Source organism: Podarcis melisellensis (assembly GCF_964234715.1).
Source record: "Podarcis melisellensis genome assembly, chromosome: 2".
NCBI classification, from domain to species: Eukaryota; Metazoa; Chordata; class Lepidosauria; order Squamata; family Lacertidae; genus Podarcis; species Podarcis melisellensis.
In genome coordinates, this window is record NC_138529.1 from 122,646,993 (window position 1) to 122,901,889 (window position 254,897).

At 45.5% G+C, this 254,897-nt stretch overlaps 11 protein-coding genes and 1 long non-coding RNA gene across 25 annotated transcripts; 2 read left to right on the forward strand and 10 right to left on the reverse strand.

Annotated features, from left to right (window-relative positions):
- Positions 1 to 718: 718 nt before the first annotated feature.
- LOC309364368 (uncharacterized protein) lies at positions 719 to 14,492 on the reverse strand. The gene is made up of 6 exons (XM_081901467.1): positions 14,381 to 14,492; positions 9,733 to 10,206; positions 8,709 to 8,832; positions 6,056 to 6,141; positions 5,757 to 5,883; positions 719 to 3,329 (listed from the first exon to the last, which is right to left on the reverse strand). Exons 2-6 carry the CDS (start codon positions 10,168 to 10,170, stop codon positions 994 to 996), a joined length of 3,111 nt encoding a protein of 1,036 aa, XP_081757593.1. The 5' UTR covers positions 10,171 to 10,206; positions 14,381 to 14,492; the 3' UTR covers positions 719 to 993.
- Positions 14,493 to 22,592: 8,100 nt separating this feature from the next.
- Positions 22,593 to 32,052, reverse strand: LOC309364538 (uncharacterized protein). Of its 2 annotated transcripts, XM_081902046.1 has the most exons (7): positions 30,974 to 32,052; positions 30,619 to 30,825; positions 28,473 to 29,170; positions 27,279 to 27,393; positions 26,969 to 27,048; positions 26,205 to 26,331; positions 22,593 to 24,639 (listed from the first exon to the last, which is right to left on the reverse strand). In XM_081902046.1, exons 3-7 carry the CDS (start codon positions 28,953 to 28,955, stop codon positions 23,435 to 23,437), a joined length of 2,010 nt encoding a protein of 669 aa, XP_081758172.1. In that variant the 5' UTR covers positions 28,956 to 29,170; positions 30,619 to 30,825; positions 30,974 to 32,052; the 3' UTR covers positions 22,593 to 23,434. The 2 variants fall into 2 exon arrangements, with proteins under 2 accessions (XP_081758172.1, XP_081758173.1); XM_081902047.1 differs by lacking the exons at positions 30,619 to 30,825; positions 30,974 to 32,052 and adding an exon at positions 30,139 to 30,601 and having other exon boundaries at positions 28,473 to 29,143.
- A 5,169-nt stretch (positions 32,053 to 37,221) lies between these two features.
- LOC309365245 (uncharacterized protein) lies at positions 37,222 to 41,708 on the reverse strand. The gene is made up of 3 exons (XM_081903479.1): positions 41,652 to 41,708; positions 41,031 to 41,115; positions 37,222 to 39,070 (listed from the first exon to the last, which is right to left on the reverse strand). Exon 3 carries the CDS (start codon positions 39,037 to 39,039, stop codon positions 38,296 to 38,298), a length of 744 nt encoding a protein of 247 aa, XP_081759605.1. The 5' UTR covers positions 39,040 to 39,070; positions 41,031 to 41,115; positions 41,652 to 41,708; the 3' UTR covers positions 37,222 to 38,295.
- A 7,329-nt stretch (positions 41,709 to 49,037) lies between these two features.
- Positions 49,038 to 49,683, forward strand: LOC309365312. Its single transcript, XR_014165996.1, has 2 exons — positions 49,038 to 49,551; positions 49,583 to 49,683. It is a non-coding gene; the product is annotated as an uncharacterized lncRNA (long non-coding RNA).
- Positions 49,684 to 59,992: 10,309 nt separating this feature from the next.
- On the reverse strand, positions 59,993 to 97,847 carry LOC309364491 (uncharacterized protein). 7 transcript variants are annotated; one of them, XM_081901900.1, is made up of 5 exons: positions 97,215 to 97,847; positions 96,394 to 96,574; positions 95,140 to 95,209; positions 62,641 to 62,760; positions 59,993 to 62,149 (listed from the first exon to the last, which is right to left on the reverse strand). In XM_081901900.1, the coding sequence occupies exons 4-5, from the start codon at positions 62,754 to 62,756 to the stop codon at positions 60,112 to 60,114; spliced, it is 2,154 nt and encodes a 717-aa protein (XP_081758026.1). In that variant the 5' UTR covers positions 62,757 to 62,760; positions 95,140 to 95,209; positions 96,394 to 96,574; positions 97,215 to 97,847; the 3' UTR covers positions 59,993 to 60,111. The 7 variants fall into 7 exon arrangements, with proteins under 7 accessions (XP_081758026.1, XP_081758025.1, XP_081758028.1 ...); XM_081901899.1 differs by lacking the exon at positions 96,394 to 96,574; XM_081901902.1 differs by lacking the exons at positions 62,641 to 62,760; positions 96,394 to 96,574 and adding an exon at positions 65,294 to 65,363 and having other exon boundaries at positions 97,215 to 97,846.
- LOC309361480 (uncharacterized protein) lies at positions 83,640 to 95,131 on the reverse strand. Its single transcript, XM_081896525.1, has 4 exons — positions 93,963 to 95,131; positions 87,543 to 87,826; positions 85,367 to 87,066; positions 83,640 to 85,198 (listed from the first exon to the last, which is right to left on the reverse strand). Exons 2-4 carry the CDS (start codon positions 87,566 to 87,568, stop codon positions 84,111 to 84,113), a joined length of 2,814 nt encoding a protein of 937 aa, XP_081752651.1. The 5' UTR covers positions 87,569 to 87,826; positions 93,963 to 95,131; the 3' UTR covers positions 83,640 to 84,110.
- A 15,113-nt stretch (positions 97,848 to 112,960) lies between the features above and the next one.
- Positions 112,961 to 129,132, reverse strand: LOC309364754 (uncharacterized protein). Its single transcript, XM_081902619.1, has 5 exons — positions 128,733 to 129,132; positions 127,115 to 127,268; positions 126,683 to 126,752; positions 117,829 to 119,037; positions 112,961 to 115,351 (listed from the first exon to the last, which is right to left on the reverse strand). Exons 2-5 carry the CDS (start codon positions 127,185 to 127,187, stop codon positions 115,117 to 115,119), a joined length of 1,587 nt encoding a protein of 528 aa, XP_081758745.1. The 5' UTR covers positions 127,188 to 127,268; positions 128,733 to 129,132; the 3' UTR covers positions 112,961 to 115,116.
- Positions 129,133 to 135,998: 6,866 nt separating this feature from the next.
- Positions 135,999 to 158,035, reverse strand: LOC309364570 (uncharacterized protein). Of its 2 annotated transcripts, XM_081902164.1 has the most exons (4): positions 157,871 to 157,919; positions 154,742 to 154,811; positions 152,326 to 152,563; positions 135,999 to 141,174 (listed from the first exon to the last, which is right to left on the reverse strand). In XM_081902164.1, exons 3-4 carry the CDS (start codon positions 152,349 to 152,351, stop codon positions 139,395 to 139,397), a joined length of 1,806 nt encoding a protein of 601 aa, XP_081758290.1. In that variant the 5' UTR covers positions 152,352 to 152,563; positions 154,742 to 154,811; positions 157,871 to 157,919; the 3' UTR covers positions 135,999 to 139,394. The 2 variants fall into 2 exon arrangements, with proteins under 2 accessions (XP_081758290.1, XP_081758289.1); XM_081902163.1 differs by lacking the exon at positions 152,326 to 152,563 and having other exon boundaries at positions 157,885 to 158,035.
- Positions 158,036 to 182,040: 24,005 nt separating this feature from the next.
- LOC309365015 (H-2 class II histocompatibility antigen, E-S beta chain-like) lies at positions 182,041 to 200,516 on the reverse strand. 2 transcript variants are annotated; one of them, XM_081903109.1, is made up of 6 exons: positions 200,150 to 200,516; positions 189,435 to 189,704; positions 183,903 to 184,184; positions 183,685 to 183,795; positions 182,910 to 182,933; positions 182,041 to 182,359 (listed from the first exon to the last, which is right to left on the reverse strand). In XM_081903109.1, exons 1-6 carry the CDS (start codon positions 200,499 to 200,501, stop codon positions 182,346 to 182,348), a joined length of 1,053 nt encoding a protein of 350 aa, XP_081759235.1. In that variant the 5' UTR covers positions 200,502 to 200,516; the 3' UTR covers positions 182,041 to 182,345. The 2 variants fall into 2 exon arrangements, with proteins under 2 accessions (XP_081759235.1, XP_081759236.1); XM_081903110.1 differs by lacking the exon at positions 182,910 to 182,933.
- A 650-nt stretch (positions 200,517 to 201,166) lies between these two features.
- On the forward strand, positions 201,167 to 205,731 carry LOC309363774 (HLA class II histocompatibility antigen, DR alpha chain-like). The gene is made up of 5 exons (XM_081900179.1): positions 201,167 to 201,457; positions 202,879 to 203,136; positions 203,911 to 204,195; positions 204,467 to 204,608; positions 204,761 to 205,731. The coding sequence occupies exons 1-5, from the start codon at positions 201,373 to 201,375 to the stop codon at positions 204,762 to 204,764; spliced, it is 774 nt and encodes a 257-aa protein (XP_081756305.1). The 5' UTR covers positions 201,167 to 201,372; the 3' UTR covers positions 204,765 to 205,731.
- A 7,784-nt stretch (positions 205,732 to 213,515) lies between these two features.
- LOC309364703 (uncharacterized protein) lies at positions 213,516 to 245,236 on the reverse strand. Of its 5 annotated transcripts, none has more exons than XM_081902487.1 (2): positions 245,059 to 245,236; positions 213,516 to 219,767 (listed from the first exon to the last, which is right to left on the reverse strand). In XM_081902487.1, the coding sequence occupies exons 1-2, from the start codon at positions 245,228 to 245,230 to the stop codon at positions 218,404 to 218,406; spliced, it is 1,536 nt and encodes a 511-aa protein (XP_081758613.1). In that variant the 5' UTR covers positions 245,231 to 245,236; the 3' UTR covers positions 213,516 to 218,403. The 5 variants fall into 5 exon arrangements, with proteins under 5 accessions (XP_081758613.1, XP_081758615.1, XP_081758612.1 ...); XM_081902489.1 differs by having other exon boundaries at positions 213,516 to 219,778; positions 245,059 to 245,235; XM_081902486.1 differs by lacking the exon at positions 245,059 to 245,236 and adding an exon at positions 230,166 to 230,968.
- On the reverse strand, positions 233,192 to 239,076 carry LOC309364544 (uncharacterized protein). The gene is made up of 2 exons (XM_081902100.1): positions 237,117 to 239,076; positions 233,192 to 236,873 (listed from the first exon to the last, which is right to left on the reverse strand). The coding sequence occupies exon 2, from the start codon at positions 236,720 to 236,722 to the stop codon at positions 234,719 to 234,721; it is 2,004 nt and encodes a 667-aa protein (XP_081758226.1). The 5' UTR covers positions 236,723 to 236,873; positions 237,117 to 239,076; the 3' UTR covers positions 233,192 to 234,718.
- Positions 245,237 to 254,897: the final 9,661 nt, after the last annotated feature.

The window sequence follows — 254,897 nt, forward strand, 5'->3', positions numbered from 1 at the left end:
ATTGAGGGCCACCATCTGAGTGACAGACTTGTTCATCTGACGGACCTCCTTTTGCTTGTTCTTTTCTTCCTTTTATCCCTATTTTCACTTTTAACTCTTGTATAGCTGTGGCCTGTTGGCTTTGCTAATAAAGTTTTGATTTGATTTGATTCTGGTCCCTGATTCACACAGAACTATTAGCGATACATAGAAACTTTGCTCCGGAACGTTCTTTTTTAACATCGTTTCAAGGTACAAATAAAGATTTAACGTCCAAACAATTTATCACCTTCTTAGTATTTGCAGCTTAGGTGAACTTTTGTACAGCACTGGAAGGAACTCGACAACTTGAATATATAAATGTGGTACAAGAATGCATAGAATATTGCAATGGGGGGGGGGATTTACATCAAATTTAAGACTAGTTCAATGTAAAGTACAGCCACAGGACTTCTTTTCAGAAATGTCTGGTTGTCATAAAAATCCTCTTAGGTTATTGTTTTGCTTAGCAAAAGGTTTGGTCCTTTTTCTCTCTTCTCTTTTCTTCTACCTTATTCCTACCCTCATTTTCCTCAACTTGGGTTTTTTAAGTAGTGTATGTTTTATCAGGTTACAGCAAACCTACAGCACACAATAGGAAACGACATACAATATATTTATCAGCATTGAAAAAATGTGCAGTTGTCTTTTGCATTTAGTTGGATATTTTGGAAAAATTATATGGGAAGCTAATTTTAAAAAAACCCCTTTTTTTTAAAGCACCCCTTTTGGCCCTACCTGTTTTCCTCCAGTGTAGATAAATGGGGTTATAGTCAGCTAACTTTTACTCAGAGTAGACCCATTAAAATTAATGGACCTAAGAAAGTTATGGTCATTAGTGTCTATGATTCTTCTTAGAGTAAAAGCTAGTTGAATACAACCAATGGTTTGTGCTAACTAAAACATTTTCTGCAGACAATGATTTGAAGTCCCGTAAGGTTCTCCTTATCCCAATCCTTAGCAAGATGATTGTATTCAAGGCGATGGTACAGGGCAAGACAAACTCAAAGAAATGGAAGATTGCGAATCAGTTCTGTCTGCAGGTTCAGTTTCCATTTCTTCCGCGTTCACCTCAATGACCACGATCTCTTCCTTGATGGCAACTGCCTTGTCGGGAGGAACGTAACCAGATGTGGAAGGCAGGGCTTCGAGATCAGAAGCGCTGTCTTTTGGTTCCCTGTGAAAAGGATCGTGGCCTGTGGGCTGCTTTGCCTCCCTCTGGTTTCTGTCATGGAGAAACGTATAGGGCTCCATTAATTCATCGAGCATCAATTTTGTGTTTAGAGCACATTCAAAGTTGTTGTCATATTCCCCCGTCACAGACAGCAAGCCACCTCGCAGCGCCAACATCTGAGTTAGCGTTTTCATGCCAATAACTTTCTGTTCCGCTTCCGTGCCCTCACCCTTTTCCCTCTTCCCGCCAAAGCACTGCTCATCGAGCTGAATCAGCTCCTCGTTTGTAAGGCGTTCCGTGCGAGACGCAAGCACCTCTCGCACGTCCTCCTCATCCACACCCTCAAAGCCAGCCTGTGCTGCCAGGTCCACAATAGTCTTATGTGCAGCGGGCAACTCCTTCGCCAGCGCTCTGTGATCACGAACATACTTGGGGCATAAGCTTTTCCAGGCAGCGTTCAGAGTCTCTTTTGTAACCATCGACCAAGCTGTAGCAATGAAATCCACAGCCTTCCTTATGTTGAATTCTTTCCAAATGTCCACGAGGCTTCTGTTGTTGTCTTCGGCACTCTTCGTGACCACGTGTTTCATGACAAGCTGGAGATAATAAGCCTTGAATTTGCCGGTCACTCCTTGGTCCATAGGCTGCAATGATGAAGTCGTGTTGGCAGGCAGAAACAGAACACGGACATTGTCGGAATAATCGTGGCTGCTGACAGGGTGGCCAGGGGCGTTGTCCAGCAGGAGAAGCACTTTGTTGTCCAGGTTGTTCTCCAGGCAATAGTCAGCTGCAAAAGGAGAAAAGTAGCTCCTGATATAGTCGCTGAAAACTTCGCGAGTGACCCATGCCTTTGTGTTGGAACGCCACAAAACGGGAAGAGTTGATTTGGGGATCCCCTTCAGTGCCCTGGGGTTCTCTGAGTGGTACACAAGGAGGGGTTTTAGCTTCACATCACCCTCGAGATTACCGCCCAGCAGCAGCGTCAGCCGATCCTTTGAAACCTTGGGCCCCGGCACCTTTGTCTCCTGGATGGAGATGCACGTCCGAGACGGCATGCGCTTCCAAAACAGCCCCGTTTCATCCATGTTGAAGATCTGCTTCGGGTGGTACCCGCCTTCCTCAATGATTTCCTGGAAATGTGTGGGGTAGGTTGATGCGACCGCAGTGTCGGCAGTAGCTACCTCTCCCCTTAGCTTAACGTTGTGAAGGTACGCCCTCCTCTTGAATCTGTCAAACCACCCCTTGCTCGCCTTGAACCCCATGCCTACAGCACTGGCATCCCCCTTCTCTGCCTTCTTCCTCTTCAGGTCCTCAAACAAGGACAGCGCTTTCTCCTGAATGAGGAGGAAGGACAATGGGGCGCCCCGATCGCCGTGACAGTCCATCCACTGAACCAGCAGCCTCTCCAGAGTTTCGTAAATTTCTGCTCGCCCTGTTGTCACCTTGGTTAACTTTTCGCTCTGCAGATTTTCAGCGCTTGCTTTTATCCTCTCGCGGTTGTTGAATATGGTACGGACTGTAGACTTTGACAAGCCCATGGCTAAAGAAATGTCTTTGTTTCGTTCACCGCGCTCTGCACGCTCCACCACCTCCAGCTTGACCTTCAGTGTGTGGGCTGTTCTAGCCCTCCTGCTCCTGGCCATGATGCCCAGTTTTTTCTCAGCTTTCTTCCTTTCTTTCGGGGACTTCCCAGTACACCTGAAGCACTTTCCACACATCGCACATTTATCTGGTTTCTCTTTCGCGTGAGTTCCTAGAGGTTTAGCAAGGGATCTGCTATCGCCAAGGCTCTTTCCGCACTCGGCACATACATATGGCTTCCACCCTGAATGTATTCTTTCATTACTAAAATTCCCACTGGTGCAGAAGGTCTTTCCACAAGCTACGCATTTATACAGTTTCTCCCCCTTGTGGATTATTTCATGGGTAGCAAGGTCTCCTCCATTGCTGAAGCTCTTTCCACACTCAACACATGTGTACGGTTTCTCCCCGGTCTGGATACTTATATTATTTTGACAATGTTGTTGCTGATTCTGACTGACGATTTCAGGTCCCCTTTGGTTTCCAAATGTCTCTTTCCACATTTCGTACTCTGCGGATGCTTGCAGGCAATTCTCGCTGGGCTGACCACCTTCTGCTTGGGAAACAAAAGGAAAAGGAAATCCTGTTAGGATGGCAAGGCAGAAACCAACGACCTCATCAGGGACAAGACCAATTAGCTGCTTCTCTTTTATGTGCATGCAAGGCCCACCCCCCAAACCCCCTTACAGGCACCAGCTCCCCTTCAGATCTTTCTGTGTGGGGACAGAAGGTCTCTGTAGGCATTCTGAGCCCTTTTCAAAAGGACACTGTTAGAATCGCGGAAGGAAGAAGAAGAAGAAGAGTTTGGATTTGATATCCCGCCTTTCACTCCCTTTAAGGAGTCTCAAAGCAGCTAACATTCTCCTTTCCCTTCCTCCCCGACAACAAACACTCTGTGAGGCGAGTGGGGCTGAGAGACTTCAAAGAAGTGTGACTGACCCAAGGTCACCCAGCAGCTGCATGTGGAGGAGCAGAGATGCGAACCCGGTTCCCCAGATTACGAGACTACCGCTCTTAACCACTACACCACGCTGGAAGAATGCATTCAATGCACAGATCCTGAAAATAGGAAGGTGTCTTATACTGAGTGAGCTCATTGGTCCACCACCAGCAGCTCTCCAGGGTTTCAGGCAGCAGACCCACCCAGCCTACCTGGAGATGCTGGGAACCAAATCTGGGATGTTCCATCTGGAAAGCAGAAGCTCTATCCTTGAGCTACAGCCCTTCCCCAGATTCTGTTGGTGCTAGCCCTGATGAGCTTCAGGCGCCTTCTGAAGGCACAGGAAGACAAAAAGCTGCCTCTGTCTCTTGGTCCACCTAGCTCAGACCAGGATTTCTCCCAGGTCTACCTAGGTCTCCTCCTGGTCGGTCATTCAGGAGCTTCAAAAGCTTTCTCCAGCCCGAACATCACAGCGACTGATACCGAAAGGCATTAGCACGCTTAGGGATCCTGCAGAGTGTTAGCAGTTCACGTAACAGACTCAATAGCTCAGCATTTTGGCTAATGTACTTTATTTACATATAATACACTTGGAGCATTCTGACTTAGCTCCTCCTTCTTTCTCATCAGACAGCAAACAGAAAAAGAACAAAGGACAATAGTCCCACATCACGGAACACAGTAACATGAAAGCATCCTGTTTCCGTCACTTCCCACTCTGTGGAATGAAAACATACACCGTCACGTGATAGAAAACAATCCCATGACTGCAAACACGGAGCAAGAATCCTAACAGGGTCATCTAGTCCAACCCCCTGTGTCAGGGAATGGTCTGAAGACAAGGACTGGGAAATGCGTTCACAGGCAGATCAGCTCCTCTCAGAAGAGGAGGGGGAAGATTGCCCCCCCTTGCCTCCAACGTTTTCAGAAGCAGAGACAGATACAGACACAGACACAGAACACATTCCCCAGGAGTTGCCTAGCTAGGAGATATTGAGAGACGAGCAGGAGCAGCTAGCAGATACTCTCTCATTGGAGAGTGTGTGGTGGACCCCCCCTCCCCAAAATCTAGGAGGTCCGATCATATCAGAGAAGGCAGAGAGGGGGAGGAACTTCCCGTTGGCACTCAGGATGTTACTGGGGAAGTGGAAGGGAGGAGTCAGGCTAGCCTTGCAGAGAGATGTGTGTTTTGTGCTTGAAACATGATGCTGTAATAAAAGGACTATAAGTCTATCAAGTGCTCATTAATTCTTATCTGTGAAGGAAGAGGAGTACTCTCCATGCCTGACACCCTGCAAGTTTGCGTTTGAGTTGGACGTGAAGCAAGACTAGTTCAGTACTGTAGGAGCAGCAGTACAGTAGCCATTCTTGTCATTGTAGTCATACCTCGTGTTACAGACGCTTCAGGTTGCGTTTTTTTTTCGGGTTACGGACGTGCTGAAACCCGGGAGTACCGGAATGGGTTACTTCCAGGTTTCAGCGGTCGCGCATGCGCAGAAGCGCTAAATCACGCTTTGCGCATGTGCAGAAGCGCCGAATCGCAACTCACGTGTGCGCAGATGTGGCGCTGTGGGTTGCGAATGCTGCGGGTTGCGAACATGCCTCCCACGTTCGCAACCTGAGCGTCCACTGTAATAAACAAACAAATAAACGAAGACTGAAGCTATACACTGTAGAGGGGCCCCAAAGGGCATGTTGCAAAACACCTTATTTACAACTAAAAAGCCCCTGAGAGGTGGACACCCAACCACTGTTTAAAAACCTCCAAAGAATGAGGGTCCACCACCTCATCTCCAAACATTCCTCTATGCTTGGCTATGCTAGGGCTGGAGAATTCCAAAAAATGTTATCTGTGGTGGCCGCAGAAATAAAGGGGGTTAGCGAAACACGCACTGAGAAACCCAGCTCATGGCTTCACAGGCGGTGAAGGGTTTTTTTGTGTAGTGCCATATCATCTCAGAGTGAGGGGGGTGGACCCTCCCCCACTATTACCCTACATAGGTTTGCCTCAAACACCAGAAAAAAGCAAAGAGTGATCCTTACCCAGAAAGCTCAGGTTCCCACAAATCTCCTCCATGACTTCTCGGTGCAGAGCTCTCTGGCCCAGATCCAACAGTACCCACTCCTCCTCCGTGAAAAACACAGCCACCTCCTCAAAGATCACTGGGCTCTGAAAGAAGAACGTATCAGCATTTTCATATCAGCATTTTCATATCAGCATTTTCATATCAGCATTTTCATGCAAAGGCTTCTTACTGGGCAGGTGTGGAAGGATCAAAAGGGGAACCCAGAGACACCCAGCCTGCCCCTGCCTCCAATCTCTCGAACCGTTCTCCTCTTACCTGATCCGGTGGCTTGGTAAGAACAGCTTCTGCTCCATCCCAAAGAGGAAAAGGGCCGGAAGGACGCTCCAGGGTCATTTTGCCGCCTGGGAGGGACACAAAAATGATGGGATGATGGGGCTGTCCTTGAGAAACTCCAACGGGTGCAGAATGCCGCAGCGAGATTCCTTCTGGGGTCATCGCCACGGGATCACATAAACCCAGTGCTCTACCAGCTGCACTGGCTCCCGGTGGAGTACAGGGTCAGGTTTAAGGTGCTGGTTTTAACCTTTCAAGCCCTATATGGCCTAGGACCTTCGTACCTACAGGACCACCTCTCCTGGTATGTGCCACGGAGGACCTTAAAGTCTTCAAACAAAAACATCTTGGAGGTCCCGGGCCACAGGGAAGTTAGACTGGCCTCGACTAGAGCCAGGGCTTTCTCGGCTGTGGCCCCAATCTGGTGGAATGCTCTGTCCCAAGAGACCAGGGCCCTGCGGGACTTGACATCTTGGCTTAACACCACCAACGAAACTTCCATCTTATTTAACTACCTTATCTGTGGTGATGCACAGGTACGCCTTTATAAAGGCTAGATTCAATGTTTTCCCATCAAATGTGTTGGGTAACAGACTCTCCAACGGACAGATCTCACTCCTCTGTGACTGTAAAAGTGGATCTATAGAATCGTTATATCATATAATCTTCTGTTGTCCTTTGCATTCGGCTTCACGGTCCAAGTTTCTGGCCCCATATTTATCGAGAATTGCTGACAGACCTCAGGAAGCCCAAATAATATACTTATTAAACGACGAAGACTCAAGTAGATCCCTTGCAGTCGCTAGATACCTGATTAATGTCTTATTTCATAGGAGGAGAAATGGATCACTGCATGACTCTGACAGCTTAGCCAAACTTAAGAACCATCAATAAGTGCCAGAACTAAGACGCATATCCCCCCAAATCTGAGGGATTTGAATTGCGGTTGACATAGAGGGAGCTTATTGTGTATAGTTTACTTAACTGAAGTAAAATTGGTTTTATAGGGGTGTTTTAACTTGGAACTGTTTAAATTGTATTGTTTATGGATAAATTTTGATGTATTGTTTTTAGATATGGGCCAATGGCCGTAATAATAAATCAATCAATCAAACATCTTTCCGCAGGGCCTGCAAGACAGAGATGTTCCACCAGGCCTTTGGTCAGGGCACAGTCTGACCCCCTCTCTCCTTCTGTAATCTTCATAGAACTCTAGCCCAATGGTTGCCATTAATTTCATTCTGAATTGATTTAAGAATGTGATGTGGTCCAAACAAAAGCAGAGCAAGACTTTGGGCACCAGCTTGGCTGCAGGAGGTGCTGGAAAGAGGAGTACAAAGCGCCAACCAACCACGCTAGGGGCTTCCCCCAGTAGGATCTGCTCTACGAGAAACCAAAGCCATGGAAGAAATACATTCTCATCCAGACACCTTTGACAGTTCAGCACCTGGTGAGAAAAACTTCAACAACAACCCTCCCTCCTCATATCACAGCTTTGCTTCCTTTCAAAGTGATGGATTGGAGCTAAATAAGTTGTTGTTGTTTTAAGCTCCAGTCCATCTCCTTGAGTGGAAGCAAAGCTTTTGTAGATGAGCACATCTTCATAAACCGTGGGAGGAGATGGAGTCAAATGTTTCTGCCCCGCCCATGGCTGCCAAGCTTCCCTTTTTTTGCGGGAAATTCCCTTATTCCAGCGCCGTTTCACACTGCTATCCTGGATTGTTAGATATCCCGTAGACTGTTCCCGGGACAGGTGAGGCTGCTGATCCCTTATTTTCGAGGAAGAAGAAGAAGAAGAAGAAGAAGAAGAAGAAGAAGAAGAAGAAGAAGAAGAAGAAGAAGAAGAAGAAGAATGCCTTATGAGATGCCTTATGAGGAACGACTAAGGGAGCTGGGCATGTTTAGCCTGGAGAAGAGGAGGTTAAGGGGTGATATGATAGCCATGTTCAAATGTATAAAAGGATGTCACATAGAGGAGGGAGAAAGGTTGTTTTCTGCTGCTCCAGAGAAGCGGACACGGAGCAATGGTTCCAAACTACAAGAAAGAAGATTCCACCTAAACATTAGGAAGAACTTCCTGACAGTAAGAGCTGTTCAACAGCGGAATTTGCTGCCAAGGAGTGTGGTGGAGTCTCCTTCTTTGGAGGTCTTTAAGCAGAGGCTTGACAACCATATGTCAGGAGTGCTCTGATGGTGTTTCCTGCTTGGCAGAGGCTTGGACTCGATAGCCCTTGTGGTCTCTTCCAACTCTATGATTCTATGATTCTATGAAGAAGAGTTTGGATTTGATATCCCGCCTTTCACTCCCTTTAAGGAGTCTCAAAGCGGCTCACATTCTCCTTTCCCTTCCTCCCCCACAACAAACACTTTGTGAGGTGAGTGGGGCTGAGAGACTTCAAAGAAGTGTGACTGGCCCAGGGTCACCCAGCAGCTGCAGGTGGAGGAGCGGAGACACTAACCCCAGATTACGAGTCCACCGCTCTTAACCACTACACCACACTGGCTCTCTGAGGCTGCTGATCCCTTATTTTCAAATCTGAAAGTTGACAGCTATGGCCCCGCCCCCCCAGCTCCAGGGGAACAGGGAGAGCAATTGGCACATCTGAGAGTTTCAAGATCAACCGTGGAGCCTCACCTGGCGAGGCAGCTCCTCCATCACCCTCCAGCACAATCCACCTGAACTGTGGCCTCTGCATGGGACCCAGGGTGTCCTCCTCTGCCTCGAGAGGACCTCTGGCCACTTCTCTCCACCCCTCCACCTGAAACAATCAATCAATCAATCAATCAATCAATCAATCAATAATAAATTTTATTTATACCCTGCCCTCCCCGGCCAGAGCCAGGCTCAGGGTGGCTAACAGCAGTAAAATTACAGTAAAAACATAATAGGCAGAAGAAGAAGAAAAACCATTTAAAATACAGGTTAAAATGCAATTTAAAATGCAGCTTCATCAAAACCATAAGGGGAGTGAAACATAAGGGTCAGACTGAGTCCAAACCAAAGGCCAGGTGGAACAGCTCTGCCTTGCAGGCCCTGCGGAAAGATGTCAAGTACCGCAGGGCCCTAGTCTCTTGTGACAGAGCGTTCCACCAAGTCGAGGCCAGTGCTGAAAAGGCCCTGGGCCCTAGTTGAGCCCATTAGTTGAGAGGCATTAGAAGAGGAAGGAGGCAGGGAAAGGGAGGGCAAAAGGTGTGGATATAAGAATCCGATGGATCATGCCACCCACCTGTCAGGGAATGGACTGAAGAGGAGGAGGAATGGGGTGGAGAGCATTGAGGAAGATCACAGCACAGAGGCAGATGAACAAACGAGCTGGGAGGTGATAGGAGAAGTGGGAGGGGAGGCAGAGCCAGCTGACATGTTGTCACTGGACAACATAGCAGATCCCCCCGTCCCCTAGAACTTGGCGTTCATTAAGAGCGCAAGAACAAAGGGCACAGAGACAGTTGACCACTGAAGACACTGAAGAAACAGGTGCTGTTGCTAGAAAGCAAGGGAAGGAGCTCTGTGTGAGCAACGCCCTTATTGAGGACTGACTGGATTTCTTTGTCTCTCACCATGATGACTGAATAAACTCCCTTGCTGCCATCGGGGGAGGGAGAGAATTCCTCAAGTCTGACCCCACCTTTTGGCCCTGCAAGGATTAAACAGCTCTCACCTGCTTCTCCTCTCCCTGCCTCTTCTCTTCCACCTGGCTCAGGAGGAAGCCTTCTGCCAGGGCCACCGCCTGGGAGCTGGTCTCCGCTCCGCATTCCCTGACCCAGTTCTCCATCTCCGGGGGGAGGATAGTCAGGAACTGCTCCAAGACCACCAGGTCCAGCATCTGGGCCTTGGTGTGCTTTTCCGGCTTCAGCCACTGGCGGCAAAGACTGTAGAGTCGGCTGCAAACCTCTCGGGGCCCCTCGGCCTCCTGGTAGCCAAACTCCCTGAAGTGCTGGCGCTGAGCATCTGGGCTGGCATTGTCCTCATCGAGGGTCTTCTGTTGTGCCCTTTTCCAGAAGTCCCCGCTGCTCCCAGCTTGGGTTAAATGGGGTCCTTTTCCTGCCTCGGGTCCAGCTAACCATCTTGGTTCTCTTCCATCTTTGTTCTCTTCCATCTTTGTTCTCTGCAGTAGCTGAGCTTCCAAGAAGACCTGAAGAACAAGAACACAATTAAAACATTGGAACCGTATTGACAAATGCATAAAGGCAATACAGGAATGAATCAACAAAGTTGTAAAATTCAACACCTATCCTCTGTGCTATTTAACATCTACGTGAAACCACTGAGAGGGGTCATCCAGAGGTTTGGGGTACACTGTCAGCAGTATGCTGATGACACTGAGGTCTTGCCTTGGTAATGGACTGGAAGAGAGCAAACAAATCAAACTTCATTCCAGAAAAGATTGAGGCATTGTTAGTGGGTGGTTACTTGAACCGGGTGGGTGGAAGGTGACCTGCTCTTGATGGGGTTACCCTTCCTCTGAAGGAGCGGGTTGGTAGCTTGGGGGTCCTCCTGGATCCTAAACGGCCTCGGTCCAGTATACCTGAAGGAGCATCTCCACCTTCCATCGTTCTGCCCAGACACTGAGGTCCAGCACCGAGGACCTTCTGGCGGTTCCCTCACTGTGGGAAGCCAAGTTACAGGGAACCAGGCAGAGGGCCTTCTCGGTAGTGGCACCTGTCCTGTGGAACACCCTCCCACCAGATGTCAAAGAGAAAAACAACTACCAGACTTCTAGAAGACATCTGAAGGCAGCCCTGTTTAGGGAAGCTTTTAATGTTTAATAGGTTATTGTATTTTAGTGTTTTGTTGGAAGACACCCAGAGTGGCTGGGGAAACCCAGCCAGATGGGCGGGGTATAAATAATAAATTATTATTATTATTATTATTATTATTATTATTATTATTATTATGCTGTTGCTCGAGGCTCAGGTGGCCTCAGTGGCCCAGAGTGCCTTCCATCATCTTCGGCTGGTGGCCCAGCTACTCCCCTATCTGGACAGGGATAGCCTAACTACTGTAGTCTATGCTCTGGTAACCTCAGGGTTAGATTACTGCAATGTGTTATACGTAGGGCTGCCTCTGAAGACTGTTTGGAAACTTCAGCTGGTGCAAAATTCAGCGGTCAGGTTGCTCACCAGAGCAAGACGGTTTGAGTATAGAATCATAGAATCATAGAATCATAGAGTTGGAAGAGACCACAAGGGCCATTGAGTCCAACCCCCTGCCAAGCAGGAAACACCATCAGAGCACTCCTGACATATGGTTGTCAAGCCTCTGCTTAAAGACCTCCAAAGAAGGAGACACCACCACACTCCTTGGCAGCAAATTCCACTGTCAAACAGCTCTTACTGTCAGGAAGTTCTTCCTAATGTTTAGGTGGAATCTTCTTTCTTGTAGTTTGGATCCATTGCTCCGTGTCCGCTTCTCTGGAGCAGCAGAAATCAACCTTTCTCCCTCCTCTATGTGACATCCTTTTATATATTTGAACATGGCTATCATATCACCCCTTAACCTCCTCTATAGCCTTGCACCGATCCTGGTCCGACTGCACTGGCTACCAGTTAGTTTCTGGACACAATTCCAAGTACAAGTTTTGACTTATAAAGTCTCTCTCCCTGTGAACTGGCCCGGACACTAATACAGTGGTGCCTCGCAAGACGAAATTAATTCGTTCCGCAAGTCTCTTCGTCTTGCGAGTTTTTCGTCTTGCGATGCACGGTTTTCCATAGGAATGCATTGAAAATCAATTAATGCGTTCCTATGGAAACCGCCTTCCCCCGACCTCTTCTGGCGGCCGGCATTTTAAAATCGCCCGGGACAGCGGAGGACTTCTCCGCTGTCCGGGGCGATTTAAAAGCCCCTGGGAAGGCAGGCAGGGGGGACAAAGACTTTTGCCCCCCCGCCTGCCTTCAGAAAAGGTCCAGGACAGGCGCGGACCTCTCCGCAAGCAGCGCGCTCCTTGCGGAGAGTTGCAAGCGCGCCCAGGCTTTCCCGCCCCGCCGCCGGGCTTCGGGACATGGTTCCGATGCCGGGCGGCGGGGGGAGGCTTTCTCGCCCCGTCGCCCGGCATCGGGACATGGTTCCGATGCCAGGCGGCGGGGGGAGGCTTTCTCGCCCCGTCGCCCGGCATCGGGACGATGCCCCGAAGCCGGGCGGCGGGGGGAGGCTTTCCCGCCCCGCCGCCCGGCATCGGGACATGGTTCCGATGCCGGGCGGCGGGGGGAGGCTTTCTCGCCCCGTCGCCCGGCATCGGGACATGGTTCCGATGCCAGGCGGCGGGGGGAGGCTTTCTCGCCCCGAAGCCGGGCGGCGGGGGGAGGCTTTCCCGCCCCGCCGCCCGGCATCGGGACATGGTTCCGATGCCAGGCGGCGGGGGGAGGCTTTCTCGCCCCGTCGCCCGGCATCGGGACGATGCCCCGAAGCCGGGCGGCGGGGGGAGGCTTTCCCGCCCCGCCGCCCGGCATCGGGACATGGTTCCGATGCCGGGCGGCGGGGGGAGGCTTTCTCGCCCCGAAGCCGGGCGGCGGGGGGAGGCGTTCCTGCCCGGCCGCCCGGCATCTGGACGATGCCCCGAAGCCGGGCGGCGGGGGGAGGCTTTCTCGCCCCGCCACCCAGCATCGGGACGATGCCCCGAAGCCGGGCGGCGGGGGGAGGCGTTCCTGCCCCGCTGCCGGGCGGCGGCGGGAGGCTTCAAAAGCCGTCCGGGGGCTTTTAAATCGCCCCGGACAGTCCCGGGGCGATTTAAAAGCCCCCGGTTAGGCAGGCAGGGGGGGCAAAGACTTTTGCCCCCCGCCCGCCTTGGGAAGAGGTCCAGGACCTCTTCCCAAGGCGGGCGGGGGGGCAAAAGTCTTTGCCCCCCCTGCCTGCCTTCAAAAGCCGTCCGGGATAGCGGGAAGCGCTTCCCTGCTATCCTGGACCGCTTTTAAAATGCTGGCGGTGGGGAGCAAAGCCTTTCGCCCCCGCCGGCCTTCCTGGACCTCTTCTGAAGTCCGGAGGGGGGAAAAAGGCTTTGCTCCCCACCGCAGCATTTAAAAAAAGGTCCCCGAGATTTCCCTATGGGCTTTCGTCTTGCGATGCAAGCCCATAGGGAAAATCGTCAACGAAGCGTCGCAAAACCCGAAAAACCCTTTCGTCTTGCGGGTTTTTCGTCTTGCGAGGCATTCGTCTTGCGGGGCACCACTGTATAACCATCTGAGGCCCTTCTTCATGTGCCTCCTCCTTGAGAGGTCCAGAGGGTGGCAACATGAGAAAGGGCCTTTTCTGCAGTGGCTCCTCATTTGTGGAATTCTCTCCTTGGGGAGGTTCAGCTGGTGCCTTCACTATACACATTTAGGTGCCAGGCAAAACGTTTCTCTACAGCCAGGCTTTGGGCTCATTAACACTCTGTTAATGGGCCTGTTTTGTTCTTATTATATATTTTGTGGGGGGGGGGGGGTGTTGTGTTTTATGCCTTGAGATCTTTGGATAAAGGGTGGTATACGATTGTTATTGTTATTGTTAACACCTGCAGACATCAGTAAACAGTTACCTGGAAAATGAAAGAGGCAGATGATTCAGAGCGGCTGGTGTTGTGAAGTATTTGGCTTTTTAAAGCAGAAATAAGGGAAGGCAGAATAGCAGGTTGGGGGGCGTGATTCAGTGGAGAAGACTGCAGGGGCTTCTGAGCACAGCATCGAGAGCGATAGGCAGAATTCTATCAGCAAAACTGACGCCATATAAAACTCTCATCTTGCAGAACATGCACCCATAACTCTCAAGGTGTGGGGGCATAGCTGTCAACTTTTCCCTTTTCTTGCAAGGAGTCCTATTCGGAATAAGGGAATTTCCCTTAAAACGGGGAAAACGTTGACAGCTAGGTGGGGGGAGGGGAGAGGTAACAACACATATCAATAAGGGAAAGAGAAAATGAGGGGAAAGAAAAATAGGTAAATCTGCTTAACCTTTGCCTTGGGCTCACATTGTTTTGTTTAAGGGAAAGAGCGAGCTCACATAAAAATTGAGATTTATAGTCAGGCCAAAAAAGAGATGAAAACAGATGAAAGGATGAAGCCGGCTTGGTCTTCTTAAACTGGTGTCCTTATGCAGGTCATATTGGAGACTATCGAAAAGACATGCTTTGAGTATCTGTATAAATGCTTTGAATATTTTTATATGCTTTTGACCTCCCTTGCCTTTCTTTCTTTTTGTTAAGCCTCCATTCACTGTTCAGATCTTTGCATCCAAATCCCGCCCCCCCTTTGCACACACCCCTCCCTGGCCCCGGGACGCCCCTCGAGCCCAAGTTGTGGGGAAGTGGGATTGGGGGGGCAGCTGTCACTCACCTCATCCAGGGATGCAACCCGTGGGAAGATCTTTTCTTTCTTTCCCACGTCCAAAGCGGAGAGAGGAGAGGAATCGAATCTTGCAAAGCTCAGCTGCTTCTCTCCTCGCCCCCCCCCCAGCTGCCTCTCTAGGCATCCGGCCGCCCCTTTCTCAGTGGCTTTCCCCCCACCCCGCCTTTATTTATTTTTTGCAAAGGAAATACACGCCCCCAAGGGTTAAAAAGCAATTGCTCGCAGCCCTAGAGAGGGCCCTGAGAATAGTCACTTCCTCCTCCCAAATCTTGGTGGGAAAGGGAGAGGTGTGGGTGGGTGCGATTTGCAGGAAATCCTGCAGGGCTGGTGGGGGGTTTTCAAGGCGGGGGGGGGGAGCAAAGGGGGACCATGGAATCAGTTGCATGGGACCCCGAGGGCTCATCTAGCCCAACCCCCTCTGATGCAGAGATCACAGCTAGATCATACATGACCCAACCTCTGCTTCAAAGTCTCCCGTGAAGGACAGGGCAGCCACGTCGGAGGCTGGAGCCTAGGAAGCTGCCTTATGCTGAGTCCTGTTGCCTGCACTGACTGGCAGCGGCAGCAGCTCTCCCAAGATTTCAGATGAGGGGCGCTTAAAGTCCTGAGCAGCCTCTGTCTGCCCAGGACGCAAGTGTAGCAGGTAGAAGGCGGTTCTGCCACCCTAAAATAAGTATACGGTGGTACCTCTGGTTACATACGCTTCAGGTTACATACGCTTCAGGTTACAGACTCCACTAACCCAGAAAAAGAACTTTGCTTCAGGATGAGAACAGAAATCGCACGGTGGCAGCAGCGGGAGGCCCCATTAACTAAAGTGGTGCTTCAGGTTAAGAACAGTTTCAGGTTAAGAACGGACCTCCGGAACGAATTAAGTACTTAACCCGAGGTACCACTGTACGGTGTGGACATGACCACAGTTAAAAAATAAAAGACAGGGAGAAAAAGTTCAGCCCTGGCAAGGGAGCAGAGAGGGAGGTGGAAGGAGGGCTCTTGCTTGTGAGTGGTAGAGTTGGAAGGGTCCCGAGGGTCATCTAGTCCAACCCCCTGGAGTGCAGGTGTCACAGTTAAAGAACCCCTGACAGATGGACAGCCAACTCTGCTTTTGGAACAATTTTGCCCTTCTGCCAAGTCGCAGGAATCAGGTGGCAGCCCACGGTGCAATTTTCATAGAATCAAATATTCGGGGAGTTAGAAGGGGACACAAAGCGGTCATCTAGTCCGAACCCCTGGCAGGGCCGGAATCACAGCTAATTTTGGATCCTGAACTGGACCGGCATTTCTATTCTCCCACCAACCAGCCTCTTCCAAAGCCATTTATTCCGTGCTTTGCTCCCTCACTCCTGTTAGGAGTGAATAAAAACAAACATTTAAGGATTTTCAGACCCCAATTAAGAAAAAGAGTGTGTGCGGCTGAACATTTTAAAAGCTCAAATTGCTATTATCATTATTTACGTTTTGAAAGTGGGGGAAATAAGCCTACTGCTGTCGCAGTTTGAGGTCGTGCTTTTACCTGTTTTAGGCCAGTTTAACAGTAGATGCTTAAATGCCAGGTTCTGGGACACACAAGCACACATAGCTTACTGCAAATATAGGAACTCTAACCCCTCTTAATTAGTGAGTATGTTTCCCTCAGGCAGAAGTATAAACTTCTGCTAAGATGGAAAAAACAGAATGCAGAAAAACATGCTTGGCATATCTCAATAAAGGCCACAGAAAAAACATTTTACAGCAGGTTTTTATCCTTTTTCCCAACCCCCCCCCCCTTTCCCTCTCCCCCTTCACAGATGAGGTGAGTGACAACTGCCCCCCCCACTTCCCCACAACTTGGGCTCGAGCGGCGTCCCGGGGCCAGGGAGGGGGGGGGGTGCCCTTCTGGCGTACAATATTAGGCCTGCTGGAGAATGCTTGCAATGTGTGTACTATCGGATTCAATGAATGGATGCAATATTCTCATTCTCTCTAGCATGGGCAGAATAGTGAGGTCAACCAAATAACAGAACCTTTGGGAAACTTTCCAGACTGGCCTCCAGTATCTAAAACCAAGGTCGAGAACCTTATTTCAGTTAAAAAATAATAAAGCACCCAGCATAGGCTATTTGCCCCCAGAAAAGTTGAAATCTAACATCGGCTGGTGGGCCTCCCTGCTGGCGGTAATATTCTCATTTATCGATTCATCCGGGTTATTTCCTGAAGTTTGGGCCACTGCTGTAGTCATCCCTTTATTCAAAAAGGGCCTTCCATCCGATCCGGCTAGTTATAGACCAATTAGTTTTCTGTCTGTGATTAGCAAATTATATGCAAAGCATCTTTACAATAAGCTAGTTGACTGGATAACTGATGGAGCTATTCTTGCCAAAGAGCAAGCAGGAATTAGATAAGGCAGATCCACCACAGATCATTGCTTTGTACTAGCCCATTTTATAGATAAGTATGTTAAGAAACCAGGTGGTATGCTAAATGTAGCTTTCATTGATCTGAAAGCTGCATTCGATTCAGTCTCTTGAGAAAGACTGTGGGATAAGTTGAACTCTTCAAGTATAGATAAAAGATTATTGTTATTGATTAAATGTTTATATAAAAACTGCTGAAAGTGCATTGCTCTACAAATGGGCAGCTCACAGGATCTGCACTGTAGCCTTTCTAGGCCTTTTTAACCATGGGTAGGAAAGCGTTGCACCCGGGCAGGGACGAAAAGAGTCAAAGGACACCAAGGGGTTAAATCCAGAGAAAGAGCTTTATTCTGCCATTCCTGGGGGTGGAGGGCAGAGGACCTGTGTGGTGGATTCACAAAAACAGGCCGCAGAAAAAACATTTTACAGCAGGTTTTTATCCTTTTTCCCAAACCCCCCTTTCCCCTCTCCCCCCTTCACAGAATTGCATAGAAAATGTTCCCTGGCTCTGCTCCCGGAAGAGTTTGCAACAATCTAAAGCTGCTTGGACAAGGTCAGCTAGCCTGAGAAGCAAAAGACATTGTGCTCTACCGTTGTTACATAGAAAGATGCTGAGCTAAAAGCTTTTAGCCTTAGAGGGGGGAAAAAACTTTGATAAGTGCAGTTTGAAAAGTGCTTGAGGCTTTGAGGCCTGGCTGGGGGGGGGGGGGATTCACAAAACTAACTAACTGTTCCCCTTCAGTACCAGCCACAAAGGGAGTTAAGCAAGGTTGTATCCTAGCTCCCACACTGTTTAGTTTATGTATAAATGATATTGTCCAGAGTTTAACATCCCTAGAGTATCATGCCTCGAAATTGGCCACAAAAGCCATCTCTGTATTACTATCGAATGGATTTCCCCTGAAATTGATTTTTGAATTCTGAATTTATTGTTATTCACGTTTTATACTGTATTTTATGCTGGGTTTTGTTGCATCAATTGTTTTAAATTTGTTGTTAGCAGCCCTGAGCCCGGTTTTCTGAACTGGGAAGGGTGGAGTAGAAATAAAAAATATTATTATTTATTATTATACACAGATGGTGTGGTACCTCTATCCCAAACAAAAGTAGACCTAAAAAGATGGATGAGGGCATTCTCAGGATACTGCCAAAGAGAACAGCTGGCTGTGAATTGCAAGAAAACTGAAGTTTCAAGAAATGATAGTCAGTCACGTTGAAGCTGATTGGTCTGGGACGGAATGCAACAAGACTCTGATTGGCCAGCAAAGAAAGGGGAGTTGACTGACAGCTGGCAGAAATAGTGACAGTTGGGAATGTCAGTTGGTGAGGGAAGGTGTGAGGCAAAGAGCGCTGAGAGGAAGCTGAGGGCTGGATATGAAGCTGCCATTAGGGCCAGGAAAGGGGAGCTGGCAGCTGTGCCAGGCCGAGGCTGCCCTGCTTTTAAAAAAAAAAGCCTTAACTTAAAGATTTCAAAAAAGCAGGTTTTTCAGAGATTGGCTAAGCTGGCCAAGCAGCCAGAAGTACAACTGGATGAGCTTTGGGGGGCGGTCAGAGGCAGGAGACCAGCTTGGCCTAGCGGCTGTGGGTGCCGGGGTCGCCATGAAATGTGCATGGCCCTGGCACCGAAATTTGTGGGTGCCCAGCCCCTTCATGGGGAATTGTGTGGGTACTCATGCACCTTGGGAGTTAGCACCTATGGCCAGAGGTAGATTGTCCCCAGTAGCTAAACCAGGTTGTGAGCATATATGGCCAAGGTGAAGGTTTAGGGTCTTTGGCCTGAGATAAATTTGCCTTTTAGAGGCTGCTGTCAGCAACTGCCATCGACTCGAAGTCCACAGAAACTGTCACTGAGCACATCAAAAGCCACCAAGTCAGTATCAATGTCCTCTCGATGGCATTAATGTGCCTTTAATAAAACAGACTTAGTTATGGGTTCGTTGTCTCCAGTGTTAGCTGGGTATACTGGATTTGGCCACCGTGAGAACAGGATGCTGGCCTGATCCAGCAGGGTTTATTAAAAGGTGGGACCGAAGGAAACCTTTTTGTGGTGATAGTTGAGGGAACAGTTTTCCACACAGAAGAAGAGGAGTTGTTTGGATTTGATATCCCGCTTTATCACTACCCGAAGGAGTCTCAAAGCGGCTAACAATCTCCTTTCCCTTCCTCTCCCACAACAAACACTCAGTGAGGTGAGTGAGGTGAGAAACCTAAGAGAAGTGTGACTGGCCCAAGGTCACCCAGCAGCTGCATGTGGAGGAGCGGAGATGCGAACCCGAGTCACCAGAGTACGAGTCCACCGCTCTTAACCACTAATAATAATAATAATAATAATTTTTTATTTATACCCCGCCCTCCCCAGCCAAGGCCGGGCTCAGAGCGGCTTACAAAGAATAATAAAAACAAGAAGAATGATTACAACTTAAAAACAAAAATAAAATACAGCATTAAAATAATGGAACATTAAAATATTAAAATGTAGCCTCATCGCAGGAGGAGAAGAAAAGAAAAGAGAGAGAGAGAGAGAGAGAGAGAGAGAGAGAGAGAGAGAGGGAATCAAATTGGCTCCAAGCCAAAGGCCAGGCGGAACAACTCTGTCTTACAGGCCCTGCGGAAAGAAATCAGATCCTGCAGGGCCCTGGTCTCATGAGGCAGAGCGTTCCACCAGGCCGGAGCCAGAGTTGAAAAGACACTAGGGTGTTGCTATTTATGGACCTTGAGGCTCTCTGTGGGGCATACTAGGAGAGGCGGTCCCGTAGGTACGAGGGTCCTAGGCCGTGAAGGGCTTTAAAGGTCAAAAGCAGCACCTTAAATCTGACCCTGTACTCCACCGGGAGCCAGTGCAGCTTGAAAAGCACTGGGTGAATATGCTCCCATGGCAGAGACCCCGTGAGGAGCCTCGCTGCAGCATTCTTTTTTTTAAAAAAAATATTTTTTTATTGATTTTATAGAATACAGAAATATAGAAAAAAAAGATAGATAAAAAAGAAAAAATACAAAAGTTTCAAATTTCCATAGACCTTTTGCCAATTCTGTTGGACTTCCCCGCATCTTCCAGACCCTGCATTATTTAAAATACAAACTTCAGCAATTTGTTATCTTGTTTCATAACTTATTGTATCTTTCAGTTTATCATGTTACCAGATTCAACATATTGTAACCCAATTCTTATGTATTTTAATTAAAACACAATAAAATTATTTCATGTTTCCACCTCTAACTTCCTGTGCCTTGGTTTTCATTTCACCTAATTGCAATTGCTGGGGCAAATATTTCCTAAAAAGTGCATTTTCTTAACATTCATACAACTTATAATGTTTTTGCAAATAGTCCTTAAATTTTTTCCAGTCCTCTTCCATTGCTTCTTCTCCCAAGTCTCGGATTCTGCCAGTCATTTCAGCCAGCTCCATGTAGTCCATCAACTGCGACTGCCATTCCTCCAGCGTGGGTAAATCTTGTGTCTTCCAACACTTTGCAATGAGAATTCTTGCTGCTGTTGTAGCATACATAAAAAAGGTTTTATCCTTCTTTAAGACCTTCTGGTCTACAATGCCCAGAAGGAAGGCCTCCGGTTTCTTGGGTAAGGTATATCTAAGTACCTTTTTTAACTCGTTATAAATCATCTCCCAGAAGGCCTTCACTTTCGGACATGTCCACCAGAGGTGAAAGAATGTCCCTTCCGCCTCTTTACACTTCCAACATTTATTATCAGACAGGTGATATATCTTAGCAAGCTTGACTGGGGTCATGTACCACCGGTATATCATTTTCATAATATTTTCCTTCAAGGCACTACATGCCGTGAATTTCATTCCGGTGTTCCATAACCTTTCCCAGTCTTCAAACATAATGTTGTGTCCAATATCCTGTGCCCACTTTATCATGGCGGATTTGACTATCTCATCCTGTGTGTTCCATTTAAGCAGCAAGTTGTACATTCTCGAAAGTAGTTTGTCTTTTGGTTCTAACAGTTCTGTCTCTAATTTCGATTTTTCCACCTGGAACCCCACCTTTTTATCCATTTTAAAAACTTCCTGAATTTGGGCATAATGCAACCAATCTCGCACCTTGTTTTTTAGTCTTTCAAAGCTCTGCAACTTCCAATTGTCTCCAATTTTTTCAATTAGTTCCCAATATTTTGGCCAGTAGGCCTCCATGTTAAGTCTCTTACGTGCCTTGGCCTCCACCGGTGAAAGCCACCTCGGTGTCTTACTCTCCAATAAGTCTTTATATTTTGTCCAGACCATAAAAATTGCTCTTCTAACAATATGGTTTTTAAACAATTTGTGAACTTTAACCTTGTCATACCACAAATACGCATGCCACCCAAAAGCATTGTCAAACCCTTCCAGATCTAGGACATCAGTGTTCTCTAACAAGATCCAATCTTTCATCCAGCAGAAGGCTGCAGATTCATAATATAGCCTCAAGTCTGGCAGGGCAAATCCCCCTCTTTCTTTCGCATCAGTTAATATTTTAAACTTAATTCGGGGCTTTTTGCCCTGCCAAACAAACTTAGAAATATCCTTCTGCCACTTTCCAAAACATTCCACCTTGCTGCAGCATTCTGTACCCGCTGGAGTTTCTGGGACAGCTTCAAGGGCAGCCCTGCATAGAGCGAATTACAGTAGTCAAGCCTGGAGATGACCGTCACATGGATCACTGTGGCCAGGTCGGGGCGGGAAAGGTAAGGGACCAACTGCTTGATGCGGCGAAGGTGGAAAAATGTCGCCTTGGCTGTTGCTGTAACCTGCGCCTCCATGGAAAGGGAGGCGTCAAGGATTACACCCAAACTCTTAACGGAAGGCAATGGCACTAATTGGGCCCCCGCAAGAGAAGGGAGTTGGTCCCTCATCCCCATGCCATCCCGACCTAGCCATAGGACCTCTGTCTTCGAAGGATTTAGTTTCAATCGGCTCCCACGAAACCATCCAGCCACAGCTTCCAAGCATCTGGTCAGTGTGTTCGGGGTCGAGTCAGTGTGGCCATCCATCAGCAGATAGAGCTGAGTGTCATCAGCATATTGGTGACAGCCCAGCCCAAAGCTCCGGATAATCTGGGCAAGGGGGCGCATAAAGATGTTAAAAAGCATCGGGGAGAGAATTGCGCCCTGCGGCACTCCACACACCAAGGAGTGGTGCGACGACATTTCCCTCCCTAGTGCCACCCTCTGTCCCCGACCAGAGATAAAAGATAAACTTCCCTGGGCTGTATGGGTGGTCATTTGAAGGCCTTGTGGGCTGTAGGCCCCTGAGGTTTGTCCCCATATGCCAGACCTGACTGCAACAAAGAGCCAGTGAAGTAATTCTTCCCCAGAATGTGGAGTTTGAGACCTTTCACATTAAGAAGGGCTCTTCTAGATAGATCCCCGCCCCCCCGGTGAGTGAGGGAGATAGTGTCAAGAAAACCACATCTCTTTACCCATTCTAGTCAGTTCTCACAAATAATTTCACCAAGACTTCCTGGGACTTTGGAAAGCTTGGATGACTCCCTCAGAAGGTGGGCTCTTCTTTCTCAAAGGTTTTAAAATGGAGGTTGCCTAGCCACCTGTCAAGAGATTCTATGGATTTTAGGCTACCACGTCTGGTGTAGCCTAGGCCAGGGTTGGATTTGCCTGGTGCCTCCCATTTTTGGCATTATTGATGGCTGTAGCATCAAAGCCACAAACTACAAGCTTCTGTATGATGTACATCTGTACTCAGGCACTGTTTCCAGATTCTGGAAAGCAGGAACGGTACACGGAACGACCAGACACCCCACAAGAATCCTGGGACTCCTCAAACACATACAAGAAAGCAGCGACTCTAAAATTAGCTAAACGTGTTTTAATGTGCGTTGACTACAAAAGGCAGGGCACAGTCAGAATTCCAGGCCAATGGAGAGAAATAGTTTCCATCAAATGTATATATATATATATTAATCATAATAATTTTTTAATAAAAAAACTAAGGCACAGGGGAAATAAAAGGAAGCTTCATGCAAACCAGTCAAGAAATAATAACAGGACCCAGTAAGGCATAAAAACATATATTATAGCAGCCTCCCTCAGAGGTTTTTGGACTGCAATGGCCGTACTAGTGTGCAGGTGATGGGTACTGTACTCCAAAGTCACCTGAAGGGTGCCATAGGCTATAATATACCCAAGTAAATAAATGTGGGGCCTACTCTTTTTTTTCCCCCAGAAGGGTGACAGCTACCAGCATCAGTCTGTGTCTGCAGTGATGTTTGGTTTGTTTAAAAAAGTCTGCATATTTATATAGTTTGCTCCTTTCAACACCCCAAATATTTATTTGGCGGAACTAGGAGGAGCCTCTTGAGAGTCCCATGGAAGAAGATCAAACCTCTCCATTCTGAAGGAAATCAGCCCTGAGTGCTCACTGGAAGGACAGATCGTGAAGCTGAGGCTCCAAGACTTTGGCCACCTCATGAGAAGAGAAGACTCCCTGGAAAAGACCCTGATGGTGGGAAAGATTGAGGGCACAAGGAGAAGGGGATGGCAGAGGACAAGATGGTTGGACAGTGTTCTCGAAGCTACAAACATGAGTCTGACCAAACTGCGGGAGGCAGTGGAAGACATGAGTGCCTGGCGTGCTCTGGTCCAGGGGGTCACGAAGAGGCGGACACGACTAAACAACAACAGGAGGAGCCTCTGCTATGTGGATTCCTCAATGACTAACAAGGGGTGATTCAGCAGCATCTCAGGGGTGACATACTGGCTCTCCTGGGCGAATTCTCTGATGGGACGCAAGACCGACACCCCCTCCGAAGGCATCTCAACGTTCCAGGAAATTATGGGGTTCCCCGCCCCGACATGAATCCTCTGGTGCCTGTTTAGATCGGCTTTCCTATAGAACCTCTTCCCGCATTCCAGGCACTGGTACGGCTTCTCCCCCGTGTGGATTCTCTGATGGGAAGTGAGGTCCGTGTGCTGGCGGAAGTACTTCCCGCACTCCAGGCACTGGTAAGGTTTCTCGCCGGTGTGGATGCTCTGGTGGCAAGTCAGGTTCTTCTTCTGGCTGAAGCTCTTCCCGCACTCCAGGCACTTATACCGCTTCTCCCCCGTGTGGATTCTTTGGTGGGTGAGAAGGTTGGACTTGTCGTAGAAGCTCTTCCCGCAGTGGGAGCACATGAAGGGCCTCTCCCCCGTGTGGATTCTCTGGTGGGACGTGTAGCTCGTGATCTGGCTGAAGCTCTTCCCGCACACCAAGCATTTGTACGGCTTCTCGCCGGTGTGGACCCTTTGGTGCCTGGTGAGGTGCGGCTTGTCGTAGAAGCCCTTCCCGCAGTACGAGCAGACGTAGGGCTTCTCCCCCGTGTGGATCCTCTGGTGAGAGGTGAGGCCGAAGCTCTGGTGGAAGCTCTTTCCACACACCAAGCACTGGTACGGCTTCTCCCCCGTGTGGATTCTTTGGTGGATAGCGAGGCTCGACTTGTCGTAGAAGCCCTTTCCGCACTCGGCGCATTTGTACGGCCTCTCCCCCGTGTGGATTCTCTGATGCGACGCAAGGTTTGCACGCTGGGTGAAGCTCTTGCCGCATTCCGGGCATTTGAACGGCTTCTCTCCCGTGTGGATTCGCCAGTGAACGTTAAGGTCCGATTTGTGACTGAACCCTTTCCCGCACACCGGGCAGACGTTCCTCTTTGCTCCTTTCTGCTTTTCTTGCTGAATAGGAACTTTGGGGAAGCTGCTGCCCTGCCAATTAACTGATTCGTTCATCCACACCTCCAGCTGATTCCGCTCCTGATTTTTTGGCCCTTCGTGATTCCTGATTTCCTCTTCTGTCTCTTGATACTTGCTCCTTTCCAACGACTCTCTGGATGGTCCCTCCTCATCCTTACTGGGCCACCCATCACCTTCTGGAAGAAAGGAGAGGAGCCTGGTTAGAAAGGGTGGAAAGCTGATATATAATGAATTGAAGAAAATGTTTAAAATGACATTTGTAAAAAAACCAGAAGCGTTTCTGTTAGGGACTGTAGGACAACACCTGCCAAGGAAAATAAAGAATTCGTTTATGTATGCTACAGCAGCGACGAGAGTCTTGAAAGCACAAGGATGGAAGAATGAAGAAACCCGACAAAAGAACAGTGGCAAGAGAAATTGATGAACTATGCAGAACTGGCTAAACTGACATACAAACTGCAAGATAAGGACAACTGTGACTTCAAAGAAGAATGGGAACTTTTTACAAATTATCTAGAAAGACAACAAAATGAACTGGACTCCTTGGCAGGTTTTGAATAAACATACACAAATTTATTGATGGTTAATATAGTAGATAGATAAATATAAGGATTTATACAATTTTACAGTATGCAGAGAACAATATGTGTTGAGAAATCAGAGAGAGGAGCTGAGGGACGTCTCTGGGGGGAGGGTATGTTGGGGAAGTGGGGGGAAAGGGGAAAAATAATGAATATGATATGTATTGAGATTTTGTTATGTTGAAATTGTTAATATTTTATATTTTTTTTAAAAAAGAAAGGGCAGAAAGCTTTTCATCAAACCAGATTCACTCCCATAGAGAAGAGGCTGCACATATGTGGTTTAGTCAAGGCACATCAGGTTTATCCAAACCAATGGATTCAAGGTACAGTGGTACCTCTGGATACGCTAGAAAGGAGATTCCGACTAAACCTCAGGTTGAGCTTTCTGACAGTAAGAGTTGTTTGACTGTGGAACTGTCTCCCTCAGGAGGTTGTGGCCTCTCTCCTTCCTTGGAGGTTTTTAAGTAGAAGTTGGATGGCCATCTGTCATGGATGCTTTGGCTGAGATTCCTGCACTGCTGGGGGTTGGACTAGAGAACCCTTGTGGTCCTTTCCAACATTCAAGCTTCCTCAAATGAATCCTGGGGACCGTAGCTGATCAAGGGTGCTGGCAACTGTAACTCTGTCAGAATGGAACGGCTGTTCTCAGGATTCGAGGGAAGTCCTGTGCTTTGAATGTGTGTTCTGAATGCCCCTTTTCAATGGATCTGCCCTTAGAGGTGTTGTGTATAATTCAACTGAAGCGGGTTCCTAGACTGTGCTCCCTTCTTTATCATTTAATAAAATTATATCTTTAAACTAAAATTATTGCTTTAATAAAATGAGAAGTAGATCTTCATGCAACACATAGTTGAACTATGGAGCTTGTTCCCACGGGAGGCAGTGATGCCCATCAATGTGGATGGCTTTATGGAGGTAAAGGCTATTAATGGCTACTTGCCATTATGCTGCTTCTTCTAAGTACTAGTTGCTGGAAACGGCAGAGGCTACCTAAACTCGGAGCAAAGATTGATCCTTTAAGTGAATTCTTAATTCACCATTTTAACTAATTATTTGAATCTTCCTTGAACTGCATTTCTTGTACATAGATTATAGACTTATGCACACAAGGCAATACAGAAACCGCTAAAGTAAAATAATAATATGAAATCCTTTACCCAGCAAGGCCACGTTCCGGGAATTCTCCAGCATGACTTCTCTGTACAATGTTCTTTGGCCTGGATCCAGCAGAGACCACTCCTCCTCGGTGAAGCACACAGCCACCTCCTCAAAGGACAGGGGACCCTGGAAGAAGAAGAGGAGGAGGAGGAGGAGGAGGAGGAAGAAGAAGTACATAGTGTTCCCCTGTTAACAGGCAGGTCAAAGGAGAACGGTTGACCTTCACTCCCAAATGCGGAGAGAGATGTTTGATGTGTGCAGGGGAAGGTAATTTCCCTACAGGGGTGATTTAATATAATATTTTTAAAAATTATTGTGCTTTCCCAACAATAAATGCTCGTGTCAAAGCAGTTCATTAATAATAATAATAATAAATTTATACCCCACCCATGTGGCTGGGTTTTCCCAGCCACTCTGGGTGGCTCCCAACAAATTAATAAAAACATGATAAAACATCAAACATCAAAACTGGGACATGAAGATACCAGGTAGCCTGACATCTGGCTGGTTGAGATTATAATGCACATCAATCTCTGACTTTTGCCTTCTGGGTTTCTGGGGTTTTTCCTGTTGTTATTCTGTCTCTCACAACTACAATAAACCTACCATTAAAATTATGGACTGGTCATTTCTTCGTCAGAGGGCAAATGGGCAAATTTAGCAGGGGATCAAATACTTTATCCCCCTCACTGTACACACACAGTTTTGATATCAATCAGTCTCTCCCTGCCTTGCAAATATTTTTCAATGATCCTTTCCTTACCTGAGGCGGCTGCACAGCAGCTGCTTCTGCTCCGCCGTTAAGAGACCTTTCAGGGGGTGGCGGTGATGTCATCCCGTTCCCTGTGAAGAGATGGTGGAGGCAAAATGTGGAAAGCAGTAGTACCTCAGCAAACTGTGGGTGAATTCCAGGCCCCCACAAGAGGAGAAGGGGAGCTGGACTTTCTCCTGGGAACTTTGCACCCATAAGTGTCAACTTTTCCCTTTTCTTGCTGGGATAAGGGAATTTCCCTTTAGAAAAGGGAAACATTGACAGCTATGTGCACTCCCACCAAGAAGGGATCCTCCCTTACCCGGTAACATGTTCCATGGATGATCCTCTTGGTTGATTACCCCAAATAACAGGGCCTGACAGGTACTGGGCAGGCCAAACTCTGTCTTGGGGGAATCGATGATCACTTCCAGCACCTGAAACAGAAGCAAGGGTCCCATGCAGGGAAATGGGGAGGAGTTGAGAGAAGCAATACTGACCAAGGGACGGATTCACGCCTCCCTCCCCATAGTCTCTGCAAAGCCCTGCTGAAATCAATGGGGCAGGGCGGAATGTCTGGGCCTCCCCACCCAGCGCATCGTGGTTAACTATCTGGCAATCCATGGTGGCCATGCCCTGCTCTCCACGGTTGCAGCCAGCAGGGCTTCTGAAAAACAGCTGTTGGAAACCTCAGGGGGTGAGAGGGCTCTTGTGCTGTCCTGTCCTGCTTGCAGGTTTGCCACAGGCAATGTCAGATGGCCTTGTCTGACCAGCAGAACAATGGGCCTCTAGAGGTAGTGAAATCTCTCCATTGAAAGGAACTGCATGTCAAAATACAACCCCTCCTTTTAATCTGGAAATCCGCCATGATGGAATAAGACTGAGCTACAGAGTTATAAATAGTCATAGGGGGAGGTGAGCCCCTAATATGTCATTATATTTGTATTTCAAGTTCGATTTGGTAAATCTCCCCTGGAAAGGCTAATGTTTGATGTAACCAGTCAGGGGAAATTCATGAGCAGACGCCTGGAATTGTTTCATCGGGACTGAGAAAATGGCAGCTGCCAGCAGCGAAAAGACTTTTGGATTGATTTGGCAGAAATACCAGCGTGTGGGGAGATGCTGCACGGACAGAGGGGTATCATACACATAAAACCCACACAGAAACACATCATTTTACTTCGACTCACTTGTGGAAACAACTCGGAGGCAGTGAAAGAAGGAAAACAACAGTAAGATTTAAAGGAACTACTAGAAATGACTATCAAAAGCAGCAGAGATATGAGATAATCAGAGCCCCCCCCCCGAACTCAAAGCATGGGAAGCCCCAACAAAATATTCGGCAGAATATTTGGATTATTTGATATGTATATGTATAATTTGGAATATTTAATGTGATTTGATTGGATTGTTAAAATGGAAAACTTAATAAAAAAATTTTTCAAAAACAAAATACAACCCCTCCTTGGGTACAAACCCAGCTTCCTAGAACTATCAGTGTGTTCAACTTTCTCACCTGATCCTCTTCCTGCTTTCTGTCTTCCTCCTGGCTCAGGAGGAAACCTTCGGCCAGGGCCACTGCTTGGGAACTGGTCTCCGGCCCACACTCCCTGACCCAGTTCTTCATCTCCGGGGGGAGGACAGCCAGGAACTGCTCCAGAATCACTAGGTCCAGCATCTGGGCCTTGGTGTGCCTTTCTGGCTTCAGCCACTGATGGCAGAGACGGTGGAGTCGAGTGCAGGTCACGCGGGGGCCCTCGTCCTCCTGGTAGCGGAAGTGCCTGAAGCGCCGGCAGAGAGTGTTTGAACTTACTGCTCCTTCATCCAGGATCTTCTGCCCTCTTCTCTTTTGGAATTCCCCAGAGTTCTCAGCCAAAAATGAGCCAGGGCCTTTTCCTGATGCCTCCCTTGCTGGGCCTGGAAGACCCATTTTACCTCCGAGATCCATCTCAGCTGCCTTCCAGACAAAAAAGTCTTTTTGCTGCAAAGTTCCTTCCATTCCCAGGACAAAGGTTGTGTGAAGAGGCCCCTGATTAGTCTCAAAAGACCTAAAAGGGTGCAATCCTATATGCGTTCACCTGGGAGCAGAGTCCTGTTGAAATCAGCGGGGCTTACTTCTGAGTAGACGCACGCAGGAAATGCACTGCTGGTCTACAGGCAAGCAGGTGAGTTTTAGGCAAAACGAGGCTTTCAGCAATCAGTTCAAGATTCTCCCTTTGGAAAAGAAAATAAGAATGAGAGATTGTTTCACATATCAATGTACTGTTGTATTCCCTCACTCATAAATATTCCCTTTGCATTGCTGGGGGTTGGAACAGATGACCATTGGGGTCCCTTCAAACTCTACAGTTCTATTATTAGAACGTGGCCACCATGGCTGGTAGCCATTGACAACTCTCTCTACAAATTTATCCAATTCTCTTTTAACTCTATGGAAGTTGGTGCCTACTTCTTCCTGTGGGAGAGAGTACCACAGTTAAACTCTGTGCTGTGTGAAAAAGGGCTTCCTTTTATCTGTCCCGGATCTCCCAACATTCACCTTCATTGGACGTCCACGAGTTCTAGTCTTATGAGAGAGGAAGAACTCGTTCTCTCCTTTCCCCCACTTTCTCACCCGTTTATAAGCTTCTATCCCGTCTCCTCCCACTCGCCTTTTCCCCAAACTAAAAAGTCCCAAAGGCTGCAACCTTTCCTTACGTCGCTCCATCCCCTTGAATATTTGAGCTGCCCTTTTCTGAACCTTTCCCAACTCTGCGATATCCTTTTGGAGGTGAGGCGTGACCAGAACCATACACAGGATTACAAACACGGTCGCACCATATATCTGTACAATGGCAAGTCCACTCAGAAGGAAGTGTCTTGCATAATCGCTTCTACACCACCCTGAGAGTTCTACCACCAATTTAACAGGTCAGCAACTCGATTTATTTTTTTAAAATTGCTATTAAATTTCTACCCCACCTTTTCTCCAAAGAGCTCAAGGGGATGTACACACTTTGCCCCCTCTCAATTTTTTTGTACGGAGCCCCCGGTCGTCTCACGGACTATTGACCCGTACACCACTAATCCGCTGCCACCAACCAGGTCTTCCCCGGTAAATCACTTAAGTCTCATTCAGGTTCTTAAGTTAACAAAGAAGAGTGTAGTTTATTGCAAAAACAAACTTTAACTGCATTCAAAACGTTGTTGCTCTTTACCTTCTTAGTCTTATTTTATCCTGTCGCTTCCATCTCTTCTACCTCCCCTCACACAAGAACCAACTGCACTAACTGTCTCTCTTATTTCCAACTGCCTGCCAACCGCTTTTCCAACTGCCTTTCCCAACCAACCCACTAAAACCAACCTGGGCTAAGCCCTTTTATAAACAGGTAGGCTCCGCCTCCAGCTTTCCTATTGGTCTACATATTAACCCTTTCTCCTCCCCCCCCCCCGTACAGACATTTTCAAATGAGCGGGCAAACGCCACATCTCACAACAACCTTGCAGGGTAGGTCAGCCTGACCGACCCAAAGTCACCCAGTGGGCTTCGTGGGTGAGCAGGGATTCGAATCCTGATCTCCCATGTCCTAGTCCAGAACACTAACCACTACTCTGCGCTGCCTCTCAGGCAGTGCGATGTGAGCACTACCCCAAGTCCAAGAAAATTATTTATACAGTGGTACCTTGGTTCTCAAATGACTTGGTTCCCAAACACCAAAAACCCAGAAGTAAGTGTTCCGGTTTTCGAACATTTTTCGGAAGCTGAACGTCCAATGAGGCTGTCGACTATTGTTTCCGGGGCGCATGCACCAGTTTTGAGGCTTTTCCGGTTAATTTGTTTTTGTGACTGCGTGGAACCCAGTTCAGCTACTGACTGATTGATTGTGTGACTGCGGAAATGGATAAAAGCGATCATCAGCTCAGGTAAGGAAAAAATAATAATTTTAATTTATTGTTTTGTATTGTAAAATTTGTATAAGGAAAATAATATTTTTTAAAAAATTACCTTTAAAAAAAAAAGAAGAAGAAGCCACGAACATGAGTTTGACCAAACTGCGGGAGCTTAGACCAAACTGGCGTGCTCTGGTCCATGGGGTCACGAAGAGTCAGACATGACTAAAACAGCAACAACAACAACAAGCAAGTAAGAACTGTTTGAGAGAGGAACGGGCTAACTCTCTTTCGCCCACATGCAAGGGATTCCTCGCCTGGGATTCATAGAATCATAGAGTTGGAAGAGACCCCAAGGGCCATCGAGTCCAACCCCCTGCCAAGCAGGAAACACCATCAGAGCACTCCTGACATATGGCTGTCAAGCCTCTGCTTAAAGACCTCCAAAGAAGGAGACTCCACCACACTCCCTGGCAGCAAATTCCACTGTCAAACAGCTCTTACTGTCAGGAAGTTCTTCCTAATGTTGAGGTGGAATCTTCTTTCTTGTAGTTTGGACCCATTGCTCCGTGTCCGCTTCTCTGGAGCAGCAGAAAACAACCTTTCTCCCTCCTCTATGTGACATCCTTTTATATATTTGAACATGGCTATCATATCACCCCTTAACCTCCTCTTCTCCAGGCTAAACATGCCCAGCTCCCTTAGCCGTTCCTCATAAGGCATCGTTTCCAGGCCTTTGACCATTTTGGTTGCCCTCCTCTGGACACGTTCCAGTTTGTCAGTGTCCTTCTTGAACTGTGGTGCCCAGAACTGGACACAGTACTCCAGGTGAGGTCTGACCAGAGCAGAATACAGTGGCACTATTACTTCCCTTGATCTAGATGCTATACTCCTATTGATGCAGCCCAGAATTGCATTGGCTTTTTTAGCTGCCGCGTCACACTCTTGGCTCATGTCAAGTTTGTGGTCAACCAAGACTCCTAGATCCTTTTCACATGTGCTGCTCTCAAGCCAGCTGTCACCCATCTTGTATCTGTGCCTCTCATTTTTTTTGCCCTGCGGGGGTTGGGCTGGATGGCCCCTGGGGGTCCCTTCCAGCTCTATGGGCGGTTTAAAACACGCATAGGAGGAGGCGCCCTGCAAAGCGTGTGCTCCCCCAAAAGGCTCGCCTGGCAGAGTGGCCTTGTCAAGGAGGGAGGGGGGCTTCGGCGAGACGGGGGCGGGTCTTTTCCCGGGAGGGGGGCAGGGAGAGCTGGGAAGACTTTCCCCTTCTCAACTTGCTTCCCAAAGAACCCTTCCCCCCCTCCCGCCTCAACCCGACAAACCCCCCCATCATTTCCACCCCCCTCCAAAAAAACCCCACATTGCAAACTCACCCGAGACCCCCACCTCTTCCTTCCTCTCTCTCTGCTTCTATTTCTCTCTCTGAGTTGGGGAGGGAGGGGGGCAGGGGAGTGAAGGCAGGAAGTGACGTAACCTTATCTCATTTCCTCCTCTTCCTCTCCCCCCCAAACCCTCTCTAGGACTTTGCAGCACGTGGCTTTAACCCTTGCAGGGGCGAGCAGCAAGTGGCGCCTCTGCAAATTGCCCTCATTTTGTGCTTTTGCTGGTAGCTTTTTTTGTGGGGGTGGGGAGGTGCAAGCCAAGGGTTACGCCGCCGTTTCCTAAAACTTTTCCACTGGCCTGGGTGCCCCGAAAGCGATTTGCAAGAGAATAGCACAAGGAAATTTAAGACCAGCAGCAGCAGCAGCAATTAATTGCACATTTGTCCGAAATCCAATTTAAATTATTTCGCTTAATTCAGCAAAAGTGATGAACTACCACTGTTCAGTAGTGGAAGACGACAATGTGATTTTATGTGAACTGTGTTGCTTTTATTGTTGTCCGCTCTGAGCCCGGCTTCGGCTGGGGAGGGCGGGATATAAATAAATTATTATTATTATTATTATTATTATTATTATTATTATTATTATTATTATTATTACTATTACAGGAGACTGATAGTGAGATATAGTGGGGTAAGGTCTGGGGTATGCCATGTACAGAAAAGGCTTCCAGGGCATGGAATTCTCTTGTCCGGTAGGACTCAGCCGGAAGCCTTTGAGAAGTTTTGGAGATATCTCATTTAATATAGTAACAGGGCACAGCTGCCACACACCTTGAAAGCAGCCTCGGTAGACGCATGGAATATGCGAAAACAGTGTCACTGATATTATTTATGCTTCCTGTTTTGCCATGGATGTAGCCGGGGGTGGGTGGGGAGGTACAGGGGCGTAGGAAGTGGGGGGCGGAGGGGGCGGTCCGCCCCGGGTGCCACTCTTGGGGGGGTGACAAGATGGCCCCTGCCTCCCCCCAGGTGTAGGGCGGCCAAGGATGTGCATCGTCCATACGGGCTACCACTCTCATGCGCTGTTCATACAGGCTGCCTCTCGCATGGCAGCCCGTATGGTCAGCGTGCGCGAGCGGCATCTTGTACAGAGTGCGCATGTGCAGCATCCCATACAGTTGCCACACATATGCAGTCCGTACAGGATGCCACACATGCACACTTTGTACAGGATGCCCCTCGCGCAGCCGCCTGTACGGTCACCGTGCGTGAGCGGCAGCCTGTACAGACTGCGCATGTGTGGCAGCCTGTACGGACTGCACATGCGCAATCTGTACGGGATGCCGCACATTCACACTCCGTATGGGCTGCCCTGCCCTGGGTGCAATAGAGGGTTCCTCCACCACTGGGGAGATAGCTCCCTCTCCTAAATCAAGTAAAAAGAAATAAAAATGCTCAACTAAAAGTAGAAAACGAAAAAATATTTTGACATATTTTTCTGAGCACTTAGGGTTAAAAGAAAGTAATATAAACAACTGTTGCTGAGACATTTCATTCTGAATCTGCTAGACAGAGCCAAAGAGGATGACAACAGGTGGGTGTCCTGCCCCGCCCCCACCCCAATATCCTGGCTATGCCTTTCCTGCTTTTTCTGTTCTCATTTCTTATGTTCCTAGCACCGGTGCTATTTTGCTATTTTGCACCCTAGGCGAGGCTAACTACTTGCACGCACGCACACACCCCACCCCCAAAATTTGCTAACTTCAGTTTTCAGAAACAGGTGTCTTGTAGCGAGTAAATGAAGAGCACAAAGCTTGAAACTGCCAAGTTTATTTTAAATTGCCAGAGTAAATAGCACAGCAAATACCAAAGAAAATGTTCCAGCGCGCAGATCATTTGGAATAACCTTGCAAACTGTGGTGTTGAAATTCAAGGCACTGAAAAAGTTTCCATTTCAGGCACATCAAAATCTCACTCAGCCTGCCTGTTCCTTTGCAGATTTTGTCACCAATTCCTTCAGATCCAGTGCTGATGCTGTGTGTGCGTGTTCAACAGATTAAATGGCCAAGCTGACTAATCTCTTTAGCAACAATGTTTTTAGAAGTTTGAGCTTTGAGAAACTTGAGTTCAAAATGCACAAGAAAAGTAAAACGTTGCCTGAAAATTGTAAGCTGTAACAAAAAACTAACCTGTAACTCAGCCCTCCCTCCCCAGCCTGGTGCCATCCAGATGTTTGGGACTACAACTCCCATCAGACCCTCTTCTTGGCTCCATCTCAGCATCTCTTCCTGGGATGAGGAACGGAGGAGCGCAAACAGGTGACCCAAGGAGGGCTTTCACTGCCCGCTCCTCTTGCCTGCCTGGCCTCAAAGTAGCTTGGGGACAGCGTCAGATTTAGGGTGGTGCAGATGATTCCCCAGCCACTCTTGGCGGCTCCTAACAGAATACAGTCATACCTTGGGTTACAGACACTTCAGGTTGTGCTTTTTTGGGTTACGGACCGCCAAAACCCGGAAGTACTGGAACGGGTTACTTCCGGGTTTCAGCGGCCGCGCATGTACAGAAGTGCTAAATTGCGCTTCGCGCATGCGCAGAAGAGCCGAATCGCAACCTGTATGTGTGCAGACGCGCCGTTGCAGGTTTCGAACACTGCGGGTTGCGAACGTGCATCCCACATGGATCACGTTCGCAACCCAAGCATCCACTGTATTAAAAGCACAATAAATACATCAAACATTTAAAACCTCCCTAAACAGAAAAAAACTATATATATAAAATATATACAGTGGTACCTCGGGTTAAGTACTTAATTCGTTCCGGAGGTCCGTTCTTAACCTGAAACTGTTCTTAACCTGAAGCACCACTTTAACTAATGGGGCCTCCCGCTGCTGCTGCGCCGCACGATTTCTGTTCTCATCCTGAAGCAAAGTTCTTAACCCGAGGTACTATTTCTGGGTTAGCGAAGTCTGTAACCTGAAGCGTATGTAACCTGAAGCGTATATATCCCGAGGTACCACTGTAAACCTATATTTATTTGGGCAGCCCAGGGCCTCCATACACACTGTCCAGGATTATGCTCCGGGGAGGCCACTTCAGGGCTGCCAACAGAGCGGTTGGGCTTCACCCCTGGAGGCGCACTCCATTGTCTCTTGAGACAGGTGGAGGCCAGCAACAACAATTTATTCGTGTGCCTACTCAAATTAAGCCCTGGGCAGACGGGTGGTTGAGTTGCCACAACCATGATATGGTGCACTTGAGAGCATGCGCAGAGTGAAATGGGGAGGAGATTGGTGCCTGTTGAGGAGATCTATTTAAAAAACAACTGTACCAAAAGGAATTATTGTGAAATAAGAAATATTTTTTTGGGGGGGTCAAAATTTGCCTCCCTTCAGGCTCCATATTGCCAAAGTCTGTTCCTGCTTGGGGTGCCATGGTGGGCAGCCGTGGCAGAGCAGAAAAATCCTTGCCAATGAAAAAGCACCCTGGTAAAATGGGCAAAGATCTATAAAAAAATATTCAGACCTTTGTTGGAGATGTAATGCGGAGGTGGGAACAATGTACCATACGTGGTGGGGGTGTAAGGCGATTGAACAGTTTTGGACCAAGATACATGAAGAGTTGAAAAGAATATTTAAGAGCACAATTCTCAAAAAGCCAGAAGCATATCTGTTAAGCTTAATAACCAACCATATTCCCAAAGATAAAAAGAATATATTCCTCTATGTGACAGCAGCGGCTAGATTACTAGTGGCCAAAAATTGGAAAACAGGAAAAAAATAACAGAATTATCAGAATGGTGAATTAAGATCTGTGAATTTATGGAGATGGCAAACTTAACGGCATCCTTTAGGGGCTGCCCCAAGCAAAAAAATTAAGAGAGAATGGGAGTGTGTTGAGATATTTATGAAAAAATATAGAGATGGAAATTGAGTTTAACATAAACATGAAAGGAAAGACTCGCAAGGATGCAAGATGATATTATAAAGGATATGACTATTAAGTATAAATAACTGCTAACACAACAAGAAACAATAATACAATTGCCAATAAGATCTCCCATGGGGGAGGGGAAGTCGGGAGTGGGGGAGGGACGTAGAGGGTGGTACTTGGAAAATTACTGGGGAGGGGGGGAGGGAGAAGGGAAAAATAGAAAAAGCACCCTGGCGAACAGACTGTTGTGGAGTGAAACAGGAACAGGATAGAAAGTTATTTTGGGCATTGTAGGGGTGGAGTGTGTGTGTGTGTGTGTGTGTGTGTGTGTGTGTGTGAGAGAGAGAGAGAGAGAGAGAGAGAGAGAACTAGAAGTGTCCTCTAACCCAAGAGGCTGCTAGGGTTTCCCCTCTCGCTTCCATGGGGGTCTCCTCAGTCCAGTGCCCAAGATGTGCAGAGGGAACAGAGTGCTGGTTAGAGAGCTGTCCCCTTTTTGCGGTGGCCTTCTTCCTAAGTCCCCAGGTTCAACCAAGATGTGTATTGGTGGGTGCAGGGATGACCCCCACCAGCTGTCGTTCTTCTGCTGTGGTGGGAAGGTAAATGGCGTTTCCGTCCGCTCTGGCTTCCGTCACGGTTTAGCCATGCTGGCTACATGACCCGGAAAGCTGCCTGTGGGCAAACGCCGGATCCCTCGGCCTGAAAGCAGAGAGCAGTTCTGTACCCCATAGTCAGATTCAACTGGACTTAACCACCCAGGGATCCTTTACCTTTACCTTTTACCTCCACTAAAAACCCATGAGGGGACTCACACTGCTTCTGGGGAAGAGCCCAGAGCTCTCAACTTTCCACCAGTCGAACATGATTATCATGAACCTGTTACAGTGGTACCTCTGGTTGCGAATGGGATCCATTCCGGAGGCCCGTTCGCAACATGAAAAGAGCGCAACCCACAGCGGCGCACCTGCGCACACGCGGGTTGTGATTCGCCGCTTCTGCGCATGCTGTCATTTTGCGCATCTGTGCATGCGGCGAAACCCGGAAGTGACCCTTTCCAGTACTTCTGGGTCGCCGTGGGACGTAACATGAAGTGGACGTAACATGAGGTATGACTGTATAACAGAGCGCTAGTGAGATGGACCCCTGCCCAATATTCTTGTTTTATTTATTAGACAATTAATTTGTGAAATATTAACAATATAAGAGGGCTTCAAGATTACTCTCTGCATATAAGATGCTCTGAGTCTTCCTTGTTCCTTTATTGCAATTACAATGGGAGTAATGCAGCTGTTCCTATCATACTAATCTCACCAGCCCTGCTTCCAACTCTCTCTACCAAAGACCAAAAACCATCTGACTCTCATCCCATCCCACCACCAGCACTCCAGATTCACTCTCCCCCTTCCTAACATTACATTGCATCTTATATTATACCTACTATTGTAAGATGTTATCTGCATGTTTTAAATATGCTGTAAGCTGCCCAGAGTAGTAGTAGTAGTAATAATAATAATAATAATAATAATAATAATTACATACAAGTTTATATACAAATGCCAGAACATCACATAGACTTCTATGCATTTAACATTTAAAGGTAAAGGGACCAGTCGCGGACGACTCTGGGGTTGCGGCGCTCATCTCGCTCTATAGGCCGAGGGAGCTGGCGTTTGTCCAAAGGCAGCTTCCGGGTCATGTGGCCAGCATGACTAAGCCGCTTCTGGTGAACCAGGGCAGCGCACAGAAATGCCGTTTACCTTCCCACCAGAGCGGTACCTACTTATCTTCTTGCACTTTGACGTGCTTTCGAACTGCAAGGTTGGCAGGAGCAGGGATCAAGCAACGGGAGCTCACCCCATCGCGGGGATTCGAACTGCGAACCTTCTGATCAGCAAGCCCTAGGTTCTGTGGTTTAGACCACAGCGCCACCTGTGTCCCACCATTAAATAAATAACATTTATTTCCCCCTAATTAGGTTCAATGATGTGAAGAAGAGTGAACTCTAAGGGAAACATGTTTTACACTCCAGACATCTAAATGATTTCGCGCCTCTGAGAGTCTGTTGATGTTTTCTAAGTGTCCCACTATAAGCGAAGCTCCTTCCGCATTCCATACATTTGAATGGTTTCCCCCCTCTGTGAGTCCATTGATATTTTCACAGTGCTCCACCAACAGTTAAGATTTGTCCACACTCTGTTTTTAAAGGGTTTTCTCCCTATGTGGATGGTTTCTTTCCCATGTGAGTTTGTTTATGTTGTCTAAGGTTTCTTTTTTGACTGAAGGTCTTTCCACATTCCATACATTTAAATGGTTTTCCCCCTGTGTGGGTTTGTTGATGTTCTCCAATATTTCCAGTATCAGGGAAGTTCTTCCCACATTTCAATGGTTTTTCCCTTGTGTGAGTCCGTTGGTGTTGTCTGAATGTTGAACTAAACGTGAAGCTTTTCCCACAATCCACGCATTTAAATGGTTTATCCCCGGTGTGAGTTCGTTGATGTTCTCTAAGGTTTCCCTTCTGACTGAAGCTCTTTCCACACTCTGTACATTTAAATGGTTTCTCCCCTGTGTGAGTCCGCTGGTGTTTTCTAAGTGTCCCACTTTCAATGAAGCTCTTCCCGCACTCCATACATTTAAATGGTTTCTCCCCTGTGTGGATCTGTTGATGTTTTCTAAGTGTCCCACTTTCACCGAAGCCCTTTCCACACTCCATGCATTTAAAGGGTTTCTCCCCTGTGTGAGTTCGTTGGTGTTGTCTTAGGTTTCCATTCTGACTGAAGCTCTTTCCGCACTCCAAACATTTAAATGGTTTAACCCCTGTGTGAATTCGTTTATGTTTTCTAAGATTTCCACTATAAGTGAACTGCTTTCCACACTCCATGCATTTAAATGGCTTCTTCCCTGTGTGAGTCTGTTGATCTGCAGTAAGGAAGCCCTGTGGAATTCTGACTTTCTTCTCCATCGCCTGCTTTAGAGTGCAGGAAAATAGAATCCTGTAGGTGTTTTAAGGAACAGAACAAAGGAATGTGACACAAATCAAGTGCAATTAGCATATTGTCTTATTTTAACATCTTATACATCCCCCCGCATCCTCCCTATGTCCCACATGTTTAGGAAATGAAAAGGAGATTAATGTTAAATAACAGTAATGCATCATCAACTTTTCATAATCCTTATGAAAACAGTATGATCTTAGAAAATGGTTTGCTGCGGAATAGCCTTTTTAAGGAAAGTAGTTCCTCACAGGTAAGTGAGCCGCTTTCTGCCCCCTATTTCTCAGCTTCAGCGTTCCTAATGCAATTTTTCATCCTCTGCCTTGCATGATAATCCTCCATCTCCTGGGCCACATTTTAACCCCTTTATCCCCTAGATGTTTATTAATCACCTGCACAGTCCCTTTCACCTCAGTACAGTGGCACCTCTCGTTGCGAACGGGATCCGTTCTGGAGCCCCGTTCGCAGCATGAGCAGAACGCAACCTGTGTCTGCATGGGTCGCGATTCACCGCTTCTGCGCATGTGTGTGGCGTCATTTCGAGCGCATGCACATGCGGTGAAACCCGGAAGTAACCCTTTCGGGTACTTCCGGGTCACCATGGGATGCCACCTGAAAAGATGTAACCTAAACCGAACGTGACAAGAGGTATGACTGTAGGTCCATAGTAACCATCTTGGGATACCCAGGTCTGAGTGACTTCTAGGGACTGTGGTATGGGTCTGTCAGTGAAATAGTGGTAAGGGTTGGTGCCTGGGGACGGCTAAATGAGTGCTCAGGAAGGAAAATGTTCTTGGATCTGAACCGCTCCTTGTCAGCCTTGCATTGCATGGGAATTGCTGGAGATGCAGAAGGAAAGCAGGTTTCAATTTAGGGAATCTGAAACTGAAACACCCACCCCAATTGTTGTTTATAATTATAATGTGGCACCTGATCTCATGTTCATCTTGTGACACTGGAATATCCCAGTGGAAATTCTCTGTGCAGGCCTCTCTCACATTCCTTTCTCCTTTGGAGTGGGTGGTCAAGGATTTCTGGATGTACCACCTATGCTTCAATGGGGAATATGTATGGCACTGAAAAACCTCGATATTAAATGTCAATATAAAGAGCCCCCGTGGAACATGTGTCCTCTGTATCCATGGGGCCTCTTTTAAAGGACTCACCCTGTATAACTGTACTTAATGGAAACTTCAACCTTGGATATATAGGATTGATTCATTCATGGGATGAAGCTGTTAACTGTTATTTCTGGAGGCACAAATTTATTCCTAATCTATTTTAAATACATTGATAGTATTATGTCACTGGGTGCTGGGGCAGGGGTAGTACCTCTCGTGGGGGACATATAGGGCTCCTTCGGTCCCCACCCTGCACTCAGCTCTCTCCGGTGGGCCCTAGAAGCTGGCAGCATGCAACAGCGGACACAACCCAGGGAATAGTTTTGACCGGCTGGCTAAACCTGTTGAGGATAGTCAATGGGTCTCAAACCCTTAGGGAGTTAGGGCCTTCCGCTGTATGTGAAGACAGGTTCTGGTGGATTTAGCGGATGACACCAAGCGTGGATCCAACAGTCAAGAAATTGGTTCTGCACATTATTCCAGGTACACTCCAACCAACAGCACACATTCCCTAACCCTGAAACCATTTAAGCCCTGAGGCTACTGCCTTGTGAACCACCCACCATTTCAGTAGGAGTCCTTCGGTTCTCCCACCTTCTGGCCATGTTACCCCTCCCCCTACGGAGGAATTATTCATCTGAATCCCAGGGGCTGGGAGTCCTGAGTGGGGAGACAGCTGTTGGCCCTGCTGGGGGGTTTCTCCTTGGCTGGTCCTTGTGAGAAAAGGATGCTGGACGAGGTGGGCCCTGATCCTAATCCAGCAGGACTTTTCTTATGCTCCCACAAACTGAAACGAGACCTACAAAGATACAGTCTCCCAGGCAAGAGGAAGGACATACCTCTCAATTGGTCCAGGAAAAAGATCTCTGTATTTTTCTGTTTCAAGCGAGGTGTTGATCGCAGACTTGCAGATCAGAGTCTCTCCTGTTCGGAATGAGTAAAACGGAAGTGCCATTTATGTCATTGTAAAAGTATTCTGTTGAAGAAAGTTATAACAAAGTAGCTGGTGTCCCGTTAAGAGCTAATAAAAGTATGATGGTCTCAGCATTTGTGGGCTGCAGGCTGAGGATGTGGACCAGGAAAGCTCACGCCACCATTAACCTGCAAGTCTCTTTGTAGATTTTGCATAGTTATTTTGGAATTCCTACTGCAATATCGGCTCATGAAAAGTTACGGATGGAGAAACTTACACGGTTGCTGTAAACTATCACCCCACATACAGTAGATAGTCTGTAATTTTGGCAAGTTCCCAACCCTTTCCTGTAATTCTGGCAATTCCAGGCCTGCATATGCACATCCATGGGTGTAGAGCCTCCAGCCACAGGCATTGTCTATCATGGAAATGCCCCAGACTGGGACGGATTGTGGATCTTTGTATGCTGATAGATTGTATGTCCGTTAGTAACCCACTCTGACATTGCCTACAAAAAATAAAACTAATGCTTTCAGGATATACTTACGGATAACCCCTGAAAACCTTTCTATAGCATCCTTCTCGCATATTCCTGGATTGGTATATATACATCATCAGCACCACCACCATCAATTAACCATGCAGAGGAAACACTTAAGATTGGGAGCCTGAGAGAGAGGAAAAAGACTCTGGCTACTTCCTGGGAGGGGCTTCCAGAAGCAAAGAGCCGCTTTGGAGAAGGCCTTCTCCTCCCTCCTCCCTCTCAGGACCTTCCAGCTTTTTCTCTCTTCTCCTCTCCAAGGTGGACCAAGGGTTTGACTATTTGGAAAACTCAGCAGTGATGTTTCCTTCCAATTTGCATTTTCTAAACATAGCATTTCAACAAGATTATCAATTTTTGCAGTTTGATGAACCAGAAAAGATCCATTTTTGCCCTTCTCAATTTGCATGGATAAGTAATTTTTAGCTATGCCTAATTCCACCACTGAGCCAAACATCCTGGAGACCCAGAGCCAGACATCCTGGAGAGTAAAGTCAAATGGGCCTTAGATAAGCATTGCAAATAACAAGGCCAATGGAAGTGATGCTATTCCAGCTGAACTATTTAAAATTTTTAAAGATGATGCTGTTAAGGTGCTACACTCAATATGCCAGCAAATTTGGAAAACTCAGCAGTGGCCAGAGGATTGGAGAAGATCAGTCTACATCCCAATCCCAAAGAAGGGCAGTGCCAAAGAATGCTCCAACTACCGCACAATTGCACTCATTTCACATGCTAGCAAGGATATGCTTAAAATTCTACAAGGCAGGCTCAATCAGTATGTGGATCGAGAACTCCCCAAAGTGCAAGCTGGATTTCGAAGGGGCAGAGGAACCAGAGACCAAACTGCAAACATGCAGTGGATTATGGAGAAAGCTAGAGAGTTCCAGAAAGACATCTACTTCTGCTTCATTGACCAAGCAAAAGCCTTTGACTGTGTCGACCACAGTAAACTATGGCAAGTTCTTAAAGAAATGGGAGTGCCTGATCACCTCATCTGTCTCCTGAGAAATCTCTACGTGGGACAAGAAGCTACAGTTAGAACTGGATATGGAACAAGTGATTGGTTCAAAATTGGGAAAGGAGTACGACAAGGCTGTATATTGTCTCCCTGCTTATTTAATTTATATGCAGAATTCATCATGCGAAAGGCTGGGCTGGATGAATCCCAAACCGGAATAAAGATTGCCGGAAGAAATATCAACAACCTCAGATATGCAGATGACACAACCTTGAGGGCAGAAAGTGAGGAGGAATTAAAGAACCTTTTAATGAGGGTGAGAGGAGAGCGCAAAATATGGTCTGAAGCTCAACATCAAAAAAACGAAGATCATGGCCACTGGTCCCATCACCTCCTGGCAAATAGAAGGGGAAGACATGGAGGCAGTGAGAGATTTTACTTTCTTGGGCTCCATGATCACTGCAGATGGTAACAGCAGTCATGAAATTAAAAGATGCCTGCTTCTTGGGAGAAAAGCAATGACAAACCTAGACAGCATCTTAAAAAGCAGAGACATCACCTTGCCAACAAAGGTCCGTATAGTTAAAGCCATGGTTTTCCCAGTAGTGATGTATGGAAGTGAGAGCTGGACCATAAGGAAGGCTGATCTCCGAAGAATGGATGCTTTTGAATTATGGTGCAGGAGGAGACTCTTGAGAGTCCCATGGACTGCAAGAAGATCAAACCTATCCATTCTTCAGGAAATCAGCCCTGAGTGCTCATTGGAAGGACAGATCCTGAAGCTGAGGCTCCAATACTTTGGCCACCTCATGAGAAGAGAAGACTCCCTGGAAAAGACACTGATGTTGGGAAAGATGGAGGGCACAAGGAGAAGGAGACGACAGAGGACGAGATGGTTGGACAGTGTTCTCGAAGCTACCAGCATGAGTTTGACCAAACTGCGGGAGGCAGTGGAAGACAGGAGTGCCTGGCATGCTCTGGTCCATGGGATCACGAAGAGTTGGACACGACTAAACACAACAATGCAGCTTCCAGGGAGGAAAGAATGGGGGAATCAGTAGACCCCCCCCCTTTATCAGGCATCTCCCTCTGGTCAATTTGAGCGAGTGGGCAGAAGGGAGAAGCCAAGACAGACCCACCACCAGAGATTCCTCCTCCAGCGCCCAAGGATGGAGACATCTCTCCAAAAGGAAGCGTCTCTCTCCTTTCCTCCCCCCCCCTTCTCTCTGCTCGGCTGGCCTCCTATCCCCCAGGGATGCTGCCATTCGTCCCTCAGCCCCCCAGTATCCTCTGCCCTCCTCCCTCCGTCCCACAGTCTCCCCTGCGCCCAGAATCCCCCTTGGCACCGCTCACCCCTCTCCTCGGCGCACCAACCCCTCCATCCGGAGGAGCCTCCCAAGACGGGCAGGGAGGCGGGAGAGGGGGGGGTCTCTATCCAGGCCTATTTCACTTCCTTTAACCCTTTCGTGGCCTCCATCTCTCCCTCAAGGCGCAGGAGCTTTTTTGCGGGCAGGGGTGAAACTAGGCTGGATTTCCCCCAGTCAAAGACCCGATTTGACACAAAGACATCCTCAAGGGCGCCCTGCTGGAGGCGTCACCTGGTGCGAAAAACCACACCCCCCGGCTAGCCCACCCCCCTAGCTATGGCTCTGTTTCCGGGAGGGGTCTCTGTCTTTTCCTCTTCCCCCTAAGTCGCCCCCTTTCCCCACGCAGCCTCCTTACCTCTTTGTCCTCTCTGGACCTCCGCCTCCCTTCCTCGCTGTTCCGGTTTCCTTCCCCGCAATATAAAGCGGAGTAGGGGGGGGTGAGGGGAATTAGTCAACCCACCCCCCTCCTCCCCTTCGGAAAACCTCCCACTTTTCACTTTGGGGCCCCTGGAAACTTCCGACCTATAGACACTTCGGGTTCCTTGTCGCAGGCGCGCGCCTCTAGAGCTACGTCCGCAGAGCAGCCCCTGCCTGTGTGGGGATGGGAACAGGAAGAGATGGCGCTGCCTTTGGCCTCCTGCTCTTGGGGCTCCCTCGGGAAATGGCCCCCTCCTCCCCCCAAGTCGCCTCTCTCCCCACAGCGGAGAGTGGAAATGGGGGCGGGAGCGGGTGGCTTACTGTTTGGGTATGAGCTGATGGATGTATGTTTCCCTCCACAGCAGGGTGGCAGCTGCACACTTATTCTTTCCTTATTTGCTTTTGTTATTGTATCATTTTAATAGAGTTAAGTTGAGGGTCTTACGGAGACTCTTCCTGGCTCCTCAAAAAGGCCAGAAGAAGAAGAAGGACATAATCCATGTCTGCTTAAGACTGGGCTAGGTAACAGGGAGGCAGTAATAAGACGAAGGGGCCGTGCTGATTTATTACAATTATTTGTATAGTTTAAATAATATACGTATATACATATGTGTGACTATTATTATTTATTTACATGATGAAACATCAACATAAAAATCTTCCCTAAGCTGGGTTGCATTCATAAACATATATCAGTATTTGTTTTCTAATGATTGTTTTCCTTATGTCTTTAGCAGTTGTCTTCAGGGGCACAGTTACCCCTTTCAGGACCAGGAATTCTCCAATCTTGCCTGCCCCATCCCCCAAAACAGTACATCTGTCTTGTCAGGATTCAACCTCAATCCGTTAGCCGCTATATATCCTGCAACTGCCTCCAGACACTCACACAGGACTTTCAGCACCTTCACTGGTTCCAATTTGAAAGAGAGGTAGAACTGGGTATCATCCACATATTGATGAACACCCATCCCACCCCCTTGAAGATCTCTCCCAGCAGCATGTGGAAGAGGATGGAACCCTGTGGCACCCCACAAGTGAGAGCCCAGGGGTCCAACACTCATCCCCCAACACCACCTTCTGGAGAAAGGAGCGGACCCACTGCACAACAGTGCCGCCAGCTCCCAGTTCCTCTACACGTTCCAGGAGGTTGTTGTGGTCAATGGTATTAAAGGCCTCTGAGAAATCCAGCAGAACTTTTTATTGAGGGTGAAAGAGGAGAGCGCAAAAATATGGTCTGAAGCTCAACATCAAAAAAACAAACATCATGGCCACTGGTCCCATCACCTCCTGGCAAATAGAAGGGGGAGAAACGGAGGCAGTGAGAGATTTTACTTTCTTGGGCTCCATGATCACTGCAGATGGTGACAGCAGCCACAAAATTAAAAGACGCCTGCTTCTTGGGAGAAAAGCAATGACAAACCTAGACAGCATCTTAAAAAGTAGAGACATCACCTTGCCAACAAAGGTCCTTATAGTTAAAGCCATGGTTTTCCCAGTAGTGATGTATGGAAGTGAGAGCTGGACCATAAAGAGGGCTGATGGCCGAAGAATTGATGCTTTTGAATTATGGTGCTGGAGGAGACTCTTGAGAGTAACATGGACTTCAAGAAGATCCAACCTCTGTATTCTGAAGGAAATCAGCCCTGAGTGCTCACTGGAAGGACAGATCCTGAAGCTAAGGCTCCAATACTTTCGCCACCTCATGAGAAGAGAAGACTCCCTGGAAAAGACCCTGATGTTGGGAAAGATGGAGGGCACAAGGAGAAGGGGACAACAGAGGGCAAGATGGTTGGACAGTGTTCTCAAAGCTACCAGCATGAGTTTGACCAAACTGCGGGAGGCAGTGGAAGACAGAAGTGCCTGGCGTGCTCTGGTCCAGGGGGTCACGAAGAGTTGGACACGACTAAACGACTAAACAACAACAACATTCCTGGCCTCTCTCCTTCTGTCTCTGAGCTAAGATTGGTATCTGCTGCTTGCTCTCTGTTCTCTGAAGCTATGCCACTCGGCTGCCCCTCCTCCCTCTCCCATTCCAATGTCCTTATCTCCCTTTGCCTGCTTTAGATTCCCAGCCTCTGTCAGCTCCGGAACGAAGATGACACCTAACAATGCTTAATGTTAATGCTTAATGTTAATGCTAAAGTAAAGCCGGCCTTTCAGGGATCAAACTGTGAACTGAAATGTGAGTAAATTTTTTGTTACTTCTTAAGGAAAGTCTCTTGTGTCTTTTAAGAGGGATAAAAGGGGACACGAGGAATAATCCACCTGGGCAAGCCAGATTGGATGACTTAACTAAAGAGATTCAAATGAATCTGCAAACTATCTTCCTGCTATATTGAGGGGAAACTGCTCTGCTACATCACTCACCAGCGTGAGTGAAGGAAGAATATCACTTATTCAACATATCCATTCCTACTATCCTTAACATTCCCACAGTTGTCCCTTAGCATTCCAAGTTTGGGACCTGCCTGAACATCTTTCCACATAATCATCATCCGTATGGTTTCTCCCCTGTGTCTGTTATTTGGGGGATAATGGGCTAGGAGCTTACAGTGAAGCATTTATCACACACCTGTGCCACCACCAGGCACATTGCTGCCAGAGGCTCAGGCGGTGCCCACTCTCTACTCTGTGTGAGGAATAAAACACTGGCTCCTAAAGCTGAAAGCCCTAGGAGCCTTTCCTATAAATTCTGAGCCCATTGGTGAAGTAGCAAAGTTTATTTAAAGAAAAGCATCTTTGCAAGCTTGGGGGAGCTATTCAGGCACACCCAGGTCAGAACAACACAAGCATTTATCCTCCCCCCGGGGGCAAATGTCCCTCCTCTGTCCTCCAATTGGATGGAGGGTGGCGTAGAGGTTACAGCCTATCAGACCGCCCAATTATACCCGATGCCCATCACGTATTGCCCTTATTTGGTCAAAGCCCACCCCCAGAATTTACCTATTGACAAAAGCAGCACACCCAGAGCTGTCCTAGTTTTGTGTGTTAACCAGTATGGGTTCCAATTGCAAGCATAAGCGAGTTTCATATCTTATAAAGCTAAAAAGGCAAACCACATTTAGACTACCACTTTGTTCCAATCACGGGTGCAAGCAGGCTTCGTATCTGGGTCCCAGCTACAAGCTATATGATGCCACCAGAGATCATGTTTTATTTCAACACTTCACCCTTGACGTAGCCAAAATGAGGAAGTGCAGTAACACATTTAATTCGTACAATATAAACTATATACAAGGGTTTCAAGACTACCGTCTGCATGTAGGAAGATGCTTTCAGATTTCTGTGTCTTAATTGTTCCTTTATTGCAATTATAACAATGGGAGTGATGCGACTCTTCGTATATTAAACAACTGTACATCCAAAGCAACACAAAAAGTCTCACACTCCACTTTTCACAACTCTCACATCCCAAATTCAAACATGAACATTTCCTCTTTTTAAAAATAATATTTATTAAAGTTTTAAACAATACAATAGAGAAAAGAGACAACAACAACAGAAAAACAGAAAAAATAAAAACAATTAGACAAAAAATACACACACACACACACACACAAAATACAACGAACCTTCCATAACTTAACTTTCATTTACTTGTTTCTTTGACCTCCTCACACCTCCCTTTTTTGTATTCTACTTCAATTAGCTATTTCAGCAAATCCTTTCCATCTTTCCCATATTTTTTTCCCATTAATTTATCTTAACATAATATAACTTTACCTTTCCTTCTTTCCTTCAACGATCTATTTTTACTTAAATCCTTTATAATATTCTGCTAAAGTCACATAACTTCATTCCAGCCTCCTTCTAACATTCCTTAATTTTACTATATTTCTGTAAATAAACTTTAAATTTCTTCCAATCTTCTTCCACCAACTCTTCTCCCTGGTCTCAGATTCTGCCAGTCATTTGCGCCATTTCCATGAGGTCCATCACCTTCATCTGCCATTCTTCCCGAGTGGGTAGATCTTGTGTCTTCCAATACTTTGCGATGTGTATTCTTGCTGCTGTTGTGGCATACATAAAGAAAGTTCTGTCCTTCTTTGGCACCAATTGGCCGACCATGCCCAGGAGGAAGGCCTCTGGTTTCTTCAGAAAAGTATATTTAAATACCTTTTTTATTTCATTATAGATCATTTCCCAGAAGGTCTTGATGCTTGGGCATGTCCACCAAAGGTGAAAGAATGTACCTTCAGTCTCTTTACATTTCCAACATATTATCAGGCAAGTGGTAAATTTTTGCAAGCTTGACTGGTGTCATGTACCATCTATAGATCATTTTCATTATATTCTCTCTTAAGGCATTACATGCCGTGAATTTGATACCTGTGGTACATAACTGTTCCCAGTCAGCCATCATAATATTATGTCCAACATCCTGTGCCCATTTAATCATAGCTGATTTCACCGTCTCATCCTGGGTGTTCCATTTCAACAGCAAGTTATACATTCTTGACAAATTCTTACTTTTGGGGTCTAACAGCTGTGTTTCCAATTTTGATTTTTCCACCTGAAAACCATTTTTTTTATCCAGATTATATGCCTCCATTATTTGATAATAATGGAGCCAATCAAACACTTTGTTTTTTAGTTTTTCAAAACTCTGTAGTTTCAATCTATCTCCCTCTTGTTCCAATATGAATTACAAGAGGATCTGTCCTGGAGTGTCAACACAAGGGGGCTTTTGAAGAAGGCGCAGCAGAGACTGTACTTTTTGAGAATTCTAAGGAAAAACCATCTTCCGCAGAAACTGCTGCTTGCCTTCTATCACTGTGCCATTGAGAGCGTGCTCACTTATGGCTTATGTGTGTGGTACGGAAGCTGTACTACCCAGGACAGGATGGGGTTGTGCAGAGTTGTTAAGGCAGCAGAGAGCATTGTTGGCTGCCCACTCTCCACCTTAGAGCAGATTTATGCCACAAGGTGCCATAGGAAGGCACTGGACATAGTAAAAGATCCATCGCATCCTGGTCACTGTCTCTTCGAGCTCCTGCCGTCGGGACGGAGATACAGGACGATGAAGACAAGAACAAGCCGTCTTAAGAACAGCTTCTTCTCCAGAGCGATCTCGGCCCTGAATGGGAAGCCTGGACTTTGAAAGTCATCTAATCTTCCTTGCTGTATTATACTGTATTGTTTTAATTAGTGTTTTTATAGTGTTTTTATAGTGTTTTATAGCGTTTTTATAGTGTTTTGATTTTGTGTGGAGTGCCCTACCTGGGTGGATGGAGCAGCCAAGTAATTTCGTTGTCCCCGAGAGGGGGCAATGACAATAAAGATATTATTATTATTATTATTATTATTATTATTATTATTATTATTATTATTATTATTATATTTCCCAATATTTCGGCCATTTGGCCTCCATATTGAGTTTTTTCTGAGCCTTCGCTTCCATTGGAGACAGCCACCTTGGAGTTTTATTTTCAAGCAAATCCTTATATCTTGTCCAAACATTAAACAAAGCTTTCCTGACAATATGATTTTTAAATGCTTTATGTGTTTTGACCTTATCATACCACAAATATGCATGCCATCCAAATACATTATTGAAACCTTCTAAGTCCAGCACGTCAGTGTTTTCAAGAAGCAACCATTCTCCCAGCCAGCAAAAAGCGGCTGATTCATAATAAAGTTTAAAGTCTGGCAGGGCAAATCCACCTCTTTCTTTAGCATCTGTTAATATCTTAAATTTTATTTGAGGTTTCTTGCCCTGCCAGACAAATCTAGAATTATCTCTCTGCCACTTCTTGAAACAATCCATTTTATCAATAATTTGCAATGCTTGAAACAAAAACAGCATTCTAGGCAATACATTCATTTTTATCGCAGCAATTCGGCCCAGCATTGATAACTTCAATTTGACCATATTTCTAAATCCTTTTTCACTTCCGTCCAACATTTTTCATAGTTATCCTTAAATTTACATTTTTAGCTGTCATATTAACCCCTAACTATTTCACTTTCTTAACCAATGTTAATCCTGTCTCTTTCTGGAACCTCTCTCTCTCAATCCCTGTTAGGTTTTTCTCTAGCACCTTAGTTTTCATTTTGTTCAGCTTAAAACCTGCTACCTGGCCAAATTCTTGAATTACTTCCAGTACTCTTTTAGTACTAGACTCTGGCTTCTGTAATGTCAATACCAAATCATCAGCCAATGCTTTCAACTTGTACTGTTTAGCTCCGACTTGTATACCTTTAACCAATTGGTCCCTTCTAATCATATTTAAAAGGACCTCCAGGACCGATATGAAAAGTAGGGAGGGAGCCAAATGGCGCCGAGGCAATTCCCTCCGGATGCCAATTTCTAACAAACGGAAAACATTTTAAAGACTCTGAGCACTTTTATAATTCCTGTTGGCTCTGCGAGCTTCAGCTTGCCCCAGCTTGTCTTCAGCTTGTCCCAGCCTGCTCCCTCCCTCCTTATCAGCTGCCCGGTCAAGGTTGCCAGAGAGGAGAGAACGCTGCTGCCTGAACTGAGAGCAGAGAGAGAAGAGGTCTGAAGACCGGACTGTGAACTGCTTATCCGACCAACGGTGCCTGGAGAAGGAGGGTAAGGAGAGACACGACTGTGAGCCCTGCTTTGAGACTGGCCCATAGACACCCAGCTCTGCTGAACACAGAGAAAGATAAAGCTTGGAGATTCGGGGGTTAACTGAACTGACCGACCCCCGCCCAGCTGGGGGGCTGTGTGAACTAGCTGGGGACAGCATTCCTGCTTCACAGCTGAAGAGGAAGTACAGTAGCTGGAAAGACTCTTCATTTTAACAAACCGTTCTGAGGAGACCAGCATTTATACTCTCAGAGACTCCTGGTGAAGGCATCCTGAGTTTTTTACAGGAAGTTTTTAATTTACACAACTCTACAACAGTGTATCAGATAGGACCCTTCTGGAGGTTTGGAAAACTGGCTTCAGCAAGATATCGTCCTGTGCCCTGCCTTATGTGGTAGGCCTCTGAAAGACTGCTTAGAAGGAATCAGTGAACCAGCCCACAGAAAGTTTCGCTTCTGGGGCTCTTGGATATCCTTTGTTCAGTATAGGGCGGTGGGAGATGGCCTCTAAAGACTAAGCTAGGGCCCGAAATACAAGGTTATCATAGCTGTACATGCTCTATAGCCCAACCCCACTATTATCCTTTCCCAGCTGCACATTAAGAGAGAATGTGCCACCCTTCAAGGAGAGCACTCCATCACCCCCCCGAAGGAGAAATATCCCTAAGGTGACCCCATCAGAGGTATGGGACAAAATGAGATACCTAGATGAAACAGAATTGGGCCAAAATCAGGCCGCAACAGACTATCCACAGAAGGAATTTATGCATAATAAAGATCCGGTGTTCACAAACGTGAGCACTTTGCATCCACCTATTGAAATCATAGAACGGCTGGATAGCCCACCATACAAAGACGATAGGCGACCGATACATAAAGCGACAAACCCTAAAGGTACGTTAGCTAATAATTGACAAAGACTCGACTGCGATAAAGCCAATCTTACATTTTTATCATGGAACATTGCTGGTTGGCTCAACAAGGCGACTGACCAATCATTTGTCAATTTTATTCAAGATCATGATATAGTCTTCCTGCAAGAGACACGGCTAACAGAGGGTTTAGATGTAAATGGCTTTGCCTCATTTTCGCTCGCAGGTTCACCAAGCAACAAAGGGGGACGAGTTAAGGGTGGGCTAGGCATTCTAATATCCACAAGGCTGAGAGCATCTTTCGTCGAGCTGGAGCCTCTGAGCAGTGTGGCCATGGCACTATTAATGAAATGCAGATATTGCACACTTCTATTGATTAATATATATGCCCCTCCCCAAAGAGGCAAGCAGCTTATCAAAAATATCTGGCATAGGCTAGAATCATACATCGATGAGCTAATGAATCCAACTCCTGCAGCGGCAGTGCTGCTGGCTGGGGATTTAAATGCCAGAATTGGCCAATCAGACGAAGCGTTATATGCTCATTTCCATGACGTACCTCCCATTTCTGAAGAAGCCCATTCTATTCCCCCAAGGCTCTCAAAAGACAAGGGCTGCAACTACGCAGGCCTATGCCTTCTACGTTTTTCCAACAATCTGGATCTGACTGTATTAAATGGTCATGTCGACAGAGAACCCAGTGGGGAATTTACATTTATATCCAACATGGGAGCCTCCACTATCGATTACGTCCTGGTGTCATCTAACCTTTTGAGCAGAGCACGGGAATGTAAAGTGGTGGAGAGGGTTGACAGCGACCATCTACCGCTTTGTTTAATACTGGATGTAAGAAAAGATTTATTTTGCTCTGATAAACTTGTAGCCCCATGTTTCGAAAACATGGAGCTAAGATACTCACGTATTAAATGGTCCAGCAAATTGAGTGATGAAATATCGGAAAGACTTCACTCAGATACTTTTCTTGCTAGAAAGGAGAACCTCGTTAATTCCCCAACTCCTGAGGCTAGATTAGACATGTTCCGGGAACTGATTTTGTCCCTACAACCTTATTTGACCAACAAAAAAACGCCACGGCAATCTCTACACTCTAATAAATCCAAACCTTGGTTTGACCAAGAATGCACGGCTATGAAACGCCTCCTGCTGGATAAGTACAGGAACTATAGATCAGCGAACTTACCTTCGCTTCCATTAGACTGGTTTGAGTTAAAACGCAGTTATAAAGCTTTGATTAACAAGAAAAAGCTCCAGGCACAAAGGGAGGAATGGCAGTGCCTAGTGGAGGCCTCCCAAAGGAAAGATTCTGCCACATTTTGGAAAATAATTGCAAAAAGCTGGAGAGACTCCCCGATTGAAATCGAATATTCTATACCCGCTGGAGCATGGGAGGCCTATTTCCTCTCATTATATTCATCAAATCAACTGGTCCCAGTTCTGCTTCCTGCTTCAAGTGAATTTGGCAAGGAATGGCCCCCTGTGACCACAGAAGAAATTACTGGCCTTATTCAATCTCTTAAATCAGGGAAAGCCCCGGGTGCTGACAATATCCCACCAGAAATTCTTAAGGCAAATGTCGAATGGTGGGCCCCCGTGCTAGCCGCCTTGTTCACTAGTATAAATCAAGCGGCTATTATCCCCGAGGACTGGGGTTTAGCCATCATCATTCCAATATTCAAGAAAGGAAACAGAACTGAGCCAGCTAACTATAGACCAATCAGTCTATTAAGTATTATTAGCAAACTGTACACTGCTCATTTATGTGATAAATTAGTGGAGTGGATGGAAAGAGAGCATATTCTATCAGAAGCTCAAGCTGGTTTTAGAGCAAAGCGTTCAACTATAGACCAGGCCCTTATCCTTCAACACCTGGCAGACAAATACTCTAGAAAAGGGGGGTCTTTATATGCAGCTTTTGTGGATTTTAAATCGGCTTTTGATCTAATACCAAGGGACAGACTCTGGGAAAAGCTTGGTGCTACAAACATAGATAAACGCTTATTACGCCTTATCCGTGGTCTATACGAAAACACCAGGGTGAGGGTAAGATGCGATCGGTCAGGCCATCTAACTAAAGAAATTCAAACGCACTATGGGGTTAAACAAGGATGTGTCCTCGCACCAACACTATTTAATTTCTACATCAACTCTCTAGCAGTAAATATGGCGAAAGAAAATGCCCACCCTCCCAAACTGGCAGGTATGCCCCTCCCAGTGCTTCTGTATGCGGACGACGCAGTCCTGCTCTCCTTTTCCTGCGTTGGCTTGAGGAAGCTTTTGAGATCACTTGCTGACTATTGTCAAGCGGAACAACTATCAATAAATTTCAGCAAATCTAAAATTATGGTGTTTTTTAAAAAAAGAAGGAAACACAAATGGAGAATTAATGGTCAACCTATTGACCAGGTAGCAACTTTCAAATACCTGGGAATAACTTTTCAGGAAAGGGTCTCGTGGCACCAACAGATGAAAAACGCCATTGCCAACGCAGGAAGGGCCAATAAAGCCCTTACAAGATTTTTTCACGGGAAAGGGGGTAAATACGTTCCGGCGGCCTCCCAGGTTTTCGCTGCAAAAATACTCCCACAACTCACTTATGGATCCCAGGTTTGCAGTTTTAAAAATTTTGCGACTATGGAGGCATTTCAAACAAAATTCTATCGGTGTTTATTGGGGATCCCCCCCGTGTTTCTAATATAGCTGTCCGCTTAGAAGTTGGACAACCACCCGTTAACGCGCGGTTGTGGATTCTAAAGATACACTACTGGTTAAAACTTATTTCCCCCCCGGCCGGTTTGGCTCCTTTAACACTCTTAGACACCTTTCATTCTACCTGGAAAGCTTCCCTGTTTGAAAAGATAAGAAGCCTGGGATTCTCCCCGCAGTTCTTGATGGCGGCAGGATATGAGAGAGCCAGAAGTCAAGTGCTCCAACGCATTAGGGACATAGAGCTGCAATGTCATATGGGCAAAATGGATAAACATGCCACAATTAGAGACTTTGGGAGAGGGTTCTCACCCGCAAATTATCTGGCTGACTTACAAATACCTAAGTACAGACACTCCTTTGCCCTGGCCAGATTTAACGTTTTGCCCTCTGCTCTGCTGCTAGGCAGATATGAGGGCAAACCATATGAGTCACGTGTTTGCCCATGTGGCTCATCAGAAGTGGAAACAAGTCTGCATGTATTGCTGCACTGTAGTTACTACGAGGACCTACGCCTGACCTTTATTGCCCCAGTTCTACAAAAGCTTAAAAATGAACCAGAACTCCAACGTATGAGAGCCTTGGTAGAAGATAAGGTTCCTGAAATTACGATCAATGTTGCCAAATTTTGTGTAGCCGCTATCAGGCGCAGGAAACAAGAGCTTTCCAATGTCAATATGCAGGCGAAGGCAAATACTTAATTTTATTTATGCTGTCTAATTTTAAATTGCTGTTATGGCCTAATCTGTATTGAAATTGTCCTTTGTTTTTTCCGGTGTTATGTTTCGCTGACTAGCTGTACGAGATAATCTGGTCTGTGACTGTTTAATAAAATTTGATTTGATATGAAAAGCAATGGAGAAATTGGGCAACCTTGTCATGTTCCTTTCTCTATCTTAAATTCTTCTGTCACTACATTGTTCACAATTAACTTAGCCTTTTGTTCTGAATAAATTGCACCTATACCATTTTCAAACCCTTGACCAACCCCCATCCCTTGTAGATTTTTCTTCATGAAGCTCCAAGAAATGTTGTCAAAGGCTTTCTCCGCGTCCACAAATATAAGAACTGCTTTAGTGTTGATATTCACTTGTAATTTCTCTTAAAATATTAATTATGTTCCTTGTATTGTCAGACAAATGTCTGCCCGGGAGAAAGCCCACTTGATCTTTATGAATTTCTTCTGCTAACACCTTTTTTAATCTTTTAGCCAAAATATCTGCAAAAAAATTATAATCCACATTGAGCAAAGATATGGGGCAGTAGTTCTTAAGTTGTGTCTTTTCAGATTCTATTTTCGGTATAAGTGTAATATAGGCTTCCTTCCACGACTCTGGTGCCCTTTTCCCTTCCAATATTTCATTACAGACTTCCTTTAAAGGTTGTACTAGCCATTCTTTCATGGATCTATAATATCTTGAAGTCAAACCATCCGGTCCTGGTGATTTACCTAATTGCATGTTCTGAATGGCCCCTTCTACCTCCTGATCCGTTATTTTGTAGTTCAACATTAACTTGTTTTCTTGAGAGATTTTTTGTAATCCATTTATTTTCAAAAAGCAATCAATGTCTATTTCTTTCTGCGTCTCCTGTGTATATAGTTGTTTAAAATACCTCTGGAAGCACTTTCTTATCTCCACTGGATTCTGTATATTCTTTCCTTCCACTTCCAAGTTTGTAATAGTATTGAGTTTTTGTCTTTTTTTTCATTTGCCAAGCCAGCAGTTTCCCGCATTTATTTGCCGATTCAAACGTCTTTTGTCTCGTCTGTTTAATTTTCCATTCTATTTCCTGATTCATCAATTTTGTATATTATACTTGGTATAGCTTTATCTCTTTCAGGATCTCCTGTGACTCTGGTTTCACTCTCAATTTCTTTTCTCCTTCCTTTATTTTCTCCAGAATTTTATCTTTTTTCTCATTTTGGAGTCTCTTCTTGATTGCATTCTGTTGTATCAAGAAACCTGTCATAACCGCTTTGCTTGCGTCCCAAATTACTCTTTTTTTCAACCATAGTGTTCATATTTATCTTGAAATAGTCTCTCAAGATTTTTTGGGCCTTCTTGGTCACTTCTTCATTTCTAAACAAAGTGTCATTCACCCTCCATCTAAAGGAACCAATTGGTGTTAGTTTCATTTCCATCTTCACAGCATTATGGTCGGAACAAGTTTTAGGGCAAATTTCCACTTTTCTGATCTTTGGAGCCAGCCCTCTAGTTGCCTAGATTTGGTCAATTCTTGTCCATGTCATTTTAGCCTCAGAGAAGAAAGTTCCCTCTCTTCCCAGAGGGTTCTTCAATCTCAAAGTGTCAATTAAGTCCAAATTGTCAGTCATGTCAAAGAAAGTTTTTGGTAATCTTCCATCCTTGGTGACTACCTGTCTCTGTGCCTTATCCATATTTGTAGAAACCACTCCATTCATGTCCCCCATCAAAATTATATTGTAATCCATATAGTCCAACAGAGTCTCATGCAGCTTCTTAAAGAATTACGATTTTCCCTCATTTGGTGCATAAATGCCTACAATTAGAAATTTCTCTCCTTGTGATTGAATTTCAATTGCCACAAGACTTCCTTGATCGTCTTTAAATATAAATTTCGGTGATAGGCTCTCCTTTGCATAGATTACTACTCCTCTTTTTTAAACTTTGTCTGATGAAATAAATTCTTGTCCCAATCTTTTATTACTCAGAATTTTCCTATGTAGCCTAGTCACATGTGTTTCTTGTAGGCAAATCAAGTCCAATTGTTCCTTTTTCAATAAATGAAAGACTCTGCGTCTTTTCTCGGGATAGTTACAACCATTAATGTTCCAGCTTAATATTTGCAGTGCCATGATGTGGTTACTTTGATTTTCCTCCAAGTGCACCCTGTAGTTGCTCTTCTTCTGTTGGTTTCACTAAATTGTCCAGTCCATAGGATAGGTTTGCTACATCCAGTATTGGTGATCTTTTTTCCAGCGCTTTTTGTTCTGGTCCTCTATCAAGTGGTCTTCTGTCCGATACTCCTGGCTTTTGCCCCAGCTCCTTCTGTAAATAGTCTCCGTGCTTGTCCAAAAATTTAGCTTTATCTTCCACTGATTTTATCTTTATCTTCTTTCCTCTGAAATTGAAGGATAGGCCTTGGGGGAATTCCCACCTGAAGTTGATTTTGTTCTTTCTCAATAAGCCAACCAGGTCACTGTAGTCCAACCTAAGATCCAAAAGATATTTCGGAATGTCCTTAAAGATCTCCACTCTTGACTGTAGTATTACCAGAGGGTTCTGATACTGCCAGCCCAAAATTTTGTCTCTCTCTTCTTTAGATCGGAGGATAATCAAACAGTCTCTTATTCTATTCTTCTCTTTCCTCCCTCCTCTTCCGAGTCTAAAGGCAGTCACAATTTTAAAATCATCTTGATCCAATTGCAAGTCCCAAAAATCAGCAAATTCCTGAGTAAGAAAGTCTATCAAACTGTCCTTCTCCACCTCCACATGAACATTTCCAATCTCTCCACCAAAGACCAAAAACCACGTGACACTCAGCCCACCATTATTCACCACCAGCTCTCCAGATGACACACCCCTCCCTAACATTACACTGCATCTTGTATTCTACTATTTTAAGATGTTACCCACATTACTTTCCGTACTCCTTACATTAAGTGTTTCACCCATGTGAATTTGTAGATGAATTTTATAGTGCCCACTTCGACTGAAGCTCTTTCCACACTCTGTACATTTAAATGGTTTCTCCCCTGTGTGAGTTTGATGATGTGTTCTAAGGTTTTCACTTCAACTGAAGCTCTTTCCACACTCTATGCAGTCAAATGGTTTTTCCTGTGTGTTCGTTGATGTCGTTTACAGTGTCCACTATGACTGAAGCTCTTTCCACACTCTATACATTCAAATGGTTTTTCCCCTGTGTGAGTTCGTTGATGTTGTCTTAAGTGTCCACTTTGACTGAAGCTCTTCCCACACTCTATACATTTAAATGGTTTCTCCCCTGTGTGAGTTCGCTGATGTTTTCTAAGGGTTTCACTTAGATTGAAGCTCTTTCCACACTCTATACATTTAAATGGTTTTTCCCCTGTGTGAGTTTGATGATGTAGTCGAAGTTTCCCACTATCAGCGAAGCTCTTTCCACACTCTATACATTCAAATGGTTTTTCCCCTGTATGAGTTCGCTGATGTACTTTATAGTGTCCACTTTTATTGAAACTTTTACCACACTGCATACATTTAAACGGTTTCTCCCCTGTGTGAGTTTGATGATGTTGTTGAAGTTTCTCACTTTGACTGAAGCTCTTTCCACACTCTATACATTTAAATGGTTTCTCCACTGTGTGAGTTTGTTGATGTATTCTAAGGTTTCCCCTTTGACTGAAGCTCTTTCCACACTCTATACATTCAAATGGTTTTTCCCCTGTATGAGTTCGCTGATGTACTTTATAGTGTCCACTTTTATTGAAACTTTTACCACACTGCATACATTTAAACGGTTTCTCCCCTGTGTGAGTTTGATGATGTTGTTGAAGTTTCTCACTTTGACTGAAGCTCTTTCCACACTCTATACATTTAAATGGTTTCTCCCCTGTGTGAGTTTGATGATGTAGTTGAAGTTTCCCACTATCACTGAAGCTCTTTCCACACTCCATGCATCTGAATGGTTTCTCCCCTGTGTGAGTTCGCTGATGTATTCTAAGGTTTCCCCTTTGACTGAAGCTCTTTCCACACTCTATACATTCAAATGGTTTCTCACCTGTGTGAGTTAGATGATGTCGTCGAAGTTTCCCACTGTGAGAGAAGCTCTTTCCACACTCCATGCATCTGAATGGTTTCTCCCCTGTGTGAGTTAGATCATGTCGTTGAAGTTTCCCACTATTAGAGAAGCTCTTTCCACACTCTATACATTTAAATGGTTTCTCCACTGTGTGAGTTTGTTGATGTAGTCTATAGTGTCCACTTTGACTGAAGCTCTTTCCACACTCTATACATTTAAATGGTTTTTCCCCTGTGTGAGTTCGCTGATGTTCTCTATAGTGTCCACTATCACTGAAGCTCTTTCCACACTCCATGCATCTGAATGGTTTCTCCCCTGTGTGAGTTAGATGATGCCGTTGAAGTTTCCAACTATCAGAGAAGCTCTTTCCACACTCTATACATCTGAATGGTTTCTCCCCTGTGTGAGTTCGATGATGTATTCTAAGGTTTCCCCTTAGACTGAAGCTCTTTCCACACTCTATACATGCAAATGGTTTTTCCCCTGTGTGAGTTTGTTGATGTTGTCTTAAGTGTCCCCTTTGACTGAAGCTCTTTCCACACTCTATACATTCAAATGGTTTCTCCCCTGTGTGAGTTAGATGATGTCGTCGAAGTTTCCCACTATCACTGAAGCTCTTTCCACACTCTATACATTCAAATGGTTTCTTCGTTATTCCTTTTGAATTTACAGATGGTCCCCCAGAATTTTATAGTGCCCACTTCGACTGAAGCTCTTTCCACACTCTGTACATTTAAATGGTTTCTCCCCTGTGTGAGTTTGATGATGTGTTCTAAGGTTTTCACTTCAACTGAAGCTCTTTCCACACTCTATGCAGTCAAATGGTTTTTCCTGTGTGTTCGTTGATGTCGTTTACAGTGTCCACTATGACTGAAGCTCTTTCCACACTCTATACATTCAAATGGTTTTTCCCCTGTGTGAGTTCGTTGATGTTGTCTTAAGTGTCCACTTTGACTGAAGCTCTTCCCACACTCTATACATTTAAATGGTTTCTCCCCTGTGTGAGTTCGCTGATGTTTTCTAAGGGTTTCACTTAGATTGAAGCTCTTTCCACACTCTATACATTTAAATGGTTTTTCCCCTGTGTGAGTTTGATGATGTAGTCGAAGTTTCCCACTATCAGCGAAGCTCTTTCCACACTCTATACATTCAAATGGTTTTTCCCCTGTATGAGTTCGCTGATGTACTTTATAGTGTCCACTTTTATTGAAACTTTTACCACACTGCATACATTTAAACGGTTTCTCCCCTGTGTGAGTTTGATGATGTTGTTGAAGTTTCTCACTTTGACTGAAGCTCTTTCCACACACTATACATTCAAATGCTTTCTCCATTGTGTGAGTTTGTTGATGTAGTCTATAGTGTCCACTTTGACTGAAGCTCTTTCCACACTCTATGCATTTAAATGGTTTTTCCCCTGTGTGAGTTTGTAGATGTACTCTATAGTGTCCACTTTGACTGAAGCTCTTTCCACACTCTATACATTCAAATGGTTTTTCCCCTGTATGAGTTCGCTGATGTACTTTATAGTGTCCACTTTTATTGAAACTTTTACCACACTGCATACATTTAAACGGTTTCTCCCCTGTGTGAGTTTGATGATGTTGTTGAAGTTTCTCACTTTGACTGAAGCTCTTTCCACACTCTATACATTTAAATGGTTTCTCCACTGTGTGAGTTTGTTGATGTATTCTAAGGTTTCCCCTTTGACTGAAGCTCTTTCCACACTCTATACATTCAAATGGTTTTTCCCCTGTATGAGTTCGCTGATGTACTTTATAGTGTCCACTTTTATTGAAACTTTTACCACACTGCATACATTTAAACGGTTTCTCCCCTGTGTGAGTTTGATGATGTTGTTGAAGTTTCTCACTTTGACTGAAGCTCTTTCCACACTCTATACATTTAAATGGTTTCTCCCCTGTGTGAGTTTGATGATGTAGTTGAAGTTTCCCACTATCACTGAAGCTCTTTCCACACTCCATGCATCTGAATGGTTTCTCCCCTGTGTGAGTTCGCTGATGTATTCTAAGGTTTCCCCTTTGACTGAAGCTCTTTCCACACTCTATACATTCAAATGGTTTCTCACCTGTGTGAGTTAGATGATGTCGTCGAAGTTTCCCACTGTGAGAGAAGCTCTTTCCACACTCCATGCATCTGAATGGTTTCTCCCCTGTGTGAGTTAGATCATGTCGTTGAAGTTTCCCACTATTAGAGAAGCTCTTTCCACACTCTATACATTTAAATGGTTTCTCCACTGTGTGAGTTTGTTGATGTAGTCTATAGTGTCCACTTTGACTGAAGCTCTTTCCACACTCTATACATTTAAATGGTTTTTCCCCTGTGTGAGTTCGCTGATGTTCTCTATAGTGTCCACTATCACTGAAGCTCTTTCCACACTCCATGCATCTGAATGGTTTCTCCCCTGTGTGAGTTAGATGATGCCGTTGAAGTTTCCAACTATCAGAGAAGCTCTTTCCACACTCTATACATCTGAATGGTTTCTCCCCTGTGTGAGTTCGATGATGTATTCTAAGGTTTCCCCTTAGACTGAAGCTCTTTCCACACTCTATACATGCAAATGGTTTTTCCCCTGTGTGAGTTTGTTGATGTTGTCTTAAGTGTCCCCTTTGACTGAAGCTCTTTCCACACTCTATACATTCAAATGGTTTCTCCCCTGTGTGAGTTAGATGATGTCGTCGAAGTTTCCCACTATCACTGAAGCTCTTTCCACACTCTATACATTCAAATGGTTTCTTCGTTATTCCTTTTGAATTTACAGATGGTCCCCCAGAATTCTTGCCTGTCTTCTCCATCGTCTGCTTCAGAGTGCAGGGAGACAAAATCCTGTTGGTGTTTCAAGGGAGAGAACAAAGGAATATGACACACATCAAGTTCAATTACCACTCATTCCAATTAATATTTATAATTATGATGTGCCACCTGACCTCGTTCCCGTTTTCTGACACTGTACTATCCTAGTGTAAATTCTCTGCCCAGGCCTCTCTCACTGTCCTTTCTCCATTTGCCTCACTCCTGGACATACCTCCTCTATTTCAATGCGGAATCTGTGTCACACTGAAGAAGCTCAATATTAAACATCAATATATAACTGTACTTCATGGAAACTTCAGCCTTCCATATTTAGCACTGATTCATTCATAGGATGAAGCTATTAGTTTTATTGCTGGAGACACAAATTTATTCCTGAGATATCAAATACATTAATAGTATTATGTCATGGGGTGTTGGGGCTGGGATAGTACCTCTTGTGGGAGACATATAGGGCTCCTTCTGGTGTGATTGGTCCACCATTAATCCCCAACCTGTACTCTCACCTGTGGGTCCTAGAAGCTGTTAGCATGCAACAGCACACACAACCCAGGAAAAGCTCAATAGTGACTCCAACAGTCAAGCAGGTGGTTAATGCTGTAGAGGGAACTGAGGGGCTCATCAACCTGGGAAGGGAGGGCAAGAAGCAGAAGAAAAACTCTGATCCTAAACCTCTGCAGCCTTGCATGAATATCTTCAGGAAAAGAAGAGGCTAAGCAGTAAACCCTACACGAATCGGGAGTGACGTCCTTAAGACAATTGTGTTGGAGTGTTGTGGGTATCAAGGAGTTAACACTATGATAAGTGGAAATGCTGACTCAGTTTCATGTGGTGAGTCGGCATCCCAAGAGATGGTGCGCTGCCTAATTGGTCTATAGCCAGCTAGTATACAGAGGTATGTTTGACTTCTCCACAATGGCTTCTCCCCTGTATGTAGGAAGGCTGATTTATGGTACTTTATGATGCTGCAGGACTGCAGCTGGAAAAAGCCCTCCTTGCAACACAGCTGGACTCCTGAGTGCTTTATATGGAGCTTCTATCGGTCCAAATACATTGCAAGATGTTGGATGGAGTCCTTGTACGCCTCCTTCCGGTAACTCCTGGGGCCAAAAATATTGCTCTTCTTCCCTTTGGACCATATCAAGAAGGTTGAGAAGGTAGGGCTGCCATAGGTCTGCTCCCCCCCCCCCGGGAATCGAGGAGGATTTTCACAAGATCGGCAAAAGGTCCACCCAGACGTATGGCAAGGCTGCCGTTTCTTGTGAGGAGAACCAGAACTTACAGGGTTAAACAGTTCTGTGTGACATCTCACATCCTGAGGCCTGGTTTTGTTCACATACAGGAATCTTTCTTTGCGTGTGAGTTACTTTTGCTTTTAGCTGTTGAGCCGGAGAGAATGTCCGCCCAATCTCCGGGGTGATTTATGATGATTTTTTCTGTACATAATAAAGCCTTCTTAGATTAAGCAAGAAGTCTGTGTACAGACTGGGATTTATCACCCACACAAGGCAAAACCGCTGCTGCAATACTCCATTACATTCCAAAGATTTCTATGGTGGGAAACATCAGGAAAGCTCAAAAGCTGCTTCTTTTGGGGAGAATTTGTATTTTTAAAAAGTTCAACAACTCTGTCTGGATTTTTGCATTTTTAAATGGGGCCACCCTGCTGGAGAAGATGGCCTTGTCGTGCAGGCAGCCCAGGACCCCCACACACACTGCCCAGGCTTGTATTCTGCGGGGGTCACGTCTGTGCTTCTAACACCCCAGTTTGACTTCAACCTCATGGAGACTCTACATTGTGTCTCGAGGCAGATGGATGTCAACAAAAGGGGGTGGAAGGAAAGAATGTGACTTTTGAGAGAGGAGGTACAATCAGAGATGCTTCCACCAGAAAAGAGCGTGAGGGGGGAAACCATCTTTAGATGACATTTAGGACCCCTGCCTCCATTTCTCAGCCTGAATTGTAACTCAGAATCTCGATTGTAACTCAGTTCAGAACCTTCAGATCTATCCTCTGGTTGGCCGTCTTCTGGAATATAAACCAGACCTCTTTGAGGGTATCATCCAGACCTTCATTTACTGTGGGCACCTTGGATTTGGAGTCTATGTATCAATCATAATCCCTGAAAACGTGTCTCAGTAACCCTTGGTATCTATACCCACCTGGACCTCCCAAGTGAGTCTGAGCTCCTAGAGGAACCATCTATGGTGAGGTGTGACACCTCTGGCCTTCCAGATGTGGTTGGACTCAAAGTACCATCAGCCCAAGCAAGGATGGCCAATGTCCAGGGATGATGGGAGTTCTACTGGAACAACATCTGGAGGGACACACTTTCTCCATCTTCCTCCTCCTCTGAAAAAGCTAAATATCTGTATTGTTTCCCCCTTCCTCCGTGATGTGTAACATCTTCCTGATACACTCCAACCAACTGCACACATTCCCTAATCCTGCACCATTTACTTCCTGAGGCGGCTCAATTGTGTCCACCTTCTCAGAACCACCCACCATTTCAGTAGCAGTCCTTCAGTTCCCAGCTATTACTTCCCCTCCCCTACGGAGGAATTATTCATCTGAATCCGAGGGGCTGGGAGTCCTGAGTGGGGAGACAGCTGTTGGCCCTGCTGGGGGGTTTCTCCTTGGCTGGTCCTTGTGAGAAGAAGATGCTGGACGATGTGGGCCCTGATCCTAATACAGCAGGACTTTTCTCATGTTCCCACAAACTGAAACAAGACCTACAAGATACAGTCTGCCAGGCAAGAGGAAGGACATATTGGCGTAATTAGGCGTGACGCTGCTAATTGCTTTACGATCCTAATTAGCCCTTTACAGCGGTCCGGTACGCTTCCTCAGGCTGCGGCAATCCGCTCCATTCCGTCACGCCTTGCAGAGTAAAACACAGCGGGAAAAACCGTTGCTGCTGCTGCTGCCTAGATCCAGACAACACATCAAGCACTTGTGTGTCCAATTATCAGTTCTTTATTGCGACATTTCTCAGAAATACACTCCAGGACTTCTCGCAGCCATAGCTACTGCTTCTTTCTCCCTCAAAGACAAAGGAACAGAGAAAGCTCCTCCCACCTTCGAAACCTGACGTCAGAATGTGAGGCATTACTCAGAACATCTTAACCTGTTAAGTTCTGAATCCCAACAGGACATACCTCTCAAAGTCTCTTTATTTTTCTGTTTCAAGGAAGAAGTTGAGCTCAGTCTTGCAGAGCAGATTCTCTCCTGTGCGGAATAAGTAAAACGGAAGTGCCATTTACATTAGATAGATAGATAGATTAGATAGATTCTTTATTGTCATTACATAAGTGCAACATTGCACAAGTGCAACGAAATTGGATGCCATCCCTTAAAAACAACAAAAGCAAAACAACAACAACAACCAAACAAACCACATTCCAGCCACACCCACACCCACACCCATCAAACTCCCAGGTCACACTATCGAGTTACTGCATTTAAGAAGGCCACAGCTCTTGGATAGAAACTATTTTTCAGTCTATTTGTCCTTGACTTGATGTTTCTGTATCTCCTGCCAGAAGGCAGTAGTACAAACAGACTGTGTCCCGGGTGAGATGCATCCTGCAGGATATTGTTTGCTTTCCTAAGACAACGGGAACCGTACAGTTCTTCCAAAGATGGGAGGGGATGACCAATAATCCTTTGGGCTGTGGTTATGACCTTCTGGAGCACCTTCCTCTTCCTAGCTGTACAGCTGGAGAACCAGGCACAAATACAGTATGTGAGAATGCTCTCTATGGAGCCTCGGTAGAAGGACACCAGCAGTCTCTCACTCAGATTGTTCTTCTTTAAAAGTCTGAGGAAATAAATTCTCTGCTGGGCCTTCTTCACCAGAGCAGTGGTGGAAAAGTATTCAAAAATATTCATGTGTTGAAGAAAGTATAACAAAGTAGCTGGTGTCCCATTAAGGGCTAATAAAAGTATTATGGCCTCAGCATTTGTGGGCTGCAGGCTGAGGGTGTGAACTGTGGACCAGGAAGATTCGCAATTATCCTGAGAGTCTCTTTGTAGATTTTGCGTAGTTATTTTGGAATTCCTACTGCAATATCGGTTCATGAAAAATTACGGATGGAGTAAATTACACGGTTGCTGTAAACTATCATCCCAAACACAAACTCTCACTCACATCCTGTCTGTAAATTTGGCAATCTCACACCCCTTCCCTATTATACTGGCAATTCCAGGCCTGCAGATGCACAGCCCTGGGTGTAGAGCCTCCAGCCACAGGTATTGTCTACCATGGAAATGCCCCAGACTGGGGCGGATTATGGATCTTTGTATGCTGATAGATTGTATCTCAGTTTGTAACCCACTCTGACATTGCCTACAAAAAATAAAAGTACAGTGGTACCCCGCTAGACGAATGCCCCGCTAAACGAAAAGCGTGCAAGATGAAAGGGCTTTCCGATTTTTTTCCCGCAACACGAATTTTTCTATGGGGTTGTCTCGCAAAACGATTTTTTTCCCGGGGTCTTGCTTTTTTTTGGCCTTTTCTGAATGCCGCTAAGCCACTTATCTGCAAATTCCCGCTTATCCGCTAAGCTCCGCAAGACGAAAAACCCTGCAAGACGAAGACAGCCACAGAACAGATTAATTTCATCTTGCGGGGCACCACTGTAATAGAAATGCCTTCTGGATATACTTGTATATAAACCCTGAAAGCCTTTCTATAGCATCCTTCTCCCATATTCCTAGATTGGTATATATACATCAGCAGCAGCACCATCGATTAACCATGCAGTGGAAACACTTAAGAATGGGAGCCTGAGAGAGAGGAAGAGGTCTCTGGATACTTTCTGGGAGGGGCTTCCAGAAGCAAAGGGCCGCTTTGGAGAAGGCCTTCTCCTCCCCCTCAGGACCTTCCAGCTTTTTCTCTCTTCTCTCCAAGGTGGACCTAGGGTTTGACTATATGGAAAACTCAGCGGTGGCCAGAGGATTGGGAAAGAACAGTCTACATCCCAATCCCAAAGAAGGGCAGTGCCTAACAATCCTCCAACTACCGCACAATTGCACTCATTTCACACGCTAGCAAGGTTATGTTTAAAATTCTACAAGGAAGGCTCAAGCAGTATGTGGACCGAGAACTCCCAGAAGTGCAAGCTGGATTTAGAAGAGGCAGAGGAACCAGAGACCAAATTGCAAACATGCGCTGGATTATGGAGAAAGCTAGAGAGTTCCAGAAAGACATCTACTTCTGCTTCATTGACTATGCAAAAGCCTTTGACTGTGTCGACCACAGCAAACTATGGCAAGCTCTTAAAGAAATGGGAGTGCCTGATCACCTCATCTGTCTCCTGAGAAATCTCTACGTGGGACAAGAAGCTACAGTTAGAACTGGATATGGAACAACTGATTGGTTCAAAATTGGGAAAGGAGTACAAGGCTGTTTATTGTCTCCCTGCTTATTTAACTTATATGCAGAATTCATCATACGAAAGGCTGGGCTGGATGAATCCCAAGCCGGAATTAAGATTGCCGGAAGAATTATCAACCACCTCAGATATGCAAATGACACAACCTTGATGGCAGAAAGTGAGGAGGAATTAAAGAACCTTTTAATGAGGGTGAAAGAGGAGAGCGCAAAATATGGTCTGAAGCTCAACATAGAAAAAAAAACACAAAAAAACGAAGATCATGGCCACTGATCCCATCACCTCCTGGCAAATAGAGTTGGACACGACTAAACAACAATAACAGCAATGCAGCCGAGGATCAGTGGGGAGAGGACTGAGCTTCCAGGGAGGAAAGGGTGAGGAAAATCAATGGACCCGCCCCCCTTATCAGGCAGAGTGGGCAGAAGGGAGAAGCCAAGGCAGACCCACCACCAGAAATTCCTCCTCCAGCGCCCAAGGATGGAGACATCTCTCCAAAAGGAAGAGTCTCCCTCCCTCCCTCTCTGCTCGGCTGGCCTTCTATCCCCCAGGGATGCTGCCATTCCTCCCTCAACCCCCCAACTTCCTCTGCCCTCCTCCCTCCGTCCCAAAGTCTCCCCTGCGCCCAGAAACCCCCTTGGCACCGCTCACCCCTCTCCCCGGCGCACCAACATCTCCATCCGGAGGGGCTTCCCAAGACGGGCAGGGAGGGGGGAGAGAGAGGGGAAGAGGGAGGGGGGTCTCTATCCAGGCCTATTTCACTTCCTTTAACCCTTTCGTGGACTCCGTCTCTCCATCAAGGCGCAGGAGCTTTTTTGCGGGCAGGGGTGAAACTAGGCTGGATTTCCCCCGAGTCAAAGAACCAACTGGAGACATTTGCGTCCCCACAAAGACATCCTCAACGGCGCCCTGCTGGAGGTGTCACCTGCTGCAAAAAACAACCACCACCCCCGTCTAGCCCACCCCCCTAGCTATGGCTCTGTTTCCGGGAGGGGTCTCTGTCTTTTCCTCTTTCCCTTCCCCCTAAATCGCCCCCTTTCCCCACGCAGCCTCCTTACCTCTTTGTCCTCTCTGGACCTCCGCCTCCCTTCCTCGCTGTTCCGGTGTCCTTCCCCCCAAAATAAAGCGGAGTAGGGGGGTGAGGGGAACGAGTCAACCCACCCCCCTCCTCCCCTTCGGGAAACCTCCCACTTTTCACTTTGGGCCCCCTGGAAACTTCCGACCTATAGACACTTCGGGTTCCTTGTCGCAGGCGCGCGCCTCTAGAGCTACGTTCGCAGAGCAGCCCCTGCCTGTGTTGGGATGGGAACAGGAAGAGATGGCGCTGCCTCTGGCCTCCTGCTCTTGGCCCCTCCTGCCCCCAAGTCGCCTCTCTCTCCCCCCCAGCGGAGAGTGGAAATGGGGGCGGGAGTGGGGGGCTTCCTAGTTGTGTATGAGCTGATGGATTTACGTTTCCCTCCACAGCAGGGTGGCAGCTGCACACTTATTTTTCCTTATTTACTTTTGTTATTGTATCATTTTAATAGAGTTAAGTTGAGGGTCTTACGGAGACCCTTCCTGGCTCCTCAAAAAGGCCAGAAGAAGAAGAAGGACATAATCCATGTCTGCTTAAGACTGGGCTAGGTAATATGGATGCAGTCATAAACGCAGGGGCCATGCTGATTTATTACAATTATTTGTGTAGTTTAAATAATATACATATATACGTATGTGTAACTATTATTATTTATTTACACAATGAAACATCAACATAAAAAACTTCCCTAAACTGGGTTGTCTTCATAAATATTTATTATTATTATTATTAATTTATATAAATAAATATATATATTTAATTGTTTTCCAATGAATGTTTTTCCTATGTCTTTAGCAGTTATCTTCCAAAAAGAGATGGAAACCCAGGTTTGTGAAACCCTTGTGTACGCAGTGGTCTGCTTGCAGGAAGACTCCCCAGAAGAATTAGTTCAAAATAATTATTATTATTATTATTATTATTATTAACCCCAGCCATTCTGGATAGCTTCCAACAGAATATTAAAAATCCATTAAAACACCAATCATTAAAACCTTCCTTAAACAGAGCTGCCTTCAGATGTCTTCTAAACATCAGGTAGTTGTTTATTTCTTTGATATATGATGGGAGGGCTTTCCACAGAGCAGGCGCCACTACTGAGACGGCCCTCTGCCTGGCTCCCTGTAACTTCGCTTCTCACAGTGAGGGAACCGCCAGAAGGCCCTCGGAGCTGGACCTCATTGTCCAGGCAAAACGATGGGGGTGGAGATGCTCCTTCAGGTCTACTGGGCTGAGGCCGCTTAGGGTTTAAAGGTCAGCACCAACACTTTGAATTGTGCTTGAAAACATACTGGGAGCCAGTGTAGGTCTTTCTTTCTTTCTTTCGTTCTTTCTTTCTTTTTAAAAATAATCTTTATTACTTTTCAAACTTACGGCAGACAAGAAAAAAGAACAAAAGAAGAAACCATACAATAAACAGTACAAAACACAACCTTAACACTAAATTAAACAAAACAACCACAATTTAAAAACATATAGCATACCATTTCATTAATCTATCTTTCATTCCCTTATTTCATTGACTTCCTCTCACCTCCCTTTTTGTATTCCACTTCTGTTACTTGTTTCAGCAAATCCTTTCCACCTTTCTCTATTTTTATCATTATGAATGTCTTAACATATTTTTAACCTTATTTTCCAATAATACTAAATTACTTATTTATACTTATCTCCTTATAGCATTTCTGCTAAAGCCATAAAGTTTCATTCCAACAATTTTCAAACACTCATTAATTTTACAATATTTCTATATACAAACATTAAGCTTTCCCAATCTTCTACCACCATCTCTTCTCCCTGGTCTCGGATTCTGCCAATCATTTCCGTCCATTCCATATAGTTCATCAACCTGGAGATCTTCTGTCCGAGGCTCTTAAATCTTTTCCAAGTCCCTTCTGCAATTCTTCTTCGTATTCATTGATGATAAAAATGCTGAAGAGCAAATCTTGGGGAGGCCCCAACCCAGCCATGCCCCCATTCCCTCTCGACAGGCCAACCAACTCTCTACAGCTAGAACCAAGGTCCACACAATATCTCAAATCATGTTTTAAAACACCTCCAGATCCAAAGACCCCCACAACCCCAATCCCCTCCTGACCCAGATTCAGGACCCAAAAGTCAATAAATCCCTGCATGAAAGAGTCTATCCAACCTTCCTTCTCCAGTCTAGGCGGGGCTCCAATCTTCAAATTCCAATCCCCTCCTGACCCAGATTCAGGACCCAAAAGTCAATAAATCCCTGCATGAAAGAGTCTATCCAACCTTCCTTCTCCAGTCTAGGCGGGGCTCCAATCTTCAAATTCCAATCCCCTCCTGACCCAGATTCAGGACCCAAAAGTCAATAAATCCCTGCATGAAAGAGTCTATCCAACCTTCCTTCTCCAGTCTAGGCGGGGCTCCAATCTTCAAATTCTGACTTTTACTATATTCATTCATAAGAGGCCTCCACTTATAGTCCTCGATTTGCCTCTGAGAGGCTGGGTCTTCCACTTGTATTAGTTTAGGTTCAACAACCACAACTTTTTCCTTCTTCTCCCCAGTTTGTCCTGTCAAAGTAATTTCCTGTATCAGATCCTAAACAATTTCTGTATTGATGGTCACTTTTTGTCCCAAATTTATCACTTTTTGTTCCAAGTTCAGAAGGGTGGTGGGATTGGGTGATTGGCAGATAGCTCACCCAATCCCACCACCCTTCTGAGTAATACCCCTCCCCACCTTCTCACTATATAGAAGGGTCTGGTGACTTGTTTCAGTGTATCTGAAGAAGTGTGCATGCACACGAAAGCTCATACCAAGAACTAACTTAGTTGGTCTTTAAGGTGCTACTGGAAGGAATTTTTTTATTTTGTTTTTACATAAAACAGTCACTAAAGCTCCTTCTGTCAACATTCTTAAAGTCCAAGGTTCTCACAGCTCTTATCTTGCAGCTGGAAAAAACCCAGCTCCACTCTTGTAACAGTTTCAAAAGCTCCCTCTAGAGGGAAACAGTCTCCACTTGTATCGATCCTTTCATGCGCATTTTAAAATATAAAGTTAGTTTCAATTTTCAATTACTTTTCCTCCTTTGTGAACGCAGAAGAGGACAATGGAAACAATATATTTCTCTTATTTAGCCATCTGTCAACATGCTATCCGTTCAGTCAATGAACTCTCCCAAAACATTAATTCTGCTGGCAGCCCTTTTCCAGGTTCAGAGCAGTGGTAATTTAATTTTTCACTCTCTCCTGCAGGCTCACTAAGTCCAAAATTTCCCCCCTCTTCTCCTGCTTCCAAGGGGGGGGGGTTAACAGTTTTAACCGATGGAGATTTAATCCTTTACAAAATACTTTCCAAGGCTTTAACTTGCAACGTCTTTGCTTCAATCTATTTACAAAAAAGGAAGGCGGACTTCCTGTTTGAAACCTTCCCGCTTCGATGCCAAATAAATGAATTTAAAGATCCAATTTTCCGTTCTACTCACAGGTAGTTGTTTAAAGTCAGATTGTCCACAGGAAAAAGTCAGCGCTCTCCAGCAACCCTTCTTAAATACAAGGTACAGAGCTTAGGTGCAGATTTCTTAGGTACAAGGTACAAGATACAAGATACAGAGAATATTGAGAGAAACCCTTCTCATCCCATGCATGTATGTCTTGCATTTCTAAAACATTTCTAAAACAGGTAGCACAAAACAGGAAACAGCTCCCAGTCTGCAGAGCTGAAAACAGGAAGCAGCTTCTGGCCTACAGAGCTGACGCATTTGAGGTTTCTGCTAGCTGCCTAACCACATCTGCAGCCCTTTTTCTTTTATAATATTCTAGTTAACCCTTCCTTCTCCCTTCACACTCCCATCCTCTCTGTCTTTTCCTCTTTCCCTTCCCCCTAAATCGCCCCCTTTCCCCACGCAGCCTCCTTACCTCTTTGTCCTCTCTGGACCTCCGCCTCCCGTGCTCGCTGTTCCGGTGTCCTTCCCCCCAAAATAAAGTGGAGTAGGGGTGTTATGTAGGGGGGTGAGGGGAACGAGTCAACCCACACCCCTCCTCCCCTTCGGAATACCTCCCACTTTCCCAGGGGTCCTTTGCGCCCCCTGGAAACTTCCGACCTATAGACACTTCAGGTTCCTTGTCGAAGGCGCGCGCCTCTAGAGCTACGTTCGCAGAGCAGCCCTTGCCTGTGTTGGGATGGAAACAGGAAGAGATGGCGCTGCCTCTGGCTCCTGCTCTTGGCCCCTCCTGCCCCCAAGTCGCCTCTCTCTCCCCCCCAGCGGAGAGTGGAAATGGGGGCGGGAGTGAGGGGCTTCCTAGTTGTGTATGAGCTGATGGATTTACGTTTCCCTCCACAGCAGGGTGGCAGCTGCACACTTATTTTTCCTTATTTACTTTTGTTATTGTATCATTTTAATAGAGTTAAGTTGAGGGTCTTACGGAGACTCTTCCTGGCTCCTCAAAAAGGCCAGAAGAAGAAGAAGGACATAATCCATGTCTGCTTAAGACTGGGCTAGGTAATATGGATGCAGTCATAAACGCAGGGGCCATGCTGATTTATTACAATTATTTGTGTAGTTTAAATAATATACATATATACGTATGTGTGACTATTATTATTTATTTACACAATGAAACATCAACATAAAAAACTTCCCTAAACTGGGTTGTCTTCATAAATATTTATTATTATTATTATTTATTTATATAAATAAATATATATATTTAGTTGTTTTCCAATGATTGTTTTTCCTATGTCTTTAGCAGTTGTCTTCAAAAAAGAGATGGAAACCCAGGTTTGTGAAACCCTTGTGTACACAGTGGTCTGCTTGCAGGAAGACTCCCCAGAAACATGACTGAAGAATTAGTTCAAAATTATTATTATTATTATTATTATTATTATTATTATTAACCCCAGCCATTCTGGGTGGCTTCCAACAGAATATTAAAAAATACATAACATCAATCATTAAAACCTTCCTTAAACAGAGCTGCCTTCAGATGTCTTCTAAACATCAGGTAGTTGTTTATTTCTTTGATATATGATGAGAGGGCTTTCCACAGAGCAGGCGCCACTACTGAGACGGCCCTCTGCCTGGCTCCCTGTAACTTCACTTCTCACAGTGAGGGAACCGCCAGAAGCCCCTTGGTGCTGGACCTCATTGTCCAGGCAAAACGATGGGGGTGGAGATGCTCCTTCAGGTCTACTGGGCCGAGGCCGCTTAGGGTTTAAAGGTCAGCACCAACACTTTGAATTGTGCTCGGAAACATACTGGGAGCTGGGAGCCAGTGTAGGTTTTTCAAGACTGGTGTTGTTATGTGTTCTTGGCCGTGATACGGAAGGGGGGGGCATGTCTTCTTTACCTTCTTCTTCGCTACAATATATCCATTCATTCCCAATTGTCAATGTCAAAAGGGACTAAAATCTATAAAATTCATAGAAACTAATCCTGTCAAATCGCTCTGATCAGCCTTTCCTCCAGGCAATGTCAGGTGGCAGATTATGCATATTTGGGACCATTGTCTTCTCAGGAAGTGTTCATCTGTGCATATCTCCAACTCTGCATATTCCCCCCTCCCTCCTCCATATGTTAATGTGTGTAACCCAACCTCCCTTTAATATATTCATGATGTAATCCGTGTAACCAAACCTCTCTTTAATGTATTCATGACATGTTTTGCACTGTATTCTGGGACATGGAGGGAGTTTCAAAAACTCATGTCACCCCTTTCTCGCTGTTCAATCTCATCTTGAACCTGTTGCGCAATAAACCTTGGATCTCTGCATTTTGCTCCTGTCCGGCCGAGCTCATTTTCTTCCGCAGGGACCGCGGAAGACTTTTCCGCTGTCCGTGGCGATCTTAAAATGCTGGCGGGCGGCAGCGCTGCCGCCCGCCAGCATTTTAAAATCGCCCCGGAACAGCGGAGGAATTCTCAGCTGTCCCGGGGCGATTTAAAAGCCCCCGGGAAGGCAGGCAGGGGGACAAAGACTTTGCTCCCCCCGCCTGCCTTCAAAAGCCGTCCGGGATAGTGGAAAGCGCTTCCCTGCTATCCCGGACCGCTTTTAAAATGCTGGCGGTGGGGAGCAAAGCCTTTCGCCCCCGCCGGCCTTCCTGGACCTCTTCTGAAGTCCGGGGGGGGGGAAGGCTTTGCTCCCCACCGCCAGCCTTTAAAAAAAGGTCCCCGAGATTTCCCTATGGGCTTTCGTCTTGCGATGCAAGCCCATAGGGAAAATCGTCTAGCGAAGCGTCGCAAAAACCGAAAAACCCTTTCGTTTTGCGGGTTTTTCATCTTGCGAGGCATTCGTCTTGCGGGGCACCACTGTAATTCTTAAATTCTGGTGTGGTGATGGAGTTGAAATTCAGCCTAGGTTTGCTCTTTAGTTTTAAAAACGTGAGAGGTGAAGCCATGATGTTTTGAAGCACAACTGGTAATATCAAGCATTTGAGTGATTACAGTGTTTATCATTTCGTCTATTATTTACAAAAATCAGGCTTAAAGGTCTACTCAAAGTTTAAGCACACAAATTCATATACAGTAATCAAGTAGAATGAGCCTTGACATATAATTGAGTAGCCTTGACCATCCTGTAAATAAAGGGCAGGAAAATTTTGTCTGCAAATGGTAAGGCTGAAATGACTGAGAATATTAAGATCTTATGAATTCTGACTCTCTGGCCATTTTTTCCCATATATACGGGCGTGGCAGATTGTTCCGCAAATGGCCAGAGGGATATTAGCCCTTTCCTGTACATAAAGGAAGCAGTCCCTTTTGCTTGGGCTACAATTGCTAATTTTATTGAATACTTTAATTGCTCAGTTTCTCTTTTTTGTTTAAAAATCTAACCCTATTTTTAAAATCTACTCCATACCCTTCCCTTCCCTTATTCAAATGGTAATTTACCCAAAGGATACAACATTTTCAATAGTATAAAAGGTTTGCTGAGACATGAACTCTGCACATACACAGAGGTTAGATCAGTCAAAAAGAGAGAGAGAGAGAGAGAGAGAGAGAGAGAGAGAGAGAGAGAGAGAGGAAGGAGGGGGAACTGTAGGGTGGAGAGAGGAGGTTTCCAGAACTTGGGCTGCAGGGAGAAAATTGTCCAAATTTCCTTATGTAAAAAACTTGGAACCATTGAGGGAAATCACCCTTAATGTGTCTTTTGCTCCAGGGGCTACGTAAGACAAAAATGTTTTTTAAAAAAAAAACAACAAAAACTAGCCCATCAAAAGTCAAGAGTTTTCCAGGTTCCAAATCTTAACATGCCAAATTCTTTTCACAGGTAAATATCAAAGCGCTCCCACTGTGAGTTCCACTCTTGACTAGTCCTCCCCCCCCAATGAGATTTAACTTTTATAACAGGCTTTGTGTGCATTTTACGAACAGCATTTCCTGACAGACTTCTCACATGCAGTAATTTTCCCTTTTAACAGGATATGTGAACCCCGATAAAAAAAGTTTTGTCCCTTTTTCTCCCACAGCAACTTTCTTTCTGTTCTGTGAAACAAGTCTGAATCCCTGCTATATTAGTGACTTCCATCTCTTTGTGGCTTTGACACTTTTTAAGTTACAAATAATCTGTTTTCATCTATTTAATCCGTCTTTCCATGATGTCTATGAAATTAATCGAAGCACAACCAAACATTGTTTGTGGAATGGTATTTGTTTACCTTTTGCCTGATCATTTCTTATTAATTCTGTCATTTTGGCTAGTTCCAGGTACTTGCACAACTTTAAATTGCCATTCATTTTTCTTGGTATTAAGTCATTTCCCAGTATTTTGCTATTAACATTCTAATTGATGTTGTCACATAAAGAAACACTCTTTTATTTTCATTTGGGATATTAGAATGCCAAAACAGGTTACTTCAGTTTTCTTAAAAATTGGGTGTCTTAGCATTTACTTATTTTTGGTTCCTCATAGGTCATTGTGTGTGTGTGTGTGTTTTACTTTGGGGACATGTCCATCACATGTTGAAAGTCATTTTCATCAAGTTCTACTTATCAGATAGCACATGCTGAATTTTAAGCTTTTTTCCATTATTTTTCCATTTTTTTTAGTCCAGTAGTAATCTGTGTGGTTTTGATAATATCTTTGTATTATTTAATAATAATTATTTTCTGAATCTGATGTCTTTGTGTCAAGTCTGTTTTCATCTGAATGGTAATCTAATTTTTTGCTTTCTTTTTTATTTTTTTAACCTTTGTTGTATTTTTTACAGTTCTTTTCTATACATGTGGAGTAATTTTTTATTTAATAATATGAAAAAACAACAACAAAAACTAACTGAAGGAAAGCAAACAAACTTAGCAGATAATAACAGTAATTATATGAAAATGTGATAATAATATTAAAATGAGTAAAATGCTTAACATGCTAAGATTTTATTATTTGCAGCTAATAACTCAAGGAGATTTTCATGGGGAGGGGGTTTTTGCTCCTCCTTTTTCTAACTGTCTTTTAAGTCCCTAAAAAACCCTAACCCCTTACAGGATATCACTTCTACAGATGTGCAATGATGAAAAAGCAGCAACAACCCCTCAACTCAGTTCTTCGCCATCACAAGACCTGCAACAACAGACACCAGAGTTTTCAAAATGCCCACAGCTATCTCTTTCAAAGGATATAGACTGCTGGGGGAGTGGGGCTGACAAAGGGGGGAAGAGTTGAATTGCAAGGACATTTTCTCACTTTTGATACATGCGTAAAAATATCACAATTGTCTCAAGATATGCAACTGATACTTAGTTTGTTTTGTATTATGTGTTATTATGTAGGAATGTTGAAATGTGTCTGACAGTGTGTTATTTCCACAAATGGGGGGGGCTATTTTGTGGCTCTTTTTGTGTGTAATTGTTTTTATGTTTAATGTCTTATTCCTTACACCCCAGTGGAGGATCCTCATACATTTTATGCCTTTTAATAGATCAGGCTATTATGTAGTCCAATGTTTAGAATTAGATAAATTTATAACCACATTTAGTTGTTTCACCTGGCACTCTGCCAACTTCCCTACCCATTTTAAAATGTGCTAAAACTCACTTTACCAAGGAGAAGCTTCAGGAAGGGGTATATGCTTTCGTTTAGCAGGAATGATCCCTTATAGAGTTAAATTGACTTATTTGGACAAGTGCCCCTTTAGAATGGTTTTGCTTTAACAGATTGGTTTGAAAAGTTGAGAACCATAGGGCAAGATAAATTCAAATTGGTCTCAGTTTGAATTGGGCAAGTGTATCCAGGCTGCTATTAGCTTTTGGTCCTTAAAGTGCAAGTGAGCAACTTCCCATGACTGCAAGACCAGAGCCTATAATAATAAAATCCCATGGAATGGCCAAGGCAAAGATATTTCCCTCATGACGTATCCAAACCTGTGCCAGCTGTGGTGGGTGCCAGGCAACATGGTTAATATGAAAGCCCTAAGTGGATTCACCAGAGATTGCCACTACTGTGACACCATGCCAGTGGGAGACCACAGAAGAGCTACCTTCGCACCTGAGAACACAAAAACGGTGGGAGGGACGACTGTATTTTCTTTTCCAGTCAGTAGTGGACCTTCCTGCTAAATGTAAAGCATAGACCACTATTGAACAAAATACAACAGGTGTTCTTTTATGTGATATCCTATATCCAGCTATCTGCACTACTATACTTGCAAATGACCTTAAGAGGCATGGCTTGCAAGTCCCTTTTAGGTTTGCACAAACCCACACATCTGGTACGGTAGATATAAAGTTATTATTTAGTGCATATCTATATAACATACACGTACATTGTATTGGTCCGTGTTGCTCCCTCCTTTGCCGCCCTGCTCAACCCACCTCCTTTTCCATTATGGCCTATTCCCACTCACAGGGCACCCATACCTTCACCGAGATTTAGGGTGCAGAGAAAAGATTTGCAAGTTATTACAGAACTTTAATGCAAATCTATTTCCGAATGGGGGACTGATACGGACGGGGGGGCATGTCTTCTTTACCTTCTTCTTCGCTACAATATATCCATTCATTCCCAATTGCCAATGTCAAAAGGGACTAAAATCTATAAAATTCATAGAAACTAATCCTGTCAAATCGCAAATCCTTTCCTCCAGGCAATGTCAGGTGGCAGATTATGCATATTTAGGACCATTGTCTTCTCAGGAAGTGTTTATCTGTGCATATCTCCAACTCTGCATATTCCCCCCTCCCTCCTCCATATGTTAATGTGTGTAATCCAACCTCCCTTTAATATATTCATGATGTAATCCGTGTAACCAAACCTCTCTTTAATGTATTCATGACATGTTTTGCACTGTATTCTGGGACATGGAGGGAGTTTCAAAAACTCATGTCACCCCTTTCTCGCTGTTCAATCTCGTCTTGAACCTGTTGCGCAATAAACCTTGGATCTCCGCATTTTGCTCCTGTCCGGCTGAGCTCATTTTCTTCCGCAGGGACCCGCGGACACTTAGTCCGACGAGCTGGGTGGCAGTGTAGCCCCGCACCCAGATTTTAGCCGTAACAGCCGCTACCAGTCACCTGTCTAGCTGCCGCATTCTGGATTAGTTGTCGTTTCCAGGTCACCTTCAAAGGTAGCCCCACGTAGAACGCATTGCAGTAGTCCAAGCGGGAGATAACTAGAGCATGCACCACTCTGGCGAGACAGTCCACGGGCAGGTAGGGTCTCAGCCTGCATACCAGAGGCAGCTGGTAGACACTGCCATGGACACAGAATTGACCTGTGCCTCTATGCACAGCTGTGAGTCCAAAATGACTCCCAGGCTGCACACCTGGTCCCTCAGGGGCACAGTTACCCCTCTCAGAACCAGGAATTCTACAATCTTGCCTGCCCCGTCCCCCAAAACAGTACATCTGTCTTGTCAGGATTCAACCTCAATCCGTTAGCCGCTATATATCCTGCAACTGCCTCCAGACACTCACACAGGACTTTCACCACCTTCACCAGTTCAGATTTGAAAGAGAGGTAGAACTGGGTATCATCCACATATCAATGGTATTAAAGGCCTCTGAGAAATCCAGCAGAACTTTTTATTGAGGGTGAAAGAGGAGAGCGCAAAATATGGTCTGAAGCTCAACACCAAAAAAACAAAGATCATGGCCACTGGTCCCATCACCTCCTGGCAAATAGAAGGGGAAGAATTGGGGGCAGTGAGAGATTTTACTTTCTTGGGCTCCATGATCACTGCAGATGGTGACAGCAGCCACGAAATTAATATATGCCTGCTTCTTGGGAGAAAAGCAATGACAAACCTAGACAGCATCTTAAAAAGTAAAGGCATCTCCTTGCCAACAAAGGTCCATATAGTTAAAGCTATGGATTTCCCAGTAGTGATGTATGGAAGTGAGAGCTGGACCATAAAGAAGGCTGATCGCCGAAGAATTGATGCTTTTGAATTATAGTGCTGAAGGAGACTCATGGACTATAGAAGATCAAACCTATTCATTCTGAAGGAAATCAGCCCTGAGTGCTCACTGGAAGGACAGATCCTGAAGCTGAGGCTCCAAGACTTTGGCCACCTCATGAGAAGAGAAGACTCCCTGGAAAAGACCCTGATGTTGGGGAAGATGGAGGGCAGAAGGAGAAGGGGAGCACAGAGGACGAGATGGTTGGACAGTGTTCTCGAAGTAACAGCATGAGTTTGACCAAACTGCGGGAGGTAGTGGAAGACAGGAGGGCCTGGCGTGCTCTGGTCCATGGGGTCACGGAGAGTCGGACACGACTAAACAACAACAAGGAAAGACTCTTGTGTCTTTTAGGAGGGATAAAAGGGGACACGAGGAATAATCCATCTGGGCAAGCCAGATTTGATGACTTAACTAAAGAGATTCAAACGAATCTGCAAACTATCTTCCTGCTATATTGAGGGGAAACTGTTCTGCTGCATCACTCACCAGCGTGAGTGAAGGAAGGATATCACTTATTCAACATATCCTTTCCTACTATCCTTAACATTCCCACAGTTGTCCCTTAGCATTCCAAGTTTGGGACCTGCCTGAACATCTTTCCACATTATAATCATCCGTATGGTTTCTCCCCTTGTGTCTCTTATTTGGGGGATAATTGGCTAGGAGCTTACAGTGAAGCATTTATCACACACCTGTGCCACCGCCGGGCACATTGCTGCCAGAGGCTCTGGCGGTGCCCACTCTCTGCTATATGTGAGGAATAAATTCTGAGCCCTGGGGTGAAGTAGTAAAAATTATTTAAAGAAAAGCATCGTTGCAAGCATGGGGGAGCTATTCAGGCACACCCAGGTCAGAACAACACAGGCGTTTATCCTCCCCCCGGGGGCAAATGTCCCTCTTCTGTCCTCCAATTGGCTGGAGGGCGGCGCAGAGGTTACAGCCTATGAGACCGCCCGATCATACCTGATGCCCATCCCTTATTGCCCTTATTTGGTCAAAGCCCCACCCCCAGAATTTACCTATTGACAAAAGCAGCACACCGAAAGCTGCCCTAGGTTTGTGTGTTAACCACTATGGGTTCCAATTGCAAGCATAAGCGAGTTTCATATCTTATAAAACTAAAAAGGCAAACCACATTTAGAATACCACTTTGTTCCAGTCACGGGTGCAAGCAGGCTTCGTATCTGGGTCCCAGCTACAAGCTATATGATGCCACCAGAGATCATGTTTTATTTCAACACTTCACCCTTGACGTAGCCAAAAATGAGAGAGGGCAGTAACACATTTAATTCGTACAATATAAACTATATACAAGGGTTTCAAGACTACCATCTGCATGTAGGAAGATGCTTTCAGATTTCTGTGTCTTAATTGATCCTTTATTGCAATTATAAGAATGGGAGTGATGCGACTCTTCGTATATTAAACAACTGTACATCCAAAGTAACACAAAAAGTCTCACACTCCACTTTTCACAACTCTTGCATCCCAAATTTAAACATGAGCATTTCCAATCTCTCCACCAAAGACCAAAAACCACGTGACACTCAGCCCACCATTATTCACCACCAGCTCTTCAGATGACACACCCCTCCCTAACATTACACTGCATCTTGTATTCTACTATTTTAAGATGTTACTACAACCCAGACATTATAATTAAAGAAGCGGACAAAGGTGGAGCTGTCATCATCATGAACAAAACTGACTACATTCAGGAGGCTCACAGACAACTTTCCAGTACCGCCTTTTACATAAAATTGGACTCAGACCCCACACAAGAATACAAAAAAGAACTGAACAAGATTGTTACATCCAAGAACAGATCCTCACAAACACACCAACAGAACCTTCGACCAGGAACTTTCTATCTTCTACCTAAAATACACAAACCAGGAAATCCAGGACGCCCCATCATTTCAGGTATTGACACTATTACAGTGGGTGTCTCCGGTTATATGGACTCTGTTCTGAAACCATATGCCATCAGTGCTCCCAGCTATGTACGTGACACCACAGATTTTCTGAGGAAAATACAATCTTTAAATAATCTTCCTAACAATACTATACTAGCTACTATGGATGTGGAATCTCTGTATACCAACATCCCACACAACGATGGTTTACAAGCTATAAGGAACACCATTTCAGATAAAACCACAGCGGACTTTGCTACCAAACTCTGCCAATTTGTCCTTACCCACAACAACTTCAAATTCGGTGATGACCTGTTCCTTCAGATCAGCGGCACAGCAATGGGCACCCGCATGGCCCCACAGTATGCCAACATCTTCATGGCAGATTTAGAACAACGTTTCCTAAACTCCTACCCACTCAAACCTCTCTTGTACCTGCGATACATTGACGATATTTTTATCATCTGGACACATGGTCAACAGACCCTGGACACCTTCCACCAGAAATTCAATGATTTTCACCCCACAATCAACCTAACAATGAATCTATGCAAGAAATACATTTTTTGGACACTACTATAAAAATACAGGATGGGCGCATAGACACCACCTTATACCGTAAACCAACTGGCCGACAAACATATCTACATGCCTCTAGCTACCATCCCAAACATACCAAACAGTCCATTGTATATAGCCAGGCACTACGTTACAGCCGCATCTGCTCCAATTCTACAGACAGAGACTCTCACCTAAGAGATCTACAGCAAACCTTTTTAGAACTAAAATACCCAGCAGATGAAGTTAGACAACAGATCAACAGAGCCAGACTGATACCCAGAGAGAACTTGCTGCAAAACAGACCCAAAAAAGAAAATAACAGAACACCTCTAGTCATCACATACAGCTCCCAAGGTAAAACAGTACAACGCATCATCAGAGATCTACAACCTCTCCTGGACAATGACAGTTCTCTTTCTCAAGCTCTGGGAGGAAGACCTTTCATTGCCTACAGACAGCCACTCAATCTTAAACAACTCCTAACCCAAAATAATACTACAAACAGTATTATTTCGGACACTGGCACCAGAGCCTGCAATAAACCCAGATGCCAACTTTGCTGCCACATACACCCGGACAACACCATTACTGGCCCCAACAACATCACACATACCATCTCGGGACTATTTAATTGCTCATCGTCTAACATTCTGTATGCCATCAAATGCCAACAGTGTCCTTCAGCTCTCTATATTGGACAAACAGGCCAAACCTTACGCCAAAGGATAAACGGACATAAATCTGACATCAGGAATCACAAGACAGAGAAACCAATAGGAGAACACTTCAATCTCCCAGGACATTCTATACAAGATCTCAAAGTAGCCGTTCTATTACAAAGGAATTTCAGAAACAGACTGGAAAGAGAAGCTGCTGAATTGCAACTTATTACCAAACTTAAAACCATGGAGAGACCTGGTCTGAACAAAGACATTGGATTCTTATCTCATTATACATGACAAAGCCATTTTTCACCTTCTCACCCCTTGCTTTTTCCTGTAAGACCTATTGCAGTCGTTAAGAGTCGTCAACAGGCTCATCACAGCTATCTGCCAATCACCCATTCCCACCACCCTTCTGAGTAATACCCCTCCCCACCTTCTCACTATATAGAAGGGTCTGGTGGCTTCTGTTTCAGTGTATCTGAAGAAGTGTCTTAGTTGGTCTTTAAGGTACTATGGGAAGGAATTTTTTTTTTGACTATAGCAGACCAACATGGCTACCTATCTGTAACTGATACATTTAAATGGTTTCTCCCCTGTATGAGTTCGATGATGTTGTTGAAGTTTCTCACTTTGACTGAAGCTCTTTCCACACTCTACACATTTAAATGGTTTTTCCCCAGTGTGAGTTCGTTGATGTTGTCTTCAGTGTCCCCTTTGACTGAAGGTTTTCCCACACTGCATATATTTAAATGGTTTCTCCTCTGTATGAGTTCGATGTTGTAGGCGAAGTTTCCGACTTTCACTGAAGCTCTTTCCACACTCTATACATTTAAATGGTTTCCCCCCCCCGTGTGAGTTCGCTGATGTATTCTAAGGCTTCCTCTTCGACTGAAGCTCTTTCCACACTCTATACATTTAAATGGTTTCTCCCCTGTGTGAGTTCGCTGATGTATTCTAAGGCTTGAACTGCGACTGAAGCTTTTTCCACACTCCAAACATTTAAATGGTTTTTCCCGTGTGAGTTTGATGATGTTGTTGAAGTTTCTCACTTTGACTGAAGCTCTTTCCACACTCTATACATTTAAATGGTTTCTCCACTGTGTGAGTTTGTTGATGTAGTCTATATTGTCCACTTTGATTGAAGCTCTTTCCACACTCTATACATTTAAATGGTTTCTCCCCTGTGTGTGTTCGATGATGTAGGCGAAGTTTCCCACGTTCACTGAAGCTTTTTCCACACTCTATACATTTAAATGGTTTCTCCCCTGTGTGAGTTTGATGATGTTGTTGAAGTTTCTCACTTTGACTGAAGCTCTTTCCACACTCTATACATTTAAATGGTTTTTCCCCTGTGTGTGTTCGATGATGTTGTTGAAGTTTCTCACTTTGACTGAAGCTTTTTCCACACTCTATACATTTAAATGGTTTCTCCCCTGTGTGAGTTTGATGATGTTGTTGAAGTTTCCCACTTTCACTGAAGCTCTTTCCATACTCTATACATTTAAATGGTTTCTCCCCTGTGTGTGTTCGATGATGTAGGCGAAGTTTCCCACTTTCACTAAAGCTCTTTCCACACTCTATACATTTAAATGGTTTCTCCCCTGTGTGAGTTCGCTGATGTATTCTAAGGCTTCCTCTTCGACTGAAGCTCTTTCCACACTCTATACATTTAAATGGTTTTTCCCCTGTGTGAGTTTGATGATGTTGTTGAAGTTTCCCACTTTCACTGAAGCTCTTTCCACACTCTATACATTCAAATGGTTTTTCCCCTGTGTGAGTTCGTTGATGTAGTCTTAACTGTCCGCTTTGACTGAAGCTTTTTCCACACTCTATACATTTAAATGGTTTCTCCCCTGTGTGAGTTCGCTGATGTATTCTAAGGCTTCCTCTTCGACTGAAGCTCTTTCCACACTCTATACATTTAAATGGTTTTTCCCCTGTGTGAGTTCGCTGATGTATTCTAAGGCTTGAACTGTGACTGAAGCTTTTTCCACACTCCAAACATTTAAATGGTTTTTCCCCTGTGTGAGTTTGATGATGTTGTTGAAGTTTCCCACTTTCACTGAAGCTCTTTCCACACTCTATACCTTTAAATGGTTTCTCCCCTATGTGTGTTCGATGATGTAGGCGAAGTTTCCCACTTTCACTAAAGCTCTTTCCACACTCTATACATTTAAATGGTTTCTCCCCTGTGTGAGTTCGCAGATGTATTCTAAGGCTTCCTCTTCGACTGAAGCTCTTTCCACACTCTATACATTTAAATGGTTTCTCCCCTGTGTGAGTTCGCTGATGTATTCTAAGGCTTGAACTGTGACTGAAGCTTTTTCCACACTCCAAACATTTAAATGGTTTTTCCCCTGTGTGAGTTTGATGATGTTGTTGAAGTTTCTCACTTTGACTGAAGCTCTTTCCACACTCTATACATTTAAATGGTTTTTCCCCTGTGTGTGTTCGATGATGTTGTTGAAGTTTCTCACTTTGACTGAAGCTTTTTCCACACTCTATACATTTAAATGGTTTCTCCCCTGTGTGAGTTTGACGATGTTGTTGAAGTTTCCCACTTTCACTGAAGCTCTTTCCATACTCTATACATTTAAATGGTTTCTCCCCTGTGTGTGTTCGATGATGTAGGCGAAGTTTCCCACTTTCACTAAAGCTCTTTCCACACTCTATACATTTAAATGGTTTCTCCCCTGTGTGAGTTCGCTGATGTATTCTAAGGCTTCCTCTTCGACTGAAGCTCTTTCCACACTCTATACATTTAAATGGTTTTTCCCCTGTGTGAGTTCGTTGATGTAGTCTTAACTGTCCGCTTTGACTGAAGCTTTTTCCACACTCTATACATTTAAATGGTTTCTCCCCTGTGTGAGTTCGCTGATGTATTCTAAGGCTTCCTCTTCGACTGAAGCTCTTTCCACACTCTATACATTTAAATGGTTTTTCCCCTGTGTGAGTTCGCTGATGTATTCTAAGGCTTGAACTGTGACTGAAGCTTTTTCCACACTCCAAACATTTAAATGGTTTTTCCCCTGTGTGAGTTTGATGATGTTGTTGAAGTTTCCCACTTTCACTGAAGCTCTTTCCACACTCTATACATTTAAATGGTTTCTCCCCTATGTGTGTTTGATGATGTAGGCGAAGTTTCCCACTTTCACTGAAGCTCTTTCCACACTCTATACATTTAAATGGTTTCTCCCCTGTGTGAGTTCGCTGATGTATTCTAAGGCTTCCTCTTCGACTGAAGCTCTTTCCACACTCTATACATTTAAATGGTTTTTCCCCTGTGTGAGTTCGCTGATGTATTCTAAGGCTTGAACTGTGACTGAAGCTTTTTCCACACTCTATACATTTAAATGGTTTCTCCCCTATGTGTGTTCGATGATGTAGGCGAAGTTTCCCACTTTCACTGAAGCTCTTTCCACACTCTATACATTTAAATGGTTTCTCCCCTGTGTGAGTTCGCTGATGTATTCTAAGGCTTCCTCTTCGACTGAAGCTCTTTCCACACTCTATACATTTAAATGGTTTTTTCCCTGTGTGAGTACGTTGATGTAGTCTTAAGTGTCCGCTTTGACTGAAGGTTTTCCCACACTGCATACATTTAAATGGTTTCTCCCCTGTGTGAGTTCGCTGATGTATTCTAAGTCTTGAACTGTGACTGAAGGTTTTCCCACACTGCATACATTTAAATGGTTTCTCCCCTGTGTGAGTTCGCTGATGTATTCTAAGGCTTGAACTGTGACTGAAGCTTTTTCCACACTCTATACATTTAAATGGTTTCTCCCCTGTGTGAGTTCGCTGATGTATTCTAAGGTTTCCCCTTAGACTGAAGCTCTTTCCACACTCTATACATTCAAATGGTTTCTTCGTTATTCCTTTTGAATTTACAGATGGCCCCCCAGAACTCTTGCCTGTCTTCTCCATCGTCTGCTTCAGAGTGCAGGGAGACAAAATCCTGTTGGGGTTTCAAGGGAGAGAACAGAGGAATATGACACACATCAAGTTCAATTGGCACTCATCCCAATTATGATGTGCCACCTGACCTCGTGCCCGTTTTCTGACACAGGACTATCCTAGTGTAAATTCTCTGCCCAGGCCTCTCTCACTGTCCTTTCTCCATTTGCCTCACTCCTGGACATACCTCCTCTATTTCAATGCGGAATCTGTGTCACACTGAAGAAGCTCCATATTAAACATCAATATATAACTGTACTTAATGGAAACTTGGATATTTAGCACTGATTCATTCATGGGATGAAGCTGTTAGTTTTATTGCTGGATACACAAATTTATTCCTGAGACATCAAATACATTAATAGTATTATGTCATGGGGTGTTGGGGCTGTGGTAGTACCTCTCGTGGGGGACATATAGGGCTCCTTCTGGAGTAATTGGTCCACCATTAATCCCCAGCCTGTACTTAGCTCTCACCTGTGGGTCCTAGAAGCTGGCAGCATGCAACAGCACACACAACCCAGGAAAAACTTTGACAGGCCAACTAAACCAGTTGAGGATATTTGATGGGTCTCAATCCCTTGGTGAGACGGGGACTTTCACTGCATGTGATGACAGGCTCTGGCACATTGAGCAGACAAGACCAATAGTGAGTCCAATGGTCAAGCAAGTGATTTATGCAAGTGCCGTAGAGGGAAGTGAGGGGCTCATCAAACTGGGAAGGGAGGCCAAGCAGTAGAAGGAAAACTCTGATCCTAAACCTCCAGCTGTGCTGTTTCAAGCTTCAGATGAAATTAGCAAACATCCAAAGGAATAAGAAAAGAATTTAAAACGCTTACAGTATATATTTATCCTGGGAAAATTGCAATACAAGTAAATAAATTTTACTTGTATTGCAATTTTCCCAGGATAAATATATACTGTAATATACCGAGGGTGACACCTAGAGGCATAGAGTGAAATTGCAAGCAAGGATTATATTTTATACTGCTTATCTTTACTCTGTTGGCTCTTTTGGACCACATCACAGGTTGAATCATCTACCCCACCGGTGGACAGAATATTTTACTGCAGTAATTAATCTAAAATGGCAGGGGGAAATGGGGGGGAAATGGGGGGGAACCAGGAGAAAGGAAAATTTCCAGACAGGAAGAGATTTGGATAGTTTGTGGTTAAAAATAAAGGAATAATTTAAACAAAATGAACAACATATGGAGAAAAAATTAGGAGAAGTGCAGGAAACGTTGGATAAGAAAATAGAGGCAGTGGTAGGAGAACTTTCAAATAAAATTAAAGATTTGACAGTTGGATCCAAGACCATTGAGGAATCAATGAAAAGGATTCAAAAAGAAGTCAAAGAAAATAAGAGAGAGATGGAGAAAATCAAGGATGAAGTAGTAGATTTAAATAAAACACAGGAGCAGGTCTGGGACAGTAAGCTCTATTGGAGATGCGTCAGAAACAACTTAATTTGAAATTTAGAGGCGTAAGTGAGAAACTGAATGAAAATATAAAGATAAAAATGATCAAGGAATTGGCAGGATGGATGGATATGAAAGAAGAAGAAATTGAATACACGGTTGAGAACGTATTTAGAATAAAAGTAAGATCTTTAAAGGCTAAATCAAAAAAACTACCAGGCGACTGTCTAATGATTTTTAATTCATTAGATATGAGAAACGCAATCTTGAGAATGAGTTACCAAAATAAATTGGTAATCGATGGTAGGCCAATTATCATCTTTAAAGAAATTCCCCCTAGATTTTTAGTAAAGAGGGACGGATACAATCCATTAGTGAGTTTGTTGAAGAGAAATGGAATACAACATAGGTGGGAATTCCCCAAGGGTATTTCTTTTTATTATAAAGATAAAAGATTTAGGCTAACTGATATTCAAGAGGTAAATAAATTCTCAAGGAGATATGAGAGAGAGTTGGGAAAGTTGGAAGGAGATAGAGCTGTTCACAGACCTGGGGGAAAGGAGATTGACTCGGAGGAAGAAAGAAGGAAGAAGAAAAAAAGAGAGGAAGAGGAAGAAGAGGAAAAAGAGGAAGGAGAAGAGGAGGAAGTAGAGGACGAAGAGGAAGAGGAAGAGGAGGAGGAAGTGAACCTTGGGGACAAAACCACCCGAATTTGAATTTAATTCATAGCTGAGAACTAAATACGTAAAAATGACTTTGAAACTATTAACGTGGAATGTGAATGGATTAAATGAGAAATCTAAAGAAATAAAGTTGAAAACGTTTTGAAGGAAATAATCTTGATGTAATTTGTTTACAAGAAACCCATGTAGCTAAAAAACATAAACATATTCTGAAAAACAAAAGGTTGGGTACGGAATTTATTAATTCAAATGTTAACACGAAAAGAGGTGTGGTGTTATATATTAAAGTGAAATGGGAGCCTAAATTAATTTTTAAGGATGAAGAAGGGAGAATAATTGTAGTCCAAATTAATTACCAGGGGGAGAAAATCAGTGTGGTTGGGATTTATGTGCCAAAAATAAATAAAGGGGAATTTTACAGGAAACTGGAAGAAAGACTGATAGAAACTGTTGATCAAAAGATAATACTAATGGGAGATTGCAATGGTGTGGTGATGCCAGAAGTAGATAGATCAAGAAAAAAGAAAAAGTTTAAGCAAGGCAAGATACCAAGGACTTTCTTTGATCTTGTCGATAATCTTGACCTAATAGACATTTGGAGACTTAAGCACCCAACCACAAAACAATTTACTTTCTTCTCTGAGCCACATCAAAGCTGGGGAAAAACATAATCTGGATTTCAAGGGATTTAGCTCCAAGAATAGCGAAAAGTGAGATACTACTATGAACATTATCAGATCATAACCCTATGATTTTAGAACTAAGAAGTAAAGAACAAAATTCATTCAGATGGAGGATGAATGAAAATCTTTTTGAGAATCAAGAAGTGATTGAAAAAGCAAAAGAGACTTTAAAAGAAGATTTTAAATGGAATTCATATAAAGAAACAAGTTTGGACATAGTTTGGGATGCAAGTAAAGCTGTCATGAGAGGCTTCTTGATACAGCAAAATAGTTATAGGAAAAAGTTGAGAGAAAAGAAAAAAGAAGAAATTTTGGCTCAGTTGGTAGAGTGTGAAAGGAAACTAACAATAAAACCTAAAGATGAACAGATAAAGCAAACAATTAAAATGCTACAAACGCAATTTTTTAAAAAAATAATTTTTATTAAGGTTTTCCAAACTAAAACAAATTAAATCCAATTTATACACTTCTTCCAATAACCAGGACTTCCCCTCCCCACCCCCTCTTGTGTTCCAAATCTTCCAAATAAGCAATTAAATTCAACAAGTTCTTATCCCCAATTTACACTCATCGTCAATAACCCACTTTTTTCCAATTCCCCTTCCCTAAGATCGATCTTTTCCCTTCCTTGTCTTTTCCCATGGCTTTTGAGGGTCCCCGCGTCGCCGGCGCGGTAGAACCCAACCCCTGCCGAGCCGGCTCCCTCCGGAGCACGGAGGGAGCCCGCCATTCGGCGATGGCGCCAACCCGGAAGTCTACAAACGCAATTTTCAATATTGGTAAATCAAGAAGTCGAATGGAAAACAAAATTTATGAAACAGAAATTTTTTGAATCAGCTAATAATGCAGGGAAACTCCTCACATGGCAACTAAGAAAAAAACAAAACCAGACTACGATAAATAAAATAAAAGGAGGAGAACATCAAATAGAAGATCCGAGAGAAATAAAGAAGATCTTCCAGGAATTTTACAAAGAATTATATAAGAAAGAGAATGAAGAAGCAAGAAAAATAGGAAAGTATTTAAAAGATCATAAAGGGAAACAAATAACAGCTGAAGAAAGAGAGCAATGAAATAAATCAACAACAACAGAAGAGATTCAAATTGCGAAAAGATGAAAGTAGGTAAAGCTCCAGGTCCGGATGGGCTTTCTACTAAATATTATAAAACTCTGAATGAACAATTAATTCCAGTACTTTGTGAGGTTATGAATAATATCTAACAAGGAGGAAATATTCCAAACACATGGAAGGAGGCATACATAACCCTAATTCCCAAACTAGAAACTGATAGGTTAAACATCAAGAACTAGAGGCCGATATCATTGTTGAATAACGATTATAAGCTGTTCACAGAAATACTGGCAAGTAGATTGAAAAGAAGCTTGAAAGAGTTTATTCACAAAGATCAAGCGGGCTTTCTTCCTGGCCGACAACTTAAAGACAATGTAAGACACCTTGTAAATGTAATAGAATATTTGGAAATTAGAAATGAAGTACCAGCGGCGTTAATATTTATTGACGCAGAAAAAGCATTCGACAATGTGTCGTGGCAATTTTTATTGAAAAGTATGGAAGCAATGGAGGTGGAAGGTTCATTTATGAAGGGCAGAGAAGCAATCTATTCTAATCAGACTGCCAAATTAATTGTAAATAATACTCTGACAGAGTCTTTTGACATTATGAAAGGCACGAGACAGGGATGCCCTTTAATCTCTGTTGCTGTTCATAATGGTCTTAGAGGTATTAGCAGATAAGTTATGAAAATCACCAGAAATACGAGGAATAAAAATTGGAACAAAGGAATTTAAACTGAAGGCCTGTACCGATGATCTTGTATTATCTTTAGAGGAACCACGAATAGGTCTTGGGAAAGCATTGGAGGAATTAGAGGAATTTGGTAAGCTATCAGGATTTAAACTAAACAAAACAAAGACAAAAATGATGCTTAAGAACATGGATAGAAAAGAGACTGAACAGCTGGAACAAAAGTGTGGAATTAATGTGGTGAAAAAAGTAAAATATTTAGGGATTTGGCTAACGACAAAAAACATCAACTTATTTAGTGACAATTATACCCCAGTATGGAAAGGAATTAAAAGAGATTTGGATATTTGGAATAGATTAAAGTTATCCTGGAGCGGAAGAATGGCAGCGATTAAAATTAACATTCTACCGAAGATGCTGTTTCTCTTTCAAACGATTCCTGTTATTAAAGGGTCGTCTCAGTTTCGGGATTGGCAAGAAGTCTTATCAAGATTCATATGGCAAGGGAAGAGACCCAGGATAAAATTTCAACCATTGACTGACAGGAAGGAGAGAGGAGGATTTTCACTACCAAATTTGAAATTATATTATGAGACGTCTTGCTTGTGCTGGATAAAAGAATGGATAATTTTGAAAAATACTGATTTGTTGGATCTTGAAGGGTATAATAATAGATACGGGTGGCACTCCTATCTATGGTATAATGTGAAAATACATAAAGGTTTTACAAACCATATTTTTAGGGGTGCCCTGTATGATGTATGGGACAAGAACAAACACCTACTAGAAAGAACCACACCCTGGTGGTTATCCCCGATAGATGTGTTAACAATAAAAAAATTATATATGGAGGGAAAGAGAGTAACCTATGAAGATATATTAGTGAAAACGGAGAATGGGTGGAAATTAAGACCATATGAAAATATAACAGATGGCTTTACAGAATGGCTACAGTATCACCAGGTGAAATGGTTTGTTAAAAGAGGATGAAAAAATGGGATTCTGTGAGAAAAAGTCCAAATACCAGATAGAAATTTTGGAGGGCAGAACAAAACTCTTGTCTAAATGTATCATTACTTGCTGGAATGGGACACTAAGGATGAGTTTGTTCAGTTTCTGTTAATTGATTCTCATGAAAACTTACAGATTCTGGCTTCACACAATTAACTCAAGGCAGTGTCAATTTACTCTTGGCAGAAAGCCAAGGTCTGCTTGATCTAGAAACTACTTACTCTGATTGGTTAACGACCAGCACTGAACTCTGTTATCTAGGAATGCTAGCACAGTTTGTGTTAGGTGGGTGTGTTAGGAGTTGGAGTGCTGTGTATGGTTAAGAGAGAGAGAGAAAGAAAGGATTTATTTTGTTTTGTTTTGTATGCAGAAACTCTGCTGGTTTTGTTTTTCCTTTTAATAAATCCTGTAAATAGTTATTCTGAGTCTAGCTGACTAGTCATTTCCACCTCAACTAGCTTCTTCGCTGTGCAGGAAAACTCTGCTACGCAAGGGCTAAAGCCATTAGAGCTATGCCTGGCACTTCAAAGTTTCCAAGAGAGTTAACAAAAGAAGTCATGATAAAGTGTGCGGTCTTTACGATAAATGGGTAAGATTATGGAACGAAGGTATGAAGTTTACAGCGTGCTCCAACCTAAGAGAAAATTTAGGAAAATGATGTACCGGTGGTATATCACCCCAGTTAAATTGGCAAAAATGTACAAATAGAGCAATAAAGCCTATTGGAAATGTAAACTAAAGGATGGGGATCTCTACCACATGTGGTGGGCATGTGATAAGATGAAAAAGTTTTGGGATCTAATATATAATGAACTGAAGAAACTTTTAAAGTATATATTCCCTAAAAAAACCAGAGGCTTTCCTATTAGGGATAATAGGGGAGGAGGTGAAAAAGGAGGATCGTAAACTATTTCAATATGCTACGGCTGCAGCTAGGATCCTCGTGGCTCAAAAGTGGAAATTACAGGAGACCCCAACAGTAATGGAGTGGCAGACTAATTTTTTTGAGTATACAGAATTAGCTAAAATGACTTATAAAATTCGAGACCAAAAAAGGGACAAAGTTTGAAGAAGAGTGGGGTATATTTCTTGCATATATAAGAATTAACTGTAGAAGTCTAAATACTGTAGGAAGTTTAACATAAATCCTGTGATGTGTATAGAAGGTAAATAAGAATCTGCAAGAGAAGATATAAACTAAGAAAACCGAAGCAGGGAAGGAAGGAAGTCTGGGTGTGAACTTGTGCAGTGTAAAAAAGATGACATAAAAAGATGACTGTAAAAGATTAAGTTGTATTTATGTTTGTGAAAAATCAATTAAAAGATCCTAAACCTCTGCTGCCTTGCGTGAATATCTTCAGGAAAAGAAGAGGCTAAGCAGTAAACCCTACACGAATCGGGAGTGACGTCCTTAAGACGATTGTGTTGGAGTGTTGTGGGTATCAAGGAGTTAACACTATGAAAAGTGGAAATGCTGACTCAGTTTCATGTGGTGAGTCAGCATCCCAAGAGATGGTCTATAGCCAGCTAGTATACAGAGGTATGCTTGACTTCTCCACACTGGCTTCTCCCCTATATGTAGGAAGGCTGATTTATGGTACTTTATGATGCTGCAGGACTGCAGCTGGAATAAAGCCCTCCTTGCAGCACAGCTGGACTTCTGAGTGCTTTATATGGAGCGTCTATCAGTCCTAATACATTGCAACATGTTGGGTGGAGTCCTTGTACGCCTCCTTCCGGTAACTCCTGGGGCCAAGCTGGGGCCAAAAATATTGCTCTGCTTCCCTTTGGACCATATCAAGAAGGCTGAGAAGGTAGGGCTGCCATAGGTCTGTTCCCCCCCGGGAATCGAGGAGGATTTTCACAAGATCGGCAAAAGGTCCACCCAGATGTATGGCAAGGCTGCCGTTTCTTGTGAGGAGAATCAGAACTTACAGGGTTCTATGGTGAGGTGGGGCACTTCTGGCCCTCCAGATGTGGCTGGACTCAAAGCACCATCAGCCCAAGCAAGGGTGGCCAACGACCAGGGATGATGGGAGATCTACTGGAACAACACCTGGAGGGACACACTTTCTCCATCTTCCTCCTCCTCTGAAAAAGCTAAATATCTGTATTGTTCCCTCCTTCCTCCGTGATGTGTAACATCTTCCTGATACACTCCAAGCAACTGCACACATTCCCTAATCCTGCACCATTTACTTCCTGAGGCAGCTCCATTGTGTCCACCTTCTCAGAACCACCTACCATTTCAGTAGCAGTCCTTCAGTTCCCAGCTATTAGTCCCCCTCCCATACGGAGGAATTATTCATCTGAATCCCAGGGGCTGGGAATCCTGAGTGGGGAGACGGCTGTTGGCCCTGCTGGGGGGTTTCTCCTTGGCTGGTCCTTGTGAGAAGAGGATGATGGACGAGGTGGGCCCTGATCCTAATACAGCAGGACTTTTCTCATGTTCCCACAAACTGAAACAAGACCTACAAGATACAGTCTCCCGGGCAAGAGGAAGGACTTACCTCTCAAAGTTTCTGTATTTTTCTGTTTCAAAGAAGGAGTTGAGCTCAGACTTGCAGATCAAATTCTCTCCTGTGTGGAATGAATAAAATGGAAGTGCTATTTACGTCACTGGAAAAGTATTCAAAAATATTCATGTGTTGAAGAAAGTATAACAAAGTAGCTGGTGTCCCATTAAGGGCTAATGAAAGTATTATGGTCTCAGCATTTGTGGGCTGCAGGCTGAGGATGTGGACTGTGGAGCAGGAAGACTCTTTGTAGATTTTGCATAGTTATTTTGGAATTCCTACCGCAATATCGGTTCATGAAAAGTTACGGATGGAGAAACTTACACGGTTGCTGTAAACTATCACCTCACACACAAACTCTCACTCACATACAGCCTGTAAATTTGGCAAGTTCCCAAACCTTTCCTGTAATACTGGCAATTCCAGGCCTGCAGACGCACACCCGTGGGTGTAGAGCCTCCAGCCACAGGCATTGTGTATCATGGAAATGCCCCAGACTGGGATGGATTATGGATCTTTGTATGCAGATAGATGGTATCTCACTCTGACATTGCCTACAATAAATAAAAGTAATAGAAATGACTTCTGGATATACTTATATATAAACCCTGAAAGCCTTTCTATAGCATCCTTCTCCCACATTGTTGAATTGGTATATATACATCATCAGCACCAGCACCACTGATTAACCATGCAGTGGAAACACTTAAGAATGGGAGCCTGAGAGAGAGGAAGAGGTATCTGGCTACTTCCTGGGCGGGGCTTCCAGAAGCAAAGAGCTGCTTTGGAGAAGACCTCCCCCCTCCCTCTCAGGACCTTCCACCTTTTTCTCTCTTCTGCTCTCCAAGGTGGACCAAGGGTTTGACTTGGTATAAGGCAGCCCACAGCCAGCCAGGCAGTAGCTTGAGAGGATCAGTGGGGAGAGGATGGAGCTTCCATGGGGGAAAAGGTGGGGGAATCGGTGGGAAAAACCCCACCATCAGGGACAACTCTCTCTCTCTCTGGTTGACTTGAAGGAGTGGCAGATTCCTGGGCAGGAAGGAGAAGCCAAGGCAGACCCACCACCGGAGATTCCTCCTCCAGCGCCCAAAGATGGAGACATATCTCCAAAAGGAAGAGTCTCCCTCCCTCCCTCCCTCCCTCTCTGCTCGGCTGGGCTTCTATCTCCCAGGGATGCTCCCCAAGTTCCCCTGCCCCCTCCGTCCCACAGTCTCTCCTGCGGCCAGAGACCCCCTTGGCACCGCTCACCCCTCGCCCTCTGCGCCGAATCTCTCCCGGGCGTGCCAACCTCTCCATCCGGAGGAGCCTCCCAAGACGGGCAGGGAGGCGGGAGAGGGAGGGGGGTCTCTATCCAGGCCTATTTCACTTCCTTTAACCCTTTCGTGGACTCCGTCTCTCCCTCAAGGCGCAGGAGTACTTCGAGGGATTCCTGCCAGGGGGGAACGGCAGAGGGCGTCATGTTTGGGCCCTGGGTTCAAATCCATCCCTGCTTGGGGATAGGAGGTCCTCGTGGAGACCCCCTTGGTGGGCATCACGTTTCAGTTCAGGCAAGAGAGCCCAGGGGGTGCGGGGCAGTTCAGCATCGCTTGAGCCCCCGGGGAAAAGAGACTCGTGTGGAGGGGAGGGCGCTGCAAAGGAGATGGCAGCTGGAGTGCATGGATCGGGGGCCTTGAGCACCTCCCGGACCCCCAGGAAAAAGAAACATGAGTTGGGGGGCTGCAAAGGAGATCCTGCCACGCAATCCCTGCAGGTGTTGGGCCCCCGCTTGGCAGCAGGATTGCGGGGATCGGAGCCCCTGCTTATGAGTCCCAGGAGAGGGGCTTTTTTGCGGGCAGGGGTGAAACTAGGCTGGATTTCCCGCGAGTCAAAGACCAAATTGGGGATATTTGCGTCCCCGCAAAGACATCCTCAACGGCGCCCTGCTTGGAGGCGTCACCTGGTGCAAAACACCAACCCCCCCCCCGTCTAGCCCACCCCCCTAGCTATGGCTCTGTTCCCGGGAGGGGTCTCTGTCTTTTCCTCTTTCCCTTCCCCCTAAATCGCCCCCTTTCCCCACGCAGCCTCCTTACCTCTTTGTCCTCTCTGGACCTCCGCCTCCCTTGCTCGCTGTTCCGGTGTCCTTCCCCGCAAAATAATGCGGAGTAGGGGGGTGAGGGGAATTAGTCAACCCACCCCCCTCCTCCCCTTCGGGAAACCTCCCACTTTTCACTTTGGGCCCCCTGGAAACTTCCGACCTATAGACACTTCGGGTTCCTTGTCGAAGGCGCGCGCCTCTAGAGCTACGTTCGCAGAGCAGCCCCTGCCTGTGTTGGGATGGAAACAGGAAGAGATGGCGCTGCCTCTGGCCTCCTGCTCTTGGGGCTCCGTCGGGAAATGGCCCCCTCCTCCCCCCAAGTCGCCTCTCTCCCCACAGCGGAGAGTGGAAATGGGGGCGGGAGCGGGGGGCTTCCTAGTTGTGTATGAGCTGATGGATTTACGTTTCCCTCCACAGCAGGGTGGCAGCTGCACACTTATTCTTTCCTTATTTACTTTTGTTATTGCAACATTTCAATAGAGTTAAGTTGAGGGTCTTACGGAGACTCTTCCTGGGTCCTCAAAAAGGCCAGAAGAACAGGAAAGGCATAATCCATGTCTGCTTAAGACTGGGCTAGGTAACAGGGAGGCAGTAATAAGACGCAGGGGCCATACTGATTTATTACAATTATTTGTATATATATATATGTATGTGTGACTATTATTATATATTTATCTATTTATTATTTATACCCTGCCAATCTGCCTGGGTTTCCCCAGCCACTTTGGGTGGCTCCCAACCGAATATTAAAAACACGATAAAACATCTTCCCTAAACTGGGCTGCCTTCATAAATATATATCAATATTTATTTGTTTTCCAATTATTGTTTTTCCTATGTCTTTAGCAGTTGTCTTCCAAAAAGAGTGGAAACCCATGTTTGTGAAACCCTTGTGTACACAGTGGTCTGCTTGCAGGAAGACTCCCCAGAAGCATGACTGAAGAATTAGTTCAATATTATTGTGTGTGTGTTTTGTTTTGTTTTATTAAACCCAGCCATTCTGGATGGCTTCCAACAGAATATTAAAAATACATGAAAGCATCAATCATTAAAACCTTCCTTAAACAGAGCTGCCTTCAGATGTCTTCTAAACATCAGGTAGTTGTTTATTTCTTTGATATATGATGGGAGGGCTTTCCACAGAGCGGGCACCACTACTGAGACGGCCCTCTGCCTTGTTGCCTGTAACTTCGCTTCTTGCAGTGAGGGAACCGCCACAAGGCCCTCAGAGCTGGACCTCATTGTTCGGGCAAAATGATGGGGGTGGAGATGCTCCTTCAGGTCTACTGCGCCCAGGGCCGTTTAGGGTTTAAAGGTCAGCACCAACACTTTGAATTGTGCTCGAAAACATACTGGGAGCCAATGCAGGTCTTTCAAGACTGGTGTTGTTATGTGGTCTTGGCCGCTTCCAGTCAACTGTCTAGCTGCCGCATTCTGGATTAGTTGTCGTTTCCAGGTCACCTTCAAAGGTAGCCCCACGGAGAGCGCATTGCAGTAGTCCAAGCGGGAGATAACTAGAGCATGCACCACTCTGGAGAGACAGTCTGCAGGCAGGTAGGGTCTCAGCCTGCATACCAGAGGCAGCTGGTAGACACTGCCCTGGACACATAAAAAGGTAGACACTGCCCTGGACACATAAAAAGGTAGAGGAAGAAATAATCCGAATAGAAAAATACTTAGAAGACTGCAGCGGGAAGATTATAACAGAGGAAGAAAGAACCCAATTAAATAAACCCATAAAAGTAGAAGAGGTCCAGGATGCGATAAGAAAGATGAAATTAAGAAAAGCCCCGGGACCAGATGGATTGTCAGCTAAATATTATAAAGTATTAGAAAATCAATTAACACCAGTGCTATGTGACATTATGAATAATATATTGAGAGGAGGAAGGATACCAGAAACATGGAAAGAGGCCTACATCACGACGATCCCTAAACCCGATCATTATTAAATAACGATTACAAAATCTTCGCAGAGGTAATGGCAAGTAGACTCAAAAGATATTGAGGCATCTAATCATAAGCCTGCATTTTATCAAAGCTTATATATATTTCGATCAGGTTTCTAAATTAAATGGGCTTAGATTTTCAAATGTTTCATGCCAGGCAGAAGACCAGCTGCCTAAAAGGCCTTGGCAATTCCTCCTAGACAAGGGGCCCCCTTGATTTATAGCAGAAAAAACAATTCTCAAAGTCATAAAAAGGGGGAATTACATACACTGCCCTCGCAGGCTGAGAAAACTAAATTAAGGGTGGATAAATAGTAAAATGATACCATGTGCCTCTCAGTAAAATGAGCCATATCTTCTTCCTAAGGTTGAAAGGCCAAGAGCAGTGAAAATAAAGCAACTGACTTGGCTGGAAGAATGAGAGTATTTTTGGGAAATCTTTTAAAACATTTAGCTGGCAGAAAAGAGAGCATTTTTGAAAAGTCTTTTCTAAAGCTGTTTCTGAGAGAGTTAAAGGGCAATAAATGTTGAGAAGCTTTAGCTAATGGGAGAAGCATCTAGCTGGCTGGGAAAGGAGGGGTGAAAGGAGGGGTGTGAACAGAAGAGGATTCTTTTAAAAGCTGTTTTTTACTGAGTTCCTTCCTTGAGAAGCTTTATTCTTTTAAAAGGCAACCTATGATAATGTATTAGCTTAAATATATTGGCTTAAATGTAATTATGCAAAGGATTTAAGAAATGCTAGATTCTTATTTCATATAGTTGTAAGAGTTGTATTTATCCTGAAATTAAGTCAGCCACCAGCCTAGCCCCCCTTGCCAGACAAGAAGACGCCATCCAAGCTGTCTTGATATATAGTTGTCAGGCATTTGTTTATAAACCTTCAATGAAGGAGATCTTTCAATGTTGATGTGAAACTCAAGATCCTTGACATCTGTTGAAGATAAAAATTTAAGATTAACCATTTGTTTTAGAAGGCAAGGAGGGCAAGAGGTGAGCTGGTAATTAAGATTCCATGTAAGATATATTATTACTTATTTGTCATTTATATATAGCTCTTTGTTTCCCTTATAAGGGCAAGGAAGTGGGTGTACCTTTTGTGGGTGTATCTGTTGTGATTGGTTCTAGCAGGCAGCCAATAGGAATTCCAACCAGGCTGATTGGACAGAGGCAGCCACAGGAGGAGCAAAGGGGGCTGGATTAAGGGAATATAAGTGCTGGCCAGGATGGCAGGAGGGCAGGCCAGAGCTTGGTAACCATATACCACTGTGCCTCTCATTTATTTGTCTGACAAATAAATTATTATTTTAATTTCTCTATTGCTGCGTTGAATATTTCATTCCAGCTAAGCGTTAACCACAAGCAGGGTGCTACATTTTATGGTGCCCTGTGACTCGGATAAGTGGTCTGCTGGAATGCAGCCCCTTCGCCCTACTGGGCAGGGTACAAGAGAGAGGACAACTGCTTACCCAAAGCGCGCACTGGTAAATTTTTCCAGGGGGAACGCAGAAGACTCGTCTGTCTGGTACCCTGCTCACTGGCGGCGACGGACCGGGGGGAAACGGAATCAACCAAGGGTAAGTGCACAAAGGGATTTTTGGCCCTCCAATTAATTGGGAGGAAGAGAAGTCTTGATCAAACTTCTGCGTCTCAGTAAGGGGGAACTGAGTACGCTAGGTGGTTGGGTACATCAGATGGTGATCTGGTGTAGGGAAAGGGGAAATTGGGAGGTAGAGTGTGGTGAAGTATCTTGCGCATTGTATGTGTGGAAAGTACAATTTGTAGCTGACCTGAGTGTGGAGTGGGTAGTACTTCGGTTCCCAGTGAGCGTGTGTGTGAGTGACTGAGTGGATACTTCACAGGGCCATACAATGGGAGTTGGGGGTTCAAAGGGGGAAAATACACCTCTTGAATGTATGTTAAATAATTTTAAGAAAGCCTTCTCAGGGGCATATGGAGTCAAAATGACGCCAGAGCACTTGAGAACGTTATGTGAACTAGAATGGCCAAAACAAAATACTGAATGGCCATCTCAGGGAACCTTTGATATAAATTTAGTAAACAAACTTTGGACTGATATCGCCAAAGAAACTGGAGGGTGCCCAGAACAATTTCCATATATAGATTCCTGGCTGAGCACATTAAATAAAAATCCTCCATGGATAAGGGAATGCAAAGTCAAACGATGCAAATTATTGGCTGTAAAAGCTGAAGCTAGGAAAGGAATCTTGCCAAATAAACTCAAACCCATTTTTGAGGGACCAGAGGAAGAGGTGCTTCCACCTCCACCCTATGCTCCACATCGAAGGGAGCTTAATCCAAACACTCCACCAGTTGTAACCCCAAGGCAAGAAACTGGAATGAATAATGGGGCTGGAGTCACCGAACTTGATTCCTTGATAGATTATGATAAATATCTTCAGGAGGCATTGGAGTCCTATAATAAAGCCCAAGCAGAAGTGGTTATTCCATCTGTGAGTCCCAGTAGAACTCCATCTACAGTCTCTTTTAGTGGAACAACTGATTGCCTACCCCAAACCCCTGTACATCCAAGTCCTAGAGAATTATTACAGAAGTTACAGGGAGACCTTAATCGGTCAGCAAGCAATACAGCCAGGCGTATAAAGCTGCTAAAAGAACGCCTTGGAACAGATACCATCCCCTATGATTTGAGGCCCCTAGAGCAGAGTGAAGACAAAGGTTACGTAGTAGCCCCTCTTAGAAGAGTATTTGATGCGCTTGAGGAGCCTGTGCTGGTTAATGGGCAACCCGGACCAAGGCCACCTCGAACTTCGACCCTGCAGTACATTCCATTCACAACTACGGATCTGATGAATTGGAAAACACACACCCCATCTTTCGCAGAAAAACCTCAGGCTATGATGGACTTGGTGACTTCAATAATAAATACTCATAGTCCTACTTGGACAGATTGTCGCCAGCTCCTAAATACTCTTTTCACCACTGAGGAAAGGAGAGACATAATTGAAAAGGCACAGATATATTTGCGTGAGCAGGCCAGAGCGGGAAATATTTTTAATATTGACCGTCATCTCCAAGATAACTTTCCCTTGGAAGATCCTAATTGGGATCCAAACAATGCAATTCATCTGACCAGACTTACCACCTACCGCCAGGCGCTTGTGCAAGGTATCCGCAGGGCATGCCAGAAGCCCACTAATATGTCTAAAGTCTCAGAAGTAGAACAGAAACCAAATGAGAGTCCAGGAGACTTTTTAGAGAGGCTGCAAGAAGCCTATCGTATATGGACTCCTTTTGACCCTGAAGCCCCTGAAAACAGCAGAATGATTACTGCTACATTTGTGGCCCAGTGCGCTTCTGACATTCGTAAGAAAATTCAGAAATCAGAAGGATGGGAAGGGATGCTGATGAGCCAAATTATGGCCATTGCACGCCGAGTTTATCGGAATAGGGATGAGGCTGAGAAGCAAGAGAAGAAGAAGTGGCAGAAGGAAAAGATGGTAATGCTAGCCACAGCAGTGAAGCAAGACTACCGCCCCTTAAATGGAGGAAGAGGGCGGGGAAGGAATCCACCACTGGGAAGGAATCAATGTGCGAATTGCAAGAAGGAGGGTCATTGGAAGCGGGAGTGTCCTGAACCCCTGAGGTTGGAAGAAGTACGCCCAGGTCCAGGCCCAGGCCCAGGCTCCGGCCCAAGAAACCAGGGACGGGGACGGGGAATGATCCGAGATGGAAGATATCAGAGACCAGGACAGGGACGGAGTAGAGACAATTTCATTGGACTGGCAGAGGAGGATTTTACCCAAGACTAGGAACGACCGGACTCCATAAAGTTAGGCTTCCAGGAGCCCACGGTCACGATTCAATTAGGGAGCCATTTAATAGACTTTATGATTGATACTGGGGCTGAATACTCAGTACTCCCAGAATTATTGCAGAAAAAGGCATCTAAAAGTGTAGTCATTAAAAGTGCCACTGGTCAGTCAGCCAAGAGGTCTTTCCTCCAACCTTTGGAATGCCAGATTGGGGGACATCGTTTAACCCATCAGTTTTTGTATATACCTGAGTGTCCAATACCTCTCTTAGGTAGAGATATGCTGTCCAAACTGCAGGCCCAAATCACCTTCACTCCTCGAGGTCCAGAAATGAAACTGCCATCAAAAGCAGCAGGAATAATTACCCTCTCAGTACCTAAGGAACAATCATGGCGCCTAATGTCAGCCTTGCAAGTCCAACCCACATTGGATACAGAATTAAACAAGCTTCTCCGAACCCTACAGGTGCCACCAGGAGTATGGGCCGAAAATAGCCCACCAGGAATGGCCAAGAATATAGCTCCAATTGTAGTAACCTTAAAACCTATGGCTACCCCTGTATCTGTAAAGCAATATCCTTTACCCCGGCGAGCAGCAGAGGGCATCCAGAAACATTTGGACCGCCTATTAAAATATGGTCTGCTTAAGCCCTGCCAATCAGAATGGAACACACCTCTTTTGCCTGTTCGAAAACCTGGGACAGATGAATACAGGCCAGTACAGGACTTGAGGCTCGTAAACCAGGCTATCGAGACCTTGCACCCAAATGTACCAAACCCATATACCCTGCTGAGTTTGATCCCACCAGAAGCAACATTTTTTACTGTATTGGACTTGAAAGATGCATTCTTCTGTTGCCGGCTGGCACCACAGAGCCAACCTATATTTGCCTTCCAGTGGGAAGACCCTTTGACAGGAACAAAAGGCCAGCTAACCTGGACAAGATTGCCCCAGGGATTCAAAAATTCCCCAACTTTATTTGGCACTGCCTTGGCGAGGGATCTAACAAGTTACCCCTCAATACCGGGCAAAAAGGTGGTTCTGCAATATGTAGATGACCTTATATTAGCAGCAAAGGATTTTGATACCTGTAAAGAAGGGACAGAGGAACTGCTCCACTTGCTCTGGGAAGCTGGCTACCGAGTTTCCCAGAAAAAGGCACAGATATGTTTAGAAAAGGTCAAATATTTGGGCTTTGACATCTCACACCAACAACGAGCATTGAGACCAGAGAGGAAAGAAGCTATTTGCCTTATCAAGGAACCTACCACAAGGAAACAACTTAGAGGATTCCTGGGAACAGCAGGGTTTTGTAGACTATGGATACCTGATTTCAGCAGTCTGGCCAAGCCCTTACATGAAAGCACTCGAGGTGCAGAAAAGGACCCATTCGTATGGGGACCTGAGCAGAAACAAGCCTTTTTAGTTATCAAACAACGACTTATGGAGGCCCCAGCCCTTGGACTGCCTAATTCGGAAAAACCCTTTCAGCTGTATGTACATGAACAGAATGGGATTGCAGCGGCAGTCCTGACCCAGAGATTAGGAAGTTGGAACCGTCCAGTAGCTTATTTGTCAAAACAATTGGACTCAGTAGCAAAAGGATGGCCTCCATGCCTAAGGGCAGTAGCGGCCACTGCAAGCCTTGTCAAAGAAGCTGATAAATTTACCTTCGGCCAAACGATGTATGTGAATGTACCTCATGCTGTTCTGACACTCATGGAATATAAGGGTAGTTATTGGCTAACGAACCCAAGGATGGCTAGATACCAAGGTCTATTGTGTGAAAATCCCAGGATTCATCTACGAGTAGTGAATATGCTCAATCCAGCAACTTTGCTGCCCCTACCAGAGGTAGATGATGAAGAATCACATGATTGTCTCCAAATAATGGATGAAGTTTATTCCAGTAGACCTGATCTGAAAGATGAACCATTGAAAAATCCAGATGTTGTATATTATACTGATGGTAGCAGTTACCTGCATGAAGGTGCCAGACGAGCAGGGTATGCTGTGGTCACCAATGAGGAAGTTGTGGAAGCTGAAGCTTTGCCTGCTGGCACCTCAGCACAAAAAGCTGAACTTATAGGCTTAACTAGAGCTCTGCAATTGGCAGCTGGATGTAAGGCAAACATCTATACTGATTCTAAATATGCCTTCTTAACCCTGCATGCACATGGAGCTCTATGGAAAGAAAGAGGTCTAATAGGAGCCCACGGGAAGGCCTTGAAATATGGACCTGAAGTAGAAATCCTGTTGGAAGCAGTATGGGCTCCAGAACAGATTGCTGTAATGCACTGCAAAGGTCATGGACGAGGAAGGGATCCAATAACCAGAGGAAATCATGCTGCTGACAAAGCAGCCCGAGAGGCAGCCCAAAGGCCTGTGGGAGGATTTATAGCAGCCCTCATACCAGAGGTAGTTCCAGAAGAAGTTAAACCTCACTATACCCCAGAAGAGAGGAAGTGGGCTGAACAGGAAGGAGCGGTTGTGAAGGACGGTTGGATGATCCTGCCGGACAATAGGATTTATGTACCTCATCATCTAGCAGGCACAATTGTAAGAAATTATCATGAATCTACTCACCTTGGCGGTACTGCAACCAGAGAGAGTCTCAGTCGGAAGTTGTATATTATTAATCTATCACAATTAGCAACTTGCATTTCACAGAAATGTGTTCTTTGTGCTAAAAACAATCCCAGGCAGGGACCGGTACAACCTCCTGGAATTCAGCATGTGGGATACGTCCCCATGGAAAGCCTAATTGTGGACTTCACAGAGCTGGTCCCTTCTAAGGGATTCAAGTATCTCCTTGTGTTTGTAGATACTCTTACCGGATGGGTTGAAGCTTTTCCCACCCGAACTGAAAAGGCACGAGAGGTAACTAAGAGACTCCTCACTGAATTGATCCCGAGGTTTGGATTACCTAGATGCATTGGAAGTGATAATGGGCCAGCGTTCGTTGATCAAGTAGTACAAGAAGTATGTCGAGTCCTACAAGTGAAATGGAGACTGCATGCAGCCTATAGGCCTCAGAGTTCAGGGAAAACTGAAAGAATGAATCGGACTCTGAAAACCCAATTGGCAAAATTAACCCAGGAAACGGGATTGGGATGGGTAGATGTGTTACCCATAACACTGTTTCGTGTTCGGTGTGTACCCACAAAAAGACTTAAGTTGTCACCTTTTGAGCTCCTGTATGGGAGACCGCCCTCCTTTGTTCAGGATATTCCAGCTGACCTTAAACAAATAGGAGACTATGTGACACAGGGACAAGTGCAATCTCTCTCCCGTGTTTTTGTTTCTCTTAACAGGTGGGCCCTCGAACGCACGCCGTGCAGCATTGCCGAGCCGATTCATCAGTTCCAGGCTGGCGATAGCGTATGGGTGAAAGAGTGGAAACGTGATCCACTTGCACCTAAGTGGCGTGGACCTTACACCGTTTTGCTCTCTACTCCAACAGCGGTGAAGGTAGCTGAGGTGACCCCTTGGATTCATCACTCTCGTTTGAAGAAGTCCGAAGGCAGTTGGACGTGCAAAGGTGACCCCTCTAATCCTTTAAAACTAACTCTCTCCAAAAACCCCTGTATCTAGCCCTACCGGGAACGGGCTAGGTCACGGGCAACATTTGACGACCGGCCTGCTGCAGCCACATCCTGGAAGCTGGCTGACCTGCGCACGCCTGAAGCTTGAGGAGCGTCTGAACCAGCGACTGTGAACGGAAAGATTCTCTAATACAATTGATTGACTGCCCCCCCCCTTGTGGAACAATTATCAGAGATATTACTCATTGGGGATCCTCGGGATATATGTTTTGGTCTTGGTGGTTCCCCATTTCTGTCACTGGGGGAATTATATTGGGGCTAATAATTATTTGCTATCACAATAAGGTAATCTTTTGTGGAAGGAATGCATATACTAGACATCAACATGATTTTATTATTAATCCTGATCCCTTGGGAAGGGGAAGGGTCCTTGAATCTGACCAAATTTGCTAAATATGGATTCAGCCATGACCACAATATGTGGGTAGGTTTAGCTGAAATGGTAGCCAATGTTGCAAATAGGACCAATTGCCTTGTTTGCTCTCTTGGGCCAGATGATTCAGAGGGAGGTATGCCCTTATTACCGATACCATTAGATGCCATTGGTATGGTAAGCGAAATGCCACACCAAACAGAAATACAGAATTTCCCCGGATGGAACTCAACTAAACCATTACGAGTTATACCTGTACAAGGGGAATTCTGTGTACATAAATCATCAGGGGCAGCTGATTCTACCAGGATAGGCTCTTCTCATTGCCACTATACTTGGGATTATATTAAGAATAGTCAAACCTGGGCAAACGGTACTACTACCTATCGAACTCGGAACACCTTGCCCTGTGCACCTCCTTTTATTCACGCATGGAAAGTGGTATGGAACATAACTGTGACAGAAAAAGGCAATCTAACATACTGCACTGTGAACTCTCTACCTCTTTTGATATTTCACCTTCTGTACTCCACATACCAAAAACCTCAGACCCGATGGTTGTGGTGGATATGTGGAGAATGGGCATACAAGAAACTTCCTTCCAAATGGAGTGGGACTTGTTTCCTGGGATGGGTATTACCACCAATGTGGATTATGCCCACTAGTTCGGCCAAGCGAACACGAAGGAATGCTGATATTTCTCGTATAGCAGGAGGAAGTACCCAAAGTTGGAGCGGTACTGATGATTGGCCGCCAGAGCGCATTATAGCCTATTATGATCCTGCCTCCTGGAATCCTGGTGAGCTCATACAAGGGGCACGGGATCCTATTTATAATCTAAATAGAATAATTCGATTGCAAGCAGTAGTGGAACTTGTAACCAATGCAACGGCCCAGAGTTTGAGACTTATTGCACAACAGTTGGATGAAAGTAGAGCCGCCATTTTGCAGCTGAAAATGGGAATGGATTATGTACTTGCCAGGCAGGGAGGCCTATGTGGAGTCTTGAACTTGACAGGGAATGCCTGTTGCTTTAACATTTCTGATAATGGTGAGGCAATCCGTGTGTTGGCTACAAAGATGGAGAATATAGCACATGTCCCAGTACAAACATGGGAAGGATGGGATATGGGATGGCTCACCAATTGGTTACCCAATGTTGCGGGACTCAAAGGGATATTATTGTCTTGCTTGTTTTTCTTGACAGTAGTGGTAATGGTTTTATGTATGATGCCATGTATCATTTCATGTTTTAGAAGTACAATTAGCAAGATGGTTTCAAATGAAACTCTACCTCATATCATGGCCCTATACAGAGCTTTACCTCAGGAATATGATGAAGGTCAAGCTATCAAGGACACTTGGGATGAAGGTCCTTGAGCTTGAAAAGGGGGAATGAGGCATCTAATCATAAGCCTGCATTTTATCAAAGCTTATATATATTTCGATCAGGTTTCTAAATTAAATGGGCTTAGATTTTCAAATGTTTCATGCCAGGCAGAAGACCAGCTGCCTAAAAGGCCTTGGCAATTCCTCCTAGACAAGGGGCCCCCTTGATTTATAGCAGGAAAAACAATTCTCAAAGTCATAAAAAGGGGGAATTACATACACTGCCCTCGCAGGCTGAGAAAACTAAATTAAGGGTGGATAAATAGTAAAATGATACCATGTGCCTCTCAGTAAAATGAGCCATATCTTCTTCCTAAGGTTGAAAGGCCAAGAGCAGTGAAAATAAAGCAACTGACTTGGCTGGAAGAATGAGAGTATTTTTGGGAAATCTTTTAAAACATTTAGCTGGCAGAAAAGAGAGCATTTTTGAAAAGTCTTTTCTAAAGCTGTTTCTGAGAGAGTTAAAGGGCAATAAATGTTGAGAAGCTTTAGCTAATGGGAGAAGCATCTAGCTGGCTGGGAAAGGAGGGGTGAAAGGAGGGGTGTGAACAGAAGAGGATTCTTTTAAAAGCTGTTTTTTACTGAGTTCCTTCCTTGAGAAGCTTTATTCTTTTAAAAGGCAACCTATGATAATGTATTAGCTTAAATATATTGGCTTAAATGTAATTATGCAAAGGATTTAAGAAATGCTAGATTCTTATTTCATATAGTTGTAAGAGTTGTATTTATCCTGAAATTAAGTCAGCCACCAGCCTAGCCCCCCTTGCCAGACAAGAAGACGCCATCCAAGCTGTCTTGATATATAGTTGTCAGGCATTTGTTTATAAACCTTCAATGAAGGAGATCTTTCAATGTTGATGTGAAACTCAAGATCCTTGACATCTGTTGAAGATAAAAATTTAAGATTAACCATTTGTTTTAGAAGGCAAGGAGGGCAAGAGGTGAGCTGGTAATTAAGATTCCATGTAAGATATATTATTACTTATTTGTCATTTATATATAGCTCTTTGTTTCCCTTATAAGGGCAAGGAAGTGGGTGTACCTTTTGTGGGTGTATCTGTTGTGATTGGTTCTAGCAGGCAGCCAATAGGAATTCCAACCAGGCTGATTGGACAGAGGCAGCCACAGGAGGAGCAAAGGGGGCTGGATTAAGGGAATATAAATGCTGGCCAGGATGGCAGGAGGGCAGGCCAGAGCTTGGTAACCATATACCACTGTGCCTCTCATTTATTTGTCTGACAAATAAATTATTATTTTAATTTCTCTATTGCTGCGTTGAATATTTCATTCCAGCTAAGCGTTAACCACAAGCAGGGTGCTACAATATCTAGCAAATCTAATTCATAAGGATCAAGCAGGATTCCTTCCAAATAGGTTACTCAAAGACAATGTAAGGCATACCATAAATATCATTGAATATTTGGAGTGTAAGAATGAAGTACCTGCGGCGCTGATTTTTATTGATGCGGAGAAGGCATTCGACAATGTCTTATGGCCGTTCCTACTAAAAAGCATGGAGAAAGCAGGGCTAGAGGGTGAATTTATGGAAGGAATAAAAGCAATCTATACGAATCAATCTGCCAAATTGATTATAAACAACAATTTAACAAATTCATTTAAAATTGAAAAAGGAACAAGACAAGGTTGCCCTCTATCCCCGCTTTTATTCATTATGGTATTAGAGGTAATTACGAACAAAATAAGAGCAACACCAGAGATTCGAGGGATCAAAGTAGGAACAAAACAACACAAACTAAAAGCGTATGCAGACGATTTGATGTTATCCCTAGAAGAGCCGCAAAAAAAGCGTCAGTAAGGCCCTGGAAATATTAGAAGAATATGGCAAACTATCCGGTTTTAAATTGAATAAATCAAAGACAAAAATGCTGACTAAAAATCTGGGAAAAGATGAAAGAGAAAAATTAGAGATACAGAATGGAATCAAGGTGGCTAAAAAAATAAAATATCTAGGAATTTGGCTAACTACAAAAAATATAAACTTAATTCAGGATAATTACTTGACAACATGGAAGGAAATTAAAAAAGATCTAGATACATGGAACGAAACGAAAATACTTCGAATCAGCTAACAAAACAGGTAAATTATTAGCTTGGCAATTGCGAAGAAGGCAAAAACAAAATGTGATAAATAAGATAAAAATGGAGGAGCAATTGATAGAAGACCCAAAAGAAATACAGGAAATTTTCCTCAAATTTTATGAGAAATTGTATAAAAAGGTAGAGGAAGAAATAATCCGAATAGAAAAATACTTAGAAGACTGCAGCGGGAAGATTATAACAGAGGAAGAAAGAACCCAATTAAATAAACCCATAAAAGTAGAAGAGGTCCAGGATGCGATAAGAAAGAAGAAATTAAGAAAAGCCCCGGGACCAGATGGATTGTCAGCTAAATATTATAAAGTATTAGAAAATCAATTAACACCAGTGCTATGTGACATTATGAATAATATATTGAGAGGAGGAAGGATACCAGAAACATGGAAAGAGGCCTACATCACGATGATCCCTAAACCCGATACGGACAAACTTAATATTAAAAACTATAGGCCCATATCATTATTAAATAACGATTACAAAATCTTCGCAGAGGTAATGGCAAGTAGACTCAAAAGATATCTAGCAAATCTAATTCATAAGGATCAAGCAGGATTCCTTCCAAATAGGTTACTCAAAGACAATGTAAGGCATACCATAAATATCATTGAATATTTGAAGTACCTGCGGCGCTGATTTTTATCGATGCGGAGAAGGCATTCGACAATGTCTTATGGCCGTACCTACTAAAAAGCATGGAGAAAGCAGGGCTAGAGGGTGAATTTATGGAAGGAATAAAAGCAATCTATACGAATCAATCTGCCAAATTGATTATAAACAACAATTTAACAAATTCATTTAAAATTGAAAAAGGAACAAGACAAGGTTGCCCTCTATCCCCGCTTTTATTCATTATGGTATTAGAGGTAATTACGAACAAAAGAAGAGCAACACCAGAGATTCGAGGGATCAAAGTAGGAACGAAAGAGCACAAACTAAAAGCGTATGCAGACGATTTGATGTTATCCCTAGAAGAGCCGCAAAAAAGTGTCAGTAAGGCCCTGGAAATATTAGAAGAATATGGCAAACTATCCGGTTTTAAACTGAATAAATCAAAGACAAAAATGCTGACTAAAAATCTGGGAAAAGATGAAAGAGAAAAATTAGAGATACAGAATGGAATCAAGGTGGCTAAAAAAATAAAATATCTAGGAATTTGGCTAACTACAAAAAATATAAACTTAATTCAGGATAATTAATTGACAACATGGAAGGAAATTAAAAAAGATCTAGATACATGGAACAGAGTGAAACTTTCATGGTTGGGAAGGATGGCGGCAATAAAAATGAACATACTCCCAAGAATGTTATTCTTGTTCCAAAACATCCCTGTGATTAGAGGTTCCACAATGTTTAAGGATTGGCAGAAAACTCTTTCGAAATTTATATGGCAAGGGAAAAGACCGAGAATTAGATTCAAATTACTCACAGATCGAAAAGAAAGAGGGGGATTCTCGGTGCCAAATTTGAAATTATACTTCGAGGCCTCCTGCCTTTGTTGGATCAAAGATTGGATTAATTTGGAAAACACCGACCTGTTAGACCTACAAGGTTTCTACAATAGGTTCGGTTGGCACGCCTACTTGTGGCTAAATAAAGAAAAGGTACATAAAGGGTTTTCAAGTCATATTATTAGAGGACCACTATATGAAGTTTGGGAGAAAAATAAAAAACTTTTAGAATGGAAGACGCCCTGGTGGTTATCACCAATTGACATTTTAACAACCAAAAAAGCAAATATGGAAGGAGAAAGATTGACCTACGAAGACCTACTGATAAGATCAGAAAGTGGCTGGAAATTGAGAACATATGAAGAGCTGAAAGACAAATTAACAGGCTGGCAGCAGTATCATCAAATAAACGCAATATGGATGGAAGACAAAAAAGTAGGGATAAGTGAGAAAAAATATAAATTTCAGATAGAAATAATTGAAGGCAAAACCAAGTTATTATCCAAAATGTATGATATATTATTGGAATGGGACACTAAATATGAAGAAATAAAGGAGGTTATGACAAAATGGGCAATGGATTTGGGATACAATATAGAATATGAAAAGTGGTCAAAATTATGGAGTTATGGAATGAAATTCACGGCATGTGTCACGCTTAGAGAAAATTTAGAAAAAAAAGATGTATAGGTGGTACATCACACCAGCAAAATTAGGAAAAATGTACAAAACAGGAAATAAAGCCTGCTGGAAGTGTAAAATTAAAGAAGGCAATTTCTACCATATGTGGTGGACTTGCGAGGAAATGAAGAAATTTTGGGACCTGATTTATAAAGAGTTAAAAAAAATATTTAAATACACTTTCCCTAAAAGACCAGAGGCCTTCCTATTAGGAATAATTGGGGATGAAATTAAAAAAGAAGATAAAACACTATTCCAATATTCGACAGTAGCGGCTATAATATTAATTGCACAAAATTGGAAAAGTTCAAATACCCCAACGGTCAGAGATTGGCAAACAAAATTATTTGAATATGTTGAATTAGCAAAAATGACGCAAAAAAATAGAAACCAAAAAAATACAAAGTTTATTAGCGATTGGAATAAATTTATGGTATATATTGAAGGAAACTATAGAAACTTAAAAACTACAGCAGGTCTGATATAAATCTTATGATGCGCAAACCATTAACAACTCTTAGCTGCAGAAAAGAGAATTTTTATCAAGAAGCTCAAAATCGGGAGGGAAGGAGGTCAATAAGTGTGTAGAGGAAAGATCTAAATATCTAAAGATATAAAGATTCAAGGAGTAAGACAAGGAACCGTAACGGAAATTGATGCTATTTTTGTGTTATGTATGGATATTTTTTCTTTTTTTTCCTTTCTTTTTTCTGTAACTGTTGTTTTGTTTTTTGTTTTGGTTATTTAAGTGAAATTCAATAAAAATAAATTTAAAAAAAACAAAAGCTTTTGCATATTCAATGAAGCAGAATTAGATGTCTTTCTGGAACTCTCTAGCTTTCTCCATAATCCAGAGCATGTTTGCAATTTGGTTTCTGGTTCCTCTGCCTCTTCTAAATCCAGCTTGCACTTCTGGGAGTTCTCGGTCCACATACTGCTTAAGCCTGCATTGTAGAATTTTAAGCATAACCTTGCTAGCGTATGAAATGAGTGCAATTGTGCGGTAGTTGGAGCATTCTTTGGGATTGGGATGTAGAGTGTTCTCCAATCCTCAGGCCACTGCTGAGTTTTCCAAACTTGCTGCCATATTGAGTGTAGCACCTTAACAGCATCATCTTTTAAAATTTTAAATAGTTCAGCTGGAATAGCATCACTTCCACTGGCCTTGTTATTTGCAGTGCTTTCTAAGGCCCATTTGACTTCACTCTACAGGATGTCTGGCTCAGGGTCTCCAGGATGTCTGGCTCAAGTGGTGGAATTAGGCATAGCTAAAAATTACTTATCCATGCAAATTGAGAAGGGCAAAAATGGATCTTTCTTGGTTCATCAAACTGCAAAAATTGATGATCTTGTTGAAATGCTATGTTTAGAAAATGCAAATGGGAAGGAAACACCTATGGTGTATGGTTTCGCCTTTACAGGTGAAGATAAGTCATTTCCTAACAAAACCTTGTATTGTTCAGCTATAGGCAAGCTAAATTTCATTCAAAGAATCTCAAGACCAGATATAACTTATGCTTTTCACTTTCTGGCAAAATTTGTGGAAAAGCCCACAACGGAATGTTTCTCTGCTCTTAAGAGAGTGGTAATGTACCTTAAACATACCAAACATTATAGGTTGCAGTTTACAAGTATTGACAAAGGTTTTGAAATTTTCTGTGATGCATCTCATGCAGTGGCACAAAATAATTGCAGGGGTGTGTCTGGTATGGTGTTTTGTTATAATGGTTGTCCATTTGAATGGAAGTCCCAGACACAAACCATTATTTGTCTCTCCACAACAGAGAGTGAATTATGTGCATGCGTTCAGGCCACTCGTGATATAGAATAGTATCTGCAAGTATTTGCCGACCTACAGATGCAAGTAACACTACCAGTAAAAGTTTACCTTGATTCCCAGAGTGGACTCGCTATCCTGTGTTCAGAGACCAATACGCAGCGCACTAGAGTCTTAAGGTTACGTTTACAGTTTGTAAAGAAACTAATTGCTGACGAAATGATTGTATTTCAGTATGTTCCAGGTGACAATCAAATTGCAGACATTTTTACTAAAGCTCTTCCAAAGGTTACACATGAAAGACATGTACAAAATATGCTTTATGTTTTTGTTCCACAATAATGAACCGCAGGAGAAATGTTGAATGGTCACTTTAAAATGTAAAGGTTCATTATTGTTTCACAAGTTGTGTATGTCTTGAAGGGCCAGGGCCAGGGCAAATAACGAGACCCAGTCTTACAGCTGTGAAACATAGCAGGTGCTGCTGAGGTGTGTTAATCAAGCTGTGTCAGCATTTGAGCATAGTATATAAGGAGCAGCACCTAGCTCCCTCATTACCCTGGGGGATGGGTTGGTGGTTGGGTCTGGTTTGTTGTTGATGTATTTAGTGTACAAGGAGTTTTTGTTATTAAAACCTTGTTTAAGTTATTTTTGAGTCCCTTTTTAATGCATGGTCTCCCCAGCAAGCTCTCTGCAGCGCTACTAAACAGCAAATAGCAAAGAGTTTTCCCTTCAACTGAAGCTCCGTCCACACTCTATACATTCAAATGGTTTTTCCCATGTGTGTTCGTTGATGTCGTTTACAGTGTCCACTTTGACTGAAGCTCTTTCCACACTCTATACATTCAAATGGTTTTTCCCCTGTGTGAGTTCGTTGATGTTCTCTTAAGTGTCCCCTTTGACTGAAGGTTTTCCCACACTGCATACAATTAAATGGTTTCTCCCCTGTGTGAGTTCGCTGATGTTTTCTAAGGGTTTCACTTAGACTGAAGCTCTTTCCACACTCTATACATTTATTTATTTTTTAAATTTTTTTATTGCGTTTCTTTCCATAGTTTATACATTCCAAACACATACAATAAATACAAGAAACAATTTTTCTTTTTCAACCACACCCACCCCTAATTGGACTTCCCCACCCCTTCCGGATCTGCGTTCTTTATATTGACAATGTCAGCAATTTGTTACCTTGTTTCCTACCTCACTGTAACCTTCAGTTGTTATGTATCCACTTTCAATGTATTGAATCTTAATTTTAACCTTTAAAATAAACATAACATATTCAATTCAATTTGTATCTTTTTTCCTTTTAACACTCATTTTATCATTTACTTAATCATAATTGCTGAAGCATAGTATTTCCTGATCGTGCATTTATCTTAAGATTCGTACAGTTTGTAATATTTTTGCAAATAGTCTTTAAATTTTCTCCAGTCTCCCTCGATTGTTTCTTGATCCAAATCTCGGATTCTGCCGGTCAATTCTGCTATCTCCATGTAGTCCATCAACTGCGTCTGCCATTCCTCCAGCGTGGGCAAATCTTGTGTCTTCCAATTCTTTGCGAGAAGTATTCTTGCTGCTGTACTAGCATACATAAACAAAGTTCTATCCTTCTTTGACATTTTCTGGTCCACCATACCCAGCAGGAAGGCCTCTGGTTTCTTAGGAAAGGTATACCTAAATACCTTTTTCAATTCGTTGTATATCATTTCCCAGAAGGCCCTCACTTTTGGGCAGGTCCACCAGAGATGGAAGAAGGTCCCCTCTGCCTCCTTACATTTCCAACATTTATTATCAGACAGATGATGTATTTTAGCTAACTTGACTGGGGTCATGTACCACCGGTATATCATTTTCATAATGTTTTCCTTCAAGGCACTACATGCCGTGAATTTCATTCCGGTGTTCCATAACCTTTCCCAGTCTTCAAACATAATATTATGTCCAACATCCTGTGCCCATTTTATCATGGCAGATTTGACTGTTTCATCCTGTGTATTCCATTTAAGCAGCAAGTTATACATTTTCGAAAGTGTCTTAGTTTTCGATTCTAACAATTCTGTCTCTAATTTCGATTTTTCCACCTGGAAACCAACTTTTTTATCCATTTTAAAGACCTCTTGAATTTGAGCATAGTGTAGCCAATCTCGCACCTTATTTTTTAATTTGTCCTGGCTCTGCAGCTTCCAATTGTCTCCAATTTTTTCAATTATTTCCCAATATTTCGGCCAGTAGGCCTCCATATTGAGTCTTTTTCGGGCCTTGGCCTCCACCGGTGATAGCCACCTCGGGGTTTTACTCTCTAATAAGTCTTTGTATTTCATCCAGACTGCAAAGATTGCTTTTCTGACAATGTGGTTTTTGAACAATTTATGTACCTTAACCTTGTCATACCATAAGTATGCATGCCAACCAAAAGCATTATCAAAACCCTCCAGATCTAGGACATCAGTGTTTTCTAACAAAAACCAATCTTTCATCCAGCAGAAGGCTGCAGATTCATAGTATAACCTCAAATCCGGCAGGGCAAACCCCCCTCTTTCTTTCGAATCAGTTAAGATTTTAAACTTTATTCGGGGCTTTTTGCCCTGCCAGACAAACTTAGATACATCCCTCTGCCACTTCCCAAAACATTCCACTCTGTCCACGATCTGTAGGGTTTGAAACAAAAATAACATTTTCGGCAATACATTCATTTTTATAGCTGCAATTCTCCCCAACAAGGAAAGTTTCAATCTTGACCAAATTTCTAAGTCCTTTTTAACTTCCAACCAACATTTCTCATAATTGTCTTTAAATAAATTCAAATTCTTGGAAGACAAATAAATCCCTAAGTATTTCACTTTTTTGACCACGCTTAATTCTGTTTCTCTCTGAAACCTCTCTGTTTCTGTAGATGTCAAATTCTTGGTCAGAACCTTAGTTTTTTGTTTGTTCAGTTTAAATCCCGCCACCCGACCAAACTCAGATATAAGTTCAAGAACTCTTTTTGTACTGGATTCTGGCTCTTGCAATGTCAACACTAGATCATCTGCAAAAGCTTTCAGTTTATATTGCTTCACTCCGACCTCTATCCCTTGTACCAACCGGTCCTCCCTTATCATGTTCAGTAGCACCTCCAAGACTGAAATGAATAAAAGAGGGGATAGAGGGCACCCTTGTCGTGTCCCTTTTTCAATTTTAAATTCCTCCGTCACCACATTGTTTACTATCAATTTAGCTTTCTGTTCTGAATAAATTGCTTGTATTCCATTTTCAAACCCCCGTCCCACTCCCATCCCTTCCAAGTTTTTCTTCATAAACATCCAAGATATATTATCAAATGCTTTCTCCGCATCAATGAAAATTAACACCGCCCTCGTGTTTCTATTCGTTTGTAAAAGCTCCAAAATGTCAATGATGTTTCTGGTATTCTCATATAAATGTCTACCAGGGAGAAAGCCAGCTTGGTCCTTATGAATTACTTCATTCAAAACCACACTCTATACATTTAAATGGTTTTTCCCCTGTGTGAGTTCGTTGATGTTGTCTATATTGTCCACTTTGACTGAAGCTCTTTCCACACTCTATACATTTGAATGGTTTCTCCCCTGTGTGAGTTCGCTGATGTTTTCTAAGGGTTTCACTTAGACTGAAGCTCTTTCCACACTCTATACATTTAAATGGTTTTTCCCCTGTATGAGTTCGCTGATGTTCTCTATAGTGTCCACTTTTATTGAAACTTTTCCCACACTCTATACATTTAAATGGTTTCTCCCCTGTATGAGTTCGATGATGTTGTTGAAGTTTCTCACTTTGACTGAAGCTCTTTCCACACTCTATACATTTAAATGCTTTCTCCACTGTGTGAGTTCGTTGATGTAGTCTATAGTGTCCACTTTGTCTGAAGCTCTTTCCACACTCTATACATTTAAATGGTTTCTCCCCTGTGTGAGTTTGATGATGTAGTTGAAGTTTCCCACTATCACTGAAGCTCTTTCCACACTCCATGCATCTGAATGGTTTCTCCCCTGTGTGAGTTCGCTGATGTATTCTAAGGTTTCCCCTTTGACTGAAGCTCTTTCCACACTCTATACATTCAAATGGTTTCTCACCTGTGTGAGTTAGATGATGTCGTCGAAGTTTCCCACTGTGAGAGAAGCTCTTTCCACACTCCATGCATCTGAATGGTTTCTCCCCTGTGTGAGTTAGATGATGTCGTTGAAGTTTCCCACTATTAGAGAAGCTCTTTCCACACTCTATACATTTAAATGGTTTCTCCCCTGTGTGAGTTCGATGATGTAGTCGAAGTTTCCCACTATCACTGAAGCTCTTTCCACACTCCATGCATCTGAATGGTTTCTCCCCTGTGTGAGTTCGCTGATGTATTCTAAGGTTTCCCCTTTGACTGAAGCTCTTTCCACACTCTATACATTCAAATGGTTTCTCACCTGTGTGAGTTCGTTGATGTCGTCTTAAGTGTCCGCTTTGACTGAAGGTTTTCCGACACTGCATACATTTAAATGGTTTCTCCCCTGTGTGAGTTCGATGATGTATTGTAAGGGTTTCACTTCGATTGAAGCGCTTTCCACACTCTATACATTCAAATGGTTTCGTCGTTATTCCTTTTGAATTTACAGATGCCCCCCCAGAATTCTTGCCTGTCTTCTCCATCGTCTGCTTCAGAGTGCAGGGAGACAAAATCCTGTTGGTGTTTCAAGGGAGAGAACAAAGGAAGATGATACACATCAAGTTCAATTGGCAGTCATCCCAATTAGTATTTATAATTATGATGTGCCACCAGATCTCGTGCCCGTTTTCTGACACAAGACTGTCCTAGTGTAAATTCTCTGCCTAGGCCTCTCTCACTGTCCTTTCTCCATTTGCATCACTCCTGGACGTACCTCCTCTATTTCAAAGCGGAATCTGTGTCACACTGAAGAAGCTCGATATTAAACATCAATTTATAACTGTACTTAATGGAAACTTCAGCCTTGGATATTTAGCAGTGATTCATTCATGGGATGAAGCTGTTAGTTTTATTGCTGGAGACACAAATTTATTTCTGATCTATCAAATACATTAATAGTATTATGTCATGGGGTGTTGGGGCTGGGATAGTACCTCTCGTGGGGGACATATAGGGCTCCTTCTGGGGTGATTGGTCCACCATTAATCCCCAATCTGTACTCAGCTCTCACCTGTGGGTCCTAGACGCTGTCAGTATGCAAAAGCAGACACAAGCCAGGAAAAGCTTCGACAGGCCATCTAAACCAGTTGAGGATAATTGATGGGTCTCAATCCCTTGATGAGTCAGGGACTTTCACTGCATGCGATGAGAGGCTCTGGCACATTGAGCAGACGAGACCAATAGTGACTCCAACAGTCAAGCAGGTGGTTTATGCAAGTGCCGTAGAGGGAAGTGAGGGGCTCATCAACCTGGGAAGGGAGGCCAAGCAGCAGAAGGAAAACTCTGATCCTAAACCTCTGCTGCCTTGCGTGAATATCTTCAGGAAAATAAGAGGCCAAGAAGTAAACGCTACACTAATCGGGAGTAGAGTCCTTAAGATGATTGTGTTGGAGTGTTGTGGGTATCAAGGAGTGAACACTAAGCTAAGTGGAAATGCTGACTCAGTTTCATGTGGTGAGTCAGCATCCCAAGAGATGGGGCGCTGCCTAATTGGTCTACAGCCAGCTAGTATACGGAGGTATGCTTGACTTCTCCACACTGGCTTCTCCCCTGTATGTAGGAAGGCTGATTTATGGTACTTTATGATGCTGCAGGACTGCAGCTGGAATAAAGCCCTCCTTGAATCATAGAATCATAGAGTTGGAACAGACCACAAGGGCCATCGAGTCCAACCTCCTGCCAAGCAGGAAACGAAATACAGCTGGACTCCTGAGTGCTTTATATGGAGCTTCTATTGGTCCAAATACATTGCAACATGTTGGGTGGAGTTTTGTACGCCTCCTTCCGGTAACTCCTGGGACCAAGCTGGGGCCAAAAATATTGCTCTGCTTCCCTTTGGACCATATCAAGAAGGTTGAGAAGGTAGGGCTGCCATAGGTCTGTCCCCCCCCCCGGGAATCGAGGAGGATTTTCACAAGATCGGCAAAAGGTCCACCCAGACGTATGGCAAGGCTGCCGTTTCTTGTGAGGAGAACCAGAACTTACAGGGTTAAACAGTTCTGTATGACGTCTCACATCCTGAGGCCTGGTTTTGTTCACATACGTGAGTTATTTCCGCTTTTAGTTGTTGAGCCGGAGAGAATGTCCGCCCGATCTCTGGGGTGCTTTATGATTTTCTGTACATAATAAAGCCTTCTTAGATTAAGCAAGAAGCCTGTGTACAGACTGGGATTTATCACCCACACAAGGCAAAACCGCTGCTGCGATACTCTGCTTGGAGCCAGGAAGAGAGCTTGAGGGTCAAGCCGGCACAGGGAAGCGTGCCAGACTCCATTACATTCCGAAGATTTCTATGGTGGGAAACATCAGGAAAGCTCAAAAACTGCTTCTTTTGGGGAGAATTTGTATTTTTAGAAAGCTCGACAACTCTGTCCGGATTTGTGCATTTTTAAATGGGGCCACCCTGCTGGAGAAGATGGCCTTGTCGTGTAGGGAGCCCAGAACCTCCATACACACTGCCCTGTATTCTGCGGGGGTCACGTCTGTGCTTCTAACACCCCTGTTTGACTTCAACCTCATGGAGACTCTACATTGTGTCTCGAGGCAGATGGATGTCAACAAAAGGGGGTGGAAGGAAAGAATCTGATTTTTGAGAGAGGAGGTGCAGTCAGAGATGCTTCCACCAGAAGAGATTGTGAGGGGGGGAAACCATCTTTAGATGACATTTAGGATCCCTGCCTCCTATTGGAGAAGTCCACCACGGGACTTTAGGTTCCATCAGGTCTTTATATTTTTCCCATACAGCAAAGAGTGATTTTATTATTATATGGTTGGTAAAATTTTTATGAATTTTCGCTTTTCCATATATCAGGTAGGCGTGCCATCCCCAACGGTTGTCAAAACCTTCCAGGTCCAAGAGGTCCGGATCCTGCAACGTGCACCAATCTTTTAGCCAGGTGAAACAGGCTGCCTCGTAGTAAAGTTTTAAGTCGGGTAGGGAAAAGCCTCCTTTCTCTTTTATGTCTATTAAGATCAGGTGTTTAATCCTAGGTTTCTTCCCTTCCCACAGGAATTTGGAAATTTCTCTTTGCCATATCCTAAGACAACTTGCTTCGCCCAGTATTGGAATCATTTGAAATAAAAAGATTAATTTTGGAAGCACATTCATCTTTATAATGGAAATCCTACCCAGAAATGTTAATTTTAGTTTACTCCAGGTTACAAAGTTTTTTCTAATCTCTAACCAAGTTTTGGTGTAATTATCCTGAAATAAGTTTATGTTCTTGGGGGTGATCCAAACACCCAAGTATTTCGCTTTTGAGGAGATTTTCAGGCCCAATATTTTTTCTAAGTCGTCCTTTTCTTCTGTGGTTACATTTTTAACAAGCATTTTTGTTTTTGTTGTATTCAGCTTAAAGCCTGCCACTTCTCCAAATTCTATAATCAGTTCCAGCACTCTTTTCAGACTTTCTTTAGGGTTTTCAGTCATAACAAGTAAATCCGCAAAAGCTTTAATTTTATATGTTTTGTTTCCCAGAGTGATGCCTTTAACAAGCTGATCCCTTCTTATCTGATTGTTCAAGACTTCCATCACCAAGATAAATATCAGTGGAGACAGTGGGCAGCCCTGTCTGGTTCCCTTGTTTATTTTGCACTCCTCAGTAATTCTTCCGTCGATGATCAATTTTGCATATTGTTCCGAATAGATGGCATTTATTCCTTTACAAATATTTTCTCCCAGTCCGATTTCTTCCATTAATTTTTTCATAAATTTCCAGGACACGTCAAAAGCTTTTCCAGCGTCCACCAACATAATAGCTGCTGGTTTATCAATTTTAATATCCAAATATTCTAATACATTAATCACACATCTCATGTTGGATTGCATAAATCATCCGGGAAGAAATCCGGTTTGATCTTTATGAATTATCTCTTTCAGCACCATTTTTAATCTATTTGCAAGAATGTCTGCAAATATCTTGTAATCGTTATTTAGCAGTGCAATGGGTCTGTAATTGGCCATGTTTGAGGCATCTGTTCCCTGTTTGTGGATAAGAGTAATAAAGCTGTCCTTCCAGGTTTTCGGTAGCTTTCCAGTTGCCAGATTATTCATTAGGTCTTTCATGGGAAGAAATAATGCCTGTTCTAACTTTTTATAGTAATTAGCTGGGAGACCATCTGGGCCCAGTGTATTTCCTAATTTTGATCTGTGTATAGCTTGTTGCACCTCCATAGCTGTTATTGGTGAGTTCAAGATTTCAGTATTATTGGTAGTTTATTTTTGCCCAAATAATCAATTATTTTTTCTAGAGTCTCTGGACCTTCTTTATATAGTTTTCCGAAAAAACTAGCAAAAGTTTTACTAATTTCCTTCGGTTCTTGAATCCATTTGTCTTCAATTTTAATTTTATTGATAATTCTATCTTCCTTTTTCTTCTTTAATTGCCAGGCCAGAAGTTTGCCAGGTTTATTTGCAAACTCAAAATTTCTATGTCGCAACCATTTTATCTTCCATTCTGTCTCTCCGTTTATTATCATGGAGAATTGCGTCTGTAAAATTTTTATATTTTGCTTAATTAGTTCATCGTCTGGTTTTTGGAAAATGATCCTTTCCTTTTTTCTAATTTCCTCCCAAATCTCCATTTTCTTCTCCTTTATTTTCCTTTGGAATGCGTTTTGTTGGATAAAGAAGTCTCTTATGACGGCTTTACCCGTGTCCCAAACCGTCTCTAGATCTACTCCTTGATTTAAATTAAACTTAAAATATTCTTCTAAGATTTGCTTGGCCTTCTGTACAGTTTTTTCATCATTTAACATACTCTCATTAAGTTGCCACCTTTTATTCTTTTCTTCTTTTCCTTTAAAGTTAACCCAGACTGCGCTATGATCTGAAATTGTCCTTGGATGGATTTCTGCTTTTGTAATATTATTTAATAAATCCTTTGTTGTCGATTTCATAAGTCGATTTCTCCCGCCGATTTATGTGGCTCTGAATAGTGTGTAAATTCTTTCTCTGTTGGATTCTTAAACCTCCAAGCGTCAAACAAATTCAGGAGTTCTATTAATTGGAAAAATGTAGTTGGGAGTTTGTTCTGCCTCTTTTCTTTCTTCTTTATTGTTCTGTCCATGTTTGGATTGACTACTCCATTAAAATCTCCTAATAATATAATTTCCCCCCCCTAGATATTCTATGACTTTTTCTTCCAAGAATGGATAGAATTCGGATTTTCTTTCATTTGGTGCATAAACTCCAATAACTATCACTTTTTCATTATTGATCTTAACTTCTATAATCACTGTTCGATCTTTTTCATCATTGTAAAGCAGTTTTGGCTCCAGCTGAGGTTTTACATAGATTTCCGCCCCTCTCTTTTTTTCTTTACTTGATGCAATAAACTCAAGCCCCAATCTTTTTTTTATTAATACTCTTTTATGTTTTTCCGCTACATGGGTTTCTTGCAGACAGATTAGATCATATTTTTGCTTTACCAGAATATGTTCCACCTTGTTCCTTTTTGATTTTTCATTTAAACCATTTACGTTCCAAGTAATAAATTTATAATCCATACTTTATTTCTTATGATACGTGAACGGATTAATAAAAAATAATAAATAAATAAATTTACACATTCAAGGTCTCAGTATACGTTTAATAAATTCCCTTCTTAGATCTGTCTCCTAACTCTCAACTGTTTGTTCAATTTCCTCTGATTCTCCCAACAATTGCCTTTTCCCTCCGAGCTCTTTCCGGTACTTTCTCCAGAACTTGTCCGCATCTAATGCCAACAAGCACTTTAAAGAAAAGGGAGATGCCTTCAGGGTACTCCCATGTATAGTCCACTGCCTTTGCCTTTAGTGCCTCGGCTAGAGGTTTGTAAGCTTCTCTCTTTTTTATCAATTGATTTGGAATAATCTTGTGGACAATAATATCATTTCCTTCCGACTTGAATTTCTTCTTGTTGCTAGCTTGTAAAATTCGATTTCTGAAATCCATAGAGACCAAACAGTCAGCCGGCCAGTTATTTGCTTTTGCTGCATTAGATTTGACTCTAAATGCTTTTTCTATTTTTTGTGTTACTTCTGCTTCTTCTAGGTCTAACCAAGCTGCTAGCTCTTTTGAGATTTTTTTCTCAATTATTTCCTCTGCGCCCTCTGTTATTCCTCTGAATCTTAGGGTATTCTCCCTTCTCTGAATTTGCAACATCGCAATAGAGTCCAAAGTTGAATCTTGCTGCTTCTGCAATAGAAGCCGTAGCAGTAAAACGGAAAAATACTCAGGAAAGCTGGCCAACATATAAAACACTTCTCAAAAATGAAGATAACCAAATAAAAACTTTGAGGAAATAAGAGAACACATCTCAAACTGGTTCCAATACCATCAGTTATTTGAAAAATTTAAATCTGACAAACAAAAGGGGTTCTCAACAGAAATTTCCCGATTCGAATCTGATCTTGTAAATTCTAAAAGAAAAACTCTTTCCAAAACTTATCGACTCCTTCTTGACTGGACAGTCAAGGAGGAGGAGGTAACAGTGGCAATGGTGAGGTGGTCCCAGGATTTTGGCCATTCAATAACCATGGCCCAATGGGAAAATTTATGGAAGATCAATTGGAAATTCACAAATTGTTACACGATTAGAGAGAACTTTCAAAAAATGCAACATCGATGGTATCTAACAACATGGAAACTTTCAAAAATGTATAAAAATGTGTCAAGTAATTGTTGGAGATGCGGTGAATCAGGAACATTCTACCATATGTGGTGGACATGTAGGAAAATACAGGTATTCTGGGAGAGTATCCATGTAGAACTGCAAGAAATGCTAAAGATCTCTTTCAATAAAAAACCAGAGGCCTAACAGATTTGGATATTCCACAAAAGAGGAAGGGTATCTTTTTATATGCAACGGTGGTAGCAAGAGTTTTGATCGCAGCAAAATGGAAGAGTAATGAAATCCCCTCTATACAAGATTGGATCCAAAAGCTGACAGAATATGCTGAATTAGATGGTTTATCAGAAAAAAATAAAGAATAAATCAAAACAGGAATTTGTTTCAAAATGGGAGGTTTTCAAAGATTATCTGAAAAATAAATACAGTAGTTTAAATTCTGTTGCAGCATTCGAGGAACTTCAGTAATAATTGCAAGGTAGATATAAGAAATTAGATTTATTGAGAATAAGTTTAATTATGATAAAAGTGTGTACTGGCAAAAAGTAATATGAATTTGAAATATGGAATAGACGGGAGGTTGGGTCTTTAGTGATAAAACCATTAGATGTTTTATTGTTTGCTAAGAAAATTATGTGTATATGGTTATTTTTGTAATTTGTGTGTAATATGGTATTTGTGTGTGTGTTTTTTTCTTGTTGTATAAATAAAAAACTTTTTTTAAAAAAGGATCCCTGACTCCATTTTTCAGCCTGAATTGTAACTCAGAATCTCGATTGTAACTCAGTTCAGAACCTTCAGATCTATTCCCTGGTTGGCCGTCTTCTGGAATATAAGCCAGACTTCATTGAGGGTATCATCCAGACCTTCATTTAGTGGGGGCACCTTGGATTTGGAGTATAGGTATCAATCATAATCCCTGAAAACATGTCTCACACCCACCTGGACCTCCCAAGTGAGTCTGAGCCTCTAGAGGAATCCTCTATGCTGAGGTAGGCACCTCTGGGCCTCCAGATGTGGTTGGACTCAAAGTACCATCAGCCCAAGCAAGGATGGCCAATGGCCAGGGATGATGGGAGTTCTACTGGAACAACATCTGGAGGGACACACTTTCTCCATCTTCCTCCTCCTCTGAAAAAGCTAAATATCTGTATTGTTCCCTCCTTCCTCCATGATGTGTAACATCTTCCTGATACACTCCAAGCAACTACACACATTCCCTAATCCTGCACCATTTACTTCCTGAGGCGGCTCCATTGTGTCCACCTTCTCAGAACCACCCACCATTTCAGTAGCAGTCCTTCAGTTCCCAGCTATTAGTCCCCCTCCCCTACGGAGGAATTATTCATCTGAATCCCAGGGGCTGGGAGTCCTGAGTGGGGAGACAGCTGTTGGCCCTGCTGGGGGGTTTCTCCTTGGCTGGTCCTTGTGAGAAGAGGATGCTGGACGAGGTGGGCCCTGATCCTAATCCAGCAGGACTTTTCTCATGTTCCCGCAAACTGAAACGAGACCTACAAGATACAGTCTCAAAGGCAAGAGGAAGGACATACCTCTCAAAGTCTCTGTATTTTTCTGTTTCAAGAAAGGAGTTGAGCTCAGACTTGCAGATCAGATTCTCTCCTGTGCGGAATAAGTAAAACGGAAGTGCTATTTACGTCACTGGAAAAGTATTCAAAAATATTCATGTGTTGAAGAAAGTATAACAAAGTAGCTGATGTCCCATTAAGGGCTAATGAAAGTATTATGGTCTCAGCATTTGTGGGCTGCAGGCTGAGGATGTGAACTGTGGACCAGGAAGACTCGCAATCTCCATTATCCTGAGAGTCTCTTTGTAGATTTTGCATAGTTATTTTGGAATTCCTACCGCAATATCGGTTCATGAAAAGTTACGGATGGAGAAACTTACACGGTTGCTGTAAACTATCACCCCACACACAAACTCTCACTCACATACAGCCTGTAAATTTGGCAAGTTCCCAAACCTTTCCTGTAATACTGGCAATTCCAGGCCTGCAGATGCACACCCGTGGGTGTAGAGCCTCCAGCCACAGGCATTGTGTATCATGGAAATGCCCCAGACTGGGACGGATTATGGATCTTTGTATGCAGATAGATGGTATCTCACTCTGACATTGCCTACAATAAATAAAAGTAATAGAAATGACTTCTGGATATACTTGTATATAAACCCTGAATGCCTTTCTATAGCATCCTTCTCCCACATTGTTGAATTGGTATATATACATCATCAGCACCAGCACCACTGATTAACCATGCAGTGGAAACACTTAAGAATGGGAGCCTGAGAGAGAGGAAGAGGTCTCTGGCTACTTCCTGGGCGGGGCTTCCAGAACCAAAGAGCTGCTTTGGAGAAGGCCTCCCCCCTCCCCCCTCCCTCCCAGGACCTTTTTCACTCTTCTGCTCTCCAAGGTGGACCAAGGGTTGACTTGGTAAAATGCAGCCCACAGCCACCATGCAGTAGCTTGAGAGGATCAGTGCGGAGAGGATGTTGCTTCCATGGGGGAAATGTGGGGGAATCGGTGGGAAAAACCCCACCATCAGGGACAACTCTCTCTCTCCGGTTGACTTGAAGAAGTGGCAGATTCCTGGGCAGGAGGGAGAAGCCAAGGCAGACCCACCACCGGAGAAGCGCCCAAGGATGGAGACATCTCTCCAAAAGGAAGAGTCCCCTCCCTCCCTCCCTCCCTCTCTGCTCGGCTGGGCTTCTATCTCCCAGGGATGCTCCCCAAGTTCCCCTGCCCCCTCCGTCCCACAGTCTCTCCTGCGGCCAGAGACCCCCTTGGCACCGCTCACCCCTCGCCCTCTGCGCCGAATCTCTCCCGGGCGTGCCAACCTCTCCATCCGTAGGAGCCTCCCAGGACGGGCAGGGAGGCGGGAGAGGGAGGGGGGTCTCTATCCAGCCCTATTTCACTTCCTTTAACCCTTTCGTGGACTCCGCTCCTGCGCCTTGAGGGATTCCGGCCAGGCGGGGAACGGCAGGGAGCGGGGCGCCTCATGTTTGGGTCCTGGGATCAAATCCAGGGGGGGGACCCCGTTGGTGGGCATCACGTTTTCCTTCTCGCAAAGGCTCCCAAGGGGTGCAGGGCTGCCGAGAATCGCTTGAGCCCCCGGGGAAAAGAGACTCGTGCGGAGGGGAGGGCGCTGCAAAGGAGATGGCAGCTGGAGTGCATGGATCGGGGGCCGTGAGCACCTCCTGGACCCCCAGGAAAAAGAAACATGGGTGGGGGGGCTGCAAAGGAGATCCTGCCACGCAATCCCTGCAGGTGTTGGGCCCCCGCTTGGCAGCAGGATTGCGGGGATCGGAGCCCCTGCCTATGAGTCCCAGGAGAGGGGCTTTTTTGCGGGCAGGGGTGAAACAAGGCTGGATTTCCCCCGAGTCAAAGACCCGATTGGGGACATTTGCATCCCCACAAAGACATCCTCAACGGCGCCCTGCTGGAGGCGTCACCTGGTGCACAAAACACCACCCCCCCGTCTAGCCCACCCCCCTAGCTATGGCTCTGTTCCCGGGAGGGGTCTCTGTCTTTCCCTCTTTCCCTCCCCCCTAAATCGCCCCCTTTCCCCACGCAGCCTCCTTACCTCTTTGTCCTCTCTGGACCTCCGCCTCCCTTGCTCGCTGTTCCGGTGTCCTTCCCCCCAAAATAAAGCGGAGTAGGGGGGTGAGGGGAACGAGTCAACCCACACCCCTCCTCCCCTTCGGGAAACCTCCCACTTTTCACTTTGGGCCCCCTGGAAACTTCCGACCTATAGACACTTCGGGTTCCTTGTCGCAGGCGCGCGCCTCTGGAGCTACGTCCGCAGAGCAGCCCTTGCCTGTGTTGGGATGGAAACAGGAAGAGATGGCGCTGCCTTTGGCCTCCTGCTCTTGGGGCTCCGTCGGGAAATGGCCCCCTCCTCCCCCCAAGTCGCCTCTCTCCCCACAGCGGAGAGTGGAAATGGGGGCGGGAGCGGGGGGCTTCCTAGTTGTGTATGAGCTGATGGATTTACGTTTCCCTCCACAGCAGGGTGGCAGCTGCACACTTATTCTTTCCTTATTTACTTTTGTTATTGCAACATTTCAATAGAGTTAAGTTGAGGGTCTTACGGAGACTCTTCCTGGGTCCTCAAAAAGGCCAGAAGAACAGGAAAGGCATAATCCATGTCTGCTTAAGACTGGGCTAGGTAACAGGGAGGCAGTAATAAGACGCAGGGGCCATACTGATTTATTACAATTATTTGTATATATATATGTATGTGTGACTATTATTATATATTTATCTATTTATTATTTATACCCTGCCAATCTGCCTGGGTTTCCCCAGCCACTTTGGGTGGCTCCCAACCGAATATTAAAAACACGATAAAACATCTTCCCTAAACTGGGCTGCCTTCATAAATATATATCAATATTTATTTGTTTTCCAATGATTGTTTTTCCTATGTCTTTAGCAGTTGTCTTCCAAAAAGAGATGGAAACCCAGGTTTGTGAAACCCTTGTGTACACAGTGGTCTGCTTGCAGGAAGACTCCCCTGAAGCATGACTGAAGAATTAGTTCAATATTATTGTTTTGTTTTGTTTTCTTATTAAACCCAGCCATTCTGGGTGGCTTCCAACAGAATATTAAAAATACATGAAAACATCAATCATTAAAACCTTCCTTAAACAGAGCTGCCTTCAGATGTCTTCTAAACATCAGGTAGTTGTTTATTTCTTTGATATATGATGAGAGGGCTTTCCACAGAGCGGGCGCCACTACTGAGACGGCCCTCTGCCTGGTTGCCTGTAACTTCGCTTCTCGCAGTGAGGGAACCGCCACAAGGCCCTCAGAGCTGGACCTCATTGTCCGGGCAAAACGATGGGGGTGGAGATGCTCCTTCAGGTCTACTGGGCTGAGGCCGTTTAGGGTTTAAAGGTCAGCACCAACACTTTGAATTGTGCTCGAAAACATACTGGGAGCCAATGCAGGTCTTTCAAGACTGGTGTTGTTATGTGGTCTTGGCCGCTTCCAGTCAACTGTCTAGCTGCCGCATTCTGGATTAGTTGTCGTTTCCAGGTCACCTTCAAAGCTAGCCCCACGTAGAGCGCATTGCAGTAGTCCAAGCGGGAGATAACTAGAGCATGCACCACTCTGGAGAGACAGTCTGCAGGCAGGTAGGGTCTCAGCCTGCATACCAGAGGCAGCTGGTAGACACTGCCCTGGACACAGAATTGACCTGTGCCTCCATGCACAGCTGTGAGTCCAAAATGACTCCTAGGCTGCACACCAGGTCCTTCAGGGGCAGTTACCCCTTTCAGGACCAGGAATTCTCCAATCTTGCCTGCCCTGTCCCCCCAAAACAGTGCATCTGTCTTGTCAGGATTCAACCTCAATCCAGGTGTGCCTGGAGTTCTTCCACAACCACCCACTCACTCACCTTGTCCAAGAATGGAAGATTTGAGCGGGATCTTCCCCTAAACCCAAAGGAAGCAGAAGCCCTGGGGCTGCCACATGGTGCCTCTGAGCGAAAATAGGCTCACGAGGAGACTTCTCTGGTACCTGCAGCCCCTCCTTCCCCGTCTCAGAAGTAGAATTAGAAAAAGTCTTTTCATTATTCAATCGCAGTATGAAGAAAGCACTGTGGGTGTTAAGTTGTGGGTGAACATATCAGACGACCCAGTGATTCTTCAAACAGCTCTTGTTTATTCACAGGCCAGAACAGAACTGAACTGAAGGGTTCAGCCAGCCTGCTTATATAGAGCTCCAGTACAACGCAACTGTGGGCACAGGCAGGGGGACGTTACTCCAGTCAGTGTAAATTCCTGTTCCACTGGTCTGGAGCATCCTCCCCTTGGGAGATGGGCGTGGCCCTGGCTGACTCCATAAAAGAGCCAAATCGCGCAGCCATTTTCTCTCTCTTGCTGCCATGCTCCTCTACTGCAGCCATTTTCTTATCTTAATGTAATTTGGCTAGAATTAAGATTGGCGGAAAAAATATCAACAACCTCAGATATGCAGATGACACAACCTTGATGGTAGAAAGTGAGGAGGAATTAAAGAACCTTTTAATGTGGGTGAAAGAGGAGAGCACAAAATATGGTCTGAAGCTCAACATCAAAAAGCTAAGATCATGGCCACTGGGCCCATCACCTCCTGGCAAATAGAAGGGGGAGAAATGGAGGCAGTGAGAGATTTTACTTTCTTGGGCTCCATGATCACTGCAGATGGTGACAGCAGCCACGAAATTAAAAGACGCCTGCTCCTTGGGAGAAAAGCAAGAGATTGCATATACGATAGAAAACGCTTTTAGAATAAAAATAAGGTCCAAACAAGTAAAATCAAAAAAGGTTCCAGGAGATTGTTTAGTCATATTCAACTTGATAGAGATGACAAATACAATATTGAGAGTAATTTACCAAAAGAAATTAATAATTGAAGGAAGACCAATTATCATCTTTAAAAAAATACCAACCAGACTCCTACGCAAAAGAGAAGGATATAAACAGCTAGTAAGTGTTCTAAAAAAGAACGGCATACAACATAGATGGGAGTTCCCACAAGGGATCTCCTTTTTCTATAAAGATAAAAGATTTAAGATCACTGAGATTCAAGAAGTGAGCAAATTTCTGCACAGATATGAGAAAGATCTTGGAAAAGTAGAGGAGAGATATGGAGGAAGAAATGGAGACCTAGAGGAGAGAAGAAGAAGAAGAAGAGAGAAAGGAAAAGAACAGGAAGATAAGGGAAGGAAGGAAGAAGTGGATGAAGAAGAAGAGGAAGAGGGAGTAGTGGAAGAAAAAGAAGAGGAGGAGGAGGATACAGAAAACAAAACCACTCAAATTTAAATTATTAGTTGCTTGTAGATTGGAAAGTAAACATAGCAATGAATCTGAAAATTTTGTCATGGAATGTGAATGGTGTGAATGAAAAAACCAAAAGGAATAAAATTGTGAATGCCCTGAAAAGAAAGAATCTGGATTTAATCTGTATACAGGAGACACACATGACCAAAAAGCACAAACATATTTTGATAAACAAAAAACTTGGGGTTGAGTTTATAAATTCTATTGCGGAGGAGAAAAGAGGGGTAGCGATATACGTCAAAGAAAAATGGGAACCCAAATTGATTTGTAAAGATGATGAAGGTAGGATTTTGGGGGTACAAATTAATTTCCAGGGTGAAAAACTTAACGTGATAAACATATATGCCCCGAACCTGAATAAACTGGATTTTTTTAAGGAACTGGAACAAATATTACTAGAGTTAGAGTGTAACAAGATGGTATTATTGGGAGATTTTAATGGAGTGCCGGCACCAGAAATTGACAGACAAACAGAAAGGAAAAAAACATAACCAAGGGAAACTGCCAAGATCCTTTAATAACTTGGAGGAAAATTTGAATTTAGTAGACATCTGGAGACACAAACACCCAATAGAGAAGCAATTCACCTTTTTTTCAGAACCACATAAGAGCTGGGGCAGAATTGATCAAATCTGGGGCTCAAGAGAGCTTACATTAAGAACTCTAAAATGTGAAATTCAACTAAGAACCCTCTCTGATCATAATTCGATAATGTTGGAAATAAAAGGTGTATCACAGAGCGGGTTCAGATGGAGAATGAATTAATATTTATTGGAGAATGAAGAAGTCATTGTAAAGGCCAAAGCCACTTTAAAAGATTATTTCAATTTGAATCTTAATAAAGAAACAAGTATAGATGTAGTCTGGGATGCTAGTAAAGCGGTCCTAAGAGGTTTTTTTATTCAGCAAAATAGCTATAAGAGGAAAGTAAGAGAACAAAAGAAAGAGGAAATTCTTAGTCAGTTAAGAGAATGCGAGAAAAAATTAATAGCAAATCTGAAAGACGAACAAAATATACAAATAACAAAAATATTACAAACACAGTATTCAATGCTAACAAGTCAAGAAATTGAATGGAAAATTAAGTTAACGAAACGAAAATACTTCGAATCAGCTAACAAAACAGGTAAATTATTAGCTTGGCAATTGCGAAGAAGGCAAAAACAAAATGTGATAAATAAGATAAAAATGGAGGAGCAATTGATAGAAGACCCAAAAGAAATACAGGAAATTTTCCTCAAATTTTATGAGAAATTGTATAAAAAGGTAGAGGAAGAAATAATCCGAATAGAAAAATACTTAGAAGACTGCAGCGGGAAGATTATAACAGAGGAAGAAAGAACCCAATTAAATAAACCCATAAAAGTAGAAGAGGTCCAGGATGCGATAAGAAAGAAGAAATTAAGAAAAGCCCCGGGACCAGATGGATTGTCAGCTAAATATTATAAAGTATTAGAAAATCAATTAACACCAGTGCTATGTGACATTATGAATAATATATTGAGAGGAGGAAGGATACCAGAAACATGGAAAGAGGCCTACATCACGATGATCCCTAAACCCGATACGGACAAACTTAATATTAAAAACTATAGGCCCATATCATTATTAAATAACGATTACAAAATCTTCGCAGAGGTAATGGCAAGTAGACTCAAAAGATATCTAGCAAATCTAATTCATAAGGATCAAGCAGGATTCCTTCCAAATAGGTTACTCAAAGACAATGTAAGGCATACCATAAATATCATTGAATATTTGAAGTACCTGCGGCGCTGATTTTTATCGATGCGGAGAAGGCATTCGACAATGTCTTATGGCCGTACCTACTAAAAAGCATGGAGAAAGCAGGGCTAGAGGGTGAATTTATGGAAGGAATAAAAGCAATCTATACGAATCAATCTGCCAAATTGATTATAAACAACAATTTAACAAATTCATTTAAAATTGAAAAAGGAACAAGACAAGGTTGCCCTCTATCCCCGCTTTTATTCATTATGGTATTAGAGGTAATTACGAACAAAATAAGAGCAACACCAGAGATTCAAGGGATCAAAGTAGGAACGAAAGAACACAAACTAAAAGCGTATGCAGACGATTTGATGTTATCCCTAGAAGAGCCGCAAAAAAGTGTCAGTAAGGCCCTGGAAATATTAGAAGAATATGGCAAACTATCCGGTTTTAAACTGAATAAATCAAAGACAAAAATGCTGACTAAAAATCTGGGAAAAGATGAAAGAGAAAAATTAGAGATACAGAATGGAATCAAGGTGGCTAAAAAAATAAAATATCTAGGAATTTGGCTAACTACAAAAAATATAAACTTAATTCAGGATAATTAATTGACAACATGGAAGGAAATTAAAAAAGATCTAGATACATGGAACAGAGTGAAACTTTCATGGTTGGGAAGGATGGCGGCAATAAAAATGAACATACTCCCAAGAATGTTATTCTTGTTCCAAAACATCCCTGTGATTAGAGGTTCCACAATGTTTAAGGATTGGCAGAAAACTCTTTCGAAATTTATATGGCAAGGGAAAAGACCGAGAATTAGATTCAAATTACTCACAGATCGAAAAGAAAGAGGGGGATTCTCGGTGCCAAATTTGAAATTATACTTCGAGGCCTCCTGCCTTTGTTGGATCAAAGATTGGATTAATTTGGAAAACACCGACCTGTTAGACCTACAAGGTTTCTACAATAGGTTCGGTTGGCACGCCTACTTGTGGCTAAATAAAGAAAAGGTACATAAAGGGTTTTCAAGTCATATTATTAGAGGACCACTATATGAAGTTTCTGACGCAGGTGGCGCTGTGGGTTAAAGCCTCAGCGCCTAGGACTTGCCGATCGAAAGGTTGGCGGTTCGAATCCCTGCGGTGGGGTGCGCTCCCGCTGCTCGGTCCCAGCGCCTGCCAACCTAGCAGTTCGAAAGCACCTCCGGGTGCAAGTAGATAAATAGGGACCGCTTATCAGCGGGAAGGTAAACCGCGTTTCCGTGTGCAGCTCTGGCTCGCCAGAGCAGCGATGTCACACTGGCCACGTGACCCGGAAGTGTCTTCGGACAGCGCTGGCCCCTGGCCTCTTAAGTGAGATGGGCGCACAACCCCAGAGTCTGTCAAGACTGGCCTGTACGGGCAGGGGTACCTTTACCTTTACCTTATATGAAGTTTGGGAGAAAAATAAAAAACTTTTAGAATGGAAGACGCCCTGGTGGTTATCACCAATTGACATTTTAACAACCAAAAAAGCAAATATGGAAGGAGAAAGATTGACCTACGAAGACCTACTGATAAGATCAGAAAGTGGCTGGAAATTGAGAACATATGAAGAGCTGAAAGACAAATTAACAGGCTGGCTGCAGTATCATCAAATAAACGCAATATGGATGGAAGACAAAAAAGTAGGGATAAGTGAGAAAAAATCTAAATTTCAGATAGAAATAATTGAAGGCAAAACCAATTTATTATCCAAAATGTATGATATATTATTGGAATGGGACACTAAAGATGAAGAAATAAAGGAGGTTATGACAAAATGGGCAATGGATTTGGGATACAATATAGAATATGAAAAGTGGTCGAAATTATGGAGTTATGGAATGAAATTCACGGCATGCGTCACGCTTAGAGAAAATTTAGAAAAAAAGATGTATAGGTGGTACATCACACCAGCAAAATTAGGAAAAATGTACAAAACAGGAAATAAAGCCTGCTGGAAGTGTAAAATTAAAGAAGTCAATTTCTACCATATGTGGTGGACTTGCGAGGAAATGAAGAAATTTTGGGTCCTGATTTATAACGAGTTAAAAAAAATATTTAAATACACTTTCCCTAAAAGACCAGAGGCCTTCCTATTAGGAATAATTGGGGATGAAATTAAAAAAGAAGACTATTCCAATATTCGACAGTAGCGGCTAGAATATTAATTGCACAAAATTGGAAAAGTTCAAATACCCCAACGGTCAGAGATTGGCAAACAAAATTATTTGAATATGTTGAATTAGCAAAAATGACGCAAAAAAATAGAAACCAAAAAAATACAAAGTTTATTAGCGATTGGAATAAATTTATGGTATATATTGAAGGAAACTATAGAAACTTAAAAACTACAGCAGGTCTGATATAAATCTTATGATGCGCAAACCATTAACAACTCTTAGCTGCAGAAAAAAGAGAATTTTTATCAAGAAGCTCAAAATCGGGAGGGAAGGAGGTCAATACGTGTGTAGAGGAAAGATCTAAATATCTAAAGATATAAAGATTCAAGGAGTAAGACAAGGAACCATAACGGAAATTGATGCTATTTTTGTGTTATGTATGGATATTTTTTCTTTTTTTTCCTTTCTTTTTTCTGTAACTGTTGTTTTGTTTTTTGTTTTGGTTATTTAAGTGAAATTCAATAAAAAGAAATTTAAAAAAAACAAAAGCTTTTGCATATTCAATGAAGCAGAATTAGATGTCTTTCTGGAACTCTCTAGCTTTCTCCATAATCCAGTGCATGTTTGCAATTTGGTCTCTGGTTCCTCTGCCTCTTCTAAATGCAGCTTGCACTTCTGGGAGTTCTCGGTCCACATACTGCTTAAGCCTGCATTGTAGAATTTTAAGCATAACCTTGCTAGAGTGTGAAATGAGTGCAATTGTGCAGTAGTTGGAACATTCTTTGGGATTGGGATGTAGAGTGTTCTCCAATCCTCAGGCCACTGCTGAGTTTTCCAAACTTGCTGCCATATTGAGTGTAGCACCTTAACAGCATCATCTTTTAAAATTTTAAATAGTTCAGCTGGAATAGCATCACTTCCATTGGCCTTGTTATTTGCAGTGCTTTCTAAGGCCCATTTGACTTCACTCTACAGGATGTCTGGCTCAGGGTCTCCAGGATGTCTGGCTCAAGTGGTGGAATTAGGCATAGCTAAAAATTACTTATCCATGCAAATTGAGAAGGGCAAAAATGGATCTTTCTTGGTTCATCAAACTGCAAAAATTGATGATCTTGTTGAAATGCTATGTTTAGAAAATGCAAATGGGAAGGAAACACCTATGGTGTGTGGTTTTGCCTTTACAGGTGAAGATAAGTCATTTCCTAACAAAACTTTGTATTGTTCAGCTATAGGCAAGCTAAATTTCATTCAAAGAATCTCAAGACCAGATATAACTTATGCTTTTCACTTTCTGGCAAAATTTGTGGAAAAGCCCACAACGGAATGTTTCTCTGCTCTTAAGAGAGTGGTAATGTACCTTAAACATACCAAACATTATAGGTTGCAGTTTACAAGTATTGACAAAGGTTTTGAAATTTTCTGTGATGCATCTCATGCAGTGGCACAAAATAATTGCAGGGGTGTGTCTGGTATGGTGTTTTGTTATAATGGTTGTCCATTTGAATGGAAGTCCCAGACACAAACCATTATTTGTCTCTCCACAACAAGATAGGATTCCAGGTGGAAAAATCGAAGCTAGAAACAGAACTGCTAGAACCTAAGGTAAAGGTTTTATCCAAAATGTACAACTTGCTGCTAAAATGGAATACACAAGATGAAACGGTTAAATCAGCCATGATAAAATGGGCACAAGACATTGGGTATAATATTATGTTTGCTGACTGGGAAAAGTTATGGACCACTGGTGTGAAGTTCACGGCAGGTAATGCCTTAAAAGAAAATATTATGAAAATGATATACAGGTGGTACATGACCCCAGTCAAGCTCGCAAAGATATACCATTTGCCTGATAATAAATGTTGGAAATGTAAAGAAACTGAAGGAACGTTCTTTCACCTTTGGTGGACATGCCCCAGGGTTAAAGCCTTCTGGGAAATGATATATAACGAGTTGAAAAAGGTATTTAAGTATACCTTCCCCAAGAAACCAGAGGCCTTGCTTTTGGGCATTGCCGGCCAAAGGGTGTTAAAGAAGGATTATACTTTTTTTATGTATGCAACAACGGCAGCAAGGATATTGATTGCTAAACATTGGAAAACACAAGATTTGCCCACGCTAGAAGAATGGCAGACGCAACTGATAGACTACATGGAACTGGCAGAAATGACAGGCAGAATCCGCAACCTGGGAGAAGAAGCAGTGGAAGAGGATTGGAAAAAATTCAAGGACTATCTACAAAAATACTGTAAACTGTATGAATGTTAAGAAAGTGAAAGAGTAAAAATAAGTGTGGCGTCAGTAAATCAGTTAAAAAGAATGTGAGATTATAGGGAAATTTAAGCTAAAGTTAATCTTTGAATAATATTATGTTTAAATTAAGATTTTAAATTTTGGGGAGGTAAATTTAAAATGGGAAACATAATAATTGAAAATACAAATAAGTATCTGAAATAAGGTGATAAATTGCTGTTTAGAATTTTTAAATTTGGAAAGCAGGAACGAAAGATGTGAGGAAGTCCAAATAGTAAAGAAAGTAAGATTCGGATTAGGATGTTATATTTTTGTTTTGTTTTACATTTTCTGTATGCTTTTTTCTTTGTTTGTCTTTTCTTGTTCTTTTTCTTTCTCTATGTATGTTGAAAATTTTGAATAAAAATCTTTTTTTAAAAAAAAAATAAATTTGTCTCTCCACAACAGAGAGTGAATTATGTGCATGCATTCAGGCCACTCGTGATATAGAATGGTATCTGCAAGTATTTGCCGACCTACAGATGCAAGTAACACTACCAGTAAAAGTTTACCTTGATTCCCAGAGTGGACTCGCTATCCTGTGTTCAGAGACCAATACGCAGCGCACTAGAGTCTTAAGGTTACGTTTACAGTTTGTAAAGAAACTAATTGCTGATGAAATGATTGTATTTCAGTATGTTCCAGATGACAATCAAATTGCAGACATTTTTACTAAAGCTCTTCCAAAGGTTACACATGAAAGACATGTACAAAATATGCTTTATGTTTTTGTTCCACAATAATGAACCGCAGGAGAAATGTTGAATGGTCACTTTAAAATGTGAAGGTTCATTATTGTTTCACAAGTTGTGTATGTCTTGAGGGGCCAGGGCCAGGGCAAATAACGAGACCCAGTCTTACAGCTGTGAAACATAGCAGGTGCTGCTGAGGTGTGTTAATCAAGCTGTGTCAGCATTTGAGCATAGTATATAAGGAGCAGCACCTAGCTCCCTCATTACCCTGGGGGATGGGTTGGTGGTTGGGTCTGGTTTGTTGTTGATGTATTTAGTGTACAAGGAGTTTTTGTTTTTGTTATTAAAACCTTGTTTAAGTTATTTTTGAGTCCCTTTTTAATGCATGGTCTCCCCAGCAAGCTCTCTGCAGTGCTACTAAACAGCAAATAGCAAAGAGTTTTCACTTCAACTGAAGCTCCTTCCACACTCTATACATTCAAATGGTTTTTCCCATGTGTGTTCGTTGATGTCGTTTACAGTGTCCACTTTGACTGAAGCTCTTTCCATACTCTATACATTCAAATGGTTTTCCCCATGTGTGTTCGTTGATGTCGTTTACATTGTCCACTTTGACTGAAGCTCTTTCCACACTCTATACATTCAAATGGTTTTTCCCCTGTGTGAGTTCGTTGATGTTCTCTTAAGTGTCCCCTTTGACTGAAGGTTTTCCCACACTGCATACAATTAAATGGTTTCTCCCCTGTGTGAGTTCGCTGATGTTTTCTAAGGTCTGCACTCTGACTGAAGCTCTTTCCACACTCTATACATTTAAATGGTTTTTCCCCTGTGTGAGTTCGTTGATGTTGTCTATATTGTCCACTTCGACTGAAGCTCTTTCCACACTCTATACATTTGAATGGTTTTTCCCCTGTGTGAGTTCGCTGATGTTCTCTATAGTGTCCACTGGTATTGAAACTTTTCCCACACTCTATACATTTAAATGGTTTCTCCCCTGTGTGAGTTTGCTGATGTTTTCTAAGGGTTTCACTTAGACTGAAGCTCTTTCCACACTCTATACATTTAAATGGTTTTTCCCCTGTGTGAGTTCGCTGATGTTCTCTATAGTGTCCACTTTGACTGAAGCTCTTTCCACACTCTATACATTTGAATGGTTTTTCCCCTGTGTGAGTTCGCTGATGTTCTCTATAGTGTCCACTTTTATTGAAACTTTTCCCACACTCTATACATTTAAATGGTTTCTCCCCTGTATGAGTTCGATGATGTTGTTGAAGTTTCTCACTTTGACTGAAGCTCTTTCCACACTCTATACATTTAAATGCTTTCTCCACTGTGTGAGTTCGTTGATGTAGTCTATAGTGTCCACTTTGACTGAAGCTCTTTCCACACTCTATACATTTAAATGGTTTTTCCCCTGTGTGAGTTCGTTGATGTAGTCTAAGTTTCCCACTATGAGCGAAGCTCTTTCCACACTCTATACATTCAAATGGTTTCTCCCCTGTGTGAGTTAGATGATGTCGTCGAAGTTTCCCACTATTAGAGAAGCTCTTTCCACACTCTATACATCTGAATGGTTTCTCCCCTGTGTGAGTTCGCTGATGTATTCTAAGGTTTGCCCTTAGACTGAAGCTCTTTCCACACTCTATACATTCAAATGGTTTTTCCCCTGTGTGAGTTCGTTGATGTCGTCTTAAGTTTTCCCTTTGACTGAAGCTCTTTCCACACTCTATACATTCAAATGGTTTCTCACCTGTGTGAGTCCGTTGATGTAGTCGAAGTTTCCCACTATGAGCGAAGCTCTTTCCACACTCTATACATTCAAATGGTTTCTCCCCTGTGTGAGTTCGATGATGTTGTTGAAGTTTCTCACTTTGACTGAAGCTCTTTCCACACTCTATACATTCAAATGGTTTCTCACCTGTGTGAGTTCGATGATGGATTCTAAGGGTTTGACTTCGACTGAAGCTCTTTCCACACTCTATACATTTAAATGGTTTCTCCCCTGTGTGAGTTCGATGATGTTGTTGAAGATTCTCACTTTGACTGAAGCTCTTTCCACACTCTATACATTCAAATGGTTTCTCCCCTGTGTGAGTTCGATGATGTTGTTGAAGTTTCTCACTTTGACTGAAGCTCTTTCCACACTCTATACATTCAAATGGTTTCTCCCCTGTGTGAGTTCGATGATGTATTCTAAGGGTTTGACTTCGACTGAAGCTCTTTCCACACTCTATACATTCAAATGGTTTCTTCATTATTCCTTTTGAATTTACAGATGGCCCCCCAGAACTCTTGCCTGTCTTCTCCATCGTCTGCTTCAGAGTGCAGGGAGACAAAATCCTGTTGAGGTTTCAAGGGAGAGAACAAAGGAATATGACACACATCAAGTTCAATTGGCAGTCATCCCAATTAGTATCTATAATTATGATGTGCCACCAGATCTCGTGCCCGTTTTCTGACACAGGACTATCCTAGTGTAAATTCTCTGCCCAGGCCTCTCTCACTGTCCTTTCTCCATTTGCCTCACTCCTGGACGTACCTCCTCTATTTCAAGGCGGAATCTGTGTCACACTGAAGAATCTCGATATTAAACATCAATATATAACTGCACTTAATGGAAACTTCAGCCTTGGATATTTAGCACTGATTCATTCATAGGATGAAGCTGTTAGTTTTATTGCTGGAGACACAAATTTATTTCTGATCTATCAAATACATTAATAGTATTATGTCATGGGGTGTTGGGGCTGTGGAGTTTGGAACTGACAGGGTTAAAACTCCATGGTGTCCTGTATCTGGGAGGAGCTTGACGCAGAGAAGCACGTCACAGTCTGTGTCACTCTCCAGACTTTCTTTCGAATCTGGCTGAGACGCAGCTCAGCTTGGAGGCTGTGTGTGTGTTCTTTTGGAGCACAGTGAGAAATGTCGGAAGTTTCTGATGGATTTACTGCTTTGTAAATAAACGCTTCTAGAGATAAGAACCGAACTGTCTTTGGACTTGATTTATCCCTCATCTCACACGGACGCAGGACCGCTGCTACTCTGCTCTCCTGCCAGGTCAGCTCCCTAACAGAGACGCACAGGGAAGCCTGACTGGACGCAGGATTTATTTACGCAAAAGCATAGGTTATGGAAGTTCCGCGTTTCCTGACAAGTGTGAGAAGGGAGGAAGACTGCCAGTGTTACGTCGCTGAAAGCTCCTGCCAGGAAGGGCAGTGAGGAATGCTGGAGAGCGGAGCCAAAACCAGGAAAGACGGCTGCTTCAGAGGTCCAGCTTGCTGGCAAACGTGTGAGTACGCTTAAAGCCCTGGTGGGTGGAAGATGGCTGCTGCTGACTTCTGGGGGCAGCGCGAACGGCAATGGCGGTCCTCTTTACTTTGTGAAGAGGAAGCTCCTGCAGAAACGGGTCATCTGCTACGGCGAAGCGGAGACCCAGCTCGGAAAACCACAGGCAGCGTTAGCCTGTGGCCGTGGGACTTGGCGGGCACCGGGAGCGCCCCCTGAAACGTCAAAGGAACCCCGTAAGGGGCTCTGGAGCGTGAAAGGGCTGGCGCGGTGCTGTGAGTCGATCGCTCTTTCTGAGGAGTGAAGCCGCTAAGCTGCTGTCGGTGAGCGCTGACCCTTTTCCTGGGACCATTCGGCTCTAAAGGAAACTTCCCGTGAGTAAGTGAAGCTTAATTATCGGGTCCAAATTTGAAATTCGGCACTGCGGGAGACGCAACCAGGAAGTCCGTCTCCCGGCTCTGCTTAAAGATCAAAGCAAAGACAGAAACTTCTAATGCCTTTGAATTTGAGATCTTTAAAAGGAAATAATCTTGGCAACAATTGAACTGTTTTACACCTTTTATGTTTGCGGACTTTACCTTATACTGGTGGATATTCCTTTTAACCTTTTTTCCTCTTCCTCTATGGATTTATAAAACTTTATTTTTCAAGAAACCCAGGCAGCCGGGCTGCCAGACTATTGGAATTTTGGACTGACTGTCTTTGTTACATTGGACTGTTACATTGCATTGCAGCTGATTTGTTATATTGAAACTGGCACTTTCTAGAGACATTGTGACTAACCTGAGACCAACTCTGCTAAGGCTAAAAAAACTGGAGGACTTTTTGAGACTTTGAAGCTGTCTGATACTGTCACTAACTTGTAAGGGCATGTGGATTAATTTGGAATCTTTGCATGAACAACAACTTTTTTCTTTGTAGGATATATTTAAACTCCTCCTAGAGGAGCTTTGAAAGTCTACAACTACTGGGGGTTGTTTTTCTCTTATTTGGGGACTTGTGGATTCCCACGGGAATTGCAATTTGACTGACTTTGAATCATAGACAGAAGTGGAATGAGTGGGACTGGGAGAACAAGATCAGCTAAAACTAAATCACAACTAACTACCCTAATCTCACAATTGCGCAGATCATCTGTTCCCACTATTTCTGCGGCACAGGAGGAAGAGACAGAGCAAGCTAGGCTGGAGGGAATGGCCGCAGGTGGGGACATAACTTCATTATTGGAAAAAATCTATGAAAAATTGGAAGGCCTGAGTAACCAAGTGACTGAACAATCTTCTAAAATTGACCAAAATACAGTTAGTATTAATAATCTGACTCAACAAGTTGCTTTAAATGCACAATCAATTGGGAAACTTTTGGAAGCCACTACAGAAAATCGTAAACTAGCCGAGAAGGCAAAACAGAAAGCAGAGGCCGTGCATGAGGAAGTAAAACCTATGCGCAAACAGATTGATGAGCACCAAGCATACCTGTCTATGATAGATTTAAAAAGCAAGGAGAATAATCTGAGACTGAGATCAGTTCCAGAACTTGAAAAAGGAGATTTAACTGAATATTTGACAAAAGAATTCACTGAATATTGGTCTTTGGAAGAAGATAAGGACTTTAAAATTGTAAGTGCATTCAGACTTGGAAAAGGAGGGAGGAAAGGCAAGTTCAGAGACTGCCTGATCTCTCTCAGAACAAAGGCAGAGAGAGACAAAATACTGAGTGCACATTTTCAAAAGACACTTGAAATTCAGGATTTGAAAGTGGACATTTACAAGGATATCCCTAAACACTTACTGGATCTCAGATCTAGCTACGGAGATCTGGCGAAATTATTGAGAAGCAACGGAATTGCATTCAGGTGGGAGTTCCCCCAAGGACTTTCCTTCACCTTTAAGGGTAAGAAAGGTAAAATCAAGACAGTGGATGACAAATAAAAATTCTTGAACGACCACGGAGAAGACCTTCAGAAAGGGATCGGAGGGGAACTTGGAGCCTTAGGACCTGAACTATCAAGTTTGACACCTACACCTCAGGGTACTGACGAATTGGAAGTGATACCACCCCAGGTGAAAGAATAAATAGCCCAACATGCCTCTGCAACTTCTAAGTTGGAACATTCATGGTTTCAACTCTCCAGAGAAAAGAAGGAAGATTTTTCATTTATTAAAAAAGGAACAATTGGACATTATCTGTTTACAGGAAACACACGTGATTAGGCTGCACAGGAAGGTGCTAATCAACAAGAGACTAGGCCAAGAATTTATATAATCTGACTAGAGTGAAAAAGAGAGGAGTTGTGATTTATGCAAAAGAAGGCCTATCACCTAAATTTCTTTTTAAAGATGAGCAAGGAAGAATTTTGGCTATTGAAATTCAAACACAAGGAGAAATTTTTTTGATTTTGGGGATTTATGCACCAAATGAGGGGAAATCGGAATTCTACAAGAAGCTGCATGATATAATGTTGGACTACATGGACTATAACAACATCATTATGATGGGCGATATGAATGGGGTGGTATCTACGAACATGGATAAAGCACAAAGCCAAAGTATGACAAAAGAAGGCAGACTACCAAAGACTTTCTTTGAATTAACTGACAATATGGATCTAATTGACATCTGGAGAACAAAGAACCCCTTAGGAAGAGAGGGGACATTCTTTTCTGAAGCCAAAATGACATGGACAAGAATTGACCAAATATGGATAACTAGAGGTCTGGCACCCAAGATTAGAAAGGTGGAAATCTGCCCAAAAACCTGCTCTGACCACAATGCAGTAAAGATGGAAATGAGACTAATTTCAACTGGTTCCTTCAGATGGAAGATGACTGACACCTTATTAAGAGACCAGGAGATAGTTAAGAAGACCCAAAAGAATTTGCGTGATTATTTCGAAATAAATTTGAAAACTACAGTTGAAAAAAGAGTAATCTGGGATGCAAGCAAGGCGGTCATGAAGGGGTTTCTGATACAACAGAATGCGGTAAAGAAAAGAGCTTTGAATGAGAAAAAAGATAAGATTTTGGAAAAAATAAAAGGAGAGAAAAAACTAAGATCGAAACCAAAGTCACAGGAGATCTTGAGAGAAATTAAACTCTATCAAGCACAATATACAAAACTGATAAACCAGGAAGTTGAATGGAAAATTAAACAAATGAGACAAAGGACTTTTGAATCGGCAAATAAATGTGGAAAACTGCTAGCATGGCAGTTGAAAAAAAGACAGAAATTGAATACAGTTACTAACTTAGAGATTGAAGGGAGAAACATTCAGAACCCTGTGGAGATCAGAAAATGCTTCCAGAGATATTTTAAACAACTTTATACCCAAGGGCCGCAAAAGGAGATTGAGATAGATCAATTTTTAAGAAACAACGGATTATCAGAACTATCCCAAGAAAACAAGACAATATTGAATTACAAAATAACAGAACAAGAGATTGAAGGTGCCATTCAGAACATGCAATTGGGTAAATCTCCAGGGCCGGATGGGTTAACCTCCAAGTATTATAAGACTTTGAAGGACTATTTGATTCAACCACTGAAGGAGGTTTGTAACAAGATTATGGAGGGGAAGAAGGCACCGAAGTCGTGGAAAGAAGCTTTCATCACACTTATACCTAAATCTGAAACTGAAAAGACACAACTTAAGAACTACCGCCCCATTTCCCTTTTAAATGTGGATTACAAAATTTTTGCAGATATTTTAGCTAACAGACTAAAGAAAGTGTTAAATGAAGTGATTCATAAAGACCAGGCAGGCTTTCTCCCTGGCAGACATTTGTCTGATAACACAAGGAACATTATTGACATTTTGGAACTATTACAAATGAACACTAATACAAAAGCAGTACTGATCTTTATTGATGCAGAGAAAGCCTTTGACAATATTTCTTGGATTTTTATGAAGAAAAATCTTAAAGGGATGGGAGTGGGACGGGGGTTCGAAAATGGTATAGATGCAATTTATTCAGAACGAAAAGCAAAATTGATAGTTAACAATGTGGTGACAGAAGAGTTTAAAATTGAGAAAGGAACACGACAGGGTTGCCCTATCTCTCCACTGCTATTTATTTCGGTCCTGGAGGTGCTCTTGAACATGATCAGAAGGGACAGGTTGATTGAAGGAATTCAGGTCGGAGCTAAACAATATAAATTAAAGGCTTTTGCAGATGACCTGGTTTTGACACTACAGGAGCCAGAATCTAGTACAAAAAGAGTTTTAGAATTGATTCAAGAATTTGGTCGGGTGGCGGGATTTAAATTAAATAAACAAAAAACTAAGGTTTCGGAGAAAAACTTGACAACTACGGAAAAAGAAAGGTTTCAGAAGGAGACAGAGTTAAATGTGGTTAAAAAGGTGAAATATCTAGGGGTGAACATGACGGCTAAAAATTTGAACTTATTTAAAGATAACTATGAAAAATGCTGGTCAGAAATCAAAAAAGATTTAGAAATTTGGTCAAAATTGAAGCTTTCCTTGTTGGGTCGAATTGCCGCTATAAAAATGAATGTATTGCCAAAAATGTTTTTGTTCCAGACTCTACAGATTGTGGACAAGATGGATTGTTTCAAGAGGTGGCAGAGAGACATCTCTAAGCTTGTCTGGCAGGGCAAAAAGCCCAGAATAAAATTTAAAATACTCACTGATGCTAAAGAAAGAGGGGGGTTTGCCCTGCCAGACCTGAAACTGTATTATGAAGCAGCAGCCTTCTGCTGGTTGAAAGATTGGCTACTTCTAGAGAACACTGACACTTTGGATTTGGAAGGGTTTAACAATGTGTTTGGATGGCATGCATATTTGTGGTACGACAAGGTTAAAGCTCATAAAGCATTTAAGAACCATATTGTCAGGAAAGCAATATTTAATGTCTGGACAAGATATAAAGATTTATTGGGAAAAAAGACCCCAAGGTGGTTGTCACCAATGGAAGCTAAGGCTCAGAAAAGACTCAATATGGAGGCCAACTGGCCAAAATATTGGGAGATATTAGAAAATGATGGAGACACTTGGAGATTGCAGAGTTTTGATAAACTAAAAGATAAAGTGCGAGATTGGTTACACTACTGCCAGATCAGGGAGGTCTTTAATGAGGACAAAAAAACAGGTTTCCAGGTGGAAAAATTGAAACTGGAAACAGAAGTGTTAGAACCTAAAACTAAGGTACTATCAAGAATGTATAACTTGCTGTTAAAATGGAACACTCAGGATGAAACGGTTAAATCAGCTATGATAAAGTGGGCTCAAGATATTGGTTATAACATTATATTTGCTGACTGGGAACGGTTATGGACCACCGGAGTAAGGTTCACGGCATGTAATGCCTTGAAAGAAAACATTATGAAAATGATATATAGGTGGTACATGACCCCAGTCAAGCTTGCAAAAATATACCATTTGCCAGACAATAAGTGTTGGAAATGTAAAGAAACTGAGGGAACATTCTTCCACCTTTGGTGGACATGCCCTAGGGTTAAGGCTTTCTGGGAAATGATATATAATGAATTGAAAAGGGTATTTAAATATACCTTTCCTAAGAAACCAGAGGCCTTCCTTTTGGGCATTGTTGGCCAAATGGTGTTAAAAAAGGATAGAAATTTTTTCATGTATGCAGTAACAGCAGCAAGAATACTTATTGCAAAGCACTGGAAGACTCAAGATTTACCCACCCTGGAAGAATGGCAGATGCAAATGATAGACTATATGGAACTGGCAGAGATGACTGGCAGAATCCGAGACCTGGGAGAAGAGCTGGTGGAAGAGGACTGGAAGAAATTTAAAGACTATCTGCAAAAGTACTGCAAACTGTATGAATGTTAGAATGTTGCGGGGTATAAAGACAATGGGGTATTAGTGATTCAGTTGAATGTAAAAAAGGTTATCAGAACAGAGGTGAAGTCAGAACAACATTATGTCAAACAAAATGAAAAATGGGGAAAAATTGGAGACATAATAGTGGAAAGGTATAATATGAAATAAGATTTTTTTAAAAAAGGTGAGGTATTGCTGAACAAAACCTTGTAAAAGGGGAATGCAGAAAAGGGAGATGTGAGGGAGTCTGGAAAGAAGATTATGAGAATAACATCTGAGAAAATGGTTTTTCTTTTTTATGTCTTTTTATGTACTTTTTCTCTTTGGTTTTTTTGTTTTTTTCTGATTTTTGAGGGGTGTTTTTTCTTTTTTCTTACTGTGTATTGTGAAGTCTGTTTTATTATTCGAAACTTTAATAAATATCTTTTTTAAAAAAAAGGAAGATGGCTGTTGCTCAGCCACAGCAAGGCCAAGACAGCTACCCCAGTGAAAGACTGAATGGGGCCAATTGGGAGGCCTGGAGCAAGCGCATGTATTATTGGCTGGAGGGAAATCAGCTGTGGGAATGCACCCAGGCCGATTCAGTCCTTGCCCAGCCCAGTGAGAAGTCTGCAGGAGCAGTTTAGGCTTGTGAAGCAGACATGGCTGATGCTCTGGAGAAAGAGCAAAGGGTGCTAGCCATTTTAAGGGCCAGCGTTGAGGCTTGGCTGTTGCCAAAGCTCCAAGGGAGGAAGCCCTGGGTCGCATGGCAGGCACTGAAGACGGCATGTCAGGCCACAGTGGGAGCCTGACCAGAGGGGGCTAGAAGATGCCCAGAGAGAGCACTAAGCCCAGAGGGGGTTGGGACTGTTCCTGGAAGCTGTTGCAATGCTTCAACACGTCTGTGTGATGGTCCGGGAGAGAGGCTAAGAGCTGGGAAGAGGAAGGCAGTTGCAGTCCGTTCCTCAGGAAGCTATGCACCCAGGAGTGGGGGTGCAGGCCGTTCCAAGAGCTCTGGGAAAGCCAAAGTCTCCAAGAGTTGTTTGTGCTCTGAGGCAAAGTCCAACAGCAAAGGGCATTGTTCTGCAGAGGCGATGGAATGCAAGGTCAGCCACCTGCTAAAGCAGATCAGCAACAGTTATCAGACGACGGAGCCGCAGAGAACACCATTGGGTGTAGGTTCAAGGCATGTGACAGATACCTAGATTGTCAAGCCTGTAAGCAATCGAAGGTCACAACATGCACATACCCCAGGTCAGAGAGGAGAACCAGCAAACCCTTTGAACTTGTGCATGCAGATTTATCAGGGCCCATGCCAACACCTTCTTTAGCTGGGTTGAAATGGGTTTTGGTTCTGATTGACGATTTTTCAAAGCATTCTTGGGTTTTCTCGCTTAAACAGAAATCAGAGGCAGCTGCACTGATCAGAGATTGGATCACAGCGGTAGAGCTACGGTTCTCTACCAGGGTGGTTTCCTTTCAATCTGATCGCGGGGGGGAGTTCACAGGTTCTGCGCTGCAATCGTTTTTCAGGCAGAAGGGTATCAGTCATCGACTGACGGCCCCCCACTCTCCGCAACAGAATGGGGTTGCAGAGAGAAAGTTTTGCATGCTACAGGAAGCGGCAAACGCTATGTTGGCAGACTCGGGTTTGCCACAGTGCTTTTGGGCTGAGAGTTATAAGACAGCCTGTTTTCTGCAGAACAGGGTGTACAATTCCAGTGTAGGCAACACACCATATTTCTTACTGCATGGGAAGAAACCGAAAGTGCACTTTCTGCACGTTTTCGGCTGCCAGGCTTGGGTTCTCATTCCAAAGGCCATGCGCAGAAAGGGTGAGCCAAGATCTAGGAAGATGATCTTTGTAGGCTATGAGCTGGGTTCAAAAGCGTGGCGTTTTGCATACCCTACTGGCAACCAGTCTAAGCTGCTCATTAGCGGCAGTGCTGAGTTTTGCGAGCAGAGTGGGTGGAAACGTCTTCACGGGAACCTGGATGTTCTTTTAGACTCAGATGAGGAAGAGGAGGAGGACGAGGCTGAACCTGTTGCTGAGGTGCATCGTCCACAGCCACAGAGTCCTGAGCCGGGATCTCCAAGGGAGAGGCTCCGTGTCTCTCCAAAAGGGAGTCCCAGGACCCCTCCACAGGTCTCTGTCAAGTCTGAGCCAAGGAGTGAGCCATCCTCGCCTGCAGAGCCAGTTGTGAGGCCTAAAAGGCGCAGCAAGTCAGAGGGGGAGGTTTCTGACACAGGGGATGGTGTGGCTGATCCAGGTGAATCAGGTGCAGTTCCAGAATTCACGCTGAGGAGGTCAGCAAGATCAACGAAAGGAAAGCCACCTGAAAGTTATGAAGCCAGTAGTGTTTGGGTTGGTGTGGCTAGGTGTGAACCTGAATCCTTTGAGGATGTTCAGAAGTTGCCTCAGGAAGAAGCTAGCAAATGGTGTGAGGCAATGCAGAAGGAGATGAACTCAATGGAGTCTCTTGGTGTGTTCTCACTCACTCAGCTGCCGGCTAAAAAGCAAGCTGTCAGCTGCAGATGGGTTTATCGACTTAAACCCACAGAAATGGGAGAACTCCAGTATAAAGTGAGTTTGGTGGCCCGAGGATTCACACAGAAGAAGGGTGTCCACTTCACGGAGGTCTATTTGCCGACCTCGAGAGAGGAGACTTTGAGAACGCTTTTGGCGATAGTAGCACAGAGAGGTTGGAAGGTGAACCATTTTGATGTAGATGTCGCCTACCTGAACTCAGATCTCCAGGAGGAGTTGTACATGCTTCCTCCTCCAGGGTTTGAAGTCAGTGAGCCAGGAGTAGTGTGGCGGTTGCACAAATCCATCTATGGATTACGCCAATCTGCCAGGAATTGGAATATGTGTCTACATGAAGCCTTAGAAGAGCTAGGTTTTACGAGATCTCTTGCAGACAGTTGTCTTTACATTAGAGATTCAGGCTTGAAACAGCAAGTGGTTCAGGTGTTTGTTGATGATATCTTGATCATGGCACAGACAGGTGAACAGGTGGAGAAGTTTGCTAAAGAGCTTGGAAAGTGGTTCAAGCTAAAGCAGCTTGGAGATGTCAAGTCCTATTTAGGCGTAGAGATCACAAGAGCAAGTGATGGAAGCTTTTTGCTTCGCCAGAAAGGTAAGATTGAACAGTTGCTTGAGAAGTTCAGGATGTCTGATTGTGCAGGTGCCAGATCACCCTGGAGGCTGGATACGTGAAGGAGTGTCAGCAAGTAGAACGCGTGGTGTTCGAAAATACTGAACTCTTTCAGTCAGCTCTGGGTAGTCTGTTGTATCTGTCACAGTGGAGCAGACCAGACATAGCATTTGCTGTCAATCTGCTCAGTAGAGAGGCTTCAAGTCCTAGTGTGCAGGCCTGGAATGGTATTAAGCGGGTGCTACATTACCTGCAAGATACCAAAGACTTTTGCCTCAAGATGTCAGCTGAGGGTGGTGTCAAGCTGACCGCGTGGGTGGATTCGAGTTGGGCTAACCTTGAGGACCGCAAATCAGTGTCAGGCCTAGTGGTGAAGTTTGGGGACTCAGTAGTTGGGTGGAGGTCCCGGAAGCAAAGTCTCATAGCGCTTTCATCTACTGAAGCTGAGTTCAGTGCGCTATCAGAGGTTTGCAGAGAGCTGGAGTTCTATGTGTGTTTGGTCGAAGAAATCTGTGGAGAGAATTGTCTGCCCGTTGTGGTGCATGAAGACAATCAACCATGCCTCAAATTGGCCGAGACGGGGCAGTTCAAGGCGAGGACCAAACATTTGGACATACGTTTCCGGAATGTATGTCAGAGCGTTCATGAGGGGCTAGTTGCTCTGAAATACTGTCCCTCAACCAAGAACCCTGCTGATGGTTTCACAAAACCATTAACCTTCCAGAAGCACGAGGAGTTCTGTGAGGGTCTGTGTATGGGGAAAGCATTGTTGGCTATTGTCCCCAGATGCAGGACAAGAGGGGGTGTGGAGTTTGGAACTGACAGGGTTAAAACTCTGTGGTGTCCTGTATCTGGGAGGAGCTTGACGCAGAGAAGCACGTCACAGTCTGTGTCACTCTCCAGACTTGCTTTCGATTCTGGCTGAGACGCAGCTCAGCTTGGAGGCTGTGTGTGTGTCCTTTTGGAGCACAGTGAGAAATGTCGGAAGTTTCTGATGGATTTACTGCTTTGTAAATAAACGCTTCTAGAGATAAGAACCGAACTGTCTTTGGACTTGATTTATCCCTCATCTCACACGGACGCAGGACCGCTGCTACTCTGCTCTCCTGCCAGGTCAGCTCCCTAACAGAGACGCACAGGGAAGCCTGACTGGACGCAGGATTTATTTACGCAAAAGCATAGTACCTCTCGTGGAAGACATATAGGGCTCCTTCTGGGGTGATTGATCCACCATTAATCCCCAACCTGTACTCTCACCTGTGGGTCCTAGGCGCTGTCAGCATGCAACAGCAGACACAACCCAGGAAAAGCTTCGACAGGCCAACTAAACCAGTTGAGGATAATTGATGGGTCTTAATCCCTTGGTGAGTCGGGGACTTTCACTGCATGCGATGACAGGCTCTGGCACATTGAGCAGACGAGACCAATAGTGACTCCAACAGCCAAGCAGGTGATTTATGCAAGTGCCGTAGAGGGAACTGAGGGGCTCATCAACCTGGGAAGGGAGGGCAAGAAGCAGAAGAAAAACTCTGATCCTAAACCTCTGCAGCCTTGCATGAATATCTTCAGGAAAAGAAGAGGCTAAGCAGTAAACCCTACAAGAATCAGGAGTGACGTCCTTAAGACGATTGTGTTGGAGTGTTGTGGGTATCAAGGAGTTAACACTATGATAAGTAGAAATGCTGACTCAGTTTCATGTGGGGAGTCAGCATCCCAAGAGATGGTCTATAGCCAGCTTGTATACAGAGGTATGCTTGACTTCTCCACACTGGATTCTCCCCTGTATGTAGGAAGCCTGATTTATGGTACTTTATGATGCTGCAGGACTGCAGCTGGAATAAAGCCCTCCTTGCAACACAGCTGGACTCCTGAGTGCTTTATATGGAGCTTCTATTGGTCCAAATACATTGCAACATGTTGGGTGGAGTCCTTGTACGCCTCCTTCCGGTAACTGCTGGGGCCAAAAGTATTGCTCTGCTTCCCTTTGGACCATATCAAGAAGGTTGAGAAGGTAGGGCTGCCATAGGTCTGTCCCCCTCCCCTGGGAATCGAGCAGGATTTTCACAAGATCGGCAAAAGGTCCACCTAGACGTCTGGCAAGGCTGCTGTTTCTTGTGAGGAGAACCAGAACTTACAGGGTTAAACAGTTCTGGGTGACGTCTCACATCCTGGTTTTGTTCACATACAGGAATCTTTCTTTGCGTGTGAGTTACTTTCGCTTTTAGCTGTTGAGCCGGAGAGAATGTCCGCCCGATCTCTGGGGTGATTTATGATGTTTTTTCTGTACATAATAAAGCCTTCTTAGATTAAGCAAGAGGCCTGTGTACAGACTGGGATTTATGACCCACACAAGGCAAAACCGCTGGTGCGATACTCTGCTTGGAGCCAGGAAGAGAGCGTGAGGCTCAAGTCAGCACAGGGAAGCTGTGCCCGACTCCATTACATTCCGAAGATTTCTATGGTGGGAAACATCAGGAAAGCTCAAAAACTGCTTCTTTTGGGGAGAATTTGTATTTTTAAAAAGCTCAACAACTCTGTCTGGATTTTTGCATTTTTAAACGGGGGCACCCTTCTGGAGAAGATGTCCTTGTCGTGCAGGCAGCCCAGGACCTCCACACACACTGCCCAGACTTGTATTCTGCAGGGGTCACGTCTGTGCTTCTAACACCCCTGTTTGACTTCAACCTCATGGAGACTCTACATTGTGTCTCGAGGCAGATGGATGTCAACAAAAGGGGGTGGAAGGACAGAATCTGACTTTTGAGAGAGGAGGTGCAGTCTGAGATGCTTCCGCCAGAAGAGAGCGTGAGGGGGGAAACCACCTTTAGAAGACATTTAGGATCCCTGGCTCCATTTCTCAGCCTGAACTGTAACTCAGAATCTCGATTGTAACTCAGTTCAGAACCTTCACATCTATTCCCTGGTTGGCCGTCTTCTGGAATATAAACCAGACCTCTTTGAGGGTATCATCCAGACCTTCATTTAGTGTGGGCACCTTGGATTTGGAGTCTAGGTATCATTCATAATCCCTGAAAACATGTCTCAGTAACCCTTGGTATCTATACCCACCTGGACCTCCCAAGTGAGTCTGAGCCCCTAGAGGAATCCTCTAGGCTGAGGTGGGGCACCTCTGGCCCTCCAGATGTGGCTGGACACAAAGTACCATCAGCCCAAGCAAGGATGGCCAACGACCAGGGATGATGGGAGTTCTACTGGAACAACACCAGGAGGGACACACTTTCTCCATCTTCTAAAAAAGCTAAATATCTGTATTGTTCCCTCCTTCCTCCGTGATGTGTAACATCTTCCTGATACACTCCAAGCAACTGCACACATTCCCTAATCCTGCACCATTTATTTCCTGAGGCGGCTCCATTGTGTCCACCTTCTCAGAACCACCTACCATTTCAGTAGCAGTCCTTCAGTTCCCAGCTATTAGTCCCCCCCCCCCTCCTACGGAGGAATTATTCATCTGAATCCCAGGGGCTGGGAATCCTGAGTGGGGAGACGGCTGTTGGCCCTGCTAGGGGGTTTCTCCTTGGCTGGTCCTTGTGAGAAGAGGATGATGGACGAGGTGGGCCCTGATCCTATTCCAGCAGGACATTTCTCATGTTCCCACAAACTGAAATGAGACCTACAAGATACAGTCTCCCGGGCAAGAGGAAGGACTTACCTCTCAAAGTTTCTGTATTTTTCTGTTTCAAAGAAGGAGTTGAGCTCAGACTTGCAGATCAGATTCTCTCCTGTGTGGAATGAGTAAAACGGAAGTGCTATTTACGTCACTGGAAACGTATTCCAAAATATTCATCTTTTGAAGAAAGTATAACAAGGCATCTGGTGCCCCTTTAATAATAATTATACTAATATTAATCATTTATCTCTTATACCCTGCCCATCTGATTGGGCCTCCGCAGCCACTGTGGGCAGCTCCCAATAGAGTATTAAAAATACATTAAAACAGCAATCATTAAAAACTTCCCTAAACTGCCTTCAGATGTCTTCTAAATGTCAGATAGTTGTTTATTTCCTTGACATCTGATGGGAGGGCTTTCCACAGAGCGGGCACCCCTACCGAGAAGGCCCTCTGCCTGGTTCCCTGTAACTTCACTTCTTGTAGTGAGGGAACCGCCAGAAGGCCCTCAGTGCTGGGCCTCAGAGTCCGGGCTGAATGATGGGGGTGGAGACGCTCCTTCAGGTATACTGGGCCGTTTAGGGCTTTAAAGATCAGCACCAACACTTTGAATTATGCTCAGAAACATCCTGGGAGCCAATATAGGTCTTTCAGGTGTTATGTTGTCTCGGTGGCCACTCCCAGTCACCAGTCCAGCTGCTGCATTCTGGATTAGTTGTAGTTTCTGGGTAATCTTTAAAGGTAGCCCCACGTAGAGTGCATGGCAGTAGTCTGAGCGGAAAATAACCAGTTGAGAAAGTCTGCAGGCAGGTAGGGTCTCATCCTGCGTACCAGATGGAGCTGGTAGAGAGCTGCCCTGGACCCAGAATTGACCTGCGCCTCCATGGACAGCTGTGAGTCCAAAATGACTCCCAGGCTGTGCACCTGGTCCTTCAGGGGCACAGTTACCCCATTCAGGACCAGGGAGTCTTCTATACCTACCCGCCCCCTGTCCCCCAAAAACAGTAGTTCTGTCTTGTCAGGATTCAACCTCAATCTGTTAGCCACAATCTTCCAACTGCCTCCAGGCACTCACACAGGACCTTCACCGCCTTATCTGGTTCTGATTTGAAAGAGTGGTAGAGCGTGAGAGGAATAGGTCTCTGGCTACTTCCTGGGAGGGGATTCCAGAAGCAAAGAGCCGCTTTGGAGAAGGCCTCCTCCTCCCTCTCAGGACCTTCCACCTTTTTCTCTCTTCTCCTCTCCAAGGTGGACCAAGGGTTTGACTTGGTATAAGGCAGCCCACCCATAAAAAAGGCTGATCGCCAAAGAATTGGTGCTTTTGAATTCTGGTGCTGGAGGAGACTCTTGAGAGTCCCATGGACTGCAAGAAGATCAAATCTCTCCATTCTTAAGGAAATCAGCCCTGAGTGCTCACTGGAAGGACAGATCATGAAGATAAGGCTCCAATACTTTGGCCACCTCATGAGAAGACTCCCTGGAGAAGACACTGATGCTGGGAAAGATGGAGGGCACAAGGAGAAGGGGGCGACAGAGGACGAGATGGTTGGATAGTGTTTTCGAGGTTACCAGCATGAGTCTGACCAAACTGTGGGAGGCAGTGGAAGACAGGAGGGCCTGGTGTGCTCTGGTCCATGGGTCACAAAGAGTCGGACAAGACTAAAGCTAAACAACAAAAGGCGGCCCACAGCCAGCCATGCAGTAGCTTGCGAGGATCAACGGGGAGAAGATGGAGCTTCCTGAAAGAAGTGGGGAAATCAGTGGGAACCCCCCGCCTTTAATCAGGCATCTCTCTCTGGTCAACTTGAAAGAGTGGCAGATTCCTGGGCAGGAGGGAGAAGCCAAGGCAGACCCACCAGACAGTCCTCCTCCAGTGCCCAAGGATGGAGACATCTCTCCAAAAGGAAGAGTCTCTCTCTCTCTCTCTTCAGCAGGGCTCTCCCGCAGTGGCGTAGCGTGGGGGGTGCCAGGGTTGCCGGCCGCAACGGGCGCAACATCTGGGGGGCACGAGTCCAGAGGGAAGGGACAAGTTCCTTCCTCCGCAGGGCTCCCCGCCGCCACCGCCAGCCTTGCGCCCTAGCGCGCGCACGCCCCCGCCGCTGCGGCTGCGCTCCACTCACTGCTCGCAGGAGGAGCAGCCACTCCGGCTCTCAGCGCAAGTCTCAGCCGCGGGGGGGGGGCGAGGACGGAGCGCTCGCCAAGCCCGGATCTGCAGCGCCTTGGAGCGCGGGCTCCACCTACAGCCCAAGGAGAGGAGGGGGCGGGGAGGCGCCCGAGGGGAGGGGGCTTCGGCTGCCTCAGCCCGCGGGGGCTCCGCAAATAATAAATTTAATAAATTCCTGCTGAGCCTTTGGGGGGGTCCTTGGCTCCTTCGCTCGCCCCCAGCCCCAGTGGCGTAGCATGGGGGTGCAGGGGGGCCGGGCGTAACATCTGGGGGGGCGCTCACACTCAGTGCTAAAATCCACGGGTTAGGGGGCACAAATTATTTGCCTTGCCCCGGGTGCTGACAACCCACGCTACGCCACTGCTCTCCCCCCCCCAAGGGCTGCTGCTATCCCTCCCTCAGCCCCCCCAATTTCCTCTGCCCTCCTCCCTCCACCCCACAGTCTCCCCTACGACCAGCTCACTCCTTGCCCTCTGCACAGAATCAAATCTCTCCCAGGCGCACCAACCTCTCCATCCAGAGGAGCCTCCCAAGACGGGCAGGGAGGGGGGGGTCTTTTATCCCGGCCTATTTCACTTCCTTTAACCCTTTCATGGACACCCTCTCTCCATCCAGGCGCAGGAGCGCCTTGAGGGATTCCGGCCAGGCGGGGAAAGGCAGAGAGCGGGGCGCCTCATGTTTCGGTCTTGGGATCAAATCCAGGGCTGCTTGGGGGTAGGGGTCCTCGTCGGGACCCCCTTGGTGGGCATCACATTCCAGTTCCTGCAAAGGTGCCCCAGGGGTCCAGGGCAGTTGAGCATCGCTTGCCCTCAAGCGGTGGGGCCGCTGCAAAGGAGATCGTGCAATGCAATCCCTGTAGGTGTTGGGTCCCCACTTCGCAGCTGGGTCGCGCGGATCGGAGCCCCTGCCGATGGGGCCCCAGAAAGGCGCTTGCATTGCGGGGGGGGTGTCTCTCTGTCCTTTTCTCCCCGCCCGCTCCAATCTCCCTCCTCCCGCCGCACCTTTACCTCTTTGTCCTTACTTTGACAGTAAGAGCTGTTCGACAGTGGAATTTGCTGCCAAGGAGTGGGGTGGAGTCTCCTTCTTTGGAGGTCTCTAAGCAGAGGCTTGACAACCATATGTCAGGAGTGCTCTGAGGGTGTTTCCTGCTTGGCAGGGGGTTGGACTCGATGGCCCTTGTAGTCTATTCCAACTCTAGGATTCCTCTCTGGTGATCCGCGTGCTTTGCTCGCGAAACCGTTTTCTTCCCGGAAATACGGGGGCGGAGGCGTGTTATTCCACCGACACCCTTCCTCCCTTTTGTAAAACCTCCCACTTCTCGGGGGGCGGGGACCTTCCTTTGGGCCACCAGGAATCTCCCGACACTTCGCGGTTCTTTTCGAACGCTGGAGCCCATAGAGCTACGGTACAGAGCAGCCCATGTGTGTGTGTTAGGATGGGGACCAGCCGTGAAGGCGCAGCCTTTTGCATCCTGCCCCCCCCCATGTTGCCTCTCCTCCCCACAGCGGAGTCTCCAAATAGGGGTGGGAGCGGGTGACTCCAGAGGGGAGGTCTGTAAAGTTGTGCAAGCTTCATCCACCTGGGGTTTTTTTGGGGGGGCTCTTCTTCAGTGGTGGGGACTGAATCGGGGGCCTCCTTCTGCATGCAAAGCAGCTGCTCCACCACAGAGCTATGCCCCCCCCCCGCAATAAGCAAAGCTCAGCCCTAAACACCAGCCGCGCTACCCACAATAAGGACACTGGATTCCCCGCCGTGGTAAAAGCGGTGTAATAAAGACGGACCTTCCAAACCAGTGGGAACAACAGAGATGAAGCGGGGAAAGTAAAACTGCCACCTTCATTCCCCGAAGGACTTTTTTGGGGGGGGGTGTCTCATTCCTTGCTGCTGCTGGGACCTTTTCATGAAAGAAATGGAATTATAGTATAGAGCTCGTTTGGAGGGAAGAAGATATTTGCTTTCTGGGAGGGGGGGAGGAATCCCCCGGAAGGAAAATTAACCACGAACCCCAAAATTTGGGATTCCCTCCAAACCAGCGCCAAACTTTTGCATTGTTTTGCTACTCAAAGCTAGGGTCGCAGCTATCACAGGGAAATATACACGTATAGGGAAAGCTCGCCCTCTCGTGGCCAGTGGAGGAATGAGGTGAGGTTGGTTGTCCGGAGCTTTCCTTGAGTGTTGCCTTGTCGACTACGTACAACAACACAGCAGGTCTGCGGAAGGAAGTTGTGTTTTTGTGTGTGCATTTCTGCAGGCTGGTGCCCATCTAGCTGCCCACACCGGGCATTTCTCATTTCCTAGTCTGGGCCGCCTAGATGGGTGAAGGCTTTGATTTTGTGATTTGGTAAATTACTTCGTAATAATTTGGGGGGGGGTGTTCCCCCCTTCTCTGCAGGGCCTCATTCTCTCCATGGACTTGGAATCTCCAAATCCAGGGCCCTCCGCCTTCCTCTCTCGCTGCCCCCCCCCCACTGCTGACCCCTGTCCCTTTAAAGCCAGGTATACCTGAAGGAGCATCTCCACCCCCATCGTTCTGCTCGGAGCTGAGGTCCAGCGCCGAGGGCCTTCTGGCGGTTCCCTCCCTGTGTCACAGGAACCCCCCCCCCCCCATCATTCAGTTTGTACAAACTCGACACACACGACATACGCTACGCTTCTGTTATAAATTCATAGAAAATAAACCATACATCGGATCTGCACCGTTCCACTTTTATTTTACTCCATGAAGGAAGGACTACAAAATGGGGAAGGTTTGATACAGGCCAGCCATAATCCCTTGAGCATACCAGCACGTACACAGGAGCCCTGCCCAGTTGCTATGCCAACCCTGATGGTCATAGACAGAAGACCATCAAGATCACAAAGAACTTGCATATGGGAGTGGATTCAGCACGGACTGGATCAAAGGACAATAATCAGCTCTTCCCTTTGGGGGCAGGAAACTGCAAAGTCCCCTCTGTCACCTGGAAAGTACTCATGGGGAGGGGGAAAGGAGGAGCCAGCCAGGTGACAGGACACTCAGGTTACCTCCACAACTCCTCCCTCAACCCCTCCTTTTTGTGATGTATCAATGGTGTAGTTGTGATGTAGTCTTAGGGGTGTAGTTTGGGGGATTAGTAACTAATAAAAGTTGGGGTCTTGTTTTGTTCTGGACTTCCATCTTGCTTCATCTTGTTGTGGGTGGGAGTCCTGTCGCAACAGTTTTCAATAAAGGCCAAGCCTACAGGCTGCTGTTTTGCTCCAAATTGTCCTGGTTGGTGTCTTTATTTTTTGCCCAAGGGAGCCCTCAGATTCCTCCGTTAACACCTGCAGGAAGGAAAGCTACAGGGAACCAGGCAGAGGGTCTTCTTGGTGGTGGCACCCGCCCTGTGGAACACCCTCCCATCATATGTCAAACAACTACCTGACATTTAGAAGACATCTGAAGGCAGCTCTGTTCAGGGAAGCTTTTAATGTGTGACATTTTAATGTATTTTTAATCTTTGTTGGAAGCCGCCCAGAGTGGCTGGGGAAGCCCAGCCAGGTGGGCGGGGTACAAATAAATTATTATTATTATTATTATTATTATTATTATTATTATTATTATTATTATTATTATTATTATTGCAAGTTGCACCTGAGGTCTCTGTCCTCATCCTCCCCTAAGTGGTGGATCTGTGGCAGGTCTGGATCTGTCCCGCCTCAGACTGCAAAGGAGGCAACTCAGAGGATGGACTGCTCTTCAGTGCGCCCCTAATGACCCCAGGAGAGGAGGGTCTGGCTGGAAATCCTTGCTTTCCTATGTGGTGGAATCAATGTGTGTGTCCCACAACAGGAGCCCTTCCTTGCAAGCTGAAGTGGTGCAGTCCAGATACAGGCTAAACCCCTGGGGGTGAGGAGGTGGCAGAGACTTTGGGACACTGCCCACCAAATCAGGCAGAAGCTTTCCTTTTGGGAATTATAGGTGCAGAACTACCTAAACTGTATAGAAAATCATTTATGTATGTGACTACAGTGGCAAGAATGTCACTTGCCCAAAAATGGAGAGAAGAAGAAGTCCCAGCAAAGCAAGAATAGATACAAAAACTTATGGAATATGCAGAAATGGTGAAGCTTACCAGAAAAATGGGACACGGGTGGCGCTCTGGGTTAAACCACAGAGTCTAGGACTTGCCGATCAGAAGGTCGGTGGTTTGAATCCCCGCGACAGGGTGAGCTCCCGTTGCTCAGTCCCTGCTCCTGCCAACCTAGCAGTTTGAAAGCACATCAATTGCAAGTAGATAAATAGGTACTGCTCCAGCGGGAAGATAAACGGTGTTTCCGTGCGCTGCTCTGGTTCGCCAGAAGCGGCTTAGTCGTGCTGGCCACATGACCCGGAAGCTGTCTGCGGACAAATGCCGGCTCCCTCGGCCAGTAAAGCGAGATGAGCACGCAACCCCAGAGTCGGTCACAACTAGACCTAATAGTCAGGAGTCCCTTTACCAGAAAAATAAAAAATCAAGATAAAAAACTTTTTTTTATAAAAGAATGGAAATGGTTTATTATTTACAAACAAATTGTAGACAGATAAGAACATTGGCAGGATTTTATTGTAATAACCTGCAGTTTTATAAGAGTATATATTGAAAGAAGATGAAATAAATGACCAAATTAAGTTAATTTGGATATGCAGAAAATATAAAAAATACCATATTTTTCTATGTATAACATGCCCCCGTGTATAAGGCGGCCCCTATTTTTAAACGTAATTTTAAAATAAAAATTCATTGTCTTATACATGGAAAAAAAATATATTTCTGCTGCGACTGGGGAGGGGGAGCTGAAGCAGCTTCTCTTTGAGTAGGTTTTGCTTTGCTGTCTGCTGACCTCAATCTCCTGGATCGTGGCCAGCTTCCCTCTTCCATTTCCCTGAATGCTGAGAGGTGCTTAGGCATGGGGAAGTGAAACTCCCCCAGCACCTCTCTACACTGTCCCTCCCCCCCCCACTGCCAATGGGGCAGAGAGAAGCGGGGGTGGGGCACACAAGCTCTGGGCTCGGAGGGGCCAGAGGAGCGGAGTTTCTCCCCTTGCCAGGATGGTAGTTGAAGATACAGAGTTTGAGCATATTGAATATACGAAACTAGAGAGGGAGTTGCTCTCTCCTGCTCAAGAGGAATCATCTCCCCTCTTCTGGCACCCTGATGGAAATGTGTTCTGAATCTGGCTTGGCATGACCAAGGTGGAATCAGAGCCAACAGCTGCATCAGCCCTGGATTTCAGCCTGGTGGCAAGCAGAAACCTCCTTCTTCTTATTTCCCAGGCCCAACTGTTCTTGCTATTATCAGATGCCAGCTTTGGAATCCGATTCGTGCTTCCAGCTGGATGGGAGAGCGTGCCTCTGGGCACATGCAGAGTATGCTCATGCCTTTGGGGTTAGGGCGAGATACCAGCTCAGGCCTTGGGATTTCATCCACCCCAATGCCTTTGCTTTTATGAATTGCGAACAGCATTGCAGGGGGTTGGACTAGATGGCCCTTGGATCCCTTCTGTGATAAGAATTTTAAGGTCTTAGATATATATTAAATGTTCAGAAATGTACCAACCAAGCACGTACATAGATCAGCACAGGAAGACCGACCTGAAACCATTTTTGATTCCCAAACTGACCAAATGTTTTCTCTGCAAGGTCAAAGGAAAATGGAAAAGCCTCCCCATTGTCTTTTCCTTCACAAATCCTGTCCTAAGGGTATGTCTGTCTGTGTTTGAATAGGGTGAGCCTGTGACCTGGCTCAGGAACTAAGTATTTATCATTACAAAAGACTGGCCAGGCTCCCCAGGGTATCCAATCAAGTGAGCATTAACAGGTAACCAGTCAGGCGAGATAAACAACGCATTCAGATTTCTGCTGTAGACCGCCTTTTCTGTGATGTACGTATGATGTTTGTGGGGGATGGTGGTCTTGGGCTACACCCCTTCTATGATGTAGGTATGATGTTAGTGGGGGTGGTCTTGAGCTCCAGGGCAGGGAATTTAAAATATCTATATAAAGGCAGGCACACCTTTGTTCTGGGCCCTCCTCCTTTCCTACGTGTGAGGGGAGCACCCTGTTGCAACAGATCAATAAAGATCAGGCTTACTAGCTGCTTTGCTTCTCAATATTCTCTGGTTGGCCTCTGTTATCTTCTCCTACCAATAGGGAACCTACGTAAGGACTCTATATGGGCTCTTGGATACCCCATAAGGGGAAAAGGGCACATTTTGTTTACAACACTTCCAACTCTACGATTCTGTGATTCCTGAGCCTGAGTCCTCCTGCCTTGCTGCGCTCAGGCAGAGTTTGCCGGCAACTGGTGATGCTGGCCTCGCTCCGTTAGCGGACTGGGCAGGAATTTATTTGAAGGTGGGGAAGGTTGTTGTTCTCAGAAAAGCAGTGCTGTTCCTGGAAATGGCTGGTGGTGGCTGGGAGGGAGCCCAGCGCTAATTCTGCGAAGAGGAAAAAGGAGCTTGCTTGTTTGCTCAGAGAACTTCCACTTTCACCCAAAGGAGGTCTAGCTGACATCGATTAAAACACACACACAACTCTGCTGTTTCCTCGCCCCCCCTGCTAGATTTGTGCATTATCTGTTGGTGAACAGCCTAACGATAGATATAGCGCAAGAAAAACAATCACTGAGCGGAATCCAATTTTTGTTGATTTGTTTTTAATTCCAGTACCTTAACCTGGTCTCCCTGTCCACATTGCCTGCAACTGAGTAGTGTCCCTGAGCATGCACAAACTGAATTTACTTCGCTGTAAATAGAGCCACACAAGGCTTTCAGGCTGCGGAGACTTCTTTCTTCCTTCCTTCCTTCCTTCCTTCCTTCCTTCCTTCCTTCCTTCCTTCCTTCCTTCCTTCCTTCCTTTCTTTCTTTCTTTCTTTCTTTCTTTCTTTCTTTCTTTCTTTCTTTCTTTCTTTCTTTCTTTCTTTCTTTCTTTCTTTCTTTGAAAGGTAGCAGGGCCAGGCTGATCATGCATGCAGGATACGGCCTCGTGTTGAACCCGATTCAGTTATAAAAATGTGACGTAAGTTAATTTCTAAAATGTATAAACTTTCGTTAGCTTGGCAAACTGTCATAAGAAAATCAGGGTCAGAGAGGGGAATAAAAGAAAATGATCCTAATGATCATCCTACCCCAAAGTCCCACAACAATAATAAACTGTGCCTTAAAGAATGCATTGTTGGGAATATGCCATCTTACTGTGTCTTTTCACGTATCATTGAATGTAATATAATGTGTGCCTTTTAATACATCATCCTGTGAACCTCTTTCTCTATGAAGATATCCTTTTAAAATGTATTTGTGGATGTATCTTTAATGAAATGCCGTACTATGCTGTACTTTTCTGAATGTATCCAAAATGTAGTTTTTAAGGAATGTAACAATCTAAATATTTCAAAATGTATATACTTGACTCAATATTGTATCCAAAAGGCTGCCAAAACTCAATCCACCACACTGCCTCCTACTGGGTCTGCAAACCATACCATGAATACACACAAATAGGAGCTCAAAATAAAGCAGTCCTATTTTTCCAAAAAGTATGCAAACATCAGGCTATCACAACCGAATTGATAGCAATGCAGAATAGGATTTCACATTAACATTTAAGTCATTTCCTGAGCATCTTCTCAAACATCCAGCCTCACATCTGCATGCTGATTATCAGCAGTTGTGGAGGTTTTCCTGTAGATAAAGGAAAAGCCATTTTTAAGCAGATCCAAAATTTAATAACACAAAGATCAACACATATCACCTGAGCCCTTCAGCAAATTGACACCTCCAGAAAGTCTTTCAACATCCTGCTTACCTTATGTTAATCCACTCTTCACACCCCTCATATCGCTTCCCCCCACCTCCTTGCTATTGATCTGAATGAGAATCAAAAGGTATAAGAATCAAGGCAGTCCTTTTGATCGGGGTCTCTGACTCCGTGTCATTGCGTGAGCGGGGACCCTGTTGCAACAGTTTTTTGTGTTGTTGTTTTTTTTCTGTTCTTTCAATAAAGATCAGGCTTTGCTTTTTCCAAATCCTGGTGTGGTCTCTGTCTTTTCCCGACCGGTACAGAGCCTTCGTTTGCGCTCCTTCCAAGGTCCTGGTCCTCCTTCTGAGGCAGGGGCCCCTTGGGGAGGCAATTAAATATTTATTTCAAAACGAAAGATGAACAGGTCAAATTGGTTATGGGCGAAGGATTTTGGTTATGATATTGAATTGGCAACATGGGAGAGACTACGGACAACAGGGTTAAAATGTACAGCTTGTTACACTTTGAAGGAGAACTATATGAAAATGATGTATCACTGCTTTTCACTCCTAGTAAATTAGTTAAAATGTATAAATCAAAGTCTAAAACTGGGAATGTAAATAGAAGAGGGTACTTTTTATCACATGTGGTGGTCATGTAAGGTGATAAAAGACTTCTGAGAAATGATAGATAATAAATTGAAAAAATATTGAAAATAACTTTTCCTAAGAAACCAGAGGGACGCAGGTGGCGCTGTGGGTTAAACCAGAGGGACGCAGGTGGCGCTGTGGGTTAAACCACAGAGCCCAGGACTTGCTGATAAGAAGGTTGGCAGTTCGAATCCCCGTGACAGGGTGAGCTCCCATCCTGCCAACCTAGCAGTTCGAAAGCACATCAAAGTGCAAGTAGATAAATAGGTACCACTCTGGCGGGAAGGTAAACCACATTTCCATGCGCTGCTCTGGTTCGCCAGAAGTGGCTTAGTCCTGCTGGCCACATGACCCAGAAGCTGTACGCAGGCTCCCTTGGCCAATAAAGGGGGATGAGCGCCGCAACCCTAGAGTCGGCCATGACTGGACCTAATGGTCAGGTGTCCCTTTACCTTTAAGAAACCAGAAGCATTTCTTTTAGGTATAATAGGCCCAGAGATCCTGAAGGACCAGATGAAACTATTCATGTACGCGACCACAGCTGCACAGATTCTGTTAGCCCAGAAATGGAAAGATGGTACAACTCCAGCCAACGAAGAGTGGCAGATAAAATTGTTGGACTATGCTAAAATGGCAAAACTTACAGGAAGAATTAGAAACCAGGAAGAGGCGGTCTGTAATAAAGACTGAGGAAAGTTTATAATCTATTTTTTTTGGGGGGGGGAACTATTGCAAGCAATTACACACATTGGTAGAATTGACAGAAAACTTGTAGCAAAAAAATGAACTATGAAATGAAAAAGGATTTATAAGAATAGAGTTATGAAAGCGCTGCAGAGGGGAAAATCATTATATTAAGATCCACAGTGGGGGAGGGGGAGTCAGAGGGGATTGTATGTTTATGTTTTTATTTCGCTTGTATATGCAAAACAGAAAATGCAAATAATAAGAATAAGAATAAGGAAAATGGCATCATGGCAAATTAATCTGCTCTTTTTATGATGATCAGTAAATGTGCAGAGGAATCATGGTTCTTGGGCTGGTGGCAAAGCAGGTCTGTTGCTGGTGGCCTGGCCTGGCCTTTCTGCCCTCCCCCTTTCCCCCCCTCCCCTCCCCTCCCCCCCCCGCACCCCCCTGCTGTGTTCTCCTCTGAATTGGGTAGCAGCAGGGCTGGAGACTTTCCTGGAGCTGAGCTTTGATCTGAGCCAATGACAGGCTCCGAAGTTGGCTGGTCATCAGTTGCTAGGCAGGGGAGGTTCAGCTTTTGCAAACACCAACACTCTGTTTTCCTCTCTGACCATATCCCAGGCAGCTGAAGGGTAGAGAGAGCCAGTGGGGCAAGAAAAGGCTTCAAGACAGCCTTGCTAGGGCAACCAGGCTAATGGGCATCATGTGAATAATAAAAATATTGTTTTAATTATTGATAAGGAAGGGGGGGCATGTCTTCTTCACCTTCTTCTTCGCTACAATATATCCATTTATTTCCAATTGTCAATGTCAAAAGGGACTAAAATCTATAAAATTCATAGAAAATCAACGTGCCAATTTGCTCAATTTCTCTATGACTCCATGACACCTCCCCTGTCCTCCATAATCCCTCAAGCAAGGTGTCAAGACCCTAATCCTGTCAAATCACTCTGCCAAGCCTTTCCTCCGGGCAATGCCAGGTGGCAGACTATGCGTACATGGACCATTGTCTTCTCATCACCAGTACTCAGGATGTGCTTATCTGTGCATATCTCCAGCTCTGCATATTCCCCCCTCCCTCCTCCATATGTTAATCATGTGTAACCCAACCTCTCCTTAATGTATTCATGATGTAACTGTGATGTATCTTGCACTGTATTCTGGGACATGGAGGGAAGTTTCAAAAGTTCATGTCACCCCTCTCTCGGGGTTCAATCTCGCCTTGAACCTGTTGTGCAATAAACTTGGATCTTCTGCACCTTGCTCCTGTCTCCGGCTGAGCTCATTTTCCTCCGCAGGGACCCGCGGACTTGGTCCGATGAGCTGGGTGGCAGAGCAGCCTCACACCCAGGTTTTACCGTAACAAATATTATTGCACAGATTAGGCCAACCAGCCCACCAGCCCACTCTTTCTGCTGAGTTGGGACCTTGGCCTTCTGCCCCAAATTATTGCTCTGCTGCCCCCCCCTGCCCCCATTAACAGGTTCTCCATTGTCTCTCTGCATTCGTTAACTCTCACCAGTTTGGTTCCTGTCCATTTGAGATCTAGAAGAATGTTTGTTCTTTCGGTGAAAGGTAACCTGCAATAAGATGACAATTCCCCTGCATTCTGCTAACTTTGCAATTTTGCTGCTTGAATGTTCATGCTCAAGCCTTGGCTCCGGAAAGGACGCCTCTCGCAAATGCCGCTGGGAGCTCTTAACCAAAACCCAAATATTTGATCTTAGGCGAAAGGCCAAGATTTTGCAGGGGGAAGAGGGGTTCTGAATCCTGAAGGACGACGAACAACTCTTTCAACTTGCAGTATATTTTTTGAAAATGAAGCATTTCCCATATTTCATGCCCCACCCCTCAATCTCTGAGTGATGCAAGATTCCCGGGGTTCCATGTACTTACCCAGAGTTTGTGATTGCTTTTGGGAATGAGGCACAGGGGAGACTGAAGTGTCTTTATGATATATGGTTTATTTACACACACACACACACACACACACACACAACCTGAGCCTGCGATGGAGGAGTTAATAACATTAACAAAAAAGGGTTTTGTTTCTCCCGTAGCTGGAGCCTTGGATTCAAACAGAAATCAAACCTTGATCTTTCTCTCAAGCTCGCTGCTTTCCCCTCTGGCTCACATCACTGCAACTCAACTCTAAACTCTGGCTTTTGTCCTTCTCACTATCTGCAAGTTGAGGGAGTGGGGAGGGTACCACTTGCTATCTCACAGAGAGCCCCTTTCCTTTGTTCCCTCAATGGCCCATCACCCAGGGGATCGTCTCATTCAGAAGCTAGCCTGGCTTTCAGTTTAACACTTGCTGGATCCAGCTATTAGAAGGGTCTAACATGCCCAACACATAGCACCCCACAAGGCACACACAAAACATAGTGGCAGAATAACACATAAAAAAATAGTGGCAAAATAGGGAGAAGATGGAGTGCTGGTCAAATCTCGGAAGCTGGAAGGTATAAGATTGCACAGCAGGCTGGGCCTTGTCTGTTGGCCACCGTAATCTCCCTGAACAAGCCTTGGCACCAGAAAGGACGCTTCTCAAAAACTCCACTCTCAGGTATCATTTAACATCTGGAGACTTACAGGTCAGGAGGAAGAGCTGAACAACTTTTTTTCAACTAACATTGATTCTTTTTTTTAACGAGGTGCACAAAAAATAGGGGCAAAGTAGTGAGAAGAGGGAAAACACTAGATGTTGTTTTTGTCTCCCAGATGCGTGTGTCACTTTGAAAAAACCAAACAAGTCAGGAAGCTATACTGAATCAAAATATTGGTCCAACCAACTCAGTGATGTCTGCATTGACTGGCAGTGACTCTCCAGGGTTAATAATAATAATAATAATAATAATAATAATAATTTATTTTTAGCCCGCCCATCTGGCTGGGTTTCCCCAGCCACTCTGGGCAGCTCCCAACATAATATTAAAAACACGATAAAACATCAAACATTAAAAATTTCCCTAAACAGGGCTACATTCAGATGTCTTCTAAATGTCAGATACTTATTTATTTCCTTGACATCTTCTGGGACAGTGTTCCACAGGGCGGGCGCCACTACCAAGAAGGCCCTCTGCCTGGTTCCCTGTAACTTGGCTTCTCGCAGGGAGGGAATCACCAGAAGGCCCTCGGAGCTGGACCTCAGAGTCCGTGCTGAACGATGGAGGTGGAGACGCTCCTTCAGGTCTTCAGAGCCAAGGCTGTTTAGGGCTTTTAAGGTCAGCACCAACACTATGAATTGTGCTCTGAAACATACTGGGAGCCAATGCAGATCTCTCAGGACCGGTGTTATGTAGTCCTGGCAGCCACTCCCAGTCACCAGTCTTGCTGCCGCATTCTGGATTTGCAGTTTTCGGCTCACCTTCAAAGGTAGCCCCATGTAGAGCGCATTGCAGTAGTCCAAGCGGGAGATAACTAGAGCATGCACCACTCTGGCAATAGCTGCGTATTTCCTTGACATCAGGTGGGAGGGCATTCCACAGGTCGGGCGCCACCACCGAGAAGGCCCTCTGTCTGGTTCCCTATTAACCTCACTTCTCGAAGGGAGGGAACTGCCAGAAGGCCCTCGGTGCTGGGCCTTCAGGGATTCCTCCACCTGGAATTGCCATCCGGGAATGAACCTGGGACCTTCTGAATGCCAAGCAGATGTTCTGCACCTGCAATCCTTTGTGCTAATCCTTTCTGCTTGGGTTGGGGTGGGGGCCCTTCCCAGCAGGAAGCAGAAATGGCTCCTCTGTGAGGAGGTTTTGCTGCGCTCAGAGTTGACCTGGATCGTGGCCAGCTTCCCTCTTTCATTTCCCTGAATGCTGAGCTGTGCTTGACGCATGGGGAAGCGTCCCCTCGGCTGCCAGCGGGGGCTGAAGGAAGGAGGGGGTGGGGGACACACAAACTCTGCGCCTAGAGGTCCTGCTTCTGTTGTCAGGGACTGTGACCAGTGGAGGGGGGAGGGGGGAGGGGAAGGAGGAGAAGTTTCTCCTCTTGCCAAGATAGGAGTTTAAGAGAGTCTCCTGTCCAGAGCCCCCCCCCTTTGCACCCACACACCCCTCCCTCTGTTTACCCAACAAGAGTCCTCCTTCCCAGCCTCAGGCAGGGTCTGCATTTCCACCAAAATTACATTGGCACTCCCTGCAGTGAGAAATCTTGCACTTCAGGGAGAAATGCATGCCAATCTGTTGCCAGGACACTTTTTTCTTCTCCTTCACATGGGGGGGGCATTAAAAATGTGACGCAGCAGCTGCACTGTTCTCCCATTTCAGGTCTCTGCCTCCTCATCCATCCCTGTGAATGCCAGGGGAGTTGAGTGGGAATTCAGTTTGGAAACTCAAGCAGACTCAGTAGGAAACTGGGGTATGTGACAATTGGCCCAAAGCACAGATTGAGAAGGGTCTCAGCACCCGGGATGTGTGTGAGGAGAGAGGGGGAGTTGATCTCTCCTGCTAAAGAGGAACCGTAGCCTCCCTCCCAGTCTCTTCTGGCACCTCAACGAAAACATCGTCCTGCTTTTTATTCTGGCTTGGCATGGCCGAAAAACAAAACTGCCACCTGTCCTGGTTTTCAGCCCAGACTGGGGGGACTCCATCGCTCCAAAGTGCAGGAATGTTTATTCAAGAGGACCCCTTTTTAAAATTTCCCAGACCTTATTTCCAGTTTCTTGCTATTATCAAAACCTTGTGGTTGATGTCTGTCTTGGGAGACAACGGAGGAGGGCACCTTTGCAGGTGAAGTCAAACCCTTGGGGAGTTAATAATAATAATAATAATAATAATAATAATAATAATAATAATAGTAATAATAGTAATAATAATAATAATAATAAAATTATTTATACCCTGCCCTCCCTGGCCGAAGCCGGGCTCAGGGCAGCTAACACCAATAAAATTTCAGTAAAAACATAATAAGAAAAAAAGAAAAAGAAAAAAAACCAATTTAAAATAAAGGTTAAAATGCAATTTAAAATGCAGCCTCATTTTCAAAGTCAAAACCATAAGAGGAGGGAAATGTAAGGGTCAGACCAAGTCCAAACCAAAGGCCAGGTGGAACAGCTCTGACTTGCAGGCCCTGTGGAAAGATGTCAAGTCCCACAGGGCTTGTGACAGAGCATTCCACCAAGTCGGGGCCAGTACTGAAAAGGCCCTGGCCCTAGTTGAGACCAACCTAACCACCTTGTGACTTGGGACCTCCAAAATGTTGTAGTTTGTGGACCTTAAGGTCCTCCGTGGTGCATCTCAGGAGAGGCAGTCCTGTAGGTACAGCACCTGCTTTCCCACCTTTGGGCTGGTTGGACAGGACAGTGCCTCTGAGCACATGCAGAGTATGCTTACGCCTTTGGGCTTAAGGACAGAAACCAATATGTAGCCCAGGCGTCAGGCTTTCCCTCCCCTTTAGAAGGATGAACAGCCAGCCTTCGCCTAAGTCCTCAGATCTTGCCGTGCTCAGGCAGAGCCGACTGGTCACCCTGATAGTGGATTTGGCAATAATGCTTCTGGGAGGCAAGAGGGGGAGGATTACTGACTACAAGCCCCAAAATGTGGGTTTCCCTCCAAACCTGTGCCAAAGTTTTGCCGTTGTTTTGCAGCAAGAGAGAAAAAGCAGGGCTCTTCCTGGAACGGGGTGGTAGGTGGCTGAGAGCGGAAGCAAAAAAAATTCTGCAAAGAGTTAAAATGGAGGTTGTTTGTTTAGAAGAAGAAGAGAAGAATTTGGATTTGATATCCTGCCTTTCACTCCCTTTAAGGAGTCTCAAAGCGGCTAACATTCTCCTTTCCCTTCCTCCCCCACAACAAACACTCTGTGAGGTGAGTGGGGCTGAGAGATTTCAAAGAAGTGTGACTGGCCCAAGGTCACCCAGCAGCTGCAGGTGGAGGAGCGGAGACGCGAACCCAGTTCCCCAGATTACGAGACTGCTGCTCTTAAGCACTACACCACACTGGCTTAGGGAACTTTCACTTCCACCTGAAGGTTCAGAGGGAGTCTGGCCACCGGGATTAAAAAAACCAAAAAAACTCCCCCGCCTCCCCCTCCCCACACCCATGCCGTGCATTGCCTGCTGTATAAGGATAGCTACAGCACAGGCTCCCTCAGCCTCGGCCCTCCAGATGTTTTGAGACTACAATTCCCATCATCCCTGACCAGTGGTCCTGCTAGCTAGGGATCATGGGAGTTGTAGTCCCAAAACATCTGGAGGGCCAAGGCTAAGGAAGCCTGCTATAGCACGATCCACATGATCAAACCTTGAGCACGATATTGCCATTCTGTGTTTAAGAGATAAACAACTGACATTTAGAATACATCTTCAGGGAAGTTTTTAATGTGTGACATTTTAAATGTATTTTTAATCTTTGTTGGAAGCCACCCAGAGTGGCTGGGGAGACGCAGCCAGATGGGCAGACAGGGTACAAATTATTATTATTATTATTATTATTATTATTATTATTATTATTATTATTATTATTCCAGTGCCATAATCTGGCGTTCCCACCTCGTCCTGATGCCCTAAACCTGGATCAGGACAAAGGGGGACTCCCCCCCCCCAAGTACAGCATAGTCTATTTTCACAATGGCTGTTCAGGTGCCCCAAATTGGAAGACACCCCTTAGCAGGAGGAGCTGAGCAGAACAGCAGCATCAACTCTCCCCACTTGAAACTCCCAGGAAGTGGTATTCTTGAGAGGCGTTTATTGCCTCAGACAGCGGTGGGGTAAGGAGGGGTAGAAATGTAATATAAATGTGGAAAGGAATAGAAATTTTATTTATTTATTCATTCATTCCATTTATACACTACCCTTTCAAGATCTTGGGTGGGGGAACGAGTCATGACATACACGGTGGAATAGGAATGTATGTGGAAAGGAGTAAATACATGAAAACATGCGCCAATAAAGGCTGATCGCCGAAGAATGGATGCTTTTGAATTCTGGTGCTGGAGGAGACTCTTGAGAGTCCCATGGACTGCAAGAAGATCAAACGTATCCATTCTTAAGGAAATCAGCCCTGAGTGCTCACTGGAAGGACTGATCCTGAAGCTGAGGCTCCAATACTTTGGCCACCTCATGAGAAGAGCAGACTCCCTGGAAAAGACCCTGATGTGGGGAAAGATGGAGGGCACAAGGAGAAGGGGACGACAGAGGATGAGATGGTTGGACAGTGTTCTCGAAGCTACCAGCATGAGTCTGACCAAACTGCGGGAGGCAGTGGAAGACAGGAGGGCCTGGCGTGCTCTGGTCCATGGGGTCACGAAGAGTCAGACACAACTGAACAACAGCACTTAGTTGAGACAGGCACCCCGAGGCACTGGGCACCACAATTAGTTGTCTGTTCTTTTCACCTATGTGGTTGGACCGACCAGCCTAGGATTCAGGAAGCTAAACTGCTGATTTTTTTTCTTCTTTTTTATATACCACAGAAATAAATAAGGCATCTGACCCAACTGCAAAACTGTGTGAAACTATAATTAATTATATGAAAGCAACAGAAAGCCTAATTTAATTTACGCAGTTGCTGTGGTCTGCTCTGTTTGTTCGAGCTCTCAACCAGCTGCCGTGAGTGTGTGGGCAGCAGGAGTGGGGGGTGGAGTTGGGCACCCACAGCAAGAATTTTGTGGGACCCCAGGACCCCCTGGAAATGACGCCAATGCTTGCAGGTGGACCTGATTCAATTACTGAAATAAGAAGGGAGAATAAGGATAATGGCGTCCTGGTAAATTAATCCGCTCTGGTTATACAGCTCAGCACATTCCAAAATGCGTGTGTGCATGCGAAGTTTGTTTTTTCCTACTGAAGCCAAAACTCTTGGTTGGGCAAGTGGCCAAGGAAGTCTGTTGCTGCTGCTGTTGTTGCTGTTGCTGCTCGCTACGCCTTGCTTGCTTTCTGCCCCCCCCCCCACTTATGCTGAACCCCGTGCTGGGGATTTCCAGACCTGCACTTGTTGAGCCTTGAGTTGTTTGGCTGGGGACTTTCCCTGCAGCTGAGCTTTGATCCCTGCCAATCACAGGCTCCGAGGCTGCCTGGTCATCAGTTGCTAGGTAGGGAAGGTGTCACTTTTGCAAAAACCCAACACTTGTCACCATCCTCGCTGAACAGCCCAGGCTGCTGTGAGAGCGGGTGCAAAGCAGGCAGAGAGAGAGAGAGAGAGAGAGAGAGAGAGAGAGAGAGAGAGAGAGAGAGAGAGAGAGAGAGAGAGAGAGAGAGAGAGAGAGAGCTTTCCCTCAACTCTGTTTTTCTGGATCAGTCCTTGTCAAACTTCTGACTTTGGGGGATTAACCTTTCTGCTGCTGTGCACCTTCTCAGGTGAATCTCAGGTGTTCTCCATCCAGCCTTTCCACAGATGGGAACAGGGAGATTTTGCCATGCTCTTCCCAAGGATCACGGCGCAAGGGCCCCTTCTCGCTCACTGCCTTAATGCCCCTATCGGTCCCTGCTCCTTCAAATGGGAATGTGGTACTATTTCGCTTACTTCCAAATGTGGCAAGCCAGCCCTGCAGTCTTCAGGGGTGCCCCTTGCTCATCCTGCCCCAAGGTAAAGGTTAAGGTACCCCTGACCTTTAGGTCCACTCGCATATAACTCTGGGGTTGTGCGCTCATCTCGCTCTATAGGCTGAGAGAGCTGGCATTTGTCCACAGACAGCTTCTGGGTCATGTGGCCAGCATGACTAAGCAATGCACGGAAACGCCATTTACCTTCCCGCTGGAGCAGTACCTATTTATCTACTTGCACTTTGACGTGCTTTCGAACTACTAGGTTGGCAGGAGCAGGGACCGAACAACGGGAGCTCACCCTGTCGCAGGGATTCGAACTGCCGACCTTCTGATTGGCAAGCCCTAGGCTCTGTGGTTTAGACCACAGCGCCACCCGTGTCCCTATCCCGCCCCAAAGCCCTGCCCTAATAACACTCCCTTCCTCATCCCCATTATACTTTGCTGAAGGTTCCCCTTGGTTCTCCTGTCTTGTTGTATTAAGTTACTCCTGCCCATTTAGATCCCACCTGTTTGAGATCCAGAGGGATGCTAGCCCTTTTGGTGCAATAGATTCTGTCTTCTCACCAGAAGCTCCCTGGATTCACCTCCTGACATTCTGCATTTGCTGCTCCCCCACCCCAAACTCAGAGATTTGGGCTGCTTATCTCTCCCCCTCGCTTAATGCCCATTATGGGCCTCATTGTACCACTTTATACCGTTATATCATTTTAGCAAGGGACGTGGGTGGCGCTGTGGTCTAAACCCCTGAGCCTCGAGTCTTGGGCGGAAGGTCAGCAGTTCGAATCCATACGATGGAGTGAGCTCCCGTTGCTCTGTCCCAGCTCCTGCCAACCTAGCAGTTCAAAAGCACACCAGATATACAGTGGTACCTTGGGTTACATACGCTTCAGGTTACAGACTCCGCAAACCCAGAAATAGTACCTCGGGTTAAGAACTTTGCTTCAGGATGAGAAATAATTAAAGGTGTGATGATATTTAAAGAATGGCAAAGAGCATTATCAGGATATGTCTGGCAGGACAAGAAGCCTAGAATAAAATTTAAGATTTTAATGGATGCAAAAGAAAGAGGAGGCTTTGCCCTGCCAGACCTAAAGTTATATTTCGAAGCTGCATGTCTTTGCTGGGTGAAAGAATGGATAAAGTTGGAAAATTTAGAACTTTTGGACTTAGAAGGTTATGATAATAGATTTGGTTGGCATGCTTATTTATGGTATGAGGAAAAAAGAGTGCATAAAGGTTTTGAAAATCACATTTTCCGAGGTCCGCTGATTGATGTATGGAATAGGTACAAAAATATATTAGAATTTAAAACTCCATTCTGGCTGTTGCCATTGGAGGTAATGAGTGTCAAGAAGATCAATATGACTGGGAGTTGGATCACATATGAGAACTTAATTATAAAAGAAGGAAATAAATGGAAATTGAAACCATATGATGAAGTTAAAGATGATGTGTTATGATTGGTTACATTACTTCCAAGTGAATGCGATGTTTAAAAAAGAGATGCTGGAAAGAGGTTTTCAAGATGAAAAATCTAGATTTCAAAAAGAACTTGTGAATAATGATGTTAAAATTTTATCTAAAATGTATAAATTATTACTTGAGTGGCATACTAAGGATGAAGAGGTTAAAGTTGCAATGATTCAGTGGGCCAAAGATTTTGGTTATAATATTCAATTTGATGATTGGATAAGATGGTGGAAAGAAGGAATGAAATTTACTGCATGTACTACAATAAAAGAAAATGTTATGAAAATGTTATATAGATGGTATGTTACACCAGTAAAACTTGGAAAGATGTATAAAGTTAGCAATAAATGTTGGAAATGTCAGGAGAGGGACTTCCGGGTTGGCGCCATCGCCGAATGGCGGACTCCCTCCGAGCTCCGGAGGGAGCCTGCTCAGCAGGGGCTGGGTCTCACCGCGCCGGCGACGCGGGGACCCTCAAAAACCATGGGCGCTGAAACCCATGGACATGGTGACTCGGCTGGCACCTTTTGCGCCCCCCGACCCGCGAAGGAGCCTTTTTAAAGGCTACGGAACGGGTGACGGGGGGGTGCTTTGAGTCCTCTGCTTCCCCTGCCGAGCGAAGCCGCATGCCATTCGACGGAGAGCGCTGACTTCTTCTATTGAAAATCTGGACTTAAAAGAATAACCCGTGAGTAATTGGAACCTGGACTAAAAAGGGGGATAAATTTTTTTTAAAAATTGGAGCGAGCGGGGGAGGCATAAAAAGGAAGTCAGCCCCCCCCTGCTGTAGAGGAGTTAAAGCAAAGGTTTTGACAACTAAGATCGAGCGCAACCCTATTTTGACAAAGTTATTAATTTCGCGATGGAAAATTATAAGACTGAGCTGGAGGAGAGAAGTGGAACTGAACTAAAAAGCAATCCCCCCCCCCGGAACCCTGGGAGCGTTTTGTGAGAGCGCCGGGAGAAGAGAAAGAGAGACTTTGACAGCTGTCAAAGAGCTGTCAAAGTGGAAGAATAAAAATGAGAACTTTGTTACGAGGACTTTGCCGGTTACATTTGTTACAAATTGGATATAAATTGTTTAAAACAAGGAACAACAAGTTGTTTTGACTGGTGGGCGTGATCTGGAAGGGAACTGAGTTACTGCAATCCACCTAGAGGAGTTGAGGGATATTACAAGCATTGTTGGCATGGAATTTGAATAGAACTTTCTATCTCCTGGGAAACTGCAGAAATGGAACATTGTTTTGTCTACAGAGGTCTACACACTAAAGGAAACAATGGATTTATCTATTGAAGAATGGAAGGGACTTGGCATAATGTTTTGTTCCTGAATAATAGAGCCTCTGTAGAGGAATTAGAAGCTTTTGGAATTAGAACATTTGTGCAGGAGAGCAGGAGGAAGACAAAAAAAGGAGGAGAGAGATCAACAAGAACAACAAGAATAACAAGAATTGGATAAAGTCGAAAGTGGGAACATTTGGGACATCCAGATTTGAAAGGCTTAAAGAAATAAAATTGGAGTTTCTACTCCTAAATATAAAAATCTGGATGGAAGAAATGGGCCTATTTGAGATGGACTCCTTCCAGGATTGGACATTCGAAATTGAAGACGACTGGTAAAGGACTATGGCTTAGATAGATGTGGGAGCTCCAGGAAGACATCAGACGTTGGTGAACATTGGGAACGCAACCGGGAAAGGGGGGAGGGAAATTTGGAATCCAAAGGGTGTAAAACTATATGTTATTTTTCTTTATTTTAATCTGCATTCTATATTAAAGGAGGGAACGCGCGGAAGGGAACAGGTCGATTTTAGGGGAAGGGAAAACATTTTTAAAATTGGGCCAATGATAGTAAGTTTAAAATTTGGGATAAGAACTTGTTGAAATTATTTTTAAGAATTGGGATACAAGAGGGGGAGGGGAGGGGAAGTCCTGGAAAGATGACAGTGAAAATAAGATTTTAAATTTGGATGTTTTGTTCTTTTTTTATTTTGTTGTAATTGGAAACTCTTAATAAATATTATTTTTTTAAAAAAGGAAATGTCAGGAGAAAGAAGGAACATTCTACCATATGTGGTGGGAATGTAAAAAAATGAAAGGTTTCTGGGAAATGATTTACAATGAATTGAAAAAAATGTTGAAATATACTTTTGTTAAGAAACCAGAAGCTTTTCTGTTAGGAATAATAAGAAATGACATAAAAAGGAAGGATGAGAAATTGTTTTTATATGCAGTAACAGCGGCAAGAATTTTGGTGGCACAAAAATGGAAACAGGAAGAAACCCCGACGAAAGAAGAATGGAGAATGAAGTTGATGGAATACGCAGAACTAGATAAACTAACGGGGAGAATTCGGAACCGGCGAGACCAGAGATTTACCGAAGACTGGAATAATTTTACAGAGTATATCAAAAATATATGTGAAGGACAATTAATATTTGTAGGCTCTGTGATAATAATTTGTAGCTCTGTGATAATAATTTAAAGAAATATTGTTTTATAATAATTGTTAAGATTAATTTGTTTAAAACAAAAAACAATATAGATGGAAGAAATGTGAATAATTGTGATAACATGGAAAATTTCCAGATAGACTGAAGGAAGTCGGAAGGTGGGAAGATTAGAATTCGATGTATATTTTGAATTGAATATTTTTCCTTTATTGTTTTATTTGAAAAATTTATAAATACAAAATTATATATAAAAAAAGAGAACAGAAATCGTGCTCCGGCAGCGCGGCAGCAGCAGGAGGCCCCATTAGCTAAAGTGGTGCTTCAAGTTAAGAACAGTTTCAGGTTAAGAACGGAGCTCCGGAATGAATTAAATACTTAACCCGAGGTACCACTGGATAGGTACTGCAGTGGCGGGAAGGTAAACGGCGTTTCCATGCACTCTGGTTTCCATCATGGTGTTCTGTTGCTCCAGAAGCGGTTTAGTCCTGCTGGCCACATGACCCGGAAAGCTGCCTGCGGACAAACACTGACTCCCTTGGTCTGAAAGTGAGATGAGCGCCACAACCCCATAGTCACCTTTGACTGGACTTAACTGTCCAGGGGTCCTTTACCTTTTACCACTTTAGCAAGGCCTTTTTGGCTTGGTTGCTGTGAAATCCCTTCCCATTTTAAGTCGCTTGTTTTCCTGAAATATAAAGAAAATGTCGAACAACAGCAGACCTAGAACCCAACCCCTGTGAAGAATTATCCTCATGACACATAAGTCATTTGATACCAGGGAAGTCTACTTTGATTTCTGGCACCTGTTTGAATGGCCCTCCTGCCATTCAAAGTGGCCCCAAACTCACTGCTTTGTTGTGTATTTATATGGGAATGGCCTAGAAACATCTGCTTAGCTCAGAACCTTCCAAGGTTGGCAAAGCTGCATTTTCCCTGACCTGTTTGCCTTGATGCTGAGGAATTCTATAACCTATTCAGAGCTGAAAGGGGGAATAAAAAGCACAGGAAACACATATCCAAAATTTGAATTGTATTAATTATTTTTGGAAACAGGGGAGCATGTAAGTAAGAAGCTGAATTTGGATTGTACAGGTGCTCCTTACAACATTATGCAGGGGAAAAAAGATCTTCCCTTTCAGACAGGAATGATGGGGTGAGGGGACTATACGTGGAATAATATGGTTTTGAGAAACATAGACAGTGTAACGATCTCAAGCAGGCAAGCAAGCCCTGATAAGAATTAACGAGTCTCTGGCAGTTTTATGATACGTTTATTTACAATTCACATCCAGAGCGTGCCTTTGAGGCTACCACTCTTGGCTACAAGTTGATCACTCTGAGTCTCTGCCCCTTTTGCAGCATGAAGGGTGCCAAAGTCCAGTCCTTCCTCTCTTGCACTTCTGTTGCATTTTAACCCTTTCAGCTCTTGTGGTTGGGGGAGAAGGTGGGTGAACCCCCCCCCCCCGTTATGAAACGAAGATCCTTCTAAATGCTGTCTCCCTCCTAGTTGCATAGCAACCCCCTCAATGTCATCTATCTCCTCCCCTCCCTCTGCCTGTGAGCTTTCCAGGTCTGCTGCTCTATCTAACTCTGGGAACTCTTGATGGGGAGGCGAACTAACTCACTCCTGCTCTGTCTGTGGCTGCATTCCCTTGCCTCCAGACACTGGCTCCCTCTGTACTGGCATTCCTTCATCTCCAGAGTCAGACTCTTCCCAGGCGTTCAGTTCAGCCACATCTCTGACAGACAGTGATGTGTCGAATACCCGAGAGCTTTATCAGTACGGTGCAATGCGAATAACTGAGCAAAGCACTCTGCAAAAATGGGAGGGAGATTCTTCTTATGGGGCGGGGGATGAACAGTCAGTCTTTGTTGCAACTCTGGCTGTTGGTGGTTTGGTGTGGGTGAGGGTGAGGATGTTCTTCTTGACCCCTGAAAGCAGGGCAGAAACAGCCTGGCATCTCTGGAATGTAAACAGAGTCCTGTGACTCCAAGAGCACTGCACAGTGGTAACACACAGAAACCAACAAAAACCACCGTTTCACAGGTGAAGTTGTGTGGAAATGGGCAGATATCCCCCCTCAAGGATGGACAAGTGACGCACTCTGTGAATATTGACCTTTAATTGAAGGAAACAGTTCAAAGACAACAGAGGGAGGTTGAGGACAATCTTTATTGGTGCAGCTCAGAGCAGATCATCCCAAGGCTTAACATGGTTATCACCACAAATAGCTGAATCTTTACAGAGCAATTAAGAAATCACCAGCTCAGTGGAGATAAAAGCATCAGGGTAAAAGGAGGAGATGGGCTATCCCTGGAAATGGACTCATGTTGCGAGGGAGGGGGGAAAGAGAGATTGAGGAGGAATAATAGGGGTGTGCACATTTAATTTATTGTTATATTGGGGGGGTGGCACCCCTGAATTCCTGGAACCAGTAATGGGTTGAATCAAGGTCTCTGAATCTCCAGATCTAGCAGGGATTCAAAAGCTGGAATACTGATAATGTCTGCTAAGAATGAGCCATGGAGAAAGTGGGTGGAGCCCCACCCTGAGATCCAAATTAGTGAGCAGGGACAAGAGTTTTGAGGATTTCAGTTGCTGTGGCCTGATTGGGGGGGGGGGGTTCAGTCTGTCTGCAGCAAGCTGGAAGGAGAGTCTCGGAACATGGCTGAGTCCAAAGCTGCTTTGGCTAGGAACCTCTTGGGGTTTTGATGCTGTGAGCCCATCATAGACTCAGGATGTATATATGTGTGTGTGTCAATAAACCATATAACCTAAAGACACCAGACTTTTCGCTGCTCCTCATTTCCTGGACCCCTGGAACCTCACACCACTCAAACATTGGGGTGGAGTGTATCAATAGTTGGGAATGCCCACTTTGATCAAGAGGAAGTTGTTAGGACTAATTTGCAACAAGGGGAAACGGGTCTTTGACTCCTATTTTCTCCAGAAGGCAGGTCCTTCCGAGAAGGGGCTTGCTGAAAGTGAGTCAAAGTTTACGAGGAGGAAAACTTACGGGGAAATTCTGTGAGCTCCAGATCCTATCACGTGCCTTTCCAGGAAAGCATGCATTGCTGGTTTGGCTGCACTTTAAGTATCGTACACGGAAGGGCAGCTGCTTGGAGTGTAGAAGGTTCAGTCCTGAAACATCAGTTGAGCCACTGCCAGTCAGTGTGGGCATATGGGACCAGAAATGCTGTTGAGCCAGATGGACTCGGTCTAAGGCAGTTTCCAGTGACCCTGTGTTCCCAGGTCACCCAAGGGGCAGCTGGGGGGGGGGAGCCATCTTAGTCCACAGCAAGATGAGCAACAGAGGAAGTGGGTGTGGTGACCCTTCTCCAGCTCAAGGGCCACGTTCTCTTCTGGGGAACCTTCTGGGGGCCACACACCAACGGTGGGCAGGAGCAGAGCATCAAAGGCCAGTGTGAAGTTTTCACAGGAGACCAATCTCTGCACAAGCTCACCCTCCCCTCTCCATCCTCCGTCAAGGCAAGCAAGAAACATGATTGGAGTAGGAGGACAAATCCCAGCCAGGCAAAGACTCTGAAGGAAGGGGCAACGCAAGGCTGGTGAGAGTCCCAGGGGCCACATGGAGAGGTGTGGGAGGCCACATGGGACCCTTCCCCAATTCAGTTGTGAGGCTCCCCATCAGGGCTTGAAGGACCAGTCCTGGCAGTCTGACCAGATTCATGGCTGTTTTCAGGGACAGCTCAGGCTCCTCCAGGGAGATTCAAGGCACAAATTCTCTAGCAGAGAGGTGCAAAGACCTAATCAGGTTGCCATAACTTGCAATCAACAAGCAGAAAGGGAAACAGTAAAAGAAACTTTCCCCAGATGACAAGCAAGCAACAGAGGTGGGGGAGGGGTGGACACTGTCGTTCTTGATCTGTGATTCCTTCCATCCACCTTCCAAGGAGGTTTCCACCTCTGAGCATGGACAGAGGGCAACTGGCAGGAAGAACAGAGCTTCTCCACATCCCAGGATCTTGATGGAGCAGCGAAGTCTAACTGATGAGTCCTGCAGGCAGAGGAGAGAGAGACAAGCCCATCACTGGGGGGGGGGGGGATGGGGAGAAAGGGGCAGAAGAATCCCTGGCAAGACTGGGGGGACACTCCATAGATTGACCATCAGATATTGTGAACTACAATTCCCATCGCCGCCAGTTATGGGCCTGGCAGGGGGGGCTCTGAGGAGGGAAGGAGGCAGAGGGAGGGAGACTTGGCTGGCTTTGGCAGTGGAGAAGAGGAGCTTCAGAAGAGACCACGGAGATCTGTCTAGATCAGAAATGGGGAACCATGGACCCTGGACCAAATGTGGCCCCAAGGGCCAAACGCCAGCCCTGGTCTCCTCACTTTCCTTGACTGTCTGCCAGGTGGGACATTCCCCTGGAGACCCCCTTCCAGGACATGATATTGGAGTGTGTGCATCAGGGGAAGGATTTGTCCATAGGAAGCCCCTCCCCTCTATTCTAAAAGGAAGCCATGGGGGGGGGGGCACAGCAAGCAGCCAGGAGAAGGGGGCTGGGGGAGGAGGAGGAGGAGGATGGAAGAGCAGAGAGGAAAATTACCTGCAGGCTGAGGAACAGCTTGTCCTGGGAGAGAAAAAAAGAATAGAAAGATTCAGTCAGCACCAGATGTCCCCTGAAATAGCTTCTCTGGGAACATGGCAACCCCCAAGACCAAGATGACACACTCCAGGCACAGCTAGGAATTCCCCTCCCCCTCATTCTGTCCTAAGGAGTATGAGGGGGTGAAAGAAGAGTCTTTGCAGGACATAAATATTTCCTTCCCAATACAGAAAGGACCCTGGAGAAGATCTTCCCAACTAATCTCTTTCCCATTACCCAATGCCCCCACCCCACAAACTCTCCTATATTCCCTTAGCTGCCTCCTTTGGGGCTCTGCCTTGCCCAGTTGTTGATTTATTTCAGAGACACAAACAGCAAAAAAGACCCAAGGGAGATGAATTCCGCCTCCTGACTGCAAGTGTCTCAAAGGCCCTTCGCTCAGCAGGGAGAGAGAGCCTTTGACTTACTGCTGGGACCAGGAAGCTGCAAAAAAAATCTGTGTCCTTACTCTGCCCAAAGGCTTCAGAGCCAGAGATGTTTTTGAATTTCTCACTCATATGTTGGATAAGAGGTTTAGGTCTTCATCTACGGATTTAAACCCCAGACCATCTCCATAAGAGCTGAGGCTCCATTTGAGACACCAAGAGGGACCTCCTAGGAGTGGAGAAGGAACAAATCCCTCTCCAGAACCTCTGCCTAAGAAGAGGAGGGGAGCCTGGAGCCCAGTCCAGCCCCACACCCAACCCTCCCTCTCCCCCTGGCACCCCACCCTCACCTTTCTTGTTCTTCAGGTAAAGGGTGAGTCCAGTGGCCCCAAAGACCAGGCCCAGCACAATCCCCACAATCCCCGTCCACATCTTGCTCCTGGCAGAGTCCGACTGTGGCTCTGAAAAAAGAAAAAGCCATGAGTGGGGGAGCAACCCATCTAGCCCCCCAGGAATGCCCCCCACTTCCTTGGGCAGTACATGGGTCAGGGCTGGCAAGGCGTCCTACCCCATTTCACCGTGACGGGGCCTTCGAAGCTGGCGTGCTCCACCTGGCAGGTGTAGACGTCTCCACGTTCTGGATTTGTCTCCAGTATCACCTCAATCTGGAAGGTCCAATCCCCATTCTCAAGAAAATCTGTGGTCCACACTTTGGGTTCCTCCTTCCCGTTCTTGAACCACTTGATCTCGATCTCCACAGGGAAGAAGCGGTTCACCTTGCAGATCAGCTGAGTGTTGTGTGGTGAAGATGCATAGTTGTCTGAGCGGGTGATCTTAACCTTGGGCTGGACTGTGGGAGGGAGGCAAGGAAGGTCAGAGATTTAGGGAGGGAGGGACCTAGAGGCTTCAAGGGAGGGAGGAGAGGGGAAGGAGGGATCATCTCCCACCATCCCAATGGACAGTCCAGTTAACGGGAGTGGCCAGGGTCTCAGCCCTGCGTGAAGCCTCTAGAGGGGTGCCACTGAGACTCCAGCATCTGCTGAGGACCAGAGTGATGCTAATCTGCAAGGGGAAGCAGGAAAACCTGGAAAACGATCCCCTTTCCCTCCCAAGCTGGTTTGGAACTGTGTGTGAAAGAGAAATCCTGGAGAAGGTTGTTCTCCAAGAAAAGTTGAAAAGGGAAAGTTTTCTTTCTTTCTTTCTTTCTTTCTTTCTTTCTTTCTTTCTTTCTTTCTTTCTTTCTTTCTTTCTTTCTTTCTTTCTTTCTTTCTTTCTTTCTCTTTCTCTCTCTCTCTCTCTTGCTTTCCTCAACATAAATTAAATCAAAAGTGGTGCTTGTGTGTTCTCTCTCTCTTTGTGTGTTTGAATCAAGAGGACAACATACATGTTTACAACCATGTGAACACATAGAGAGGGCACGGCTGCCTACAAACAGCTACAAAAACTGAGTCTTCTTTATACTAAAAATAAAATTCCTGCAATGAAAGAAATGTGATGCTGACATACGAAGCTCTTTGTATTTATCCCTTCCTGTAATTTGGGAGGAAAATGTAGCCAATCCATTTTAAATTCTTTAATTGCAATGGTTCAGCAGCCAGCAGTTTTTGAAGGAATCTTGTGGAGTATTTATTCTTTTATTTTATTTTTTAGAGCCTTAAACTGCAAGTCTTTACTACTCAGAAGTCCCACTGAATTCTATGGAGCTTACTCCTAGGTAACTGTGTAAAGCTTCTGCAGTCTTATACTACAATCTCTGGCATTTTTACTCAGAAGTAAGTCCCACTCAGTTCAATAGGACTTACTCTCTGGTATGTGCCTGATCATTATCACAGTTTCCATTATTTTATTTTTATTTCTATTACATACAGTCATGATATTTCTACTACACTCTGATGAGATCTACTTAAGATTGAGTGAAAGCCAGATACACACACAGATAATTTTACCATTTGGAGAGACTATCTCTTCTCCAGCCTATTTCAAACTACTTTTTATGCCCTTTATGAACAAATGTGTCAAGCTGTGTGGGGTGTGTGTGTGGGTGTGTAAAAACTGGGTCTTTGCCTCAGGTGACAGAAAGCCTAGTTTCAGCCTTGGGGCAGTCAGTCAATCCTATGTTCCCAGCCCCCAACCTCCCACTCTCACCAGTGGGATTTCTGACCTGCCCCCCCTGCTCAAAGTCAGCCCAGTTTCCTCAGCGGTCATGCTGGGCATTCCACAAACAGGGAACTGCTACTCCCTGGGGGTCCTTGGGATGCCCCTCCCTTTCCTAGGACACTTTCCATCCTTCTGTCTCATTTCTTAGTTCTGGGAATCTCAGGAGTTTGTCCTTCCTTTGTTTCCTACCAAACAAGGTTCTCTCCTTGTCGTGGCAAAGGGGCTTGAATAACTCAGAGAAGCTATGCCGTGCAGGGCCACCAAGGATGGACAGGTCATAGTGGAGAGTTTTGACTAAACGTGATCCACCTGGAGGAGGAACCGGCAAGCTACTCCAGTATCCCTGCCAAGAAAACTCCATGGACAAAGACAACAGGCATATAAAAGTTATGACGCTGGAAGATGAGCCCCTCAGGTCGGAAGGCGTCCAACATGCTACTGAGGAAGAGCGGAGGACAAGGACAAGTAGATTCAGAGCTGATGAAGCGGCTGGGCCAAAGCTGAAAGGTCGCTCAGTTGCGGATATGCCTAGAATCGAAAGGAAAGTCCAATGCTGTAAAGAAAAATATTGCATAGGAACCTGGAATGTAAGAACTATGAACCTTGGTAAGCTGGATGTGGTCAAAAATGAGATGGCAAGAATAAATATTGACATCCTGGGCATTGTTGAACTAAAGTGGACGGGAATGGGCGAATTCAGTTTGGCTGACCATCATATCTACTACTGCAGGCAAGAATCCTGTAAAAGACATGGAGTGGCCCTCATAGTCAACAAAAGAGTGGCGAACGCTGTACTGGGGTGCAATCTCAAAAATGATAGAATGATCTTGATACGAATCCAAGGCAGACCTTTTAAAATCACAGTAGTCCAAGTTTATGCACCAACCACTGGTGCTGAAGAAACTGAAATTGACCAATTCTATGAAGACTTACAACACCTTATTGAAATGACACCAAAGAAGGATGTTCTTCTCATTATAGGGGATTGGAATGCTAACATAGGGAGTCAAGAGATGAAAGGAACAACTGGCAAGTTTGGCCTCGGAGTTCAAAACGAAGCAGGGCAAAGGCTAATAGAATTCTGTCAAGAGAACAAGCTGGTCATCACAAACACGCTTTTCCAACAACACAAAAGACGACTCTACACATGGACATCACCAGATGGGCAGCATCGAAATCAGATTGATTATATTCTCTGCAGCCAAAGATGGAGAAGCTCTATACAGTCAGCAAAAACAAGACCTGGAGCTGACTGTGGCTCAGATCATCAGCTTCTTATAGCAAAATTCAAGCTTAAACTGAAGAAAGTAGGAAAAACCACTGGGCCGGTAAGATACAATCTAAGTCAAATCCCTTATGAATACACAGTGGAAGTGAGGAACAGGTTTAAGGATTTAGATTTGGTGGACAGAGTGCCTGAAGAACTATGGATGGAGGCTCGTAACATTATACAGGAGGCAGCAACGAAAACCATCCCAATGAAAAGGAAATGCAAGAAAGCAAAGTGGTTGTCCAACGAGGCCTTACAAAGAGCGGGGGAGAGAAGGCAAGCAAAATGCGAGGGAGATAGTGAAAGATACAGGAAATTGAATGCAAATTTCCAAAAAATAGCAAGGAGAGACAAGAGGGCCTTCTTAAACGAGCTATGCAAAGAAATAGAGGCAAACAGTAGAATGGGAAAAACCAGAGATCTGTTCAAGAAAATTGGAGATATGAAAGGAACTTTTTGTACAAAGATTACCATAATAAAGGACAAAAGTGGAAAGGACCTAACAGAAGCAGAAGACATCAAGAGGTGGCAAGAATACACAGAGGAATTATACCAGAAAGATATGGATGTCTCGTATACCCCAGGTAGTGTGGTTGCTGACCTTGAGCCAGATATCCTGGAGAGTGAAGTCAAATGGGCCTTAGAAAGCACTGCTAATAACCAGTGAAAGTGATGGTATTCCAGTTGAACTATTTAAAATTTTAAAAGATGATGCTGTTAAGGTGCTACACTCAATATGTCAGCAAGTTTGGAAAACTCAGAAGTGGCCAGAGGATTGGAGAAGATCAGTCTACATCCCAATCCCAAAGAAGGGCAGTGCCAAAGAATGCTCCAACTACCGCACAATTGCACTCATTTCACACGCTAGCAAGGTTATGCTTAAAATTCTACAAGGCAGGCTTAAGCAGTATGTGGACCAAGAATTCCCCGAAGTGCAAGTGGGATTTCGAAGGGGTAGAGGAACCAGAGACCAAATTGCAAACATGCGCTGGATTATGGAGAAAGCTAGAGAGTTCCAGAAAAACATCTACTTCTGCTTCATTGACAATGTGAAAGCCTTTGACTGTGTCAACCACAGCAAACTATGGCAAATTCTTAAAGAAATGTGAGTGCCTGATCACCTCATCTGTCTCCTGAAAAATCTCCATGTGGGACAAGAAGCTACAGTTAGAACTGGATACGGAACAACTGATTGATTCAAAATTGGGAAAGGAGTACGACAAGGCTGTATATTGTCTCCCTGGTTATTTAACTTATATGCAGAAATCATCATGCGAAAGGCTGGGCTGGATGAATCCCAAGCTGGAATTAAGATTTCCAGAAGAAATATCAACAGCCTCAGATATGCAGATGACACAACCTTGATGGCAGAAAGTGAGGAGGAATTAAAGAACCTTTTAATGAGGGTGAAAGAGGAGAGCACAAAATATGGTCTGAAGCTCAACATCAAAAAAACGGTCCGTATAGTAAAAGCTATGGTATTCCCAGTAGTGATGTATGGAAGTGAGAGCTGGACCATAAGAAGGCTGATGGCTGAAGAATTGATTATTTGAATTCTGGTGCTGGAGGAAACTTAAGAGTCCCATGGACTGCAAGAAGACCAAACCTATCCATTCTTAAGGAAATCAGCCCTGAGTCCTCACTGGAAGGACAGATCGTGAAGCTGAGGCTCCAAGACTTTGGCCACCTCATGAGAAGAGAAGACTCCCTGGAAAAGACCCTGATGTTGGGAAAGATGGAGGGCACAAGGAGAAGGGGATGACAGAGGACAAGATGGTTGGACAGTGTTCTCAAAACTACCAGGATGAGTCTGACCAAACTGCGGGAGGCAGTGGAAGACGGGAGTGCCTGGCGTGCTCTGGTCCATGGGGTCAGAAGAGTCAGACACGACTAAACGACTAAACAACAACAAAACAAGAAAAAACACGATGCTATTCAGAATTCACTATACAGCATTCTTAACTTACAGTACATTACAATGGTCTACTCAGTTATTCCCAAACTGGGCCTTGAAGCTCTCTGGGCCTCCCTGGGCAGCCCCTGCCCCTCAGCACAGCCTCCCTTACAGGGGTGTTGTGAGGATGGAATGAGGAGAGGGAGAAGCATAGACAGAACACCATCTTGAGCTCCTGGGGGGGGGGGACGGTGGGAATGAATGTACAGTAAATGAAGTTTAGGGAAGTTTTTAATGTTTGTTGTTCTATTGCGCTTTTAATTCTGTTGGGTGCTGCCCAGAGTGGCTTGGGAAATCTTATTTATATTTATAAATATTTATAAATATTATTTATTATGATTATGGTTATGGTTATTAATAATAATACTGCAATTTTGTGTTACAAACTGCCCTGAGACCTATGGGTATAGGGTGGGATCCAAATGTAAATAATAATAAATAAACTAAGACAAACACCCTCCACATTTCAATACACGAAATAGTTTATGATGCTTCCAGCGACCTCAGAAACTCCTCCTGCCTCTGCCTTTGGAGTGAGGCGCCAGGAAAGGCCCCTTTTCCTCTCTGAAAAGCGGGAGGGTGGGGGGCCGGGGAGGGGCAGCAGCGACAGGGGCCGGGAGGGGAGAAAGTCACGTGTACACCCGCCCCCCCCATTTTGGGTTCTTCCAGGGGATCCGTTTCCCATGACGCCCCCCCCACCCCCCCGATTCCGGACTCACCGCGCCGGGCCTGGGCGAAGGGCTCGGTGAGCTCGTAGTTGTGCCGGCAGAAGGAATCCACCTCGGCCTTCTTGATGCGCAGGAAGTCCTTGTCCTGGTTCCATGCCTTGACTATGGGCTCCCCCAGTTCAGCCACAGCCACGAACTTCCCTCGGTCGCTGTCGAAGTAGGAGAGCTCCTGCCGGCCGAAGAAGTACCTATCTAGGTAGCGGACCCGCTGCGTCCCGTTGGAGAAGTGGCACTCGGCCTTCTGCTGGAACAGGAAATGCTCTGGGGGGGGAGGGGGGGAGGAAATTGGGGGTATCAAGGAGGGTCAGCTGGAGGCAGGAGCGAGAATTTCTGGGTGCGGGCGGCAGAGACATATTCTCTCTCTCGTGTCTCATGGGAGGCTGAGCAGGGGGGAGGGAGGAGCAGGAAAGGGAGAGAGCGGCTGTAAGGCCGTGGGGGGGGGAGGCCCCAGACCCCATGGGCATAGCCAGGATTTAGGGGGGGGGAGAGAACCGAGTTATCTGCTTTATTTATATACTTTATGGGGGGGCAGCTCTGCTGGCTACGCCCATGCTTAACTCCATTTTAAAAATCACAAAAACGTTGATAGGGGGGGCATGTTTGTCCACCCCTTCCCAGCAACCTTCAGAGGGTTCGAGGCGATGACCTCAAGGGCACCCGGCCCTACAAGAACCCCCCCTCCGTCCCCTCACTGTTGCACAAGCACCACACATAAACCCCAAGCCCAGAAATAAGCTCCGGCTGTGCTCCTTTGTTCTGCAGGGACCCGCGGACTCAGAGCAGAGCAGCCTCGCACCTAGATTTTACTGTAACAACGTAAACCCCCTTTCCCCATTTTCTCACCCCACAGCTGAAGGAGGAAATGCTGGGGGTGGGAGAGAGATCAGGAAAAGGGTGAGGGCTGAGGAGAGTGGGTGTTATGTACTGAGTTGAATAGGATCCAAAATCCAGCAGTCTGATTGGTCTTAGAACAATAAGATTCAGAATGCAGCAGTTTGATTGGTCCTAGAACAATAGGATCCAGTATGCAGCAATCTGATTGGTCCGCAGGAGCCACCCAATCCAGTTCCAGGTGGAAGTGAATCCACAACCTGATTGGCCTACAGGAGAATCCAGGAATTAGCCAATCACGTGGGGCCCATTGTGTAAATAATGTATATAAAGCAGACATTTTGGGGGAACTCCCATTCCTCGCTACTATTAGCTGAATAGAGAGCATGAAATTCACACTCGACTCCGAGTATATTTCAGTGGGAAATTCTGCTCTGAACGGGACTTCGCTGCCCCCTCCCCCACAAGACCCTCCCACTGAGGGAGACCCAGTTTCACTTTCGCTTTCCTTGCCAGAGTGCAGGATGCGACGCCTGTCTATGCAGGAGCCCATTTCAGCACCCAGAGGACCCCAAGGCAGGGTGGGCGGGGATTGGGAGAGGGGACCTGCCGAAAGGAGGGGGGAGTTGAGGTTCCCCTAAGCAGGGAGGCATTTCCGCCAGTTTTGCTGCTGGTTTCAAGTGTGTAACCCAAGGGGGGCAGGGAGGGGCAGCTGCCCCCCAAAATCAATAAACATCAATAAAAATACATAGCAAACTGAGGTTTTACCCCCCCCCCAACAAAAGGCCTACCCCCCAAAAAAATCCTGGCTACGCCCATGCCTGGGTTTTTTACTTTTAATAATAAGATTATAATAATTTGTTATTTATACCCCGCCTATTTGGCTGGGTTTCCCCAGGCACTCTGGGCGGCTTCCAATAAAGATTAAAATGTCAGATAGTTGTTTTCTCTTTGACATCTGATGGGAGCGTGTTCCACAGGGCGGGTGCCACTACCAAAAATGCCCTCTGCCTGGTTCCCTGTAGTTTGACTTCTCACAGTGAGGGAACCACCAGAAGGCCCTCGGAGCTGGACCTCAGTGTCTGGGCAGAGGGATGGAGGTGGAGACGCTCCTTCAGGTATACTGGGCCGAGGCTGTTTAGGGCTTTAAAGGTCAACACCAACACTTTGAATTGTGCTCAGAATTGTGCTCAGAAATGTACTGGGAGCCAATGTAGGTCTTTCAAGACCGGTGTTATGTGGTCTCAGTGGCCGCTCCCAGTCACCAGTCTGGCTGCCGCATTCTGGATTCGTTGTAGTTTCCAAGTCACCTTCAAAGGTAGCCCCACGTAGAGCACGTTGCAGTAGTCCAAGCAGGAGATAACTAGAGCATGCACCACTCTAGTGAGACAGTCTCCGGGCAGGTAGGGTCTCAGCCTGCATACCAGATGGAGCTGGTAGACAGCTGCCCTGGATACAGAATTGACCTGCACCTCCATGGACAGCTGTGAGTCCAAAATGACTCCCAGGCTGTGCACCTACAATAGAATCATAGAATCATAGAGTTGGAAGAGACCACAAGGGCCATCGAGTCCAACCACCTGCCAAGCAGGAAACACCATCAGAGCACTCCTGACATATGGTTGTCAAGCCTCTGCTTAAAGACCTCCAAAGAAGGAGACACACCACCACACCACTGTCGAACAGCTCTTACTGTCACGAAGTTCTTCCTAATGTTTAGGTGGAATCTTCTTTCTTGTAGTTTGGATCCATTGCTCCGTGTCCGCTTCTCTGGAGCAGCAGAAAACAACCTTTCTCCCTCCTCTATGTGACATCCTTTTATATATTTGAACATGGCTACCATATCACCCCTTAACCTCCTCTTCTCCAGGCTAAAAATGCCCAGCTCCCTTAGCCATTCCTCATAAGGCATCGTTTCCAGTCCTTTGACCATTTTGGTTGCCCTCCTCTGGACACGTTCCAGTTTGTCAGTGTCCTTCTTGAACTGTGGTGCCCAGAACTGGACACAGTACTCCAGATGAGGTCTGACCAGAGCAGAATACAGTGGCACTATTACTTCCCTTGATCTAGATGCTATACTCCTATTGATGCAGCCCAGAATTGCATTGGCTTTTTTAGCTGCCGCGTCATACTGTGGGCTCATGTCAAGTTTGTGGTCAACCAAGACTCCTAGATCCTTTTCACATGTACTGCTCTCAAGCCAGGTGTCACCCATCTTGTATTTGTGCCTCTCATTTTTTTTGCCCAAGTGCAATACTTTACATTTCTCCCTGTTAAAATTCATCTTGTTTGTTTTGGCCCAGTTCTCTAATCTGTCAAGGTCGTTTTGAAGTGTGATCCTGTCCTCTGGGGTGTTAGCCACCCCTCCCAGTTTGGTGTCATCTGCAAATTTGATCAGGATGCCCTTGAGTCCATGATCCAAGTCGTTGATAAAGATGTTGAATAAGACCGGGCCCAAGACAGAACCCTGTGGCACCCCACTAGTCACTCTTCTCCAGGATGAAGAGGAACCATTGATGAGCACCATTTGGGTTCGGTCAGTCAGCCAGTTACAAATCCACTGAGTGGTAGCATAGTCAAGACCGCATTCTACCAGCTTCTTTACAAGAATATCATGGGGCACCTTGTCAAATGCCTTGCTGAAATCCAGGTAGGCTACATCCACTGCGTTCCCTTCATCTACCAGGCTTGTAATTCTGTCAAAAAACGAGATCAGGTTAGTCTGACATGACTTATTTTTCAGAAATCCATGCTGACTATTGGTGATCACAGCATTCCTTTCTAGGTGCTCACAGACTGTTTGCTTAATGATCTGCTCCAGAATCTTCCCTGGTATTGATGTCAGACTGACTGGGCGGTAATTATTTGGGTCCTCTCTTTCCCCCTTTTTGAAAATAGGGATAACATTTGCCCTCCTCCAGTCTGCCGGGACTTCGCCTGTTCTCCAGGAATTCTCAAAGATGACTGCCAGTGGTTCTGAGATCACATCTGCCAGTTCTTTTAATACTCTTGGATGCAGTTCATCTGTCCCTGGAGACTTGAATACATCTAAACTAGCCAAGTATTCTTGTACTATCTCCTTAGTTATTCTGGGCTGTTTCCTCTGCTGAATCATTTGCTCCAAATTCTTCAGGTCGGGCATTGTTTTCTTTATCGGAGAAGACTGAGGCAAAGAAGGCATTCAGGAGTTCAGCCCTTTCTGTGTCCCCTGTTTGCATTTCACCATCTTCTCCTCTGAGTGACCCCACTGTTTCTTTGTTCTTCCTTTTGCTACAAACATACCCATAAACGCCTTTTTTGTTGCTTTTAACCTCTCTAGCAAGCCTGAGTTCATTCTGTGCTTTAGCTTTTCTGACTTTGTGTCTACACGTGCTGGCTATTTGTTTGAATTCCTCTTTGGTGGTTTCCCCCCTTTTCCATTTTTTGTACACATCCTTTTTTAATCTTAACTCAGTTAAAATTAAATCTTTAGGCACCTTCCATGTTTCCGTCTCATTGGTATTGCCTGAAGTTGTGCTTTTACTATCTCCCTCTTAAGAAACTCCCAGCCATCATGAACTCCCTTTCCTTTTAGTATTACTGTCCATGGGATCTCACCCAGCACTTCCCTAAGTTTTATGAAGTCGGCTTTCTTAAAGTCAAGAAATTGAGTCCTAGTATGCTTGGCTGCTCCTTTCCGCTGTATAGTAAACTTCAGAAGAGCATGATCACTCGCGCCTAATGATCCTTCCACTTCTACCCCACTAACCAGGTCATCAACATTGGTTAGGACCAGATCTAAAATGGCTGTTCCTCTTGTTGCTTCTCCCACTTTCTGGACAATGAAGTTGTCTGCAAGGCCAGTGAGGAATCTGTTTGACCTTATGCTCTTGGCTGAGTTTGACATCCAACAAATATCCAGGTAATTGAAGTCCCCCATTACTACTATCTCCCTTCCTTTTGCATGCTTGGCCATCTGTTCCAGGAAGGCATCATCTATGTCCTCCGTTTGGCTTGGGGATCTATAGTAAACTCCCACAATGAGGTCACTGTTATTCTTCTCTCCCTTAATTTTGACCCAAATGCTCTCACTTTGGCTTTGAGTTTCTAAATCTTGGATCTCTTCACAGGTATACACATCCCTGACATATAACACCACTCCACCTCCTTTCTTGTCTGGTCTGTTTCTCTGAAATAGATCGTATCCCTCCATTATTACATTCCAATCGTGGGACTTATCCCACCAAGTTTCAGTGATGCCTGTTATGTCATATTTAGTTTGCTGTACCAAGAGCTCAAGCTCATCTTGTTTATTTCCCATGCTTTGTGCATTAGTGTACAGACACTGAAGTCCATTAATCATTCCCGCGTGTCTCTTATTTAAGGATTTTTTCCTCCCACCACTAGATCTGCGTGCTGTTTGCTCCATTCGGTCTATGACATTTGGATGATCATCTTCATCAATTGATAGACTCCTACCTTCAGGAGCACTGTCTCCCTCCCCCACATTAGTCAGTTTAAAGCCCTCCTGATGAGGTTTCTGAGATTTTTTGCAAAAACATTCCTCCCAACCGTTGTGAGGTGCAGCCCATCGCTTGCCAGAAGTCCATCTTCAAGAAACTGCAGTCCATGATCTAAGAATCCAAACTGTTCCTGTTTACACCATTTGCGAAGCCAGTTGTTCACTTCCACTATTTTTCCCTCTCTCCCTGGGCCACGTTGTCCAACTGGGAGGACAGATGAAATGACAATTTGTGCATTTAATTGCTTCAATTTCCTGCCCAGAGCCTCGTAGTCTCTTTTGATCTTCTGGAGGCTATTGCTTGCAGTGTCATTGGTTCCCACATGAACCAAGAGGAAGGGGTATTTGTCAGTGGGTTTTATGATTCTTTGCAGTCGTTCAGTTACATCTTGGATCTTAGCCCCGGGGAGACAGCACACTTCCTGAGACATCTTGTCAGGCCCACACATCACTGCTTCTGTTCCCCTCAGTAGGGAATCCCCTATCACCACTACACGCCTCCTCTTAGGTCTGGTCGGAGTTCTTCTGTGAGCTGTCTGTTCCAAGGTCGCCTGCACATTCCCTGAGGACTGACTTTGCTGCTCGTCTTCATATACCTGATCGACTGTAATAAGGGAGAGATCCTCAAATGGAGTCTGCTCTTCGTCTTCCATGCTAGGGAAGAAGACCTCAAAGCAATTGTGTATTTCTAAACAATCAGAGCGAACCTTGGGCCTCCTACCTCTTTGAGTCACGTTTCTCCATATATCTGGCTCCTGTGTTGGTGAACTAGCCTCCTTCTCAGGGGAGTCCCCTGTCTCCTCCTTGGTGGAGACGGTGTGCTCTGTTGCTTCCAAGAAGAGCTCCAGCTCTCTAATTCTTTGGAGTGTAGCTACACGTTCCTCCAGTTGCTGGACTTTGTCTTCTAAGAGGGCAATCAACATGCAATTGCTGCAGGTAAAGCTGCCTGCAACCTTTGGCAAGATGGCAAACATTGCGCAGGAACCGCAGGCGACTGCAGATGTTCCCTCACCCTCCATCTTGAGAATGTGTTGTTGGGGGTGACTATAGCGGTCCTCCATCATAAAAAGCGTGAAGACAGGACAAATAAATCCCCCCCCCCGGAAAAAAACCTAGGTCTCCCCCAGCAAAAGTTTAAGACTAGCTCCCCTAAATCTAAAAGATGGATCAGGCCACAGTTGCCCCATTTAGGACCAGGGAGTCCCCTACACCTGCCCACCCAATGTCCCCCAAGAACAGTACTTTTGTCTTGTTTGGATTCAACCATCCATCCTCCAACCGCCTCCAGGCACTCACATAGGACATTCACTGCCTTCACTGGTTCCGATTTGAAAGAGAGGTAGAGCTGGGTGTCACCTGCATACTGATGAACACCCAGCCCAAACCCCCTGATGATCTCTCCCAGCAGCTCATATAGATGTTGAAAAGCATGGGGGAGAGGATGGAACCCTGAGGCACCCCACAAGTGAGAGCCAAGGGTCCAGACACTCATTTCCCAACTCCACATTATGGACACAGCCCAGGAGGAAGGAGCGGAACCACAGTGCCCCCATCTCCCAGCCCCTCTAAACGGTCGATGGTATCAAAAGCCGCTGAGAGATCCAACAGAACTAGGAAACAGCTCTCACCTTTGTCCCTAGCCTGCCGGAGATCATCGACCAGTGCAACCAAGGCAGTTTCATTCCCATGATGAGGCCTGAATCCCCACTGGAAGGGATCCAAATGGTCCGCATCCTCCAGGCGTGCTTGGAGTTGTTCAGCAACCACCTGCTCAATCACCTTGCCCAAGAAGGGAAGATTTGAGACTGGACGATAGTTGGCCATATTGGCCAGGTCAAAAGATGTTTTTTTAAGAAGCAGTTTAATGACCACCTCTTTCAGCGGGTCTGGGAAGGCTCCCTCGCAGAGGGAAGCATTCATCACCCCATAGAGCCCATCGGCCAGCCCTTCCAAGCTCACTTGTATTAGCCAGGATGGGCAAGAATCAAGGAGACAGGTGGTTGGCTTCACTTGTCCAAGCAGCCTGTCCACATCCTCAGAGGTAACAGATGGGAATTGATTCCATGCAACTCAACTAGACAGGACTCTAGCACTCTCCCTCCCTGGCTCTGCTCCCACGGTGGAGTCTACCTCCTTCCAAATCTGAGCGACTTTATCTGCAAAAAAACTTTGCAAAATCATTGCAGGAGATCTTGGGGTCTTTACCAGGCCCTGATGGCAAAGGTGGTTCCATGAAATTGCAAACCACCTGAAATAGTCTCCTGCTACTATTTTCTGCAGATGCAACAGAGGCGGTGAAGAAAGTCCGCTTCGCCGTCACTATCGCCACTTGATTAGCTCAACGTTGAGCTCTAACCTGTGTCTGGTCCGATTCAAAATGAGTTTTCAGCCACTGGCGCTCTAGCCTTCTAAGCGATTGTTTCATCGTCCTCAGCTCTGGTGAAAACCATGGGGCTGTCTGGGCTCCATGCAATTGGAGAAGGCGCTTCGGAGCCAGACAGTCAATAGCCCTGGTTAACTCTGCATATGGCAGGTCACCTGAAAGGCCATCAACATGGTATAAAACATCCCCTACCACTCTCTGGAAGCCATTTGGATCCATTAAGTGATGGGGGCGGAAAATCTGAATTGGTCCCACCTCCCTGCAGAGGGGAAGGGTCGCGGAGAAGTCCAGTTGCACTAGGAAGTGATCTGATCATGGCACTTCTTTAGTTTTGCTTTTACTTAGTATCAGATCACCCACATCCATAGAGGTAAATGTTGGGATACTTCCAGGGAGACAAAGGCCATCATGCCCCCACGCCATCTCCAGACGATCCATCGATCTCCCGTAGAAATGCAATATCAGTCAATTAGTGACACGAGCCTCAGAAATAACATGCCACATTCCAAGGCTGGTGCACGCTCTTTCAGCAGAGTTCGCACAGCGAAAGATGCACCCAGGAGAGCATTATTTACAACTTTATTCAGCGTTGGTCAGAACAAAGAAAAAAAACATGACTGCCTGCTTCGATGTCCAGGCACAGAGAGAGAGGAAACAAAAGCTATATACAAAAACAGGAAACATCCTGTGAACAGGAAATATACAGGCTGTGACACAAAAACCTGCTGCCTTCTTAAGGTGGAACGGAAATATCCTAACATCAAACACCAGGTCTAAGGCGTGTCCGTGACCATGAGTTAGGCCAGACTTATTCAGGGACAGCCCCATGGAGGCCATGTTTTCCACAAAGTCCAGAGCGGCCCCTTGTAAGGTTGTGTTGGCGTGGATGTTAAAATTCCCCTAGGACAACCAAACTGGGTGTCTCCAGGAGAACATCCACCATGACCTGAAGCAGCTCAGGCAGGGAATCCTTGGTGCAGCGGGGAGGGTATTCCCAATAGGATGCCTGGTGCAGACTAATGACTTCCTAAAAATCACTGCAATCCCCCTCCCCGCCCACATGACCTGGGTTGCTGTGAGTAAGAGAAACCTGGTAGACAAGCAGCGGCAAGGACAGGCCCACCTGCTTCATCCAACCAAGTCTCTGTTGCACATGCCAGGTCAAGTCCTCCATCCACATGGATGGCGGTGGTCTTATGAATCATTGACCTGGCATTGCACAGCAGACCTTTAGGTCATATGGGTCTCCCTTGCTGATTCCAGTATCCTTCCGGTCAAGACCAGACCCGGAGGCAGAGATAGTTCTCAAAAAGTGACTAAATCTGCTTCCTCGGTAATGACATGGTCTGGTCTTAGCGTAACAACTCCTCCTGCCCATGATCACTGAGATTGATTGTTCCAGTGCACCCACCCCCCACCCCGTGGAACCTGCCCCAGCCATTCTGTTGGCTGAGGCTCACTCCCAGGCAACCCTGACCCCACCCCTTAAAAGAAAATGCAAACTATACAACAGCTAATAAAACAATAAAAAACAAAAACAGCAACAACAATTATACTAAAATTAATTCCCACCCAGATGTCCATCCCATCCCCAACAAAGCAAAAGGGGAGAAAAGAAAAAAACTTAAAATGCCACAGACTGCTTAAGAACATTTTAAAACACATTGGACACTTGGAACAGGGAAGCAACCCCCCCCCAGCACTTCCCCAAGAGTTTGTTCCAATGAATCCAACCCCACCCTCTAGGCTCTGCCCCCCAGGCAAGTTGGGAAAGGCCTTGGAAGGGAGCAGGCTCAACATTCCTCACCAAAGCTGATGGTCCAAGTACTTTTGAGACTGAGCAGATGAAAGGTATATTTATGTGTTACGTGGAGTCATTTATAGAGTTAATAATTGGTTATGAGATCTCTTGGAAATGATGGGAGAAATGGACTACAGTGGTACCTTGGGTTACAGACGCTTCAGGTTACAGACTCTGCTAACCCAGAAATAGTACCTTGGGTTAAGAACTTTGCTTCAGGATGAGAACAGAAACCGTGCTCCGGCGGCGCGGTGGCAGCGGGAGGCCCCATTAGCTAAAATGGTACCTCAGGTTAAGAACAGTTTCAGGGTAAGAATGGACCTCCAGAACGAATTAAGTTCTTAACCAGAGGTACCACTGTAATAATGAGGAGGAAGTTTTTGAGAAGCCGGTGAAGAAGCACTCATTCAGCTGTGCTCCCTCCCCACCCCAAAATCCCCTAGGGCTGCCTGCCATCAGCTCTCCTGCAGGAAGACTATTTAATGTGTCAATATTGTGGTTTTATTAAAATTCAGCTGAATGTTATTTGTAAGCTGCTATGGTAGGATTTTATTCCAGAAAAGTGGGATATAATTAATAGCAATAAATAAATGCGTTCTCTTTCCCAATCCCAGAAGCCTGAGCTGCTCTTTTTCAGTGGGGAGAGTATTTCCCATTTCCACCCTGCCCCTTTGCCCCCCACCCTCAAAAGCAAAGATCATCAGCGTTGAAGCAATGATTCTTCAACATCAACTTCGTTGGACTGGTCGTGTTGTTTGGATGCCTAATTATCCTCTTCCAAAGCAACTACTCCATTCCAAACTTAAAAGCGGAAAGCTTAATGCTGGGGGTCAACAAAAGAGATTTAAAGACTGTCTCAAGGCAAATCTTTAAATATGTAGTATAAACATCGGCAACAAACACTGGTCTGCCAGCGCTCTAACTGGAGAACAGTCTCTACCAAAGGTGTCATGGGCTTTGAAGACGCTGGAACTCAGGACGAAAGGGAGATCAACTCCTGCTCAGAAACCTATGTCCCCACTGGGGAAGGACGTGGGGATCCAGAATTGGCCTCCACAGTCACTTAGGGACTCCCTGCTAAGACCATGGAAGACCATCCAGGAGGGATCTTCAGAGGAGCCCCACCGATGGGAGTCCCGCTAAGCGGAGTTTCCTCTTCCTTCTCCCCCCATTGCAGACTCTTGGCTCACCTGGAGGCGCCTCCACGCCCAGCCCCTCCGAAGCGGAGACCACCAGCATCCCCAGCAGGAGCCCCCCAAAGGCCAAAGTCGCAGCGCCGGAGCCCCCCATCCTTCTCTCTTCTTCGCCCCCTGAAGACTCCCCAATGGGACTTTCTCCGCTCAGCTCCGGGGGAAACTCCTGCCCAAGCCCCGCCCACTCCACCTCCCCGCCCCGCGAGCGTCCAATCCGCCTCCCAGCCCAGGCAGCGTCATCGGTCGCCAGGCAGGGAACTCCTGGAAAGAGCATTATCAAGGGCTCTCTCTGCTCTCGCTCGATCTGCAAGTTCCTCTTCGCCTTCTCAGCCGCTTCTGAGGTCTCCATTGTTGCTGCGTCGCGGGTGAATAAATATCTTCCCAGAAGCCGCCCGGAAAAAAACTTAACAAGAATCTATAAAACTTAACAAGAATCTGTCAGTTCCATTCAAAAGTTTACTAAGGCAGCAAAAAAGGATATTTCAGACTCAGGCTTCAAAACAGCGAGATGCGCTTTTCTTCTGCTGCGTTTTAAGCCGCTAAACTTCGTTCCTTCATGTATCCGGAAAGAGGAAGGAAAATAACTGCTTGTCATCACGGGCTCATAAGGGCCATGTCCCCCCAGGGGAAACCAGAAAGCCCCCCCCTTTGATTTCAGGGGGGGGATAACTCTCTGTTGAGGGAGGGGGCTCCCCCCTTCGTCCCCGAGCCTGCATCCCGGGGAGACCTGACAGCCCCCCAATAAGAAGACCCCTCCCCCCAATAAAAGCCCCCTCCAGCCCCCAGCCCCCCTTTGCAAGAAACATCCCTGGCGCTGGTGTCTGAGGAGCCCCGTGAAGAAACACCCAGGGGGGAGACAGAGAGGAGCCCCCGCAGCCCCTTCCCTGGAGGAGACCCCGCCCCTCTTGGGGAGATCAAGCGCCCCCTCCCATTAGCTCCCCCTTTCCTGCTTTTTTCGCTCCATCTCCGGCTGAGGCTCCTGCCTGGGGATGGTTTACCTGGAGACAGGCTGGTCATCGCCAGGGCGCTTTTTCATTGGCCGAGCTGGCAGGGACTTTTCTGCTTTGCTAAAGTCACCCGCTGGCCGCCCCCGCCCCACAGCCACTTGGAGGGCGAGCATCCAGGAGGAAGGGGCAAGGGACACTTGGGCTTGAATCACCCCTTTTGGTGGTCGCCCCTCGGAGCGCCTCGCCCGCCTCGGCCCAGGAAGAGCTGCAGAGATGGAGCCCAGAGGAGGAAGAGCCCTCTGCTGCCTCTGGGCGACCCTCCTCCTCGCCCCGCCAAGGGGGGCCGGAGCCCTGAAAGGTCAGGGGGCGCAGGAGGGAGGGGGAGATGTCTGGGGAGGGGTCCCTGGAGGTGGGTTAGGGGTCCCCTCAAAGAAGCCGGGTGGGGGGATTGGGGGAGAAAGATTGCGCCCCTGGGCGTTGCTTGTGGGCAAAGCTGGAGGGCTACAGGGAGGAGAAGCCCCCTCCCCCTGACAAGTGCAGAAGCTGCACCCGGGAATACGGAGAGATGGGGGGAGGAAGGAAAGTGGACGTTCCCCCACCCCCACGAAAGAGTGCTGGGAGGTGCGTGGAATGGGGGGGGGGTGACGAGCAAGAAGGATTTAGTCCCTCAAATAAGGTGGTCTAGGTTTTTTAAATGAGAGAGGGGAAAGGTGCAAACAGCATTCCCCCCCCCCCTACACACACACCTAGCTTCAAAGATCGAAGTCTGTGCCCCCAGCCTTTCCTGTTACAAGGAGGGAAAGGGAAGTAAAGCAAGAATTATTATTCCTCTCTGTGCTCTTGGCTGCCACAGAGACCTGCCTGGTCCGGAAGCCCCCAGTGGTCGTCCCCAAAAGGCATCAGCCCCCCACATCCCTGATGCCCCCCCGAAAACAGAGTCGTCTCTCTCCTACCCAGCAGCGAAAATGGGGCCAGAAACTCTGGCGGTCCCTTAAAACCTCGGAGTAGAACCCGCTCTCTTCGGCTGCCCCTCCGTAGCCCCACTTGCCTGGCAAAGGCACTTGCTCCCGAGAAGACGGATTTAGTTTGATTGAGTGAGTGAACTCCAGAAGGAAGTCGCTTCAGGAAAGGAAAGAGGCGCATGGCCAATGGCTCCGTCTGCGTGTCCAGCAGATTTATCTCTTTTAGAAATAAGCCCAAAGCTTTAATTCGTGGCATGAGGCAACTCAAGGGGTGACTGTGGGTGATCCACGGTTGAGAGAGGAAATCCATTTATTACTGGTTTCACTTTGGGGCAAGGAGGAAAGTGGAGAGCTACTTCCATGTTACCTTCACAAAAAACCTGCAAGGTCAGCTAGGCAATAGGGGGACATGGAATGGTCTCTTGAAAAATTACCCACATTCACGTGCACTCCAGGATCACATTTTCGGGATGTTATGGCTCGAGAATTAGGGGATTCTAAAGCTTACGTGTGTGTGCGTATGTGTGTGTGAGCAGATGAAGCACTTAGAGAGCCTTCCTGGTGGTGGCCCCATTCATAGCAATGGGGTGTGTGTGTGTGTGTGTGTGTGTGCGCGCACGCAGATGAAGCACTTAGAGAGCCTTCCTGGTGGTGGCCCCATTCATAGCAATAGTGTGTGTGTGTGTGTGTGCGCGCGCGCAGATGAAGCACTTAGAGAACCTTCCTGGTGGTGGCCCCATTCATAGCAATGGAGCATGTTCTCCCTCATCCTGCTGCAGGGTCCTAAAGCCTCCCCCTCTCTCTCCCACCCCTGCAGTGGAGGACACCCATATATGTCTGAACTACTTCCAGGAGAGCTTCCCTTCGGAGAAGAAGTCCGGGGAGTTCCTGCTGGAGTTTGACAACCAGGAGATCCTGCACGTGGACTGGGAGAAGAAGCAGAACGTCTGGAGGCTGCCGGACTTCCAGCGCTTTGCCAGCTTCGAGGTGCAGGGCGCCCTGGCCAACATCGCCGTCATGAAGAACAACATGGAGGTGCTCATGAAGCGAAGCAACCGCACCCGTGCCCTGAACGGTAGGACACGCGAGGGGGGCAGGGGAGAGAGCTGGGGGGCAGGCAGGGGGTGGTCTCTTGGCTTCTGACCCGGAAGACTCTTCAGGACCCCTTTCTGCCTCCCCAGAGGAAACTCTGCTCCAGGGAGCCAGTCCTTGGCTGAAGGAGACAGGCTAAAAGGGAAGGGAAACCTGATGGGAGGGCCAGCATTGCACTCTGTACAAGCTCAGAGGCATTCCCAAACCTGAACACCCGGTGCAAAAATACCCACAGCAGCAAATGTAGGGCACATGGTGTGGGAGATTTTGCAGTCAAATCTAACAATGCATATTCTTGCTAGTTAGCATGCGAAGGGGTCAAGTCCACAGAGCTGTCCTGGTGATAGAGGGACTGAGACCATAGAAATGTAATTGGGAGAGAGGAATTTGGGTGATGTTATTTCTCCCTGCCCAGGGAGGAAGGAGAAAGTATTTTCTCCACTCTCTTCCTTTGACCAATGATGGAAGCAGACAGGCCCCCACTTGCTCCTATTTTGGGCACATGCCTGAAGTTGTTTTTTGCTGTAAAATCAAATATTTTGTCTGTGTTGTTTTAATGCTGTTGGTGCTGAGGCTGAATGCTTGACTGTGAGCAAATATATGTTTTAAACTTACTTTTCAGCCTTTAGCCTGTTTCTTTGATAAACTGGGGGGAACAAAGGGGGAGATCAGCCTAACAGTTAATTGCTATGCTTTCCATTTATAGGCTGCTTAAAACGGGTTTTAATCCCCTTTCTTTCTCCCTCTCCTTCCTCAGTTGCTCCTGTGGCCAATGTGTACACGGAAAACACAGTGGAACTGGGGGAACCCAACGTCCTCATCTGCTTTGTGGACAGGTTCTCCCCCCCAGTGCTGAACGTCACCTGGCTGAAGAACAACGAGGTGGTCTCTGAGAACCTGGCAGAGACGGGTTTCTACCCCAGCGTGGACAACACTTTCCGCAAGTTCTTCTACCACACCTTCATCCCTGAGCAGGGAGACATCTACGTCTGCCAGGTGGAGCACTGGGGCATCCCAGAGGGAAAGATGGAGAAGATCTGGGGTAAGCACCGGGCAGGATTGGGGCTTTTCTCTGGGACTTGAACTCAGAAACCCAGATTCAATTTATTCTGCTCTTGCTAGCCGTGGACACAAAAAGGTGCTCAGTTGCCTTTTGGGGGTTCCTTGAGGTGGTTTTTCTCAGTTTAACTTAAAAATGTATATTAAGGGGTGGGGGGTGGAGTGTCAGGACTCCTGGGTTCTTTCTTCCGCTGAACACACACAGAGAAACAGAGTCCCCCCCTTTAGCCCTGTCCCCTCTCTCTCCATCCCAGTTTCCAGTGCGTCCCCTCCCATCCCAGAGACGATGGAGAACGTGCTGTGTGCCCTGGGCTTGGCCTTTGGCATCCTGGGCATCATCGCTGGCACCGTCCTTTTCTTCAAGGCCATGAGGATGAACAATCGCAGGGGCTTCATGTGAGTCGAACCCGTTTCCCTTCATGGGCTGAGAGACAAATGCAAGGGAAGCCAAAATACACAGCAAAGGGGTGGGGTGGGCCTCATCCTGCCTGGAAGGTTCTCAGCCTCCATACTCCCAGCTCACCAGCTCCCTTCTCCTTCCTTTTCAGATAATGGGGGATTCCTTTCCTGGCAGCCTCTTCCTTAAACCCTCTCAGCGCATCTCCTTTGCCAAGAGTCTCTTCTGCTACAAATCAGCTGGAAGGAGTTGCTCCCTCCGTGTGCAGATTATCCTTAGAAGCTTTTCAGATAATATGTTTAACTTTCAAGAACAATTATGATAGCCAAAGATGCTTTGCCAGACTTACAGTACTTTTCTCCCTTTTATGTTTCCCTCTTAGCAAAGAAATTGCTCTAGGAGTGTTTAATTAAATTGGTAAAGTATATGTTTTACTCACATTTAATGTCTTGCCATGGTACAACATTTACAGCTCCCTCTATGCAGGTTCTGAAACTCTCTGGTGCCTTTGCTTCTGACTGTCTAGTAACTGTGCATTTTCTAGAATCGTAGAATTGTAGAGTTGGAAGGGACCCTAAGGGTCATCTAGTCCAGCCCCCTGCATTGCAGGAATCTCACCTAAATCATCTCTGACAGAGGGGCTTGTGGTTTGGCTGCAGGTGCTCCCCCAAACTCCATGGTTGAGTCAGGATAGTTTTCTGTGGGGGCTTCCTGCTTTGCCTCGCCTTGTATCTGCATGGCTCAAGGAGACCCCCTGCCAACAGAGCGTCAGGCATACTAATTCATATCTCCACCCCACTTACCTAAAACCATTCACCTCCCTCTCCAGTTTTTGGGGAGAGCCTTACTCAGTTCTGTGCATTGCACTGCAGGAATACACCCCTCAGGTGTTTCCTTAACCACAAAGAGGATTCATCCATCTTGTTGGGGACATTTAGCTGTGAAGAGACCCCAAACACCTTTCTCGTCCACATAAAGCAGGGTTGTATCTGTCTATGTAGAGGAAAAGATCCCTTCTTCATCCGCAAAACTTTCCCAATGGCTTCTGTGCAGCCCAATTGCTGTTTTTCATACATGTGCCCATATTTCCAAAAGCAATGAATAAATCTTACAGTTTGTTGATTTGTTTCTAGTGCTGTGTTCTTTGCCTATAAGCTCTGGATATATTTATTATTTCAAAGCAAAAAGGTGAACCGTTGAGGAAATAGGTAGCACTGCAACCAGAGTGGCTACACTGACTCCTCGTGTCTCTAGGCCCACATTCTGGGAGATGATCAGAGATCACGAGAGCCAGCGCTGGCGCCTCCCTGCCTTTGCCCTGGGCTGCCTGTCTGTCCCCTGCTGGGAACAGGATGCTGGGGCAGGACTCTTCTGGTCTTCAATGCCTGCTGTGGGTTGTGTGATGCCCCAAACCATTATCCCACAGGACCCGTGGATTCCCCCTCTGGGGGAAAAGATGGACAGAACAGCCCATCCCCCTGTCCTAAAATGCCTCACCAGATCCAAGCACCTGCTCTTCCTGAGACTGGAGTGATTGATCAGGGGGAGGGGTAGAAAATGTGCAGAGACCCCCCTCCAAATTCAGGGTGGATGAATGAAGGTCTTCTTCCAGGGGCAACAACACACTAGAGAGGGGTGTGTTTCAGGACATACAAGGTCAGGATGTGACCCAGTCAGCGTGGCCAGACCTCCATCATGAGTTGACTGTGTTGCCTGGAACACGCCTTAAAACCCTCACCTTAAAAAGGATTCACTCTCTGCTGGTGGCTCCCTGTCTTGCCCCGATTTTTGTGTGCCTCATTAAGATAAATTAATGCAAGGAACTGTTCAGCTCTTTCTGTCCCCGCCCCCCTTCCAAGAGTCTCCAGAAGGTAAATGACACCACCGAGTGGGGTTTGGAAGAGGCGTCCTTCCTGGCGCCAAGCCTTGAAGAGGAACATTGCAGAGGTCAACAGACAAGGCCCGGCTTGCTGTGCAATCTCATACCTTCTTCTGGATATCAAATCAGGGGGATCCAAATTGGGGGGGGGGGAGTCAATTAATGCAGCAAGACAGAAGGCAGAGTTTGGCAGAGGGGCAGGGCAGGAGTGCCGCCAGGGCAAGACTTGGGGGCAGAAGGCCAGGGCCCCAGTCGGCAGAAGGAGCAGGAGGCCCCTCAAGGCTGCAGGGCTGACTTTCCACATCTGGAAGCAGCTGAAGGAACACATGGTACCAGTAAGGGGGGGTAAGAGTCGGAGTCTAGCATTGCCAAGAGACCCCAAGTGGGCAAGAAGGGGCCCCTTAGCAGTGATCCTTCAGTATGGCAGCATTTCTCAAGTCTGGGATAAGTCTGGACTGGTGCAAGTGAACAGGGGCCTCCACAGCAGGAGGGCTGATCCCCAAAAGTCAGAAGCTGGAGAAGGGCTGATCCAGAGGGAAAGGGTGAGGGAGAAAGTGGGGTGCGGGTGGCCTGATCTTTGCAGGCTGTCTTCCTCCTCCGTCCTCCCTCTTGCCTATCAAAGGCTCCTTCTCCCCTTCAGCAGCCCAGGACACAGTCAGAGACCAGCCAGTGCTGCACTCGAAGGGGTTTGGCAAGAGCAACACGTTTCCTGCCCAGCAACTGATGACCAGGCAGCGTCGGGACCTGTGATTGGCTCTGATCAAGCCTCCCCTCCAGGAAAGTCCCTAGCAGGACAACGCCAAAGCCCCCCCACCCCAAACAACAGCAGCAGCAATAGCAACTCTGCTTTACCCCTCCCCCAACCCTGTTTTGTGCTTCAAGGCAGAAGTGGAGATTGTGACATTCGGATTCTCTTGAAACAGGAACTTTTAAAACAAGTAATTAGTTTGTTGGAGCATCTCTGGCTTTAAGACCCCGCTTCAAAGAATTACGGGGGGGGGGTGATCTAGAGGCTGTCTTCTCCCTTCTCCCCACTGTCAATAATCATCCCATGTAAAATGTGAAATCCAACACTGTAATTTCTATTTTGGGGCTTAAAGGCAAAACTGCAAATGGCAGACTCTTCATATTCCAAAAACAACGTTTGCAAGCTGTGAGCTTGTGACTGCCTCTGCATTTTGCATTTTGCTTCAAAGAGGAAGGAGGCAATTTTATCACAGCACTCAGCCCCCCCCCCCCATAGTGGGAATTCTCTGCATCTCGTTTTTCTGAAGGAAAAAATGCTTCGAAAAAGGACCAATCAAATAGGGTGTAAGCATGGGCACAGCCGTGGGGGGTGGCCAGCAGCCCCCAATCAATAAAAATCAATTAAAATACAAAGCAAACTGAGGTTCTGCCCCCTAACAAAAGGCCTGCCCCCCAAAAAAACAATCATGGCTACGCCCACAGTTGCAGGTTATCTGTACCTGAGCTTCCAGTCCCCTAACTGGATTTGCACACTGGCCCAGTTCCTGGTGGGGGGGGGGCACAAAACAGCAGCAACACCTGAGGGCAAAGGCTCAGTTCTAGAGTGGAGGAGTCACTTCCACAGAGAAGGACCTTGGCTGGAGAGAGAGAGAGAGAGAGAGAGGAGGAAACTCTGGGTCAATATATTTTCGGAATACAAGATGCTCAGGGATGGGCTGCCAGGGGACAAACTGGGTGTGAGAAATGTGGGTTTTGTGGACCCCCAGAGGCACTGAGGCTGTGAACTTCAGATCTATATTCCACAACTGCTTCCATGGGAGAAAGGACTGCTCCACTGTAGCTGCAGCTTCATGTTTTTACTGTCCTCTCCCCAATGTGAAGGAGAAGCAGGAAAATGGGGGCAACGGCTTGGCCTGCAGCCTTCCTCCCTGCTGTGCTAGATTTCTCCTTGCAGGCAGTGCCAATGTAATTTGGGTGTCCATGCAGCTCCTGCCTGAGGCTGGGAAGGAGGCCTCTTGGCGGAAGAAACAGACCAAGAGGAGGGGGGCAAGGGGGTCCCAGGACAGGAGGGGCAGGATCCAGGCAGCCTGCTCCCTGGTGACAGAAGCAGGACTTCTGGGCCCATAGCACATGTCTCCCTCCCCCACCTCTCCCTCCTTCTGCCCCCTTGTTTCTGGCAGCAGAGGAGACGCTGCAGAAAGGCGCTGGGGGGAGTTTCGCTTCCCCCCACATGGAGGCCTGGAGCACAGCTCAGCATTCAGGGAAATGAAAGAGGGAAGCTGGCCACGATCCAGGAGACGGAGGTCAACAGGGAGCGCAGCAAAACGTCCTCACAGAGAAGTAGCTTCCAGGCCCCCCCCCCACAGCACAGCCCCCCCCCTTCAGCCCAGAAGCAATGGCTTAAGAGGAATTGCAGTTTTAGGGAAGGACCCCCTTGGGAATGGCTGAGTTAAATGGAATGGGGCTGGGTAAGCCCCATAGCACCCTCTGCTAGAGGAATAGGGGCTCCTTGGCTCAAGGTGGGGGGAGATTTCCTTGGAGAGCAGCCCCCTCCCTCTTGCGTCAGGAGAGCAAAGTGGGTCATCTGTTCCCAAGGCAGGAGGGAGGAGGAAGAGGGGAGAAGGGGCAGAGACCCCTCTAAGTCCTCAAGGCTATGGGGCACAACCCACAGGAGAGGGTGGGGGGTGTTTCAGGTCAACCAAGGCCAGGATGTGGCCCAGTCAGGCTGGCCAGACCTCCTTCATGAGTTGGCTGTGGGGCAGAGACAGGTCTCTTCAACCTCTCCAGACCTCAGACCCCCTTTCAGCCCAAACATGCAGTTCTTCCTCTTTGACTCTCTATCTGCGTGATCTCAAGGAGAGGGTGGGGGTGTTTCAGGTCATGAGTTGGCTGTGGGGCAGAGACAGGTCTTTTCAACCTTTCCAGACCCCAGACCCCCTTTCAACCCAAACATGCATTTCTCCATCTTTATATCTGCGAGGTCTCAGGGCTCCTGTTTCAGACCACATGGGATCAGGCTGCGACCCGCCAGTGGGGGACCAGGGGCACAGAACATGTCCCCGCACCCCCAGGGAAGGAGTCACTGCTTTCGGGGGTCTTGATCTGCTGTTTCCCCTCCTCTCCCCATTCTGCCCCTGTTCTGTGTGTGCCTTGTAGAAATGCCTCCTTCCCAAAATGAATGCCAGTCGAAAGAGTCGTCCAGCTCTTCCTCCCCCTGGCAAGAGGCTCCAGGAGGGACATGACCCCCCAGAGAGGGGTTTGGGAGAGGCGTCCCATCTGGGGCCAAGGCTTGTGCAGGGACATCACAGGGACTGGCAGACAAGGCCCAGCCTGCTCTGCAATATTATACCTTGCAGTTGTCACGGTTTCTTTAGAAGGGGAAATGGGATCTTTTCTGCAGATCCTCTTTCAGCAAAAGAGCAAACATTCTCCTGGATCTCAAGGCAGAAGCAAAGGAGAACCTTCAGCAAAGTCTCATGCGGGGATGGGGTCCAGGGGAGCTGCCAGGGCAAGGCTGTGGGGCAGGAGGTCAGGGCCCCCCTCAGCAGAAAGAGCCGCAGGTCCTGTGAATGTGAAAGGGCCCATTTGCCTCATTTGAAAGTAAATGAAGCAAGACATGTGACCATTAGAAGAAGGAGAGTAAGTGCCAAAAGTCAAAAGTTATCCCAGGGGCTTTTAAGTGGGGTTTGGTGGTTTCCTTGGGAGGAGCAGAGCAGCCTCTCCCAAATTTCATCCCTGAAAAGGCTGGTCCTCCAGGAGAGACACAGGGAGGGGGGGGTGAGGGCTCCACAGCAGGTGGGCTGATCCCACAAAGGAGGACTGATTCTATGCAAGGGGTGAGGAGGGGCAATGGGGTGGGGGTAAGCTGGCTTTTCCTTCTTTTCTCTCCCCTTTCCCTAGCCTAGAGAAAGATTCCTTGTTGCCTTCAGCAGCCAGGGACAGAGTCAGAGAGGAGAACAAGAAGTGTTGGGTTTGGCAACAGCTGGGTCTTCCCTGCCCAGCAACCGATGATCAGGCAGCCTCAGAGCCGGCGATTGGCTCTGGTTGAGGTTCAGGAAAGTCCCCAGCCACTTAGCCCCCCCAGAAGACAACAGCAAGGTCAAGGCTGGCAGCCCCCTCCTTCAGAAATGCATCAATCACCAGCTCTTCCTGGGGGTAGAGCGATGGGGGGGGGGCGGAGAGAGAGCATGCACAGAGACCCCTCCAAATCCAGTGCAGATGAATGGAGGTATTCTGCCAGGAGATACAATGCACAGGGGAGGACAGGGGTGTGCCGTATTTTAGGTCCGTCAAGGCCAGGATGTGGCCCAGTCAGACTGGCCAGACGTCCATCATGAGCTGGACATGCCCTGCAACCGGCAGGGGAGAATTTGCTGCTTTCTGGTGATATAAAAATTTATTATTTATACCCCACCCATCTGGCTGGGTCTCCCCAGCCACTCTGGGCGGCTTCCAACAAAGTATTAAAATACAGTGGTCTGTTAAACATTAAAAGCTTCCCTAAACAGGGCTGCCTTCAGATGTCTTCTAAAAGTCTGGTAGTTGTTGTTCTCTTTGACATCTGGTGGGAGGGCGTTCCACAGGGCAGGTGCCACTACTGAGAAGGCCCTCTGCCTGGTTCCCTGTAACTTGGCTTCTTGCAATGAGGGAACCACCAGAAGGCCCTCGGAGATGGACCTCAGTGTCCGGGCAGAATGATGGGGGTGGAGACGCTCCTTCAGATATACTGGACTGAGGCCATTTAGGGCTTTAAACACTTTGAATTGTGCTCGGAAACGTACTGGGAGCCAATGTAGTTCTTTCAAGATGGGTGTTATATGGTCCTGGCGGCCGCTCTCAGTCACTATAGTCTAGCTGCTGCATTTTGGATTAATTGCAGTTTCCGGGTCACCTTCAAAGGTAGCCCCACATAGAGAGCATTGCAGTAGTCCAAGCGGGAGATAACCAGAGCATGCAGCACTGATGAGACAGTCTGTGGGCAGGTAAGGTCTCATCCTGCGTACCAGATGGAGCTGGTAAACAGCTGCCCTTTTTCCACTATTGATAGCCACTCATTCAATGCAGTGTGACTAATAAAGGACTTTATTTGGAGTGTTTGAGGTGTTGAAACATAGTTGCAAGCATGTGTGTTACTTCATATTCTTTTACATGTTACCTTGTGTTCAATGAATATTCCCCACAAATTATTATAACAGTTTACTGCAAATGTTACTGCTTGAGGCAAATGTATTCCAGTTTCAACGGACCTTTGTTTGTTGCTGTTGTTCCACTGGATAAATGTTAGAGGGTATGAGGAAGCCTTGAGTCAGGGGGAAAGGCGGGGTAAAAACAGACTGACAGACAAACAAGCCGCCTGAGGTGGGAAACGGTCCACCCATTTAGAGTTGTGAATGGCAGTCCTTAACTTGGCCAGCCAAAGCTATGGAACTTGACAAAGGACCTGGTTTGGCTCCTTTCCTCCTCGAGATTCTACCCCACGTGCCCAGGATCAGATTTTGGGAAGGGACGCCGAGGGGCACGCACATTTGCAAACGCAGATAATAGGATTGCAGGCTGTCACTAAACAAAGAGCAACGTTTATGCTGGATTTCAGTTTGGTGGGATTCCAAGTACAGTGGTACCTCGGGTTAAGTACTTAATTCGTTCCAGAGGTCCGTTCTTAACCTGAAACTGTTCTTAACCTGAAGCACCACTTTAGCTAATGGGGCCTCCCGCTGCCACGGTGCAATTTCTGTTCTCATCCTGAAGCAAAGTTATTAACCCGAGGTACTATTTCTGGGTTAGCGGAGTCTGTAACCTGAAGCGTATGTAACCCGAGGTACCACTGTATGACTTTCGGGTGGGGGTGTCGTCAGGGTCAGACTTGGGGGAAGGGGCAGGAGGCCTATAGGGCTCCACACAGCAGAAGGACCAGGGCTTGCTCCAAAACTCCTTGCCTCTCTCGGAAGTGGAGCTTATTAGAGTTTCACTGCTCTGCAACCTTACCTCCCGGGGTGCGCGCGTTCCAAAAAGAACCTGGTGTTGGAAATTTCTGCGCAATTGGGGGGGGGGCAAAAGGAGCCCCTCGAGAGAAGGGAGATTTCACAAAGGGGCGGGTGGGCAACAGTGGGCAACCCCCTCCCCCTTATATTGCACGAAAGGAAATCGGGAAGGCCATGTTACCGAGGAGGACTCTTCGCCGGAATTCACAAAGATCAAACAACGAATCCTGTTTCCCCGCCGTTTCCCCTTTTGTCTTCCCTTCAATGGGTGGGGATAACGTGAAATAAAACCACATCCATTCAAGACCTCCGCCCCACACACCTTAGAAAAGCCCAGCCAATCAGGAGTCACCATTTCAACAGCACCCAAACCGCGGACCAATCGGAAGCTTCTGTTCTGACAGCCGCTATGACCGTTTAGCCAATGAGAAGCGCTCGGCTCCTGACAGTTGTGAAGCAGCGCCCCCTAAAAAAGAAAGGGCTACGCAGTTACTGCACCTCTCAAAGCGTTGCTTCTTCAAACGGGGCTCAGCCAAGTTTCACAGCAGAGGATGCCCGCTGGGTTCCAACAATATTGTGAATTCCAACCTTGCAACCCAGTTGCATCAAATGTAATCCCTAGATTTTCTCTGCGCCTATTCCTCTAGGTGTCATTGATTTTCATCATTCTGAGCTTATTCAGATCAGAGGGGGAGTGGGTAACAGGAGAGGGCTCAGAGATTCTACTGGGGTCAACCATAATCCACAGGAATCATGTCCACAGGAATCTTCCTCTAAGGCCATGATCTGAGATCCCAGGCAAGACAAAGGGGTGCATTTGACTTGACTCAGGGAGCAAGTGTCACAGTGAACACAGGTATGAAAGGTATGTTTGATTGACTGCGACTCAGATTTCTGCCTGTCACCACACCTCTTTTTCAACATAACCAATGACGGATTTAAGATCCGATCGAAATCATAGACCAGCATAAGGTAGTAGCAGCTACAACCAAACATACAACTGTAGAAATTAGGGGCACACCTTCTCTTACAGTAGACCAGCACCAGATAAAAAAAACCATAAAACACATACAGTTGCATTCAAATTATTCAACCCCCATTGCAAATCAGGTTTATTATGAAGATTTACAGACTTTCAGCTGTTTGCCATGAGCAAATCAAACAAAAGAAATTGAAACAGCTCAACACAATGGATGCATCAGTTGGTTCCCCAAAATTCAGCTGAAATTTGTGTTAGTGTTGTGTTAGTGGAACACTCAGAAAACCTCAGCAGACTCACGCAGGGGAAGTCCTTCTCAATGGGACTTAATAATAATAATAATTTATTATTTATACCCCGCCCATCTGGCTGGGCTTCCCCAGCCACTCTGGGCGGTTTCCAAAAAAATATTAAAATACTGTAATATATCAAACACTAAAAGCTTCCCTAAACAGGGCTGCCTTCAGATGTCTTCTAAAAGTCTGCTGGTTGTTGTTCTCTTTGACATCTGGTGGGAGGGCGTTCCACAGGGCGGGCGCCACTACCGAGAAGGCCCTCTGCCTGGTGCCCTGTAACTTGGCTTCTCGCAGTGAGGGAACCGCCAGGAGGCCCTCGGTGCTGGACCTCAGTGTCCGGGTAGAACGATGGGGGTGGAGACGCTCCTTCAGATATACTGGACCGAGGCCATTTAGGGCTTTAAAGGTCAGCACCAACACTTTGAATTGTGCTCCGAAACGTATTGGGAGCCAATGTAGGTCTTTCAAGACCAGTGTTATATGGTCTCGGCGGCCGCTCCCAGTCACCAGTCTAGCTGCCGCATTCTGGATTAGTTGTAGTTTCCGCGTCACCTTCAGAGGTAGCCCCACATAGAGCGCATTGCAGTAGTGCAAGCGGGAGATAACCAGAGCATGCACCACTCTGGCGAGGAAGTCCGCAGGCAGATAGGGTCTCAGCCTACGTACCAGATGGAGCTGGTAGACAGCTGCCCTGGACACATATTTGACCTGAGGCTCCATGAACAGCTGTGAGTCCAAAATGACTCCCAGGCTGCGCATCTGGTCATTCAGGGGCAAAGGTACCCCATTCAGGACCAGGGAATCCTCCACACCTGCCCGCCTCCTGTCCCCCCAAAACAGTACTTCTGTCTTGTCAGGATTCAACCTCAATCTGTTAGCTGCCATCCATCCTCCAACCACCAACTTAAGACATACAGTGGTGCCCCACAAGACGAATGCCCCGCAAGACGAAAAACCCGCTAGACGAAAGGGTTTTCAGTTTTGGAGGGGCTTCGCAAAACGAATTTCCCTATGGGCTTGCTTCGCAAGACAAAATGTCTTGCGAGTTTTTCCGACTTTTTTCCCCTTCCCCCCCTTTTTCTAAGCCGCTAAGCCGCTTATCTGCTTATCCACTAAGCTGATAAGCCGCTAAAAGCCGCTAAGCCGCTAATAGCACTAATCCGCTAAGCCGTCAATGGGCTTGCTTCGCAAGACGAAAAAACCGCTAGATGAAGAGAATCGCGGAACGGATTCTTTTCGTCTTGCGAGGCACCACTGCACCTGTTATTGCAGGCAATGCTTCACTGCCTAACCTACTTGACAGGGCTATTGTCAGGATTAAATTAGGAGCGGGGGGACGGGGCCACGTAACACCACCTTGAGATCCTTGGAGAAAAAGCTGTTCTATGAATACAATCAATCAATCAATCTCAAAAAGGTCAGGTGTGTAAGGTTCTCCACACAGACAGGAACAACTAGCTGCACAAATATAAGATAAGGAACAACAGGCTTGCCAGTACTACATATGAAAAGGATCTAGAGGTCTTGGAGGACCACAAGCTGAACATGAGTCAACCTTGTGGTGCAACAACAACAAAAAAGGCAAATGCTATTCCAGGCTGTATGAAGAAGAAGAGGAAGAAGAAGTTAACAATGAAGATTGTAATTTATTGCAAGCACAAATAAACTTTAAATGCATTGAAAACGCTGTTACTCTTTACCTTCTCAGTCTTATTTTATTCTGTCCCTAACTCTTCTACCTCCCTTCACACAAGAACCAAGTGCACTAACTGTCTCTCTATTTCCAACTGCCTGCCAACCGCTTTCCCAACTGCCTTAACCAACCAACCAACCCACTAAAACCAACCTGGGGCTAAGCCCTTTTATAAACAGGTAGGCTCCGCCTCCAGCTTTTCTATTGGTCTGCCTATTAACCCTTTCTCTCCCCCTCTACAGACATTTCCAAAATAGCGGGCAAACGCTACAGCATCTTATACATACACATTAATATTCAAACTCTCATATATTGTTTATATTTTATAAATAAATTGTGTCGCAACACCTCCTCATTCTTGGCTATGTGAAGTGTTCAGATAAAACATTATCTCTGGAGGCATCAGGAATAAAAGGGCTGTTTAGTGGCATAACCAGGAAGAAGAGTTTGGATTTGATATCCCACTTTATCAGTACCCGAAGGAGTCTCAAAGCGGCTAACATTCTCCTTTCCCTTCCTCCCCCACAACAAACACTCTGTGAGGTGAGTGGGGCTGAGAGACTTCAGAGAAGCGTGACTGGCCCAAGGTCACCCAGCAGCTGCAGGTGGAGGAGCGGAGACACGAACCCGGTTCACCAGATTATGAGTCCACCACTCTTAACAACTACATCATGCTGGCTCTCTCAAGATACTTACTTTTATTTTTCAAGAGAAATACAACATCTAGGTCAAGGGAAGTCATAATCCCACTCTCTTCTGCCTTGGTCAGACCACACCTGGAATCCTGTGTCCAGTTATGGGCCACAATTTAAGGAGGACGTTGACAAGCTGGAAGGTGGGCAGAGGAGGGCAACCAAGATGATCAAGGTTGTGGAAACTAAGCCTGATGAGGAATGGTTGAAGGAGCTGGGTATGTTTAGCCTGGAAAAGAGGAGACTGAGAGGAGATATGATAGCCATCTTCAAGTATCGGAAGGGCTGTCACATGGAAGATGGTAGAGCAAGCTTGTTTTCTCCTGCCCTCAAGGGCTTCAAGTTGCAGGGAAGGAGATTTTGACTAGACACACAGGATTTTTTTTCTGACGGTAGGAGCTGTTTTTACTATTACTATTATTATTAAAGTTTTCTTGGTTTACAAAGGTATGTGCAATGTCTTTTTTTTTCCAAGTTACATTTTCCATTGGTCAGTTTCATCTGTTGAGACATTAGGGTTACGTTAGGAAGAAAAGCGGGGAGGAAGAGGTGGAGGGGGGGAAGGTGAGTGGGGGGTGGGCTCAGGAAGCAATGTTTCTAATTTGCTTAATGTGTGGAGTTTTGCATCAGCGTCGTTTGTGTGGGTTCTCTTTGCTACTCACTTGTGTTCCTTTGGTGGTGAGAGAAATTGGGGTTGGCCATGGGTGCGGTTTCTTGTTTGTGATTGGCTGTGGTGAACTTTGTTTTCATGTGTGAGTATGGTGGGTGGGTGTTTTTGAATCAGGTTAGCCATATTGATTTGTATGCTGTTATGAGTTATTTGTGGTGTAAGTGGCCATTATTGTCTTGGAAGATGTTTACTAAGGCCAGTTCTGGGGTGGTTTCTAATACTTGTCTGGTTATTTTACTTATTTCTTGTATGGCTATTGTCTAGAATAGTTGGATTTTGGGCACTCCCACCACACGTGGAGGTATGTGCCTGTGGAGGTACACCCTCTCCAGCATTTTGGTGAGGTTCCTGGGCGTATTAGCGCTAGTTTTCTTGGTGTTAGGTACCACATGTAGGTGAGCTTCAGAGTGAGTTCTTTTCTTTTCGTTGATATGGATTTAAATTGGGGTTTAGAGCACATTCTGGTCCATTGAGTGGAGTTAAACTCATAGCCTATGTCATCCTCCCATTGTTTTTTGATTGTGTCTAGGGAGTTCGTGGGATTTTTGAGTCGTATTTTGTATATTGCAGATACCATCCCTTTACCGTTTCCCTTTGTTGTTAGGAGGAGGTTTTCAACGGTTGTCAGGGGCCTAGTTGCTGCTGATTTTACTACTGGATTGTTTAAGAGGGCTTGTAATTGGTGTTGTGTTAACCAGGGCATTTGGGTGTCTTCTAGTTTGTCTTGTATTTCTTGTGTTGACAAAGGTTTGTTATTTTTGTAGAAGTCTATTAGGCAATATAAGCCTTTGGTTTGCCAGGTTTTTATCTGGAGGTTTTGTGCTGCATGGTGGAATAATGGGTGGTACGCCAGGGGGATTAGTGGGGATGGGGTTGGGGATAGTTTGCCTATTACTGTTTTGGAAAAGGCCTTGGAAGGGAGCAGGCCCTGCAGTCCTCCCCACAGCTGATGGTCCGAGGCCTCACCGCAGCAGGCGTCCCTTTATAGCTGGGAGAGAGGGCCTGGGCCACGCCCCCTGGGCCAGTTGGAAAGGCCCTGGAAGGGAGCAGGCCCTGCAGTCCTCACCAAGCCGATGGTCCGAGGCCTCACCGCAGCAGGAGTCCATTTATAGCTGGGAGAGAGGGCCTGGGCCACGCCCCCTGGGCCAGTTGGAAAAGGCCCTGGAAGGGAGCAGGCCCTGCAGTCCTCACCCAGCCGATGGTCCGAGGCCTCACCGCAGCAGGAGTCCCTTTACAGCTGGGAGAGAGGGCCTGGGCCACGCCCCCTGGGCCAGTTGGAAAAGGCCCTGGAAGGGAGCAGGCCCTGCAGTCCTCCCCACAGCCGATGGTCTGTGCATGTAAAATTATATACATATAAAGTAATAGAAGCATTTCCTGCACACTCCTTCCATTTAAATCACTTCTGCTTTTTCAGTTTGTTGGTAGATTGTTGGGTTTCAACTCTTAAAGCTTCTCCTCCTTGTGAGACCATTGATGTTTTGTAAGAACATCAGGACTGAAGCGCTATCTACACTCCATATACGTACGTGGTTTTCCCTTTTTGAGTTTGCTGGTGTTTGCTAAGGTTTCCACTTCTATTGAAGCTCTTTCCACACTCCATACATTTATTTGTTTCTCCCCGAGTGAGTCTGTTGATGTCATCTAAGGGGTCCACTCTGACTGAAGCTCTTTCCACACTCCATGCATTTAAATGGTTTCTCTCCTGTGTGAGTCCGTTGATGAATTCTAAGGTGTTCACTTCGCCTGAAGCTCTTTCCACACTCCATGCATTTAAATGGTTTCTCTCCTGTGTGAGTCCGTTGATGAATTCTAAGGTTTCCACTAGTAGTGAAGCTCTTTCCACACTCCATGCATTTAAATGGTTTCTCCCCTGTGTGAATCCGTTGATGAATTCTAAGGTTTTCACTAGTAGTGAAGCTCTTTCCACACTCCATACATTTAAATGGTTTCTCCCCTGTGTGAGCCCGTTGATGAATTCTAAGGCTTCTGCTAGTAGGGAAGCTCTTTCCACACTCCATGCAATTAAATGGTTTCTCGCCTGTGTGAGTCCGTAGATGAATTCTAAGGTTTCCACTAGTAGTGAAGCTCCTTCCACATTCCATGCATTGAAATGGTTTCTCACCTGTGTGAGTTTGATGATGTGTATTCAGGGATCCACTCTGACTGAAGCTCTTTCCACACTCCATGCATTTAAATGGTTTCTCTCCTGTGTGCCTCCGTTGATGAATTCTAAGTTTTCCACTCTCAGTGAATCTCTTTCCACATTCCATGCATTGAAATGGTTTGTCCCCTGTGTGAGTTTGATGATGTGCATTCAGGCATCCACTCTCAGTGAATCTCTTTCCACATTCCATGCATTGAAATGGTTTCTCCCCTGTGTGACTCCGTTGATGAATTCTAAGGCTTCCGCTAGTAATGAATCTCTTTCCACATTCCATGCATTTAAATGGTTTCTCCCCCGTGTGACTCCGTTGATGAACTCTAAGGTCTCCACTCTGACTGAAGCTCTTTCCACACTCCATACATTTAAATGGTTTCTCCCCTGTGTGAGTCCGTTGATGAACTCTAAGGTGTCCACTCTGACTGAAGCTCTTTCCACACTCCATGCATTTAAATGGTTTCTCCCCTGTATGAGTCCGTTGATGAATTCTAAGTGTTCCACTCTCAGTGAAGCTCTTTCCACACTCCATGCAATTAAATGGTTTCTCCCCCGTGTGAATCCGTTGATGAATTCTAAGGTTTTCACTAGTAGTGAAGCTCTTTCCACACTCCATGCAATTAAATGGTTTCTCCCCTGTGTCACTCCATTGGTGTTTTCTAAGGTTTCCACTGTCAGTGAAGCTCCTTCCACACTCCATAATTTCAAATTGTTTATGTTCTCTGTTTTCACACTCCATGTATTTAAATGGTTTCTTCGTTATTCCCATTTCACATGGCCCACCAGAATTCTGATTGCCTTCTCCATTGTCTTCTTTCGATGGGGTGGGGTAGGGAGAAAATCCTATTTGTTTTCTAGGAAGAGAACAAAGGAATATTACACACATCAATTAGCACCTGCTCTTATTTTAACGTCTTGTACAATCTCTCCTGTCTTCCATATGTTCCAAATTTTTAGGCAAATGAAATAATGTAAAATAATGGTCATCCATCATCAGCCTTTTATAACCCTTAATTATTGTTAATGAAGCAGCATTATCTTAGAATACGGTTGAACTGTGGGGTTTTCGTTTTATAAAAAGTGGTTTCTCACAGGAAAGGGAGCAGCTGTATGTTCCATGAATCTGGCCAAGATTCATCAGGGTCCTAAGTTCATCATGAAGTTCTTCATCCTCTGCACAATAATCCTCCACCCCTTGGGCCGCATTTTGTCCCCTTCAACCTCTAGATCTTTATTAATCACCTGCACATTCCCTTTCGCCTCAGGAGGTCCATACTGACCATTTTGGGAAACCCATATATAAGTCTAGTGACAAGGCTTGGTTCTTGTGGTCGGTTGAAGGAGTGCTCAGTTGGAGAATGTTCTTGGGGTTGGACCTCCATCTCTCAGCCTTGCATTATGGAATGGAGAGAGCTGGAGATGCAGAAGGAAAGCAGCTGGAGCCTGACTGCTGGGGAGGCCAGATTGAGACACCCACCCCAATTATGATTTATAATAATTATATGCCACCAGGTCTCGCACCTGCCTCCTGACACTGGCTTATCTTAGTGGAGATTCCCTGTCCAGGCCTCTCTCACTGTTCTTCCTCCTTTGCCGTGGGTGGCCAAGGGCTTCTGGATATTCTAGCTCTGCTCCAACTGGGAATTATTTATTAAATTTGTATACCTCTCTTCATCTGAAGATCAGAAGATAAAAATATGTGTGACACTGAAAAAGTTGAGTATTAAAGGTGAATAACACTGATTGTGGGAAAGAAAAGAAGAAGATGAAACCAGTGGTGTGTCCAGCTGAATGTAATATTATAATAATAATAATAATAATAATAATAATAATAATAATAACGTGTAAAGAAGAAACCAATCTTCAAATCAGTTTCATATTCCCTAGCTGTATTTCTCAGTCACGATAGTGACTTAGAATCTTAACCACAATTTATTCTAGAATATCAACTGGATCTCTTTGTAATAGGAGCCCGACATCCCTGGGATTTCATCCAGACATTCCTTTAGTGTGGGCAGCAGCAGCGGAGGAAGGAAGGAAGCAACTTTGGGGGAAAGGATTTCCTTCAGAAGGTCTTCCCCAGCAGCCAGCAGGGTTGATAAACTGCTCAGTGGGGACACCTTGGCTTTATAGTGTTAGGGTCTGGATACCAATCACAATCCCTTGGAAATGTCTCTAGAACCCTTAAGATCCAGTTCCACCAACTCCCAAGTAACACTGAGCCCTAGAGGAACCTTCTATGCTGAGAGGAGGCATCTCTGGCCCTCCAGATGTGGTTGGACTCAAAGTACCACCTGCCCAAGTAAGGATGGCCCATGGCCACGGAGAATGGGAGTCTTATCTGGTGGGACACACTTTCCCCTTCTTCCCCCTCCTCTGAAAATGCGGAATGGGGGAGGCGGGTCACATTTACACACCAACAATATTTCAATATCGAAAAATGATATTCGTGTTGCAACATCACCAAAATGTGCCTATACATGTGTGAGTAGAACAGTTGCGACTGTGCTGCCCGCCAGTTTAGCCGTTGGCATTTGACGAGAGAACCAACTAAAAAATTATGTGAAATGTAAAAGTGTTCCAACACTTTTTTACGTCATTTAGTTAAGATTTAAAAATACCAAAGGTAAATTTTTCCACTCAGTAATCAGGATTACATGTGATTTTCAAATAAATTCAGTGGTTTTATTAACAATTGTTAGTTTTTTGAAAATGTCTGTTGGGGCACTTTGATACACTAAGACATGGGACGCATTGATATGTATATAAGTGCCCTGCTTAGTGTACAATAATCTCAAAACAAGTGTCATATCTAAGGAAAAAACCAGGATCTTGTATGTTTGTCTTCCCTATTGCAAGTGTTGATTTCAAGGATGTTGTTTTGCGGTTGCCAAAACAAAATTTCCCAAAGGGCACATCTTGAACATCATCTCTTGATACTTTTTCTATTGACTTATGTGGATATAATGTGTAATAGAAGCTAAATGTTAAGTAATTATCTTATTTTTATAAGCATTTTGTTTCAATTACTATTTTTTTGACCACCTAATGTGAGTTCCTATACTTTTAAAAGTTTTTCCAAACTTCCGGCCCATGGGCCTTAGGTTGCCTATGCCTGGGATAGAGGGTTAAATCAGGGCTGGCCAAATGGGACTCAGCTCCGTCCCCTCCTTGCATCTGCTGCCTGAGGGGGCTGCCTCAGTTTCCCTCATGGTGGAGCAGGCCCTGAGAACAGCCTTCCCGCTGCCTTCCAAAAGACAGTCATACCTCGGGTTACAGACGCTTTGAGTTGTGTTTTCGGGTTGCACACCGCACAGAATCCAGAAGTACCAGAACAGGCTAATTCTGGGTTTTGGCACTCGCGCATGTGCAGAACCACTAAATCATGCTTTGCGCATGTGCAGAAGCACTGAATTGCAACCCGCACATGCACAGACACGGCACTGCGGGTTGTGAATGTGCCTCCCGCACAGATCACGTTCGCAACCTGAGCGTCCACTGCACAGGAAACATGACACAGAAGACCTTGGAGTCTCACCGTGGACAACAACAACAACAATTGGTTATACGTCACTTTGGGCTGCCCTGGGCAGTGGCGTAGGGGGTCCCTGTTACAACAGCCCTGCAAAATAGACCGGAGTTGCTGTGCGCTTTTGGGACTTGGAAGAGTAACTTACGGCAACCCTAAAGGGCAGTCCAATGTCGAAATTACGGGGGCCTCTTTTAAATAGGGGCTGGTGTTTGAACTTGGGCTTTGCTAATGTTACGGAATTGGTGGGGGGGGCACTTGTGTGAGAGCAGGTTTCTTTGGCCGTCTCCCCCTTCCTTGCTTGCCCCTTCTGCGTTCCCATGGCAAGTCCAGCCGAATTCGACTATGGCGTGTGGTGCATATCTCCGCCTTCAGACTGAGGGAGCCAGGCAGCTTTCCGGGTCATGTGCCCAACTTTTCATGAGCTGATATTAAATCCCAAAAGAACTACAGCTGCTTGTTACAAAGGGTGGGGGCCGATTCCGGTAGGTTTATGATATTAACTCTTTCCAAGCTCATTTCTGATGCTGAGAAGCAGGTGCACCCTTTCCTAGACCTTCCTGATGACATTCTCAGTCTGACGCACAGTATTTACACAGAAACACGGATCAAACATTTATATATATATATATATATATTTATACCCCGCCCTCCCCAGCCAAGGCCGGGCTCAGAGCAGCTTACAAGCAATAATAAAAACAAGATGAATGATTACAACTTAAAAACAAAAATAAAATACAACATTAAAATAATGGAAGATTAAAATATTAGAATGTAGCCTCATCGCAGGAGGAGAAGGAAAAGAAAGAGAAAGAGAGAGAGAGAGAGAGAGAGAGAGAGAGAGAGAGAGAGAGGGAGGGAGAGAGAGGGAATCAAATTGGCTCCAAGCCAAAGGCCAGGCGGAACAACTCTGTCTTACAGGCCCTGCGGAAAGAAATCAGATCTTGCAGGGCCCTGGTCTCATGAGGCAGAGCGTTCCACCAGGCCGGAGCCAGAGTTGAAAAGGCCCTGGCTCTGGTTGAAGCCAATCTAACTTCCTTAGGGCCCGGGACCACTAGGGTGTTGCTATTTATTTACCTTGAGGCTCTCCGTGGGGCATACCGGGAGAGGCGGTCCCGTAGGTACGAGGGTCCTAGGCCGTGAAGGGCTTTAAAGGTCAAAAGCAGCACCTTAAATCTGACCCTGTACTCCACCGGGAGCCAGTGCAGCTTGAAAAGCACTGGGTGAATATGCTCCCATGGCAGAGACCCCGTGAGGAGCCTCGCTGCAGCATTCTGTACCCGCTGGAGTTTCTGGGACAGCTTCAAGGGCAGCCCCACCTAGAGCGAATTACAGTAGTCAAGCCTGGAGATGACCGTCGCATGGATCACTGTGGCCAAGTCAGGGCGGGAAAGGTAAGGGACCAACTGCTTGATGCGGCGAAGGTGGAAAAATGTCGCCTTGGCTGTTGCTGTAACCTGCCCCTCCATGGAAAGGGAGGTGTCAAGGATTACACCCAAACTCTTAACGGAAGGCAATGGCACTAATTGGGCCCCCGCAAGAGAAGGGAGTTGGTCCCTCATCCCCATGCCATCCCGACCTAGCCATAGGACCTCTGTCTTTGAAGGATTTAGTTTCAATCGGCTCCCACGAAACCATCTAGCCACAGCTTCCAAGCATCTGGTCAGGGTCGAGTCGGTGTGGCCATCCATCAGCAGATAGAGCTGAGTGTCATCAGCATATTGGTGACAGCCCAGCCCAAAGCTCCGGATAATCTGGGCAAGGGGGCGCATAAAGATGTTAAAAAGCATCGGGGAGAGAATTGCGCCCTGCGGCACTCCACATACCAAGGAGTGGCGCGACGACATTTCCCTCCCTAGTGCCACCCTCTGTCCCCGACCAGAGATAAAAGAGCACAACCAGTTACGGGCTATGCCCTGTATCCCCACGTCTGCGAGGCGGTTGTCCAGAAGATCATGATCGACCATGTCAAAGGCTGCTGACAAATCTAAAAGGATCAGCAGTCCTGACCCGCCTCGATCTAGTTGTCTACGGAGATCATCTGTTAGGGCAACCAGAGTCGTCTCTGTCCCAAAACCAGGACGGAAACCGGACTGAAATGGAACTAATGCCGATGTTTTCTCCAGAAACCTACCAAACTGTTCAGCAACCGCTCTCTCAGTTACCTTACCCAGGTATGGAAGATTTGAAACTGGGCGGTAATTGGATAGGTCTAAGGGATCTAATGAAGTTTTTTTTAAGAGTGGACACACCACTGCTTCCTTCAGTTCCCCTGGGAATGTCCCCGTGTCAAGGGACAAATTGATAATTTCAACCAGGGGGGTCCGCACAACATCTGGACACTCCCTAATCAGCCAAGACGGGCATGGATCGAGGAGGCAGGTGGTGGGCCTACCAACATGAAAAACCCTTTACATAACTCCCTTTCTAAAATACACTGAGACTATCTTATAACATATCCCCGCTATAACACACAAGTTCTAATTAAATCCTAATATTTACTATACCTAAACATTGAGCACCACAGACCTAATAATAATAATAATAATAATAATAATATAATTTATTATTTATACCCTGCCCATCTGGCTGCGTTTCCCCAATCACTCTGGGTGGCTCCCAATCAAGTGTTAAAAACAGTAAAGCATTAAATATTAAGAACTTTCCTAAACTGGGCTGCCTTGACATCTGATGGGAGGGCATTCCACAGGGCAAGCGCCACTACCCAGAAGGCCCTCTGTCTGGTCCCCTGTAACCTCACTTCTCGCAGGGAGGGAACCGCCAGTAGGCCCTTGGAGCTGGACCTCAGTGTCCGGGCAGAACGATGGGGGTGGAGATGCTCCTTCAGGTATACAGGACTGAGGCCGTTTAGGGCTTGAAAGGTCAGCACCAACACTTTGAATTGTGCTCAGAAACGTACTCAAATATTCCTCTGCGGTAAAGGAGGCAAATGGAAGCCTTCTCATTGTCTTTGTGCTTACAAATACTGTCTTAAGGAGGGATGAACAGGGTGGGCCTGTGACCTGGATTCAGGAACTAAAGTATTTGCCATCACAAAAGAATGGCCAGGCTGCCCAGGTAATGCAGTTAGTGACCATTAACAGGTATCCTTGGGGACAGGTTTTCTGCTGTAGACCGCCTCCTGTGATGTATTCCTGCTGTAGAGTCTCCTTCTGTATGATATTTGGGGGGGTGGTCTTGGGCGGGCAATTTCAAAAGACTATATAAGGCCTTGCACACCTCCCTCCTGGTTGCGGTGAGGGGGGGGGACACTGTTGCAAAAAAGATCAGGCTTACTAGCCGCTTTGCTTCTCCATATACTCTGGTTGGCCTCTGTTATTTTCTCCTACCTACCGTATTTTTTGCTCTATAAGCACACCTGATCATAAGGGGCACCTAGTTTCTAGAGGGGGAATTCAAGAAAAAAAATATTATTTAAAGGGAGCGCTGAGCAGAGCTGCCTGGTGCCCTGCGGAGGCTTTGCGCCACTAAGGCAGAAGCGAAAACAGCTAGAGGGAGCACTGCGCAGCGCTCTCTCTCGCTGTTCTGGCTTCTGGGGTAGCCTGCGAAGCCTCCGCAGGGCAGCAGCAAGCCTTCATCCCGGGCTTCCCCTGCCAGCCCTGACAGTATTCCCCACCTCCCACAAAAGCCCACAGGAGCTGCGCACCCTTTAAGGAGCGCACGGCTCCTGCGGGCTTTTTTACGAGGTGGGAGAAGGGACTGACGCAGCCAGTCAGTCCCTTCTCCCTCCTCAGGGAAAAGCCCCCAAGAGCGGCGTGCTTTTTAAAGGGCGCGCGGCTTCTGCGGGAGGTGGGGTAATTCTGTAAGATTATTTGGGGAAGTTTTTCTAATGAGAAGATATTGTCACAGATGCTCGTTTTTGCCATTCTCAAAAGTGTGAATTTCTGTATCTGCAGAGATAACATGCCTTTTCTTCACAGGAAAAATGTTATAAAATAAATATACAGAGTTGAGGGAAAACCTTAATCCCATTGTTCCTTTGCAGATTTATATACACAGAATCAACCCCTTAAATTCTAAGTTCCAAGAGGTTCAATGAACAGATGGTTTGCAGTGGAAGAGATCTGCACAAGTAGCTAAGTGTGAAGCAGTAAAAATGAAAGTGCAACCTTGTGAGCAGAATACTCCACACATCTTGGGGTCTTTGTGTTATAATTGTGCAAGTCAGACTTGAGGCAAGCGCTGAAGGCTCTTCAGGGCTGGCAACCTCTTCCCAATCCCACTGGGTTCCAACAACCGCACTAACACTTAACTGTACAGAATAGGCACCTGGATGCAGAAGCCAATCCAAAGGGGTGGCTGGTAGTGGAGGTGGTTAAATCCACAAGTTCTGAGTTTTTCATGTGTGCTAAAACTCAGCCTGCTTAGTTGTTTTTTATAAAAAAAATATGTTTACCAACATGCTATATTATTGTTTTAGTTAAATAGTTTAAGTTGTTATTAAGGAAATGATTATTTTTCTCCTTCCAATAAATTACAGGAGAACTGTTGTCCAAATATAGACAGTAAACCTATTAAACCTCAGAATGATTTCATAATTATCTGTCTATGTATTTCTAATAGTGTAACCAAATCAGAAATTTTTGATTTAAATAGAATCATACTGACTAGTGATTTATTGTAAATTGTGATTGAAATCAATTTGATTTATATCAAATCCACCCTGATTGCAATCTACCACAATGTCTGAAATAAGGCTGAAACTATACAGAGGCGAACAGGACAATGTCCTGGCAGCTGCTACTACTTAGGGCAGGGGTCTGCAACCTTTAAGACAAAAAGAGCCACTTGGACCCGTTTCCGGGGGAAAAACAAAAAACTGGGAGCCGCAAAACAAGCCAAATGTAAATAACCACACATTCTTCCCCTTCCCCCATTCTCTCTCTTTTCCCTAAGTCTATTTCAGATAGCAAAGAGGGGTATTGTACCTCTCATATTCCTTTTTTCGCAAAACACCATGTGCATAGAGGGCATTATACAAATTAATACAGAGAAAAGTGTTTGTCCCTCCCTGCAGTTCAACTCCCTCTCTTTTTACCAACAGCACATATCCATTCCTTCTGCTGGTGCAACTTTCTCATCATTTCTAGAGCAGCATTTATAAACCAGTGCCAGAGAAACTGGGTGAAAGGAAGGTGAAAGGGAAGAGATATGAATATTTATGTGTGTATATGTATACACACACACACACCTACACAATTACAGGTTTGAAGCCAACTTAAAATAAAAAGAGCCGGTAAGCAAAGGAATCTGTGGTGCTTTCCATGGGATCTGGGGACATGTCAGCTAATACTCTTCCCTTTCTTCTTCATTTGCTTGTCTCTGCAGCAAATCTCGAGGGGGAAGGGAGAAGGGCAGGAATTGCATAGGCACGAGAGAACGGGGGGAATCCCGCAGGCAGGATTTTGGTGCCTAACAGCCCCCCCTCCCTCTGCAATTGCTCTCGTGCTCCCCCGCCTCTCCTGCTGGCTCCTCCTCGTCACTGAGTAATTCACCCCTTCGTCCCTGACAGGGAGGGCGGGCCCATTTTGTGGTTCACCTCAGGTGCTCTCCCTCAACTCGGCGGCCACTCAGAAGCAAGGCATGGAAAACGATCCAGAAGCACCACCGCCACCCCTCACACAAACACACACAAAAACCCCGCCCCGCCATTTCCCTCAAGCGCTCTCTCTCTCTCTCCCTCGCCTCAGGTGCCTCGCACGCGGGGCTGAGAAGAGCGTGGCCTGGGTGGGTGGCTCTCGATGTCGCGCGGGGCCTAAGGGCGGGCGGGCTGCCGCGACGGCGAAAGCAAGCGCGCCTGTGTGTGGCAGGTGCCGGCGGTGGCAGTGGCAGCTGCGTCCACCTGAGGAGAGAACCGTCGCTGCGCCCGAGCACACCTTGCTGCCAGCGCCCTCCTCCTCTTCCTCCTCGCTCCCTGCACCATGAGGGAAGAGGCGCCGCCGTGAGCTGATTGGCCGCTTCCTCATCATCCTCCAGACGAGGCATCCCCCTCGCCGCCCGTCCTACCCCGGGGGAAGCTATGAGCCATGAAGCCGCCTGGCAGAACTTCCCTCCGGCGGCAGAAGCAGCAGCAGCCCTTCTGCGGCCGCCGCTGCCTCCTCCTCCATCCCAGCAGCCGCCACCTCTTGAGCTCCGCTGCCACCGCCTTGCTTTGCCCGGCTCGGCTGCCCAGCTCCATCCCCCTCCTCTTTCTGGCGCTTCTGCTTTTCTGCTCAGGGTCCCTGAGGATCTGCGGAGCCGTGGCAAAGGTGTAAAAGAGCCGCATGCGGCTCCGGAGCCGCGGGTTGCCGACCCCTGACTTAGGGGTCTGAAACGGATAAATGAAAATATTATCAATCATCACACATTCAGTTTCATCAGCAGGGAAGCCAAGATGCATCCTAGCAGGACTTTTGGGTTTGGGCTAGGCTACCAAATGGTGGAATTCAGGACAATCCAAAGTAGGGAGATGAGTCCTAGTGAATACAGATAACCTGGTAGTGTGATCAGGGAAGGGGGGAGAAGGGGGGTCAGGGGTGCTGGAAGGGGAGGGGTCTCTGTCGAGGCTCCTCCCCTTCCTTTAACCCTTCCATGGACTCCCTCTCTCCGTTTCCCCACCCAAAAGGGACCCAGCCAGGTGCCCCATGACCCCAGGGATTCCTGGGGACAAACTGGTAAAATCAGCAATGGTACACTGGGTCAAAAATATAGGTCATGATTAGAGCTGGGTGATATATTTATTGGTATATTGCCCAAGACTGCCTTGAAGTTTACATCGTGATAACTGTTTCCTAATACTGAGCTGGCAATATATTATGAATCAGAGTGTGTGCAAGGGCTAGGCGACACCTGCTTTTCAACATTGCAATAACTTACCAGCTAAACGCTGTAATGTTAGTAGCAGCTAAACCTCACAATATCACCTGCTAAATATTGCAGGGCTATTCGCAGATAAAGATCGTAATGTTATCATTACCAAAACTCACAATATCACTTGTGGTTTATTACCAGCTAAACCTCCAATATCACCTGCTAAACGTTGCCATGTTATCAGCAGCTAAACATTTAAATCAGCCACAAGGTCTGAAATAGGGATGGAACTGTACAGAGGAGAGCAGCACAATGTCCTTGCAATTGCTACTACTTAGGGGTCTAAAATGGATAAATGACAATATTATCAATCATCATCTCAGTGGGACTTTTGGGTTTGGGCTTGGCTAGCAAATGGTGGTATTCAGGACAATCCTGTATGGCAATGATGATCTGGGACTTCCAGCAGGGAGACTGGGGAATAAGATGTGATGGAAGGGGAGGGGTCTCTGTCGAGGCTCCTCCCCCTCCCATTAACCCTTCCATGGACTCCCTCTCTCCCTTTCCCCAGCCAGGCGCCCCACGACCCCAGGGAGAATGGGGGGCCACAGCCCCACCCCCACCCCTGCTTGGGGTCCTCCTTCCCCTTCCCGCCAAGGCGTCCAGGGGTTCGGGCAGGGCAGCTGAGCATCTCTCGGCCCCCCAGGAAAGAGAAAGGGGAGTCTGGCGGTGCTGCTGCTGCCCAGGAGATCTTGCAAGGTGTAGATCCCTGCAGGTGTTGGGTCCCCCCTTCCCGCCTGGATCGGGGCCCCTGTCGACGGGCCCCAGGGAGGGCGCTTTTCTGGGGGGGGTATCTTCGTCCTCCTCCCCCCTATTTCCCCCCCCCTTCTCTCCCTCTTTACCTCTTGGTCCTCCGCCTCCCTGGCTCCAGATTAGTCCGCTTTCCTTGTCTGCAATAGAAAGGGCTGGGGGGAGGGTTCTCCACTGACGCCCCTCCTCCCCTTTCCTGGAAACTTCCGGCGCATTTCGCAGCGACACTTCCGGTTCCTTTTGGGATTCGCTTGCCCCTAGAGCTACATCTACAGAGCAGCCCCTCCCTGTGTTGGGGTGGGAAGCGGACGGGACCGCGCTACCTCTGGGGGTTCCATGGGGACATGGCCCCCCTCCTTCCTCCTCCCCACAGCAGGGGATCGAGATGGCTGGGGGGGGCATCATATTTGGGGGTGACCTGGGTTTGCGGGGAGAGAAGGACGTGATTTTAAATCTGCAAACAGGGAGGCTGGGAGGGAAGAGGATGAATGAGAAGTAGGGAAGGGCTGCCCCTCCCCCTGTGGGTCAGGAGAGTGGGGGAGGGGCGGACCCAGGGAAGCCAGGGGGGGTCCCTCCCCCCCCCCGCCCAGATTTGCCTCGCAAGGTCCTCTGTGAAGCCCAGAGATGGACCCAGCCTCTGGGGGTGGGAAGAGACATGGGGCTGCCTGCTGAGAGAGAAGGGGCGCTTCCTTTCCTCTCCCCCCTCCTCCCCACAGGCTCTCCTGCGCCCAGAGACCCCCTTGGCCCGGCTGCCCCCTCGCCAGGCAGGGAGAGGGTGGGGTCCCCTTCCGCCATGAGAGGAATGCAATGGGGTTGTGAGGGGGGGAGAGAGAAACCCCTTTCTGCTCCCCTCACAAGAGGGTCTCCGTTGTGTCTCTGAGGGACAAGAGAGGAGGCGCCCCTCCCCTCCCCCCACTGCTTCTTTCCCTCAGCGACTCCGAGGGCAACGACTTTTCCCGCCTTTTCCCAACTTCCCGCCCTTCGAAATCTGAGCCTCGCCTCAGTTTCAGGCGCCAAGGAGGCAGATTCCCCGGGCTCCCCGCTTTATTAGTGGATTTCTTCTCATTCGCCCTGATTTCTGCTCATATATCTTGCTTTTGGAGCTTCTCTCTGCTTCTTTAGAAAGAAGGCTGAATAAAAAAATCCTCACCACTGCCTGCAGCCCATACAGTATGTAAAAGTCTGATTTCTTCCCATTTGCTGTGTGTAATTCTTCCCTCACTGTCCTTAAATAGCTGCTTGGGGTCTAGTTTGGGGCCTGCATAAAGAACCTCCTCTTCTCATTTTAGCTGTAGGTACAAATTCACAGCCAAAAGCCTTATTGATACACTGCAGTTCAGGCAGTTCTGCTGGCAGGAGGCCAAAGGACCCGGAGTGGTTTGCAACCAGGGTGCTTTCCAAATGCTGCCCTTTTTGATACGTTTCCATTTATTCTTTTGCGTGGGGACTGGCCAGATTGAAACCGCCCCCCCCCCATTCAAAAGAAAGACTAGCAAAAGTTTTCAAAGGCGGAATTTCCAAAAGAAGGCACTTTGTTCTGAATTTAAGACAAGTCAGTCGAAAAATCATGGGCCTTTTTGGCGTTTATTTGGGGCCTTGTCTAAAAAAGAAAAAGTTCTACAATTTTGGAGTTGTCCTGGTTTTTACTTTTTGAAATATGGCAACCCTAATTATTCTGGTCTCTGCTTGAACTGAAACTCTCCCTTTTAGAGCTCAGTCAGTAGAGCATGAGACTCTGAATCTATGGGTCGGGGCTTTGAGCCCCACTTTGGGCAAAATATTCCTGCATTGCAGGGGGCTGGGCTAGATGACCCTCGTGGTCCCTTCCAACTCTGCAATTCTAGGATTCTACCATGTGTAGACGAAAGATTGCCTTCTTGTGGGCAGTGGAGGAATGATGTAATGTTGGTTGGTGGGAACTGTTCTTGAGTGTTGCCTTGTCACACACATGCAACACCACAACAGTCCTGTGAAAGGAAGGGTGTGTGTGCATTTCTGCAGGCTGATGTCCATCCATCCAGCTGCCCAGGCCCCAGCACCTCCCCCTAACAGTGAAGGGTCCCAGTCTAGAAATCCTCCCTTCCTGCTGGAGATGAGGCAGTGAGGGATTCCAGACAGACAGAGGCGTCCTTGCTCTGGAATTCCCTTGCCAGCAGGGAGACTTCAAAAGCCCCCCCCCATGCTTCCCCCTTCCCTCATTTAGTATGGAGACTTTTCATCTTGTGGTTGGGTCATTTTAAATCCAGTTTTTTTCTCTCTCCCTGCAATTTTAATACTGTTGTTGGTTTCCTTGTTTAAATTATTCTGTTTACTAGTGATATTTCACATAGTGTTTGTGAATGCAAAGCAATTGTGGCTCTTGGGTAGAAATCTGTGATCTAGACATGGCCTAGTCAATCACACCTTGTTTCAACATCCATCTAACACAAGGAAAAGAAAATCCCCCCATCATTTAGCCCGGACACCGAGGTCCACTTCCGAGGGTCTTCTGGCAGTGCCCTCATAATTACAGGGAACCAGGCAGAGGGCCTTCTTGGTAGTGCCGCCCTCCCTGTGGAACACACGCCTCCATAATAATTTATTAATAATTATTATCATCATCATCAGATGTCAAAGAGAGAAAGTAACTTTTAGAAGACCTCTGAAGGCCTTCAGGGAAGTTCTTAATGTTTGACATTTTACATGTTCCTTTGTCATAGAACCAAGCTGGCACCATCCATTGGTTCTGGCAGGGTTCCAGTTCATGGTCAACAAGATTAAACAGATGCACGTTGGGCTGATGAGGAGGAGGTGAGGGACCAGGAGTGAGACCTTGGGGTCATGTTAGGTAACTCTGGGAAATTGTTGACCCTGTGTGCACTGGCTCAGGAAACTGCAAATCTCACGCTGGGGATGTTTAGGGAACCGATTGAAAATACACCTGCAACTCTCCTAATGGTTGTAGTGCAGATCTTGTTGCATGGCCAGCTGGCTAGCCCCAGGTGGGTCATCTCCTTCCAGCCGTCCCGCTGCGAAGACCCATCAGCCTCTGCTCCGATGTAAATCAGCGACCCAGGCTTCGAAGCCACGGCACACTATATCAGCAGAGTGAACTGCGGACACAGAATAGGCGTGAGGCTTGTGGAAGCATACTACAACTACAGATTTATTAATCATAAATCAGGACAAAGAAACATTCTGTCTCTCTCTTTGTATTCTCAGAGAGACAGAGAAAAGCAAAAGCTATACACACAACGGAAGTTCCCAGCATACTGTGCTGGAATGTAAACAGACACGTACCAATCTCATGGCTGCTCCTTAAGTATGAATGGAAATTATTTATGGAGATCTATGGTGTGAACAAATTTGGAGTACTGTGCACACTTCAGTATCTGGGACCTTTCAGTTTGGAGAGAAGACGAGGAAGGAAGGACATGTCAGATAGAATGGAGAAAGAGGATAGAGAAAAGCCCCCCCCCCAATAAAAATAGAACTCATGGAATCCAATGAAGCAGGATTGGTGGAAGATTTAGGAGAGCGAAAAGAAGGGTCTCCCCCCCCTCTCTGCATCCAGCCAGTCCATGATGGCAACAGCAACAATAAGATAATTACATCAATAGTATGCATTGTGCTCTGCTGGCAGGAGGACTCCCTCGGATCATGTCCAGTTGCAAAAGTGCAAGGAGGCTTTCCACCCTCAGGGCCCAGAGAGGGATCGTGCCTTGGGGCAGCTGGTGGAATTGGAGGAAGCTGACGCTTAGCACTCTGGGTTTGGGACCTACCTGAACCTCCTTCCACATTATACTCATCCATATTGTTTCTCGTCTGCGTCATTTTGGGGATAGCATTCTACACACACTTGCATCACCATATGCCCCCCTCCGAACATTGCTCTGAGATGCTCTGGTACGGCCCCTTCTTCCCTGTGCCCCCTTCCCTCCTCATGCAAGACGTGCAGCTGGGAACAGAGCCTTTCCTGGTTATGCCAGGGAATGCCCCTTTTATTTCTCCTACCACCAAATATATCTACACACATTATATCTGACATAATGCATCTATAAATCAAAAGAATAGATCAGGGTTTCAAGATTACCTTCGGCATATAAGTAGGTGCTTTCAATCTTTCTGTGTCTTCATGGTTCCACTATTGCAACTAGAACAATGGGACTTATGCTGCTGTTCCTATAATATTAATCTAACTCTCCTTCCAAAGCAACACCACCAGTCTCAGCTCCACTTTGAGCAACTCTCCATTCCCAGATACAAAGATTTCCAACTCCCTCCACCAAACGCCAAAACCAGCTCACTCTCAGTCCATCCTCATTTAGAAGCAACACTACAGATTCACATTAAATATTATATTATGCTTACTATTGTGAAATTTTACCTTCATTACTTTAAATAAACGTCTAGACCACGTTACAAACAACAGCAGCTCACATACGCTGCATGCAGTTCAGATTGATTTCTTGTTACTGATGTGAAAGAAAGTGCTGACTTGGAGAGAACCAGATTCTACACTCTATAAACCATTTCTCTTCTTTGAGTTAATTCATGGCATGTAGGTGTTACCGCTCTTAGAGCTCTTACCCCTCAGAGTCTTTTGATTGTTTATAATACTTCCACTACAATGGAACCTCTGTCCACTTCCATGGGACTTATATTGTTACTCCCCTGTATGAGTTTGTTGATGTTTTGTAAGAACTCCACTTGTACTGAAGCTCCTTCCACACTCCAAGCATTGAAATGGTTTCTCCGTTCTGTGAGTCCATTGATGGTATCTAAGGTGTCCACTCTGACTAAAGCTCTTTCCACACTCCATACATTTAAATGGTTTCTCCCCCGTGTGAATCAGATGATGGTTTCTAAGGTGTCCACTCTCAGTGAAGCTCTTCCCACACTCCATGCATTTAAATGGTTTCTCCCCCGTGTGAATAAGATGATGGTTTGTAAGGTGGCCACTCCGACTGAAGCTCTTTCCACACTCCATGCATTTAAATGGTTTCTCTCCCGTATGAATATGATGATGGTTTGTAAGGAGTCCACTCCGACTGAAGCTCTTTCCACACTCCATGCATTGAAATGGTTTCTCACCTGTATGAGTCCTTTGATGAATTCTAAGTGTTCCACTATCAGTGAAGCTCTTTCCACACTCCATACAGTGAAATGGTTTTTCACCTGTATGAGTCCGTTGATGAATTCTAAGTGTTCCGCTATCAGTGAAGCTCTTCCCACACTCCATGCAGTTAAATGGTTTCTCCCCTGTATGGGTCTGTTGATGTTTTCTTAGTGTTCCACTGTTAATGAAGCTCTTACCACAGTCCATGCATTTAAATGGTTTCTCCCCCGTGTGAGTCCGTTGATGAATTCTAAGGGTTCCATTGTGACGGAAGCGCTTTCCACATTCCATGCATTTAAATGGTTTCTCCCCTGTGTGTATCCGCTGATGAATTCTAAGTTTTCCATTGTCACTGAAACTTTTTCCACATTCCATGCATTTAAATGGTTTCTCCCCCATGTGTGTCCGTTGATGTTTTCTTAATGTTCCACTATCAATGAAGTTCTTTCCACACTCCATGCATTTAAATGGTTTCTCCCCCGTGTGAGTCCGTTGATGTCTTCTAAATTTTGCACTGTCACTGAAGCTCTTTCCACATTCCATGCATTTAAATGGTTTCTCCCCCGTGTGAGTGCGTTGATGAATTCTAAGGTTTCCAATATCAATGAAGTTCTTTCCACACTCCATGCATTTAAATGGTTTCTCCCCAGTGTGAGTGCGTTGATGAATTATAAGTTTTCCACTTCCAGTGAAGCTCTTTCCACATTCCATGCATTTAAATGGTTTCTCCCCAGTGTGAATCCATTGATGAATTCTAAGTTTTCCACTCTCAGTGAAGCTCTTCCCACACTCCATGCATTTAAATGGTTTCTCCTCCTTGTGAACCCATTGATGTCTTCTTAGCGTTCCACTATAAGTGAAGCTCTTTCCGCACTCCATACATTTAAATGGTTTCTCACCCGTGTGAGTCCGTTGATGTTTTCTTAGTGTTCCACTGTCAATGTAGCTCCTTCCGCACTCCATACATTTAAATGGTTTCTCCCCCTTGTGAGTCCGTTGATGACTTCTAAGTACTTGATTAGAAGTGAAGCCCTTTCCACACTCCATACATTTAAATGGTTTCCCCCCCACGTGAGTCCGTTGATGACTTCTGAGTACTCGATTATCAGTGAAGCTTTTTCCGCACTCCATACATTTAAAAGGTTTTCCCCCTGTGTGAGTCCGTTTATGTTTTCTTAGTGCTCCCTTATAAGTGAAGCTCTTCCCACACTCCTCACATTTAAATGGTTTTTCCCCTGTGTGAATTCGATGATGGATTCGAAGTGCTCCTCTATCAATGAAGCTCTTTCCACACTCCATGCATTTAAATGGTTTCTCTCCAGTGTGAGTCCATTGATGTCTTCTTAGTGTTCCATTTTCAGTAAAACTCTTCCCGCACTCCATACATTTAAATGGTTTCTCCCCCGTGTGAGTCCGTTGATGACTTCTAAGTACTTGATTAGAAGTGAAGCCCTTTCCACACTCCATGCATTTAAATGGTTTCTCCCCTGTGTGAGTCCGTTGATGTTTTCTTAGTGTTCCACTGCTACTGAAGCTCTTCCCACACTCCATACTTTCAAATTATTTCTCCTCTCTCTTTTCACACTCCATACATTTAAATGGTTTCTTTGTTAATCCTATTGGACATCGCCCACCAGAATTCTGACTGCCTTCTCCATTTTCTTCTTAAACGGGGGGTGGGGGAGAAAATCCTATTTATTTTCTGGGAAGAGAACAAAGGAATATTACACACATGAATTACAACCTCCACTTATTTTAACATCTTGTACATTCTCTCCTGTCCTCCATATGTTCCAAATTTTTAGGAAATGCAAATGAAATAATGTCAAATAATAGTAATGCATCATCAATATTTCATAACCCTTAATTATAGTTAATGAAGCAGCATTATCTCAGAATGCGGTAGACTTTTGGGATTTACTTTTTACATAAAGTGGTTTCTCACAGGAAAGGGAGCTGCTCTATGTCCATGAACCTGGCCAATATTCATCAGGGTCCTATGTTCACCATGAAGTTCTTCATCCTCTGCACAATAATCTGTTGGGTGTAGTGAAGGGTTAACCTTCTGTGCCTCGAGCCTGAGAGGAGGAGACAACAAGAGAAGTAAGCCAGGACGTGACGAAAGCAGCTTGGAATGCTGTGTATTGAGTGGAAATCGAAAACATTCTGTTACGACGCTGCAAGCAGAGAGAGAAGATGAAGCTTAACATGGATGGCTATTGGAGATTGTAAATACGCTATTTTGTTCCAATAAAGAGATATTAGGACAGAAGAAACGTTTGGGACTGATTTACTGCTCTTTCGACACACAACCGCTGTGCAACTTTGCTAATTGCTTTACGACCTGCAGAGGCTCGCAGGGGGAAGCGTGCTGGACGCCAAACAATAAAGCAATAAAACTATCCAAGAGGTTATGGCTGGTCAACGCGAAGCGTGTGAGGAAGTGCTTTGAAGCTTTATTTGCTGAACATCAGTTTGATCGACTGCCAAGACTTCAAAGGGCAGACCGGAGGAGGCTGACGGAGCAAGGGAGCTGCGATGACAGGTCTTTCCGGAACACCCAGTTGACAGAAATGAGCGAGTACTGCAAACGCCACAGAAGGGAGAAGGGAGGCATGGCACAGCCCCAGGGACATAGCTTTGAGTTTAAACTGCCATGTCAGAAACTTAATAGCCAAAATTGGCTACAGTGGAGTTTTCAAATGGAACTCTTGCTGGTGGGGGAGCAGCTCTGGGATGTAGTCCAGCCCCCACAGTATGCAGCTGGGAAAGCAGAGGCTGAAAAGGCTGCAGAGCAAAGTGACTTGGAGAAGCATGTGCTTGCTTTTTTGGCAGAAAATGTGGATGCTCATCTAGTGCCAGTTGTCCTGGGTGCAAGAAAGCCAGAGGCCGCTTGGCAAGCACTCCGAAAGGCTTGTGGAGCTGGGGTGGGAAGCAAGGGCCGAGACGTGGCTGCATCCGAAATGGAGGGGCAAGATGGTGCCGGCCACATTCTTGAGAGCCGACACACAGCTGGGAGGAGCTGGGAGCCCCCACAGGGGGGCGAAGGGACTGTTGCTGTTGCTGGTAATGCTGCAGGGGCTTTTGCTGAGCCTGGGAGCTGTATGGATGCTGCAACGTGTCTGTGTGAGGAGCCTGGAGAGAGGCCAAGTGTTGGGAGCCCTTTACCCACCAGAGGGGGTGCAGGAAAACGTTCTGGGGGCCCCGTGAGTAGTGGGGGGGCAGTGAGCAGTGAAAGCTCAGAGACGCCTCTTTCTCCAAAAGCTGCCAAGAGTTGTTTATGCCAAGGGCTGAAGTCAAGCCGTGCGAAGCTGAATGCTACTGGAGGCTTCAAGGCCGGCCACCTGCAGCAAGTAGAGATAAGAGCTGTGGATTTGTGTGAGAACGCCGGGAGCAGTCCGGTCTCCAAGGCAACTGAGAGAGTTGCATCTACGGAAGCTGTGAAGGTCATGGGCAAGTCTTCCTGCCGGGGGGGGGGTCTGTTGTCGTGGCAACCAGGGAGGACATCTGCAGAGGCCCCAAGGAGGGGGGTAGCGAGGAGATTGTTGCCTTGGCGACCCAGGAATGTCAACAACAAGACTTTCTTACTGTCATCATCGACAGTGGAGCGACAAACACGCTAGTGCCATCTAGTGGTCTTTTAAGAAATTGCAGGACAGTAAAAACTCAAAGATTTGTGACGATCGCGGATTGAAGTAGAAGACTAACAGAGACAGGCTTTTTCTTCTGTCCCTTTCTTAAGCATGAAGTCAAAGTTTATGCGGTGCCCAGTTTAACTAACTGTTTGTTAAGTGTGCATGATTTACTTGCTGATGGTTTTCATGTGTCTTTTGCAGGTACCAAATGTGAGTTTTCCAAGGATGGGAAACACGTGTACACAGTGCAGTCTAAAGGCAATTTGTTTGTTGTAACACCGAAGATGCGAAAGGGCAATGTGTGAATATAGCACCCCACCATGGTTGTTCCCATATTTGGCACCGACGCTTCGCCCATCTGAATTGGGGATATCTTAAGAAAGCACCAGAACTGACACAAGGGTGCAAATTTAATACTTGTGACAAATTTTTAGATTGCAATGCATGTAAACAGGCGAAAATTGTGACATGCTCCTATCCAAAGTCAGAGAGACAAACCACACAACCCTTTGAGTTAATTCATGCAGATTTGTGTGGACCCATGTCAGTTGAGTCACTGGGGGGATCAAAGTACTCTCTGCTTCTGGTTGATGATTTTTTGAGGTCTGCTTGGACCTTTTCTCTGAGAAAGAAAGAGGAGGCAGCTAAAATGATCAGGGATTGGATCACCGCAGTTGAGGTAACCTTTTCCACTAAAGTTTGTGGCTTTCAAAGTGAGAGAGGTTCTGAATTCACTGGTTCTGTTTTACAGGATTTCTTCAGGGCGAAGGGGATTAGCCACAGACTGTCCGCTCCTTACTCTCCACAACAGAATGGGCTGGCAGAGAGAAAGAACAGGACAGTGGAGGAAGCTGTGTCTGCGATCCTGTGGGATGCAGGGCTACCCCAGAAATATTGGTCTGAAGCCTGGAGATTTGTGGTTCATACGCAGAATAGAGTGTACAACTCTAGTGTAGGAAATACACCTTATTTCTTGCTGCATGGAAAGAAGCCTAAGGTACACTACCTACGTGTGTTTGGTTGTGAGGCCTGGGTGCTTATTCCAAAGGCTCTATGCAAGAAAGGTGAGCCAAGATCTAAAAGAATGATTTTTGTAGGGTATGAGCCTGGCTCAAAGGCCTGGCGGTTTGTGTACCCAAGTGGAAACCAGTCAAAGTTGGTTATCAGCAATAGCGCTGAGTTCTGTGAACAAGCCGGTTGGAGACGTCTACATGCTAATCCAGACGTGATTCCACAGCCGTTCTATGACTCAGACGTTGAGGAGGAAGAGGAACTTGTTGCTGGGGACCACGGTCCAGAGCAACAGGATCCACCACAGGGACAGAGTCCAAGGCAGGGACAGCTCAGGATCCCTCAGAGGGGGGAACCCAGAACACCTCCTCAGGCAAGTGTCAAGTCTGAGCCAAAGAGTGAGCCTTCTTCACCTGCTGGACCAGCTGTAAGGCCCAAGAGGCACAGCAGGTCAGAGGGGGAAGACACTGAAGTTGAGGATGATTTAGCTGAACACCGTGAGGCAGCAGTGACACCAGGAGCCACACTAAGGAGATCAGCGAGGACAAGGAGGCCTCCTGATCAGTACAACACGTCAAGCGTCTGAGTAGGTTCTGTCAGATGTGCACCTGAATCCTTCGAGGATATTCAGAGTTTACCTGAGGAAGAAGCAGGTAAGTGGCACAGGGCAATGGACAAAGAGATGAAGTCCATGAAAGATCTAGGTGTGTTCTCACTCACAGAGTTGCCACCAGGCAAGCAGGCTGTGAGTTGCAGGTGGGTTTACCACTCGAAACCCACTGACACTGGAGAGCCACAGTATAAAGCTAGATTAGTTGCTCGAGGATTCACTCAGAGAAAGGGAATACACTTCACGGAGGTGTATTCGCCAACGTCACGAGCGGAGACTCTGCGAACACTTTTAGCTTGTGCAGCACAGAGAGGCTGGAAGGTAAACCACTTTGATGTGGCTGTTGCCTACCTTAACTCAGATCTCCAGGAGGAGCTGTACATGATTCCTCCTCCGGGGTTTGAGAACTTGAGGCAGGATGTTGTGTGGAGATTGCACAAATCCATCTATGGAGTACGTCAATCTGCTAGAAACTGGAACATGTGCTTGAATGAAGCCTTAGAAGAGCTAGGTTTCAGAAGAAGTGTTGCTGATATTTGCTTTTATTTGAGAGGATCAGCTGCAACACAAGAGTATTTGCAGATTTGGGTTGATGATTTGTTATACTTCTCAGAGACAGATGAACAGGCAGAGAAGTTTGCCAAAGAGATAGGTAAACGGTTCAAGCTTAAGCAGCTTGGTGCTGTCAAAATCTATCTAGGTGTCAATGTTGAGCGTGCACAGGATGGAAGCTTCTTGCTCAGCCAGAAAGGCAAAATTGAGCAATTGCTTCAGAAGTTCAGGATGAGTGATTGTGCAGGAGTGAGAAGTCCTATGGAGACTAGTTTTGTGAAGGACAGCCAGCAAGTAGAACGTGCTGCGTTCGAAAATGCTGAAGTGTTTCAGTCAGCCCTAGGGAGTTTGTTGTACCTGTCCCAGTGGAGCAGACCTGATATAGCGTTTGCTGTCAATCTGCTCAGCAGGGAAGCTTCAAACCCTAGTGTGCAAGCCTGGAATGGCATCAAGAGAGTTCTGAGGTATTTGCAGAAAACCAAAGACTTTTGTCTTAGGTTACCAGCACAAGGAGAAGTCAAACTGATTTGTTTTGTGGACTCGGATTGGGCTAATCTTGAGGATCGCAAGTCTGTGTCTGGCCTAGTGGTGAAGTTTGGAAACTCAGTAGTTAGATGGAGGTCCAAGAAGCAAAGTCTTATAGCGCTCTCATCCACTGAGGCTGAGTTCAGTGCTCTTTCAGAGGTATGCAGAGAAGTAGAGTTCTATGCTTGCTTAGTGCAGGAACTCTGCGAAATGGATTGTCTGCCAATACGTGTTTTCAAAGACAATCAACCATGCCTGCATTTGGCAGAGACAGGTCAGTTCAAGGCTAGGACTAAACACCTAGACATTCGCTTTCAGAACGTGTGCCAGAGTGTTCAGGAGGGATTAGTTGTGCTGAAGTACTGTCCCTCTGCCAAGAACCTAGCTGATGGGTTCATGAAGCCACTCTCCTTCCAAAGACATGGGGAGTTTTGCGAAGGTCTGGGTTTGGGACGACCAAGGGTCGATTCTCCCCTCAGGCGCGAGACAAGAGGGGGTGTTGGGTGTAGTGAAGGGTTAACTTTCTGTGTCTTGAGCCTGAGAGGAGGAGACAACAAGGGAAGTAAGCCAGGACATGACGAAAGCACTTGGAATGCTGTGTACTGAGTGGAAATCGAAAGCTTTCTGTTACGACACTGCAAGCAGAGAGAGAAGATGCAGCTTATAATGGATGGCTATTGGAGATTGTAAATATGCTATTTTGTTCCAATAAAGAGATATTAGGACAGAAGAAACATTTGGGACTGATTTACTGCTCTTTCAACACACGACCGCTGTGCAACTTCGCTAACTGCTAATTGCTTTACGACCTGCAGAGGCTCGCAGGGGAAGTGTGGCTGGGCACCGAACAATGAAGCAATAAAACTATCGAACATAATCCTCCACCCCTTGGGCCACATTTTGTCCCCTTTGACCTCTAGATCTTTATTAATCACCTGCACAGTCCCTTTGGCCTAAGGACTTCCATACTGACCATTTTTGGAGACCCATATATAAGTCTAGTGACAAGGCTTGGTGCTCAGTTGGAGAATGTTCTTGGGGTTGGACCTCCATCTCTCAGCCTTGCATTATGGAATGGAGAGAGCTGGAGATGCAGAAGAAAAGCAGCTGGAGCCTGACTGCTGGGAAGGCCAGATTGAGACACCCACCCCTATTATGATTTATAATAATTATATGCCGCCATGTCTCGCACCCGCCTCCTGACACTGGCTTATCTTAGCGGAGATTCCCTGTCCAGGCATCTCTCACTGTTCTTCCTCCTTTGCCGTGGGTGGCCAAGGACTTCTGGATATTCTAGCTCTGCTACAACTAGGAATTATTTATTAAATTGTTATACCTCTCTTCATTTGAAGATCACAGGATAAAAATATGTGTGACACTGAAAAAGGTATTAAAGGTGAATAACACTGATTTTGGGAAAGAAAAGAAAGAAGATGAAACCAGCGGTGTGTCCACCTGAATAGAAGAAACCAATCTTCAAATCAGTTTCATATTCCCTGGCTGTATTTTTCAGCCACGATTGTGACTCGGAATCTTAGCCACACTTTTTTTCTAGAATATCAACTGGATCTCTTTGTAATAGGAGCCAAGCATCCCTGGGATTTCATCCAGACATTCCTGTAGTGTGGGCAGCAGCAGCGGAGAAAGGAAGGAAGCAACTTTGGGGACAAACCATTTCCTTCAGAATGTCTTCCCCAGCGGCTAGCTGGGTTGATAAACTGCTCAGTGGGGACACCTTGGCATTATAGTGTTAGGGTCTGGATACCAATCACAATCCCTTGGAAATGTCTCAAGAACCCTTAAGATCCAGTTCCACCAACTCCCAAGTAACACCGAGCCCTGGAGGAACCTTCTATGCTGAGTTGAGGCACCTCTGGCCCTCCAGATGTGGTTACAGATAGGTAGCCGTGTTGGTCTGCCATAGTCAAAACAAAAAAATTCCTTCCAGTAGCACCTTAAAGACCAACTAAGTCAGTTCTTGGTATGAGCTTTCATGTGCATGCACACTTCTCCAGATGTGGTTGGACTCAAAGTACCACCTGCCCAAGCAAGGATGGCCCATGGCCAGGGAGGATGGGAGTCTTATCTGGGGGGACACACTTTCCCCTTCTTGCCCCTCCCCTGAAAACACTGAATATCTGTATTTCGTTTCCTCCTTCCTCCGTGATCTCCAACATCTTCCTGATGAAGTCCAACCAACTGTACACATTCCCAAATCATCCTGCACCACTGACTTCCCAAGGCGGCTGCATTGTGTCTAGGACACTGGCAATGGGACAGCACCTTCCACTGGATGAGAGGATAGAGGGTTAAATCAGGGCTGGCCAAATGGGACCCCGCTCCGTAGCCTCCTTGCCACTCCCTGCATCTGCTGCTTGAGGGGGCTGCCTCAGTTTCCCTTATGGTGGAGCAGGCCCTGAGAACAGCCTTCTCTCTGCCCCCAAAATACAGGAAACACGACAAAGAAGGCCTTGGAGTGTCACCGGGGAACATAACAACAACAACAACAACAACAGGTTGTAAGTCACTTTGGGCTGTCCTGGGCAAGAGAAAGAGACTAATAGGTTTAATAAAAATAAAGGGGGGAACACAGGAACCCACCCATTTACATAGCAATCTTCTCAATCTCTTAAATTCCACAGAAACACAGGCATGTGGGGGAGACTGGAGTTGCCCAGAGAGAAGCCTCCAAGGGGGGGGGATGATAAAGGGGGCTTCCTCTTTTCCCCCATGGTTGGACTCGCTCTCACAGCCCCCAGCGCCCCCTGCAGCTCCTGATCTGGGACCTGAGGCAGGGCAAGGACTGTGCTTCAGGGGAGGAGAGGGTGGCTGGATCGGGGCTCCTGCTCAGGGATCTCTCCCTGGAGTCCTGGCAGATTCCTGGGCAGGAGGGAGAAGTCAAGGCAGGCGGCCCCCCAGGCCCTCTCTCTTTCTCCAAGATGGCTTCGATCCCTCCCCAGGGATGCTTCCCTTCCTCCCTCCGCCCCCCCCCAGGGTCCCCTTTGCCCAGAGGCCCCCCTGGCCGGCTCAGCCTCCCTGCCAAATCTCTCCCCATCCCAGGAGGGAGACGGGGGGGGGGGTCCTCCATCCAGGCCTCTCTCGCCCCCATTAACCCTTCCATGGACTCCCCACTCTCCCCACAGAGGGGAACCACCAAGCCTAGGATCGCGGCGCCCCAGGGATTCCTGCCAGGGGGTTCAAGTCCCAGCCCTGGGGGGGCCTCCCATTTTTATTGCCCCAAAGGCGCCCGGGGGGGGCAGGGGAGTTGAGCATCTCTTGACAGCTGAGCATCTCCTTGCGCTGCAAAGGAGCTCTTGCAATGCAAACCCTGTCGGTGCTCCCTCTGCAGGAAGCCCCCCCCCCCGCCGCATTTCCCATAGTAAAAGGCAGGAAGGCTGATCTCGGGGAGGGGCGTGCAATGCAATCCCTGCGAAAGGAGGGGCCCCGATCTTCAGCCGGATTGCATGCATCGTGGCCTCTGTTGTTGTTGGGGGGGGGTCTCTGCCCCCTTCCCCTCCCCGCCCTTCGCCCCCTTCCCCGCCCTACAGCTCTACCTCTTTGTCCTCTCTGTGCCTCCACTTCCATCGCTCGCTCTGCTATTCCGATTTCCTTTCTCTGGGGGTCTCCAAGGAGGCGCCCCCTCGGGGGGAGGGGCTCCTTTCCCCTCCCCTCCGGCTCGGCAATTTCCGACGCTCTTCGGCTTCCTTTCCGAATGCGTCTGCCCATAGAGCTACGAAAAAGAGCCCCCCCCCCCCCCGGAAGGAGGGTGGGAGCAAGTGAGGCCGGAGCGGAGGAGGGAAAAATTGGGCAAGCTTCAGGCACCGGAGTTTTTCCTGGGGGGGGGGTGCGCCTCCTTCCCTGCCGGCAGCTGAAACCAGCTCCTTCCGCATGCAAAGGAGCGGAGCCGCCCCTGATGTGCTTCCCTCCAGCCAAAGCTGCAGAACCCCCCAGCCTGCTCTTGGACAGGGGCGCCCTCGGCAAGGGAGGGGGCAGGTGTAAAGTTGAAATTATTATTATTATTATTATTATTATTATTATTATTATTATTATTATGCCACCAATGTAGCTGGATAACTTACCGTGCACATAAAAACATCAAACATTTAAAACCTCCTGATACAGGGCTGCCTTCAGACGTCTTCTAAAAGTTGTGTAATTCTTTATCTACTTCTGTAACTTTGCTTCTCACAGTGAGGGAACCACCATCAGACGCCCGGAGGCGACTCAGTGTCCGGGCTGAATGATGGGAGTGGAGACACTCCTTCCGGTTTAGGTCTTTGAAGGTCAGCACAAACACTTCGAATTGTGCTTGGAAATGCCAGTGAAGATCCTTTAGGACCAGTGTTATATGGTCCCGGCAGCCGCCCCTTGTCTCCAGTTTAGCTGCCCCAGTCTGGATTAATTGTAGCTTCTGGGTCACCTTCAAAGGTAGCCCCACGGAGAGCACATTGCAGTAGTCCAAGTGGGAGATGACCAGAGCATGCACCACTCTGGACAGACAGTCTGCGGGCAGGGAGGGTCTTAGCCTGCGTACCAGATGGAGTTGGTAACAGCTGGGTGTGATTATGGAGGAATCTCCCCACCCCCCGGGGGGGTTAACAGACATAAAGGAGTGGGCAGAGAGGGTCCCAGCCGACATACCAGGTGGAGCTGGTAGACAATGTCAGGAGCCCAGGCTGCCGTCTTGATAACACTGCATGCAAGTCATAATTAGCTAGAAGATTTATTGCAAAACAAACAATCTGTCTCAGACGCTCTATCGGAGCTTCCATTTCTTTTGATTCAGTTGACCCTTCTGAGGAGTGCTTCCTGGTTCTGCAGAATATCCTGAACCTATGACCCTTATGTTTCTGGGTTTCTTTGCTATCTAATATCTTTCCCATTCGTCTACTCCTTGATGGACAGCTGTGAGTCAAGACTGACTCCCAGGCTGCACACCTGGTCCTTCAGGGGCACAGTTAGCCCATTGAGGACCAGGGAATCCTCCACACCAGCCTGCCCGCTGTCCCCCAAAAACAGTACTTCTGTCGTGTCAGGATTCCACCTCAATCCATTAGCCACCATCCAACCCCAACCACCATCGGACACTCACACAGGACCTTCACCACCTTCATTGGTTCCGATTTAAAGGAGAGGCAGAGCTGGGTATCTACATACTGATGAACACCCAGTCCCAATCCCCCCCCCAATGATTTATCCCAGCCGCTTCATATAGATCAGGGGTGGCCAACTCCCGAGACACTGTGATCTACTTTCAGAATTAAAATCTGGCAATGATCTACCCCCCTTATTTGGGTTCAGGTCAAAGTTGTTGAGGAGGAAAGCCCCGTTTTTATACAAATACTTTCTTGGGAGGAAAGTTCAGTTTTGGGGGGTCAGGGTTAAAGGCAAGGGTCAAAGGGGAAAAGTCAGTCACAATTATATCATTTTGATGAAAACAGCCACAAAGAGAAAGCTCCTTCTTCCCTTCCACTGATCAGACAACAATGGAGGGGGGGCGAGGGGGGGCAGGAGTCAGTTTCAAGGACGCCGAGGAAAAGGAGCCAGAGATCGACCCACGATCTACCAAAACCTCGTTGGGATCTACCAGTAGATCGCAATCGACCCGTTGGACATCCCTGAGATAGATGTTCTCCTTGAGGGAACCAGCAAAAACCCTTGGCGGAGGACCTCAGCCTTGCGGGTGGAGACACTTCTTCCGGTCCACAGGGCCAAGGCCGTTTAGGGTTTAAAGATCAGCACCAACACTTTGAATTGTCCTCAGAAACATTTTGGAGCTGTAATGAGACTGAGGGATCGTTCTGTCATATGTGGGGGATCTGTAAGAGGGTAAAAGCGTATTGGGAAATAATTCATAATGAATTGAAAAAAAATGTTTAAATGTACTTTTCAAAAAAAACTACAACAGAGACGGACATTCCCAGGTGTTGGAAAAACCTATTGAAATATACTTGGAGTTGTGTAGTGATTTCATGTTCTTTATTGCAGCTCGTAAACAGTGAATGAGTTCCCCCCCCCAAAAAAAACCCCTAAAGCTTTATATACATTATTTACACAATGGGCCATGCCTGATTGGCTGATTCACTTCCTCCTGGGGCATGATTGGGCTGCTCCTGCAGGCGAATCAGGTTGTTGTATTCCGGGATCCTACCTGCCTATTGTTCTAGGATCCAAGGTCAGTACATAACAGCTATTTATGTATGCCACTGCTACTACTACTATGTTTTGTTAGCCCAAAAATGGAAAATGAGCTAAGTCGCGATTAAAAAAGAATGGCAACTTAAACTGATGGAATATGCGCAGCTTGTGGACCTAAGAAATAGAATAAGAGAACAAGAAGAACATACAGTGGTACCTCGGGTTACATACGCTTCAGGTTACATACGCTTCAGGTTACAGACTCCACTAACCCAGAAATAGTGCTTCAGGTTAAGAACTTTGCTTCAGGATAAGAACAGAAATCGGGCTCTGGCAGCGTGGTGGCAGCAGGAGGCCCCATTAGCTAAAGTGGTGCTTCAGGTTAAGAACAGTTTCAGGTCAAGAACGGACCTCCAGAACGAATTAAGAACCCGAGGTACCACTGTACGTTTAAAGAAGTTTGGGAAATGTTTATTGAATATATGGAGGGAAATTGTGTTTATTTGAAAATGTGGGCAGCATTAAGATAACTTCTTTTTTAAAAAATATTTTTTGTTTATTGAAAGAATTTTAGCATTGTCAAACATTCAAATTACATATTTTTAATTTTAGCATTGTCAAACATTCAAATTACATAATTTCAGTTACCACCCCTACCCCCGCGACTTCCCCCAACTTCTTTTCCTGGATTATAACATATTTATTCTTCTGCTTATACTTTTATATTCCTTATATACTAAAACTATAGTTGTATCATTTATCTGGTCTTAACATTTTTACTTCATATTTATATTTTCTATTTATGTTTGTCCATTGTAAGTGTATTACTTAAATCCTGCGAGTTCATTTCAATGCATTGTTTCTGTATGTACATTGTAAAAGGTTCCCAATCTTTTAAAAAGTCATTATTATCTTTATATTTGAGCCTCTCAGTTAACTTTGCCATTTCAGAGTATTCCATCAACTTTTCTTGCCATTGTTCTTTTGTTGGTATTTCATCGCTTTTCCATGTTTGTGCTAGTAGAATTCTGGCCGCTGTTGTCGCATAAATAAATATTTTTTTCTTGTCTTTTGGTATATCTTTTGGTATATATTGATTGACATCTTAAAGACCAACTAAGTCAGTTCTTGGTATGAGTTTTCGTGTGCATGCACACTTCTTCAGATACGATATCTGAAGAAGTGTGCATGCACACGAAAGCTCATACCAAGAACTGACTTAGTTGGTCTTTAAGGTGCTACTGGAAGGAATTTTTTTTGTTTTGACTATGGCAGACCAACACGGCTACCTATCTGTAATTGATTGACATCGCCTCTGTTGAGACTACCCACCAAGGAGTTTTTTGCTCTAATAAATCTTTATATTTTCCCTGTACTTTTATCAATGCTTTCCTAATTATATGATTATGAAATCCTTTATGTATCTTCCATTTCTTGTACGCAACTCAACCAAATCTGTTATCATGTCCCAAATCTAATAGATCAGTGTTTTCTAATTTAATCCAATCCCGGATCCAAGTAATGCAGCTTGCTCACAATACAATTTTAAATCTGGAAGAGAGAGTCCTCTTCGATCCTTAACGTCTGTTAGTATTTTATTCTCGGTTTCTTCCCTTTCCAGATAAATTTGGATATATCTTTTTGGCACTTCTTAAAGGAAACTGCATCGCTTATTACCAGTATTGTTTGGAATTAAAGCAGCATTTATCTTGACTGCTGTTATTCTTCCTAATAAGGAAAGATTCATTCTTCCCCATATTTCTTGTTGTTGTTTAGTCGTTTAGTCGTGTCCGACTCTCCATGACCCCCTGGACCAGAGCACACCAGGCACTCCTGTCTTCCACTGCCTCCCGCAGTTCGGTCAAACTCATGTTTGTAGCTTCGAGAACACTAGATTCCTTTTTATCTCATTCCAACATTTTTCATAATTGTCTTTGTAAATATTGATATTTCTGCTTGTAAGACAAATTCCTAAATATTTAACTTTTTGTGGGTTTCTATTTCTGTAAATTGAGAAATGATTTTTTGCCTACTTCTTCTAAATTTTTAACTAATAATCTGGTTTTACTTTTCTTTAGTTTGAATACTGCTACTTGCCCAAACTCCTGGATTTTTTCTATAACTTTTGGAAGAGACTTTTTAGGCTCTTCTACCGTAATTACAAGATCGCCTGCATAGCCTTTCAATTTATATGATTCCTTTAATATTTTCATCTGCCCTGATATTTCTCGCTAGGACTTTTAATACCAATATAAATAATAAAGGTGATAACGGAAGCATTAATATAACTTCAACATTGTAAATAAGTTTTGATGATGCAATATTGGACTACTGAATGGTTTAGTTCATGTAAAATATGCATTGTGCAAAGTGAACCATGGAAAGAGAGGAAGGGAAGTGTGGCGATCACGTTTGATGGTCTATTGATCCCGGTGCTACCACTGTGATTGCTTCCCCGCTGCCACCAACCCGTTTCTCTCAGGTACACACTGAGTCCAGACAGTTGTTAACATTAAATCAAATAAGCAAGTTTATTCTATAATCATTAACAAGGTTATGGTTTCAGATAAATTTTATTGTCAGTTTCTTAATCTTAGTTGCTTTACTGACCTTTACCTTCCTAATAACTTCTAAGTGATTATTCCCAACTGTCTATCTGACTCCTCCTGTTTCTCTCACCCTCTCACATCAAAACTTGACCAACCCACAGACTCATCCTCCCTCTCTCTTCTCTAACACCTGACTGACTCTTCTCTAACTCTAACTCCTCCCCTTGGGTTCCCACTTGCCAATCACTTCACACTCATTTAACCCTTTCCTTATGACCCACGTAGGAGGGCAAATGCCACAGGAAGTCATTGATATTTTAAGGTTGTTGAATATTATAAAATGTAAAGCAGATATATTTGTGTGTGTGTGTGTGTGCGCACACGCTCAGAAACATACTGGGAGCAAGTGAAGATCCTTTAGGTATGTGTTGTTTAGTCATGTCCGCCTCTTTGTGACCCCCCTGGACCAGAGCACGCCAGGCCCTCCTGTCTTCCACTGCCTCCCGCAGTTTGGTCAAACTCATGCTGGTCGCTTTGAGAACACTGTCTGCTATGTACTGAAGTTCTCACCCTGGGCCAGCAGGGGGATGCTGTAGTTATGCAAATAAGGGATCGAAAGTGACATTCATTGATTGGATAGTTTTAGAAAGTTGTTACAGTAACATTGTACTGGAGCTCTATATAAGCAGGCTGATTGAACCCTTCAGTTCAGTTCTGTCCTGGCCTGTGAATAAACAAGAGCTGTTTGAAGAATCGCTGTGTTGTCTGATATGTTCACCCACAACTTAACACTGTCCAATCATCTCGTCCCATTCTCTTTGTGCCCTCCATCTTTCCCAACATCAGGGTCTTTTCCAGGAAGTCTTCTCTTCTCATGAGGTGGCCAAAGTCTTGGAATCTCAGCTTCAGGATCTGTGCTTCCAGTGAGCACTCAGGGCTGATTTCCTTCAGAATGGTGAGGTTTGATCTTCTTGCAGTCCATGGGACTCTCAAGAGTCTCCTCCAGCACCATAATTCAAAAGCATCAATTCTTCGGCGATCAACCTTCTTGACAGTCCAGCTCTTACTTCCATACATCACTACAGGGAAACCATGGCTTTAACTATATGGACCTTTGTCGGCTCCTTTTGGTATACTAGGCCTAATTAGCTCTCCTTGGCATGCAGAGAAGCCTCTTGGCAACCACATCACATACCTCCATCAATCACTCTCTGGCAGGGCTCCCGGACAAACAGCTCCCACAGCGAACAGCCCACAGCGTCTGGGCCCAGGACCGATAATGGAACACTCTTGCAGGTCCCACGGCCTCCTCCGGCACTGGAACAGCTACGCAGCGTTCCCAGAAAGGGGTCCTTGTGTTCTGGGACTCACAGCTGTTCTCTTGTGAGCGCCCGGTATAGCAGAGTAAAAGCAGCGCAGACGGAGTTGAGGAGGTACCTGGGCATACCTACTTTATTTCTACTAATTACAGATTAAAAACATAACAAATACATATGAGAGAAGCAGCCCTCATACAGACATCCTGTCTTGTCGCAAGACAGAGCAGAAAGAAAAAGTACAATAGTACCAGAGATGGAATTCACACAGACTGGCTTCCTTTCTCACGGAACAGAAAGGAAACAAGAATCAGATGGTCCTTGCAATGGGAGGAGTGAAATGCTAACACTTACCAGGAATGTATAGTTTATTCTGAGACAGGCTGAACTGTATAGTAGTGAAAAGCTCACACGAGCCTGCAACCAGCTATCTGCTGTGCATGTAAAATGGGAACGTAACTCTGCAAGTTAGGAAGGATATTAATAAACAATATAGCCTCTCCTGCCACCCAGAACATTCCATAGGCGCCGACTCCATGGGGCCTGAGGGGGCCCGAGCCCCCTCAAAAATTTGTTTGGGGGGGCTCCGCCCCCCAATAATTTAAGAAAATTATTGAGCGAATGTGTGGTCCCTGGAGCCGGAGCGCAGCGGCAAAAATCAGGGAAAAATAAGATCGGGCGGTTGGTCGGTCGGCGAGGGAAGGCAGAAGCATTCTGCCTCGGGGTCTTACTGCCCACCCGCTTCTCTTGCTGCGTTTGCTCAAACTCAACAAAGAGCAGGGAATCCCCTGCCCTCCTGGCAAGCAGAGGGTTAAGGAAAGCATCGACTCCTAATTCTTTCCTAGTCACACTGCGTGCAGGCTCCAGCCCACCACCACCTCAAACATGCAGGTGGGAGAGAGAGAGAGAGGGCTGGCTGGGGGGGGGACTTTTCCCTTCCTTTCCTCCCCCCCACCCCGTTAAACTCCTCCCCTGCATTCTTAGCCAGCTGCTTCTCCGCACACCCCTCTTGTGCTTCTTGTCCCTTCTGTGTTTTTCCTTCCCTCCCCATTTAAAACGTGGTGACAAAGCACGGATCCACATGGATCCTCAGGATTTTTGCATTGGGTCACCCCAAATTCACCATCAGATCACATTACATGTCCATGGCTACAGTCTGTACCAAAAAAAACACGCACCCACTGTTGCCTGGGGCTGCAATGGTGCAAAAACATGGTTACAAAGCATGGATCCACAGGATCTTTGCACTGGGTCACCCCAAATTCACCATCAGATAACATAGCATGTCCATGGCTACAGCCTGCACCAAAAAAAAATCACGCACCCACTGTGGCCTGGGGCCACAATGGTGCAAACACGTGGTTACAAAGCACGGATCCACATGGATCCTCAGGATTTTTGCATCGGGTCACCCCAAATTCACCATCAGATAACATAGCATGTCCATGGCTACAGCCTGCACCAAAAAAATCACGCACCCACTGTGGCCTGGGGCCACAATGGTGCAAAAACGTGGTTACAAAGCACGGATCCACATGGATCCTCAGGATTTTTGCATCGGGTCACCCCAAATTCACCATCAGATAACATAGCATGTCCATGGCTACAGCCTGCACCAAAAAAATCACGCACCCACTGTGGCCTGGGGCCACAATGGTGCAAAAACGTGGTTACAAAGCACGGATCCACATGGATCCTCAGGATTTTTGCATTGGGTCACCCCAAATTCACCAGATAACATAGCATGTCCATGGCTACATCTTGCACCAAAAAAATCACGCACCCACTGTTGCCTAGGGTCACAGTGGTGCAAAAACGTGGTTACAAAGCATGGATCCACATGGATCCTCAGGATTTTTGCATTGGGCTACTCCAAAATCACTGTCAGATATTAAAAATCTTTATAAAATAGAGAATTAAATACATACAGAATGTTAAATTTTCAGTTTCAAAATATTAGTACTAGTTTAGTACTGTATTTCTATATTACTATAGTACTGTATTAGTTATTTTCAAATACTTAAATATTTTTAGGGTGTAAGACCCAATTAAAGCCCGTTATTTACATACAGTATTACAGTATTTACATACAGTATTAGGCATACTGTATTAACTTTATTAACTGTATTAAAGCATTAACTTTGAGATATTATTTTTATTTAATGAACCCTCAGCCTTATTCAAAGTAAGCTTAAATTAGCTATTTCACTTATTAATCAAAGCGCTATTACTGTGCGACAGCAATATTTTATGTTTTATTCTTTTAATGATAGTTTAGGACTTATTTAAATATCATTTCAGTCTTTTCAGAGCTATAAATTCACTGCTCTGTAATAGTCTATAAGCATAATTGTTACTGTAAATTAAATTAGCTTTTTACGAAAATACCGTGCGTGTTTATGTTTTGTTTCTTTTTTCAAAGCCAAAAAGTGTTTCACGCTTGTCGAGTTTCCCGGAGTGTGGAGTTATAGAGAGTCGAGTTTTCGGGGTTCTAATGTTGATCATATGACTCTAAAATACTTTTTAAAAACTTTAAAACTCACTAATTTTCATCTAAAATTTAGAAAACTTCCCAGGGCAGGACCCCGGTATGGGCCCCCCCAATATTTTTTATAAGTCGGCGCCCCTGGAACATTCCCACACATAAGCTAAGGAAAGGACGACCATTTGGGGGCTTGCCTGAACATTCCTCAAGTCACCCAGGATGCCACAGCACACTGGTTGAGAATCAATGGGTATGCGTGTTTCTCATATATTGTATATATTGTATATATTGGTATATTGCTTCCTTCTGCAGTGGTACCTCGGGTTACATAGGCTTCAGGTTACAGACTCCGCTAACCCAGAGATATTACCTCAGGTTAAGAACTTTGCTTCAGGACGAGAACAGAAATCGTGCTCCAGCAGCGCGGCAGCAGCAGCAGGCCCCATTAGCTAAAGTGGTGCTTCAGTTAAGAACAGTTTCAGGTTAAGAACGGACCTCCGGAACGAATTAAGTTCTTAACCCGAGGTACCACTGTAAACATTTTGGTGCCTTCTTATTTTTCCTCCCCCCCCCTTCTCAATAAAGTATTAATACAAAAGAAGCCAGACATCTTTTGGGATATCATCCAAACATTCCATTCATGTTGGCACCCTGGATTTATATAGTTGTTGGAATATAATTATCAAATATAATCCCTGAAAAATTGTCTGAGTAACCCTTGGTTTCCCCATCCCCCTTGAGCTCCCAAGTAACCCTGAGCACTAAGAGGAACCTTCTCTGCTGAGGTGGGACCTCTGGCCCTCCAGGTGTGGATGGACTCCAAATTCATCCGCCCAAGCAGGCATGGCCAATGGGCAAGGATGATGAGAGTTGTATTACATCGATGTCTGGTGCGATGCACATTC

Bases quoted from the DNA above. Each gene is read 5' to 3' on its own strand.
- LOC309364368 (XM_081901467.1), bottom strand. From the start codon at position 10,170: ATGGAAGAGAACAAAGATGGAAGAGAACCAAGATGGTTAGCTGGACCC. The intron at 8,833-9,732 runs GTGAGAGCTGTT...TGATTGTTTCAG, and splicing joins GGCAGGGAGAGGAGAAGCAG to GTGGAGGGGTGGAGAGAAGT. The intron at 5,884-6,055 runs GTAAGAGGAGAA...TTCTTCTTTCAG, and splicing joins TTACCAAGCCACCGGATCAG to AGCCCAGTGATCTTTGAGGA.
- LOC309364538 (XM_081902046.1), bottom strand. From the start codon at position 28,955: ATGGAAGGAACTTTGCAGCAAAAAGACTTTTTTGTCTGGAAGGCAGCT. The intron at 27,049-27,278 runs GTAAGGGAGGAT...ATCTCTTCACAG, and splicing joins TCCATGGAACATGTTACCGG to GGAACGGGATGACATCACCG. The intron at 24,640-26,204 runs GTAAAGGATTTC...CCTTTCTTCCAG, and splicing joins CCGGAACGTGGCCTTGCTGG to AAGGTGATGGGTGGCCCAGT.
- LOC309365245 (XM_081903479.1), bottom strand. From the start codon at position 39,039: ATGGAGAAGAAAGTCAGAATTCCACAGGGCTTCCTTACTGCAGATCAA.
- LOC309364491 (XM_081901899.1), bottom strand. From the start codon at position 62,756: ATGAGCCCCTCAGTTCCCTCTACAGCATTAACCACCTGCTTGACTGTT. The intron at 62,150-62,640 runs GTGAGAGTACAG...AAACACCAACAG, and splicing joins ACAGCTTCTAGGACCCACAG to GATTTTGTCTCCCTGCACTC.
- LOC309361480 (XM_081896525.1), bottom strand. From the start codon at position 87,568: ATGCTGCCAGCTTCTAGGACCCACAG. The intron at 87,067-87,542 runs GTGAGAGCTAAG...AAACCCCAACAG, and splicing joins CCAGCTTCTAGGACCCACAG to GATTTTGTCTCCCTGCACTC. The intron at 85,199-85,366 runs GTATAGAGTGTG...AACCATTTAAAG, and splicing joins AGGGGAGAAACCATTTAAAT to GTATAGAGTGTGGAAAGAGC.
- LOC309364754 (XM_081902619.1), bottom strand. From the start codon at position 127,187: ATGCCTGTGGCTGGAGGCTCTACACCCACGGGTGTGCATCTGCAGGCC. The intron at 126,753-127,114 runs GTTTGGGAACTT...TATTCCGCACAG, and splicing joins TTGCCAGTATTACAGGAAAG to GAGAGAATCTGATCTGCAAG. The intron at 115,352-117,828 runs TTTTGAATGAAG...TATAGAGTGTGG, and splicing joins TTTAAATGTATAGAGTGTGG to AAAGAGCTTCAGTCTAAGTG.
- LOC309364570 (XM_081902163.1), bottom strand. From the start codon at position 157,981: ATGGTTGTCAAGCCTCTGCTTAGAGACCTCCAAAGAAGGAGACTCCAC. The intron at 154,812-157,884 runs GTAAGGACAAAG...CATTCCACACAG, and splicing joins GAACAGCTCTTACTGTCAAA to GAGAGAATCTGATCTGCAAG. The intron at 141,175-154,741 runs GTAAGTCCTTCC...AAACCTCAACAG, and splicing joins AAATACAGAAACTTTGAGAG to GATTTTGTCTCCCTGCACTC.
- LOC309365015 (XM_081903109.1), bottom strand. From the start codon at position 200,501: ATGGAGACCTCAGAAGCGGCTGAGAAGGCGAAGAGGAACTTGCAGATC. The intron at 183,796-183,902 runs GTAGGACGCCTT...TTCTTTTTTCAG, and splicing joins CCCCGTCACGGTGAAATGGG to AGCCACAGTCGGACTCTGCC. The intron at 182,934-183,684 runs GTGAGGGTGGGG...TTTCTCTCCCAG, and splicing joins TTACCTGAAGAACAAGAAAG to GACAAGCTGTTCCTCAGCCT.
- LOC309363774 (XM_081900179.1), top strand. From the start codon at position 201,373: ATGGAGCCCAGAGGAGGAAGAGCCCTCTGCTGCCTCTGGGCGACCCTC. The intron at 201,458-202,878 runs GTCAGGGGGCGC...CCACCCCTGCAG, and splicing joins GGGGGCCGGAGCCCTGAAAG to TGGAGGACACCCATATATGT. The intron at 204,196-204,466 runs GTAAGCACCGGG...TCTCCATCCCAG, and splicing joins AAAGATGGAGAAGATCTGGG to TTTCCAGTGCGTCCCCTCCC.
- LOC309364703 (XM_081902486.1), bottom strand. From the start codon at position 230,478: ATGATGCCCCCCCCAGCCATCTCGATCCCCTGCTGTGGGGAGGAGGAA. The intron at 219,768-230,165 runs GTAAAGAGGGAG...GAAAACAAATAG, and splicing joins GGGAGGCGGAGGACCAAGAG to GATTTTCTCCCTACCCCACC.
- LOC309364544 (XM_081902100.1), bottom strand. From the start codon at position 236,722: ATGGAGTGTGGGAAGAGCTTCAGTAGCAGTGGAACACTAAGAAAACAT.